The sequence below is a fragment of the Canis lupus genome, chromosome 7 (genome assembly GCF_048164855.1).
Source record: "Canis lupus baileyi chromosome 7, mCanLup2.hap1, whole genome shotgun sequence".
NCBI lineage: Eukaryota > Metazoa > Chordata > Mammalia > Carnivora > Canidae > Canis > Canis lupus.
The window spans coordinates 54,212,272-54,500,629 of NC_132844.1; the positions used below are offsets into that span (position 1 = coordinate 54,212,272).

A 288,358-nucleotide genomic window follows, 5' to 3' on the forward strand; every position below is an offset into this window, starting at 1 on the left:
GAAAAAAAGTTATAGCTCAACTTCAATGAAACAAAGGGCTGGAGAGCTTTTGAGAGCTGGAGTTGGGTGAAGATGGAAGAACATCTGAATGGGCTAATTGACTTTACACAAGCAAAAGAAAACTTTCTCATATCTTTATGACAGGAGGTATGACAAGCTTGGGGCAAGGCAGTCACTGAAGTCAGCATCCTGTTTTCCCACAGAAACTGGAAGATAGGGATGCTATCTTCCTTGAAATTGTACCTCAAAGGGATAGTTCCCAGTTCCTTCAGGAAGACATTCCTGGGTTATTAAACTGACAAGAGGCTTTTAAAAAGAATTTACATCTCAAGGGGCAGATGAAGAACTCATAATTACAAATTTTCTAAAATAAATGTTCTAAGAATGTCAGAGATCGCAGTTAGGAAAAGGTCCATGTACACCTCAGTCAGGTTGAGGGTAATGCTAAGGCTGCCTTGGTCACCTATTGGAAATAAGTGCCAACCATCATTTAGTCATAGGCATAGCTGTTCCTCCTCTCTGTCTCTCATATGCACATTTCGTTAATAATGTGCATAAATATCAGTATCATATATTGTCCCTCCTCCTTCCATTCAGTCGAAACTGGGTTGTGGTGCCTCTAATACACAAGAAGAAATCTTGTTATATACCATACCTACACCAATAAAAGGTAGCTATAACAAAACAAACTTGTAGGTGAATATTTATCAGAGCCATTTCATTGATTCTCTTTATAACCCTTGTGGTTTCTGGTTTGACTCTGTTCCTTGGATATGTGCTTTCTGATGGGCATATTCAAATGTGTCTGCATTTTCTTGAATGATCTATGATGATTCTATTATTCTACTACCTGACTTGATCTTGCTTATCACATAATTCAGGGACTCTGATTCCTGGTTGAATATCCACACTGATTAAGTATTACTTTACATCTGGTCATTGACAGGACTTGTTTTTTGTAGGAGGAGATACTAACAGTCACGTCCACCACCTTTCCCACCACATGCTAAAGACTAGGAGAGGAGTGTGAGTGGCAGAGGACACTGAGATACTATCATTTGATTTTTATATTTCTAGACATAATCTGTAATCTAACAGCAAAGTTTATTTTACATGGAAGAATGGGATTTAGTAAGCAATGACCATGTATTACAAAATTTTGCAGATCTACTTCTTCAGGCAAAGGAAGGAAGCAAAGACCCAGAATATGTATATGTACTTCCTATTGAATTTATTATTCAATATGGATATTGGCAGCCTGAAAAAACAAACATCACACATATCTCAGAAGCCATGTTCATCTTTTAGTTGCTGAAAAGGATTGCATTGTTTTAAAATAATGAGCTTGAGTGGTGTCAAAATTGTTTAGATCTTCTCCCTTTCTTGGACTTCCTTAAGAAGTGAATGATTCATAGAAGGGCTTCTTCCACAGAAGAAATTTTCATAAACTTATAAGCTCAAAAGCCAATGGTACAAAGCAATACACTTTTGTGTTTCAAGTGACTCTCATATAGCAATTATTATAAAGACAGAGACATCTTTATTATGCTTGTATTAAGCTAGTATTGAAGGAAATGATAGACATTTATTTTGTGTTTTAATCATGCTAAAAGGGTATTTTCTACATATTATATCTTTGATCATGATTTGGTATCTGATATATTTAAGTCTATAAGGAACAGAAACTAAGCTTATTAAAATGGGATTTGGTTAATATAGCACTACCCTATCTCACTAGATGGTAGTAATGACAAATTAGACCATCTCTGTACTGTAACATTTTCAGGATGCAAAATGCCCTCCATGCAAAGATGATATATAAATTTAAGGTATTCTTTTACAACATTATATGATTTTCTAATCTTAGCACATACACTATTAAGTGTCCAGCAAGCATTTTGCTATTATTATCCCAAGTTCCCTCAGTAGAATAATAAGTGGTAGAACCAGGATTTGGAACAAAATTGTCTCCCCACAGAGCCTGAGCACCTTCCCTTATATATTATGTGCTCAGCTGGAATGTAGATTTGGAGTGCAATGAGTCCAAAGATAGAAGAGAACTTTACATAGGCCTGGGGTAATATTAAAATAAAATATGCTATAAGAAAACATGTCCTAGACAAAGCTGAATCTTAGCTGTTATCTTGTGTCGAGTTTTTGATTTACAAGTATGTGGTTGAAAATTTAAAAATGTGCCTACATATTCGGTATTCAAAGATTTTCACATATATCAATTTTATTTCTCTACAAATGGGACTTTAAGGAGATGCTATTGATTTACATATTCTTTCCCTGCCTCCAGTTTTAATACCTACAAGTGGAAGAAGTTGGAATAAATGTATGTTGCATTTAGTTTTTCCCATGTGTAATGATCTTTATCCCATAATTTTAAAGTATGAGGAATATTCAGTTCATCTAGAAATTGGAATTCCAACTGCTGAAAGCCTCTTTAAAAGCCTTTTTCTTTATCACTCTAGATTAGAAGTGATAAAGAGGAAATTAAGACTTGAGACTCTTCCTACAGGCACAGGGTTGCGAGTGTTGTGTCCTTCCTTCCATTAAACTTAGTGTTCATTACAAAGAAGAGACATGCCCAACTAATTTGCATTCATGGTGTTTCAGAGCGATTCTGCTCTGGTGTTGACTCATCTATAGATTGCTCTACAATATCCTATGTCATGAAATCCTTGGGAAAATGTTCAAATGGAATCTGAGAACCTCGAACTTTCCTGCCATAATTTCCTGCTCTTGGGAATAGGTGTGGCTAAGAGATTATGACCATTATTCTTAAGCAGAGAATGCCTTATGCCTCCTGCCCTTCCTAAAAGCAAGGATGTGTATTCATATGGAAAGCATGAATGACATTTTCAAATGTTTTGCTTAAACACAATTTGTTTAGAAATCCTAATTGCTTTCTCTTTTTAATATTGCATGTTCATGGGTAGATTAGGGGAAAAATTAGCATTTTGTGTTCCACATGAGGTAAAAGGAAGTTATTGGATTCTACCAAAAAAGCCCACAACTGTGCCCTTAAACAAATATTTAGCCTAAAAGATTAGTAGAAGCTCCATTTCATTAGGGGTTGAGTTACAAGCCAGGGCCAAACCCAGGTCATCAACCCAATTCCCAAGGAAAGCCTGATCCTGAGTTTAGGAATGTTTAGATTTTAGAAAAGTCATCTATTGGGGCAGAGGGCTAGAGGCAGCACAGGATATGTAGTCAACTATCCAGCTAAAAATGTGCTTATCTATGAAAAATAAAGTCACGTCAATTTTCTGTAGCTATTGTTCAATATTTTTAGGTGAGGTTGCTATCTATAAATAATATCACACCTCGGGAAAACCCGAGGTGAAGGCAAGTGAACAATTGTTTTTATGGCCCTTCAGTCAGTTTTCAAAGCCAATTCCTCCCAGTCTGGGGGACCGACTGCCTACTAGGCTGAGGCATCTCCTCCCAGCATCCATTACTCACCCCTGCTACCAGTTGTCCATTACCATGTTGAGGAGAGGCAAGCATCCATTCCAAAGAGCAGTGGTTATATGCCCTGGTTCTTCCACTTTCTACTTCTGTGCTTCCAGCTTCTTGGTGTCTCAGTTTCCTTAACGATAAATTGGGGGTTTTAATAGTGCCTGCTTCACAAGACAGTAATGAGCCAATAAGGTAAAGGCCTCTACAACAGAACCAGGTGCAGGGTCAGGCACTTAGTAAATATCGACTTTTATTTGCTGGCATCACTTTCCTCTGCCATTGTTGTTCTCCATAAGTTGAAAGAATGGGAGGTTAAGATTGAAAGGAGCAGTGACTCCTCTTGGGGGAACTTTAACACATAGAGAAACTAATGCTTAGAGATATTGTATACGTTTCCTGGAATTACACAATTACAGATGGAAGTGGCATTAAAAGCTGATTCTCTTCCAGACCCTGTGGAATTTCAATGAGTGGATGGTGAAGGTTGCAGCAAGACTCTTTATCTCCTTCCCTTCATGCCCTGTCCTACAGCAAGTGTAGCAACTCACAGCAACAGGGTCACTTGCATTGGTGTTTTAGGTTTACTGGTCAGCTTTGCAGCAGACACTGATGTCTGCAGTGATACTGTTGGCTAATTTTTAATCAATTTTGTGGCCTGTGAAATGCCCAGTTCTGTGAATTAAGTAAAAATACATAATTCCTTACTTAGTGTAATCTCCAAACATGGATGGGGTATTTCTTTTTCAGTTGCATAGAGAAAATAGAAAAAGTTGAGATCAACTGAAAGTTAATTTTAAAGAACTACATGAGTCTTTGCAGTTTCAAAATTCTCAGAAGGACTTAATTCCAACTGCTAAACATTAGTGATTTCTCAATTGGTGTCTGGAGTCTTTAAAGAGGCTAGAGCTTCTTAGAAATAAGCAGGTGGTACTCACAATAGAGCATTAACAGTCGGTGCTGCTTTGTCTCAGTTTCTGTTACTGAAAAAAAAAAGATCTTTCTCTATGATTCCTACTCAATATCTCAAGGATTATGCAGGCAGGGGAGTTTTCCACATACTTGCAAAATGCCCTTCAGACTCTTTAAATTTAGGGTTTTTTAAAGATTATTTATTTGAGAGAGTGAGAGGGAGCACGTGCACAGTGCAGGGCTGGTATGTAGAGAGGGAGAGGGAGTCTCCTTAAAGCGGGGGGCTCGATCTCAGAATCCCAAGATCATGACTTGAGCTAAAACCAAGAGTTTTTTCCTTATCAACTGCAACATGCAGGTGTCCCTGTATTTAGTTTTTTTTTTAAGGTTTTATTTATTCATGAGAGACACAGAGAAAGGCAGAGACACAGGCAGAGGGAGAAGCAGGCTCCCTGTGGGGAGCCCCATGTGGGACTCGATCTTGGATCCTGGGATCACGCCCTGAGCTGAAGGCAGATGCTCAACCACTGAGCCACCCAGGCATCCCTATATTTAGTTTTTCTGTAAAAATATCAAGAGGGGTTTATTACAGTTTTATTTAGTAAAATGGGAAATGATAATATGATGAAACCATCTTGTAATATTTAATAAATGATATTATGGCATTCTAGTCTGAATATGGCTTTGGGGAGAGTGAGACACAGCACATGCAAAGTATGCATACTTCAGTTGGCAATTCACAATACATGTGGAGGTTACAGCTTGAGAAATGGGCCTCTAGAAAAAAAAATTAAGGCAAGCCAGACTGCTATGTGAGAATAATTATATCATGTAATTTGCATGCAAATATAGTTAAGCTGAAGAAATAATTCTAAGTTATTCATAGCATAAGGTTGACTTCGTATTGCCATTATTCCCTACATAAAATATATGCTATAAATCGTGCTTTTAATGTAGAGAATAGCTGAGGTGAAGATACAGTTTTCTCTGAGATGTACAAAATGCAATTGAATATTCCACGTTGAGAGAGGTAATTCTCAATTACAGCATATTGGAATTACTTGATAATCCATTATATGTAAGTAGTTTAAGCAAAATGTGCCTCTTTACAACAAATTAACTTTTCTTCAAAGGATGTATTTCTACTCTTTGTGTAAGGTAATAACTATTTATTTATAAACTATAAAACATATAGCACTGTTATGCCTACAGCACTCAGAAATTACTAGGCTATATATTCATTAAAGAGAAGTAATTACTTTCCAGATATCTTGCCTACAATCTTTTATTGACCTCATAATGCAATTGCCATGCTTAATAGATTGATGCAGCTGTTTATGCAATTCTTTTCACAACATATGAGTTTGCTACACAAGTTCAATAATAATTCAAACAGGCATACCCGCTTAATAAGCTTAAGAGACAGGAGCACGGAGATTGCAGTATGTAGGAAAATACCAGTTGAGAGCCCCAAGGATATGGAAGAGGTGGGCAAAACTGATAAAATGTTTTTATGGCAATTGATTTGTAATTGTTACTGCCCACATTTGGTCTTATTGGCAAATAATGGGTTGTGAGTATAGTCACTTAAGATCATTTGAATTCTGATATGGAGGAGATAATTTGCAGAGTTGGAATTCATTTTCTTGAAGATGCCACAAAAATATTCATAGATCACTATGGACATAAAAATACAAGAGCAGTAACACTAACGATAATACAACAGTATTTTCTCCTTCCTTGGAGGGTAGGGAGGTTGTTATTAGCATGTTGTATATTATGTCACAGGTTTTTCCTCCAGTGTTCTTTTGACAAGAAATAGAAGATATTGGTATGAAATAAAAGTGTGAATGCAAACTTCACTGGAATAGCAAGTAAAATTGAAGAGGAATTATATGATATGGATTCAAATGATTAGAGTTTGGAAGGATGGCTGCTTTCTATTAACTTTGCAAATTGCAAGATTTATTAAAAGCAAACATTTGAACCATCTATATAAATGTTACATGTCTAACGTGTACTCCAATATATAGTCATAACTGTATGTATTATAGGTGCACTTCAGGCAAGCAGGATGAAAACTTATAAGGAAATGCTCTTTGAAATGTGTTGTAAAGTTGAAATGATATATCAAATTCTCACTACTATATACTGTACAAAACCCACTGTTTGTTTAGAAATATGTTATTATTTTAGTTCGTAAAACTGTAATTTTAGTCTAGATAAAGAACATATTCTGAGACAGGAAAATACCCTATTCTGATAAAACCTTCTTCAAAGACAAATGATCTTAATTTTTAGGCAATCTTAAGAAGAGCAGAAAGCTAGGGATCCATCTTATTGTTTCGATTATTATGATTAACAAAAGAATTCAAACAATATTTTAAAAGAATATTTATTAAGATGAGGTGATTAAATCTAAAACATTGGTATTCAATGCCTTTAAAATTGGACTGTAACTTTGGCCAGGAAAATAGTAATCAGTGTTCCCTGCTCAGTATTAGTATCATATGGTAGTATCATTTTTTATTAACATAATACAAATATCCTGTGCAGTGCTACACCTTTCATTGCTCGCGGCTTCGGAATCAAAATGTCACAGCAAATTTTACTTTCACTAATAGATTGAGACTTGTACATTACATCAGTAAAAGTGAACAGTAGTGTGGTATTATGCCAAAATGGCAAAGGCAGGCACATACGACAATATCCCAAATTACAGCCTGGCTCTCCTTTGTCCCCAAACAATAGCGAAAGGGTGAGAAGTTGGGAAAGTAGTTTATTACCTTTTTGGAGAAAAGTTCACCTCTCTGCACCTTCTCTATATGCATTGTCAAAATATCACATTATACAATTCACTGGAAGTGAACTTACTGCTAAATACCCATTAGGTTCCCAGGAGATGCCTTACATTAATTGTTTAGTGAAAGCACCCTTAGGCTATCACCGGGGAAGCGCATTAAATGCATAAAAAGAGAAGTTGACAGAGATCCCTGTAGAACAAGATGCATCTACCAAGCTCAAGACTTCTCCAGGAAGAATCCTCTGAGGCTGCATTGAGAATGGTCATTTGGGGTGGGGGTGGTATTTCTTTCTCTCTCTCTTCTTTTTCCCTACTCGGTACAAACATAAAATTAGCATAGGAGAAAAAAAATGATTCGAGAAAATGATTAGAAAAAGAGTGCTCTGGAATTGTAAATAGCATTAGCTTATGTTTCTTGGCTCTCAGGCATCAAGGCAGTTTGCAGACAGAGGAGGAATTGTAAAAGTTGAGAGGAAGAGTATTATCCACCTAATGATGTTATAAAATAGGAATGATGGCAAATAACGGAGAGGGGAAAGGTAAGTTTCAAAGTAAATGAGAAGAAAGTAGCAGAGTTTTAGGCTAATGGCCAAATAGGCTGATGAAGGGAAAAAAGTCAAGTCACAAAATGAATGACAGTGAATTCTAGCAAAATATGTTTTCATGGTCTGTCTGCCACATTGCTTCTGAAAACGTTTTCCGTTCTGAATATAGCACAGATTTTTATCACTCCCTTGTTTAGTTACAATTGCTGGTGAAACTATTGTACGTCTATTATGCACTATTATGTTTGTTTATTTCACATCATTTTGTTTAGAATGTTTCTAAAAAAGAAATGTAAAAAAGCAAACAAAATATGTGCTTGGTGGCTTAAATCCCCCCACCTCCTTTTTTGGTCTGCATTACTGCAAAAATTCCACTAGAGGGGGCACTAGTAAAACAAGAAGCAAGATTGAACCCGATTTTAACTTTTTCATTCTTTTCTGTTAGAGGTGAAAAAGATTCATTCTCCTCTTTTCTCACACCTGGCCAGGAATAGTACGAGGAGATTACAGGGAAGTAGTGAATATGTCACACGGAAGAAATCTTTAGTTTTTAAAATGCTTCAATTAACTATAATTTTTAATTTTAATGTTAATATGCCGCAGTTAAATTTTAACCAAAAGAGCAAAATTTCTTAGTTCAATATAAAGGATTTGATATGTTTGTATTACAATTACTGGAAGCCGAAATCTTAGAAAATTTTGTACGTGTGACTTTTCCTTAGTGACTCTAATCATTACATAAGCAATTAAAAGCTGAGGATAATTCTTTGGTTATTAGCTTGAATTTACCCAAGGCACAGACATGATCTTAGCTTTAGTTCATCACAGAGAAAAATTTTTAAAAAGGCAATAGAAATATATGTCATTTGTTTGTGATTAATCTTTATTAAATGCCAAATTTGCCAAGCATTGATAACCTTTAATATAACTATTGATTTGATGCTGTATTTTATTACTATTATTTCTCACAAGTCATAGCCACAGAACTCCCCCAGAAACAGACAATGCTAACATGACAGAGGCACTGGTCCCTATGAGAGGATGTCATAGCTTGAGAGTCAAGGGCACGTCCCTATCTGTTGGTCCACATGGGCTTTGGCATAAGTGAGGAGAGGCCATCCAGAAAGAGCTCAAATCAACCTCTCTTCCTGAACTTTGATTCTTCCTAAACTTTAGCATTAAAAAATATATGTTTTTTCAGTTTATTTTTCAAAAAGTTTGTAAAATGCCCTGTTATATTGGAGTAAATAAAATAAACCATCCTAAATCCTTATCACAATGCCAGATAGAATATGTGTGCTCGATAAATATTAGCAAGTTTAATGTTCTTTCTATTTTTTTGAAATATCCATTCTTCGTCCCTTAGAATATGTAGTTTGGCTAGAGTTTCATGATATGCTACCATTTTTAGTATTCCTATCCAATCTTTTTTCTGACTTAACCTAGCATAGATTTTCTGAAGGAAACTGTCTACTTCTTGCTTGAAGATCTGCTTTCTACTCTGACACATTAAAATGTTATGGATTGGTATTTCTTTTGCCTTGCTTTTGGTAGATTGCCAGTATTTCTTATAAATGTCAGAAGAGTGTTTTAGAAAATTAATGTCTAAGTTTCCTAGCTATGTAAATTTCATTGTCACTTAAAAATAGCTCTGAAGAGAAGAACCGTCATTTGGTATTTATCAGAGTCATTAGAACATTCGATCTGGAATATATTCTTAGAAATTATTTAGCCCAAATGCCTCAAACAAATGGAATCTGAGGACTAGGGGAATTAAATGGCTGCTCAAGGTCATACAGCTAGTTGTGAGCTAAGCCATAACTGAAACTCATATTTCTGTCCTCCTTTCTTCAAAATTATTTTACAACCCAAATTATGGAATTGATCATTTTCTTGTTCAATTTGGAAAATAAAAAGATTCTGTGAGTAGATAGAAGGTGGAGAGATGCCTCAGATCTAATGCACATTTGCATAGCACTTTGGAGTTTATGAAACCTCCTTCCCAACATGGTTGCCTTTAATGATGCTTTGCTATGTGAGGGAACTTTCACGTTCACTTATACTGCAAGAAAGCTTTTCTCATAGTTTGTAGCACTTCTTCATTCTGTTTTTATGAATTTGAATGCTCGATAAATAAAGGGCTGATGCCCCCATTATGCAAACCATGACACTTATATGGATGGACTATAACTGCTTTGGAAATGGTTGTTTAGGGTACTTAGCTCACTGGTGCTGAATTACAGATTGTTTTTCTCCTCTACTGTGCAGCTCTGTGACCTCAGGTGTGTAATGGACACGAAGAGTGGCGATGGTGTTTGGTGCCTGGGGCAGTGCCACCAACACGGACAACTGTCATGATCTCTCAGTACCTCTTATCCCCTCCCTCCAGCCTAAAGAAGGGAGGGAGTGCAGAGGGGCAGAGATACTTCTTTGATCTCCAATTCCCTGTGGCCGACTGCTCTTTTTTCCATGTCTCTTTTAGAACATACCTACTGACTTCCTTGGAGAGAGTTGAGTGAATTATCGAATTTTAGTATTAGAAAGAAACTGTAGAGACTTCCTGTTCAACTCCCTCATTTTTTAGGTTCACAAGTGATTAAAGTGACTAGCTCAGGGCCATTCACTCCCTTATCTATTTATTCATTAAACATTAAACATGGTCTTTTTTTTTTTTTCCAAAGATTCTACTCTGTGGCAAGAGTTGAACACCTACGTAGTGACAGAGATGAGAATAAAACTGTTTTCTTTAGTCAAAGCCTGGTGTTTTTCCTTAGCCACCAAGCTTTCCATAAAACTATTGACAATGTTGTCAATATGAAACAATTAATTCGTTTGTGAGTCTTTTACTTGATTTGTTTAGTTTTTAAAAGTAGGCTGACAATTGCATTATTAGGAGCTGTTTTCCAATGTTCAAGTAAAATATCTGATTAATAGAAATGAAACTGTTAGAAGGAATCTTATTAATTTAGGAAGAAGAGATCTGTGATTCCCTTAGAAATACCAGAAGTGTTTTTTTCCATACTATAAATTTAGTCTAAAATAGTTTTCTTTAGGTATGTTTTACTCCCCCTTTCCCTATTTTATTTTATTTGCTTTCCTTTCCCCCATTTTAAGCTTACTTTCTTTTCATTAATTAGGAGAGATTATATTGTCTCAAAAATAATATATGTTCATTTTAAAAGAAATATTTTATTTCTTTATTCATGAGAGACACAGAGGGAGAGAGGCAGAGACACAGGCAGAGGGAGAAGCAGGCTCCTTGTGGGGAGCCCCATGCAGGACTCAATCCCAGGACTCCAGGATCATGCCCTGAGCCAAATGCTCAACCACTGAACCAATCCAGGTGCCCCTAGGTGTTGGTTTTTTGAGCCTAATACAGATGACCAGCCCTATAAGCTGGACACAGCAAACAGTATATGATGCAATTTTAGTAGCACCTCTAAGTAACTGTCCTGTCCACAAGTCTCCAGTCAGCTTATGTTGGCAATTTCCATTGTTTCACAAATTCCTTAGCTGAGTTTGGGATACTAATCCAGACAAGGGGTGACCCAATTGCTGAGTAACACATTAAAAAATACTTGGTCAGCTAATTAAGCATTAGGACTGATTGTCACAGGGTGTTTGTTTGGCAGGAAGAGCATGTTTTGATAGGGGAAAAGAGGGAAAAGTTTAAAAATAATACCTAAGGACAGGTGGAATGTTAGATTGGGGCCAGCCACGGGCATTATAGTGAAGACAGGAGGCACCAGAGGATGGGGAAATATGATTGTCAAAGACCTCAGGAGGATAGTAAAATGGAGAAATGGAGTTCCATAGATTTGAGAAAGCAAAGCAAAACAAACACTAACCCTCCTACACTTTATTTATTCAGCAACTTTTAGTGCCTACTATGTGCAAGACATTATATGCTTGCTTTAAAATAATGGTGGGTTTGTATTTTCATTCATTCCCTTAATGTAACAAGTCAGCTGTCTGGGAAACACAATATCTGAGAAGTAGGTATATATTCTAACCCTGCAGGCAAAATCCGCACTATTTGCACCTTTGCCTTGGTGTGTCCCTCTTCCCTTCCCTGGTGTGTTTTCAAGGGACACTACTAGGATGAAAGAGCAGAAGTTTGAAAGTGAGAATCATGAGCAGTTTCTATCCCCAGAATTGTCAACAGGTATGCACACAGATCTGCGACTCTGGGAGAGCTGACAGGCTAGAAGCCACTGTGACTTACACTTGAAAATAATAATAATATCCACTTAGGGGTATGGAATTATTTATTACTACTGGTGGAATTTTTGCCAAAGGCAAAAAATGAAAATATCCAATGGAAAATGTCCTCAGTCCACAACCTGTGATACTCATGCACTGTAGGAACTGATTAACTCTGTGACCAAGAATAAACCGTCCTATAGTTATTACTATTATTATTTTGCTTTTTAAAGACATTGGGAGTTAAGGAATCAGAGCAAACATAACACTTCACAGGGTTTGTATGAGCAATTTTTATGGCAGAGCTGATATGCATAACTGATGTCTCTGAGGGAGTTCTTTTCCTTCCTTCTTTTTAGTTTTCTTTATTTTCCTCTTCCTCTCTCGTTCTTTTCTTACCTACAGTCATTCTGGGGCCCAAGACTGGGATGTGAAGATGGGGAGTGGTGGGATAGAGACCTACGGGCAGTGTTCTTATGAAACCTGCAAGGGGGCGCTCTATCTGGCTATGTTTACACGCTGAGCCTATAATTAATACTTATGTGGGGGCTACTGTTAACGTTTCTGCACTCAGGTTGTCATATTTACTTATTGTTATCCTGTTGTACTGTGTGTTGTGTGCTATAAACCACTTCAAGGCATAAATATATATGTGACTATACACTTGGTGTGAATTCTCGCCAATCCTATGGCTCTGTAAGTGGCTTTTTAATTGGATAAAAAGACCAAGTAACCTGCTGCTCAGGTTTAGGCTCACCGTGACCCTGGGCTACTGGTTTTCTCTTTCTGTAAGAGAAGGCCATGTCTGAGGATCTTTCTTTCTTTCTTTCTTTCTTTCTTTCTTTCTTTCTTTCTTTCTTTCTTTCTTTCTTTCTTTCTTTCTTTCTTTTTCTTTCTTTCTTTCTTTCTTTCTTTCTTTCTTTCTTTCTTTCTTTCTTTCTCTTTCTTTCTTTCTTTCTTTCTTTCTTTCTTTCTTTCTTTCTTTCTTTCTTTCTTCTTTCTTTCTTCTTTCTTTTTTCAGATTTTATTTATATATTCATGAGAGACACACAGAAAGGCAGAGACATAGGCAGAGGGAGAAGCAGGGAACCCGATGCGGGACTGGATCCCAGGACCCCGAGATCATGCCCTGAGCCAAAGGTAGACACTCAACCACTGAGTCACCCAGGTGTCCCCCCCCCCCTTTTTTTTTTTTTTAAGGATCTTGTTTCTGTACCAGTATGTAGCCTACGTAGACTGTGTTCATGCCTTATTTTTGCTCTGGATTTTATTTAAGACCCCAGCATTAGCTGAGTCTAAGAGCATTCAGTTCTCTCTGTCTACATTTCCCCTTGGGGGCAGCTTGCTCATGTTTTGGCGTTGGGCTGCTTTTGTTAGTGTGGTTTTGATTTATTAATGTCTATTTTGGGTTCCATTTCATCTCACGGATCTGGGCTTTGTTTCCAACCCTACGTCCCTTTCCGAATTTTCCTAGATTTCCATTTCGCATGGGAGATACCCATTCTTCAACTCCATCTTTGAAGAATTAGGTTCAAGGTGCCAAAGCACCACTATCTCAGAGGGAAGTTGGGCCATTGGTTCTGCTTTCCCCTTCTTCCTTTCTTTTTTTCTTTCATTTATCCTGTCCTTCTTTTACTTTGCTCATTTCTTTTTCTCTTCTCTCTCTCTTCAGTTCATATAGGTATGCTAAAAAATCCAGAATGGAATATTTGGGATTTGCTTATTATCAGGATATATATGATGTCAGGATAGGGTTTCTAATTGTATGACTTAAACTTAACCAGTAAAAATGCCCCACTTTGCTATTTCTTTTCTAAGTAAAATATAACCCTTACAGAAACAAATCTAATATCTAAAGTTAGCCTAATGTGCAAGGCCCAGATTTTTGGGATGTTCTAGGTTAAAAATAGAAAATTGCTATCTTAAGGAAAAAAAAAAAACTTTGGATGAAACCAAATAAATTAGTAAAAATTGTGTCCCTCAAACTTAATACTTAATGTCCTTTTTTGTGCTGATGCACATATCCTTGGGGCTCCACACTTTATTCTATCAAAAAATATGTAACAATTTGAAGTTTCAGGTTATGCACAGGCTCTTACAATATTTTTATAGAAATATACAAAATATTTATGTGGATATGGTGTAGTGAGTCTTGAAGCAATGAATCCTATAAATAATATTTTTGAAAACATTAAGTAGTATATTACAGAGATTAGCTTCTAGAATTTTGAAGCCTTTTGTTCAATTTTATAAGTAGTAACTCTTAAAAGAAAAACAGTAAGAGTTTCCTAAATACATGTCCATATTTCCTCAACTTCAATTCTGAAATCCAAAAGCCTCTGGAAACCCTAAGTTTTGAGAAATTAATTTGGCATAAAAGGTTGACCTGAACTGAGGAGGCTATTTATAGACTTTTATTCATCCTAGTTATTATGAATATTCACATATTTCACTATGTGAATGTTAATGTGTCATGATGATCCAGCCCTAGGCCCCATAGAGAGTTCTACATAAGTTACAATATATTACTTTTAAACTTTTGCAAAATTCTGAATTATAAAATATATCTGGCCCCATGTTTGGGATAAGGGATTGCAGACTTGTATGTGGGTTTTATTTCTAAGTAGACCGTAGCTTTTATTTGGAACCTAAAGGGAACAAATCACATTTAGAAAAGGCAGTTGTAGACTGGTCGCTGAGAAATATTGAAAAATGGAGTTTCTTTTCCTGCTCCACACACTAAGTAAAACCATTCTGGTGTGACAGCACATTGTAGCCTTGTTCTCGCCAAGTTGAAGAGTAGATAAATCACCTTTGGTTCATATTCTAGTGAATCATATTCAAAGAAAAAAGAAAAGGCAAAGTAAAACATCATAAGAAACTTTGATACCTGGTTTATTTTTTAAAATTCCATTATATATATTTATAGACATGTATGTCAAAAGGTGACTCTATATGTATATATGATTCTCTTTTCAATTTCAAGGACCTTCTATTAAGCATGTCTTTTGTAATTTCCTGGGAAGGGTACATTGTTCTGATCAACCTGACTCATTTCTTCAGCCACTTGCTAAGACTATAAGAGCCTTCTCATGATTAATCAAGGTTCCCTGTTCACAGAAGCCAATGATGAAAACATTTGACTGCTGCTCATCTGAGCAAACGAGGGGTTTTGATCTCTGTGTGCTCTGCTGAGCTTAATACTTTACTTCAGATACATATCAATACTCAATCCATACTTCTCTTCATATACATCTGAAGAAATCTGGGAAACAAGAATTTTCATGACCCTGAAAATCACTGTCCTTAACTTTTAGCCATGCTATGATTACCACATATTTTATGCATATGAGATGCCATTGCATCTGTAAATAGAGTTTTCAAAGCAACATTTAAAATTTAAACGCATAATGTTGCCAATGATGAAAATTCTGCACACTATTTATATTCAAGAATCTGCCTTATGTAGATATTTTAATATATTCTTTAATTTTCATTTAATGCTCCTAAATATTACAACTCTTTTGAAAACTCTACAAAAGAAAATATTTACAAGAATCTTTTTTTGGGGGGGATGTCTGGGTGGCTCAGTGGTTGAGCATCTGCCTTTGGCTCAGGGCATGATGTTGGGTCTAGGGATCAAGTCCTGTATCAGGCTCCCTGCAAGTGACCTGCTTCTCCTGCTTCTCCCTTTGTCTATGTCTCTGCCTGTCCGTGTGTCTGTTTTTTAAAATCTTAAAAAAAAAAGAATCTTTTTTTTTGGTCCAAAGATCTTCATTAACGTGAAAAATGATTTTTGTGTGTGATATCTAGATATATACCTTTGGATACACATGTCACCAGAAAGTATGTAAATATACAATAGATACCCATCCTTATTTGAGAAATTACTGTCATCATGCATTAAATTGTGTAAGTTATGTCCTTCACCTCATTCTCATTTCCAAAATGCCTTTTGGTACGTTCTCCTAGATATACAAAGGAAAAAAATGCACAAAGTAATTCAGAGAGCAAAGCGCTTTCAATAATGAGTATCACAGGGAATCCAGTGGTTTCCATCAGTCACCTATTAAGTCTCATTTGTGTCTCCTCTTTTCATTACTTCTTATAACATGGCCATGTTTAACTTTTCTGACCATAGCATTTCTAGTCTATACAGCCTGGTCTTTTTGCTTCTCTCCACCACTGTTTTCTTCTCTTTGCCTTAATGCAGCTCACCTGGTACAGTGGGCTGTCCCACATGGCTCTTCTCTCTCTTCTAATCCCCATGCAGCTCTGCCTCTACCATCAGCTAAGCGCACTTCGAGTTTATACAGATAAATGTTTGCTAAAGTAGGGGTGGAGGGTCTCTATCTAAGGTCAAATCTTTTATCATGACCATCAGGATATATTTAAATAACAGGAATTTGTTTCAAAGGTGAATATACTGTTTCCCAGTTGTTTATTTTTACTGTTTGACTGTTTAAGAGAAAAAGATTTCAGAGAATGAATATGGTTTTTATTTCAACCATGAGATGTTTTTCCTTTAGGAGAACAGCACGTCGAGTAACTGTTACTTTGGAGACACAGCGAAGTCTCATTCTATTAACAATGGCATCAGTTTTATTTTTCTGAGATAAAGGGGCACACTGAGGCTTTTCCCAGCAGCTGGGAAATTATGCCATGATACAAAAATAAAAAAATAAAAGCATTCTGTTTCCAGTATGAGATTCCCTCCGGGATTTCCGTTCTGACTGTGATTACGGGGGGAACGATAATGGTTTTGAGCCTATGGTGCATTCACTCCTATGTGCAACTGTGCAATCTGTTCTATGCTCAACCTTTCCATATTAATATCCTTAGAACGATGAGCTGTGAGGCCATATTCTAGGCCCGATTCATTAGAAAATAGGAAAAATTAAGCCATACAAGGCCAGTCTAGGAACAAGGCGAGGAATGTGAATCCTAAGTGTGAGGAATATCTATACCTAGAAGTGTGGGTATGCTACTGAGATTCTGTGAAAGCTGGGTCAGTGTGAACGTTCTTAATGCCTTAGGTATCAGCCAGTGTTCTTTACACAGAGGCTTTGTTTCCAGTTTGAATCATCATGACAGCACTGCATGTAACTATCCCACCAATAAACTCCAGGGCCATACAGGAAAAGAAAGGCATAGAGAGGCACAGATGGGAAATATACAACCTGAAAACTCTTCCAAGGATCTACATACTACTGTTACTACTACTGCTATTACTACTACCACCGCCACCAAAAAAGGCTTCGTTCTTTCAGTTGGAAGTTTAGTTTTGCAAGTCCTCAAATAACTTTCAGATTTTCATAGAAGTTTCTTAGAAACCTTGAAAAGTAGGGCCAGTAGGAAGTTCTTTCCCATCAGAAAGGCAGTATGTTACTGATTCCTTCCAAGTGTGAGGGACTATAAGACCGAAGAAGACACATGAAGCCTGGCTGTCATTCAGTCGCAGGAGAGGTGTGGCTTTTGCGAAACACCTTACAGCATGCCAGGGAACTAATGGCATTCGAGCCCCACAGCTTGGGGTATTTCAGTCGTTTATTTTCTTGAGTCACTTTGAAGTCAGGTTGCTGCAGCTTCACAAAGCTAAGGCAGCTTCTCTGCCCAATTTATTCTGAGCAACACAACAGATCCCTAGTTTAAAAAATACCACTTTGTAGATGTTAACCTTAAGTGGTTTGTCCATCTCTGACCATGGTGTTGCTGGGCATTCATTAAATAATCCCCAAATAATCATTTACTCTACTGATGCCACAGAGTGCCCAAAGTTACCAATATGAAATGAAAAGTTTTTTAAACTTTTCAAATAAACAAAAGATTTTTAAATTAGCCAAATATTCTGAAAAATTCAGAATTTCTGTTCTTTGGTTAAATTTATTTGGCAGTGCTATAGAGCATGCAATATCTATTCTCTCATAATCTCTATTTGGAGACATCCTGTACCTGTTTTTCCAATACAAAAACTCAAAAAGAGAGGCTAAGTGACTTGTCCAGTATTACATAGGGGGGTCATAGGGAAGGGGCCTCTATGTCCTAGAACCGATTTTCAGGTTTTTTTTTTCCCCAAGATTTTATTTATTTAAGAGAGGGAGAGAGTGCACATGTGTGAACATGAGCTGGGGGGGAGGGGCAAAGGGAGAGGGAGAGGCAGACTTCCCATTGCACAGGCAGCTGGACAAAGATCCACTTGATCCTAGGACTCCAAGATCATGACCCGAGCAGAAGGAAGATGCTTAACTGACTGAGCCACCCAGATGCCCCTGATTTTTGGTGTTTTACATGTTAGGTTTTCTCTAACCAAATGAGATTTTGAGAATAAATAAACCTCTTAATACTATGCTACCTGGAATTAATTAAGTGCCTTCTGTAAGTAACTCCTATCCCCCTGCTAATTTCATTAAGTAGTGGTACTGAATTAGACATTTTAATGCTATCACTGCAACTCAACTCCATTTGAGAATGCCTCCGTGTATTTACCCTTGAAAATCTCTAATCTTAACCATCCTTCAAACATTGGTTGTAGTGTGGTAAAGATTACAAACTCTTCTGGGCAGGTCGATGATCAAAAATACATTCTGTCCCCAAATAACTTCCTAGAATAACCTGAGTTTATTTCTCTTTAGCTCTGAAAGTCAAGTGATCCCTTAGGAAAGAAATCTCAAAATCCATGCAAGTTAAAGTTCTGGAAAGCTTAGAAAAGAAATCAAATATTCCACACTTGCAGATCAGACTCTGCAAAATATCTTGACTGCTAGAGAATCCTTGGGGATATCATATATTAGAAAATATATTCCAATGCAATGCTATCTCCTGAGGAGGGTGAGCCACACAGTGATTCTCAAATCCTGAAAATAGGACATTCTCCTGGCACTACTCCTGAAAAAGAGCTACTTGTTGGAAGGGGGAAAGAAATAACCCTGCAATTATCCGACACCAGACAACTTTTTGAATCCAGCTCACCTAAGCTTTTTTTTTTCCTTACTCTGAGAGCAAAATGAATGCTGCAAGCAGTCAGAGTACTAATGGTCTTTTTTTTTTTTTTTTTTTTTCCACATTGTTTCCCTTCCTCCCCACTGAAACGGGAAGCAAGGGACTGGAGAGACTTCAGCAGCCTCTTCACGCTATCACTTCACAGGCTAGAAGGTGACAGCTTCGCCAGGGACTAATGCAGTCCGACATAATTGAATGTGGCCTGGAGCAAGGCAGCTGCCTGCAGCCACTCTTGATTGTCGCTGTCATCGGTAGCGCCTGCTGCAGGAAAATACATTCCAGTGGAACGCGGTCCCGCCACTCAGCTCCATGGTGATAGCTTATTTACCCTTGCGCTGCGACCACAGTTTTGTAGTTAATAATTGTCAGTATCACGCTGCTGAGTGAGTGCAGACGCTGGGCCTTTGAATTATCAATAATCTTTTTAGTGATCTCTCTTTCTCACTCTTTCTCTTTTCCTCTCTGGCTCTCTTTCCTCTGGAATCATACCCCACAATTCTGTTTCTACACCAGAATTCGACCTGATTCAAGAGTACTACTCCATCCATTTTTGACTTTGTTTCATTTAATGGATTCAACATTTCTTTGCAAACAAGACGACAGTATTTCTGTGTTTTCTGTTTCTATATTGAAACAGCTCAGAAAATTATCTGCCGAATTAAGTTTTATGAGTACTATTGAAAGTATTTGACATTTTGGGGTTTCTCTTTAAGAGATTTAAAAGCTCATTAAATGCAAATGAATAATGATTCAAGGTATTATATTTCTTCTTCCAACTAGACAGACACAGAATTTAGGGGTCAGGTTAAATTCTATGCAAATAATTTAACTTAAGGGTAAACATTTTATATGCAAATAAAATAATGTGTAATGAAATAAACATAATTATATTTAGTATTTGTGTATTCACATATGAAAGAGCAAGTAGTGCCTTTCTGTAAATTGAGGTACAAGTGAAATGAAGATGGAAAAAAAATAATATGGTTTGGATTTTGAGGATTTTATTTTATTTTGTATTTATTCTTGGTTTCATAATTCAGCGTTTTAAAAACATATAAATATGTATGACTTATTTGTGCCCATTTAACTTTGAGGTAAGAGTTAAACCTATGACATTTTCCACAATTAATTTTTAGTTATAATTAAATTCTAATGTTGGATTATTGTGTGAGCTTTATTTTACAGAAAGGTAACTGTAGATGCTAAGTATTTCTGAGGCCGTTTCAAGCAAAGAGATGTTAGCTGGTAAGCCAAAAAAAAAAAAAAGAATCTGGATTCTTGAAACCAACTTTAAGTGATAAAATTATACTTTTCTTGGAAAGTTCTATGGTTTTCTCACTACCACACCTCCACTCGAATATCTACTTTCTTTACTCAAATCTTATCTAAATCTACCTCATGGTATCAGTACCCTTCCCGACACCCTCTCTCCCCAAAATTGGGTAGTGCATGGCACTCAGAAAGGTATTCAATAAAATAGTCAAATGAATGTCTGAGGTAGTATCTGCATGACCAGCTTCATGCAGCCAGACTGTCATTTTATTGGGACACTCAGACCAATCTTTTTGTTCTTTGCTATAAAGCTAAGTCATGGCTAAACCAGCTACATTTATTATTCAGTCTCATATATTCATCTTCTTAAACTTAGCCAAAGAGGTTTAGAAAGTTGAACTATTATGTGTTGAATTCTAATGACAGACAATGAAAAGATAAAGAATAATGCTTCACTTTGCAATTTCTAAAATATCCCCTTTAAGGACCAGATCCTTGAGCTGTACTCCCTATATTGCTTGACTTTCTTCGGATAGCTACTCATCCCTCTAATATATGGAATCACATTTAGGACAACTTATTTAATTTTTTTCTCTCTTAGAGGTAAAAAAAGGAAGAGAAAGTCACATTTTTGAGTTCACTGTGTGTTTCTTAGAGACTTTCACATTTTATTGGATTAAGTCCTGAGTTATGGATTCAGGATTTCCTATAGTTACTAGCAAAGCCATAGTGTCTTAAGGCTGACATATTTCAAGAACAGATTCTGCCTCAGTATAGAATTTTACTATAAAAGTAAATTGTGGGATCCCTGGGTGGCTCAGTGGTTTAGCGCCTGCCTTTGGCCCAGGGTGTGATCCTGGAGTCCAGGGATCGAGTCCTGCATAAGGCTTCTTGCATGGGGCCTGCTTCTCCCTCTGACAGTGTCTCTGCCTGTCTCTCATGAATAAATAAGATCTTAAAAAAAATAAAATAAAAGTAAATTGCTACAAATAAGTGTATTGTAATGTTTTGCATGCCTTCTTTTTTTCTTCCTGGAATGAGTTTCCTGCTTGCCCCCTTCTGTAGATGTTATACTCTAGATGGTTCTATGAGCTAAGGTTTAAGGTAGTAGCTTGGTAATTTCATTCTCTGGAAGGCTAGTAGGGAAAGATGGGGGTAGGGCGAATATTTGATGTGCATGAAGGCATTGCTCTGACTTACACAAGACATTTCTGTAACCAAAAATGTTATGACTGATCCCTGCGGAAACGTGCAGAGGGGCAGTGGCCGAGATTTAAACGCTAAGGTGTAATTTTAGAATAAAGTAGCTTCCAAAGTAGATATTTTCTTTTCAGTATTCTGAGGTGGAAATACTGAAATTTAATGGGTGTGTACAATGCTGAAGGGCAGACATCTTAAGAGTTAAAACTCACTGCTGATTTGTAAATGGTAAATCACCGAGTGCCCTTACCTACTCACCCCAGAAACAAATAAAGAGATAATGTTCTGACCCTCCATCCCATTTGTGCTATTAACTTGACCATTCAGAACCAGTAGAGAGTGTCAATAATGAAATTCCAAGCATCTCCAGAGGCTTGGTTTCATGAGCGGTTGTTCATAGACTACTTTCTCTGAAAAAATATAATGGAAACCTATTGTCTTCTAGATATTAATATGCATCTATTTATATGTGCATAAATATAACTATAATATGTATATACATGTCATCGTATAAACATTTCCCAATGAGAGGATAAGAAATTAGATGAGTAAATGAACCCCAAGTGTATTAGGAAGAGATAGTGGGCTAGTATTTGATATGGAAACATTCTGACACTAAGAAGTGTCTTTTCATGTGGTCCGCCTCGGAGAGCAGAAGTGGTTTCCAAAGATTCTTTCGGTTTAAAAATTTTAGCTACAATGCCTCAGCACTGCAGTGTAATATCAATCACGTTGTTTCATAGATTCTCTTTGCCGGGTTCTGTGTATTTCTAGTCACAGTAAAAAGTCATTTGCTAATGCTTCTTCTATTTTAATTTTAAAACATATAGTTTGTATTCTATTACCTGTGCTGGTCAACAGTATAGCCTTTTTTTTTCTTTCTTCTTCTTCTTCTTTTAAACGAATGAGGCTCTGTATTTTTACTTCGTCAGTTAGATGTAGGCATTCTATATTCCTCCTTTATTTTGCTTTAAAATTGATTGCCTTTCACCTGTCAGTGATCAGTTATATTGCTATTGATCAAGATAACAAATACCAGCAGCTGTAGCTCTTTTTCCTTACCTCCCATTATTTAGTAACTTCGACAGTATTTGGCAATGGAGTCACAGAGAAGTTGCTTCAGGTAGTTAACTTAGAAGTTCTACTCTAAAAGAGCAAAACAGTCATAAGCTATAAGCAGAATTGTTCACCATCATACACTATTTAAGACGAATTTTTAAAATAATATCAGGACTACTGAAAATGAAGTGAGGGGGAAGGCATCAGACAGAAACACCTTATCGTCTCTTAAAAAGATGACCTCAATGGGGGTGCAGCTAGCTGTCCCAGGGAGCGAGGGGAAAGAGAGGCTTCAGCCTGAAAATGAGATTGTTCTTCTCCGAGGATGCCACGGTCCATCACTGCCAGTGAGACACAAGTTTGCTGTATTTCCGTGAACGTGAAAAAGTATATTTTTAGGAGTCGGCCAACTATGACTAGTCAGCTGTCGGATTGTATTTAGATTTGGGGAAGGCTCTGAGAGGATTGAAACCACTTGTTTCTCTCTCTCTCTTTCTCTACTTGTCACTGCAATAAAGTTGGCTCTGGCTCCAGGGAGCCCTTGGTAAAGTACAATGCCCAGGGCTATGGGAGACATGGGCCTCAATAACTGATATGAAAGGTCCTTAATTAAGCACTTAGCATTTCAAGGCAGTCATCACTGCTCGCCCACAGCCCGAGCTGGCAGTCCGTCACCGCCGATAGGCCACCTAGAAGACTAACGTGAGTTGAGTCGAGTCTTTTGTACTTGAGGCGAGCCGCCTGGAGGCACAGGCTGATCCGGTGACCCTCCCAGATACACTTTCTCTGCCGGAAGGAACAGGATATGGGATGTGACAACACCGCAGCCGGGAAAGGATTCCCCTCCCCGCCGTCCACCCCACACCCTCTGAAAGATCAGGGATTTGAGGAGAAAGTTAGTATGACAGTGGCACTTTCTTGGCTCAGCAGATCGGTACGCATAGAACTGAACCCAGTGAATGAATAATGATGAATGTATTATGAAGCGAAAGGGAACCCCTCCACCATTGTAACAGGTCAATTATTTTGCAATTACCCAAGGCCTCGAAAAAGTTAACTAGGAAAGAAACATCCCCCCCTCACCACAGCACATAATTCTCTGGGCATGAGAAACCAGAATAAACATAAATGTTTGGGGAAGTTTATCTTTATATTAAGGAGCTGGGAGACTTGGCAGCATTAAAATGGAAAGGGTTAATGGAATGAACTATAGATTAAATTGTAAAGCAATCAAAGAAAACCAAACAGTTTATAGCAGACAACCATCTTCTGGTGTTTGGGTCTGTGTCAAGCCATGGATGTGGAAAATTAAAGCCATACTGAGAAAGGAAATGAACCATGTCTAATACATCCCCAGCAATAAAATGTTTTCACTAGGACTGTAAAACTGTGCCTTACATTAGGAAAAAGAAAATCAAACTATATGTCAATTCCACATCATGGGACATGAAGTGTCCACAAAAATTTATATTACTATTTAAAAGTGTTTCATTCTGGTGTTTTATTGTGATTGGATGCGCCCTCCTCAGTATCTTTTGACTGGTATGAAAATGATTTGAACTACTTTTTTAGCATTTATTTTACATCTATTACCTGTTCTATTACTTTTTATTATTTTATTGTGCTTGTGTAGAGGATTTTGCACAGTTTTCATTATAATGTAACATTAAGTCAATTTATTTGTGTATTACATGCTGTATAATTGCACCTTTTTCTAGAACAATTTGGATTTCATTATCTAACAAATCAGCACTGTTACATTTCTAAAAGCTCTTGTTAGAAATCAAGTGCATTTTCAAAGTAGGACAACAGAGGTCAAGTTTGCACCAAAAAGATTCATCAGTAATGTTGGGACTATTTGAACATCAGGTGAAGGTCATATTGAAAAGAAGGGAAGACTTGTTTCTTTGAGGAAATATTTAATTATTCACTATTGTACTAGGTTAAGATCAATAGGGATCAATATTGCAAGAAAAGGAATCTTGTAGAACAAAGGGTTCTGACATGGAACAGATAAGAGTGAGATATAGATCAGGGAACGAACAAATTAATCCAAGAAAAATGTCAATTGTAACTGTGTTTGGTTTATTATTATAAAGGATATCAAGATACCATTTGGATGCTTAGTTTACAAGGGCTATAAATTGCAAAATTACCAGGCACGATGAAGTGTACATATGTTTTTCCATAGTTATTTTCATAAACTGATCTATGCCTAACACAGAGGTGGCATAAACGATTTCAGCAGTCATATAGGTAAAGTGCAAAACACTAAAACAAAACAAAACAAAAAAACAAAACCCTGCAATCACTAAGAAATTGATTAAGCTGTGAAATCATTAACAGAATGTGGATTGATGTTTTATTGCATAATTATATTTTACATTTTCAATGAGTAAGGATGTAGTGATGCTAAGTTCTTTGACATTACATTTTCTAGATGGCATACTTGGTATTTATCTCATATTATTTTGGGTTGTTTGTGAAACTTCTCCTGAAATTTGCCTTTTTGTTCTTATTAGACTCTTAGCAGCCTCAGGATAGCAACCATCTGATACTTAATACATCTCCACAGCCTGTGACCCAGCAGAGAGAATAGTAATATTGATGTAGTAATACTGATAGCAGTAAACATCAAGAAATATGATTCCATTAATTAAGACAATAAGTCACGTATTTTATCTAGTTTCCATGAGATGGGTTACCAATGCTATTTTTCACCCTTAAGGAGATATAGTATATGGGAACTTTAGAAATCTAGAGAAAATTCAAATTTCATTTGTAGGGCAATATGAAATTCTGTTTTGATGAATTTGGAGATGTATTTACCAAATAAAAGTGTTTTTATTTCAGAGTTCATTATAAAAAAATGGAATATATTTCATTCGGCCTGACAGTTTTACCTGTTATTGAAATTTCATTGACAATATTCTCAAAATTCTGAAGTAATATCTCTTGATGAGGGGTTTTGTTCTCTCCCCCACACCAAAACTGCAAGGAATGTGGGAAAGGATGCTATAGCAAAAGTTTTAGGACAGTTTTTTTTTTTTTTTGACATGTGAATAATATAATTTGATTAAATCTTGGCCTCTTAAAAAACGAAATTGTTATCTTTACAAATGATATCTTTTAATAACATTTCTGTGATGTGCTTTTTCACTCTTACATAGCAAAGTCAAGTTTTTAGGGAAAACAACAAACAGCAAACAACAATAATAAAATGTATCCATGTGTTTAATGGCTCAAGTAAGCTTGAATGAAGACTTCAACCTACTTTTTTCTTTTGTTCTTTTCTATTTCTTCAGTTTTCTTTTTTTAAACTTTCTGCTTCATGTTATACTTTCTCTCATTTTGTGATTTATTTCTACCCTTGGGTTTTAGGTATATGCTAGTGATAGGAAAATCAAGATATTGGCCTCTACTTTAATCAGCTCTTCATTCCCTTGGTGAAACCCGCTTGTGCTGTAGCTAATAGTCTTCAGGCTAATAACCAGGCATTCCTGCTTCCTCCAATTGAGATGCATGGTTACCGAAAGTTGGTTCTGTTTCCCCAAATTTGTACTTTTCACTATAATTATACAGTATATTATATCAGCCAATAAGATCTATGCTAAATATTTGTCTCTATGACAACTGTTGAATACTTTAAGACTGCTTGTTAAAATGTTTCAAGCCCTCATGTGAATGAGATGAAAAAAAGTAAACATTTTCAATTCTGCACACATTGCTTAAATCTCATCAAGACACTCAATTCTAAAGAAACCCAAACTGAAAATATTAGACAATACTTTGAGGGCATGATTTTTGCTTTAAAAATATTAACTCCAATCAGGAGATCCATGATCAAAGAAAAGATAGGGGCTCTACCTCAACGTTTGATGGAGGATGAATGAATATTAATATTTAAAATATTAAATAAATTAAATTAAAATAAATTAAAATAAATTTTAAATGGATGCATGTATCATTTTTATAAGTCCCTTAATTATAGTGCTGTATACACATAGTGCCAGTTGAGCTTATACAGTTGAGCTGGTTGAGCTTTCTAGGATTCCTGGGAACTATAGTGATACCAAAAATCCATTTAGGTACATACCACAACAGAAACCCAAACAGCTAGATTTATATGCATCACCCAAATATGTAACCAAGCAAAGCAAAACATAATTGTTCATGGAAAAAGTGAGCTAATATTCATATCTCTCACATTGAGAAATTAACAGACACTATTTCAATTTCTTGGTTAAACTGAAAAAAAATAATTAAATATAATTTTTTAAAAGGTAAAAAGTAATCACTTTAAAAAACCCAAATGAACAACAAAAAACTGTATTTTTGGAATTTTTAAAAGAGAAATTAAAGTATAAAGACCTTCTATCAAAGTTGAGTTTAAGTTAAAGCTTAAAATGTAGGGAGAAAAAACACAGTCATGTTGAAAGTAATGATAAGAAGTATGATGAAAGAAAAATTACATCAAGAGTAATGAACTTATATGATATCTTTTAATAGTTTCAAATTATGTAGCAGAGGAATATTTGAAGCTATGTTCTGATATTCTAAGAATTGAATGTGCAGTGATAATGGTGATAAATATTAATATGCTCTTGATTTCTTGATAAATATGGAAGACAAATTATAAGCAATGCTACAGGTATTTTGGACAATTTAGTTAATAGAATTAATGTCATTAATCTAATAATGCATGTTAAAATTCTGTTATGTAGAAAACCCAACTTTTTTACATGTCTATGAACTTTTTTTTTAGATTTATTTATTTATTTATTTATTTATTTATTTATTTATTTATGAGACACAGAGAGAGAGAAAGGCAGAGACATAGGCAGAGGGAGAAGCAGGCCCCATGCAGGAAACCCAGTGCGGGACTGGATCCAAGGACTCTGGGATCACACCCTGAGCCAAAGACAGACGCTCAACCACTGAGCCACCCAGGCATTTCTCTAGGAAACTTTTTTTAAAGGACCATGTATTAGGTCACAAAGGGAATCTTAAAAGCAGAAATGTTGCAAATCACAATTAACTGTATATAAATAGAGTAAATGTAAGCACCAAATTGGGAGACAACTGAAAACCCCTCTCTCAATCATTTGGAAGCCCACCTCTGTTCACAACTATTGCGACTCCTGCGTGGCTCAGTGGTTGAGTGTTAGCCTTTGGCTCAGGGTGTGATCCTGGATCCAGGAATTGAGCTGTGTACCAGGCTACCTGTGAGGAGCCTGCTTCTCTTTCTGTCTATGTCTCTGTCTCTGTGTCTCTCATGAATAAATAAATAAAATCTTAAAAAAAAATCTTTTGTCAAACTTCAGTTTATTTGGGGCAGTTTTCCTCAGGGTGTTCAAGGACCACTGTGTTAAAATCAATGTGGGAGTGTCTGTTAAAAATGAATATTCTTGGCCTGACTGCAGTCATTCCAAACCAGTCTGTAAAGGTGGTGTCTGGAGATCTGGGTTAGCTGTCTAGAAAATTTTAGACCAATAGTGATCTTGAAAATTAGTGATATTAACTCTAAACTTCAGTTTGGAAGGGAAAATAGAAGTCCCTGTTGGAAGATGAGAGGTAGAACTTATGTTTATGTTTTCTCTAAAGAATCCTCTGAAATGCTAGAGAAAGAATAAACACATGTAAATTTATAGAAGTAGATAATAGCAGATAAAATTAGATAATAATAGATAAAAGTTGGGGAAGAAGAGAATGTGCTTCAGGCATCAAGAGGTTTCAGCAGTTTTGGAAGATGAAAAGCAGATAATGTGGTAATTCATCTAGTAGGGCAAAGAGATGTAACTTTGATCTTCATAAAGGAGAATATGGGTGAAGGAGTCAACTTGCCTCTTAGAAACTTACAGAAGCTTAGAGCTAAGATAAATCAGAGTGCAAGGTGAGGAATGTGAATAAAAATAGGACTTGTTAAATTTTATATGGGGGATAAAACTGATAGCCCCTCCCTCATCCAAAATATGTGTCATAATACAGTCATATGTCGTTCCTTCCAGCCCCCAAATCACAGGTAGGAGATTGAAGGTTTCTTCTGTGGAGAAAGCAAATGGCTTCAGAGAAAAGAGCTTCACATTCTGTATTTTTGTGCTCTCTTAGCAAATTGGCTGGCATTCTGATGATCCTAGACCCCAAAACAAAGTCAATCATTTAGGAACACAAAACTCCTAATCAAGGCTTAGTGCCTTGTCATTATGAATATTCAATCAAGAATCATCAAACATTTGAGGAATTTCTTCAACTGAAAGAAGTGCACCGAAGTGGGGGAAAAACAATTAGAATAGGTAGATGTAATGCTCTTCTAATAAAAAAAAAGTTTGTAAAGTATTGAATCATAATTTTAAAAAAGATCAAGAAGTTGTGACAAATAAGAAAAAAAATCTAAGAACAATTCCTGAAGTACAAAAGTAGAGAGAAATGGTAATAGAAAGTAGAAGAAATCTGTTAGTAAGTTAAACAAAAAGACAGCAAGAGGGCAAACAGGAGAAGAAATAAAAGAGACATGAGTTATCCTTTAAACTGCAATACTTGATAAACAGGAATTCTCAAAAGAAGAGAGAAACAAAGGGAAATAAATTATTAAAGAAATAATAGAAGAGAGGCACCTGTATGGCTCAGTCGGTTAAGCATCTGACTCTTGATTTTGGCTCAGGTCATGATCTCAGGATCCTGGGATCAAGACCCACATTGGGTTCCCCACTCAATGCAGAGGCTACTTGGGAGTCTCCCTCCCCCTCTCTCCACCTCTCTTTCTCTCTCTCAAATAAATAAATAAAACCTTAAAAAAATAATAGAAGAAATTTTCCCAACCTTGAAGGTAATAAGGCTCTAGATCTGTGCTGTTCAATATGATAGCCACTTGCTGCAAACAGTTCCACACACATATTCAAAATAACCTCAAAATATGTTCTCTATAAAGCAACATGAATCACACAGACACAGATTTTCCAAAATAAGCCAGGAAGCTAAAAGTTAATGAGACAAAACCTTCCAAGTTCCAAGGGAAATGATTTTTAATCTTAAAATCTAAAGTCAGACAAATGCTCTATCAAACCTTTTTTAAATGTGAGGAAAGAATAGTTTCTGACTATCAACATTAAGAAAATTTACTTCCAATGTACTCTGTCATAGGTAGCTACTTGTGGATGTGTTCCATCAAAATCTAGGAATAAACCAAGAAATAGGAGGATACGGGAACTAGAAAAATGTGGGTTCAGCCCAGAATGTCAGGTAAGCAAAGTTGCAAGGTAAATTTCCTCCCTAATCTATCTGATATGGATTACATGAAAAAATAATCTTTCCCTGTTTTAGGGCTATGACTCTATTTCTTGCAAATTAGGTTATGATATTAAAAAATTTGCTGTCATCCTGCCTTGGGTTACATTGCAAAGCTCCCTATATAGACCAAGACTTGAATTATTTTGCTTTAATTTGGATGCTTTCCCCACTATTAGGCTAGGAGATAGAAATGTTTCCCATAGTTATATATCTTGCTGTGTCTGTGCAGAAATATGTCCAAGAGATAATTTACTAAAAAATTGTGTTTTTGAAAGAATTTATTTATTTATTTATTTATTTATTTATTTATTTATTTGAGAGAGAGAGAGAGAGAATGCAGCAAGCACAAGCTGGGGAGGGGCAGAGAGAGAGAGAGAGAGGGAGAGAATCTCAAGCTGACTCACCGCTTAATGCAGAGTCCAAGTGGGGCTCCATCTCAGGATCCTGAGATCATAATCTGAGCTGAAGTCAGACGCAGATGCTTAACTGACTGAGCGGCTCACGTGCCCCTAAAAATTTGTTTTATGTTTTATGTTGACTCTGGGTGCTGGTACTTTGGGAAAATTAATTTTTCTCTTCTCTCTTTATTGCTTGAATTTGTGCATGTATAGCCTTTGTAAGCTAGATAATACATTATAAATTAACAGCGAATAGTGAAAGTTTGGAAATAACTTAAATGGCCATAAATGGGGGACTCATTCAATAAATCTGGTGTATCTGTGCAATGTAAGAATTTTAAGTACTGATGTATTGTTAAGTAAAAAAAACTCAGTGTGACCATCTCAGTGAGTAAGACAGTATAGAGTAAGTTACCATGTATGTAAAAAGTATAAAATAAAAATATGTACATCTATTTGTTTATGTGCAAATATCTCTGATAGAATATATAAAAGCAGGCAACATTTGTCTCTAAGGAACCAGTGATTAGAGGGCAAGAGTAGGAAGAAGAATTTTCACTATATGCCCTTTTATAACTTCAGAATTTTGAACTATTTGCATGTACTACTTATTTACAAATAACATTTTAAAAATTATGAATATATTCTGCTCGTAAAGTAGGATAATGTTAAAAATCCCAATTTTCAGACTAGAAAACTCCTAGTTATAAGATTCACTTAAAGGATTATTCCTTTGAAGGTTTTTTTTTTCTTTTTTGATTACTGTATTAGCATTAACATCCCTCCTATCTTCTGCCAGAGGGCCCTGTGTATAAATTTACTGTCGTCTTTAGAATATTGTATCACACTTTTTTGATTCATCCTATCTCGAAGAATAGCATCTCCAACTATCTACCTAGCCATCCTTAATTTATGCATCTCTTATCCTTTGTATTTCATCTATTACCAAGTGCTATGAATTTAGCTTTTTAAATTTAATCTTTCTCTTCTCTATTGTTTCTGCCTTCAGATAGTTCAAAGAACTCATCAATTATTACCTGTATTACTGCAATCGATTCCTAATTTTCTTCCCACTTCCAAGTCAGTAATTATAGTGTAATCTTTTGAAAATACAAATTAGATCACCTTAGTTTTTAATACTGGTACTCCAGAAAACAGGGACTGAAGCAAGCATTGAAAGGAAAACATGGGCCTCGGTGGCTCAGTTGGATAATGGTCTGACTCTTGATTTTGGCTCAGGTCGTGATCTCATGGTGGGGTTTGAGCCCCACGTTGGCTTGATAGCTCAGCAGACAGTCTGCTTGAGATTCTCTCTCTCCCTCTGTCCCTCCTCCATCTCTCTCTCTCTCTCTCTCTCTCTCTCTCTCAGATAAATAAAATCTTTAAGAAAGGGACAATCCATGTGAGTGGTGCCACCCAATGGTGGAAAGAAAGAAAAAAGGACAGTAAGCAAGAGAAGATGTGAAGCATCAAAATGGTCCAATACAAAGTGATCAGCTAGGATTAGATACACAAATTGTTCTGTGTTTGGTTCACTAGAAGAAAGAAAAAAAGCACAGAATTTTAACTGCTTAGTTTTCCTGTCTCCCATTATTCAATGGTCATTCCATGAAAAGCCAATTCCCCTGCACTTGGGGACTTTTTTATTCAGAAACATAGTGGTCAGATTCAGATTTAGAAACAGTTGCCAGATTCCATGGCTTGCAATGTATTGTTTTTATCCAAGTCAAGAAATGGCAGAAAGAGCTGGAAATTGTGCAGCACTCCTAGGACAAGTGACCTCTCTGTCCTTGATGGCGGTGACCCTGTCTAGCAGTCAGCCAACACCTTCAAAATGAAGGTGTTACAAAATATTTGTAACTCAAATTAAAATGGCTTAGGGGGTGCCTGGGTGGCTCAATTGGTTAAGCATCTGACTCTTGATTTTGGCTCAGGTCATGATCTTGGGGTCCTGGGATCCAGCCCTGAATCTAGCTCCCCACTTAGCAGGGAGTCTGCTTCTTCCCCTCCTCTCTCCTCCCTGCCTCCATGCTCTCTTTCTCAAATAAATGAATAAATAAATCTTTCAAAAAAGTGAAATGGCTTCAATGGCTCCCACATTTTCTTAATCATAATATTCAACTTTCTTAGGCTTCAACTCCTGGCAAACTTCTCTCCATCTTCTTTTTTTTCCAGTCATGCTGAACTTCTTATACTTCTCATTGGCCACATTCTCAGGTGTCTAATTCTATTCACTTGTTCTTTTGTTAGTTCTCTATTATTTCCTTCTTAGTTGGCTCACCTCGGGTCATCCTTCAGAACTAACTTTGGCCATTAGAGACTTTATGAAGCCTTTCTTGGAGCCACCAGTTTTTAAGAGCTGGTCCAACACACTCATCTCCTGTATTTACTTGGCCCTTGGCGTTTATAATGATTTTCCCCATTAGAGGGTGAGTTCTTCAAAAACAGATTTTTGTATCTTACCATTGCATTCATCATGTGAAGTTGGGGCTGCTTCTTTTAATAAGACTCTTTGTATATTAGGACCAGAAGCCCACTCAGGCTTACTCAAGTGAGGTGGGATTGATTACAAGGGTATGAGATAGTCCACAGACATTGGAAATAGCACATACCCCTACCTCACAGGAATGGAATTGGAAAGAAATCTATTCTCTCTCTTTTTTTTCTCCCTCTCTCTCATTTGGTGAATTACTTTGCATCTTGCACTGAATTTCCAAGTGACACATGAATATGGTCTTATCTTTGCTTTCTCTCTCCCTCCTTTAGATGAACACATAGAAGAATCTGTTGCTTTTGCCCAAAGCCCCTTCCCCTTAATAATGGAGCTCTACTTTTTCTTTTTGGTCAACTTTTTGCCTCCTGAAAATAGTGAATATCCTCTCGTTTTATACCAGGGATTGGCCTGTGACTCAAACTAGACCATAATATTCTATTTTTTTAAGGATCTGAATTTGGAGTGACACTCTAAATGTGGTTAAAATTATATATATATATATATTTCAATATATATAAGCATATATATATACGTTTAATATTTTTCTTCTAGAGAGGAAGAGAGGAGGGGGGAGGGGCAGAGGAAGAGAGAGAATTTTAAGCAGGATCTACACCCTGCACAGAGCCTAAAGCACAGCTCAGTCTCACTACTGTGAGATCATGACTGGAACTGAAATCAAGAGTGGGACATGTAACCAACTGAACCACCCAGGCACCCCTCTGATAATACTGTTGTAGGGAGACCTGAGTCCTTATGTAGAGAAACCTCAGAGCTGCTTCAATTCTTTTTTTTTTTTTTTGATTATGTGAAGTAACCAGTTCCCTCACAACAAATTCTCTTTTGACATATAAATTAGTCAGTTTCTGTGGTTAACAACCATAGAGTATTTAATGATACTCCAGTTTTCTTGCACATGGCCAAAACCACAAGCTCATTACCTTCCAAGGCTCTTTGCTCAAATTCCAGTAAGAAATCTAGTTGCTTGTTATGAGTGTATTGATTGTCCTTAGTTTAGGTATGCATATTTGTTCCTATTAACTGTGGCCAGGTGTGGTGAGGCCCCACTACAAAAATGTGGCTTCCTTGGGCTACTCCTGAAACTAGGGCAATGGACAAGAGGAGATAACTATGACAATATGAGTCTTGAGCTGTGTGTACTACTTTGGCACATAGACCTGTTGACTCCTCTTTCTTGTATCCTCTAAAGTCTCTTTCCATGACCTGAAGGCCACTAGTCAGATAGGTGATATATGTAGATGTACAAAGAGTGACTTATGGATTCAGTTTATTTACTTATATTCTGGGGCCAGAATGCCTGAGTCTGAATCTGGTCTACCACTCAAAAGCTGTGTGACTTTGGAAAATTATTTAACTCCTTTGAGTCTCAATTTTCTCATCTCTAAAATGAAGATAATAAAATTACTTGATTGTGTGAGAATCAAATAAATGACTATAAACCGTTTAAAACAGTGCCTAATAAGGGCACCTGGGTGACTTAGTTGGTTAAGGAACTGCCTTTGGCTCAGGTCATAATCCTGGAGTCCTGGGATCGAGCACCCAGTTGGGCTCCCTGTTCAGCAGGGAGTCTGCTTGTCCTCTCCCACTGACCCTCCCCCTCCTCATGGTTTTGACCCCTCTCTCTCAAATAAATAAATAAATAAAAATCTTTAAAAAAAACCCCAATGCCTGATGAATAGTAGTTTCGAATGGATGTTAGCTACTATTAGTGATTATTTTTGCTATTACTATGTTTGTGATGACGTCATTGGGAGAAAGAGCTGGAGTGGATTTTGTGCACTCTTGTGAGCTTCATATTGGGGACAAAGAGGAATTTGAAGGTGTTTTAGTTGAATAATTAATTTGTGTGCAGTTTTCTTCATTATGATGTAATAGCATCAGGAAGAATTCTGTAACTGGGGCACAGGAGCACTATTTTCTCGAACTGTTTTTAGTCATATTTTGGCCCCAAATGTCAGACTCCAGCTCTTCTCTGCATTACTCCATTCTTATGATTTCAAGAATGTAGAATCTTCAGTTTCTTCTACCATGTTTTACTTGTGTCTTCACGTAACTTACGCATTATAACAACATATAGCATGTATAATATTTCTATTAAAATGATACTTTCCAAAAAATAAGCCACATATTTTGGCCCATATCATCTTTGAACTCGTATTTTATGTTTATTATTAATCCTTTATTTTTCCTCATCCAGTTTCATGGAAATAATTAATTATTTAAAATATTGTGTGTAGTTAAGGTATACAACATGATTTGATCTACATACACCCAGCGAAATGATTATTATATTCAAGCTAATTAACATGTCACTTCATGTGGTTACCATTTTTTTTTTTTGTCACCATGTTGTACAATAGTTCTCTAGACTTATTCATCCTACGTTCCCACCCCATCCCGGTCCCTCATAATCATTATCATCATTCTACTCTCTGCTTCTGAGTTTGAATTTTGTTTTTCTTTTAAAGATTCTACATACAAGTAAGATCACATCATATTTGTCTTTCTCTGGCTTATCTCACTTACCATAAATCCTTCCAGATTCATCCAAATTGTCACAAATGGCAGGATTTCCTTCTTTCTCATGGCTGAACCATATTCCATCATATATATATATATTTCCCCCCCCCCCCCCCACAATCACCACTTTATTATGTGGCAGCCACACACTGCCAGCCCCTGCTTTTCCCATTTCATTCTCCACTCATCCGGGGCTCAACCGGCCTTTTTCATGTTTGAGTATCAGATGTCAATGTCCACTAAGGCCTCCTAATCCCTTTTTTCTTGAGTGTAGAGCTGGGCTTATTATAATTTGAGCCTTAAGAACTGATACTTGTCTTCTAATTGGGGATGGTGATATATATATCTTATATATATATATATATATATATATATATATATATATATATATATATATATCTGCCAACTCCAGATATTGCATGCCTAAGCAGTGACTGTTTTGGGTTGTATATGCAGAGAAACCTAATCACAATACACGGAGCTCTACTTCACACTTGCCCTTTGGTTTTTGCCTCCCATTTCAATGAAAGCTTATCTTCCTTTGTCTACACCCAGGTCCTCCACTTGAATTTAAAAGAGTTTGAATTTAAAAGAATTTAAAATAAAATAAAAAATAAAAAGTCAAACTGTTCCTATTTCCAGAAGACACAGTACTAGAAACATGAAACCCTCGAGGCTCCACCAGAACTGTTAGAGCTAATGAGTGACATCACTTGGGGACACAAAATGAACATAGAAAGATTGGTAGCCTTTCTGTGTACCAACAATGAACACTCAGAAAGGAAATTAAGAAAATGACTCCATTCTCAGTAGCATCAAAAAGAACAAAATAATGAGACTGCACCAAGGCAGTGAAAGGCTGGTACACTGAAAACTGGATGACTTTGGGAAGACATCCTGGGCTCATGGAGTAGGAGCCTTCATCTTGTTAAAATGTCAATAGTACCTGAAGCAACTCTCACTCTCAATGGAAAAAATATATATTTTATATATATATATTTATATATATATACCTTTCTCCAGCTTATCTGACACTGAGTTGTTTCCATATCTTGGCTACTATGAATGATGTTGTGATGAACACGGGAGTGCAGATATCTCTGTGAGACACTGATTTCATTTCCTTTGGATATACACCTAGAAGTGGGATTACTGAATCACATGGTAGTAGTCCTAGTTCTGATTTTTTAAAGGAATCTCCATACTTTCCATAATTTTCATTCTCACCAACAGTGTACAAGGGTATGGAATTTCTTTTTGGTCAATACTACTCATTGTGATGCTTATATAATGAATCAACTTGGAATTTCCCATCATGTTTCTCTTCTCCCTGCTATAAGTCCATTAAAATTCTTGCATCTCTCAAGTCTTCGTGCTTTTCAGTACTTTTCCACCTTACACATTTGGTTTCCCCCTCCTGGAATGCCATATTCCATCCACCTTCTCCCTGGCCATCTCAGATTTACTCTTTAAGACTAGAATCCAATGTTGTTTCTCTCCAAATACTAAAAGTCATTCTTAAGAGGCCACATTCCCACTTTTGTAATGAATTTGGTGATTTTGAATCATAGTAAATGATCAAAGTCATCTGTGAGGTATGTTGCTTCAATTACTGTGTTAAAATATTGAAATTTGTATATGAAATTTTTAACACAGAACTTATTTTCCACTCTTTGCCCTCTTTTCATTTATGGGTAATGGAAGTGATGCTTTAAGTTATCCTTGTACCAGATGGACTCTTTCTACAACCTGGATGGCTACATGAACAGAAAAGTGTAGATAAATGCCAAAGCACACGGCCTTACATGGATCCTGCCATTGCAAGGGTAATGTCATTGCCATTCCTAGGACTAAATGCAGGTCAGCTCTGCAAGGCATTATAGGAAATGCCACTGCTGCCTAATTCTTTGGAATTTAGTATTCCTCATGTTTTTAAAGATCTTAATACACACCATGCTATTTCCACAAATTCATGGTTTTACTTCTGTTGTTTCCTTTGCTTAGAATGACTTTCTCATTCTTTGTCCCCTAAAAACTCATCTTTGAGTCTGTGAAGTACCCAACTCAGCTTCCATCAGCAAAAGAAAATCAGTCCCATATAGCCCAGGTTTGTCTATATGCTATTTTTTGAACTATGCACCTTGGCATAGTCTCATTATTGAGATTATCAATTTACAAAAAGAAAAATTCTATTTATTTTCTGTGTGGGTCTCTTACTCATTTCTCTTCAAGACCCATTGAAAGAAAGGGACATTTATAAGGTAAGAGCAGGAAATCTGAAAGGGGTGAACAACACAAAGATGGATGCATGGTCCTGGAAAGGAGCCTTCACATGTGTGCATGCGTTTCCCGATGAGGTGGAGAACTGAGGATCTATGCTTGCACATATCTGCCTTCTCTCTAGTGAGAAAGATGGAAGCTGACATCTCAGGGCAATTCTTTGTCAGAAATATACATCTGCATGAAGAGAAGAGAGTTAAAAATTTAATCTGCAAAGCTATTTAGAGAGTGGATAGGCCTTGACAGGCCTCCCAAATGTATTACAAGAACAAGAAGAGTGGAGTTATGAAAAAAAAAAGCTGTTGCAGCAAACAGAATGAAACTAAGCTCTCTTGACAGAATCAGTTTGCCAAATGACTTTAAAATCGCACTTGTCCTTTTTTTTTTCTTAAATATACTCTAATTTAAATGTCTAAGAGAAACTTTCAGAATGTATGTGGTACATTAAGGAACTCTAAGGTAAAGATACCACTGTAATATACATTATGTTGCTTGGGAGAAGGATGTGTGAAACAAAATTAAAACCTGTCAAACCACTAACCAGTCACAAAAATGTAATGAGGATTCTAGAGGCATCTGTGATAATTTGATAATTTTCAAACTATTACCTTCTGTTTAAAATACTGCTTGACATGCAGGAATAAACTATTGCCAGTCAACTTCCAAAAAATATGACAGTTTGATGTGACTTTGGGTTCTATGTTCATTTTCTTTTACCTACTTCTGCAGGAAGTTTACCCTTTATTCTAATCCACATTTCATCATTGTTATAGAGAAAAGTGCTGTTCCATTTTCTGACTTATACTTAGTATCAAATTTCTTTGTCTTTTAAATTCATAGTTATTTTCCTGAATGCTAAAATAAAAAAAAACATATGCTTTTTTTTCATCAGTAGTACTTGTGGTAGATAGATCACCATTATCAAATAGTTAAGAGAGTAAAGGTATAAAATCATATGATCTTTTCAAGAGATAGAAACAATTGTGTAATAAAATTCAAGATTCACTGAATGATTTTAATGTTTCAACCAAATTCTGGACTCCATTGCTATTTTTACAGTCTTTTTTTTTTTTTTTTTTTTAAATCTGACCAGGCTTCAGACTGGGCAAAAGCACACTACTTACTAGTAGACAGGATATTGCCTATTAATATTATAGAAGTTTTTTCCATTAAACTCTTAATAACTATTGAAGCATATCTTTTAACTCCTAAGATGTAAGTCTATTTTAAAATATTGCTTTAAATCTTTAATATCTAGGACTTAACCATGGCTATCTGATTTTCTGTTAAATTATCAACTTGTAAAATATAAATACTGATTGTGTGGCTCCCAAACCCAACATAACTACTTTTCTTAACCTACCATGCTCTTTGTTAGTAGGTTCTGAGCTAGCTTGCACTCTGCTCAGATATAGCTAATTTCATGGAAGGATTCAGGTTTATTGTAGTAATTATGAAGGATGTTAAAAAATATATTCTTTCTTCTCCTTCTGAATATATGGTAGTTTTTCATTTCTCCAGAATATTTTAACTGTAGTCATGTGCCATACTTTGGCCAGTGATATATGAGCAGAAGTGATGTGTTTCGCTTCCAAGAAGAGGCCATATGAGCATGATGTCCCACATTTCCTTATACTTCTCTGAGAATGTTGGAAACATGTATTAAGATGAGTTTTATGTCAAGTTTGGCTTGTGAGCACCAAGATGAATACAGTCCTCTATCCCCCATCCCTGCTGATGATACCTGTTGGTCATTCAGCATGAAAGAAAAGTAAATGTTTGCTGTGTTAAGCCACTGAAATTTTGGAGTTTTCTGTCACAGAGAATAACTTATTCTATCTTAACGTATCATCTTTTTGGTTACATGGAATCTGACTCAGGGAGGCAAATTTTGAAAGTTAATTAGAAAGTTAATCCCTCATTAGATCTTGAATTTTGTCATCTACCTTTTCTGAATATATTGATTTTTCTCTTTTATTTTCTCAAAGTGATAAACTATATTGACTGATTTTTAACAGCTTTATTGGAGTATTGTTTACATACCATATAATTTATTTCTCTTATGTGTATAATTCAGTGATTTTTAATAAATTTACAGAGTTTTACAATCATCACCACAATCTAATTTCAGAACATTTCCATCCCCCTAAAAAGAAATCTAATGGCCATTTGCTGTTATTCCTTATTCTCACCTCTAGTCCTAGGGAACCACCAATCTGTTTCCTGTCTTTGAAGATTTGCCCTTTCTGGACATATATAAGTGAATCATACAATATGTTTGTGTTTTTGTGACTGGCTTATTTCATTTAGCATCATATCTTCAAGGTTCACCCATATTGCAGGATATATCAGTTCCTTATTCCTTTTCAAGGATGCAAAATATTCTACTGTATGGATATACCACATTCTGTTTATCCATTTACCAGTTGATGAGCATTTGAGCTGTTTCCAGTTTTTGACTATTATAAATGATGTAGTTATGACAATTTGAATACACATATTTATGTGGACAAATTTATTAATTTCTCTGCTAGATACCTAGGAGTGGAATTTTTGAGTTGTGTGATAAATGCATGTTTCGCATTTTAAGAAACTGCTAAGCAGTTTTCTGTGGTGGAGGATATACCATTTGCCTAGTTGAACAGCACTGAGGATCCACATCACTGTTAGATCCTTTGCATCTTAAAGGCATAGCATACACACACACATATATGTGTATGTATATGAAGGCATACATATATATGAAAAAATATTATATATATGAAAAAGTATTGGGGTAATATCAGAATATTCTCTTTCCTTCTTTTTAACTCATACAGACTCACGCACACATATGTTCTTCAAGAGGTATGGATACCAGTATGTTCTGTCTCATTGATCATTCCTGGTAGAAGAATAGCCATTAGACTTACCATTTGTTCCTGGGCATCTCATTTATTGAATGGAGTTATTTGTCTCTGACTCTCCTGTACTTATCTAAAGTTAGAATGCTTCTTTGCCAAGAAGGAACTGGAACTGGATCTGATAAGCTCATCACACTGTGGTATCAATTAGATTGCTCTAATGGTTAGCAGTTCGGGGTATGGCTAAAAGTTTAGGCTTTGAGGTAAGTCTGCAAAGGTTTGAAAACCTTCGTGAAGGTTCATTGATATCAGGCATGTAAAACAGTAGACACAGTGTCTGCTAGAGAGTAAATTCTCTATAAACGTTTGTTGTTATTGTTGGTTATGAGTGGTTGCTATTCTGAATGGTGGAGTATTTTTTTGTTCTTTTTCTTTTTAATAGCTTTATTGATATACCATTTACACACTAAACATTCCCCTATTTAAAGTGTAGCATTCATTGCCTTTCATTATATTCACAGATGTGTTCAAAGTTCACAACTTTAGAACATGCCATTACCTCAAAAAGAAACTGCAAGCTCTTTATCTGGTACTCCACTATATTCCATCATACCACCAGCACTAAGTAACTACTAATCTTTCTTTTCTATTGATTTGCCTTTTCTAAATATTTCATGTGAATGGAATGGTATAAGATGTATTTTGAGACTGTTTTCTTTCATTTAGCATAATGTTTTTAAGGCTATCCATTTTTTAACATGTATCAGGACTTTGTTCCTTTTGATGGCTGAATAATATACCACTGTATGGATATACAACATTTTGGTTATTCATTCATCATGAATTGTCTCCTTTTGGCTATTATGAACAATATTGCTATTTTCTCTGTGAAATAGGTTTTCACTTTTGTCTTTTTAAGATTTTATTTATTTATTCATGAGAGACACAGAGAGGCAGAGACATAGGCAGAGAGAGAAGCAGGCCTCATGCAGGGAGCCTGATGTGGGACTTGATCTCAGGACTCCAGGATCACACCCTGGGCTGAAGGCAGATGTTCAACTGCTGAGTCACCCAGGCGTACCTGGTTTTCACTTTTTAAGAAAAGAGATTTATTTATTTATTTCGAGAGACAAAAAGAGTGTGAGAATGGGAGGAAGGGTAGAGTGAGAGGGAGAGAGAATCTCAAGCAGACTCCCCACTGAGGGCAGAGCCTGAAACCATGAATTGGATGCTCAACTGAGGTGCCCCTGTGTTTTCTCTTCTTTAGGCTAGATACCTAAGTATGACATTACTGAGTATAGTAAGTTTGTTTAATTATTTGAGGAATTGCAGACTATTTTCCAAAGCAGTTTCACCATTTTTCATTGCCACAATTATATTCAAGGGTCCTAATTTCTCCACATTGACTGTGTACAGTCTTTTCTGTTTCCTTGTTTTTTTAAAAGATTTTTAAAAATTTATTTTATTTGAGAGAGAGAGAGAATGCACGAGTGAAGGGAGGGACAGAAAGAGAGAAAGAGGATCTCAGGCAGACTCTGTGCTGGGTGCAGAGCCTGACGTGGGGCTTGATCTCATAACTCTGAGATAATAATCTGAGCCCAAACCAAGAGCCAGATCCTCAATTGACTGAGCTACCCAGGCTCCCCAGTCTCTTCTCTTTTCCTAAAAGTGAAATGGTTATAATTTAAATCTAGAAAAAATTCACAAGAACTTAAACTGAGAGAGGATATACTTAGAACTTACTGAATTTTAAGTTTCACAGAAAGTATATAAGATTAAAGACAATGGGCCAAAATTGTACCTTTATTTGGGAAGTTTTGTGCTTACAGTCATTTAGAATGATTTGATAACTATCTAGTTGTATTTGAGGGATGAGATAAACTTAGGGCTCCTCTACTCCTCTGCCATTTTATTTTTATTTTTTATTTTTAAAAGATTTTTATTTATTTATTCATGAGAGACACAGAGAGAGACAGAGACATAGGCAGAAGGAGATCCTAGGACCCTGGGATCATGACCTGAGCCAAAGGCAGACACTCAACCACTGAGCCACCCAGGTGTCCCGTCCTCTACCATTTTAACTCCTCCTCCCTGTCTATAGTCATTTAAACATGACTTATTTTATAAGATGAAATTATTTTATAGATTTTGCATAAATATTTTATTTTATATATTATTATAATGATAAGATTAATTTATAATATTAATTATAAGATGAACTTATTTTATATATTCTATATTTTATAAGATGAAATACATTTTATATATTTTTATGTATCATTTATTTTGTATATATGTTTTTTAAAGTTTTTTTAAATTTTAAGATACTTTATTTTTTAAGATTTTATTTATTTATTCATGAGAGACAGAGAGAGAGAGGCAGAGACACAGGCAGAGGGAAAAGCAGGCTCCATGCAGGGAGCCGGACATGGGACTCGATCCTGGGTCTCCAGGACCACTCCTTGGGCTGAAGGTGGCGCTAAACCGCTGAGCCACCAGGGCTGCCCAAGATACTTTATTTTAAAAACAGATCAAACTGCTAAGTTTCTGGCCCATTCTGCCAATGTACAAGCTACCAATGCTTCCTCAGCAACTGAGAGGCAGTCTTTAGTAGAATGATTGAAAAATGAATAAAAATCCAGATATAAAAAATATTCAAGTGGTTTCCAAAGGAACACAGATAAATGACCCCATCTCTTAGTCTTCCATATTATTGCATCTGTGCCAACCCTACTTAACAAATACATTAAAAATAAAAAAAAAGCTAGCAGTAATTAAGTTAAACTGTCCCCCCCCCGCCCCCCCCGCCAGATCCCATAATTTAAGCTAAACTCGCAGTTAATGGCTATAGGAGTGGTACCTACATGGTAATGCTAGCTGACTTAATGGCAGCAGGGACACTGCACCCCACTTCCTCTCGGTCTCCTAAGCACAGGACACAGGCACAATGCTGACATCCTGCTCGTCTACTTCCAAAGGGAAGTTGTGGTAATGGATTCGCTGCATTAGTTGCTATGTTGGCCCCAACATCACATAATAGATAGTTGGCCTCTGGAGCCTTTTGAAAATAGAAGCAATGGCAACAGTGTAAGCACTCATGTTTTCAAAGAGCATCCAATCACTCACATGCATCTTGGGCAAGTCACAGACTCCATAATGCAATTAAGTCTGTCACATATTGGTCTCCATATGTAGGTTGGATTAAACCTCTTACTTGGTTTGGGTCTCTTTTGCATAAGGGGCTTCATGTGTGCATGATCATAAAGGATGCAATTAAGTGATCCATATACCACATCATTCACGTAATACATAAAGGTTTGTTCACTTGACTCATCTTCATCATCAGAGCCTGTCTGTTCCTTTAGCACGAGTTGTTTTGGCAATGATATAAACTGTAAGCATCAAAGCTAATGCAATGTAATATCTGCTTGGCTCAGCTATGATTCTCAGTCCCGAGTCTGATGGAAAATACGTCCAGTGCTAGGTTGATAACACTGATGATCTCTTCAAATTTAAGCTTTACATCTTCAGATCCAGGAAAGCCACCACTGATATCGAGCAGATACATGTTGAAACCAACATCAGCTCCCTTGTCAAAGATACAGCAGGTATCAGAGATGGTCTGTATGAAGGTCTCAGGATTGGTACAGCCACTTCCCGTGTGGAAGCTGACACTGATGACATCAATATATAGCTCTTCTGCCCCAAAAGAAGCCTGCTGCTTTTAAGTGTGGCACCAAATTTAACACTGAGGCAACAAACTGCTTTGAAATCATCAGTGGCAATCCGCAACACTAACTTTGCCTTTGGATGTGCTGTAGCAACTTTCATCAATTCAACTTCATGTTCAAAAGTCATCATCTGGACTGCATTTATTGACAGTGTGCTTAATCTGAGATGCTGGTTTGGATTTGCATAAATAATGCCTCTTTAGAGGTACCTGGAGACTCTGTACCAATCGCATTTTAGTCTTGTTGGCAAAGTCAAATACTGTCCCAATGGCAGCTAGGGTCTTCACCATGGTTCCGTTATCATTGCATTTGGCCGCATAAAAGGCAATGAGCCGAGGAAGAGCTTTTAAACATCTCAAATGCTTCTTTAGAATGTCTCTCGGGTCTGTGACATAGAAGGCATCCTCATCATCAGGAGATGAAGCTTTATTAATTTTTTGGTCCAGAATATCCTTGGCAGTAAAAAGCCCTCACGTAGGAAATGGCAATCAAACTCTGTATCAACTAAAGTTGTTCATGGTTTCCTGATGTTTCCATGGAGAACTAAGAGATGGAATGTAAAGAAATTATTGCCAGCATTTCAGAAAGGTAATTCCTGGAAATTTCAAGTCCCATGAAGATGGTGTGTGACTTCAGTACAGTAGTGGAGATGTCCTGATAAACACAGAATTTGCTGTGTTACAGCGCATGGGTACTGCAGTCCAGCCCATGCAGAGTGCACAGGACTGTCTACTGTGCCACCACTGGGGTCAGCCTCTGCCCTCTGCCTTGCTCCCTTCCACAGAGGACCTGGGGACCCTTGGCTCCAGGTGGCACCGGAGCCCTGGCCCAGGGTGGTGGCACTGGGGTGGGTGCACTGGCCTCTTGTTCCCTCAGAACAGAACCAAGATAACTGATGCACACAAGAAATGAACCCTATCCTATTAGGCTGGGTTGTTTTTCCAGCTAAACTGAATTGGATAGCTATTCTATTAGGCTGGGTTGTTTTTCCAGCTAAACCGAATTGGATTGCATCATGGATTTTACATTTTATATAATGTCTTTTTTTATTTAATTTTTAAAGGTTTTATTCATGAGAGAGATTGAGAGAGAGAGAGAGAGAAGCAGAGGCAGAGGGAGAGGCAGGCTTCCCGCGGAGCAGGAAGGCCCAAGGCGGACTGGATCCCAAAACGCTGGGATTATGACCTGAGCCACTCAGGCTCCATATGATATCTACATTTTGAAGATTTTTGTGGACCCTATAAAATATTTTGGGGATTATTATAGACCTCTCCATCAAGAGTGCCTATTACTATGTTAGGCATATAAACGTTGCTTCCTCCTCCAGTACGTATTAAAAAAGTAATTCACATCAGAGTACTTAGTATTGTGGAATACGCAAGGGGGTCAGTCTGCATTCCAGGAGTTGGGGTTTCTCAAACTGATCCTCCCATGCAAATTTTCTTCTCTGAATCCTCTTTTTTTTTTCATTCACCTTCCATTCTGCTTTTCTGCTAAGCAACCCACCACAGTGACCCCAACATCCTCAGTAGTATTAGCTCTTTAAAAAATAACGACTGTCCTATTAATTGGAATTCTGATCTCAACGAACATACAGGATCAGTTTGATAAGGCATGAAGCTAGAGTCTTGCAGAGTGTCACCATGAAAATGACAGAGAGGCACCTGTTAGTGCCCCAGGAGGGAAGTGCTGACTACCACAGTGTTGCCCTAATCCCTCCTCTCAAGGAGCAGCACAAACCGAGTCACAGCCATTAAAGAACAAAGAACTGTGAGAGAAAAGCAAGCTGAGAGAGAGGAAAACAATGCTGTCCACTTTAATACACAGGAGGGCTTCTTCAAGAACATTTGAGTAGCATGGAAGTTTGACCCTCAAACAGTTGCCTAGGTCAGCAGAACCTGAGGCAGTCCCTGGGGTGAGGACTGGTCAGGTAAGTTAAAGCCGCCTTCAGGGCACTTTCAACTTAGGCAACAATTTCCTCAAAACTAAGGATAAGAAAGCAACACTATTTAAGTTCAACTTTCTCCACTTTTTCTTTTTTTTCTTGTTTCCTTTGTTCCTGGGATTCCAGTATATCCAAGAGTAACTTCTAATGGCTGGGAAACTTCTTTATAAAGATGCTGCCTCTTAGTCTGATCGGGACTTAACTTTTTACCAATCTTAACTCATTTTCTAGGCTCCAGGCATGACTGCTCAGAATTTTTTTAAAAGACATTTTTACTTCCAATCCTCTAAGTTCTAGATTCCCTTTCAGTATGAATTCCCCAGACCTTTTCTTAGTTACTATCCAGGTAGGTGTTGGAGCAGTTGCTATTTCTTGTTAAAATTTTGTTTCCCAGCTCTCAACTCACTTCATGCTGGTTTTCTTCCTTATATCCCTGAAACTGCCTTATGTCTTTTTGCGCTGAACTCAATCCTGGCTCAAGAAATTCAGAACAGGTTTTCTTTTTTCCAGACAGAAACTGTTCTATTTTTATTGATTGTCAAACTAAGATATTTATGGAAATACTCTTTATTTCATATATATATTATATACGTATGTGTGTACATATTCATATATGTATATGTATATATTGGTCTCATGTTCCCATCATTGAAGAAAAAAAGTACTCTGGTTTTACTTCTACTATGATTAACAAGGTAATCAGAATTTTGCTTTGAATAAGATTTAGTGATCTTAATATACTCACTGGATTTCTGCTGAATTTAAAAGTCATTAGTCATTTTTTTTTCCTTAGAAATTCTCCACTTTTTGGCTTTTATGACACTGACATTTGTTGATTCTTCTCATAATCCTCTGGCTATTTTCTTGTCTCTGATGGCTTCTTTCTTAATGCAAAGCATTTCACAGTTCTGTCCTTGGAGCCCTGCGCTTCTTACTTGACACAACAGAATAATGTATTCTGCAGCGTTCAGACAAAAACTGCTTCTTGGTCAGTTACCCATGAAAATCTCCTAAGAAGGTACCACACTGGAAACCAGTATAGCATATATTATCTTTTCCTCCAATATTGAAACGCCACTTCCTACGGAGGTTCAGATGAAGTATGATTTGCCCTTAAGGGCTGTGCTATATGACAAGTAAGTAACTTTAAAGATGAGTATACTTTTTAACAAAGCAGGATATCTATCACAGGACAGGAATATGGGGATTGAGACTGAAGGAGGGTATATTTCTTTTGGAATGGCAGGTGGAGTTGCTGCACTTATTAAATTGGGATATTTTTCTTTCTGTTGTGCAAAGCATGTGAGGTTGAATTTGAACTAGTGCAATGGGTGCACGATCAGGTTTTGTTATTATCCTAGGGTGATCCTATCTGTGCTTGCCATTTCATGTCTATCTTGTATCTATATGTGTGGAAGCTGCTAGTATTTTTTTTTAAAGATTTTATTTATTTATTCATAGAGATGCAGAGAGAGAGAGAGAGAGGCAGAGAGCCCGACGTGGGACTCGATCCAGGGTCTCCAGGATCACGCCCTGGGCTGCAGGCAGCGCTAAACCGCTGCGCCACCGGGGCTGCCCTGCTAGTATTAATATTAGTAATAATTTAATTTTACCTTCCTGACTTAATGTGGTAGGTCCCAAGGCCACAGAAACATGGGAAACAGGGCTAACTACTTCTTGATACATGCAATTTTTCCATTCATTCAACAATTATCCATGCAACTCACTGTATGATGGGCTCTATGCTGGGTATTGATGATACTAGGGCAAACTAGCAAAACAATTCCTACTTAATAGACCATTATACCTTATTAAAAGTGGTGAGTGCATTCATTCATTCTTAGAGAATTTATCAAATTCTTAGAGAATTTATTAAAAATTTACTATGTATTAGGTACTGTGTAGCACCCTGACAATAAAAAGAAGCATAGTTCCTGATTTCTGGGAGCTCCTAATTTAGGGTTCATACAGAAAATGCAAGAAATGGACACACAGAATGGTCATTATAATACAGTAGAGCTATGCAGATAAGCAGTATTAGAGAAGAAGGACAATATTATTGCAATAAACTAATCTGTATCAGGGAGAAGTAAAAAGAAATCTTGACCTAAGATTTCTCTCTCTTACGTGTGTAATTTAGCCATTGATATCATTGCTTTGTTCTTTCGGGACTGACCACTTCTAAAAGAAAACCACTGCAGAGGATTCTATGGTTGGTAGATGACTTTCTACAAAAGGTAATACTAGGGGATCCCTGGGTGGCGCAGCGGTTTGGCGCCTGCCTTTGGCCCAGGGCGCAATCCTGGAGACCCGGGATCGAATCCCACGTCAGGCTCCCGGTGCATGGAGCCTGCTTCTCCCTCTGCCTGTGTCTCTGCCTCTCTCTCTCTCCCTCTGTGACTGTCATAAATAAATAAAAAAAAATATTTAAAAAAAAAAAGGTAATACTTAGTTTGGGGCTTGAATGCCATTGTTATTAATAAATAAATAAATAAACAAATATTTATTTATTTATTTATAGATTTTATTTATTTATTTATAGATTTTATTTATTTATTCATGAGAGACGCACAGAGAAAGGCAGAGACACAGGCAGAGGGAGAAGCCAACTTCCGTGCGGAGAACCCAATGCAGAACTCAATTCCAGGACCCCGGGATCAGGCCCTGAGCTGAAGGCAGATCTCAACGACTGAGCCACCCAGGTGCCCCTACCATTGTTATTTTAAATATGGGGGCATGGTTAGGGACAGTGGGCACTGTAGCCTAGAAGACCACTGTAAGCCAAAACATAAAGTATAAATCATAAGCCATAACATAAAGCTAAGTAACATGAGGCAACATAGGTTAATGACAATTAATAAGTAATTGTGGCTTTCCTAACTACACGGAGGTTATGTGTAAGAAGGCAAGGTAAACACAAGGTGAGCTGATTGAGGTAAGGATGGCATATGGATGACTTACAGAGTAGGCTAAGTAGAAATATATGTACTTGGTGCGATATCCATCTTTCCATCCAATCCATTGCTTCATCCCATTAGTTTTTATTAAGCATTTATATTGTACTTATAGTGCTGGGTTCTGAAAATATGTTAAATAAGAAGGAAAGAATGAATGAAAGAAAGAAAGCAAGACACAATTTACCTCCAAGTGTACAGTTTAATTTAAAAATGGATAAGCAAAGTAAGAAATATAATCTCAGATATGATATAGCATGAAAATATATGGAGAAAAAAATTCTGGAATCTGCCTGGAGGAGTCAAGGAAACCTGTATCCATTTGGTTACCTCGAATCATATAATGAATGAGGGGTAAGATGATAAGTTTGAGGACACTGTGGCCAGAAACAACAAAGCCTGAAAGCTATAACAGATAGTGGCTTTCCCAGAGAAACTGTGTGTCATTCTAAAATGCTTCAATTTAAAATGTTTTTCTTCTTGGAAAAGGAAAGGAATCAGTGCTGGTGGGACGTGAAAATGATCAGGGGCTGTTGAGATTTATCCTTCAGCTTTGTCATGCTTTGGAAGGGATTCACGTGGTGGATGACTATACTCAAATCTGTACTTTATAGATTTAACTATAGACAAAATGTGGATGGTATATTGTAGTGGTAACGCTAGAAATGAAGCCTGTCTGCAGGAGGACTAGTTAAGAGGCTCTGTACCAAGTGTGGTAGTAGAAATGGACATGTAAGAGACATAAAGTAAGTAACCAGACTTAAAGACAGAACATATAGCTAGGATGAGGAAGTAGAGGGCACACAAGAAACTCACGTAGTTTCTGTTATAGGTAACTAAGTAGATAGTGGCATCATTAGTTAGCCTAACTGGTGAGTTAGGCAGGGTATATCAGGGACTCCAAAGCTATGAAATTACAGGATATCTCTTCCCCATAAACATATTTGGTGTGTGTTGATGGGCATAGGGCTATTTTCCTGACTGGAGAGACAAGATCTGAAGCTGCATCTTTCAGAGAATAAGTTAGGGACAGTGAAGAAGCCCACAAAGCTGAGACCATGGGAAGAGATTGAAAGTGTTTATGACTATATTCTCTGTGCCTATTGTAAATTCAAGAAGAACTAGAAGAGCAATAGTGAGAAAAGATTACACTCCAGATTTGGAAAAACCACTCTTATATGTAGAAGTAGATAAACAATAGGTCTTTATAATTTTTTTAAAAGATTTATATATATATCATATTTATATCTATTATATATATATATATATATATAGAGAGAGAGAGAGAGAGAGAGAGAGAGAGCGAGCGCACACTCGAGCATGAGTAGAAGGAGAGGCAGAGGGAGAAAATCCCAAGCAGCTGCACTGAGCCCAGAGCTGAATGCTGGGCTTTATTTCAGGACCCATGAGATCATGACTTGAGCTGAAATCACTAGTTAGATGCTCAACAAACTGAGCCACCCATGTACTCTGGTTTTTACATATTTTATAAGCATGAATTTTTCAAAGTATTTGTTGATATTTAGAATATGTGAATTTTTAATTATTCCATTTTACAAAGAGCAACTGCTTTTTTCCAAATGTGGCATTGTAACAAGAATTTTCTTTCATCTTCTAAAGGATATTCTGAAATATTCCATATGATTTGATTTCATAGGGAAATTTCAAAAATAGGTAAAAAATATGGGATGTGGTACACAAAAATAATTCATTCCAGTATATTTAAAGAAAAAAAACTCTCACTAATCACCATTATTTATCTTCTGCTAATAAGAAGTCAAACATGGAGAAATGCTTTGAATTTAATATGCATTTACATTGCAAAAAGAATTCGAGCTTGTTTTTATTTGAAATGTAGAAATGTGTTTTTGTCTTTGTAGAATGAGTTATGTACTTTTTTGATGTTTTCAAGATTTTGTTAAAACATGAAGCAACAACAATCATCAATCCAATTAGAGGAAAGACTTCCCAATGAACATCTGTTGGTTTTGCCAGTCAGTATCCATACAACCTTTTTTGGTAAAAATTTTCTTTGGGAAACTTCCTGTTCTTTTACTCTCAACAGTAAGATTGAACAGTAATAAGCCACATCTTGCTCTAAGGATGCGTCCTGTTTGGAATAATGCAATCAGCAGAGCCCATCTAGAGCCCTTACTACAATGATCAATCAGGTCAGGTTTGGGCACATAATCCAAGAATTAGAAGAAGTCACTTTAAAAGAAAGTCCTCTTCTTTCTCTTAAGGGCTCTAAGTGAGGTGACTCTAACTCTTCCTTTTGATGGTAAAGTAGGAAGACATGAGGACCAGACTGGTGCATTCATTTTGCTTTGAAAAGAGGGAGACCCTGAAAGTTCTTGGGGGGAATCCCTATGTAGGGCCAGTATAGAGGCTCCCATCAGAAGGCGGAGCAGATAAGCTGGATCTTTGTGACAATGTTCTGTTGCATTTTTCTGTATTTCCTAATATGTTAGCTAATTTAGTTAAGAATCAGCCTTCTATGGGTATTTTATGAGAGTGTCATGGGGCCATCAGTAACTTTCATCTTTAATAATTCCAGATAGTTTATCTACTAATTCAAACATATCACATCCATAATAATCAGATCATTCAAAATTCTGAATATGAAAGATTTATTAGGGATGCCATCTTACTACTATAATTAAGGTTATTAATGGGATTGCTTTATGGGAAATTTAATCAAATTAAGCTATATTCAGTTTCTTTGAATATATAACCAAAGCCAGGAATTATGAAAGCTGATGTATTCTGCTTTAGAAAATTTCCTGTGCCAAATTTTACAGTTTTTCTTACTGTATAGTCATAAGATGTGAAGCAAAAAAGAGTGAATGTCATGACTTTCTATGAAGTCTCTTTATTACTCAAAAGAACAAACTGCAGAACGAATCATTTAGAGTCATATGACAGGAGAACTCAGAAAGGGTCAAGAATTACAGATTGTAATTGAACTTTATATGAATATTCCATCGCATTGGCCTCTAAAATGTTTACATAGAGTGAGCATGAGATTTATCCCAAGTTAGAAAGACACTATGACTCATTTCTGGGGTATCAGAGGCTTCTCTGCATTTAGACCATTGGGTGGCTATGTTGGGGCAGCTCTGCTGGGCAATGTGTTTCAGTCATAGACAACAGAAGAATGGGTGATAAAATCAGAAGGAGAAGTAAGAAACAGAATTTTAAGAAATAAATCATTGACTACCATATACCAGGCACCAAAGATACAAAGTCAATGCCAAAGTCATGGTTCATCTAGAAACTGTACCCAGGCTTATTACCTGAGAACAGTGACTCTTGATCTATCACCCTAACTTCCCCTTTTCATAATAAATGTTTCATAATCTTCTCTTTGCTGTCCTTGAATGAAAATCATAGATAGTATAAACGAACTATACATGTAATTAAAAATCAATATGATGGTCCAACTGTAATATCCAAGAAAATTATATAAGAATAATGTATATATTTTTCAATATGTAAAGACTTAGGCTTCACTGCTCTAGATGATACAGTGAGGTAGTCAGGTGTTACCACTATACATAGAATCATGAATGTAGAAGCTACAAATAGAGAAGGGTAATGATGTGATTTATTGGTAACTGAAATATCAGACTAGTGATGTGCTCTTCAAAACACTGAATAACTCTAGAAAAATTTCAAACCAGACAAAGTTTAATCTTCTCTGGATTTGCATTCTTGGAAAATTTAAGATATTAAATTCAGTATATTTAAAGTTACAAAAATTTTACCTTTATATATGCAATGGAATTAGGTTCTAGATACAGATATTTGTAAAATGATTTTAACTTGATCCATTATTTGTGATTTGTAACAGACACTGGATAAATTATTATTGTGTAAACACATTGTATCCATTCACTGCCAGTAGCACCCCATAATCGTTGTGACAACTCCAAACACCCCTACACATTTCCAAAACTACCCATAGATAGCTGTAGTGTCTCTCTTGATAATCAGCGTTTTACATGTTCATAGTTACCCAAACCATAAATCACAATGAAATGCAAACTCTTCTTAAACTATGTTATGTGCAAGGCCAAATGGGAATGCAGAATGAGGATTTTGCTTGGATAGTTTACAAACATGTAATTGTACATGGATACACTTGTATGTATCCATATAGTATACACTTTGAATTATTTCCATATAAATATACATGTCTTGTCCCTAAAAGAAGTTTTTTTTTCCTTACTCCAAAATAAAATAATCAAATGAGAAGCAAATAGTAAGTACTTAGGTCATATGTGGCATTTCAAAGAAAAATTTTATTTTGAAACTGAAGTGTCTCTTTTCACATGTTTTATATTTGGTGTAGAGCCTGGAGTATGCTTGGATTCAAACATGCAACTACAGGAATGGCTTTTATTTTGGAATTGGGTTGTACAGACCCCATTACTGCCCGTGTGGTATGCCAGCCTGATCAATAGCCTGATGAGGCATGTGTGGCCTGCACTGCCCAGCCCCACTATTTCAACCTAATTAGCAGCTGCTCAAAGATGGGAAACAGGTGCAGATCCAGGGCCAGACCAGGGAAGTCTGCCTGTAATTAACAAGGAAAAAAGGGTCAGATATTGGGAAGAATATCAAATCGGCCCACTGGGGTTAGCATGCTGGCCTCAAAGGCATAGTCACCTGAGATCTTAAGCATGCTAATGTAAATTATGCAAGCTTTCAAACAACGTAGCTGCATAATCAGTTGGCAGAGAGGAAAATGATTTTTTCTTTCTTTCTTTCTTTTTTTTTTTTTTTCAATAGAGTAGGGAAAAAGGGCATCTACAAACTTATTTTTTTTTCTCACCATGTTGTGGACTTTCTCACCATGTAGTGACATTTTCTAAGCAATCATGAGTCTTAAGAAGAAGTTGTACAACTCTTACAGAAATAGGTGAAGTTTGGAGGAAAATCTAATAATCAGATTGTTGATAGAATTATGTACTAACAGATATTTGGAAGCAGACACATTATGCACATGTGGTTATGTTTAATTGATTTCGGTCACTGGCAACGTTTTGAATTACTCCATTAAGTGGGGTCCATTAAGACTAACAAGGACTTGCCAAGGGCCAGGCTAAGTTTGGAGAAAGTGAAAGAGCAAATTTTTGAACAAAATATGAAGGACAAGTTGTGCACCAAGTTCAAATTCTGGCTTTAATAGCCAAGCTTTCAGCACCAAGGCATTCTTTCTATTCCCATAATAGAGCTTATAGTTCACTCTAGGCTGAAAAGACTTTACACCTTGTTCTTTTTAACATCTAGCATTTGTCTCCCAGTAAACTGTCATCTACGTGGTGCTGGATTTCCTAGGTTAGAAGGGAGTTTTATAATTCTGGTTGAGCAATCGGTGGCAGTTCCATTTAACCTAGCCAAATTAACATTATGGTAAAAAACAAAACAAAACAAAAAACAAACCTCAGATACTTACCAAATGTTTATTTCTCGAGCATGTCTTGTGGATTGGCTATGCCTTGGTATTGACATCATTATAAATCTTACATGGGAGGAACAGAGAGGATACAGTAGGGCAGAACCTTGGGAGTGGTTTTCATCCCTTCCACTTACATACCACTTGATTTCCCATAACATCAATGAGGTGGGGTGTATAATCCTCCCTTGAGAAGGGGTGGTAAGTACTTTGGATAATAATAAAATCAACTACGGTGGGTTGAACTAAATCTGTATACATTTTTAGAGAGCTAGTCCTTAACTGGGGTGTGAATACAAGTCCCAATGTGTCTAAAACAGTGTGAATGTTTTAAAATCAGAGTCATACAAATTGATACTAGCTGGCTTATTTTTGTTTTCAAATATGCACTATGTGATAGGCACTTTATAATTTTATTTTTCACCCTTGTTGCAATCTTGGAGTTATCCCCATTTTATTGAAACTGTGGCTCAGAAACTTTCAGTAATTTGCTCAAGTTTGTTCAGCTAAAAAAGTGGTAGCATGGGGATTCCAACCCAGCTCTGTCATAGAATGCACTCTTCTGAATGCACTACACTGCCTTAGAAGCTGTGGCAGCTCTGGCAGGCACCTTATCTCACGGGCTTATAACACAATCTGTTGCATCTGTCACAGTCTGAGTGTAAGATGATTGGGGCATAAGAGGGTGCCTGTGCTGTCTGGAGAGCATCAGGCAGTAGTAACTCTGGGCTCAGTGCAGGGTACTTGAGTACTAAGCACAGAACACACACTTTCAGGACTGAAGTCAAAATGACTGAGGTCTTTCTAGGGTCCTTTTACTTTCTATATTAGGGTTCCTCATATTGCATCTTTTTTTGCACTGGACAGTTTTTTGCTGTGTGTGTGTGTGTGTGTGTGTGTGTGTGTGTATAGGGGAAGCTGTTCTTAGGATCTTTAGAAGCATCTCTGGCCTCTACTCATTAGATGCCAATAAGAACCTTCCCCTAATTGTGAAAACCAACGTCTCCTGACATTGTCAATGTGCAAGTGTACAACACCCCTAGTTATAGGAACCACTGCTTTACATCCAAATGATAAATTTGGTACAGAATTAAAAGTATATTGATAGTTCAATTTTATATGAACTCTAATCCTCTTGTATTGTATGATAATCATCTATTCTTTAAACAACATTAATTGATCACTTATTATATTCAGGTGCTTTGCTAGCTTGGATGGAGGAGGAGGTAGTATGATAATTAGTGAGAACAGTTGGGTCTTCACTAGATGATGTGCTTTGTAATTCTGCATCCATAAAGGAGCTAAGAAAAATAGAGAAAAGTTTAAATTGAAGTTGTTTACATGGGCAAGAAAAGACTGAGGGTTTTTTAATATATCCAAATATTTGATAGGAAAGAATGCAGGAAATAAAATAATATCGTTAACCATCCTCCTCTCTCTCCAGGATCAACTCTGACTATCTATTTTTGAGAGACATATCAGAGCCTAAAATATCTTTAAATAAATCCCCTGCTCTTGAAAGATTCAGGGATTTATGATGCTAAATGTAGAAAGAACCTTAGCCTCATGTAAACCTTGGGGCTGAGACCTGCCAGAGAAGATGGTAAGGTGAATCAAAAAGTCTCTTAATCTTAGGAAGATAATGAAGATGGGAAGGAAGAGAAGGAGAACAAGGAAGAATGCATCCAAGAGCTGAAAACAATGGACTTAGAGCCACAGTCAGTGTGATACAGCAGGACCATTGGCAAATCAGGACAGAGTTGAGGTTCAGACTATGAGACCTCAGGCCAGTTGTGCGTTAGATGTTACATCATCTTTAGAATGGGAAGAAGGATTATTGCCTTCCACATTGGTTGCTGTAAGAATTAAATGCGCCTTATTTCCTTGTAAGGAAGGAAATGTTGACATTTTAACAGGGTCAAATTGGCATGCACATTTAATGTGTTTTGTTAGTCTCCTCCCAATTTTGCCACCGATTGTTATCATGGAAGGCTGGAAGGAAACTAGACTTTCTGACTGGAAAACTGCAGTTTACCTGTAAGTTTTACATACCTGTGTGGAGCTCAGGTCAGGGAGCTTTCGGCTAGATGAGCAGGAGATGGAGTGGGTCCCTATTTAAAAGGCCTACTTTAGCTAAAGAATGAAATGGATGACCAAAAGGGAAGAGGTGTTTTGAAAAAATCAGTTAGCAGAGTTTAAACAAACAAAGGAAAAGCCATTATACAAAATTAGAGCCATTTAGCTTTAGAAGGATGTTTGATTCCTGACTGTGACAAAAAGCCAGGAAGATGGGACAGATTTCTGTTTGAGCGCCCTCCGGTTCTGTTAACGGAATATAAATGGTGGAAGTCAGAACATCACTCTCACTCTCCATCTTTTTCTTGTTGAGTTACATTGGACATTTTACATCTACTGGAATTATAAATGACTTGATAGGACTTGGCTCTCTTAGTTTTTCATCATTTGCTTGTGATAGTATGATAATAATTGTATCTTAGACAGGAATGCTCTGGAACTTGTTTTAGTTGGAGACCAAGGCCCATGAAACATTAAGAACTGTATTTGATTGTATAACCTTGCATGTAGGAGCCACTTAATGAATACTGGTTGATTGAGAGATTGATCCTACAGAAATTGAAGTCCCATATATGGTTAAGGCTGCTCATGTAAGTCTAAAATTCCTGTCGTGATGCTCGTTTTTGTTTAAGTACAAGGCATTATTTTTAACTACAAGACATTCAAATTTAATAGTTGGGTGAGCAAGGAAATAAGCCATTTTATCTCTATTTAACAGATGAAAAAACTTAAGTCTAGACAGTATAGTGTTTTATTTAAAGTCACATGGTTAGTACATTTAAGCCGGGACTCTGTTTCTAGGAAATCATGAATTACCCAACCACAACCACTTTCTCCGCCTTATAGCTAACAAACACCAGGCTAAAACATGTCCTCTGTAGAACTGAAATGGTGTCTGGGTGCCCTACGTCCCAGTGCATATTGTTAATACTGGGGGAAAATGGCTATATCTTATAAACTAGAAGGAAATAGAGTAGCATCATTAGACATTTCAGTCAAGTTCAACAGCTGGCCTCAATCCTTCTTTTAAAATGCAGAGCCTCAAAATAGACAGGCTAAGATTTACAAAAATAGATTTGTCTGTCACTTCTAATTTTACATTTTGCAAACAAGTTGTGCTTCAATGAAAATTTGCAGATAGTTAAGCATCTGGCAAAAGGAAGATTGTCATGATTTTCACGGTTTGGATTCAGACTACAAAGGATAATTGGTAAAGATAATCTTTTGTTTGAATAGTCTAAATGATTTTACTTCACTAACCCTGACAACAGATGGCAAGTATAGTTATTATCAATTCATTTTTATAGGAGGAAGGAGACAGAAGAACCAAAGCACTGAATCCCTCCTCACTGTTGAAGCCATGTAGCATTGTGGAATGAGGTCCAGCCTAGGTTTGCAAGCCTAGCTTTGGCACTAACTGGCTTTGTGAGCTTGGACACATCTCTGAATAGCTGGAACTTCCTGGACTCAGCTGTAATAGGACAGAGTAAATTAGACCTCCCTACTTATAGCATGGTCCACGGACCAGCAACATTAGCCCAGTACCATCTAGCTTATTAGGCTCTCAGGCTTCACTTTAAATGTACGGAATCAGAATACACATTTGAAAGAGATCCCAGGTGATTTCTATGAACATTGCAGTTCCAGAAGCCCTGTGTTTAAGGCCATTCAGGTTTCCTTCTAGTTGAAATATTTGAGTCCAGGAATGGTGGTGACCATCAACAAGCCCTAATACAGTCCTTGGCATAGAGTGCATTATGGGATGAATGAACAAATGAAGAGAAAGGTATTGTCACCCAGTCAAACTTTAAAGACAAGTCATGTTGACCAACAAAACCTTGAAATCTCAGAAAGCTCCTTTGTAAGTTGTACTGATTGTTTCTGCCACATAGAAGCATGAGAACCCTGTATTTTCATATGCATTTCTTATTTTTAAAAAAATGATCTTACTTTCACATTTAAAAAATAGTTGCCACTAACCCCTTTCTGCACTTCCTGATCTAAGTGGTACAAGCACCAAACCAATCTGTCCCTTTCCTTGAAGCTGCTTTCTTTCCCTTTTTCTCTCTCCCTTTTTCAGCCCACCTGCTCAGGCATCACATTACTGCCAGGCCATTTGCACCATCTGCTCATTTAAGTGTCCGTTGATGGGAGGACAGAGGACACCTGGTGACCGTGAAGTCAGCCCAATACACTGAAGGAAATCAGCAAAGTGGTAAAAAGGCACAAAATGAAACAGACCTTGGGAATCCAGAGGGTTGAGTTTCTGAGGAAGGAGGGGACAAGCAAAGCACTTTGAGCTTCCAAAGCCCTGGGCAGTCTTTTAGTTTCCTGACCTTTAGCTCAGTGAGCACTGCCCTGTAAAAGGAGAGACATTCCTAAGGAAGCAGGAACATATTCATTTTCTGCTGAACAGCTGCTTCCTGCAAAGCAAATGGTACATGGTGAGCCTGCTTCGGGTACCTATTGGAGTGAAGATTGTTACGTATCTGAAAGGCCACTTGTGTGTCCAAACTGCTAGCTAGATCATTGCTTCTAATTCTGCAAAGCATCTGTAGTCAACTGTTTATCATTTCCGAAAGCATATTCAGACAGAAAGACCTAGCTATAACCTGCAGAAATATGGCCAGAGGGCTACTCTGGAAGACTGGGCCTCAGAGAACCAGGCAAAGGGCCCCAGGCCAAAGTTAGGACACACAACCCTAGACTTACTCCAGGGAACCTCAGTGGTCAGTTAAATGTCTCCTTCTCAGTCCAGAGTTACTTAAAACCAACTGTCATACACTTAGGTCATGATTTTGATTCTTAACAGAAAGTGACTGTTCTGTTTCTTTTCAGCTGGCAGTATGCAAATTCATTAAAAGCATTAACAGTGGTGGGCATGAGGCTATTTCAGTCTGTGAACCTTAACAGAATCACTTCAGAATTCATTGTAGTTAACCAGAGCCATTTGTACAGAAGGAGTACAGTGACCAAGAGAGTCATTTCTGGAAATAGAATCCTGACTTCATAATTTACTTGTATGACTATGGGTGAATCAATGTTTTCCTTAGTTTTCTTATTTATAAAAGGAGATGATGATAGTAGCCTACCTCACAGGGTTGTTGTAAAGACTACATGTACCATGTAAAGAAATAGAGTCTGGAGTAGAGTTAACTGCTACACAGTTTGCTATTATTCGAGAAGTGAGATTCTTCTGAAACTTGTTTCTCTCTTTTTCTTACCCATAGAAGATAGAAGTTAATTACAGAAAATGTTAGGATCAACATTCTGCATAGATTCCAGGTGATAAACTTCTTCCATCTTTCCACTTCCTGCCAAGCCTTATTTCCCATTATCTTATTATTTGACTCTTAGCTCTGTTGGAGAAAATAAGAAAAAAGAAATCTATCTAATGATTCTTTCCTATAGTATCTTCCTTGTCAGCATCTGCTCCATTACCAGTAAATATTGATGTATTGAAGGTTCCCTCAAGCTTGTTCAAACAGGGAATTAACTTTAATTCTCAGCGATGAGAGAGGGCTTAGTTGGAGCCAAAGTATCTTGCTGCCCTTAAAACTAAGTCCTGGCCCTCACATTGGGTAAGTCAAGAGTCTCAAACTCAAATGCTCACCAGGGCCTGACAGGTGACCTGAAAGAGTAAAGTACTATCAACCTCTCTTCTATTGTTCACTTTTGACAAAGATAGAGTGATAGACATCTATTGCTCTACTTGGAGATAGATAATTGTGTAACACCAGGATCGACAGCCATACACACTAGATCTTAGTTTGGAAAAAATTAACAAGTGGTAAGAGCACTGTGGAGAAATGGCACCCATATGAGTTCAAGAGAGAAGCTCACTCAGTTCATGTGAGCCCCATGTTGCTTGATTTTCTGATCTTTAAAAAGAAGCCTCAAATATGGAATTTTTTTTTTTCAAGTAAAACCTGCAGATTTTTTATCAGTTGAAAATTTCAGATGTCAGAACATGGAGGGGGGCAAATAAAGCATGTTTACCAGTTGAATTTAGTCTATAGGCTTCAATTTTGGGTTAAGTTACATTCACTTATGCCAGCCAGTAAGTTATGAAGAGCCCTCTATTCCAGCCAGTAAGTTATGAAGAACCCTCTATTCCAGCCAGTAAATTACGAAGAACACTGCATGTGCCTTGCAGAGGGCTGGGTGCTATAGGGAGAGAGAAAAATCTTAATCTTGGTCAGGAGATAGGATTCTCATGCATGAGGACTTTTTCACTTTTTATTTTGAAATAATTTCAAATATACAGGAAATTTACACAAGTAGTGCAAAGAGTTTCCATAGATCATTCACCTAGATTCTCTAAGATACAGCTAATGTTTTACCATATTTACTTTCTGATTCCCTTTGTCTAGTTCTTTCTTTATCTCTCTTTCTTCTTTCCTTTTTGAGCTTATCTCTTTCTGTGTGTGTGTGTATGTTTGGTGTGCACATGCATATGTGCATGCATATATGATTTTCCTGAAATATTTGAGAGTAAGTTGAAGAATCAATGTCTTTTTACCATTTGTCCTTCCAAATTATTTAGTGTATTTCCTAAAAGCAAAAATATCTTTGGGCATACTGCACTGTAATAGTCAGAAGAAGAAATTAACATTAATGCAGTTATTATCTGATCTTTAAACATCACTCAAATTTTATGCCCCTATTTCTCAGAAAAAGAAAAAATTTGGGTCCAGAATCCAACAGTGTCCATGTTTCCTCTTCATTGTCTTGTTTGTTAGCTGAGGTGGGGTGGGGAAGCAGTTTCTCTTCTTCTTTCATAAGAAAAGACAAACCTCTTTTGCCTTTTATAACATTAACATTTTAAAAGAGTACAGGCGATTCCTCAATATTTTATTTTATTTTATTTTATTTTATTTTATTTTATTTTATTTTATTTTTTGGATTCCTCAATATTTTAGAAAAGAAAAGATTATCTTTCATGTTGGGCTTGTTTAGTTTTCCTAAAGATTAGATTCAGGTCACGCATTTTTTGTCAGGGATAGCAAGAAATGATGTTGAGTCCTTCTCAATGTGAGAAAGACACAATGGAAGTGTTTGAGGAAGACTGTCCATTTGTTTTGGGAAGTTAATCCGTCTGGATTAACTGTGTAAGTACTTGCCCTGGCATTTTGCTATTGCTTTTGTTATTTCAGCCTTGCTATTAGATGATTCTATTTAAATTCTTTGAGTCTACATAAAGATTTCTCCTCTTCTCCCACTCTGTATTTGTTTTCATGATGAAATATCCAGATTCTTTGGATCCATCTGGTATTGAGATTATGTACAAACCTGTGCAGTTTGATGAATCAATAGCTGAGATGATAGCAAGGTAAAGCAGATAGGACTCACTATTGAATTTGGTAACAGTAGCCTTTCCCACTACTTGGGCCCCCAGAAGCTTTAAATCTGAAGCAAGAAGCAGACTATGGATTAAAATAGAGTATAGAGATGCCTAACTACTTCATCTTCATCTTCACTTTAATAAAAGAAATAATTCCTTGCATTTATACAATTTTGAAAAATTCCCAAAACTTTATCATATTTATTATCTCCTTTTTATAAGAGAAAATAGTATACTGGTGAAGATTTTAAAATATTAGCATGAGATAGTCCTGCACTGGAATCCTAGTTTTGTTCCTTGGGACAGTCATTCTGTGAAATGCTTTATAAAGCCCCCAAATTTGAGCAATACCAGAGAGCAGCACCAAAGCACAGGCTTTTGAACAAACAGGTTCTAGTTGGAGCTTCAGATTTACCATCTAGTATTTGTGGAATCGCAGACAATTTGCTCTCTGGAGCTCAGTTTCCTCATTTGTAAAATGGAAGATGATCTTGCCAGACTCTCACAAGGATTAACAAGATAAACCAAAGAAAAACATTTAACTCAGTGCACTTGGTAGATTGTACAGTCCAATAAATGTGAATTTTCTTCCATATTCCTTTTTATCTAGGCACCTTCAAGGGTGTATTAATTCTCTCCTGTTACAAAGTCCATTGGGAGGAATTTCAGTACCTAATGATACTGAAAAAGATTTGGTAAAACAGAGGCCCAGAATTGTTTTTTTTAAGATTTTATTTATTTATTCATGAGAGACACAAAAAGAGAGAGAGAGAGAGAGGCAGAGACACAGGCAGAGGGACAAGCAGGCTCCATGCAAGGCGCCCAACATGGGACTTGATCCTGGGTCTCCAGGATCAGGCCCTGGGCTGAAGGCGGCGCTAAACTGCTGAGTCACCCGGGCTGCCTGAGGCCCAGAATTTTTAAAAAATTTAACAACGTGGCAAGTTGGACATATACATGCTGAAATCATGAAAGCAAATACTGATGATTGGAAAGTTTTTGTATGAATGATACATTTAACCAAAATGTTTCAGAATCAATTTGGCGGTCATATTTAGGAAGCTTTCTGGATCTTGGTTCTATGCAGAAATTCCCTGTTGGTAATTTAAGCAGTTCATTACATTTGGAACTCAAGAATTACTATGACAAAGTCTTTCATGTATTGAAAGGAGATTATCAAGGACTGAAGGAACATGGTCCTGTGTAGAGGAAATTGTCTCTCTTAAGTTGTTCTGACTCCCCAGTAGGGTGATGGTGTGCATATAAACCTTGAGTTCAAGTTAGTGGCTTACAAATCTCCTTTTATTCACTTCAGATTTATGTAGGCATTGGATAGTATAGTCCAGGGAAAGATGAAACAGTCTTGGGAGTCTCAGTGGTTGAGCGGCAGCCTTTGGCTGAGGTCATGATCCCGGGGTCATGATCTGGGGGGTCCCCTTGATGCAGGGTAGAGCCCTGCATCAAGCTCCTCACCGGGAGTCTGCTTCTCCCTCTGCCTATGTCTCTGCCTCTCTCTGTGTGTCTCTCCTGAATAAATAAATAAAATCTTAAAAAAGAAAGATGAAACAATCTTGAATTTCTATTTTCTAACCTTTATAGGAAGTTACCTCGTTGTTCAGCTATTTCTGCTTTTTTTTTTTTTTCTGTAGTTGTAAGGGAATAAGTCATCAGAAATAGAGTAAGGAGGATGGAAGGTAGAGATTGGAGCACTGAGTGCTCCAATTCAACTTCTCTGTTGAAGAAAGGGAAGCATAATGTCATCATCCATTTTTTTTCTTTTTCAACACTGCTTATATCTGGGATGACCATATGACTGATTATCCAAACTGGGCACTTTTTAGAGAGAAAGAGGGTATTACTAGTAATACAATAATAATATTGAGACAAAACAAGTAAACTGACACTGACCTGGGCAAACTGGGGTTTATGCTCATACTCTCCTTGAGAACTTGAGTCAGGAATTAAAATTACTAGGAAGGTTAGACTTGGGGAGAAAATAACTGCCAATGAGCAGTAATTCATTCCCCTTACCACTACTGTCTCTGTCCAGTGCCCATCTTTTCCAGGCTGGTTAAGGCTCTCCATTGAGGGCATCTCACCATGATTCAGACTTCAACTGACTTTTCTAGAAGAATATATGTGGCTGGTGTCCCCATTCTCATGACCCATTTCACAGAACTAAAGATTTATCTTAGAAACTTCTTCATGATAAGAGGTCTCTGTGGTGATCTTAGCATAGTGGCCTTTTTGGACAAAGCAATTCATTGTCACAAGCGACAGGAGAAATATGGTGCTAAAATATTTGGAAAGTGTTTTTGTTTTAGGGAGAGAGTTTTTATTTATTTATTTTTTAAAAAAGATTTTATTTATTCATGAGAGAGGCAGAGACACAGGCAGAGGGAAAAGCAGGCTCCCCACAGGGAGCCTGATGTACGACTCGATCTCAGGACCCCGGGATCATGCCCTGAGCCAAAGGCAGATGCTCAAGCACCACCCAGGCATCCCAAGGGAGAGGGTTTTGGTTTGTTTGTTGTTTGTTTTACCTTGGAGGCAGAAGCCTTCTTCCCCTTCACTTCACAATCTTGTGTACTTGTGAGGCAAGAGCATTCATAACCTTTTCAAGAGCCTTTACTCAATTGTCCCTCCCCACAGGCAGAGCAGGTAATCTATGTAGGGTGGCTTAGTCATGGAGCACAGGCTTCCCATTCTAAAGAGAAGTACAAATAAGATATTTGGAAAGGTGCCTGGGTGGCCTCAGTTGGTTAAGTGTCTGCCTTTGGCTCAGGTTGTGATCCTAGGGTCCTGGGAGAGAGTCCCACCTGGAGCTCTCTGCTCAGCACAGAGCCTGCTTCTCCTTCTCCCCCTACCCTCCCCCTGGCTTGTGTGCTCTCTCTCCATCTCTCAAATAAATAAATAAATAAATAAATAAATAAATAAATCAAATTCAAATGAGATCTGGACATGCAAAGTGAGATGCTTGCTGTCACAGCAAACATTTATTGTATATTTTTATACACAGCTTTTCTGACCTAAATAAATTTGGGTCCAGGTGATGGAAGAGGCACAGGGACTTCTGAATTAATAATGGGGATAATGTAATAATAATAGCAAAATCATATGGTGCCTACCATATATAAGGATTGTTCTAAGAGCCTAATGCACACTATCACTTATACCTAACATTTTAATCAATATTTAAAATTTTTTTCCAATGGTGAATGCAAAATTTAGACTTTTTTTCCCCTTGGTGTGGAATACAACTGTTTGCAGTACATTAGCCCTGTTTTGTTTATTTGCCAAGAAACCTTTGGGTAGATAGTTTTCTTATGTAACTTATTCCTTTTGCTCTTTCCTTGTATATTAGGATGAATATTTTTCAGGATGCATCATACTGCTTTTAGTTTCAGGCTGAATGTGGCTTTGTCTTGCAATGTGTATATTTGTGCTGAAGTAGTGTGGACTCATATGATTAGGTAGGTTTGTTGCTGGAGGCAATATTATGCAATTGCTTAAAATCTTACTCAGTTCAGATGGTTAACAGTCTTCAGTGGCATTTAATTCCTGTTTTGTGTTTATTTGTATTCAAGTACTTCAAGACAGGAGTTTAGTTAGCTTCCTGGGGTGAGTTTCTGCCTGGTATTATTATTTAAGTTACATTTCAAATATAGCAGGGGGCAAGAAGAGGAAGGAAAAAAGGAAACAGAAGAGAAAAAAAACATGGGACACATTGTCATTCATTACCCACTAAATGTTTAGGAAGTATTGTTTTCTTCAATAGAGCCAGAGATACAATTAGCCTGAAGGGCATCACTTTCTATGTAAACCCCAGGGGAAGTCTTCCAGTGAGTGCTGGAGTTGAGTGTGGTTGGCTATAGGCTTTTCACTGTTCCATTCAGGTTCTCAAGTGATTTTTCAAGGAGTCCCAGTGCCAAGTTGGAAACTTGGTTGATGCTCCGTATATAATAGAATGGAGAATCAAGTCTTAAGGAGAGAATGGAAATACAGTAAACTATTAGGAAGGGGTTGTTTTGTCCTATTGAAAGTTGCCAGGGCTGGCTTTACTGTAGATTTAAAAAATGAAAGAAAGATTGATAATTTGTTTTAGTAGGTATTGAGCAGGAAGATCCAAGTACCAACCCCAAGTGAGGACTCCTGCCACTGGAGGTGAGCAAAGATCAGAACACAGACAACCGTTAGCAATAAGAACCCATAGGCATCCACCCACCACCTCATGTAGGCTTCAGAGTCCCTGCGGAGAACTCAACACTCAAGGCACTAGTCAGTAGAGTATGCTACTAAGAGAAAGAAGAAATTCAGCAAGATCAGTGTCTGTAGTGTGGCTAACAGGTCCCTCTGATAGCCATTCAGGGGGGTGGACTGTATTTGGGACTCTGAAGCTGCTGGCAAAGACCTGGTTCTCTTCTCTGGAGGCAGTTAGATTGATAGGGCTGGCGGGCTATTATATGACCCATGGACTTATGCCATATGACATTCACTTGCACTGAGTTGTATTAGGTTGAGTACCCAGAAGAGGGGAAAGGTTTCTCCTAATCAGGAAGAATCAGGGGCTGCATCATGGCCCCCACCAAGCTTCTATGTAGATGAATGTTTCAGGCCCAGAACACTGATGGGGCAACCCTCAAAGCACCAAATTGCAGGGCAGCTGTGTCCACAATATTAGCAAGGGGCAGAGGGGAGTGAAGACTCAAACTAGAAATGTGCCCCTTGAAAATGAAAATTTCATGTGATTATCTCCATCTCTCCCCCTCAGTTTTACAAATGGCAGACATTACTAACCAGTCATGGAAGTTTTTCTAAATAAATTGGAGGTACAGTCAGAGTCCTTTTGCTTTTTTTCTTCAGAATCTTTCTTTTTTTTTTTTTTTAAGATTTTATTTATTTATTCATGAGAGGCAGAGAGAGAGAGAGAGAGGCAGAGATATTGGCAGTGGGAGAAGCAGGCTCCCCATGGAGAGCCCGATGTGGGACTTGATCCCAGAACTCCAGGATCATGCCCTGAGCCAAAGGCAAACCCTCAACTGCTGAGCTACCCAGGAGTCCCCAGAATCCTTCTTAACAAATCTTTTCATGTGGCCACTGTCAACTAGGGGGAGTTAGTATATGATTTAAAATCTATTTATTTGAGAACAAAAGATCTTATGAAATTAAAGACGTATCAGCTCTGAGGTGGGAAGAAAGTGGAGGACAGTAGTGAAATAGGCCTGTGAAATGGTGTCAGAGGAAGAAGAGAAGATCCCAGTAGGGGAGGAATGGATCTTACAACTGGGTTGGCATGGATGGATGAATGAATGAATAAATAATGAGAGGTACATTTGAATTAGTCAGAATGTCTGTATTCCCCTCATGGCATTTCCTTCATTTTTAAACAACCTTGGGCAAGCCCCATATGTCAGATATTTCCTAGCAAAACAAAAATCGGAAGTGTGGCAATATCCTGATAATTCAGGCAAAACCTCCACTTCTGCTTGGAGTACAGAAAATACCACTGGGAAAGAGAATTATAAATAAAAACATGTTTTTCTTTTATAACAGCATGTCATTACCATCTTTATGAATTTATATGACATCTTTTATTTAGGAAAGTAAATGGAATTCCATTAATGTTTATAAACAACTACTGAAGAACTGTGCAGTGTAGGATAACATTACAATCCAATATACCTGTGAGGAGATTGGAGCTCTTATTTCTGAGAGATTAGGCCAAACTCCCAATCAGTCATATTTTGACTAAGGAATTCCAATAAGTGAAAAACTTTCTAAATTATATATTGAAGACCAAAATATGCAACCAACAGAGAATGCCTTCATTTTGTATTTTCTTTTTTTTTTTTTAAGATTTTATTTATTTATTCATGACAGACACAGAGAGAGAGAGAGAGAGAGAGACAGGCAGAGACACAGGCAGAGGGAGAAGCAGGCTCCATGCAAGAGCCTGATGTGGGACTCTATCCCAGGTCTCCAGTATCACACCCTGGGCCGAAGGTGGCGCTAAACCACTGGGCCACTGGGGCTGCCCCATTCTGTATTTTCATAAAGTTATTTGGAGTTATATTCACATAGTTTTAACCAAATATCTCTGTACTTAATGATATGGGGCTCACAATTTTATTTCTCTGCTCCTTGCTGTAGATTACCTATATATCTCCACTTCCCTTTGATCTGTTCAGTGTAAATGAAGAAAAAAAATTATATGCATTTTAGTTGTCAAAAACTAAAAATATGTAAAATTCTACAACATAAAGCAACCTATGTTAACATTTGGGGGATATATACCCTTTTAAAAAACACGGAAGAGACTATTTTTATGCTTTCTTTTATAAAATGACTTTGTGCCGGGGCACCTGGGTGGCTCAGTCAATGAAGCATCTAAACTCTTGGTTTTGGCCCAGGTCATGTTATTAGGGCCATAAGACTGAGCCCCATGTCAGGCTCCAGACTCAATGTAGAATCTGCTTGAGATTTTCTCTCTTCATCTCAAGCCCCCCTCCCTCTTTCCCCATTAGCATGCACTTTCTTCCCTCTTTCTCCCTCTCTCTCTTAAATAAATAAATACCTATAATAAGATTCCATGTTATTCCAATATGTTGTGTGATAAGTGTGATAAATATCTTCATTATATATCAATACATTTATATTTACATAAGACAGATATATCATTTTTCATGGTTGCCTAGTGTTCTGTTTGTGGGTTTAACACAACCTACTTAACCAATTCTTACTTTTGGATATAGCACTCATTTCCAAATTTTGTAATAATGTAAAGAAGTAAGATAATATATCTGAAGTTAAGGGTGGAAGCTTGTATCCATCCTTAGTATGTTATTGGGACTAAACTTTGGAAGTGCTATTGCAGGGACAAAGAATGTGCACATTGTTAAAACTTCCTCTGTAGCTTGCTGATTGCCTTTAAGAAAGGTCATAGGTGTTTTCACTTTGAATAGTTGAATGGGGAAGACCAAGAAGCCATGGTATTATCCTTTTTCTTTCTTTATTTTATTCATCTTTGCCAATCTGGTAAATTGTGCTACTGCATCTCATTTTAATTTGATATTTTAAATTTTACTAGTGAGTTTAAACATATGTTCATTGGTCATTTGTATTATATGATTAATGCATGCATCACATATACAGGCTTTTACTATTTTTTTCTATATGTATTGTCTTTCTCATTGTTTAAAAAGTAACTATCAAGTACACAAGCCCATGGGACTGTCTGAATCTCATAATTTTAATAGATTTCAAAATATTCTATATCAGGATTTTGAATTGTAAGTTAGAATCCACGCTCATTCCTGCTTTCCTAAACTGTTCTCACTGCAATGACCATTAGCAAAAATGTATATTGAACTTGGCAGAAACTGTTCTGAACCACCCTCTTAATGGTCTTTAATAATAATGAACTAAATTGTAACTGAGCAGAGAATAAAACTTAGTCCATTCCAAAGTAAAATAGAAAATGGAATCAATTATCTATACTTTTCAGCTAATAACAAGGTCATTTTTTCTTCATTTTCTAAATATTTTAAGCTAAAGTAGATTTGTCTCATGGACTTTTTGAGAGGGGGGGGCAGCATGGGAGCGCAGATTTGCCAGATAACTTCTTCCATTCTGCATTGCTTAATAATGTTGGTGTGCACATAGCCAGAGTGTTAATGATCTGATAACCTAAACTTCAGATGAAGCAAAGATCACAGATCAAAGTGATTTTGCCTTGCAGGGACTCGCATCTAAGGTCAAATGCAGACTCTTGGTAGGTGATTCAGGAAGGATGGTCCAAGGAGGAAATAGGGTAGCAGGTTCTTCACTAGCTCTGCTGCAAAACACTTTTTGAGTGTGACCCCCATGCTTAAGAATCATCACACTACATCGTGATTCTCCACGAAGCACAAATCTCAGAGCTTCATCTTTGATTCAGCTGGTACAGTGGGATGGATATTCATATCTTTATAGACATGTTGCCTTCCCACCCCTAATTTTTTTCCTCATGGCGTTTGGTGTTAGGGTGAAGGGCGAAGGCCACATTTGAACATAAGTCTTTTTTTTTTATTTTATGTGGGGGAAAGCCGGGGGCGTTTGCAGAACTTAAAACAGAAATCAAACCTTTAAAGGTCGACTGTATATGTCCTGCCACTCATATTCTCTTCTGGCTTCTAACTTTCCTTAGGCTTAAAATACATCTGGAGTTGCTGCTTTCTTTGTTCTTCAGAGAGTTCATTTCTTATTCTTTAAAAAAAAAAAGCACACACACACACACACACAACAAAAAACATTTTTTTTTTTAAAGGGCAACAAACAAAAAGTTTTTGTTGGTCATAATTTCAAAGCCTTGTTGCCTATAACTCTACGATAAAACAGGACTTGCTAGTATTTCAGGGAGTGCCATGTTGTACCCTAACTTGGTAGGCTTTTCAGTGGGCAGTTCCTTAGCTGAGTGGTTTACTGATTGTGAAAATAAGAGGACAGGGGCATGACAGATAGCCACTGCATTCTGAAATGAAGACAGATGAGGAAATGCATCTGGAAAGAATGCTAATTTAAACATATCTTGGAGATTCTGCGGGTTTGGTTCCAGATCACCGCAAGAGAGTAAATATCACAATGAAATGAGTCATATGCATTTTTTGGGTTTCCCAATGCACTTAAAAGTTGTGTTTATTCCATACAGTAGACTGTTAAGGTGTGTAACAGTGTTATGTCTTTAAAAAAAGTACATACCTTAATTTAAAAATATTATTAAAAGATACTTGCTATCCTAGCTTTCAGTGAATTGTTACCACTAATCAAAATCACCATAATATATAATAATAATAATGACAAAGCTTGAAATATTATAAGAATTACTAAAAAATGACACAGACACAAAACGACCAAATGCTGTTGGAAAAATGGCGCCAATAGATTTGTTGGATGCAGGGTTGCCATAAACCCTCAATTTGTAGAAAACTATCTGCGAAGTGCAGTAAAGTGCCATAAAATGAAGTATGACTGTATCTTTAATAAAACAGCTACAAAGTTTGGCATGAAACCTGATTCTAATCACACCTCTTAGTGGTTATATCAATATAAATATTATAGATTCAAGTTTATAGTTCATTAAAACAATTGGTTGAGTGCCAGGAATGCTCTTTAGGAATTTAAGCCACATTCAGAACGTATCCTAACAGATGAGAATAACAAAATCCTTGACTTGCTTTTTATCCTACAACATACATATAGTCTTATTCTTTATCACAGTTGTTTCACTTAAATATTTAAATAACAGAGATGTCCTCCGCTACTGTGAGGAAAAAAAATACGATAACAGGGTGAGTACATTTTGTGGATTAAATAGACTTTATGCTTTCATTTTGATAGAAAGCTTTGACAAGTGAACATTTTGGTATATTCAGTCTTCGAGAAACGTATATTTCTTATCCCTGCCGGCTTACCAGTTTTACTCCTGTGTCTCCAGACTCCCATCTCTCTCTTCTTGTCTATCCTGTATTTCTCGTCCAGCTCCTGGAACTCTTGACCTTCTTCACGAGTTCATTCTCTATGGCTATATTCTGGGAAAACAGTATAAACCCAGACAGACAAGACCCCTGTTGTCCTTGAGTTTATAATCTAAACAAATATTCCTTGATTTTCTCTTTCTGTAACTGCTTCCGCTCCAGTTAGAACTACTTGCTTTCCTTTTTATATTGCTTTTAAATGCTTTGAAACTTAAACCTTAATCATAGTTATTTCTCCACTTTATTGAGGTGTGTTGATTTAGTTAAATTGTATCCTTCTTCCCACCTGAATTTTGAGCCAATTAAGATCAAACAATAAGGTGAATGGAATATAAAATATATTTATTTTGATAGAGCTTACAATGGGCAGTACGTGGTTGGGGTCCCTGATACCTAACTCCAAAGTTAGACAATTACTTTTTCGTAAAAACTTACTAGAAAAAGCAAACACTGCCATGTGCCAACTCTGCTAGGTGTGATACAGTATGAGAAAGAACTTCCAGCAAATACTAATACTGAAAAGGTACAGAGATCAGAAAGGTGGTGGTTATGTCCACCCATGTTGTCTTCTCATGCTGGACATGAGTGAATTAAAAGTGTAGATTAGGTCAGATGTGAGCTCCCTCCACATCTGGATGGGGAAGAAGTGTTCCCATCCCAACACACACACTCTGCATGTGTCCCTACCAATTGGTCCTTTCTAAATTTATTTTTTCATAAATATACTAGAACACAATAGGCACTCATAAGATATTAAATAAATTAGAAGATAAACACATTTCATGGATAACTCAAAAATGAAGAAGAACTGAATATTCTTGGATTGAGTAAATTCCAGTATTCACTACATTGTAAATAGCTTATTCTATCTCATACATGCTTTCATGTATTTATACTGTCAAGATTAAACTTTCAGTCATTATATTCGACCACATATGTCCTGAGGCAAAAACATGAAATTGAGTATCTTAAAAAATTCTCAATGAATATGGTGGCAATTAAATCTTCAAATCACTCTAGGCAGAATTATGTGAAAAAGATCTGAGAAGACCCCACTGTGACTCAAAGATCTTTTTAGAAATCTTGAAACTTATAAAAGCATCTGGAACTGGAATCTGGAATGTGGTAGAAAGGAGGAGAAAGGTGGTAGAAGAGAAACTCAGGAGAAGGGGACACCTTGGCAACTTAGCTTAAGAAAGTATGATTCTATTTCAGCCATACATTTTAAATATTCTTAATTAATCTATGTCCCCATCCACCAACCATGTGATGTCAGTCTTTGCTGATAATAGAACATCTGCTGACTTGGTCAGGGAAGCAGTCCTTCATTCGATAGGGGATATGGTCTGATTTTCCTAACAGCAAAGCTTGCCTTAGGGTTTACCGTTAATTAATTGTGTCTAAATATTAACTGACATCCATTCTAGGGTGTAAGCAAAACTCCCCTCCAGGGCACATCCTCTGTGGAAAATTTAACATTTCCATTATGAAAGCCAAGAGGATGAAATACTTTTAGAAATGTGGCTGTTGAGTGCAAAGGAGGAGGCAAATATCTCCTACCAATTGAGGAAAGAGAAAAGAAAGAGTAAGAGAAATGGCTCTAGGGAAGGGGATGGTTAGAGAACTAATTCATGCCAGATTTCAAAGAACTTGAATCAAAAGAAGGAAGAATGGCAGATTTGCTGAGGAATCTTCCAGTATTAGAGCTGCAAATTCCAAGGAGCCAAGGGGTTGTGATGGACAGGAAAAAGAATTCTTATGAGAACTTCACTTTGGATATTCTTTCCTTCCATGGGAGAGACTAAAAGCTGATGGTCTTGAGTCATATAGAAGAGTTATATCAAGTCTGTTGTCCTTTTATTTCTAATGATTTTAGTTTGAGATCAGATTACAAAATAATGGAAACAGTTTTCCTCATGTTCAAGAACTAAACAATGTGTTAGATCTGATGCTGTAATTTCTTACTCCTCACAAAGAATGATTTTGTCCTGAGGAAATGATTCAGGCAGGATCTTTTCCACTTTTGGTCAGCTCTGAAAACTGAGACCCTCTGTGTCAACATAACTGTTCACACTTAAATTTTTTTAGCCAGAAAGATCAGACTGCATATCAATAAATAACTTTACTCTTTGCTTCAGGATTTTCTTGTACACTAATTTGTTCAAACACGGGCTTCTCTAGGAAAATTGCTATCTACATAGGACAATATGTTTCTCACATGTACTAAAAGCAATCAACTCATTGAGCCTTGCCTATTTTGTCACAAACTTTGCCCTGTCCAAACTGTGACCTCTGGAAAGACCCATGTTCAATCATTTGACCCCAGGCCCCCAAATTTTACAAAAGCTCTTCAATTACTTCCTTCTTTTGGGAGGCAATTAGGATTCTACCAAACACTACCAAAAACAGTGTTTCCCCATGCTACAGTAAATTTAATAAACTCAGCTATTTGACCCACAAGATTTGGTGGTCTTACAGGTAATTGAGGGTCTATCAATAGAATACCTCAATGCAAAAAACAATTGTATAACCACTTATGTAGAAAGCACAACATCTGGTGCAGAGGCGAGATGTTCAGAAAGGCCTAGTCCCTACTCTCAAAAAACCTTCAGTAATTGACATCTGAAGGATATTAAGTAGATGCTGAATATAATATTATGTATATTATATATACATGATACACTGGGCAAAGTTTCTCAGAATGAACATTGAAAGACTTTAACAAATACAACATTTCCAGAAAGACAGTGACAAATCTAGTGTACTGTCATAGAGTAATCGTGAATTCTAATTGAAGGTACCACACATTACCGAAGGAGGATCAGTATCTGTGGGTAGAATGCAACAAAAATCTATTAGAAACTGTTGCAGACTGTATAGACCATTTCAAACATTCTAGTTTTTATCTACTTCTATATCTACATCATCAGAACCTTGATATTTGGTCATTAATACTTAGAACTATATAACTGTCTGTTTATAGATCCCAAACTTCACAAGAAACACATCAAATTCAAGCATCAACTCTTACACTGTACTTTAAAACATGTGTATGAAATCATATAAAAAGCACACAGTATCCAGTTTCTAAACGATCAACTCTTTAACAACTAATTTAAAACACAATGATCCAATTGGTTAAAATAAAATCAAAGAATTTCACATTGTATGCCTTTCATTTCATGGAAGTGCACTGTGAATGCAAAGGTATCTCCTGACATACATACATGGATCTTTTGATAGTACTATAGAAACAGACATAATTTCTTCCTGAAGTTGGAATCTGCCAGGGCCTTCTCTGTCTGTCATGTGGCAGAACTGTGATGTTGAATATATTTGTAAGAGCAAGAAAGCAATTCAGCATATACAGAAAAAAAAAATTGCAAGCCAACTGTCAAAAGGAAAAAATGTGCCTTACCCACCAGTCACTAAAGGACCTATCAGTGTAACAAAAATGGTATCATCTATGAATGACAACAGTTTTAAATGTAAGATAAAATGGAACTCTGTGCAAATGTACTGCAAGGAATTCTCTGAGTGAAAAAAAAGAAAGAAAGAAAAGAAAGAAGAAAGAAAAGAAAGAAAGAAAAGAAAGAAAGAAAGAAAGAAGAAAGAAAGAAAGAAAGAAAGAAAGAAAGAAAGAAAGAAAGAAAGAAAGAAAGAAAAGGCAAATTGAAAGGAAGGAAGGGACTATCTTGAGAATGGCTTGCTTGGCTTGTCTCAACAGAGATCTTGATGAATTCCTCAGCACTCACTTCTCCAGGAATAACTCCGTCGTCTGCATGTCTGTGCTATCCTTCCGGCAGGGCTTGTCCTGTAACTCCAACTGCCTTCCTCGATTTCACGGAAATTTTTGCCCGGCCTCAAACTCAAAGCAAAAGTAATTCCTTATTTTTCCCTTAGCTAAAGTGCCCATGACTTAGGCCATAAGCATAAGTAAGCCTGAGTCACCTCATTTGAAACTCAGTGACAGATAAATGATAATGGACATCTCATATCTTACATTGTTCTCTTTTCCAAAAGTTTGACAAAAGAATCCTTGGTCACAGTGGAAAGCCGTCTGGATTCCCTGGCATGGGATTCAAGGAGCTCTTCCAATAATCTAATACCAACGTACTTTCCTCCCCATTCCCTTTATTCTATGGAAAGCTTGTGCTCGGCCCAAAATATCTTTTCACTGTCTCCTTTAATTCCATGACACAGGCTCATATTTATGCCATAATCCCTTGCCTGGAATTGTCCATTTTCATGCTTCTCTGAGGCTCTCCTTGTTCAATAACATAAAATCCTGCAGTAAAACAAAAGAAGTAAAAGTGAAAAATTCCTAAAGAATGCAGTCATGAAAAGTTTGTTGATGACCTTGGCCAGATCCATTTCAGTAGCATTTCAGAGAGAAGAGCAGGTTGAGAAGTAACTGAAAAGATCGGAAATTAAAGATGGCAAACACAGCTGAAATACATTATGAGGAGCGGAAGGGAGGAAAAGTGAGTGGGAGTTAGAGAAGATCATAGGTTGTGGAAGGGTATCTTTTCTTTTTGAAAATTGAAGAAAATTGAGCATATTTTAAAGACTGATTCAAAAGAGGCAATAGAGAAAAAAAACTGGAGACTCAAAAATAAGGTAATAGGTGAATCAAATACCTGAAAAGATGGGAATGGTTGAGAGCTAGAATGCTCAGGAGGGGGTCAGTCTCAGGAAGATACTTATTTTCCACTATTTCAGAAGATGAAGAAAGATAACTGTAACTCCCAGGGTTTGGGGGGTGGTTGGCAGTGGGATGTGGAGGAATGGGAGAGGCTGCTTAAGAGTATATGCTTGCAACTAGGAGGTAAGTAAGTCCCAGAGACCTAATACAGAGTACTAGGTATTCTGTACTAGAATATAGTATAGATATATATAGTACAGATATAACAAAACTGTATTATAAATGTCAAATTTGCTAAGAGACTAGATCTTAACTGTTCCCAACACCAGAAGGAATGATGATTATGTGATGGGATAGAAGTGCTAGCTAATATTACAATGGCAATCAGATCAATAGGTAAACACATACAATGTTGTATGTCAAATAGAACTCTAAAATAATAATTAATTACTGGAAACTCCCCTACCTTGTTATTGTTGCTATTGTTGATGAGGTTTGGGGTGGTGGTAGTATTGTTGGGTTTTGTCTTTTGTTTGTTTGCTCAGTAATGTTGAGAGTGAAAGGGAGGCAGATGGATAGGAGCCCTGTGGAGAACAGGGAAGATTTCAAAATTAGGCTGTGGGGAATTAGTGACGCACTACTTTAAGAACCAGTAGGGCAGCCCCAGTGGCTCAGCGGTTAGCACCAACTTCGGCCCAGGGCATGATCCTGGAGACCCTGGATCAAGTCCCACATTGGGCTCCCTGCATGGAGCCTGCTTCTCCCTCTGCCTGTGTCTCTGCCTCTGTGTGTGTGTGTGTGTGTGTGTGTGTGTGTCTCATGAATAAATAAAAAAAAATAAGAACATGTAGAAATCTTCCTAGGCAGTGGCAAGGACCCAACTGCTTTGGAGACCATGGATTTATATGTGATGATTATTCTCCAGTAGTACTCAGAAAAATTAACCCTCCCAACAGAGAAACTAGAGAGGCAGTCAGTAGAATCTATCTAGGAATGGATTGTTGGAATAATAAAGGAGAATGGAGTTGAGAAATTTGGCAAGCATTAGAAGCAACGGATCCTAACCCAAAAATAAAATGATACAAGACTGCAGAAAGCTGATCAAACAAACAAAAAAAGTTTGAGATATTAACCACATAAAATATCAGGTATGATGAGACAGAAGAATTGAGATGGTTAGAAATATATGGCATGTGGTCAGAAAACTAGAAGTCTGTATTACATTTTCAGAAATAAAAGAGCTCCAAGACCTAAAAAGGTCCAATCACTGAGTTATTATTGCCAAATCCTATTCAGTCTCACTTTTTAAGAAGGACTCACTATTTAATTGTTCTTTTTGAAAACTTGATCCTACATGCCCAGGTTCTTCATAGATTTAGAATAAGATAGTTATTTACCACATTCTTTCCACTGTTGGATCCTAAACAAAGCTGTGCCTTCTTGGAAATCTGAGGGGAAACCTCATTCTTGCACAAAGCATAGACATCATAGTCCAGAGAAGAGACTGGTTATTGGTTTCCAGCCTGGAGACCATGAATTTCTTCTGATATCTCAAAACCTGCTCTCCTGAGGCTTTTCTTATTCAAGTATAGCACCTCCTTTGTCTCTTTGCTAAGTTAATTATTCCCCAATATCACTGACAACTCTGATGCTTAATTTCCTCTACACTAAAGTCAAAAATCTGGATAACATCCTGAGAATGTTCAGTGTCCATGTGGACGCTTCTACCTACATACTATTTACTCCTCCTTCATCTCTCTTATCTATTGATGATGTTTTCTGTGTATATATCTCTTTGCTAACTTCTATGCCTAGACTTTGGATAATATAATTGTTGTAATATTATTTTAATTTTGGGAGAAAAAAAGGCAGCTAAATGATGTTTCCTTTATTTGCATTTGGACAAATCCTAATGATACAGTTTGCTCAAAGTCCAAGAAATTTTAGCATTGGTATGGAAAGAAAATGATCTCTAGCTCTTAGCAATCATTTCAGAATAGCCATATCATACCTGTATCGTGAAGTACACTTTGGTTTCTGAATAGATAGAATTGTTCTAGCTATGAGATTATAGGCCCCTCCTATTCCAGTATCTCAGATTATATGTTCTTTTTGAAGCATTGTACTTGGGCATTTCAGGGCAGGGTCTAGTTTTTCTTGAGAGGAAATTTGTTGGAGTGGGAGTGGTTCTTAAAGTACACTCTGCAGACCAGCAGTGTTGGCATCACCAGGGAACTCATCAAAATACAACTTCTCTGGTCCCATCTCAGGCCTATGGGATGAGTAGGTCTAGGGATGGAGCCAGAAGTCTGTGTTTTAATAAGCCCTCCAGGTGATTCTGATGTGCAGAGGAGTTTGAGAGCTGCTGGTCTAGAGAATAGTTGAGCACTTAACTTTGAGAATGTATTACTTAGAGAATGTGGTTCCTGTTTTCATTCCTGCACTAATTCAGTTTGCAACTCTGAGCCTCAGGCTTCCCAGCTATGAAATGGGAGGTTATAGTCACAAAGTTATAGGTAACTATACCTTACTAACTCTAAACTCTGACAGTGTGGCTGCCTTTGCAAGGAGGAAGTTTTCTCCGGTTAGTCTTGTGGCTGCAATGTGGTAAGTAATTTCGGGTTTCCCTGTCAGTCACCTGATTTGGTATTCAGAGTAAGATTAACCCAAATGGAAGAGAGTAACTTTATAACTGGATGCTTGGTTGATTTTTTTTTTTTTGTATGAGTTTATTTATTTGATAGAAAGAGAGAGAGAGAGCACAAACAGGGGCTTGGTGGTGGTAGTGGTGGTGCAGGGAGTGGCAGACAGAGGGAGAGGAAGAAACAGGCTCCCCTTGGAATAGGGATTGGGTCCGGATGCAGGACTCGATCCCAGACTGACTGAGCCACCCAGGCACCCTGCTTGATTGATTTTCACATTTCAGTGGCCTTTTATATTGAGAGATCTACTGTAAATCTTAAGTCTACAATCAGCGTACTTGGTGAGGCTATGGGACCATAGCCTGCCAATCCAAGATGTCCCAGGAGAAAGGAGGATGGGGTCTATATGTTTCTTGTAACATTCATCTCTTATTTCCCTTTTTTCCTATATTATCAGAGAAAAGGGGATAGGAGTGTCTAGAACAAGATAGGCATTTGCTATCTTGCAAAATTAGTGTATTAAATATTAAAGCTTATAGTCTAGATGTGATTGCCTAAAATGAGTTCTAAAGGATAAATTCATGCTTTTATACCAGCTCTAAAACAAATACAGCTATTCTATTAACCTAGGTATAAAAACTTGGAATCTTCAAATAATTCATCTCTCTTTTTTATACCAGTGGTCATTAAATATTGTCTTATCAATTAATTTTTCATTCACAATATTTTGAATTCATAGTATCCTCTAGATTTTCCATGTTGCTGCTATTGACTTCAGAGTGCCTATGTCAAATTCTTGTAGCTCATACCTCTACTATAGCAATAGCTTCTCAGGGGTGTTTGGCTACACGGTTATCAAAACTTAACATGAGACATGAACTTCACTTAAAAAAAAAGACATGTCCTGGGCACCGAGGTGGCTCAGTTAGTTAAGCTAGATCATGATCTTGGGTCCTAGGATCAAGCCCCACATTGGGTTCCCTGCTTAGCGGGATGTCTACTTCTCTCTCTTTCTCTGCTTCTACCCCTCACCCTTGCCCTGTTTTTGCTCTTGTGTGTGCTCTCTCTGTTTCTCAAATAAATAAATAAATAAATAAATAAATAAATAAAATATTATAAAAGTTAAAATAAATCATAAAGAGGCATTTCCAACAAGCTATTTTTGCCAAATGAGATTTAAGGTTTAATAAATAAATGTCATACATTTTATCAAACAAACAGAAAGAAATTGTTTATTCTTTCTCAGATGATGCCTGGTACAGGATGAATCTAATTCCATAGGTCACTCTAGTGGGGATTTTAATCAACTCTTTCTATGTTATACTAATAGCATATATGAATATTTGACTTCAGTGTCTCAGACTGTCAGTCTGGCACTTTCTCTAAACAAAATATTATTTTCAAGAAAAAAAAAAGTCTGAGACCCAAATAGAACAGGACTGATAAAATTGTGTTCCAGTTTGTGTAAGTGATCTAACCTCCTTTTAGTCACCTGGGTCTGGAATGGCTGTTTTAGCAAATTTCTTACTCCATCACCTTGTTAAAAATACAGACGGTTGTATAACTTTGTCTAAGCTCATGCATTATTGAGCTGATAAATCATAATGGCTTTGAAAGAGCCAATATGCTCCAGCTGCCTCTCATGCAAATTAACTGCATGTGCTAAAACTCCTTATGGAAATTTCAATGGCTAAAAATATTACACACAATCAAAACCCAGTGTTATTTTTGCTTTTTCCCTACAATATTTTCTCAGTTAGTAGACATTTTAAGGGGTTTTCAATTGTGGTAACTTCTCGATTGGTTTTATTTTAAAGGAAGAACCTACACACACACCCACACACACACACACAAATATACATATATACGCACATGCATACATATGTATACAATCAAATCTCGTTATTCGCAGTAATTATTTTCCATGAAGTCACCACAGTTGCTATAGTAGCAAATACTGAACCATTGCTCCTAGGGGAAATAACAAGGTTAGGTTCCTGTGAGCCTCTGTTCACATTTTGGTTAACTGATCAATATAAAACCTTGTTTTATGTATTTCTATTTAAAGACATTTTATATAATATCTATTGTTGATTTAGTAGTACTAAATATGGCCAATAGTACCATAGCTCATGTCTGAATGAAGTTCATCTCATATATATGTTTTTTCCATGAGGAATATCACAGGCTCCTTGTGCTTAGGAACATTAGACACTATTTGAGGGCCATTTAAAACAGTGAAATCACCTTGGACACCTGGGTGGCTGTTGGTTAAGCATCTGCCTTTGGCTCAGGTTATGATCTCAGGGTCCTGGGATCAAGCCCCTTGTAGGGCTGCCTGCTCAGCAAGGAGTCTGCTTCTCCTTCCCTCTGCTCATGCTCTCACTCTCTCTCAAATAAATAAATAAAACCATAAATAAATAGTTAAATCCCCAACAAGAAGCACAAAAATGCAAAAAATGTAGCAGTAAATATACTATCAATAGGACCCTTGTTTACAGTCTAAATGCTAAAACAAGAAGGCAGGTTGGGTGTGAAATGGAAGATTTAAAATTTTTGTCACCATGTGTATGTTTGCAAATGACCATGAAAGCAGCTGTGAGTACTGACTGATCTAGGGGGTTACAAATAAATTTTAGCTAATAGGCAAATTTGTAAATATGGGATCTGTGAAAAATGAGGATTGATTATAAGGTAATTAGATACAAACAGAATGTGTTAAAAATTTAGAACTCTAAACTCAAAATAACACAATAAGTTTACAAGTATGTTCTTAAAAGTTTCAAAATACCCCATTCTGAAAGTTCCTACTTAACAAAATTGAATTTATCTTCAAGTATAGTTTCTTCTCATATATTCTGACCATATTTTGTCTCTGTTGCTTTTTTCTTTTATATACATGGCTTATTATTTTGATGACCAAGACTGGTTACTTTTTCTTGTTTCTTTATTTCTTAGCTCATGATGTGATTGATTGGTTATACCTGGTTAGACTGGTATTGATTAGTGATACTTGGTTAGAATGCCAGCATTGAGAAGACATTGCATGATCTCATTGACCCAGAGTTTATGAATTTCCCATGTGTTTTTACATGATTGAAATTTTATATTTTATAGATAGACTTTTTTTCTCTTCAACCCATTCACCAGTCCAGTATCCTATTAAAATGAAGTTATTTCTTGTCTGCTTTGAGCATCCCTTCTTTGTCTCTACATGCAGTCTTTACAAGAATATAAACTGGAAAAATAAAGTAACTTTCTAATTCCTTTTATTCATAAGCTGGTTCCCTTTAGATAGTTATTACTTATAATATTAGCTATTTTTAATTAAAAGTGTTATCCTTTATTTAATTAAAAGTGTTATCTTTCAGATTTGCTATGGAAAGATGAAATCTTTGTTTCCTATATGTTACTCTAATTTATTGTGATGAAAGTATAGAAACATGCTATTTATAATGTTAATTTCATACCTTCAAATAAGAATACAAGAATGAGAATATAAATAGATCCAACTAAAATGAATTATATGGGCACTGAATATCATATACTTTTTCCCCCACTTGGCAGTTTCCAAGTGGATAAAATGTTCAGATATGCTGAGAAATCGCCAGCATTTTCATATCACAATATATTTCAAGATTGGTTGAAACTAGTTTTGTTGTTATAGAAGACTAATTTTGTTGTTTTCTTCAGAAGAAGCTGGATTTTGGTATAGATATACATTTTTCATTGGCAAATGTGGTATCTAGAATGTAACTTATTTAAGAATGTTCTGTGTGAATTTGAGAAGAGTGCTTTCTGAGTTCCATAGACCTAGCTGGGTATTAACAATGCAGTACTATGGTGTCATGTTTATTAATGACTCAGTAGGAGAGACAGACGTGAAGCAAGTATAGATGTAATTCACTCTTCATACTATCTTGGTACTGTAACAAACCAACAGGATGAAAATATTTGTATAAAGGATATGCCTTCTCTGATGAGCACTTTTAAAATTATCTTAGAAACTCTAGATTTTTAAAAAATATTTACTGTTGTTGTATTTTAGGTAAGGCAAACACCTTTTCTATGTTTATGTGATAAACTCACCTGTGTTTGCCTAGATCTAGATTCACATGTCAGTATGAAAGCAAAGTAATGGTGTTTATGAATTAAGTGAATTCCTCAGGGATAAAAGAACCACAAGGAATTCATAATAATTATGTTACAACTAGAAGGACATTTGGGGACATTTTGCCTAACCCATGTATTTCTCAAAAGAAGAAACAGAGGTACATTTTAACTAGAAATCAGAAAGGACATGTACCCAGCAAAATATTTGCCACTTCCTTTTCCAGTTTGTGTTTAGGTTGAAACCAAATATTTCATATTCACATAAGCTAACATCATAAGGGAATCACGGGACTCTCAATGGTGGTACATCTATCCCTTCTGAGTATTCCTAGTACTCCAGGGGTGAGAAAGAAAGAATAGTATTTCTGATGAGACAAGCCAGGAAATGATCCTCCTGGGGTTGCTGACTCCCAACAGGAGCAGATTAACATTCCAGAGAAGAAAGTGGCTGTGTGGCTCACACAGCAAGAGTGTTAGACTTGGCTCTGAGGCTACAGTCAGAGAGACAGGGAGAATAACAATACATATTAGGAATAATGACACAATTTTTATAAATATGTCCATTTAGTTTCAGCGAGATGATGTGGTTGTTTTGTTGTTTGTTTGTTTGTTTCTTTTTTGTTTTTGTTTTTGGATTTATTTTTTAGTTTTGACTCTATACCAGTGCAGTTAATGGTAAAACTCTGGATACATTAAATTTTTCCCATGATTGACGATATTCGTTTTAAGGATTTGAATTCAGAAAGACACAAAGAAACTTGCCCCCAGTCCTGTGAAATAAGATCATTTATCAGCTCTGCTTTATTTGCAAAAGAAGGTTCAGTTGCCCTTTATATTATTGTTAGAGCTCAAGACAATGTTTCTTTACTTATGAGCAGATGTTTGAAATCCTCCAGGAGGTTTCTATAAGACTATGGAAATGAACTTGGCATGGGTACTGGGCTCCCAGGTGGAGCGGTGCACATGAGCCTCCTTAGAAGTGTTAGATCAAGGCTAGTCCGGGAGAGCAACAGAGCCTAGCCACCAAAAGCCTAGCGCTTTGGTGAGTGACAGGTACAGGCTCCTTCTGAAGCATGAAAAGGAATGCTAAATGATCTCCCTGACAGAATAAATCTTCTGTTTGTTTGGTCTGGACCAGATGTGCTACAGGCTGATGTGGAAATGTCTGCTCATGCCAATTTCACTTTAAATCACAATTTGGCAGGCCGGGTAGTTTTGAAAGTTGCAGCCCATTTAGCACTTTAAACAGAAATGTTTTCTAATGGTCTTTCCAGTTAATTTGCAAATCCACACCAAGGCCTAAATAAGGCTGTAAGAAGCTGTTCTCTAGAGATGTGGGTCACTTGATCAAAGATTTCTGTCTTGAGACTGAATGGGAAATACGGCTTTATTTCCCCTCACTCAACGGAGTGATCTCTGTGTATGGGCAGAGTAGCTCTGTGTGTCCAGCACTGTGCCGAGTGTAGTACCACAGATTTATTTTCTATTGCTGCTTCATATGCAAGTTACTTTAGTATTTCAAAAAACAGGAGTAAAAGGCTGATTACCAGCTTCCAACTGTTCTGAATAGTTCTCAAAATCTTGAGCTAGGAAAGACCCAAAAAGATTCACTTTTTTCAACATACATTGCATACTTTGAATCTATGGATAATCAGAGATCCATTGCCAATACAGCCCATAAAGAAATGAGGAATTTAGAATTTTAGGAATATAAAAGATTTTTCTTTGAGAAGAGCAATTCTTTCTTGAATTACTTGAAAATGTAATTATCTTACCTTCATTTTTCTTCATAACTCTATTTAATTAGCAGAAATTTTCATTAATACTCTTATTCCTGATTCCATGAGGATAGGAATCTTGATCTTTTTATTAATTTCTGTATCCCAAGTTCCTAGATAGAACCTGGTACATAGTAGCTGATCATAAAATTTTGTTGATTGAGTTAATTCAGACATGTGAATGTACTTTTATCATTCAATTGATGATTAGAGAAAGAGTTTGTTACTAGAACTTCCAGAAAGAACATTCATTTCTGTGGATTCAGATGTAAAACTTGAACTCTTACCTACAGTTCTTGATTAAAATGTCTCTAAAGACTTCCCACCGATAATGGGAAAGGAACAGGATATTTGTCCTGGGGCTTAGAATAATGAATCTGTTGTTCCACTGCAAAGTTTTAATTTGGACTCAGTCTTACGAACAATTATATTAAAAAGTTATCATTTGGGGTGCATTGGTGGCTCTGTCAGTTGAATGTTGGTCTCTTGATTTTGGCTCAGGTTTTTATCTCAGGGTCCTGGGATCAAACCTGCATCCAGCTCCACACTCAGCAGGGAGTCAGCTTCTCTCCTCCCTCTGCCCCTCATCCTGCTTTCTCTCTCTCTCTCTCTCTAAAAATAAATAAATCTTTAAAAAAGTTGTCATTTATATTTATCAACATCCACCACCTCTATGAAGAGTACTCACAGAATACTAATGATTTAAGTAAATTAAAGGTTTTGCTATTGAGACACTTTATGTAAATGTAAAGACATTCTTATCTTTCAGAAATACAGGAGAGGCTTTTTATTTTTGGTTTTGGTTTTAATATTCACCTCAAATTAAAATTCCTTTCTAAGAGGACCAAAGTCCCAGAGGCTTTATAAGAAAAGAATTTAAATTTAAATATAGAAACCATAACACCTTTCTGTTAAAAAAATAGACAAGTCAAAATACAAATTGCAAAGTAGGGAAAAATTGCAACATATTTGAAATCTATGGGCCAGTTTCTTTAATATATAAAAGCTCCCCAAATCAATAAAAAAATACATATATATAAAGCAAAAGGTGCTCAAGCTCATTATTTAATGAGAGGAAGTTAAAGCTTTGTAAAATATCATTTTTTCATCTGATGTACTGATAGACACCAAAATGTTTGATAATACACTGAATATAAAGAGTGAAGAAATAGCTACTCACATATATTATTGCTGGAGTGATACATTGCTGTGTCCTCTCTCAAGGGCAATTTTGGGATAGACTTGAAAATTAAAATCATTTTGACCAAATAGTTCCACATCTGAGAATTTATCTTATGAGTATACTTGTACCTATGTCTAAAAGTGCATGTTCAAAGATAATCAACAAAATTTCATGTTATATTGTTTGTAGTAGCCAAATACTAAAAATATCTAGTGGTCTATCAGTGAAAGTAAACTAGTTAAATATGCTGTGCTACACCCATATTATAGGAAGCTTTGAAGCCACTAAAAAAATGAAACTTTTCCATGTGTTCTAAAATGAACTAGTTTCATTTCAAAATAAAATAGTGTTTAAAAAATAAAATGCTAGTCTTGTTCTTTATTGGCTCTGTACATTTAAAATATACTTTTTAAATATGTGTGTAGTATTCAGAAATATTTGAGAATCTCTCTCTGTGTGTGTGTGTGTGTGTGCATTTGTGTAATGTTAACGTATATCATTGTAGAGTTAGTGATGGCTAATTAAACTTCACTTAACTGTCTCATAAAGCAATCAGTAATATAGTCCTAACTTTTAGTCACATTTACAGACACTAGAACTTATCTAGAGATTTTCATTGATATGGTGTTTTATTTTCCAGACCATAGGGGAATATGTAAAAGTTTTATCCCATGTGCAAAACTTTTGGGGCCATTAAAATGCCATTTTGTAAAAAGACTGTTCCAGTGCAATAAATGTTGCCCTGGGAACTTGAAAAAGTTTATTATCCTCCTAAAAATGCATATTTTATTTTTTAGTCACTGCAGGAATGAACCTCATAAACTGGATGAGTTTAATGGGCTCACACACAGAGCTTAAATGGTGGTGTCTGCTTTTTCAGTGCCTAATTTTATCTGCCGCATTGGAGGTTTAGCCCCCACGTGCTTCTCCGCAATGCTGAGCTCCACTAACTGCTTGGCTGATACAATCACTGTCTGAAGAGAAAGGATGTCTGTAAAGCTGAGGTGCCATTGAATAACTTAACAGTTGTGCTGCTGATGTTAAAAAGGTAGATTATGTCAATCACAAAGCACAAATATTGAAAATGAAATAGCAATCCCGGAAGCCCCTTTTCCTCGATTTGTCTATGCCATGAATAACCTGATGCTGTGTACACAGGTGCTGGGAAAGGTTCATGTTGTGTGCTGTAATTCTAAGAGTGGTTGCTGTGATTAGGTAACACCATGTGACTGAGTCTTCTGGCAGTTGTGTTGGATGCATTAGTATGTGAATGTATATGGGTTGGCAACCTGGTGAAGGAGGTGCCAAGTTTCTCCTTGTTTTAGGTCATGTGAGGAGGAAGGAAGACAAAAGGAATGGACAAGGAGAGTCTGAAGTTTGAACTGTGGAAATTGGCCAAGTGTTTTGAGTGAGTGGGGAGAGATGATGTAGAAATAAGGGTTGCAAGATTTTACTCACTCATTTGCATGGTTTCTCACCTGAGTTTCAAGGATCCTTAGATTTGTGGATGGACTTCAGGATGACAGTGACTTTCTGGAACTGAACAAGAGATTTTTCTTGTGAGTTCAGATGGTCCCCCATCACAGAGCGTTCACTAGATTCTCAAGGAGAAGAATGTAGCTGATTTACATAGGTCTAGTTCATTGACTTACACACAAATTTTCAAGCTAGTGTATGGGCAAACTCACAAATCTGTAGAGAGTGTATAGCTAAAGGGAGTGTGAGAAGAAATATGCCCAAAAGACTTTAGGAATTCCCCCAAAGCTGTGCTTACATAACTTCCTGGTTACAGAAGGCAAAGGTGATGCTCATCACTGTAACAAGACATAAGTGAATACATCCACCTTTTTTCTTCCTTTTTTTTTTTTAAAGATTTTTAATTTATTTATGAGAGAGAGAGAGAGAGAGAGAGAGAGAGAACAAGTAGGGGAGCAGCAGAGGGAGAGGGAGAAGCAGGCTTTCCACTGAGCAGGAAGCCTGAGGTGGGACTCAATCCTGGGACCCTGGGATCATGACCTGAGCCCAAGGCAGGTGCCTAACCAACTGAGTCACACAGGAGCCCCTATATCCACCTTTCTACGCTACAAATGCTACACCCTAACAGAACCCACCTAATATATGTAACATATTTACCCTTGTGGACAGCTCACTGAGGGCTTCCTGGTCTGGAAGCACTCTCTATGGGCTCTCTCCATGTAAGCTACACCCAAATTTGTGATCATAAAAGGTTTAAACACTGTTACTGTTTTAATGCTAAAGCTCCCATTTTTGTTGCCTTTCTTTTTCAATAAAAGAGAGGGATAGAATATTTGGTACCTCAAGGTCACATCTCTATCATTTCCTTGAAAATGCTAAGAAGAATATGTGGGAATTCGATGCATGCAAGATTCATTGTTTGTTCCACAAGCATTTGCAGAATTCTTAGCATGCATCACCAACTAGATTTGTTGCTGGGAGTACAAAGAAGAACATAATCTCTGTCTCTGTGAAGCTTGCAGAATCATGGGCCTGGAGGCTGGAAGAGATAGAGAAATAAGCTTGTAAATGAAGAGAACCCATGAGTGTCTACTGTTTTATATCAAACTTTTCTATCAATCCCATATTTGAGATTGGAATGTAAATACTTCTGACAGTTCTGTTTTAAGTTAGTGGGTATTTCAGTGATTTGCAACCTTTGGTGCCCAGCAGATCACCTTGCAGCATTTTAAATACAGTTGCCTGGGGCTGCACTCAGACATTATGAATCCATAATCCTGAGAAAGGGGTCCTGGTGTCTACATTTTGAAGAGCTTTCATAGTGCTTCTATTGTGATCCTTTGAAGTTTTATTACATTTTTATTATTTGATCAGAAATATGGGTTCAGTGGCACCAGTGTGGCTCAGTGGTTGAGTGTCCACCCTCAGCTCAGGTTATGATCCTGAGGTCCTGGGATCAAGTCCCACATAAGGCTCCCCGCAGGGAGTCTGCTTCTCACTCTGCCTACATCTCTGCCTCTCTCTCTGTGTCTCTCATGAATAAATAAAATCTTAAAAAAAAAAAAAAAGAAATACGGGTTCATCACAAGAGTATTTAGAAAGTCAGCTCAGTTACTAGGAACCACATACCAGTGAGACCTTTGTCCTTTCCCAGTGTCCACAAATCCTGTTGACATGTTAACCTTAGATATGGAGTCATCTTGCATTTATGGTAGTTGTGTAGCTAAACTTTGTTTTTCTGAGCTGATTATATTGCACTTGGTTACCAGAATCCCGTTTATTCCAAAGGGAAGATAAACTATGTCAACTGTTGGAAAGTCATTAAAATATACCTCGAGGAATAGTTAAGTCCTTATGGAAAACCCTGACACCTGTTGTCTTTTACAGCAATCCCAAGTCTACCTCATACATTTTCTTTATTTTTTTTCTCGTTCTTGGGAGATGATTTCCATGAAAATGAGATCTTTATTTCTTGAGAGTTCATCTGTTCCTGCTGCTCAGAGGGAAAAAAAATGCTTAAAATTTAAGCTCGACAAGTTGAATTAGAATGCTTCTCAGCATTTTCCACCAGGATCAGTAGCTTTTTGTGGTCTATCAGGAATTCAAGCCCTGCTGCCTACCAGCTGCTGTTGGGATGAAGGCTTGCTGGTGCTGTTTTCTTGTGGACATGTCATTCTCAGGAGCAGCCATTCCAGCTCCCTGTCACTGCAATTAGGGAGAAGGTTGCATCCTCTTCAGTCTGGGTTCTTACACTTTACCCTCCCTGTAATCTGGTAATGCCTGAGCCTGACAGCAGCTTTTCCTCAAAGCGTTAAGTTCCAAATGATGGACATAATATTTTATGAGCTAGAATTTCTTTTCATAATTCTTTTTTATGTGTCACTTTCCCCTTTATTTTATATCCTTCTCTCACTAAGTAATAGTACTAAAGTAAGTCCTAATGCAAGCAAATGTAACAGAACTTTTCGTAATTAGGCACCATCCTAGGTTGGTGTCTGCAGATGTGTTGACAAATGTTTGTCAGTTAACTAACTGTTTTTTCCCCTATATTCAGTGTAATAATGGCTGAGAAAATCTTTGTACTATTGCTTGCACTTAGAATGTGATAAGAAGGGGAAAAAAATGCTATGCTTATGTAACATTGTGATTTATTGCCTTTGGATTTGTATGGAATTGGTGATTAATTTCTCATCGGCTCATTGGATTCTAAAAACTATGTAGAGCAACTTGTTTTAATAAAATTTTGAGTACCAGAGAGGTTACTATGCATAGCAAAAAAATACAAAAAAACCCCAAATGATATAGCTATCTTTAACATCCCCTAAAAAATCAATCATTTTCCTTACTTACATGGGAGTTATAATAAAATATCATCAAAGATTGAAGGCAGGCATTCAGATAAATTTATTAATTTTCCCTAGCTGGTTATAGAAAATAAGTCAATGAAACTATATGTTCTGCTTTATAATTTTATTAGTGAGAAAAAAATTCATTTCTTTAATTCATATAGCTAAGGTTCTGAGACAAGTTGGAAAAAGGCTCATAAGAAGGCTCTTGTCTCTTGGAATCCTCCTGCTTCTCCCTTTTGCAACATTTATTCTTTTGCTATAGCTGACATTGATGGTTACATTCCCCAAAGCCATTCTGCTCTGTCTTCTCCTATTGGCCACACAACTAGAAAAGAGACGGAAAATACCAGATACTTTCCAAATTTCCTTCCAGCTAAGAAAGACCATGTGAACTAGAACTGGTCTATGACATATGAAGGAAATTATAGTGGGAGTTTCTGGAAGGATACTCTTCCTTTATAAAAGGAAAAGGTAAGATATATGAATGTAAGTCCTTGTCCTTATTGATTTCATACATGCTTTATGTGAAGATGTAATACTTAGAACAGCTGCATCCATTCTGCAACCATGAGGAGATATCATCAACTTCTTCAGTAGAAAAAAAAGCAGGATAGCAAGATCCTGGTTATTTGATAACATATGGAGTCATTGAATCCCTCTGCAACTGTCTACTTTAATATTTTTGTTATGTGAGTTGGTAATAAATACCAACTTACATATTGGTATGAGTACTTTTCATTTAGGTTTTCCAGGCCTTTCAATGAAAAGTATTTTAACTGATAACTTGGCAAATGCTACAAGACTTACAAAGGAGGTTAGCTCTATTTAAGAGAAGCCTCAAGATTTGGAAATTCTCTAGTTTTATTTACTCAACCAGTAATGAAGCTAGGTAAAATATGAAGGAAAATCAGTGGATAGTTGTCAGCTCTGCAACCAAGGGAAATAATGTATAAAAATAGGTTAGAAACCAATATAAATCAAATTTAGATAAGAATGAATGTACATCAAGTAGTAGCTCACCACTGGTGTAGTCAGAAAACCCAGAATCTCAATACTTAAAGATTGAGGGGAGGCGACAAGTTAGACGCTTAATGGAAAATCTGAATTGAGGCCTATATACTCTATTAGGAAACAAATGTAGCCTCCAAAATTTTTTTCTAGCTTATTGAAATGGAAAAATAAAGAAAGCCAGGTAAAAACGAGGGACACTTCATATTACATAGGTGGGCAATGCAATTCAGTTTGAAAAGTTTTAAGCTTTGAACTTTTTTTTGCATTGGAATGAATTTAAAGTATATTCAGTTTCAAATAATAAAAAGTGGTTTATCAAAGGCATGATGCTTTTAACATGAGTATGGAAATTAGGGGAAGTATTTGACTAAAATTGAATTGGAAACCTATATAACAATACACGTATCTGAAACTATAACCAAATCTGTGGATACTGATAGAATTATATCTATTGGCTCTGTCAATAGACTAGTAGAACTTGACACTAGATAGAGTAATTCAGGGAAGGAAAACCTACACAAATTGAATGAACCATAAGGCCAGCAGTGAATGTGAGAGGCACTAGTCTAAGGTACAGTCTAAGCTGCTATGGAGATAGAAAAATAAAGTGGCTTAAACCATTTAGAAGTGTACGTCACATAACAGAATAGAATTATGTAGTCTAAGCCTGGAAGAATCTTTGTCATCCTCAAAATATAGCTTCCATCCTTGGATCAGTTCTTGCAAAGAGAAGATAGGACAAAGGACATTCATTTCTTGAAAGGGCACAACCAGGAAGTGACAAACATTAACTCTGTTCACCCCTCCCGAACAGAACAAAATCACACAGCCACACCTAGTTGCAAGTGCTGCTGAGAAGTATACTCTGTAGCCAAGGAACATGTCCCTTTATAAAACTCAATAGCACTCTTCTTAAAGGATGGAGACCGGACAATGTGGGGCAATCATCATTTCTGATCCAGGAGGAGTTAGAGTGTTGGAAGGGATAATGAAGCTGTAGAGTCTTAGATTTTAATCCTGATATTCACCTTGTTTTGGGGAAAATTTTCCTGACTACATGTGTGATTTTAGTCAAGTATGCCTTCTTCTTCTTCTTCTTTTTTTTTTAAAGATTTTATTTATTTATTCATGAGAGACAGAAGGAGAGAGAGAGACAGAGACAGAAAGAGAGAAAGAGACAGAGACACAGGCAGAGGGAGAAGCAGGTTCCATGCAGAAAGCCCCATATGGGACTTGATCCCGGGACTCCAGGATCACACCCTGGGCCGAAGGCAGGGGCTAAGCTGCTGAGCTACCCAGGGATCCCCAAGAATGCCTTCTTTTTAATACTCTAATACCAAGGTAGACCCCAGTGTTACCAGATTGGAATATTTGGGTCTTTATTTTAGTAATTAAAAAGGTAAAGTAGTAAAAATAATTCCTACACATGGTTACCAAAGATCAGACAAGGTAGACTTCTAAGAAAGTTTCCTGCTTCCCAGCGGCCTTCAGGATAGGGGACACCTTTTCAATTCCTTTAACTATGTCTTCCTACAGGTATATCCCTATTTCAGAGCACTTTTTTGTTCATGAGCTTTAGTTTATTAATTTTAGTCATTATCTGTTGAATCTTAGCTCACTTACTAATAATGGCATACTTCTCACTCAATATATTAAAATTGTAGTTCCTTTACTCATTGTCTTTGTAATTTTAAGTAATATGCTTACATACTCATTTCTTATTTGGTCCATTACAGACACTATTATCTTGATTCTCTACTTTGAAGGTGAAGATATTAGCACTTCTAAACATTTCTTTCAGCTTTCATCTTCCATTCTTAACCCAAACTTTTGTCCTCTTTGTTCTTATGTCAAGGTTGATAATATTACACTGTATTTATTAACCAAATCAAGTATCTTATATTTTATTGTAGATTCTTTCTAAGAGTTGGAAAATCAGTGGATATTGTTTACATTATTATGATTAGTGCAGAAGAAATAGGCTGGCAACAGGTTTGTACTCTGGAGACACTGTGATGGAGAAGGAAAAAGTGGAAGGGGTCAGAGGAGAGAAAGGAAGAAGTAAACTATTCTGAAGGAAAAGTTAGAATTTGAAGATTTACGAAGCATGATCTGTTTGAAATGTCAGTATCAGCTGTGTCATGATCAGAGTATAAGAAAGAAGTATTTTATGACTAAAAGGGCTCCCTTTGAGTAAATGATGCATTACTCTGAGATCTTACATGCTAAATCTGGGCCAGGGTATGTTCTCACATTGTGGGGAAGAAACCAGGCAACTTTTTTTGGGGGGGGTTTCAGACTTCTCCATGCACCTCTATCTCATAGATGACTATGAGGTGGATATATTAATGAGATTAATTCTTTGAATTAATACTAAAGTTTAATATTAGGTAAGATCTCTCTGGTCCTTAAGAGTCTGATTTGACAATCCAAAAATTTTTATTGTTGTCTCTTTCTCAATGATCACTACAAAAACAAAAAATGTGGAGTGAATATATTTTCTTTTCACTCAGCTCTTTTTCCCTTAGAGTTTCTGGCTGTCCACTTTTTCATTATGTTATTATGTTTGAATATACGTGTTTAAATATAATAGTATATACTATTATTATATTTCAAATTATCATTACATTTTATTATATCCTCATTTCTGTGATATATGCCTTATTAAGGAATGTTGAATGAAAAACACATTTTCTGAGTCCTTATGTATCTAAAATATCTGTATTGATTTTTCACATTTGATTGGTCAATTGGCTGCTATAGAAATCCAGTAAAAAATAACTTTCCTTTAGTATTGCCTAGCTATAGAAGACTAATTACTTGGTGCATGGCAAAGAAAAGAGATGATGAAAGAGCAGAGTTTTTGTTTTTGTTTTTTAAATGAGCTAAAATTTAATTAGATTCCAACATATACTAGGCACTGAGGAGAACATAGATTTAATCCCTGCATGTGGGTTTAAAGAGAAAAGTAAACGAGCCTCTGAAGAGGAAAAATGAAAATCATCTTCTTTTTTTTTAATAATGAACTTTTTCTTGATTTTTGGAGTAATTCATGTATATTATAGAAAATGTAATTATACAAAAAATATAAGGAGAACAAAACAACGTATCACCTAGCAATAAATATTGTTAGAATTCATTTTTATTAATAGAAAATAAATACTTATTCATGTTTCAAAGTCGTTATACTTAAAGTTGCTAATAAAAAATGAATTTAAAATAACTACTTAATAATCCAGTTTTGACTAAGACTATGAAACTGTGGCTTAAAAAATGATTTGGCTCTATATGCTCATAGTTTTTCAGAATTTATTCTTAAAAGTTTCTGGAATTTTCCTGTCTATAAGGTACAGGAATCACTGACCTACATGAGAAGCCTCTCTGGGACAGCCAATGAGAAGTGAAGCAGTTCTCATAAAAGAATCAACGTATGTTCTACATGGTCACTTGGACTTTACTACAATCCCCTCTTGCCATTTTTTCCTCTTCCCACCATTTTAGCTTAGGAGAAACATTCTTCTAAGCACTGAGGTATGAGGAGTCAGGCTGTCATTTGCTATAAGAATTGGCCTTTCCAACTAATAACAGTAAATCTGGCACTGATGCTATCAGTCCTATGGTTCTTAGGAAATTCTGAAAATAGTTTGGACTTAGTTCAACTTACTGAGAAATTAAACATGTTCAAAAAGTTTCACTCCTCTGCCAGGGTTAAGTGTCTCCTGGTTTAGTATTCTTATAAAATGTATATGACATGTGTAGGTAAGTGATAGTCTTAAAGCATACTTCAAAAACTGCATTATTTAACACCTTTTTTTAAAACAAAATGTCTATAATTAGAAGTAGCTGATAAAACAAAATCCAAAGTTCTGACAAGAGAGATTGACTTGAAGCCCTGTTACTCAGAAAACTTGAAAAAGCACATGCCATTAAAACCGAAGGAGAGCACTATATGATTTTTTTTTTTTTTTAACTATAGGATTCCAGTTAGGCTTGGCCAGAAATTTGCATTTCTAAATATTTCAGAAAACTGCACGGAAGTGTTAAAAAGTCTTTTGTACAAAAAATATCTGTCTTTTGGCATCAGTGAACTGTAGTGGTCTTCAAAATTTCCTTTAACACAGTGACAAAGGCAAGTCCAAGGAATGGGATATAATTGAGTGTGAGTGTATGTTATCTTTTTTACTATATACTGTTTACCAATGTGAGTAAAGTGAACCTTTGTAAGGAAACAGTGTTTGGTGGATCTGAGATCCTGTTGGAGGAGGTCATTGAAAGGCTGTGACTTCTATAGTTCTGGTGAGCAGTTGCCAAGATCTATTTATTTTGTGGCCACCAAAGACAAGCCTTGTAAGTAAGTCCCTTCCTTGTTCCAGTCTGGAGTGGTCTGCCTCTTTGTTCAGTCTCTCTTGCCCTCTGTGTATGGGGGCTATTTGGTGACCCAACTCTAGCTGTGGCTAGTGGCTAATAGAATCATTCATAGTCAACAACACTGTTGATCTGAAGCAGCGTTTTCCTGTGCAGCTCCAAAAAAATTCTGAATAGGATTTATGAGATCCTTTTTCTATGTAATTACACACTTTTACTTCCTAAAATTGACTTCTTATTTAATATTTAGGGTTTTTAAAATATATTTTATAGTGAATATTTTCCAGTGTTACTAATGTAACTAACGTATTTACTAACGTAAATATTCTTTAATAACATGATTTTTATGGACTTAATATTATTTCATTGTATGGGATAAACCATAATTTAAAAGCTTCTACATTGTTTAACATTAGTCTGTTTCTAAATTTTTGTTATTACAATAAATGCTGTAACAAATATCTTTACATAAAACAAATCTTTGTGCTTATCTTGGGTCATTTTCTTAGGTGAATTTATCTAAAAGTTGAATTACTGAGTTGAGATTATTGACACATAAGACCTTTGATATTACCAGGTAGTATCTCAGGAAAAGGATTAGCATTTCCACTTTTATGGGAGGTTCCAGCAATGTATGGCCAGCTCCATGTTGCCACAGTACCAACTGTGTAATATACTTTCAGTAATGAGAATATTCTACGCTTAATTTAATGAAGCATAAGAAACATTGAGGAAGGACCTAGCTCTTATCAAAGAAAAAGATCCCTTTGGCCCAGTTAATGGATTCCTTTCCAAGACTGCTTTTAAGAAGCTTACCTGGAAAGGCTATATTAGATTGTATGTGTTTATTTGGTTATTGATTGAGCTTGCATTTTTTTTACGTATATTTTTATTGATTGATTTTTATCTGTGAGTTGTCCCCCCCATTTTTTCAGTTGAGGGTGATTTATAAGTACTATTTCCACATTTAGGAAATGACCACTTACTTATATTTATGATAAGCAGTTTTCTGGTATGTCATTTCCCTTTCATTGGTTTATGATGTCTTTTGATATATAGAAGTTTTATTTATTTATTTATTTTTAAAAGATTTTATTTATTTATTCATGAGAGACAGAAAAGGAGAGAGGCAGAGACATAGGTAGAGGGAGAAGAAGGTTCCTTGCAGGGAGCCTGATGTGGGACTCAATCCCAGGATCCCAGGATCATGACTTGAGCCAAAGGCAGACACTCAACTGCTTAGCCACCCAGGTGTCCCGGATATATAGTAGTTTTAAAAATTCAGGTAATTACAACTACTGATATTTTCCATTGTGGTTTCTTCCATTGCTTTTACATTCAATGATCTTTATCCCTGAAACCAGGATTGCTGGGTTATGTAGACACAGCGTATGAAATAAGGCACCCTTGGTGTATGTAGTGCATTCTTGATCTTACAGATGGAAGGGTGCTTAAAATGAAGTAGTGAGCATATTACTAAGTAAAACTGTTGAAGGGCTTCCCATTGCTGTAAATTTAAGCCATGAAATGCTTCCCCACATTATTTACAGTCCCATGGTTATGGATTCCAATTTCACCATGGATGACAAATTATTTGTTTGGCATCTGTTGTAGTATCACAGGTGAGAAACAGTTTTGGTTTGTAGCAGCTGTTGTAAGAATTGCTTATGGGCTTCTGCAGTCTCTTGTGTATCTGGTAAACACTGGAGAGAAGGTTGCTCTTTTGCTATTACTAAGTCTTTAGAGCTATATAGTAGAAAGAGAATCTATCCCCTCTGAGACACATCAGAACCAGTGTATCATGCCTCATACCTTACTTTACTGGGTTCCTATGTGTTTTCATGTATACTTGATGGAGTGCTTCTATTGACCTGGTAAGTGCTTGTTTTTAAAATATTTGAAATACTTCCGTACCTTGCACCCAGATATCTGTTTTTTTTAGAGCTTCTTGAATGTCCTGCACTTCCCTAGACACTCTGGCCCTTCGTTCCATTCTGCCTGTGCCCCACTACCCTACAATTCATCGACTAATGTTTCACACCTGGAACGGCATTGTTCTTATGTATGTATTCTTGATGTATTAAACTGACTTCTATTCACAAAATGCTCTTTATATCTTCCAAATAGAAGGAATGTTTCACTCATTCCTATAATACTTTCCATTTTGCCTTCTGGATTTTCTGAGATGTGATTTTTTTTTTAAATCCACTTCATCATTAATGCTTCGAAATATTCCCTTCACCTTGCCTAACTCCAACCTGCCTTTCTTCTGAAGATTCTGTTTCCTTGCCATCCTCTCACATGGAGACCATTTTTTTCTATTACATTTTAATACATCAGAAGGCTAAGAGTTTGGAAAAACATCCTCCTTGCTACTTGTTTCTTCTTCCTTCATTGCCCATTTCTACTCTTTTGACTTTTTAAAAGATCTTATTTTTAGTTATTCATGAGACACACACACACACACACACACACACACACACACACACACAGGCAGAGACATAGAGGGAGAAGCAGGCTCCATGCGGGAAGCCCGATGTGGGACTAGATCCAGGATCACACCCTGGGCCGAAGGCAGGCGCCAAACTGCTGAGCCACCCAGGCATCCCACTGACTTTTTTTTTTAAACTGAGATATAATTGATATTAGTTAACTAATAGTCTTGCCTTCCTCAGTGGTGTCATCTACTAACTCCCTGGCCTTTCATTTTATTTGTGTTTTTGGTTCAATCACTTCCAGTTCCAGTTCTTGATCATTCTCATTGGCTTCAACATCCAAGGAACTGAATGATCCAACATGCTGTCCTGGGCCACTCACTTCTGAGATTGGACTTTGCCAGCACCGCAAGCATCCCATCTCTGAATATTCACTTCAATCCCCCTACTTTCTGCTACCTCTTATCCTTCTGGCCATGTTGATCTGTTGTCTGCCACTGATAATGTTCTATAACCTCATGGTTCCATCAATTCCACTGATTCCACTGCTCTTCTTTCAGCACCTTCCTCTTTCCACTTTTCTTTGCCCAGCTTAAATGTCGTCTCCTCGTGAGATTCACTACCTTGAACATTTTTTCAACTCCAATGTTATTTTTCCCTTCATTGGTACTCACCAAAGAATTCCAACCTGATCTGAACCAAATATCCACCTTCTCTATTCCTTAAGAAGGCTGAAAATTCCTAGACAGACTCAAGACATTTGGACTGATAATATTCATCTTATATTAAATTATTTTCAAAAACCTCACACAAGCATTCCACAATTTCCTGTGATCCTACTGTTCACCTAGAACATTGTATTTCTTAGTTGCAGCATGTACTATTTTGGTCCTTCTTCAGTCCCCTTGGTCACTACACATCTCTTCTACTCATTCTTATCACAAACTGCATGCCGTACCTCATGGGAAAAAAGCCATTGAATGGGAACCCCTTTATCTTCTATCACAGAACCCACAAAACTCATGTGTCCTCATGCATTTTTTTCCTGCTACATTAGGAGAACTTTTCCTTTCAAAGATAGGTCCCTCCTCTCTTCTGTGGCCCATCTGCTTTTAGCTAGTCAAGAATTCTGCATGCTCAGCATTTTCTGTCTACTGCATAATGAGTCACTTGTAGGCTCCAGGATCATTTCCATCAAATGTAAAGCCACTCTAGTAATTTCCATTTTACAAAAGCAAAAATGCTACCTTTTCACTTCTACTGCACTTTTCCATTTCTTGAGGTGTTGATTCTCAAATATCCGTCTTTTTTATTAGTCACCTGTTTTCTGGATTTTATTCTTTCCTTTGACTATTTGAGCAGTTTAAAGCTCTTTTTAGAATGCTCTGGTTATACAGAATCATTTATGTGATTATTCAAGTTCCTTTTGCCTGTCCAACTCCTGTGATATTACCCAGTTCTGAATTGGTTCATTTCTGTGTCTCAGCTCAAGGTTTCAGTTCTATACTACATGAGGAGTGCAGGTGAATCCCATGTTCACTTGTGGGCAGATTTCAGATGTTCATTTCTCATGTCTCTTTCCGCTCATGATTTGGGATAAGCAGTACGATGCTCTAGGCCTATGCCAGGGAGTGGAGATTTCCTGGTGCCTGTTTTTAGATTGTGCATTCTCAGTAGAAGATTACCCCTAAAAAAGCAAAGGGAAACAAAATAGGCTACATTCTGAGATCCCCACAGATGGGCCTATATTCTTGGTAGAAATGAAGCAGTTGTCAAGGATCAGACTTGCTTGTGTTTATCCATGGTCTTCCCATAATGGAAAGATGACCACTCTTCAAGACTTGGTTTTCAAGTACTATCCCTGGAACAGCATAAGAAGGCCCCACTCCAGACCAACTGGATAAGAGTCTACATTTTGACAATATCCCCTGGTAATTCTTATGCACATTGAGGCCTCTGAGGCTAAATTCCAAGTAATCCATGAAAAATAAAAATAAAAATTTTTTTTCTCTGATTTTAAGTGAAACAGTCTGTAACAGTCACATCATGATGACAGCAACAGATAACAATTTACTTTCTTTCTGATCTAAAATATACAAATTAAATGAGGAGAATGAACTATAATATAGTTCTGACCCTAGAATAAAATGACTTTGTGAGACTGCCATGTTCTGTTTAATAATACTCTATTCACTGTGTTCTTTTATGGTGTTCTTGAAATTTCCCTAGTTTTGGAGGAGGGGCTCAAAGGAGCCAATCATTTTTCCCCTCAGTGGCTTTATATAATTCCTCACTGTTTTTGCGGCAGATCTTATTCTTCATGTCTTTAGAGATAATTATCTCTACCATGGGATGTATACATTTTTAAAAGGGTAAAATATCACCAAAATCTGACCAGTCACCTGGGAACAAACACAATGTGCCATTTTTAGAAACGGATGCAGCTCTTGAGGCAAATTATAACTAATGTTACAAATACCAAACCAAAACAAAAATACAGTTGAATCTTCTCAAGGGAGAGAGTTTGGTCACTGGATCCAGAGTGGCCCTCTCAATGTATTCCATTAAGACAGAAAAATGGAAGATAAACTGTTTAAAAATCTTAAATAGGAGGAAAAACTTTTCCTTAAATTCAAGGTTTTTTTGGGTACATACTATCAAAGCATGAAAATCTCATGTATTAAGAATTTTAATTTTTGAGATGCCTGGGTGGCTCAGTAGGTTGAGGGTCTGCCTTGGCTTGGGTCATGATCCTGGAGTCCCAGGATTAGGCCTTGCATTGGGCCCCTGCTCAGGGAAGACTCTGCTTCTCCCTCTGCCCCTCACCCTGACGTGCTCTCTCTCTCTCTCTCTCAAATAAATAAATAAAATCATTTTCAAAAGATTTATTTATTTATTCATGAGACATAAACACACACACAGAGAGAAAGACATAGGCAGAGGGAGAAGTAGGCTTTTCACAGGAGCCCAATGCAGGACTTGATCCCAGATCCCGGAATCACGATCTGAACCCAAGGCAGCTGCCCAACTGATGAGCCACCAAGTGTCTCCAAATAAATAAAATCTTAAAAGAAAAAAGGACTTTAACTTTTGGATCTCCTAGATCTATAATGAAAAGTTATTAATAATAATTAATGATTAACATTTATCGAGGTTGTTGCACCACGTACTCAATATGAGAATCAATCACACTTGAGTTTCACATATAAGGTAGGCACTATTCTTTTCATCATTAGAGAGAGTCAGAAGTGGAGGCCCAGAGACTCACTTGTGTATTGTCTGCTGGTGAGGAGTATAGCTGAAGTCTGAACTCAGGCGATGTGGGTTCAGAACTCTGGGTTAGATAGAATCCCTGTGATACCAGAGAGTTTTTTGTAATTTGGAAATGAAATACACACTAGGGACATATTTCCCAGACTTGCCTATAGGCATCACCTAAGAAATGTGTTCAGAATTTCTGAGTCCCTCCCTTGATACCAGTAATCTGCAAGTTTAAGAAGCTTCTCAGGTAATTCTTATCAGGAATGATTGAGAAAAATGTTTAAGAGATATTGAAAAAATGCAAATATGTGGTCTTACTATGAAACTTAGAATCAACTAAATCAGGTTCTTTTTTTTTTTTTTTTTTTCATAATGTAAGGAGGGAAGGAAACTGAGAGGAGCCACTAGGAAGATTTTCCTGAGATTGTGGAGGGAAGGAAGGCATATTTAACTAAAAAATAATCATCATATAAATCAAAATATTAGAGATGGTTTGGTAATAAAGGAAAGTCTGGTTGCTGGGATTGTAACTTCTCCTATACCTATACTCCAAACCAAGCATTTTGGCACTGATTATGATCAGATAAGGGCTAGATTGCCATAGGGTTAAATTCTCGTCTAAGTGGTCAAAGTAGAGTATTCTTTCTCCCATGAAATTTCTTGAGATAATTCATTATATATTCATCAGGGATTATGAATTTTAGAACATTCTGCACCTCATAAAAAGAACAAATAATACTATGTCAGTAAACTATGATATTCCTGTAATTCAAATGTACTTTCTACACAGAGAAAATCAATATTGCTCCAGGAAAGATTTTAGATAGATGGCTAACCGAAATAGCTCAAGGTGAGAATTTTTTTGAAGAGTCAATATTTGAAAGAAATGGAATGCCACGATTAAGCAATCCAAAAATCCGAAAGGCGGAACATTCTGCAGGAGAACTATCTTGTGCTTTTGAGAGAGTTAATAACATGAAAACAGACACACCAAAAAGAATGAGGCTATTGTGGATTATAAGAAATTAAACAAATATAATAAAATGCAGTGTGCACAGTTATAAAAAAGAAAATTTGGAGAATTGGAGAAATTAAAATATGGATTAAATAGTAAATATTGGGATCCCTGGGTGGCGCAGCGGTTTAGCGCCTGCCTTTGGCCCAGGGCGCGATCCTGGAGACCCGGGATCGAATCCCACGTTGGGCTCCTGGTGCATGGAGCCTGCTTCTCCCTCTGCCTGTGTCTCTGCCTGTCTCTCTCTCTCTCTCTGATGTGACTATCATAAATAAATAAAAATTTTAAAAAATAGTAAATATTATTATAGAACAATAATTAATTTCTTAGGTCATAGTGATATGATGTTGTTGGGTCTTACTTTTAGAAGATGTATGCTAAAATACTTAAAGACAAAGTGCCATGATGTTGCAACTTTCAAATGGTACAGATATATGTATGAACACACACATACACACACGCATATATGCACACACACATATGGTACACAGAAGGAGGGGGAAAGAAAATATGGTATTTGTCAACTATACACCTTCCTACTAAAAGGAACAGGGATTCCTTAGAAATATGGATGATTCTATGTCAGGAAAGATGTACAAGATGATACTCAATATTTTACTGTGGCAGATACCAAGGGGACTGTCAAAGACTACCAGATTTGCGTAAAAAGACAGGAGACAACTTGAAAGGCTTCCTCTCACCAAGTGTGCATATCAATAAGGGCAATAGCTTCGATAGATTTAAAGAAATCAATTGTGCTTATGAGTTCTTAAAATGTATCAAAAAAGAAATAGTCATCATTAGAGTATGGAATAATTTGAAAGTTGATTAAAAAACATATAATAAAGCATTAATTTTCCCTTTATATACAGCTGTGTAACTGAACAAGAACGTGGTAAAGGAGTGGACATTTCTTTTTGCAGAAGTATATTACCTAATAAGTGAAGAAAATAATGAAACTAAAATATCAATATTTTGTACTCCTAATGAATTTTTAGATCTGTATATTGCACATTAATGGTTGCTAACATCATTAGAAGAGAGACAACTAGATATTACAAGTCCCCAGGGGAGCAACATACCACCCACTAGGAAATATCCTTTCCAAAGACATCATTCCTAAATCTAATCAAGTCTTTAGGTCCAACTGAAAATTCACAAGAAATATAGAAATCAAGGTAATATTTAAAAAACAAACAACAACAACAACAAGAACAAAAGCTTCACAGGTATGCAATCAGAAAATTTCATATTGTAGAAAAATCTAGAGCAAGTACCTAATTTTGTCAACGAATGGAATAGAAATAAGAGAAAGAAAGCTATATATTAAAGGAGGCTTAACAGAAATATTATTTAATTGCTATATGTAGGCCTTATTTGGATACTGATTCAAACAAATGATTTAGGGCAGCCTGGGTGGCTCAGCGGTTTAGCGCCGCCTTCAGCCCAGGGCGTGATCCTGGAGACCTGGAATTGAGTCCCACATCGGGCTCCCTGCATAGAGCCTGCTTCTCCCTCTGCCTGTGTCTCTGCCTCTCTCTCTCTCTCTCTGTCTCTCATGAACAAATACAAATTAAAAAAAAAAATAAAAAAAACTTCTATGCTATGATGGAACATCTGAGCATTAACAAGATGTTTAAAAACATTAAGGCATTATTGCTTTTAGGTATTATAATGTTTTTGTTGATATATGGTTTCTATTTTTGAGAGGAGTTTTTATCTTTTAAAGAGACATATGAAAGTAACTACAGAAGAAGTGATACAATGTCTAGGATACATTCTAAAGTAATAAGGAGAGGGAGTAAAAGAGATTCTTGAAATTCGTTTTTCCTAAAGCTTTATGTGGAACTTACAAGTAACTTCATGGCTTATTTGATGGATGCAGATTCAAAACTCTGTGTAAGCCAAGGAAAAAGGCCACATGATAGGGATGTTGATGGCTTATGCCTCTGGATTTCCAAGACTTATGAGTGGAATCCATTTTGATACATGGAAACATGTACCATATGTATATGAGTATGAATTTTGGAGATGGTTGGGATGAATAATCAAATTATTGTTCCTTTTATCCATATGCAAAAGATGGAAGGAAAAATATTTTCTTTAGCGGTTGAGAAATGCTGTTTCTAAGAAGTGAGAATTGAGAAAATATTTTTCCATTATATTGGCTGTAGTAAAATTGCTATCTTCAAGGAAGATAACTGACTCATAAGAATGAATATAAAAAGAACCTCAGCATATTAAAAAATCTTCCCTATGCTAATGTGTTCAGATATTAGAAACAAATTGATTACATCTGTAAAATAGAAAAGAAAGAAAAATGATATCCTCCAGGATGTAAGAGGGAAAATTTAATAAGCTGCCTTAAATCACTCAACCTACAACACATCTGAAATGTTAATTAAGCAATTTTTTTTTTTTAAATCCTCACCTCTGCTCTGCTGGCTTTAGTAAAAGCCTGTCTGCCAGCATAACTCTCTACAGGTAACTCCAATTCTGTTTGAAGTTGGTGATCTGGGCTTGGCTCATAACATTCACAGTAGATTTACCTGAAAGATCAATAAAAGCGTGTTCAAAGCTAGATTGGCTTCATAGAGCCCAGGATTTTTATTAATTCATATAAACTTCCTAAAACTTTCACTGTAAAGAAAAAAGAAGGAAACTTGAGAATATTCACATTGTAAGAAATTGAATTGGTGTCCTGGAGTTTTAGAACTGGTTTGGAGCCCATGAATTGCCTTACATGTCAGAATTTGTGGAAGCACCAAATGCTGAGTCTTTCTTAAATCTTCTAGGAGGTCTTAGAATCGTCAAACACATCAAAAAGGGTTTGATGAGTGATAACCTCTTTGTCATGGATGCTGTGTGAGGTTAGGAATGTGGATTTTTGTCCTTTGTGAACAGATGCCACTGACCTCAGTAAACTAGGAATATCTAGGTGTTGACTACATGTTTTTACTAATTCTGTAAAGGAGCTAGAAAGACTAAACAGAGAAGGTGAATCAGTTGAAGAACGTATGCAGGTTCCATGTAGACAATGAGAGGAGGCTGGGAAGAGAAGGTTCAGATAACATTGTAGGAGGCATCTGGTTGTAGAGTAAAATAAAGAATGTCTTTTTAGAGCCAAGTAAGAACCTTCGCTGGAGTGTTCTGTGCAATTCATCAATCTTCTTGAGACTCAGTTTCTCTGTTAGTCAAGGATAAGGAAAAATAACTTATTTAAAGGAAGTAATCTGTTTTCTCATTTAAAGAAATAAGGATTTTGAAGGACTATTTTGAAATAATCTCTCTTGAATTATGATTATGTATGTCAAAAAATGGGGTAATAGAAGGGGAAATATTGATTACATATTCTGGGGTATGGAGAGGCTTTCTTGGAAATAGTGTCATTTTTACAGGTTAGTGTTCAGTATAAGAGTTCTGGCAAATCAAGAAAAGCAGAGAGTTCCAGCCACAGGGCATGTGGTGGGATAATTAATGTTTATTTTGACTAGCATTTATCGTTTACTGGAAGAGTAAGCTCATGTAGGAACAATTATTTTCTTCATTATGTTGTGAGAGGTAATATTCCTTGCTTTTTCAAATTTAGATTTTTTTTTTTAAAGACTGTATGGTTTGACTAAGAGTGTAAAATTAGGACCTAGAAACTAATCAACCAGCAGAGAAGCTTTGATCTTTAAAATGCTGGAATTATCTTTAATCAGAGGAGATTTAAATTGGCTAAATAGTGGGATTAAGGCAAAATTATCATCATTTTGTGAACTAAAATGTTGATTCTTTTTCTACTAATGGAAACATTTCTATGAATAAGAACTCAGTTTTCTTTTTAAACTAAATGATCCATTGCTTTCCTTTTTTAAAAAAAATATTTTATTTATTTATTCATGAGAGACACAGAGAGAGGAAGAGACATAGGCAGAGGGAGAAGCAGGCTCTCTGCGGGGAGCCTAATGTGGGACTGGATCCCAGGACCCTAGGATCACGACCTGAGCTGAAGGCAGATGCTCAACCACTGAGCCACCTAGGCCTCCAGATCCATTGCTTTCCTGTTGGTTCAATTTTAAAAATTATTTTACTGTTTATCACAGCTCTACTATCAGTAACCACAATAGTGAAATATAAATGCTGACCTAAGATTTTATTATACTCACCAATGTTTCAACTCATCTCTCCAATAGAGTACTGCTTGTAATTTATGTGAGGAACTTTTTATCACAACTGTTTTTCCCTCTAGAAAAAACATCTTGGTATCTGAGCATGGGTTTCACCCTTTATTCTATGGGATCCCTATAAGGGACTGCATGAAAGATTGATTTTAAATTTACATTTTTTTACACATGATTTTTTACGTATATTTTAAAAGCTATAACAAAAACAATTACTACCAATATATTGACATGTGTTGCCAGGTAACTAAATTTGCACTGATCATAGAAGTTAGTGTCCTAATATATACATATATTTGGACATCTTGTAAATGCATCATTGATCATTTATGCATTCATAAACATCACCAATTGGGTTTCGGCCAGGTTTTACAGAAGCTGAGCATGTGCATTGGTTTCCTCAATTTCAGGATAGTGTTTGTTCATAAACTGGCTCCTAGACACCCCTAGACACAGAGGGCAAAGGAGAACTGAAAAAAGACATGGGCCACGTTAGATTGGTAGATGTCAGTTTTAAGAAGCAAGCGTTGGAGGGGTTCATTGAGAGGATGTGACCACTAATTGACCCCAGAACTGCACCTGGGGATTTAGAGGCTCTTTCACCCCACCCCGCATCCTTGTAATACACATTTCATTTGCCTTTCCTACTCCCAGAAGCTGCCCCAAGGACATAGCCTTGAGATAGTGATGTGTTGTTGAGACATCTGGGTTATATGTGTGACAGCCCAGTTAAAGCCTCTCTGTAAACATTTAGGATGCTAGCAGGAAGGTGTGGAGATCTACTCCTCTTGTGGCTGCCCAAGACAAGCCTTATTTCTAAGTTCTCTTGTCTTTTTCTTTTGTCTCTCCCTGCCCTCTGCTTGTAAATTCTCTTGTCTCTCTTCTGTGTCTCCCTGCTTTCTGTACAATAGGGGCCACTTTCCAATTACACATGGAAAGCTTCCAGAGGTTTCAAACCAACAGCAAATAAACTTAACTGGGGTCAGTCATGTGTACCATCCAGAAGATCTCAACAACACATCACTATCTCACGGTGGAGTCCTTGTAGCAGCTTCTCTGGTGGAGAAGGCAAACAGAACACTTGTTCAAAGGACAAGGGAGTTGTGCGAGGAGCTCCAGCTGCCCACCAGCTCCAGCTCTTGAGTCAACTGGCAGTTATATCCTCTCCATGATCTCCTCCAACAGGTAGGAAACTTTTTGTCTATTTATTTGTTTGTTTAATTTATCCTTTTAAATTAATGTTGCAAACCATCTTTTAGGTGATAACTCATCAACTTATTATTAATTCATTTATTTATTCATCAGACATTTGCTGAGAAACTTCTTTGTGCCAGGATTCTAGAATTACAATAGTGTGTAAGATAGTTCCCCTACTACTCTTATAGAACTTACAGCTAGCAGGGCAGACTGCAATGAGTGCACAAATAAATAATTACACATTAAGGAATGCTTGTCATAAAGGAAAAAAAGATTAGTGTTAGGAGAGTATAACGGGCAACTTAATTTAGAAAGGAGGGTAAGGGAAAATCCTCTTTATAAAGGAGAGTTTAGGCTGTAACATGGAGATTGATGAAGACTAGGTGAAAAAGAGCCTCTGTGTAGAGGCCTGGGAGGGAATACTTCTGGACCACTGGAGAATCAAAGACGGCCAGCATGGCTGGGTGAAGTCGGTGAGGGTGACTAGGGAACAAGACAAGGTAAAGAGGTAGTAGGGCTACATCATGAAAGGTCTTAAAGGTAAAGGCAAGGAGAATAGATTCCATTCAAGGTGAGTGAAAATCCATTTAGAAGTTTGAGTAAGAGAATGATAGTGTATTTAAGAGATTATTTTTGGGGTTATGGAAAATGGGTTGGAGGTAAATAGGAATGATATGAGGGAGACTTGTTATGAGGCTAGTATGAGTCTAGATTGGTGGTAAATTAGACCAGGTGATGGAGAGAACTGGACAGACTTAAGATCTAATTTAAAGATGAAATAGATATAACTTGATAATGGGTATGAGTGTGCAAAGGGGAAGAATGTGTCAAGTAAGATTCCTAGGTTTCTGCTATGAGCACCTGGGTGGGTGATGATCAGAGTTAGAGAACACTGGAGAAGCTTATTTTGTGGGTAAAGAAGAAAGAATTCAATTTTGAACATGTTAAATTTGAGATACTGGAGAGACATCTGAGTTTAAATATCAAGATCAGTCTAGATCTCAGATGGAAGTTTCAAGAAGTGCATATAAATTCTGGAGTTATTGGTGGATGAGGGGTATGCGAAGATGAGGGATGGGTCGTCTGTTGGTTACACAGTATTTGTGGTTTAGATATCTTATATCTACATAACTGCATCACAATGTTCAGGTGAATAGGCTTTGTTAAACTGTGTTTACTTAGAAAAATGTTTACAATGATTAGTGCTGTTAAAGTCATTTGCCTGAGTCACATCTGAGTCAGGAGAGATAGATCACTCTTGCTCGTTTTCCTATAGGCTTCTGTGTGTATCCAAAATGTAAACATACAGGTGGTGAAATCCCCTGGTACTCCAACAACCAGAAAGAGATCGCTTTAAAGAGTGATATCTATAAATCGGGTGATCATAAAAAAAATTTTATTAGGTTATGTTTTTCTCTTTATTTTTCAAAGATCCAGGGTGGCTTATCCTGAAAAGTATGAGGAAGAGATTAAGCTTTACACGTACCTCCCTTCCCACTTGTAGCATGGTGCTAGTACCACAAACTTTGTGCTTAGCCCAACAAAGCCTTTGCCTTTTTTGATTCTCTTCCTAAAACTTTAATAAGATGCAGGGTTGTCACTTGAAATACATTACAAGGGGAGAAGCCCTGTATCACACATCCTCGGCTCAGCAAAGTATCTCACAAAATGTTTTGGAAATACTGTTGGTTTGTTGAATTGGTTTTTTCATTTTGCTCTGGAGCTCCATGTATCTTGTGGGGGGATGAAGAGATACTTTTCACAAATAAAAATAACTTTACCTTTTTTTTTTTCTTAAAACAGTATCTCTCATGTCTAGTGTGGGTGGCAGGGGATGGGGGTTGGGGAGTGGGTTAATTCACCATGGTTCCATTGACATGCACCTGTATACATCTTCACTCTCTTCTTTGGTCTTGGTTAAGGTGCTGCCAGTTTGGAATAGTTGGATTGATCTTGTCTGGACCGCTGGCACTGGTATTCAGTAGTGGTGGCTGGTGCCATTCATTTCTCTTGAACATGGCTCCAATCTTTGCTACTAAAACATACAGCCACTGTACTAATATCCTGTTGCAAGCTTTCTGAGAGCTAGCTTGTGATCCATCTTGATCCTGGACTTGTTCTAGGACTCTGATGATCCTAGAACCTCCATGCCCCTCTTGAGGCTATTACTTCTACATCACTCTGGAGTTTCAAGATTCTGCAAGGCTCTAAGAAACTATCTAAGCAACTACCTCATTTATTTGTAAGTTACCGCCTGCTGCCATGTTCACCATAGCATCATGCCTACTGCCTGCCTTCTCAAATATGTTTGTCTTCCCTATACCACATCTAAAGAAGAAGGGTACCATCATTTATGTCCTCAGATTTTCCTTACATCTACTTGAATGTTTTTATACCCCTAACATCCATCATCCATTCCCCTTGTAGATGCTCATGACTGATCTCTTAGTTTAGCTCTCTTCTTCTTCTCCTTCCTCTTTCTTCTCCTTCTTCTTTCTTCTTCTTTCTTCTTCTTCTTCTTCTCCTCCTCCTCCTCCTCCTCCATCTTCTCCTCCTCCTCCTTCTCCTTTCACATCTCCACTGAAAATAGAATGGCTCTTACTAGCCATTGTGTCTACTCCTTCACATTTACTCTCCAGTCCTGTGGTAGTTACATGTTTAGTTTTTTTAAGAAATTGCCAAACTGGTTTCCAAAGAGATTATACCATTTCACACACCCATCAGCAAAGTATCCTACACTCATTCTATTCCTCTGGTGGTGGCAACTCTGGATAGAGATGCTATAAAAGTCGGGTTCTTCTCCAAGTTTGTTTATTAACTAATTTTAAGGAATTCCTCAATGCTACTGTTATTCCAACTCCAATTTTCCTCATTCAGCTAGTGGACATGAAGAGAATTACTGTCAGTTGTCTTTTGATTATACAATGAGATGATATATGTAAAATAAATACCATTTGGGAAAGAGTCATCTTTGAATGGGCTTTTAGGGTTCAAAAAGCTTTTGAGAGTTTATTATCTCACTTAATTCAAGTAAAACAGTGATCCATAATTTACAAGTGTGTATGTAATTTTATGACTTCTACAACATAAAAATCATTGAGAAATGGCATTAAAAATAAAATTATGTAAAATTATTCCATAACTTGCTTCATATATCTTAAATAAACTAATTTTGAGATAATTATAGATTCACATACACTTGTAAAAATAATACAAAGACATCAATGTACCTTTTGCCCAGTGTGTCTCTACAGTAACATTCTGCAAGACTACATAGTATAATTAAAAATAGTTTATTGACATTGCCACAGTCAAGTAGTGGAACATTTCCATTACCATAAGGATCCTTCATGTTTTTTTCCCCCTGTGGTCGCACCTCCTTCCCCCTTACCAGTCCCCCTCTGAATCTCTAAGCCCTAGCAATCACTAATCTGTCTCTTTGTCTATAATTTTGTCATTTCTAGAATATTATACAAATAGACTCCAATATGCAGCCTTTAGGATTGGCTCTTTTTACTCAGCATGATTCTCTAGATTTTCATTCAAGTTGTGGCATGTTTCAATGATTTATTCTTTCTTATTGTAGAAAAATATTCCATGGTATGGATGCACCACAGTTTCTTTAATTTCACCCACTGAAGGACATCTTTATTGTTTCCAGTGTTTGGCTATTAGGAAGAAACCTACTATGGACATTGTGTATAGCATTTTGTCTGAACATAGCTTTTCATTTCTTCGAAGTAAATGCCCAGGAGTACTATTCCTGGGTTGTATGGTAGTTGCCTGTATGTGTGTCTGTGTATTTTGAAGAAACTGTCACCCTGTTTTCCAGAGTAGCTGGATCATTTTAATTTCCACCAGCAATTTATTATTGATCTGGTTTATTTCTAGCCTCACCAGCATTTGGTGTTGTCACTATTTTTTATTTTAGACATTCTGATGGGTGTGTAGTAATATTCCATATGTTTTAAATTTGCATTTCCCTAGTGGCTAATAAAAAGGAATGTCTGTATATTATATCTTCTTCCATGAAATATCTGTTCATAACTTTTGCCCATTTTCTAATTGTATTTTAATTTTAGATGCATAAAGTCCGTTGTTGGCTATGTGATTTGCAAGTCTTTTCTGTCAGTGCTAGTTTGTCTTTCATCCTCTTGGTTTTTTACAGAAAAAAAAATTAAAGCTTTGATGAAATCCAGTTTATCAGTATTTTTCTTTGTGAATCATGCTTTTGGCGTTAAGTCTAAGAAATATTTGCCTATCCACAGACGCCAATGACTTTCTTCTATATTTTTCCCTAAAAATGAATAATTTTAAGTCTGTGATCCATTTTGAGCTATTTTTTTAAATATAAGATGTGAAGTTTAGGCAGACATTCTCTTTTTTCCCCCCTATGAATGTCCAGTTGCCCCAGCACCATTTGTTGAAAAAGATATTCTTCCTATTGTATTGCTTTTGCAGCTTTGTCAAACTTTAGTTGAGCACATTTGTGTGGTCCTATTCTGTATTGTCTATTCTGTTCTGTTGATTTGAGTGTCTGCCCCTCCACCACTATCACCGTTTTGATTGGAATAGCTCTAAAGTGAGTCTTCAAGTCAGGTAATTTGATTCCTCCTACTTGATCCTTTTTCAAAATTCTTTTACCATTAAGTTTCCTTTATCTTCCATATCCTTTTTTTAAAGAGTTATTTTTTTAATGCAGTTTAAAGTTCATAGACTGTGACACTGAGAGGAAGGTACAGAGATTTCCCATACATGCTCTGCTCTACCCATGCATAGCCTCCCCTATAATCAACATCCCCCACCAGAATGGTCCATTTGTTAGAACGAGTGAGACTGCATTAACACATTATAGTCAGCCAGAGTCCATAGTTTACCTTTATGGTTCACTCTTGGTTTGGTCAGTTGTATAATGGATTTGGACAAATGTATAATGACATGTACTGTCATTACGGTCTCATACAGAATACTTTCACCGCCCTCCAATTCCTTTGTGCTCTGCCTTTTCATCCTTCCCCTTTACCCAAACCCCTGGCAACCACCGATATTTTCACTGTCTCCCTTGTTTTGCCTTTTCTAGAATGTCATTTAGTTGGAATCATAGTATATAACTTTCTCAGCTTGGCTTCTTTCGTTTAGTAATATATGCCACTCCTGTTTTATTTTGAATAATGTTTGCATAATATATCTTTTCCTAATCTTTTACTTTCAACTTACTTATATCATTATATTTGAAGTGTGCTTTTTGCATACGCATAGAATTGGGTGATGCTCACTTTTAATCTATTCTACCAAAGCTTTGTCTTTTAGTGGGGATATGCAGGCAATTTATAGTTAATATAGCAGTTGATATGTTGGGGCTTATGTATTGATTTGACTTTAATTCCTGACAGATATTTTCTGTCAATGTAAAATTTTAAGTTCACAGCATTTTTTTTCCTTTTTAGTACTTGAAAAATATGCTTTTTTTTTTTCTGATCTCTATGGTGTCAGATGAGAAATCCACTGCTATTCAGAGTGTTTTCCTCCTTAAATTAAGTTGTTACTTATCGCTCACTGCTGCTAAGATATTTTCTTTGCCCTTAGTTTTGAGAAGCTTCATTATGATGTGTCTTGGTGTGGATTTCTTTGGGCTGATCCCATTTTGGAGTTTGCTTAGTTAAATCCGTAAGTTTATGTCTTTTGTCAAATTTTGGAAATTTACAGCCATTCTTTCTTTGAGTATTTCTCCATCTACCCTCTTTTGTACTACAATGACATGAATGTTTAGTTCTTTTATTATACTCCCACAAGTGTATAAAGTTCTGTTACTTTTTTTAAAGTATATTTCTCTTTGTTGTTCCAATTGGGTTATTTTTATTGTTTTATCTTCAAGATCACAGATTCTTTTCTCTTTCCTTCTATTCTGCTGTTAAGTCCATCCACTGAGCTGCTTTCTAAAATTTCAGGTGTTGTAGGGGTACCTGATTGGCTCAGTTGGTTAGGCGGCTAGCTCAGGTCATGATCTCAGGGTTTTGGGATGGAGCCCTGCATCAGGCTCTGCACTCAGTGGGAAGTCTGCTTAAGGATTCTCTCTCTCAGTATCTGTCTCTCCTCCTGATCATTCTCTCTTTCTAAAATAAATAAATAAAAATCTTAAAAAATAATTCCTGCTCTTGTATTTTTCTGTTCTAAAATTCTCATTTGGTTCTTCTTTATATCTCTTTCTTCTCTCTCTCTCTTTTGTAAGCTGAGACTTTGTATTTTTTGTTTCATACATGTTCATAACAGCTTGTCAAAGCCCTTTCATGATGGCTAGTTTAAATCTTTATCCAATAAGTCTTACACCTCTTTCATCTTGATTTTGGCATCTATTGATTGTTTTTTTCATTCAAGTTGAGAGCTTCTTGGTTCTTGATATGATGAATAATTTTTGCTTGAAAGAGGACAGTTTGGATATTATAAGACTGGATCTTATTTAAACCTTTTGTTTTAGCTGGCTCCCAGTGATACTACTTTGGCAGGGGAAGGATGAGGGGTGGGTGTGTTGCTAAGGTATTGACATTTAAGAATTGACATCCAGTTTCTCTACTAGGCTTCGTTTGACACAGATGGAGAGGGAGCAAGGGACGGCTCCTCATTGTTCCTGGGTGGGCTGAGAGTTTCTGTCTGCCCTATTAGGCCTCTACTGTTAACCATTTTGACTGAGAAAGATAGGAATGTCTCTTATCACATATTAGTCCTCCCATAGCCTTGCTGATATCACAGAGGGCAGTCCCATTACTGTGGTGAAAGTCTTGACTCTTTACTAGGCCTCTGACACCATTTCAGAAAGAAGGATGGAGTGGAAGTCTGGGATACCCACTTGGTCTCCACTAAAACTCTGAGGTAGGTGACTCTTGACTGGCTCAATGCAGATGGAAGTCCTGGCTCTCTACTCAGTCTTCTCTGACATCACCCTATAGGGTAGTGTGTGGTGTATGTGCTGGTGCAAGCTTTGGTATGCTTCATTTAGCCTGGTAAGGGCAAAAGTTTAGTTTCTTCACTTGTCGTTTGGTGGCATGGACATAAATGGGGCCTCGGTTTTCTCTGTGGTATTTAGATGCAGTAATATGGTTGATGTCTAAAAATTTTCTGTTCTGATAGGTTTCCCTTTTCTTGGTCCTTTGGCTAGAGAGAGAATGCTCTTGGGTTTTTTTCATTGTTGTTGTTTTGTTTTGTTGTAGTGTTTGTTTTGTTTTTTATCTGTACCTTTGGCATTCTTCAGGTGTCAACATCTTCAGCTCTAAGTCTGGGATACAAGAGGTAAAGAGAAAACAATCTCATCACCTTGTCTTTTTTTTGGGTTCCAAGGTCCTCATCTAGTCTGTCTTCTTCCCATCTTTCAGAGTCTTCTATTTTATTTTAATATATGTAATATTCAAAGGTTTTAGTTGTACTTGGTAGGGGGAATGTGTGTATATACTCTATCATCTCCATCTTTACAGGAGATGTTTGAGGTTTTTTTTTTTTTTTTTTTAAGAAAGGAAACTTTCCTCCCTCAGTAGTCTCATCAGTAGACTAAGCCAGGGTGCCTCGGCTTAACCCTTTGATTGAATGCCCGACATTGCCATGGCTCCTTTCTAATACTATTAGCAAGCATTTCCTTAATATAATATGATTTTAAATATACCAAATATATCTAAATGCTGATTAATGTGTGTGACCAGGGTGTCTTGAATTCTTTAACTTTTCTGGGCTTTTTCTTAGTATCCCAGAGGCCAGATTGGACTGACCTGGAAGATGGCAAGATATTCTCGGCCTTCTGGGACACTTAGGAGCATTTAAAGTCTACTGGGGCCTAGCTTGTGCATATCTCAACTAAAATTAAACTATAATTGTAGGGCTTTGTTCTAGAGAATTCTAATCAACCTTGAAACTAATGAAACATTAAAAAAATTCTACATTGAAGCTCTCTTCACAAATGAGAGTTGTGTTTTTTTTTCCATGTGAAGCTTATACCTATACCTCCTTGGGATCTTAAGCATCATATTTTGCATGAGAAAATTTCATGGGGTTGAAGAGATATTACAATAATAATCTGGTTATAATCTTATTTGTATTTTTCTACTCCTTATTTCTATAGTATGATGGCTAGGGATTCTTGACTGCTTTTCTTTTTCCCTTTCATTTTATATTTTCATTTTACTAAGATTACATTTATGTACCTTTGAGCAAAAATATTTGAGCCACATGACTGAGCTAATGTTACATTTAGAAGTTATTTTATTAGGCTGAATTTTAATTTTATTCCATTTGTCCTCATTAAACAACTGTTTGCCCCCTCAGGCATTTTAGAGCTAACTTTCTGACTTTATATTGGTTCCCAGGCTGTAAAAGTTAAAGCTTATTTGAATTTTTTGCCTAGGACTGTTTTAAAAATACTCTCATAAAAAATAAACTTGAGAAATTCTAAATGTTTTTTGTGTATATACCTACTTTGGTAGCATAATATTTGTTTTATACCCAAAGGATTGTGCCCATAAATGATAATAGTAGTATCTGAGTAAATAATTTTCTCTAAAAGAGATGGTTGTGTGTGTGTGTGTATCCCTAAAAAGGATATGTGTATATATACATTTATATGCATAAACATATAGATATAGATATCTATCTATATATAGTTGGCTGTGAAACAACATCGGTTTGAACTGCGTAGTTTTAGGCAATTTTTTTTTTTTTGATAAATATAGTACTGCAAATGTATTTTCTCTTCCTTATGATTTTCGTAATAATACTTTTTTCCCTAGCTTACTTTATTGTAAGAATACAGTATACACAAATCTACAAAATATGTATATGTTAATCAACTGTTTAGGTTAATGCTATAGCTTAGTAGTTAGGCTCTTAGTAGTTAAATTTTGGGTGAGTCGAAAATTATATGCAGATTTTCCTACTGTGGGACAGATTGGTGCCTAACCCTCACATTGTTCAAAGGCCACCTGTATATATTTATGTATATATAGTGTATATTTATATATAGTATATAAATTTACATTATAGATTCTGCCTAGGACTACATGAAGCCAATGTGTCCTTGTTGTGTTCAAACTCCAACCTTAACTGCTCTTCTTTCCATCCCTGCCCCCCACCCTTCCTCTGTCACTTCCATTCCCTCTTCCCCTTCTGTAATACTTGACTGGAGGAACTGGAAGGAACAGGAATGGGGACAAAGAACTGGAGAGGAGATGATAGGGGCCATTGTTATAATATTTTCTTGGGGGTCTGTTCCACCACGCTGGAGTTGTATTTCTCCTCTGCTCCCTTTTACTCTTCTCTGGGAGGCATGGAAAAGGAAATCCAGACACATGGTCTTTGCTAACTTGAAATTCTATTGTTACAAATTCTGATTGTATAGATCATTCAAACTCCGTGGACTTCTTGTTAAGGGATTTAACATTGCTTTAAAGTAAGAGCTTTAAATTGACCTTGCTCTTTGAGATCATTTTCTAGATTTAAGTCTGTAATTTATCTTTTATTTTTTCTGTTTTTTTTTTAATCATCTTTGTATCTTAACTGCTTTATAATTTCCTTTACCAGGCTTCTTCCTCTCTCCAGCTTTTTTTCATCTGAAAGTATTGTGGCAGATATCAAGTTCAGAACTATATATGTAGCTGGAAAGAGATTTTTCAATAGCAAAGGAAAATAATTTCCTTTTAGTTGTTCAAGCTAATCAGAATTCTTTGTTTTCTTTATTAGTGTCATTTTCATGATATGTTAATTTGAATTATTGGTTTTGTACATTTTCTTTACTCATCCTCATTGGAAAGGCAATTTCAATCAGTGGGACAGCAATTTCATTAACTATATCCACAAATATCAAAACTCTCCCTTCCAATAAAATCAAATACTTGCCAAAGAAAAAAACCATTATGTGATCATGAATTTCATACTGTCTTATAACTTGTCTTCAATTTGATATAGTTCCTGGTTGCTACTGAATTTTATCTTGGAAAATTCTACTCATTAAGAAAATTTTCATAGTGTAATAAAAAAGATTTCTCAGCCATGTGATCAAGAAAAGGAAAGAATGGAAAATAACCTTATTGAATATCTGTGTGTCAGACATGCACTCAAAGTTATATAGGTGTGAACTCTTAAACATAAGGTCAGTATTGAAGAATGTAAGAAGCTGAATAATTGCTTAATTGTTCTTAAATGCTTAAAATACAGTATTGCCTAAGGATGAAGAATACCTCAATCAATATTTAGAGTTTCTATTGATTGAACACCTTAAGCATTTTAAAAATATTTATTTATTGATTTGAGACAGAGAGGGAGAGACAGAGAGAGAGAGAGAGAGAGACAGTGTGTGTCTGTGTGTATATAGGGGGAGAGGGAGAGAGAGAGAGAGAGCCAGAGAGAGAGAGAGAGAATCACAAGCAGAGTCCTCTCTGAACACAGAGCCCATCATGGGGCTCACAATCTCAGGATCCTGATCATGACCTGAGGTGAAATCAAGAGTTGGCTGCTTAAATAACTGGGCCAGCTAGGGGCTCCGAGCCCCTTAAACATTTTGAACCCTGTCATAGGCAATAATATAACGATAATGTGATAATGGTAAAAATGTTGTGAATTTCATGGACAAGTAGCCTGATTTAATGGAAAGAAGACTCCTCATAGCTTTTTTCTATTATAATTATGTGACCTTGGGATCATCTTGAACAAGTTGTAAACTTCTACTGATCATCTACAAAATGGGGAAGCAGTAGAATGTAGTTTAACAGTGAAGTTATACTTTAGGTGCTTTCTTCCCTACATTACAAAGATCATAGCCAAAATTCTTCAAATTTACTATTATTGCCACCAAATAATCTGGTTTATGCCTCTCTTTTAAGTAAAAGAGGGAGAATTTGGCTATTTGATAACTTATTGGAACTGTCCTAATATAGTTCATATATGGAACAAAAGACTGCATGAACAAAAATGGCAGTAAGAAAGAACTATGCTTCTATTTTCATATGCAGGGGACACTCCTTTATTAAGTTTTAGGAAAAAGAGCTGAGTATGTTACTCAACGTGGGTTCAAGTCCTAGCTATGCCACACATAGATATCATTTAACCTCACAATTTCCTTGCCTGGAAATAATGTGGTATTAATACCTGCCCTGCCTAATTCATGGTAACAGCGGTAAGATTAGTTGACATTTGATATTTCTTCTTTTAATTCACATTGGACAAGATCACTTGGAGGTATAAGAATCCATGGGTTACTCTTCTATGTGAAACAATGCTTCTGATTGCTTGTAGTTTTTAAGATTGCATTTATCAGCTACACAGTTTTGAAAATTTACTGTATCCTTCAGAACACCCCACTTACCATGTTACTTCTAACTCTAGGCTCAAGTTCTTTTTCTTAAACAAGTACAATGTGCATAAAAAATGTGAGAATATTTACAGGCTGTTCCAGAATGATATTTTGATGCATAGTACTAGAAAAATGAGACTGATTTGGTTGGGACTAACAAAGTTTCATGTTTTCCCCCTTATTCACAAATGTTAATGATGGTTTCAAAAAATGTCAGTTTTCCAAGATAAAAATGGACAGTTTAATGTCATCTTGTTCCAATCCTTGTTTTTGAACATTTCAGTATTTGTTACACTGAAGTGTCTGTCAGTAAATAATATTCACTCATGCTTCTTGCTTTTTCTTTTTAATGTTTTGAAAAATTTGACTCTGATGGAAAAATACTGATTAACTATTCCAAAACTATTTTGATCATATTCCAAGGCCCAAGTGGTGCATGAATAAGTTTTTTAAGTTTTATATTTTAAAAATAATTGGATCATTCTAATCCTAGGTGCCCATATCCCATGTGTTAGCTGGCACAGAACTAAGTAAATAACCCTTTTTTGTATTTGCATTTTAATTTCCCTTTAACGGTTTTGCAATCTATGTTTTCATACAGAGAATATGTCTGCATTATAAATAGATGTCACTTGAGCTGTCATTTCAAAGATCTATGATAAGAATCTGAAAGTCTAGAGACAATGTTTAATGTGGCAAATTTATTTAGAGTTTTTGAAACATTTTTTAACTGTGCACCTTAAGATGAAAGATTATATGGCCCCCTAATTGATACCACAACTTACGGTGTAGTGCTTATTAATATGAATTACATAAATGCATGAATTTGATTTATAGTTCACAAGATAGTTTTAAACAAAATTATACATACAGGGACGCCTGGGTGGCTCAGTGGTTGAGCATCTGCCTTTGGCTCAGGTGATGATCCTGGGGTCCTGAGATCAAGTTCCACTTTGGGCTCCCTGCAGGAAGCCTGCTTCTTCTCTGCCTCTCTCTCTTGTCTCTCATGAATAAATAAATAAAATCTTTTAAAAAATTATACATACATCATAAAACTGGATAGTTAACACCCTCCCGTTTGATTATGAGTATACATACATACATACGTTTCATCAACACATTCTATCAATACAGATATAGTTCTCCCAAATACACATCATTCTTCTAATAAAAGTTAAAGACATTTAAAAAAATTCAAAAGATACATCATATAAATGAAGTAAGCCTCTGGGGTGGTTATTTATCATAAATGCTTGAATTAACTGTGACTATGGTGAGTTTTTCCTGAGTTATGTTTTCAGTGAATTATATCTTTTTATGAGTTTTTTTTTAAAATGATATTACATTGTTGCTGTTCCTTGCTGAAGTATACTTTGCAGTGGGAAATATTTTAAACTAAATACTTCCCATCTGGCCCTGCCAGAGTGAATGTTTCCCTCCCAGTCTTGACTTGCAGTGGAAGCTGATGTGAGAATATGTCATGGTTGTTTTGACAGTCTGGTCATCCTAATCCAGGGATCCGATCCCTATGGTTTGTCAATTATCCTGCTAACCCTACAGCGAGAGCAACACTCAAGGCACTGAACTGTCAACCAATAACCAAGAAATAATGTCAGGAGCCAGAGAGGCAAGAATGAGAGAGGGATGCTTTTGACAACAGAAGTCTGTATCATTCAACATTTATTTTATTTGTGGGGGCTCGTAACAAATTAATTACGGGAATCATATGATGAAATGTCATACATTGCTTTGGACATTCTTTAGTGTCTAAATTTAAAAAGCAAGATTTGACTGCTTGTATAAGGTTTCCTAACATAGGATTCTGGAACATAACTCTATGTTGAAAATGGCTAGATCACCTGAACTTATTTGTTAGTGATTTTTTTTTTTTTTTTACCTGCCTCATGTTGACTTTAAGGTCTTTAGGGGAAAAAAATGTACCTGGGGACTATGTGTGTGATTGTGGAAATAATTTTGAAAGTTATTAGGAATCCCATTAAGGTGGAGATGAACATAAATATAAGGGGTGAAATTGTGCCTATGTATGACAAAAAATGCATTCAAAACCAAGAATTTCAAAAGGAAACTTATTTTTGAACAATTCATGATCATTAACAGTTTAAAAAAGAAGAAATAAAAGGGACTTTTAAGTGACAATGGTATCTGTCTTAAAATGAGAACATGATAATGAAGATTTAAATCTGCAACTGCTCTTGAATAGGGCCCACTGGAACTCTCCAGTGACATAAGGTAAAATCTACCTGGGTTTTTATTCTTCTCTAGTTTCCAATTTGTGTCCTATGTATCAATTCAAATATCTGCTGTATGTATAAACTGAATGGTAGACCATGAACAACGAGCATGAGCCTGGGATTGATCTTCAAATAAATGCTTGATTGCTATATCCAAACGAAACTTTTTATCTGCATATATTTCCTTGGGAAAATATTGAATGATTCAAAGTTCCCACTTTGAAAAGTGCAAAAAGTTTCAAATTTAAACACATTTTGTGAAATTCTAATAAATAGTTACACTGGCTCTTGGAATCGATTTAATGAATACAAAACATATTTTTCCTGCTTTGAGAAATAATAAAGTAGCATAGATGAATGCTTATTATTGGCAGTACCCCCCAAATAAGAAGGAAAAATATAAACATAATGCAGACATTCATATGTATAATGCATGTATTATATGTATAATGTATGTATTATATACATATAGAATGTAAACTACTTCTTAAAAATGAGTTTATTTATTTATTTGAGAGAGAGAGAGAGAGCACAAACAGGGGAGAGGGGCAAAGGGAGAGATCGAAAAGCAGACTCTGATGAGCAGGGAGCCTGACACACAGCTTGATTCCAGAATGCTGGATTCATGACCTGAGCAGAAGGAAGATCCTTAACCAAAGAAACTACCCAGGTGTCCCTATAAACTACTTAGAATATATATATATATATATATATATATATATATAGAGAGAGAGAGAGAGAGAGAGAGAGAGAGAGAGATCAGAAAAAATATATCACATTATATAGATATAGATATGTAATGCTTGTACTCAACTTCTTTGTCCCATTTAATGAATATGTTCCCATGTTATAGCAAATTCTCTGAATATATATTTTTGACCCTGTTATATTTTAATATATGAATATAGTATAATTCCTAAGTAATATGCCAATGTTGGATGTAATATTAGTTAAATTTGAAAGGATGTACAATGACTGCTAGAGATATCTTTTTTTTTTTTTTTAAGATTTGATTTATTTATTTGACAGAGAGAGAAGCACAAGCAGGAGAGAAGAGGCAGAGGGAGAGGAAGAAGCGGGTTCCCTAGTCTGGGATCATGACCTGAACCAAAGGCAGACACTTAACCAACTGAGCCACCCAGGCACCTGCAAGAGATAACTCCTATTTCTGATTTAGTTTAGATCTATTTTTAATTTTCATTTTAGGATGGATTTGCTTCAGGTAAATTATAAGTCAGAGGATATTTAATAGTTTTGATCATGTGAGAGGACTTTGAATCTCATTTAAAGTTAATGATTAACTTTTTTTAAAGATTTATTTATTTATTTATTTATTTATTTATTTATTTATTTATGATAGACAGAGAGAGAGAGAGAGAGAGAGGCAGAGATACAGGAGGAGGGAGAAGCAGGCTCCATGCCGGGAGCCCAACGTGGGACTCGATCTTGGGACTCCAGGATCGCGCCCTGGGCCAAAGGCAGGCGCCAAACCGCCAAGCCACCCAGGGATCCCCTAATGATTAACTCTTAAAAAAAGAAAGAAAAGAGGTATCTGGCTGGCTTGGTTGGTTGAGTGTGCAACTTTTGATCGTGGATTTGTGAGTCTGAGCCCCACACTGGATGTAGAGATTACTTAAAAATAAAATCTTAAAAAAAATAAGTCAAGTGATTAGCACTAGACATTTCCCTATCTACTTAATATATTGTTAATTGTTTCGTTTTAGGCTATTCGAGGTATAGCAGACTTGTAGTAATTAGTCATTAGGTGTTCTAAGAGATAGAAACATGTCATGGCTGAAGAATAGCACTGGGGTCATTAGGTGAAATACTTATGTTTTAATCTAGGTGTTAATTTCCCAGTGCTAGTGGCTTACTCCAAAATTAGTAGGGTGGATGGCAGATTTTCTACTTCTGTGGGTTTAGGTTCCACACTCACTTCATGCCAACTGTATTCTCAGACAGATTATTTAACCTCTTTGCTTTAATTTCTCCTTCCATAAAATGAAGGTGATATTATTGTCCACATCTTTGAGTTGTGGAGAGGATTAAATTAGGTAATGTGCATAATCTACTTCATGCAGTGCCCGGCACATAGAGAGCCTCCAATGAATGTTAACTCCTGCTATTATAGGAGGAATATAGTCATTACCAAAGAAAAATGTATTCAGATTTAACAAGCATTGCATTTTTTTTATAATAAATTTATTTTTAATGGTGTTCAATTTGCCAACATACAGAATAACACCCAGTGCTCATCTCGTCAAGTGTCCCCCTCAGTGCCTGTCACCCATTCACCCCCACCCCCCTCCCTCCTCCCCTTCCACCACCCCTAGTTCGTTTCCCAGAGTTAGGAGTCTTTATGTTCTGTCTCCCTTTCTGATATTTCCCACACACTTCTTCTCCCTTCCCTTATATTCCCTTTCACTATTATTTATATTCTCCAAATGAATGAGAACATATAATGTTTGTCCTTCTCCGATTGACTTCTTCAAGCATTGCATTTCTTGTGTGGAAGTCAGGAATAGCAAATATTTTCATTACATACATAATCCCTGGTTACAAAAGCTTTTATTTGTGGCAATAGGAACTTTTAAGAAAGGTACAAAGCAATATAATAACAATTACTCTTGCTTGCTGGGAACATCAGAGAGGAAAGATCCTAGTGTCTGGTTGGGTTATGTGTTATGTGCCTTATTAGCTCAACATGTGAGGATTCTGTGTCTGTATTATGTGAAGAAGCCCAGAACTGCTTAAACTTTAATGAATCATTTGGTTATCTTACTAAACAGCAGATTCTGTAAATCTGGGGTGCACCCTGTTAAGTCTGGGGTGAGTCCTGTATTTCTGGTAGATCTCAGGTGGTACTGATTGTCTAATGGCTCCATTGAGTAACAAAGATTTAGAATAAAAAATAAAGTTAGTGAAGTTTAATAGCAAGTTTTAATTTTTTAAAAGATTTTATTATTTATTTGTTTATTTGTTTGTTTATTTATTTATTTATTTATGTATTTATTTATGTATGTATTTAAGAGAGAATGAGAGAGGGAGAGCATGTGAGCAGGGAGAGGAGCAAAACGTGAGGGAGAGAGAATCCTATGGGGCTCAATACCAGGACCCTGAGATCATGACTTGAGCTGAAACCAAGTCAGTCGCTTAACTGATTGAGCCACCCAGGTGTTCTGTGAGTTTTTAAATTTTAAAATAATATTTTTTTCCTCTTTAGCTTTTTGGTTTGGGCATTTAGTATATTTGCATATTAGGAATTTGAGTTTCTTCAGTCTTGCAAAAGTGAAAAGTCAACACTGTATTTTTCTTTTTAGAGAGAAGGGGGAGGGGCAGAAGTAAAGGGAGAGAGAGAGAATCTTAAGCAGGCTCCACACCAAGTGCAGAGCCCGATGTGGGGCTTGATCTCACGACCCTGAGATCATGACCTGAGCCAAAATCAAGAGTGGGACACTTAACTAACCGAGCCACCCAGACACCCTAAGAAGTCAAGACATTTATATAAAATTAATATTCTCAAACAGTTGGCAGGTGGGAGAAGACTAGGATTAAAACAAACGAACAAACAAACAAACAACAAAAAACGAACCTCTCCATCCACTAATCTTTGGTTGTCTGCCAATTTGACATGAATATTTGTAGCCAAGTTGTGGATTTTCTCATCTCTGGCTGCTCTCAATGTCACGGTCACCAGAGAATGGTGTGAGTTTTTTCAGCTGGCCTCTACCATGGCACAGAAGCAGAAACCAAATTCTATCAGTATTGTTTACTGATGACCCTGGTGAGGACACACACATTCCTCATATCATAATCTGTGCTCTGATTGCTTTTTGTCCATAATCCTCACCTAATTATTACCGAGTAGGGTGTGCAGCCAGGGGGCTATAAAATACTGGGTAACTTATCCTAATCTTCTTAGAACATCCATTTTACTCAAAGACCTGGAAAATTCTAATTAACACAAATATGGATCATTTATACCATAGAATTTGTATGCATTAAAAAACAGTAGGAGAGATTATGGTAGGCCACCTCTGTCTATGTTCCTATACCCCAGGGGCGGTGTTTCACATTATTTTGCCATTAAGACTAATTTCAAGGAGAAAATACGAATGCTATAGGAAGTGGAAAGAACAAGAGAAGAAACCCAGGGAGGCATCATGATAAGAAAATTGATATAAGTCAAAATACTCAGTTTCTAATCCTTGCCCTGCCATTCACATCCTTGGCAAAGCTTTATCTCTGTGGGCCTCATCAGTTTTCTCATTTGAAAAATGAAACAGTTAGACTGATTTTGCAGTCCCTCTAAACTCTGGCTGTCTATGATTTTATGATTGAATTATTCTTTTTCTACTGAGAATTTTACCCTAACTCATAGGCGGCCAGTTGACTATTTTGTATGGTAGAGCCTTCCCCAGCCCTGGCTCCTGTGGCAGTCTCCATCTGTGACCAGGACTGCCAGTCATTCTGTGATTATTTTTACTGTTCTGCAGAGTCAAAGGCCTACCCTAGAGATGGAGTTTCATTTGAAATACAGTTGAGTGCACATGATGCTAAAAAATGTGTTGCCCCTCATGCAATGGGGTAAGTCTCTAAGAGAATTTGCCCCCTAAATTTAGGGTATCAATGAGACAATGTAAACCACCACAACAGCTACTTGACAATTTGTCACTCAACTTCAGCAAAACTATAGAGGAACAGCACAATGAATTAATGAAGAGCAACAAATCCCCATGACAACATGTTAGTTCATTAAAATTTTATCAGCATTCTTCCTAAGGAAAGTGTGCCTTCTGTTCTATGTTGAGTTTCTTCAACATTGTTTTACAGCCAATTCACAGCATTCTGGTGCTTCAAAATTAGTTCCTGTGGAGAGTGAGATACAGATAGACTCTATATTGTGTCACACATGGGTCTCCTGGGTGTCACGATGAAATATTGCTTGCATTTTTGTGTATCTTATGGCTTAAACATTAACAAGCATTTCCCTACTGCCTTTTTTGAGAGTAGGTTAATTAGCTGAAAATCTATCTCTGTGTTAATTTTTAGCAAATATATTAAATCGCATTTCATAAGTATCTTTCTAATATTCAACAAAAAAAAAAGGCATCAAATTGGGAGGGGGACGGTTGGCAGAATGTTTTTGCCTGCTGCCATAGTGGCATTTTCCCTCTGGCTTTGGAATACACAGAGTAACACATAAGCTTCGATAATTTCCTTGGATTCCTTTTCTCTCCTTGAATTTTTTTTTAACTCCTTGAAATTTTTGTTTTGTATAATCCAGATGCCAGTGATCTGGGTGTTCCCAAATCTTCCAGCATAATAGGGATATACTTCCTTTTTATTATTTAAGAAAAGTCTCATAACCTCATTGTATGAACAATAGGAAGTGCAACACAATTACCAATATTTTCTAGAGTTTTTGAGAGGATTTCATTATTTCTATTTAATTTCTGCTATGGGTTCTACCGAATTCTTGACTTTACTCACATCTATCCTTTTATAAAAGTATCTAAATGGACATATATATATATATATATATATATATATATATATATGGAAGTCAGTCCTTTTTACTCTATTGACAACAAACTGAGGATTACAGAAATTTAGCACCCTCTTTATTTACCTCTACAAATTGAATATTGTGTATTGTTGAAGAACATGGATTTAGACCATTCATCCATATATACCCATGGCCATCATGAGATCTATTTTTTTTTTTTTTTGGCACAGAAATTGAAGGAATGAGAAGGAATGATTTTTTCACTTGTCACTAAGTGTGTTTATAATGGACTTAATTATGAATTTGTAAATCTGTGTAACCTTTGTAAACCTGTGTAAAGTTTAGCAAAGTGTATCAAATAGAATGACACATTTCCCTTGACTCACATTTTTTAACATACACTAGAAATAAACACACTTATGCCAAAATTTATATAAAAATATTTCTGACAATATTGCTTATAACAAGAAAAACAGAGTTAATCTAAATATCTGATAAGGTTGATTAATATGATTTGTTACATCCCTAAATTGAATACTAATCAGTCATTTAAAATAATGAGGTAAATCATGATTTTCTGACATAGTGGATTATTTACAATATGTTAGGAAATTATAGGGAAGTATAACATGATATATGTTTGTCCCAGAATGTGTGTGTGTATATATAAATATACACACGTGAAATGAGGTCTATAAGAAGACACCAGAAAATATCACTACATTGTGGGATTTAAGGTGACTTGATATTTTTTCTTTGTGCTTATTTTCTATTTTTCTGTCATGGTCATGTTATATTTAGTAATGTCTTAAAAAAGAAAAAAAGCTTTTAATCATAAGCTTTAGAAAAAATTTCAAGAATTACTTTTATAGATAACTAAATGCATCAGAATCTAATTATTTGCATTATGTATAGTAGGATTTCTTAACAGCCTCACTATAGACGTTTTAGGTCAAATAATTCATTGTCATGGGAGCTGTCCTATGTATTGTGGGATATTTACTAGCATCCCTGGCCTTTACCTCCCTGATGCAAGTGCAATCTCATTATGACAACCAAAAATGTCTCCAGAGATTGTCAAATGTCTCCTGAGTAGGAAGAGGGGCAAAATAACCCCTGTTGAGAACTACTGATTTACAGGTATTGATTGATTGATTTATACCATATACCATGATTCTTTTTTTCTTTTAAAAGACTTTATTTATTCATTTATTCGTGACACACAGAGAGAGGCAGAGACATAGGCAGAAGGAAAATCAGGCTCCCTGCGGGGAGCCTGATGTGGGACTTGATCCCAGAACGTCGGGATCATGACCTGAACCACAGGCAGCCGCTCAACTACTGAGCTGCCGAGGCATCCCTGTACAGTGATTCTTAATTCGTATATAGAACAATTATCTTCTCTCACACTTTTTTAAAAAGATTTATTTATTTATTTATTTATTTATTTATTTATTTATTTATTCATGAGAGACACAGAAAGCGAGGCAGAGACACAGGCTCCCTGCGGGGAGCTTGATGCGGGACTAGATCTTGGAACTCTGGGATCACAACCTGAACCGAAGGCAGACGCTCAACCCCTGAGCCACCCAGGTGTCCCTTCTCTCTTATGTTCATTCCTCTAGTAATATTATCTCGTTTCATTCTTTCATCTTGAAGGAAAAGTTGTATTTGCCTTTTTCCAGAGAAAGCCTGAATGTAGACTGAACTAGAGTAATTGACAAAGTGTAGCTGGCTTACACCACTGAATCTGAAAGTATTATCTGTTAATGTCACCATGGCTAATTGCTCAAATCAAAGTTATCGAGGGGGACTTGTGCTCCATACTAGTGGGCTGTACATCTTACACTTAGCTTAACAACAAGAAAATGTCCAGCAAAACTTATTCAATCAATCACATATTTGAAAAATATTTATTCTAAATATAGATACATTTTTATTTCCAATAATTAGTCTGACTGTGGAAAATGTATGATTCTTATGATCATTAGACAGGGCTTTGAGTTCTGAGCCTGCCACTTTCCTGTTAACATGACCCTGGACAAGTCTTCTAATGTCTTCAAGCTGAGGTTTTGTTATTTGGAAATAAGGATAATAATATTAACAGCCCCACTTAATTACATGATTATAATAAATAATGAGTGCATTTATAGCTTGAAAGTGCTGTGTAAACTGCCAAGGATTCCATACCCATTGGGAATTCATTTCTCATGGAGATTGTTGGCAGCTGAGGTTGCTATGGCAACTTCCTGTTTTTTTTTTTTTTTAATGTTTCAAAAGCAATGCCTAATATATAAGTGCCATCTATTTACACCTAGAAAGTAAATAGGGATAATTAAGGAATTTAACTTGTTTAACTGGTGTTTTTCTGAATGTCTCTGTTCCCTTTGTCAAGATTTCAGTACTCATAGTAGAAATTAAATAAATCTCAGATGCTGGTAGATAGATATGGAATATAAAACTAAAACAGATAGGAAAGTAAGAGAAAGTAAAATAAAGGTGAATTCTTAAAAGAAAATAACATCACAGAAATTAGGAAACACATGTTTGAGCTCATTTCAAGAATTACCAGTGTGAGATTTCCTCTGATAGTTGTTTTCCCTGCTTTATTCAACCCTGTTAAAATGAATCAGCCAATGGGGCTTCTGCTTATCCCCCAGGAGCCTCTGCTACACTGTAGTATAACTAAACATTAGAATATCTTTTTCTGATTAGCTGTCTCACAGCTTCTCTCCAAAACATCCCCTGTGGATTTTGGAAAATTATTGCAAGCTAGCATCTGAACAAGAATGGAAGATATGCCAACTCCTTTGCCTGATAACTACTATGCCTGCTAAGTTCAAGATTGTACATTGACAACTTTCAGAAAGCAAAAATAAAATGGGTTTAAAAACATGTACCAACCAACTACTTGCTTTGAATTTCATTTGTTCTTACTTTTCAGGTCTTCAAAGTTAAGATATAAGATCAGACCTAGATATGATGCCCAAATGGAAGATGATAATAAATACTTGAATGAGATGTGGGGTATGTACATGTGTGCATGTGTGTGTGTGTGTGTGTGTGTATTAAACAATGCTTGGAAAAGGACAAGTAATGTTATAGTTCCGACATGACAAATTTGTGCAAAAGAATATTAGTTTGCTGCCCACTGTGTGCAAAGATGATGCAAGAAGTCCTCTGATTAGCAAGAAAAATATTTTCAGATTAGTTTCCAAGGATGGGGAGTAGATTCCGAGATTAATTTCTTTCCTTCAGTTTTGTTTGTTCTTCATGGATGGTAGCACACATTTGAAAAATGATTGCTTTATGTACTCTTAGATCAAGGAGCAGCTTAAAGAGAGTTAATAGCCACACACTTACACAGACCTGGAAGATAATTAATATGATTAACTGAGATGAGAGAAATGGCATGACAATACTCAATTTGGGGAAATGGCTGAATCCATTTTTGATAGCTGTGATATTGGCAGAATGTGTACATACCTATCTAGTCATTCAGCAAGCAGTTGGAATTGACAATGTCATGACCAGGAGAGAAATACATGGGAAAAATAGATGTGAATATGACTGCTTATGCTAATTGGAAGTTTCAAGAGTGAGTGAGATGACCAAGGTCTAAAAAGCAAGCATATGAAATTGTCAAACTTGTCACTACTGTCATTTATTATTATTGTTTTTTACATTTATTGTGTTTTTCAGACCAGACCTTAAGCTCTATCACGGAATTTCCAGAAGTCTTGTTTACTATTGTATTCTAGAGCCTACCATCATACCTGGGACATGGCATTCCTGAAAGAAGGCACAACAGCAGAGATTATTCATAAGTTAATACAGAAGTTAACTTGTGTTTTTTCATTGTCGTTACTGATTTTAAGTGGAGCAATCTTATCAACAGAAGAATTTAAAGGTCATTTTGCCTCTCCCATCAGATAGGCTTTTATATTCTTTATTTATTTATTTATTTATTTTTTTAATATTTTATTTATTTATGACAGATACAGAGAGAGAGAGAGAGGCAGAGACACAGGCAGAGGGAGAAGCAGGCTCCATGCACCGGGAGCCCGATGTGGGATTTGATCCCGGGTCTCCAGGATCACGCCCTGGGCCAAAGGCAGGCGCCAAACCGCTGCGCCACCCAGGGATCCCTTTATATTCTTTATTTGCAGATTTGTGAGTGTCATGGGGTCAGGAAGAAGAAATTATGTCTCTTCATTTCAGGCTAGATGGAGACTGTCATTAAAACACTCTCCTTATTTTGTATGAAAGGTATGTGCCTCACAGGCAATTATAAGGTAGGACTTCTTTAGAAGAAAAGGGCTTGGTGCTTTGGTGCTTCTGTGTAGGGTTCATCTAGATTCAGAAGGAGTCTCTCTAGACCTGAAAGGGACTGTGAAGGGTCCGCTACAGTGAGGTCTGGGTGACTGGATTGATTTGTCAGGGCAAGATAACCAATGTTAATGTCGATACTGCTTTCTAAGTTAAATGGTCATTTTGACAAGGCAGAGGAATGGAACCAGTAGCAGATATGGCCTCTCCTCTTTCTGAGAAACTGATAGCTTAATTCCCAGCCCCTTGGAGCTAAGTGGGGCCATTTGATCGTGTTCCTGGTGATTGGAATGTGGGAGGAACTACTGTGTGCTTCTGCCAGACCACGCTGGACTGCTGAACCTTCTGGCAGCATCCTTTATACTTTTTCTTCCCTGATGGTGGACCAGATTCAAAGGATCTGTTAGGAAGCTGGGATCTCACAAATGTCAAAGACACAGAGTGATGATTGCATCGAAAAGAGTTCTGTTCCTACCAAACTGCATGGATCCATGACATGATCAAGACATCATCCTTACACTACTAAAAGCAATAGTAAGTGGGATGTCTGGGTGACTCTGTCTGTTAAGAAACGACTCTTGATTTCAGCTCATATCATGATCTCAGGGTCTTTTGATGGAGCCCCAAGTAGGATTCTGCCCTGGGCATGGAGCTTGTCTAAGATTCTCTCCCCCTCTCCCTCTCCCTCTCTCCCTCTCCACAAGACCTCCCACCCCCTTCCTGCCCCCCCCACACTCATACTCTCTCTCCCCTCTAAATAGATAGATAGATAGATAGATAGATAGATAGATAGATAGATATGATAGATAGATAGATGATAGATAGATAGATAGATAGATAGATAGATAGATAGATAGACTAGTAAGTTGAATGGTCAGCATGGGAGTGGGGTTAGTGCCCAGTGTGTCTCAAGTCATTATAAGAGGGAAGAAGGATCAGAACCGAAATAGGAAATGTGATGATGAAAGCAAGTAGTTGAGTGATATGAGGAAGGGGCCATAAGCCAAGGAGCATAGATGACTTCCAAAAACTGAAAAAGACAAGGAAACAGATTTCCCACTGAAGGTGCTAAAGAAATATGATCCTGCCAACTGAGGATCCCACACTGATTTAGACTTCTGACTTCTAGGACCAAGAAAGAATAAATTTTGTGTTGTTTTAAACCACTAAGTTGTAATAATCATTTACGACAACAATAAGAAATGAATATATGGTATCTATTTGCTTATAGCTGATTCAGGTGGGACTGAATGTAGAATTTTTTTTTCAGTTCCTGATTAGAGCTCCAGATGTTCATTCTTTCATAAATCTTATAATGAAATACCTATGATTTCAGTGTAAGTGCATTTAAAGTGAAGTATAAACTTGTGATGCAGCTGGATCACAGAAACTATATGGAGTTATATAATGTCCCCTGTCACTTGTTGTTGGTGTCTCATCCACATGCAATTCCATAGGATTTTCTTTGATCTAGTCTTTCTTTCCAAAGCATTCAACTTCTTATAAAAATAACACCTACCTTTCTTTTTCCTTGTATTTCATTAGTATATTCAGTATTTAATAGCATTTTTATGTTTTTATTTATTTGAGAGAGAGAGAGAGAGAGAGAGAGAGAGAGAGCATGAGCAGGAAGGGCAAAGGGAGAAAGAGAGAGAATCCCACTACCCTGAGATCAGGACCTGAGCCAAAACCAAGAGTCGGTTGCTTACCTGACTGTACCACACAGGTGCCCCCATATTTAGTAGCATTTTATGATTACAATAAATTTGAGAAGAGGTATTGATGACTTCATAATAATATTGCTAAACTAGACAGATCCATTCAGTGTGTATGGTTTCCAGTTCACTGTGTTTTATTGAAGCATAAAGAGTATTAGTTAATATAGATAATTGGTTAAATACAGATCAATTAAGATAACTCATATCATAGCTCCATTGGCCTGGCATGGCTTACACAATTATCCTTGACATAATCACCCTGACCAAAGGAAGATATTGCAGATAAGGTCAGGATAGTTACCCCAAAGTGTTTCCCTTGAGCTCTTCACCATCCTCCCACTATAAAAGTTGTATAAACCAGGTACTTGAATCTCTATTCTTTATTGTAACTACAGATGGCCACATGGCCCAGTTTTAACTATTAAGATGTAAACAGTCTTTGGAGGGATTTCTGGGAAAGGGCTTTCTCCCTGATAAAAGGTGAGATGAGCATGAAGAGTGTCATTCCACCCTGGCATGTACCCTTCCCTCACTTCTTGCTTATAGATGCAGTCATGGGAGTACAAGGGAAAAGTTAAGAGTCTTAAGGATATCTACCTCACAGGTTGTGATTATGAAGTTGCTGTAATATCCTGGAATTGGTTATTTAGTTATGACTGGTCACTTTCAGTGGTTTTCCTCTAGCTGGAAGATAAATGCTTTGTTACTGATGGAAAACAGAATAAACTGATTGACTGTATGAGGATTATGTTTTCATTCCCAGAGACAGGGTGTATATTGGTTAACAGTCACCGACTGAGGACGGGGAAGAGTCAATTGCCTAAAGGAAAACAATCTCTCTTTATTAAGAGAAAATAGGAAATGGATCTTAGACAAAAGTAACAACAGTCAACCTCACATGGGCATCAAAAACTCTACTTCTCTTATATGGATCCAAAGTGAAAATCCAAGCCTTAGGTGTTGTTTCTAGAGAAAACTGAAGCACTAAATTCAACTATTCTGCTTTCCTAAGCTCTGCTAATATTTCTTTTCCTTTTCCTTCTTTTCCTAAGATGCTAGGTACTTGTAAATTAAAAACCTATGTGGAGTAGGAAGATAAGTTAACTTGAGCTAGAGTCAAATGAAACTGTCAAAAGAGGAATACCAGTCACTTTAAGCTGCTGTCTGAAGTCTGCCTGCCTGTCTCCTTCCTATAGTCTCTGTAAGACAGCTCTTGTTAAAGGCATATGTCATGTCAGTCAAACACCATAGGTGGTATTTGGAGTTTGAGGTATTGACAATAGGTATTTGCTTTTGTCTCACATCATCCCATCTCAAAGGTATGTGGTAGGTACAGATGCCTCTTGAAAGAAAGGGGACACAGATGATGGATGAAAAATTGTCAATGGTAGCCGGTACTATCTATTATTTCCTGACTTACCAAATGGAATATTAGATTTAACAAAAATGTTCTTCTTTATTTGAGCATAAGATAATTTTCATGACTGATTTTATAAAAAGATTTAGTTTTGCAGGTTGGTTGAAAATTGCGTAGTTTGCATACATTTCAATTCAATGAAGGTTACTGAGAATCTACTGACTTACGTGCATAATTTAAGACCTTGTAAAGGGTAACATAAAAATGAGAAGACAAAAATTCCTGCATTGAAGTGACTTATAATAGAGGTACAGGGTGGGGAAGAGGAGGCAAGATAGTTCCATAATTATAAGTCAAGGAAATTAATTAAGCAACAAAGCAGAGGTACAAAATAGTAGGAGTTCTTAATTGATATCTGGGCATAAGGTAAGGGAATCTTCAAGATGAACATGATATTTAATATTATATTTTTGGGGGGCTGTGAAAATGAACTCTATGTTAAGATGGGAACACCTGCATTTTAGGTCTAATCTTTAATAAATTAGAAAAAAAATCTTTATTAATTTTGGGAAAATTAATACTTGAAAAATTTACCTTTATTAACTCAGATTCATCTATAGGATGGACAATGTTTTATTAGTGATTTTATTAGCCTGAAATATTTTTGTTTCTTTTTTATCTATGGAAGTGATTAAATTATTACATGAGATGTATTTAAGTATAAGACTTTAAGTTGAAAAATGAAGGTTGCTGGTGGGGAGGTCGGCAGGGAGATGGGTTAAATCAGTGATGGAGAGCACTTGAGATGAACATTGAGTGTTGTATGTAAGTGATGAATCACAAGATTCTACACCTGAAACTTGCACTGTATGTTAATTAATTGGAATTTAAATAAAAACTTGAAAAAAAAAGACTTTAAGTTGAATACAAAAGGGTAATTGAGTGGTAGGTACTTTTATGATTAATTATGTATAGTAGTATCTATTTTTTAATATGAGTGCCCTTAGAAGATTATATTTATTTCTTTTTGCCCTGCCTCATTTCAAAAATGATTTAGACACTTAACAAAAAGAAAGTGTATCAAAAGAAAGTGTTTTTAAGAGTAAATTTAACTTCTTGATATAAATATGAAATTTAAAAAATTAAAACATTCTAAAAATGCAAGGTATTATGTTATGAAATCTGCAAAAAGCAAGTGAAAAGAAAGAGGTAGTTTTTATTGAACGTATTTTTCACAACTACTGTCCACAGTGTTAAATCAAGATATTTTTGGGTGTTCATTCAGCAGACCTCCATTTTGTATTTCATGATATCAGGAAGGGTGAGGCTGAGGAAACAAGGTGGGGGGAAAGTGTTGGTTTCTTGAGGACAAAATGATCTACCAACAAATAAATAATACATACTGACTGAAGGAATTAATTCGGCACTGAATGCATTTTCAATGTTATACTAGGGAGTGATAAATGGGATAAATTTAAGTGAACTCCTAATTGCTTTGATAATTGGTCAAGACAGTTGGTATCTCTATTTTTTTTAAAGGGTTAGTAGATCTCTTTTGAGAGAACTAATTTTTCTCAAAAGGCAACAATATTTCATTTTTTTTTTCAGTACTCAATTAGAGCAAAGTAAAGCAAAACAAAACCAATAACCTGAAGCTGATTAGCAGACCAGGGAGAAAAGATAAAGCATATAACAATTTTGGAATGTTTTTGAAACTTGTTTTACAAAAAATAGAAAAAAGAGAAGTTGTTTAAGAAATCTGCTTTGAAAACTTCTATTCTCATAATCTCTTTCTTAGCTTATTTTCTTTCCTTTCTCTTGGATATCCTGAATGATTGACATCCTTCAGACACAGATGAGGAGAGAAGGGCTGAATTTAGCTCTGACAGAAATTAAAAAAATACAATAAGGAGGGGTGCCTGTATGATGCAGTCAGTTAAGGGTCTAACCTTTGATTTTGGCTCAGATCCTGATCTCTGGGTCATGAGATCAAGCCAGCATCAGGCTCTGTGGTCAGTGTGGAGTCGCTAGAGACTCTCTCCCTCTCTCTCTGCCCCTCCCCCTACCTCCACCCTTGTTCTCTCTTGCTCTTAAATAAATAAATAAATAAATAAATAAATAAATAAATAAATCTTAAAAAAAAAAAGGTAAGAGGGGCAATGACATATGACTATATTCCCAGGACCACATATGCAATCAGTGAGTGCTTACTTTGTGCTAGGGATTATGTCTGGGGCAAATGCACTTAGTCCCTATGATGATCTTAAAGGGCAAATACTATCATTCCTATCCTACATAGGAGAAAGCTGATGTATATAGAGACTTAGTAATGAGATGCTGAAGTGGTGGCTTCAGTTTGGATGCTGAAGTGATATGCATTGGATCAAAGAGAGTTTTGAGACATCCTCCATGCAGGTGGTCTTAAATCCCCTATGAATCTTAAATCTGTCCTAAATGTAGAGGATGTAAAAAGGGTTGGGTCATTAAAGATGGGATAGGGGAGGATTTTTGAAGATCTCAGAACTATGAGTGCTATCCCCTCCTCACAGGGTCAGAGTTGGAGGTGTTTTCTCCTGTAACTGAAAAAGAATCTATGAGTTGAGGTGAAGAGAAGGCTGGAGAAATGACTAGGGGCCAGATCATGCCAACATTCTATTTGTCTTCTAAGGATAGTGGGAAGTTGTGAAGTATTTTACACAGTAGGATGGCATACTTACAAGTTTACTTCTGCTACTCTGTGTAGAATGTTATTCTCTGCAGCCAAAAGTGGAGCAAGGTGGTCATTTGGTAGTGGTGGCAGTGGACATGCTGAGAGTTGAGGGGGGCAGCTGTAGTGATGGACTCAATGCATATTTTGTGAGTAGAAGCAACAGAATGAGTTAATGGAGTAGATGTGGAGGTGAGAATAGAAGCTGATTTTTATGGAGCAAATTTAATTTAGAAAAGTAGACAGTCACTTCTGAGTTACCTGAAGTGACAGCATTTTTAGGTACTATCAACCACTGAAATTGAGTCAAATAAAGATACCTAATGTCCACTTTTTAGGTAATTAAAAGAGGAATTTTAAAGGAAAGCATTTACCTTGTAATTCCAAAAATGCATATATAAGTCAGTCCCTGCTATTCATCTGTAGTGGCACATAATTTTCTTTAGGGAAATAAATCTGTTGATTGTTGGAACTGCCCACCAAACATGACATCCTTACCTTTGGAATGATTAGAAATGGAATTTAGAGAGAATATTTTCATGTGTATCTTTTATAAATAAGAAAAACTGAGACAAGACCAATCACACACACAGTTCATTGGTTGTCAAAGAGCTCAGGGATCCAGATCCCATCTGATCTTTTTCTATCATCATCAAACACAGGATGACACTGACAAAGCTTGTCAGATGTCAAGGTCAAGAGGACTGAAGTGGTGGTGAAGCTGAGATCAAGAATGCTGCAGGTCAAAATTATGAGAGAGAAAAACAACATTCAGGTTCGTAGTCTGGAATAAGGTAGGGTCAGAAAGGTAGGAATGCCGATTTGTACTATTGGATGATACATTTCGGCTGCTAGAGTTGACTGGGTTCAGCTCATTCGCTATTTAAATATAACTCTTACGAATTTGTTCTGCTAATTTGTCTCCACTCAGCTTTCTCCTTTTTAATCTCTTGTTCAACTTAAACAACATATAACTTGCACTGATTTGCTTTTGGTAACTAACTCAGAGCTCTGAGCCCTTCCCTCTGATTCTTCCCAGTGAGACACTGCCAGAGTGCCTTTTTCTAGGGAGAGCTGCAGGATCCCTTTACTCTGCATAATCAGACTTGCTACTCATAGGTCCCCCATGTATATATAGCTGGGTGCATTCTCTTTGTTATCTTCACATAAAGCAATGTATATGTCACTTTATAATATTATATATTATATATAGTAGTATGCAATAATAATGTATATATTATAATTATGTCTTAATTATATATTATATTAATCAAATACTTGATTATGTAATTAATTAATCATAACCACCAGAGCTTCTCATCTCTGACTTGATTTTAATTAAGATTTGGTTATTACAAATGACAGGTGTGCCTCAATTCAAGAAAAACCCTTCCTTCTTTCTGCCTCCCTCTCTGCCTACCTTTCTGTCTTCATGTCCTCTTGCCTTGTTGCTTTCCTTCTGTATCCCATCGACGCATTCAACAAATGTTGAGTGCCTTCTATATGCTAGGCTTTGGGCTAAGTGCTTGTGATTTAACAGTGAAAAAGACAGATATAGTTCTTTTCTTATAGCTTTTATAAGTACTAGAAAAAGATCTATTAAATACAATAGTTTCAGATATTGTTAAAGTTTAGGAGGAAACACTAAGCTGTGTGAGAGAATGATGGAGCATGATTTTGCATAGAGTTCCCAGGAACAACCTGTGTGAGGAAATGATGTATCCATTGAAAGCTGAAGGATTTAAAAGAAGTAGTCAAATATACTTCAGGAGAAGTGTTTCCATCAGAGGAAACAGCACGTGAAAAGGTAGCTGTAGCTCAAATGGTCTTTTGTATGATGTAGGAAAAAATGTCCCTTCCTAAAGACATTGCTGGATAATTACTATAATAAATAGACAAGGGATCCCTGGGTGGCGCAGCGGTTTGGCGCCTGCCTTTGGCCCAGGGCGCGATCCTGGAGACCCGGGATCGAATCCCACGTCAGGCTCCCGGTGCATGGAGCCTGCTTCTCCCTCTGCCTGTGTCTCTGCCTCTCTCTCTCTCTCTCTCTGTGACTATCATAAATAAATAAAAAATTAAAAAACAAACAAACAAAAAATAAATAAATAGACAAATATGTGAAGAAACCAAATGTGAGTTAAGCCTCTTCTAAGTTCAATTTATACTTTACACAGTTTCACATTGCTGCCTGACAATAGCCCTAACAAAAGTGGGAAAGAAGTTCATATATTCATGGAAGTGAAAGATACCTCATGATTCTGGATTCAATTTAATGTGATGGAGAGATAGATAGGAGTCACAGTTATGAAAGTTTTTGTTGTTATTTATTTGTTTTGTTTTGTTTTTCCAAGCAACTCAATGTCAGAGCATGGAAAGCATATTTCTGCAATTTTTCTCACTTTTCCTTCAGGGTTACAGGATGGTTGCGGTATCTTCATGTGTAACATATTTACACAATTTATTTCAGAAGCAAGAAATAGCAAACGGAAAAGAATTCTCTGTTGGACTCCTTTTCTCTCCTCCTCTTCCCTCCATTCCATTCTTCTTGTCCGTTCCTCTTCCTTCTTCAATTCAGGGAGGTTAGGATTTCCCAGAAGCCCTCAGCAGACTTCATCTCATGCTTATTGGCCAGAATTGATCACTTGAATATACACCTCAGATAGGATCACCTTCCTGGTATCAAGGGGTACCCGCTTCAACCTACTACCTCCAAGATTTACCATTACATTTACAAGGAGATGTACAGAATAGTGCCTGCTAAATTCTTATGGCTTTAGAAAGGAGTCTGTAGCAATCAAAAGGTTCTAAGAGGAGTTCCTAACGCAAGTTACATCATATAATGTGTGTTTTCATGAGATACCACTAAGAACTGGATGGTGAACGTATCAAAAGGCAGAAAAGTAGTAGCGGAAAGACAAGTTAGGAGGCGTTTTCAGAAGTTCAGGTGAGAATTCAAGTCCCCTACCCTGAGGTGGCAAAAGGAGCAATGAGGAAAAGAAGTAATGTAACGCCAGGAAGACAGAGCAAGGATATAACTCTGTTTATCTTACATCTATGTCTTTTGAATTAAAGATGGACAGGGGTGCTGGGTGGCTAAGTCTTTTGAGCCTCTGGCTCTTGATTTCAGTTCAGGCCATGATTTCAGAGTCCTGGGATCGAGCCCTATATCGGGGTCCCTACTAAGTGTGGAGTCTGCTTGTCTACTTCTCCCTCTTGCTCTTCTCCCCTCTTGTGTACTCTCTCTCTAAAATAAATAAGTAAATCTTAGAAAAAAAGAATTAGAGATGGACACAGACTGCTGAACTCTATTAATATTAGAAGAGAAGGGTGGACTATTAGATCCACCTTTTATTTTATGTGATGAGATGCTGTTAAAACAAATCAAATCAAAACAAGATAGTCATCTTTCCTTTTGCATCGGAGAGTTTTCAAGGTTTTAAGAAATTTTTTTCCAAATCTTTGACTTAACCAAAGCTCATGACTTATCACCAAGTCTTATGATTTATCTGCTCTCTTATCTCTTCTTGGTCCTTTGTCTTCCCCCATCATTCTCTCTTGCATGTGGCACCTCACAAAGCCTCTCAAAGACTCCTTACTCAGAGTCTAGGGGTGAAATAGTTGAAACTCCAGCCACATCTGCTATGACAGTGTGCAAAAGAACCAGTTCCTCAGGGATCATGCTCCCATTACTCTTCCATTGACTTTGGAGGGATAAGAGAAACTATGTAAAAACAGTAGCATGCTGTAAATCTCTGCTCCCTGTGTGTCCTAAGTATCCATGTCAAGTGCCCTGAATTTATTGACAAAATCCACACTGTTCTTCTTGACAGCAGTACAGAAACTTGAGAGCTACAGATGGAGAAACTGTGTTTGGTTCTGCCTTATACATCTGTGAGAGAATCGCCTCTTAGTTCACCTTCATAATCTTTATAGTTGATGGTGAGAAAAGGTTTGGTTCCAGCTACTAAGTTGAAGCTCAAAGCATTAGCAATGTATGCATTTTATTTAATGGCATTTACTTAGAAGAGTGAAATAGCTGTGTGGTTGTGTGATTTTTCTAGGGTTACTTCTTTAACTAACTTTTTGTGAAAGTAGTTCGAAAGTTTTATGCCGTCTTTTAGAAGGCACAAGAAATGGTGCAGAACTTCAAAGCTAGATAAAGCTTCCAGAGAGCACTCAGCTGGTCCTCTGGCCAGAGTGGAACCAGAAAAATTATTTAAGAGTAATACATTTTTTAAATTCTTATTGATAAGATTTTAAAATATTGCCCTTGATATTTTATTACCCACAGGTTTAATGTTTCGGGGATTTTTTTTTTTTTTTACTTTAGCTAGGATTCATGAACAGTATTTTAAGTGAACAATTTAATATATTTTGTCAGAGGTGTATTCTAATGTAACCTTAACCATCTAGTCAGGTGTAAAACATTTCCCTTACCCAGGAAATCCTCTAGTATTCCCTGGCATTTCTTACCGCAACCCCACACAGCTAGAGGCAACCATTGTTGTGTTTTCTATCACTATAAATTAGTTTTGCCTGTTTTTGAACTTCATATGATTCGTATTTTTGATGTTTATTTTCTTTCAATATAATATTTTTAGTCATGCATGTTACTGTATTAATAGTTTACTCATTTATATGAGCTGAATGGTATACCATTGTATAAATATAACCCAATTTGTTCATCCATTCTCCTGTTGGTGAACATTTGAATTGTTTACATATATTTACTATTAGAAATAAAGCTGTAAGAAGCATTTTTGTATTGATGTTTTGGTTGGTATGTGTTCATGTCTCTTGAATAAACGGGATTACTTGGTCATGAGGTAGATATACAGTTAATATACCAGAAAATATCAAGCCATTTCTGAAGTGGTTATAACATTTACAGTTCCACCCAAAGCTTTAGAGAGTTTCTATTACTCTCCATTCTCAACAAATTTGGTGGTGGTCTTGGTTTTTTAGTTTTAGCCAATCCAGTAGATATGGAATGCTATCTAGTTGTGGATTTGATTTTCATTTCTCTGAGGAATAAAGATGATGAGTCCTCTTTGCATGCTTAATAATCATTCATATATTTTCTTTTGTGCAGTATATATTCCTGCCTTTTGCCCATTTTTATTGTAATTTTTAAAAGTTGGTATTTTGTTGGAAATTTTTATATATTCTGAATATAAGCTTTTTGTCAGATATATGCAGTGAGTAAACTTTCTCCCAGATTATGATTTGCTTTTCATTTTCTTAATATTGTCTTTGGATGGGGTGCCTCGTGGCTCAGTCAGTTAAGCATCTAAGTCTTGATTTCAGCTCAGGTCTTGATCTTAGGTATGTGGGCTCAAGCCCCATGTTGGGTTCCATGCATATAAAAACATTGGGATGCCTGGGTGGTGCAGCTGGCTGAGCTTCTTACTCTTGGTTTCTGCTCAGCTCATGATCTCAGGGTTGTGAGATTGAGCCCCACATCAGGCTCATCACTCAGCATGGAGTCTACTTGAGATTCTCTCTCCCTCTTTCTTTGGCCCTCCTGCTCATGTTCTGTCCCTCTAAAATAATAAATAAATCTTTATAAGTCTTTAAAGAACTGTCTTTGGATGAACAGAAGTTTCAAATTTTGATTAAGCCCAAATTATCATATTTTTCTATTATAGTTCACATAAAATTCAATATATCAATTTATTAGCTTCATTTTTACTTCTATTTGTTAATCAGAATAAAATTCCAAATTATATGTAATTCATTTAACTGAATACCTTTATTAGCCAAAACTTTTTATGATACTTCACTAATTGGAAAAAGAAGACAAACTTTATTTAAAGCATTATTGTAGCCTTTATTCACAGAGAGCTACTTTTAACTACAAACACAAAGCAGTGCTGTACAAAATAAAGCCAAAACATTAATTTCCCTGCAAATTTAAATGAACAGAAAGGGGACGCCTGGGTAGCTCAGCGGTTAAGCATTTGTCTTCGGCTCAGGGCGTGATCCTGGAGTCCTGGGATCAAGTCCCACTTCAGACTCCCTACGTCAAGCCTGCTTCTCCCTCTGCCTATGTCTCTGCCTCTTTCTCTTTCTGTGTCTCTCATGAATAAATAAATAAAATCTTAAAAAACAAATAAAAGAATGGAAGGAAAATTCCTGCCTACCAAGGAGAAAAGATAATAACCATAACCTCAAAGCCACATCAATAAGAATGCAAGATGATGCTTAGAAGCTGAGCAAAAGGTTAGGGATAAGTGTAGTGGACAGAGATGTTGGCTTTCATGGGTAGAGGCTGGGCCAAAGACGCTCTTGTAGGAGATGATAGGGCTCAGGGCCCATGCAAAGTCATGTGATAAAACCAAACTGTACACATTTGAAAATGCTCTGTGAAATGGAGACTAGAGAATTCTACCTTTTTGAAACTTATTCCTATTTGGGTACCTGACTGAGAAAAAAAATCTACCACAAGGCAAAAAACAATAGTGAAGTAGCTAAAGCTTGAACAATACAAAAGCATACTGAAGTCCAAGCTGAAAACTTAACATAAAGACTAGCCCTCTGCTTGGGATACTCCTGGACATTTGGTGAAAGTAAACATAGAATATCTCTGTAAGGGACATTTTCTCTAATCAGAGCAAGCAGTGTCTCCCACCCCCAACAGAAACAACAATAGCAAAAAATGAAAGAAAACAAAACAAAAAAACTTTATTGAAGATTATCTCATACCAAAAAAATTATCAAATACATTAGGAAATATTTCATAGGAGAAAGAGTAAATGGATATACTAAACTTGTATTTTTCTCAAGATTAAGAAGATAAAACAATTGAAAAATAGAAGTATACATTGCATATTTAAAACAATAAGACATATAAAGAACATAAATTTAAAAAAATACACCACAATGAAATAATAAAACACTATAAACAAAGAACTAGCAGATTAAAAAAAATCTAGAGATGCAATATATAGGATAATCAGATCAATCTTTTTTGTTTTTTTTTTTAAAGATTTTTATTTATTTATTCAAGAGAGACAGAGAGAGAGAGAGAGGCACAGACACAGGCAGAGGGAGAAGCAAGCTCCATGCAGGGAGCCTGATGTGGGACTCGATCCTGGGACTCCAGGATCATGCCCTGGACTGAAGGTGGCGCTAAACCACCGAGCCACCGGAGCTGCCCTATTCAGATCAATCTGAAGAGTCTATTAGTGAACTGAAAAACAAATTTTATTAAGTGCTTGGGATCATAGCAAAAAAAAAAAAAAAAAAAAAAGATTAAGAAATGGGAACTATGAGAAAGAGATTAAGTAACAGTGGGAAGAATAACAAATCCCTACACATGCCTACACATGGAGGAGGGCCAATGCTAAGAGCTAATATCTGACAATTTCCATGAATTTCTGCAAATCTAGATCCCAGGACAAAGAAGCACATCAAATCTAAAGTGAAGTATTTAAGACCACTGCATGCATCACTGGAAATTTGAAAAATAGTGAAACACCAAAGACAGTAGAAAATTATAAGGGCCAATAGAAATGATGACTTACCTACAAAAAAATCTTAGACTCAATGTAATTTTCTCTTTACAAAACTAATGACCAGAACACAGAAGAATAGTATGTTTAAAATACAGAGAGAAAATAACTGATACTATGGAAATGTTTACCCTGCAAAGCTGTCATTTAGCACAGAAGTGAACTAAAGGTATACCAGAAAAGAACTAAGACAATTCACTATATATTGAATCTCAGTGAAAGAAGTACTAAAAAAAAATGTACTCCCGTACTCCTGTAAGAAGGAAAACAGATAGAGAACACCAGACCTTGGTAATGATGCTGGTTAACTTCAAATCAGTTATACCTATTAAGAATAGAAATACTAAATACATTTTCTAAGTCAATAGAAGGAAATAAAGAAAATTTGATTATCTCATATAAGGCAGGAAGAAGAAAAGTAGACAAAGAAAAATCACAGAAAAGAGAAAGCATAAAATAAAATAGTAAATATAAATCCAAATGCATAAAAATCATAAGAAATAAATGGATGAAACACATAATTAAAAACAGATTGTCAGATAAATAAAAAGCCCCAAATATCATTTTTGTGACTTTAGAATACACAAAAAAACTACATGATTTCTGATTACCAAAAATGTGGTAGAGTATAAAGACATGATTTGCAGGGAGACACAGGATCTTCTAACTATTAATTATATCTGAAGAGAGATAAGTTGCTTCAACTAACCCTGTGATGTTTTATTTCCTAAAAAAACAAGTCCAATCAAATATGGCAAAATATTAACATTTTTAATCCAGAATGTGCAAAACCTTAGTCATTTGAGAAATAATCTGTTCTAGCTATTCTCTTCTTACCTCAATGGAAAATTGAACAGTTTAGGAAGATTGTTGACAGGTACTCAAAAAAAAAATACATTTTCTTTTAATCTGGAATTAAATAGAAGTCAAATTAACCATAGCTTTGCATTTCTTAAAGATTCATACTTTTGGAAATTTTTCTGTAAATATAAGTAGATTAGATACATCTGGGTCTCTCTCCCTCATCCAATGTATTTAGTTCTACCAATATAAATTCCTATGAAACACGGTATTAAGATAAAATATACAGGAGAGAACTTTTTTTTTTCTGTAAGGGACAGTGCCCAATTCACATTTGCTATTTTAAAAATTTCTTTTAAGTCTTCAGAGTTTTCAATATGATAGTGATTCCATATTTTTAATGATAACATGACTTTGCACAGAGACCTTTGAAAAGAAAATTCCACTGCATTTCTTCATTTGACAAATTATCCCCATGGCCAATACAGCTGTGAGATGTGTTTTTGGATTTTGAAGGGATGTTTGAATAATCATTCTGTCTATTGAAGCTTTGATAATTTTCCATGTACTGCACAGCAGGTCATATAAGAGTGATATAAGGGGAGTGCCTGTTCAGTCGGTTAAGCGTCTAACTTTGGCTAGGGTCATGATCGGGAATGATCCTGGGATCCAGCCTGGCACTGGGCTGGGCTCCCTGCTAGCAGGGAAGAGAGGAGGTGCTGCTTCTCCCTCTGCCCTGCTCATGCTCTCTGTCTCTCAAGTAAATAAAATCTTTTTAAAAAAAGAGTTATATAAGGTGCTAAAAATGTTACTTTGGTTTTTCTGTACTATGGTCTTTTGTTTTCAGTGATAGATTTCTCCAAGAAAGTCAGGTACAGGGAAAACTGATTCATGACACCCAAACCCGCTAAAGACAACACATCAGTAACAACAGAACAAACCCCACCTTAAAGATGAACAGTAGGAAATGCTGGAAACCTACTTTCTTCCCACAAAGAGAAGACAGAAGTTCCCATGACAGAGGAGGCTTTTTTTTTTTTTTTAAGATTTTACTTATTTATTTATTCATGTGAGACAGAGAGACAGAGAGACAGAGAGAGAGAGAGAGAGGCAGAAAGAGAAGCAGGCTCCATGCAGGGAGCCTGACATAGGACTCGATCCTTGGACTCCAGGATCACGCCCTGGGCCGAAGGCAGGCGCTCAACCACTGAGCCACCCTTGCATCCCCAGAGGAGGCTTCTTAATGAGTATGTGGGATTAGATCTGGAAAGGATCGAGGAAGGGCAGGAGAGAGCATGGGTGAGAGAGAGAGAGAGAGAGAGAGAGAGAAAGAGAAGGCCATCACATTTCAAGTACATCAAGAACCTATCTGATTTGAGTGCATATGCAACCTGTGCTGGAAACGGGATTATCCTTCTTTCGCTTGTTTTATTATCTTATTTGTGTGAAAATGTGTTTACCATTGCTGATGCACTAAAAGGAATTTGGATTTGGATTATGGAAGAAAGTCTAGGCTCAGGATAAGGGTGTCTAAGCAATTTATATAGGGGTGTGAAGGAAAGTTGTGGAAATGAAAAGACTGTGAAAGAAAACCTGAAAAGTAGACTTTAGAAGAGTTGCCATAGGAAGGATTCTGGGTACAGTCTGTATTTCTGATCAAGAAGTGGGTTTTGAGTGCTGTGTGCTTCTTAGCCTGTAGCTACCCTTCATCTACATCTTGTAGGTGAAAACCTTCTGTTAGTGTCCCACTGGAGGGTGAGTACTTCCTAAAATGATAGGTTCGCTGTTTCTAACAGTGATGGCAGTTGCTACAGCAGACAAACCCCCAGATCTTTGGGGCTTAACACAATAAAAGTTTCTTTCTCTCATATGAGGTCCAACACTGATGTTTATGGCCGATCGGTGGGACTTTTCTGAGTAGTGATTAAGGTGTCCTGGATCTTTCCATCTTGTGGTTTTGCCATTTCAATGTTTGGCTTTCAAGACCACTCTGCTAACTGCTTTATGTCAGAGGGTGGAGGATGGGGACCATGCATGAGGAGACCTAGACCAGACTTGGAAGTGGCTTATATTATTTCTATCCTGGCCACACCAACTGTAAGGGAGTTTGGGATAAGTGGTCTTGCCATGAACTTTGCAAGGAGAAACTCCTGGAAGAACTCTCGAACCTTTCAAGTCAGTATTCCTATATCCTCACTGATGTCCAATATTCTACTATAAAACATCTTTCAATGGTTTCTTATGTTTGTTGCCATATAAATAAGTAGGAATTTGGGGGCATTGATGGATATCTATTCTTTAGTATAAGTTATTGGTTTGTAATTTGCTAATATAACCTATTAGCAGGTTTGAAATCAATTTAACATCAAGTTATGACCTGCATAATTTTAAAAAGATGAAAAAGAACAGAATAAAAAAGTTACAGTGTGTTAAATCAAGTGCAGTTAAAAATTGTTTTGTATAACTTTTGTGCCTATATATGTAATATATATAAAAATTATAATATCTGTATTATTTATATGTGTAATATGTAATTGCATATCAATATGCTAGTATATGTAAACAAAAACGAAAGTTATATGTTTTTATCTATACATATAAATGCAGGTTATTAAGCTGGCTGCAATACATATTTCTTCCTATGGTACAGTAATAGTGTAACTAGTTTACTACATCTTTTCATACAAGGTAGTACTTCAGGTAGACTTGGAAAATAAATTGAACCTATCCTATTTCGGTTTTGGCTGGGGTTGCACAGGGGGAGTGAAAGGATGCCCATGTAATTTCCAGTAAAACCTGAATTTTCTTTTTCCTATAAATAAAAATAACTGGATAGGAAACTCATGAAACATCCTTAGAAATTATCACATCTCTACACAAGGCTAAGGATGAGTTGGTGGCAGAAGTACAAACTTAACTCTCAATCTGTTTGCCTTCTGTCAGTTTTAGACAGATAACTTTTTTTTTAATCGTTGTTTCAAGAAGTATCAATATACATGCATAGTATCAGTCCTGTCATCTAAAGTTCTTTATATAAGCAGGTGGTTTTGGACCTTGCCTGCAGCAATAGCCTTTGATCATTTAGGGGCTACTGATGTACCCTAGGCAGCTCCAGTTAAACAGTTAGCTGTAGTCATTTAGATATACACCTTTATACTATATCTTTAATCTTTTTGCACTTATAATAGGCTCACAGTATGAGAATATTTGAAAAGATTTTTCCCCCACAGTTATACTTCACCTTTTTCTTTCTGGGGACATGCGTAGTGTTTTTTTCCTGTATGAATGTAATTGAGATTATACATAAGCATGAATATTTGATAAATACGATTATAGACAAGCCTAGCAAAATCATTTGAGATGGTTTCTACTAGAAGCTTAATGCAGCTGTTGCTATTCGGAAATAACTTTTGAACCTAAAATCTGGAGCTCCTCAAGAATCCCAGAATAATAAAGATATCTATTTCTCTCCACATATGATTTATGAAAGATGGAATATAGTGTATTAAGCAGTTAAGGAGGAGGAGAACATAAGACCAAAGCCCTGGTTGATTTGGTCCCCACTCTGTTTTCACATTAAGCCTCATATATTCACAACTTATAGGAATGAACAGCTACAAACCCAGTGATGCCACAACAAATTCCTATGTAGTATCTGAATGTGTGGAAGGTCTCAAGCACATTGGTCATTCTGGTGGGGGATGTAGGATGAGTTCACTGAGAATCTTCTAGTCTGATGGCTGTATGAATTAGTAGAAAAATGTATTGGTTTGGGACTCAAAGAGAGCTGTTCTTGAATCCTGGCTCTGCCATTTATTCTGGCTGCAACAGTTGACTAATTATTTAGTTTTTCTACGCATTAACTTTCTTACTTGTAAAACCAATATGATGATACTTTGTCAGGAATGTTTATTGCTGCCAATAGAACTCAGATTGGCTTAAACAGAAATAGAGGTGTTTTATTTTGTTTTGTTTTTTGGCTCACCTAATAGAAAATCCAAAGGCATACCAGTATCAGAGGAGCCGTTTCATTTAGGGTCATGTGTCATCAAGATTCCAGCTCTCTTTCTCTGCATTTCTCAGTTTTGCTGTTATCTTCTTTTGAGTTGGGACATCATACGAATTGTATTAATGGTAGCAAAAATGACTGGAAAACATCCAGGTTACATAATTGCAGACTAAACAAATCAGAAAAGAGGACAGGTAAAAAAAATAGTTTCCACAAAAGACTAGAAAATGAACTAGAACTCTACTATGAAAGGCTCTTCTTGCAATAAATTTGATTACATGACAGCCTCTAAAATAATCACAGTGGCCACATAAGTGGGGTAAGCTATCCATCCTACAAATAATTTCTGGTTCAGAAGTAGTTCTCCAAAAGAAATGTAGGTTTTGTTTAGAGGAAAAATGCTGGGGAGGCCAGCATCTGCTAGCTATCACTTGACTATCCCACATCTCTTACGTTCTTCTTCCCATGAAGGTACGCTAAGGACTAAGTCAGATGTACCTGTCCCATCTCCCCTCCTCCAAGGAGGCCATCCAACTTCACATCCCTGAGTAGGAAAGAATTAACACAATGCACCTGGTTTTTCAACACTAGCATATCTTCAAGAGGGTCTGCTGTGTGACTGACCATTGGCTAACTCCAGGGAACAGCTTCTGGAGATGTTCCCCCTGTTACTAATGAATATAGTTGTTTTGTATACCCAGGGCACCCACCCATGCTATACCACTTGTTAAGACAGCTTGTACAGACTTCTGGTGGAGAATGGTTTCCTTCTAGGGGTCTTAGTTTCAGAAATCATGGCTGGCCATGCAAGTAAATGAGCTCACATACACAAGCTCCAATAAAAGTCCTCTCCTCTAATACTCAGGAGTGCCTCCTTGGTCAGACACAATTTGCTAGTGCCACAATTCTTTCTTCATGGAACAGTGCATCCTGTGTGATTCCTTTAGGGCCTTAGGAACATGTGCCTACCTTCAGACAAACTCTACTCAAAGGACTTTTCCCCCTTGCTGATCCTGCTTTGTATCTTTTTGCTATAATAAACATTAGTTCTGGATTTTGTGAGTCCTTGTCAGGAACACTGAAAGTGTGTGTGGTTGCGTTACCCTTGAAACAATCTTATTGCAGCATCCAGATCCAAACTAGGGTTTTCTGAGTTAGTGGTTAGGTGCCCAATCTTAAATACATTTTGCAAGTAATAATACTGTGACAATAACCTAAGTCTGCAAGCTGTTGTAGTGCAGCTGCAGATAATTCATAAACAAATGGGTGTGGCTGTTTCACTACAATTTTATTTATAAATGCAGGTGGTGGGGAATGAGCAGATTTGGGCCACACACACTGTACTTTGTTGACTGTTACTCTAGGTAGTGGGCCATATTCTTGGCTTTGTTCATATCTAACTTCCTATAATGTGATGATCTGATCAAATTTAACTTGGAAGTTTAACTTCTTAAAGTGCAGTCAATATACGGTGGGGGATAACAGATAAAAATATATATTAATCAATGGTCTATAATATACATGTTTCCTGCTGGACTGTATAACATAGACTCCTTGACTTGGGAGTAAATTCTCAATCATCGATCTGGTACTTCTATCCCCCGTGGGAGTTATTTCCTTTATCCCATGTTACTGTGATTACCTCTTGGGTAGGATTTGAGTGGTATTTGCCTTCACACAGCACACTTTCTCTGGGTGTAGGCCCAATAATTGCCTTGGGGGTAGAGCCATCAACATCCTTAATGTCTCACTAATTGTTTGAAGGTTTTGTCTTCAAACTATTTCCTGAATACTTTAATTGAATTTTAAACAGATTTTAAACTCCTTTTATTGAACTTCAAAGGCTAGTAAATAAAACCAGAGATATTATTAGGTAATGGTCTTTGAGTGTATAACTTGACCTGAGAAATTTATTTCCCAAAAATAGGTGTTGTTTAATGGCCTCTGCCTTGTTCTTTTTTGGGGATCAATTCAGAGCAACCCCAAGATAGTTGTGGGGTTGGAGAGTCACTCACCTGCAATGAGAGGAGATGGTCCCCTTTGCATGCAGTAATGAACAAGAGTTTTCTTGGAAGATGCTTAGGTGATAATATTTGTCTCCATCCCCAATCTTATCACTTGTGAGTATCTCTCCCCATGATTTTTATTGCAACTTGACTTTAGTGTGGGCTGATAAGTCAGATTTTTTATTTTAATTAATCAATCAATCAATTAATTAATTGATTGATTACCTGTGCACAGTCAACTTCCAGTCAGTTTTGATTGCTAAGAACAGACCAAAAGGATCACTCAGAGAACAGTGAATCTTTTTTTGTTTTTTTTTGGACCAGATTATTCTCTTTTCCTTAGAGAAGAGTATGTTGGTCTACTCATCAATGAAATGGAAATAAAAATGATAGCTGTGTTGTTAGGTAGGATGTAATGGGTACATCTTGTATCAGAGAGCTGAAAGCTATCAGTAGAAGAGAAGAGGAAAGGACAAAGGCAGGGAGGGAATAGGTTTTGTTTTTCAGAACCAGTAGTTCCTACCATAAAACTTTCTAAATGTTTCACTTGATAGCCCTTTATATGAGCCAGTTTCATCTGCTTTGGAGCCCCCTAAGTGGTCCTGATGTTACTTTTAGCTCATTATAATACTAAGGTCATCTTTCCACCATTTTTTTGAACATATGATATATATGTTGACATGCTAGGCATGCATGATTGAACCTAAGTAATAGAATATGTGTGTAAGTTCTTTAATATGTATACAAGTTCTTAGGGCACATGGGTGGCTCACTTCAGTGAGCATCTGACTCTTGATTTTGGCTCAGGTCATGATCTTGGGGTTGTGAGATGGAGCCTCATGTCCAGCTGCAAGATATCTGCTTAAAATTCTCTCCCTCTCTGTTTGCTCCTCCCTTTGCTTGTTCTGTCTTTCTCTGAAACAAATACATCTTAAAAAAATATATGTATGCAAGTTCCCTGTCCTCAACCCCAATACACCGAATAAAAGCCTCCTATACCAACCCCAAGGGGTGACGGTGTTTTGAAAACTGTCTCTCTGTCTCCTTACTTGTAACAAGTAATGAAAAGTTATTTACTTTCAATACTCCTTGGCTTGTGTTCAATTTAATGCATCCCAAGAGGTGAACCCTTTGAAGTTGGCTACAGTGTCATCAGTTATTATTAGTGTAAAATTAGTGAATACAAGTAAACTGTTAGAAAAATGCCTGGTGCCTAGTAAATAGTTGATATAATGATGGCAAAAAAAGGTCATAGGAGTCAGCCAACACACTCATATCTTGAAAATTTCCTATTAAATCCTTTACCGCTTTAGCCTTACTAGATACATGGTCTGAGCCTAAAGCTACAATTGCTACCAGTTTTCGTACAATAAAGGTGCCAGTTTTTCAGATCTGGACAACAGAATCCTCATTACTCTTATCCATACTTCAGTTTAGCCAATTCTGTATGTTAGCTCTCTTTTGATACCCCATTCCTGGTTCTAAACCCTATATGACTAGGAATCATTTCCAGAAGATGAAGAATGCAAATCAAAGTAGCTTAACCAATAATAAAGAACTGAGGACTCTGTTAGCTAACAGAGAAGTTCAAGGAAAACAAAAGCTATTGCTTGATCTAGAGTTTCCTGTTATCATCAAAGTTTCAGTTATATATTTCTCTATGAATTTCTTGGCTTTACTATTCTTCATTGATCAGTGTCATTTTTAGGTTGTTTTCCATCCAATTATCAAGATGTTAAATGACTAAGAGAAGTTAGAGCCTCACCTATAGTAACTACACTATCCAGAATATATAGCCATTCTGGTTGCTCCCATTAAAAGGATAAACTGAGGCATATTAAGACTTTTAAGAGTTTATTTGAGCAAAAATCAATTTGAAGTAGGCAAATTAGCACTATACCACAGTGGTATGGAGTGCTGAACAGATAGGAGCCCAGGAGAGACACTTTTATAGAGAAAGGTGGGAGAAAAATAAGGAAATTATTGATTGGCTATAGCTTAGTGCCTAGTTGGCTGCTTGTGCTTGGTTGTCCTTAGAGTTTTGATTTCATAACCTTGAAGCATTTGTAGGCTTAGATTTTAGTTTGTTGCATAGGTTGCCAAGGCATTAGAGTCACCTTAGTCTAATGGCCCTCCTGTAAGTTTAGCTCTCTCAGAGAACAAGGGAGTTTCCTTATGAGGACATAAGCTCTTCACTTACTCAAATATTTTGGAAGACAGAGATTCCGTCTATTTTGTTGACTGAGTGAGACAGCTATTACATACTGGATGCAAAAACTCCATTCCCACTCATGTATAATACATTTTTCTTTTGTTTTCAAACTGGGAGGTTTAAGACTGTTTCTAGACTCCCTTTCAGATGATGTTATTTCTGCCAGGAAAGCCATCAATGTTAAGATTTGCAAGGTAGAAAGAAGCCAGTCTCCACTTTTGGCTTCAGCTAGTTCTGCAGATAAGCACAATTGTGGAGATTCTGTTTGTTTGCTTTTTCTTCATCACTGTTATTAGAGTTCCCAGTGTCCAGTTTTTGTCTCATGAGTGTCAAGAGTCACGGGATGGGGCCTGATTTTAGTTGAGGCGATGTGATCTTGGGGCCAACAGCCTAGATCTTGGAGGAAACAATGGAGGATACTGTAGTTAGCAGTTCAATGTGCCACTTTTTGATTATCCAGCTTTCTGGTAACAGTGAAAGCAACAGCCTTGTCAGGCCAGTGTTTTGGTGTCCTGGGAATCTTTTTATGATGTTCTGGCAATCATTTCTGAACACTGAGATTTTTGTCTGTCTTCTTTAGCTCCTCCAATGATTTTGTAAGCACCCTGCACTAAATCCCTTTCTGCTTAAGCTGTCTAGAATAGTTTCTGTTCTCCACATCTGAATCAATTCCCTGCTATATTCTAAGTGCCTACAATAATAGTTGGCATATTGTGCATAAACAAAAATTATTGATTACCTGGCTGATTTTTTCCCCAGACACATCTACCCCCAAATTTCTTTTTGTTTATTTATTTTTTATTGAGTAAAATTAGTCCCCAAAAGATACCAGTTATATATTGAAAAATTAGAACCATGGTACTGGGCTATACTGAGCACTGGAATTGAGGATGAAGTAGAGTAAATCATGTGGCTGAGACTGAAGGAACAAAATTTCCTTAAAATAATCTACTTGTTATTTTGGGAGAGCAGGGAATAGCACCTGGGGAGGCAAACAATGAATATGTAGTAGAGAGGCCTACTTTTAAAGAGTTGTGTGCATTCTAGAAGATGATGTATATTTATTGCAGCCAATTTTATTTGTGGAACAAAAATACTACATATGGGATAGTGGGAGTACAGTTAAAAGGAATTGTTTGAGACAATGCCATGTATACCATCTCTTTTCCCATTAGCCACTCATCCCTTCTTCAATAGTATCAGAATCTCAATTTTTAGTCTGAGGACATTGCAGCCCAAGTTAAAGATATATTATCTAACTCTCTAACAGCTAGGTAGAAACAGGTGACTAAGTTATGGCTAATGAGATATAAGCAAGTTTTATGTGTGACTTCTAAGAGATTTCTTTACCAGGGAAGAGGCAAGTATCATTTTGGCTGTTTCACTTTTTCACTTTGCTAGCTTGTAACACAGATGTGATGGTTGGAGTTCTGGCAGCTGTTTTGGACCATGAGGTGACCTTGATGGTGTAATGGAAGAAGAGGGTCTTGATCTCATAATTAATGAGCCACCATGGCAATTCTGGGCAGCTGATTTCCAAAATCATTTTGTAAGGGATAGGAAAACTATGTTGTTGAAACCAGTGCTGTTTTAAAGGCTTTCTGTTAGTGCAGATGAGTCTAATCATATATATCATATGATTGTATGATATCATTATATCATATAATATGATATGACTATATCTGTATCATATAGTACAGATATAGTCAAGTCTTATGGGATAGGGATGTGATTAACTTCTGTAAGAGAAAGCACCTTATAGACTTATAAAAGAAAATAGAAAAGGAAAAATTTGACGAAATCAGAGAATAAGAGTCAAAGAATGGAGGGCAATTATCATCTTGTTAATATTTATCTTTAAAACTTTCTATGCAATATTTGAGTCTTCTTTTATTTTGTGAGTGTAACATATTGTTATCTGGGCTACTCAGGCAATCAGACCACTCAGTAATCAGACCTCTCACTTTGGACCTTAAATCATAAGCAAATGATGCCAGGTAGAGAGAGCAGGAAACCCCTTGGATGTGCCAGTGGAAAGTGGTGTCATACAGCATCCAGTGCCTACAATGTGGGAGAGTGAGATGTGGGATTGAGAAATTCGTGGTGGCAGCAACAAGGCTCCTCTTTGCAGAAGTTCTCTAGTTGGATTTTGACGGTAGTTCCCTGAACATTAACAAAAGGAAACCTCATTAACAAAGGAAACCTCATTAAAATGCAGTCGAGAGGCCAGCAGGGGGAGCGCTCATGCCCGACCACTTGTGGTCAATTGCAGACCTAACAGAGACAACACCTTGCCCGTTGAGAATATTTCAGCTACTACTTTCCTCTCCCAGCAGGAGGAAGTTTTCTTTCCCAGCAATAGCCCCACCAGTAAGAGACTATCACAACTCAGCCAGCGGAAAAACCACTATACTTCGGACTTTCCATTGGAGTAATTTCCCCCCTTTGCTCTTTAAAGGTGCCTTCCTCACCTTTGTTCTCTGAACTTGCCTATGGTTTTTGCATTAGCTTATTTGTCCCATGTGGCAATTCTTTGGTCTTTCCCAATTAACTCGTTTTTTGCAGACGATATAACTGGCAGTTTTGCTGTTAAGGGTTTACCGTTCTAGCTATGTTGTTCCTACTTGATTCTTTCTCTTCTCCAGGCTTCTTCATCTGCAGTTTAGCTTTCTATGGTTTCAGTGACTCGAGGTCAAGTGTAGGCTGCAAGCAGATGATCCTCCTGATGTATTGTCAGAAGGTCAGTAGTAGTCTAATGCTGCGTCACAATGCCTGTCTCACCTCACTTCGTCTCATCGTAAGCATTTTATTTATTTATTTTTTTTTAAGATTTCATTTATTTGTTAGAGAGAGAGCAGAGGGAAAGTCAGAGGGAGAAGCAAACTCCCGGCTCCGCTAGGAGCCTGACACAAGGCTGGATACCAGGATCCCCAGATCATGACCTGAGCTGAAGTCAGATGCTCAATTGACTGAGCACCCACGCGCTCCTCCCATGGGCATTTTATCATCTCACATCATTACAAGAAGAAGGGTGAATACGGTCCAATAATATATTTTCAGAGAGAGAGAGAGAGAGACTGCATTCACATAACTTTTATTGAGTATATGTTACAGTTGTTCTGTTTTATTATTCATTATTGTCGTTAATATCTTACTGTGTCTAGTTTATAAGAAACTTTATCACAGGCATATATGTATGGGGAAAAGCAGTATAATAGGGTTCAGTACTCTCTGTGGTTTCAGGCATACACTGGGGGTCTTGGAACATATCCCTCACGGATAGGGGAGACTGCTGTAATTCAAATCTGGGAGCTCCCCAACATCTTTAAAAAACTCTTTTTATTTGCTTACATTAGCCAGAGTCAGTTTGTGTTGATTGCTAAAGTGAACTCCATCTGATACTCATATTCTAATAATCATGCAGTATGTAATACTGCAAAGACAAGCTTTGATTTAAATAAGAAATTTCAACCTGTCTTTTTTCTGAATTGATTTTAAATAACATCCATATGTTTCTCCAGGGGCGAGAAGTCTTAGGAACCTCTTTGATTAGTCTTTTTGCCTTTCTAAATTCATGTTTCAAAACCAATTCATTTAAACTTGAAAAAGATGAATTTGGATTGAAATAAGGAACCCATATGTTTCAAATGGATTTTGAATTTACCAAGAATAAGACTCCTTAAATCCACACTTGACAAATACTCATCTAAGCCTGTTACAAATGTGACTTTATTTAATGTGTGTTAAAGTAATGCAGAATGAATGGGACATAGTTTCTGTGTTCGGTGAGGTCAGTCAAGATTTTGTCCATTTTTCAAGGAAACTTCTATTAAGTGCCTGGCTCATAGTAGGTCCTTAATAAATATGTATTGATTATTGAATTGGGCGAGAATAATAGAATGACTGTCATGGGATTCTGTTTACGTTAACATACTTGTACCTTAGAAAGATGGAAATAATTTAGCAGCAGGAGGGTGGATAGTAGTAGAAAATGATATATGAGCTTTATAATTTTATTATGCTAATTAAATAAGGGCTAGTATGTTTTAAACAAAGCACAATTCTGATTTCTATTTGCAGATTATTTAACATTTCACTGCTATAATCAATAGCAGCTTTTCACTGCTATAATCAATGAGCATTTTCTAAATAGGCATACCTTATCAGGTATGCATTCAAAATTGGCACCAAACACACTATATTTCATGTCTTGAAGAACAATGCTTCTTGACTGTGTTCCAGAGGAGATATCATTATTTATTTAATTTTATGCTTGATATCCCTCTGCTGTGGATGGTTTGCTATGTGGATTAAAATTTGTCCTAATTTTCTTTGAGAGATATAGATTATCCTTGTGTATAATAAAATGTCCTAAGATAAAACAAAATAAAATTTGGGATTCACTGGCTTCAGAGTTTTGTTACTGAGCAATCACCTTTTTACATTTTTGTTTTATCTTTTTTCATTTCCTCCTCTCCCCAAATTGTCAAGGAAAAATCTGTACTTTTTGCTGTGTTTACTTATCTGTGTTCCTCTTAGACTGGGAGCTTCTCAAGGTCAGGGCTGATGGCATTTTCCCTTTCAGTAATTATCACCTTGTTTAAGATACATATGTAACATAATAGCCACTCAATGAAATTCTACTGTGAAAATATAACAGCAGGAGATGGACCTGACAATTTTTATTGGTGAGATAGTACATTTAAGTGGAAAAAGCACAGACTTTGGGGTCAGAAGCATAGTTTTAAATCAGTCCTCTATTCCTTATGTAAAATTATACTACTTTATTACTTAGGTAATGAGTCATATTACTGGCTCTTATACTCTCCATGTCCTCAGACAAAAAAGAGATGGGTTATTGAGAAGATTAAGGGGAGTAATTGTATAACTTCTTAAGCTCAGTGACAGATGTATGATAGGCACTAGTAATGTTGCCTCCCCCCACTTGTTTTACTGGCATTCATACTAGGGAGTGTTAAGCATATCATTTTACTTTAGTAGTGAAAGCACTGGGTAAATAGTTGAGAAAACTGAGCTATGGTGTTCATTTTAATCTTTGTTTAAGTTTGTATAAGATCTCTAAACAATCTGGGTCTTAGTTTCTTCCATCTTAAAATGAAAATAACATCTAGCAAAGGATAGACAGTGATAAAATAAACCAGACAAAAGACCTTAACATTTTTAATAAATATGCACCTCAGTGATGTTACTATTTTTGCTTAATTGTGCATAGTACAATATATTGCAATTTATTTCTATTAAAAATATATATTTGTGAGATGCCTGGGTGGCTCAGTGGTTGAGCACCTGCCTTCTTCACAGGGTATAATCCCAGAGTCCTGGATGGAGTTCCACATCAGGCTCCCTACAGGGAGCCTGATTCTCCCTCTGCTTGGGTCTCTGCCTCTCTCTCAGTGTCTCTTATGAATAAATAAATAAAATATTAAAAAAATAAAAATGTATATTTGTTATTAGGTTCAGATACTTATTCTGAGGCTAAGTAGATGTTACTAGAATGTCCCCAAGGGCTCACAGAACATGTTGATTTAGACATAATGATTACCTTGAAAAGTAATCTTATGGAAGAGAGTACTATGGTAAAAGAAGAGATTTAAAAGATGTTTTGAACTAGAAGAGTTTGGACAGATTGAAAAGAGAGCTAAGACAGGTGGTGAGGAATGGGTTTTGGAATATCAGATGTGAAATGACAAGGACAGGAACAGAGATTTAACTGTGGGGGGAAAATGTACTAGAAACATATAACTAATTTTCCAAAGGAAAACTGTTCGACTTGTCTTTGTATGTAGGATTTTGCAATATGGTCTTTTATACACAGCTAACCCCTGACTAATAAAGCAGGGAGCAACTTGTTTATTATTTTTTCTTCATCTGGTAAGAAACCTGTTGTCTTATTTTGCTCCATTGCAGTCAAGCTCTCAAAGTTCTTCCAATTCTTCACTGCCGCTCTGCAAGGAATTCTTTTTACTAAGTGTTTCAAACAAGAAAAAAAAATATGTAAATGTTTGAAAGGGAAGCCTTTATCTGCAAGAAGATTATTAGCAACCTTTCACTAGAGTTTATATTTAGAAATAAAAATTCAGGCAGAGAAACATTCAAGGCTAATAACTACAAGTTCCAATTTGTGGGGTCTACACCCTCAGCACATAAATATCTGCCATCCTCATTGCCATTTTTTAGAGGAAAATGCAGACTATTAGGATAGTCAGTGAGTACTCTTCTTAAATCATATGGATCATTTTGAAAAATGGACATCAGCTTTTGTCTTCTGTGCTGGGAACTCCTTCTACCCACCTCTTCCCAGTTGGAATTTGCCAAGGGTTTTTCTAAAGCCCTGGATTTCCTGGTCATGATCTGTATGAAAGATATCAGCCATTCTTATGCCCCTGAACATTACTGAAGACTGCCAAATTGATCATGCTAATCTGAACTTTTATAGTTTCCTCTCCTATTCATCTGCCAATTAGGTACCTCTACCTGCGTGCCTTATGGGGGGCTTCAATACCGGCATTCCTAAATTGTTTCCTCTTACAACTTTTCCTTCCCTCTATGGTCTCTATCTTATTTGATAGTGTACTTTGTATCCAGCAGCCATACAAAAAATCAGGAAGTCGCTACAGATCCCACCCTTCTTACATACCATATGGTAGATGTCATGAAATCTTGTCGATTTCCCCACCTAAACTCTGGAATAAGTTCTCTTTTCTTTGTCCTTATAACACTCTTTGGGTTAACCCTCATCCTTTCATGTAATAGATTCCTACCTGGTCATATGCTCGTGTCCAGGCTTATCCTGCTGTGATTAATTCTTCATCCTGCCACCAGAATGATCTCTTTAAAACTCAAATTTGACTGTGTTGCCTATTGGTATATAACCCTTCAAAGAAGTCCTAACTCTCACAGGGTAAAATTTCGAACTCTTTAAGGTAGCATATAAGCAGCTCAGTAATTTAGCACCTGTCATCTTCACTTCCCTACTCTTTTTCCTATTGTCTCTTGTCTGGGATGCCATTACTACCTTCTTAAACCACCTGGCTTTGTGGAATTCCTGCTAATGGTAGGAGAGTCAGTTCAGGTCCCCTTCTTTAGGAAGTCTTTCTGGACTCTCCTATTTGCTCTCATTGTGATCCCCAGAAAATGCCTTACTCTGAGCTTTCATCATTGTTTTGCCTTTGTCTGTCACTGTCCTCACAGTGTTGCATTTTGATTATCTCTCTGTAATAGCGTCCAGGCTACATTTTGGGTGACTCAAGGGTGACTATAGCTTGTTCTTCTTTGTATCCAACATGCTTAGCACAGAAAGTCTGTACAGAATAGTAACAAAAAGTATTTTTTTAAATCAGTGAATGAATATATAGAAGTGCAATGAAATTATAAAAAGAGGAATGACATCTTTAAAAACATTTCATCTATGTTTTACTATTTGTTCTTCCTCAGTTTTACTAATATTGTAACCAATAAATCGCAGTGAACAAAATCATAGGCTAGGAGGGAAAGGAAAGCTACTCAGCCTTCTAAGTTGAAGAGTATTTCTTTGCATTTCTCTCCATTTCTAGATCTAAGATCTAATTAGATTTCTGGAATTTAAGCCCGAATCAGAGTAATGTGAAAGATGTATGTTTTTCTTATCTTCCCATTTTAATAATTTTACCACCATTTAAACACTTTGAAATCAGTGTAAAAATATAAAACTTATTTAGGTCATAATCATTTGAAAACCATTCTGATCTATACTCTGGGTGTGAAAGTAGATGGCCTTATTGACTTTCCATATTTTTTGCTTTGGTTTTATATATATATATATATATATATATATATATATATATATATCCAGAGAGTTAATTTGTTGTGCTTAATCCCATACTTAATAGTAAAACTAAGTTTGAGTCCTCTATTTAAGCGTAATACATTTTAATGAAATAAACTCAAATATTAAGTAGTCAGATGCCACCTTCTGGCTCTTGAAGAAAAGAAGCAAGAATATCAATAGTTGTACACAAATTGGTATATTGAAGGTGACTGTCAGTTCCTTGAGGTTGATTTGTTCTCCGCCCTTAAACACATATGGTGTATCATGCTGTATCTTCAGGCTGTGTCAGCCACACATAGTATAGCAATGGTAAGGAAGAAACACAAAATGCATGGCTTTGATCTTCAAAGTTACCTAATTTCCCTTTGCTCAAAAGCAGTTGTTAGAGCTACAGAGTTAACAAGTCTTCTAAAGAAATGTAAATGGCCGTCTGTGCAACTTCAGTCTTCGGCATAAATCTAGAGACCCAGGAAATATTGTCACCATAAATCCAAGTGGCAACAAAGTCCACAGAGAGAGGAGAGAGTCGTGTTCCTTTGGTGACTACAAATTAAGCTAGTGCATTCCTCCAACTTCCAAGGCGTGGAGTGACTCTTTTACTTTCCTTCTGCTTCTTTTCTTAATCTAGGTTCCACAAGCCCCTACCATCGGGAAGGTGATCAAAAGTGAATTCCATAAGGCAGGAGGAGAGTTTCTTTTTTAAACTGTGCTTTATGTATTCTCATCAGATTGATAATATGGCTGAACCATTAGTAGAATTTGTCAGTAAAATGGGTTTTTGATGATTGGGGAACAACTGTGATACTGAGTTTTGTTTTTGTTTTATTTTTTGTTTTTTTGTTTTTTGTTTTTTGCCTGTATCTGTGGTTGTTGAATTTTCTGGAAAAATAAAATAAAACTCAGGACATGTAGGATCTTGCTGGAGACAGCTGGAGGGAAACTTCCTAAGAATTTGGAAACCAATTTTGAAGAGCCCTCGGGTGCTTTACTATTAAATGTGGAAATTTAAAGTCAACAGCCCTTTGTTTAGCAAATCATGTTCATGAATTTTTGAGTATGCAACCCTGAGCCCAAACATTTGGTGTGGGGGATAGAGAGCTGAACTGCTCCTCACAAGAAATGAACCAGAACAGTGATTTGGAGGCTACCTGGTAGAGATAAGAAAAGGATGTAGAAAGTTACATCCAAAGTTGTTCATGATCAATGAGAAATTACTCAGTAGGAGATGCCCAGTAGAATATAGAATTGTATCTGATAACTAATATGAAGATTTAAAAAATATTTCTTATGTAATTTTCATACTTTGTTGCCAAAAACCTTTAGTAAATTGGGCTCTACAGATACAGTCTTCATTAGAGATACTTGAGAGAAGTGAAAGAAACTAGGAGAATGCTATATGTGATCTGAAGTAATGCAGAAGAGGAACAAGATAAAGCAAAACTAAACTTTTGACTGACACAGGAAAAAGAAGTCAATGGTAACTAGAAAAAATGAGGAAACCAAGAATGTCCTTAAAAATTAACAAGTTGGTGCAGTGACTGAGTGGCTAGGGAGGAAGCGTCTGCCTTCTGCCCAGGTCATGATCCCCTGCTAAGCTGGGAGTCTGCTTCTCTCCCTCTATCTTCCCCTCCCCCTCATTCAAACTCTCTCTCTCAAATAAATAAATAAATAAATAAATAAATAAATAAATCTTAAAAAAAAATCAACAAGTTGGGTTAAAATGCTTCATGTAATGAGTGCATTCTATGGAACTCACAACAGTAACATCAAATGAAGCCTTGACAAGTGAAAAATATTATTCACTTGGATTTGTAGTTTCCTCTATGTAGTATACATGCTTTGAGCATAATTATTTTACTTTAAAATTTTAAAACCCTGCATTTTTGTTTCTGACATTACTTTTCAATGGAAGGTAATTGGGTTATGTATTGATGTAAATCAATGACGTACAAATATTTCTATTTGCAGAATTAGTTTTCTCATAAAACCTTAATTGGAAATAACTAAGTTTTAAAAAAAAAGATAATCAAATAGAAATACTATAGCTGAAGTAGAGGGTGGGTGTCAAGTTATGGGTGAGATTGCATCAAATAGTTCTGCAGGATGAGAGAAAAGAGTAACTAATAACTTCTGGGGTGTTTTGGTCCTCTCCAAGCTCACCCTGTCATCCTATTGTTTTTTTTTTTAATTTATTTATTCATGATAGTCACACACACAGAGAGAGAGAGAGAGGCAGAGACACAGGCAGAGGGAGAAGCAGGCTCCATGCACCGGGAGCCCGACGTGGGATTCGATCCCGGGTCTCCAGGATCGCGCCCTGGGCCAAAGGCAGGCACCAAACCACTGCGCCACCCAGGGATCCCCATCCTATTGTTTTAAATGTGCTCAGAATAATAACCTCGTCAGACAACTTCAGACATAATTAACAATGATCTTGTAGCTCTTTTGTGTTTGCTTTCTAGAATGTTAAAAACTTATTTTGCCCCTTCTTTGCCTTTCTCTTAACAGACGTTGTTTACTCAATTTAATTTGTACCCTTGGTCTTTATTGCTCCTGTGGGAGAGGAAGAGCTTCTTCTGCCCTTCCAGATCCTTCTAGCTGGACTTAAAATAAAATTGACATAAGATAGATTAACAGGAGAAGGTAAAATTTAATAGTGTGTCTATGGAGAATTCAGAGACATTAAATTTTAAAGACAATGAGGTAACATGAAGCTTATATGAGCTAAGGAGAGGAGTAGGGTCTAAGAATATACAGAGGAGGAAGGCTATTAGGAGAAGGTGAAGGGAAATGTTTTGAAAAAATGAAAGCTGCCCTATTGTGCAGTTAAGTTTCTCAGGTAAAGGGGAGTCTGTTAACAGCCATCTTCCTGATACAGACTCTCCTTTCCAATGTAAATTTAAGCAGTTGAGGACCAGGATGAGAGCTTTTCCTGCATCTGCTGGGTTCTGATTACTTTTAACTCAAAATAACACTCATGTCAAGGTGGCCTATCGTGGGGCAGCCTGTGCATTACCCCTCTAATGCCCATGGAACCTTTAATGATTCCCAAGTTGTAGCTGAACCAGCATTTTCTGTCTTCTATTCTCTTCTGAATCTTCCTCTTGTCTCTTTCTGTGTTTTCTTCAGTTTGTCTGTGCTATGTCCCCCATTCTCATTTTACGCTGCTTCCTGAATTCCTATACCTACCTCAAAATTCCTTTTGCATTTGCTTCTCCCATAATGACAAACTCCCATAGCTGCTCCACTAAGGAATGCTATTCATTTAATGGGCACTTCTGAAGAGCTTCTTATATGTTCAACTCAGTTTTAAACAACACAGAAGTTACCTGTAACATCATGTCATGGAAAAAAATGAAATGATTTAAATCTAAACATAGAAAGAGAAAATATGAGCTACATTTCCAACATAGAACTCATCACTGAAGCATAAAGTTAGTAGAAATTCAAGGCAAACTACATGCCAAGGCAGATGAGAGTTAGATTAGGAAAGATTCTGAAAGTTAGAAAGAAGAATGCTTGACTTAGAAATCAGCATAATTTACCGAGAGCAAAATATGGTAGTCTATCTCATTTCAAATTTTTCTCAGTGTTACTGGAATGAGGAGTCCAAAAAATGATGTAGTGTACTTGGAATTTTGAAAGTATTTTACAAAAACATCTGATAATTTTCTTATAATTAGATAAAATATAAAATATACATGATTACAACTAGGTGGATTTATTGAATGACAGAACCCTGGATGATGGGTTTATATAACACATAGGGAAAGTTCCATGACCCTAACATTCTCCACATTTCCCTTATGTATTTGGCATTTTAATTATTGACTCAGATGGACATATGTAAAGCAAGATTATAACACATAAAGATAATACAAAGCTAGGAATTTCCTCCTACCCCAAAAGTATAAAAATCCTGGAATAATGGATCAGAGGCAAAAAATAAATAAATAAAATTGAATATTGATTAGTATAATAGTCTACACTAATAACTCTAGGCCCACTACCCAAATAAAGGATGAGGGGCTCAGTGACAGCAAAGTGTAAAAAGACATGGGGCTTTCACACTCCATTGAATTCAGGATGAATCAGCAATGTAATGGGACTGCCAAAACACAGTTAATTCTGTTTATTGCTATGGACTTAGTCGTGTCCCCGGAAATTCATATGTTAAAACTCTGACCTCCAGGGTGATAATATTTGGAGATGTGACCTTTGGGAAATCAGGTTTAGATGACATCATGAGGGTGGGGCTCTCATGATAGTACCCTTATAAGTACCCTTATAAGTACCCTTATAAGTAGAGATACCAGAAAGCTTGCTCTTTCTTTCTGCCCACCACAAGAGGACATAATGATAAGTGCCATCTGCAAGTCAGGAAGAGAGTGCTCACAAGAACCCAACTGTGTTGGCATCCTGATCATGGACTTCCAGCCTCCAGAACTATGAGAAAATGAACTTCTGTTATTTAAGTTACCCAATCTGCGGCATTTTTTTTTCATGGTACCCTGACCTGATAAACACATGTATCTTGTAGTGATAGGATTCCTTGATCTTTTAAAATATATGTTTTTTGAAAACCTTTGATTACATTCAATCATTTCATTTTATTTTAAATATAATTTCAGTTGTTCTTGGCACATTATGTCCTTTTGAGATTAAGCCGCTCAGAAGACCATAAGTGGTTACTAATTCTATGGCAAGCTTGCCCTCAAACTTATTCTCCAGAGAGAACAGATATTTTTAAAAGGCTACAAATCAAATCAAATAATTTGATCTAAATATATAGGCCTGATATGTCCTGGAAAACACAATTCTGCTATTTATAGTGAGTGAAGCTTGTACTATAAGCCATGAAATTGAACATGTACACATCTTAAGTAGCTGCAGTAAAATAGGTATTGGGAGCTGGAAGTTGAGGATAGAGCTGCATATGGAAAAATTAGAAAGGATTACATGGATATAGGATCAATAATTATGGTTCGAGTTTAGTACCTACATGGTAAAAATTCAAATTTTTTGTTTGATATACACTCTTGGACTATGACTAATTTATAACACCCAGCGAACTAAATAAGTTGAAGAACTTAGTCTGAAATCTATTATCATATTCATTTCTTTAACACTTGTGAAAATGTCGCTGATGGCACTCCATGAATTTCTGTGAATTCCCTTTTTTAGTACTTGAGTAAGGAAGTGTGAAAGAAACCATGATCAAATTAACGCTAAAACATTTCCATAGGCTAGAAAAAAATCTGCCTAGAAACCAGGCCTGGAGGAGGAACAAGCAGTCCAATGTGAACTTTTGGTTACTGTTGAGTGTTTTTGTTTTTCTGAATATGGGCCTGTGAAGAAGAGGTGAGAAGCAGTGCTGAGCTGTGGTCTCTCAGGAAATCCTTTGCCTCCCGCTATCTTGAAGCTAGAGTGTGGTAAATTGCTAGAGGTGATATACAACATATGGAAGAGGAATGGATGTGATGAGACAGACATAATTTATCTGTCTTTTTCATTTCTCTGCTAGTTTCCCACTCCTTCCTATTTATAAATATTGTCAAATTTCATCTACTTCCTCCCTCTTTCCTTCTGTATTTGATAACATTGACTTCTAATCCTTATTAATTCTGATTTGGTTTTCAAACTTAGTTTGCTTTTGTGGAAAGAAGAAAGGAAGAAACAAACTGGCTCACTACAACCCATGAAAATGGTATGAGGAGTAATACAATGGGATGGTGGGATTTAGACTGCACTCAAATAAGCTAAAGAGAGCAAGAGATAAATGGAAAGAAAAGAAAAAGCATCAAGTTAGTGGGCTTTCTCATCAGATTTAATCTCCAACTGTGTTTTGCAATTCCCATTCAAGATTCCAAGAGTAAATGTCTAAGTGGGCATTCTCTGGTATATGAAGACACACACAGAAAGGTTGCCTTTGGCACATTCTCTGAAACCTCTATTCCACCAAAGAGAATTTGACGCAAAGAGTATCTGACCCACAGACAGGTGACCTATAGGATTTCTTCAAGGACTCACATAGAAAGGTGGGAAGTTAATTTCCCCAGTACTTTAGAGAACCTCTGGTCATTGGCCACATAAAACCAATAATATAGGCAATGTTGGATCTTCTAATCCTAAATTCAAAATATTTCTGTGCCTGACTCATTTTATACTTAAAAAGCATGTACTACATATTCTTTAAGGAAGGCTAACATTTGAAAAATGCACAGGGGCTAATTTCTTAAAAGATAGTTTTAGACTTGCAGAAAAATTGCAAAGAATTCCTAAATTGCTTTACTGAGATTCCCCAAATGAAAACATTTTACCATATTTGCTTTATCATTTGGTCTTCCTATGCACGCGCAGACACACACACACACACACACACACACACTTCTTCCCTGAAATGTTTAAGAGTAATTTGCACAGGTTACTCTCTACAACCTGAGTGCCTCTTTACTCATTAGGATTCAACTGTTGCTTAGGTTTATTCAAATGACAAGGTTATTTAACATACATGACAAATTGACAAATGAATTATAAACAATTATTTTGGAAATAAGAAATAAACTTTCAGGAACTTTTCTAGTGTGAAGCCCAGTATACTTTGTTTCTGTTTTATTCTAAATAAGCAAATGCAGCTAACAATATTTGCATAGTAACTATGTGGAGAAATTTAAAAGGTACAAAATGTGATTTAATACTATTTCTTAAATGCCTACCATAAGTGAGGCATTTTACAACAGATGTGTATATGTGTATCACCAATGTGTCTAACAATAATGTCCTTTTTTTCCTTAATGGCAATGCCTTAAGGAAGGTATTATTATCCTTATTTTGCTTTTGAGGTACAAACAAACTGTAACTCAAAGAAGTTTAAGTAACTTGCATATACACAACTAGTAAATACTGGAACTGTAATTTCCAGAAAGCATATTTTTTAATAGAGTAAATTCTATAAAAAACAAAGCCTAGTTTATTGTTAATCTTCATCTCTCCCAAAATGAAGCCAGCCAATAGCAAAATTCAATACACGTCTCTTCTTGAAGATGGCTTGAGATGAACTTTAATTTGCATCAGTAATTCATTACTAAGTTATATCAGCTGATGCTTGGAGGAGTTAAATTAATGCCTCAAGGTCACACAATATCTGGGAGCTGGAATTAGTAGAATATTCTGGAGAAATGGTCTTGGCTCATTGAGTTTCTGGAGGCAACTAAAAAATGGCTTTCTTGTTTTACATAATTGTGTATTCATGATTTTGAAATCACATTTTTAAAAAAGATTTTATTTATTTATTTGAGAGAGAGAGAGAGAGCATGTGTGCAAGAGCAGAAAGAAGGGAGGGGAAAGGAAAGAGGAGGGAGGAGGGGAAGAGGAGGAGGGAGAGGGGAGGAGGGACAGTGGGAGAAATAGACTCCCTGTGGAGCAGGGAGCTTGATGCAGGGCTCAATCCCAGGACCCTAGGATCATGACCTGAGTCGAAGGCAGATGCTTAACTGACTGAGCCACCCAGGCATCCCATTAAAATCACATTTTGAGTTAGCTTTGAAAATTTGTATTTTTTTCTGGAAAATTAACTGTGATTTTGGTATTTTAAATTTCATTTAGCATAATAGTTTTATATTTTATTAGGACAATTACAGAATTTTATATTATTTCTCTAGGTCTGTTCTATATTTTTTTTCTTTCTTTTATCTTTTGAACTTGGGTTTTTAAAAACAATCTGTTGTTGGTCTTTTCTAAGAAACAGTTCTTGAATTTATTTATTACTCTACATTTTTCTTTTCCTAATTAATTTTTTTTTTGCTTTTATCTTTATTTTTCTGGCTTCTTGAATTGAACTTCACCAATTAGATTTTAACTGCCAGAACCAATGTGTTTTCCTGAGTTCCCATGCTACTTGATCTCTCTGTAGTATTTAATATTTTTGGACAGAACTGTCCTCTTAAAATAACTTTTCCCATAGATTTTTTTTAACTCTGTGGTTCTTTTTTTCCCCTTAACTTCCCAGTCTACTTTTTGTTTTCATCAGTAGCTCATCTTCTTCCTATTTTTCAAATGAAAATCCCTATAAATGTAGCTCTTGGTTCTGAACTCTCACCTCTACTCTTGAGATTGCAACAACTTCTGGGACTTCAATCACCATTTTCAAGAATATGATCTTTTACAATTTTTTTGAAATATAATTTATATATCCTAAGATTCTTTCATTGCAAGTGTACAATTCAGTGATTTTTTTTAGAAAATTGATAGAACTGTGCAGCCATTGCCACAGTCCAGTTTTAGAACATTTCCTCCATCACCCCAAAAAGTGCTCTCTTGCTCATCTGAAGTTAATTCTTGCTTCCACCCACAGTCAAGGCAAAAATTGATCTGCTTTTTATTTCTATGAACTTACCTTTTTTAGACATTTTATATAAACGGAATTAGGCAATCAGGTAGTCTTTTGTGTTAGCCTTCATTCACTTAGATGAACTTATGTATGGATATTTTGTTCCTTTTTCTTATTGAGTAGTATTTCATTATATAGGTACCTCATATTTTGTTTATCCACTAAACAGTCAATGGACGTTGGAATTTTTTCAATTTTGGCCTATTGTGAATAATGCAGCTATGAGCGTTCAATTCTTTGTGTGGGCATATGCTTTCATTTTTCTTGGAATGCTTTCTAACTGTGGAATGGTAAGTTTTTGTTTTGCTTCTGAGGAAACCTCCAAACCGTTTTCCAGGGTGGCTGCTCCACTTTACCAGCAGTTTAGAAGAGATCCAGTTTGTCTACAGCTTTGCCAATGCAGAGTTTTTTTCTGTCTGTCTTTTTTTATATTTGTCATCCCAGTGGGTGTGATGTATCTTATTTTGCTTTTATGTATATAAATTTTTAACTTAGTACCATGAGTCCTGACCTGCTCTTGAAGATCTAGGTACATATATCCGGCAACTTGCTACTATTTCCACTTGCGGAAATATCCATGGATATTTCATAGTCACATTAATTTTAACATGTTAAGAAGCTGACTCCCCACTGAGCCCTAAGCAGGCTCAATCCCAAGACTCTGAGGTCTTGACCTGAGCCAAAGTCAGATGCTTAACCATTTGAGCCACCCACATGCCCCTGTTTGAATTTTTTTTATATGGGGCACAGTTAATTCTATAGACTTTATTATAATCTAAAGTAAGATGAGATGTAACCTGAGAGTTTTGAAATATCTCTTGATGCTTCTCATGTTTAATTTGAAGGAAAAGAAAAAAAAAAAACACTTCAGTGCCTCCTTGCTAATTATCTCAAGAAGGAGCAAGCAAATCACCACAGAAGTAGAGAGCATTTGTTTTTCCCATTTTGGCAGCAAACTAGGGATGAGTGAGAGGCAGGAGTTAGACGTCAATTATATAAATGATTACAGAACAATGCTGCATGAGCCCACAATTTAAGTTGCATTTTCATGATTTGGCCATTATCTTTGGCAAAACGCATAAAGAAGATTTTGTTGGACTTAGTTTGCCTCACTGTATTTGGCTGAGTGGGTTACTGTGATGGGTCAGAACAGAGTCATCCCTACACCTGGAGTAGGAGAAGAATCAGGCTTGTCTGAGCCATGTAGAGTGGGCTATCCTCAGACAAAAAGTTCTCTAACACCAGACAAAGTAGGGGAGGTGTCCTGAAGAGACAAAATCAAGAGATGACCACTATAATCATTTTTATCAATATAGGAAGTTGAAGACTAATATGAATGAGTTTTTTTCTGACAAATGAAATATTGATAATTTATAACATTACATATCTAACTATTTAACCTTATTTTTTAAAACCTATGAATATGGAATTTAGGGGAATATAGCCGAGACTGAACTGGATTTGCTCTTTTATTTGCCACATTCACTTCTCTATTTGCCAAATCACATATCCAGGAAGATCCTAAGACTTGACCCTTACACATACTCTCAGAGAATCTACATTAGACATGCTTTTGAAATACAGGGTTCTCAGAAAGTGAACAAGGCATCTTTCAATGGGCCATCTGTAAAAGTGCTGAATCAGAAAGATTTTCTATAAATTTTATCAGAATGGAAAGTATAATGTGTACCCTGACCAGCCTCCTGGTAATATAAATGTGATAATAAATGGGAACATGAATTTGTTGGGCTTGAGCTCTATAAAATAACTTTTTATTTTATATCAACCTATAATGATGTAATTTAAGAACTGTTTTTTGTTGATTCCTTTACTGTATTCTACTTTATTCATAGTCTCCCGATTTTCACTACCCTGAAGCAAAACAATTGGTGAAATAAATTTAATTAGTATTTATTGCTATTTGTCTAGTATAAAAAAATCCAATCCCTAGATTTTGAGGGATAATCTAAATGACAATTATTAGGACTTAAAGATGCCACTTTAAAAATTTTAGTTTCTTCTTAGAGCTCACCTTAGTTACTATATTTCTAATATATTAAACTAGACATTTTATTTTCAGAAGAAAATTTTATGACACTATGTTTACAAGTATATCAGTACATTATCATTAATATCAACTACATTTATTTTGCACACGGAATATTTAAAATAGGCTTAACACATTATACTAATTTTATTCCTTTTAAGAAACTGCATAAAGTGATGAATAAAGAAAAAAAAAAGTAGTTAGGGCTGGGTTGAGCCCTAGCCATTATATTTGTTTATAGCCTCACAAGATTTTTATAAATATTAAATAGGATAATTCATGTGAAAGTGACTAGCTTGCAGAGAGGAATTTTTGTAGATGTGCAAAATAATTTTCTTCCCCTTTCCAATTCTTATTTTCCTTTCCTTTTTCTTGTTCTCTCTCTTTATCTTCTCCATTCCTTTATTCTTTTCCATTTTTTCCTCCTTCCTTATACTTCTTGCTTCTGAAGGGGAGCACAATTTGCCACCCCCAAATGTATCTCTTTGTTATAAGGATCATCTTGAGCTGGTCGTTATTCTGATTTTTCATTATTTTTTAAATTGAGGTGTAGTTGACATTGAGCTGGTTATATATAAGAAACAGCACACATAGGAAAAGCAGTGAAAAAGCAGCAAAAGTTACCCTTTTGTAAGAGACATTTACATTTATAAGGAAGATCTTCATTTGTAAGTGTTCCTTTCTGAACCAAGAGAAGGATGACTCACAATCTCTAGAACCTTTTATCAATGGAGTAGGCAGAGACTTAAATCTGCGTAACAACCTTACCTTCTTTTACTATGCTTTATTCGAAAGCTTCCATAAATGGTTACCCACCCCCCAAATACCGTCTTTGTCTTTAGCTGGAGATGGTGTTTAAGGTGACAGCTTAGGCCATGTTGGGGAGTAACTCAGGTTCCTTGGGTCTTTCCCATGTATAAAGGAGGTATATATGTTATGAATCCTCTGTTTTTCTCCTTTTATTATAGGGGGCTATCAGTTAAGAAGTTACAAAGGTAGAGGAAAAATTATTTTTCTTCCCCCATATTTCTCTCAGATTATCCTTTTTTGTTTTGTTCTGAAGCTCCATGTAGTTCCTTTGAGAGCTTCAAGGCTTCAAGGCTCATATCACTTTTTTTTTTCCCACTAGAAAAACACCCAGGACTTTATTATTCCCAATACAAAGGACAGGTCTTCGCAAGAGGAGGGAGCAAATTCTGCAGGAAGGAGGCCGCTACTAGCCAGTGATGAGTGGGTTCTGTAGGACCATGATGACCGAGTCCCTGTGCAGGAACATCTTGAAGATGTAGTAGTCCTTGTTATCTGGCTTGGACTTCTTGCCCTAGCCACTCTTGGGGACGTTGGTCCACATCTCTTTCACATTCTGTAAAACCATGTTGCAGTGCCTGTTGAAGGCCTTGACGCAGCCCAGGAGCTTTTAGTTGTTGTGACAGTTGATGAGCACCTGGGTGTTGTTCTTGACTAACTGCGTGAGCACGGAAAAATGACCCATGTTTAATTCTTCCTCCTCCCACTTCTGCAGCTCCTCTGGGGTCCTCTCGCTCTTGCGGTTGTTGAAGAGACTCATGGTGGTAGTGGCTGTGGTTGCAGGTCAAGGTTAAGTCCAGTAGGTAAGGCAATATCTCTGTGGAAGTTTTTCCCACACATTCTAGGATTCACTCTGGACTAACTTGGCATCTACTCCTAAATGAGTGTTTCAAGAGATTTGGTGTACTCACCGATATACATTGGGTCATGTAGTGAAGAAGTGGAAATGTGTGGAGAGTGAATGAGATATTTTCCTTAAAGAAACTTTGGATCCTTCTACCAGAAGAAAATGATTGGATGCCGGATAATCAAAACCCAACAAATGCTCACTATGTTTTTTTTTTTTTTTTCCTTTAAGGAGCTCACAATTTAGTTGAAGAGAAAAAATATCTGTTGTATCATATACAGAATGAAAATAACATAACTGAATTCAAGTTTGTATGCCCAATGCACAGTAATGGCAATCACTGAGACATCAGGTAAGTAGTAAGGAAAGATTTTACTTGAGACAGCCAAACAAGAGAATAGAGGGCAGGCCATGAATCCATCTCTCTGAAGAGTTGAGGTTGGGTGTATTTAAGGATAAGGATGTTATGGGATATATAGGTAGAATGGAATATGCTGAATTGATATAGGGAAAAGGAGGGTGTCTTCCTGTATAAGCGCGCACATTCAAGAATCATGTCTCTTCATGGGACGTATGCAAAAACTGGCAATGTAAGCATGATGAATGGGGAGGAGATCTTGGTGTGTGTTATTGCAGAGGTTACTGTCATTCATCTTGCTCCCTTCTGCACAGTCACAAACATTCTTCCTGGTTTGTTCGGGTCTGAGCTAATCTACAATACAGGCTCATAAATCAATCAGATGAGCCAGAGTTAGGGTAGAACGGTCAAGCACTTGTTAATGTGTCAGTTTCAATAACTAATAAAAAATGTCAAGTAGAATTGCTGATAAATATATTTATCTTTATGATGATTTCTGTAGAGCAGGCACTAACTGTAATGGTTGTGAACACAGTCTAGAGCCAGAGACCCTGTGTTTGATTCCAGATCCTCCACTTGATAGGCTTAAATTCTTAAATTCTTTATACCACCGTTTTCACATTTATTCTAGTATCTACCTTAACTGGCTATGAGTTAATACCTATAAAGCACATAGAGCCTTGCTGACATATAATAAGCATATAAATGTTAGCTACTATTATTGTTATTTGAAAGGACAGCTATTTCAGTTGGAATAAGGCTAAGAGAAGCTATGAGAAATAAGAAGATCATTCAAGTAGAAACAAACTGATGGCTAAAAGTATGAGGAAAGGTACATTCATGTTCAAGGAACAGTATCCACAGAAATCACAATACAAAAACATAAGAATGTACCTCTCAGAATCTTTGTGAAGTGACTTTCTCATTCTACTTCATTTCCTTGATATCTTTTCACTTTATATTCCTGTTTCTTTAGATCACTTACTTCCTCATCTTTTAAGACCCATTCTAGGTTAGGAGGTCTTTTTTTTTTTTAATTTTTTTATTTATTTATGATAGGCACACAGAGAGAGAGAGAGAGAGAGAGGCAGAGACATAGGCAGAGAGAGAAGCAGGCTCCATACACCGGGAGCCTGATGTGGGATTCGATCCCGGGTCTCCAGGATCGCGCCCTGGGCCAAAGGCAGGCGCCAAACTGCTGCGCCACCCAGGGATCCCCCGGTTAGGAGGTCTTATTGAAGAGAGATCACTCTCTAAAATTGTTGCCAGCCTCATCACCCACATTTTGAATGGAAGATGTAATATTACCACAGGCCAAGTTACAATCCTTCCTCACCTTCATTAGTTCTCTCTTCCCAAGGGTTCTGATGATTTTGTGTTTAGGTTCCACAGATATTCCTGAGTACTCACCTTGCTTGACTTCTTTGAATTATTTTCTCCCGCTAATAACCCAGTCACTTTCTTCCAGAGATGTTCCTTTTTCAATGTTATGGTGAAATGATCTATTCGAGTTGCTCCTGTATCGATGGTCATTCTTTCATAGTCTACTTTCAGGTGCCTCCTCTTGTGCTCTTATATTAATGCTTGCTCTTCAAGTTCTTTCCTGGGCCACTTTCTTTTGCCCTTTCACTTTCTCCTGCAAACCAAGTATAATTCATGGGCTAATGGCTCTCAGATCTGTATTTCCATTATAGTTTTCTCTCCTGAGACAAATATCTGTGGAGGCATCTCCCAACATCTCCTATCCAATGTCTAAAGAAAATGAAAAATCATAGTAAACCTAAAATGGGGCTATTTATCTTCCCAACAAATCTATTTCTTTCTCTCTGCTCATTATTATCTACCTAGATGTATGGTCTTAAATCAGGTTTTCATCCTTACCTTCTTTGTATTATTAACTTTCCAAATGTCTTGAGTCTATTCCCTTAACTACCCTAGAATCACAATCTCATCCTATCTATATCCCCCTGCTCCCCACTCCATTCTTGTAATTGCTTCCCAAATGGTCATTCTGACTCCAGGCTTGTTCCTCTCTGACCTATTATCCATAGCTTTTTTTTTTCCTTTTTAATTGTCTTCCTAATGATAAAATTTGATTAGAGCATGCCCCTGCATGAGGTTATTCAATGGTCTCCTATTGCCTTCAAGTAAAATCCAAAAGATTACAGGCTTCTTGACTTCATTTTTAGTCCTTTTTATATTATTTCCTCTGTTTTGCCCTGTTTTTAGTCACTAAACCCTTTTCTGCCCTTTAGGCTTCTATGTGTACTGTTCTCTCTCTGCACTATTTTTCTTCCTTTCTTTGGTTAAATCATTGTCTCTTTGACCCTTTCTAATCCTTTGTTTCCATTTCACTAAACACACTGGGTTTTCCACATGCTTCTGGTACCAATTTATTTTAGTCTCCTTTAAGAGCTCTTTGTCTTCTAAGACCAAACACTTTGTTGTCCTGTCCTGGAATAATCAATGAGAACTTCATGATTTCCTAACTAGTCTTCTTCATCATCCTCTCCATTCAACATTGGTCCTCTCCATTTCAAATGATTACCTTTCATCCACACAACTGTCCATATTAAATTCTGGGAATTATCCTTGATAACTTCTTTTCTGTTACACACATAGTCAATGAATCTCCAGATTTCCTGATTTTACTATCTAGATATTTCTCAAATGTCATCATGTTTCCCTCTATTGCTGCTCCCACTGTGTTTAGATCCTCATCATTTCTGATAACAATGACAAAAATAGCTAACACTCATTTTTATGGGATAGTGCTCTTCAGTGTTTTTATGGACTATTTTAGTTAATTCTCACAGAATTTATCTTTGAAATAAAGACTACTATTTTTGTCTTTATGTAGATCAGAAACTGGAGGGTCAAAAAAAAGGATACTGGAGGGTCAGAGAAGTTTGGCAACTTGTCTAAAGTCACACAGCTACTCAGGGTTCATGCATTTTTAAAGGGGCTCTAAAATACAATGACAAAGAGTCCTTTGTTTTGTAGTGGTTACCCTTAAAGTCAGATTACTTGTACTTAAAATCTTCCTTGCACTTCTGTCAGAATATGTCACATGGCCTACTTAAAATCCTGTTTCTAGATTGAAATCATTAAAAACATTTTCTGTGACTTTTTCCTGCTGGCATTGATGTTGCCTTTCAAAGTGGATTTGGGTCAAAGAGTAGTCATCAGCCACAGTCACTAAAGGCAGAACACTCTCTTGTCTCTCTTCTCTTTATACAGTGGCATGAGTATCCTTAGAGCTTTGAATCCCCAAACTCTGGAAGGGCTTCAGCAGGCTTAATATTTTGTTTTTCAGCCCACCTAAAGGAAAACTCAAACAGTGCCTCCACTACATAGCCACACTCTCATTTCCCACCTTATCCTCTCTAGCTCATTAGATGTCCACTGCTTGCCTCCCAAGCAGCTTTCCTAATTATGTCGGTGGCGCACAGCTTGTCTTCTTAAAGACTGTGTTTTTCACTCTGTTCGTGCCATTTCACTGGAGAGGAAATCTGCATCTGCGCTCCTATGGAAGCCATAAGGTCACCACGTGAAAACTTGGAGGGCAAAAAAATGTTGTCAGTAATGAGATCTCAGGCATTTGGAAAGTTCACAGGGTCCTTTGTACAACACTGAAGAATCCCTCTGTTTCCTCTGGTGCTGTTTCATGCTAATTTCAGAACACCAGCCAGTATAAGGCATCTCAACTCAAACTTCAGTTCACAGTGGAGCCCCTTTCATCCTTTTTTGCAGCAAGGCAGTTAGATTTATCTTGTTGATCTGTGGAAAAAAAAGGAATGAAAAAAACACAGTCACATGAATATAACAGATGGAACAAATTGAAGGGATTGCTCCTACCACTTTTCAACCTTATTAAAAGGAGAAGAGAAAATTGTTTTTCAACGGGGCACCAATTATTATGATTATTTAATATTTAAAAATTATGTGACATTCTAGAAACTTTAAGAATTGCTGGTATAGGCTGAATAACAATAATACCAGATTAATTCTATCATAGTTACAGGGTTTTTGTCATCACTTCGCTGGTGACAAAATTGATTTTTGATTCTTGACTCCTCTGGTTATATCTAGTTAAGGAGCAGGTCCCCATACTATACTATGAATATACTATACAGAGAAAGTCTGGGGATGGCATAAAGGAAATAATTGACTCTCTGACCTCATGCTGTTGCCACTGCATCTTATTTAAACTGTGACATTTGATTAGTGTATCGATTTGCTCAGGAGATTCTGGAATCACACTCCCAAAAAGTCCCCTCATTATATTACCCACTGTCCTAGTTTTCCAACACTGTGTGATTCTATCTCTAAGAGTGTGCCTTCACAGTACAGGAAAAAGAAAACATTAGTAAACTTTATGATAGAATGGATTCTAACTCCCCAGATCCAAGTTTTTGATTTGTAGAATCAAATAAATTCTAGCAAAATTATGGTTCAAATCCCCCAACTCTAGGCTGTAGAGTAGCTAAGGTCTTGCTCTTGCTCTTTCTTCATTAATCTTTTTTTCAAAAAGTATTTTTGTATTGAGAAGTGAGTCATGCCTTAAATTTGCCAGTCTAACAAGTCTAACAAGTAGGAAATGAACGTTGATACTGTTATCTCCCTGAGGCTGTCACATAAGGTGTTCAGCAATAGGTCCTTTGTGGCTTGAGTAGTTGTGTCATAGGGCACAAACCATCAAATCCACTCTGCTGTGTTATTTTTATGTATTTATTTATTTTTTTAGAGTGATAAAGAAAAGGGGTGGAGTGGGGGGAAGGACAGAGGGAAACAGAGAGACAGAATCCTAAGCAGGCTCCATACTAAGTGTGGAAGCCATTGTGGAGCTCGATCTCACAACCCTGAGATCATGACCTGAGCTAAAGTCAAGAGTTGGACACCTAAATGACTGAGCCACCCAGTTGCCCCCTGTGCTGTGTTATGATTTAGCAGTCATGTTGGTTCATAGCACCAGATCATCTATTTTTCAACTTGCTGGTGTCATCCTATAGAAGAGACCTTAGTATAAAACTATTTGTGGAATTTTAGCATATAAAGGGTATTTTAAATAATAACTTGAAAAAATGGTGATTTTTACTTAAGGATTATGATTTTGTCTAGTTTCTCATTTAATTATATCATTTCAAGGGACACCTGGGTGGCTTAGTTGGTAAGTGTCTTGATTTCGGCTTAGGTCATGATCTTAGGGTGGTGAGATAGAGCCCACATCAGGCTTCATGTTCAGCATGAGTCTACATGAGATTCTCTCCTTCTGCCCCTTCCCCCAATTCGTGCCTCTCTCTCTCTCTCAAATAAATAAATAAATCTTTAAAAACTTATGTCATTTCATTACTATTGCAAGGTTAAATGATATAGGTCTCAGTTATTCCTTTTTGTACACTTAACTACCTACCTGACTGCTCACATTTTAGTTGCAGCATTACATACTATTTCTTTGAGGAAGGTTTCTCTGACTTGACTTGACCCTGATCCCCACCCTTTCCTGCCTATACCATTTTACACTCATCATTACTTTCCTTTGTAGCTCTTATCAAAAGTGTAATTATATATAGGCTTGCAAATTTACTGTCAGTAATTTAATGTCTGTAATTTTCCTAGGAAATTATGAGCATAACCAGTGTGGAGCTATATTTATCTTGTTCGATAGTGTGAGACAAACAATATGTACCTATAAATACTTACTGAATTTATAAATTATTTCCAAAGAGATACTTAACATTTAACCCAATGCATTAAGCATAATTCGTAACAGGAAACTCTTTCACTCAATTCTAAAAATTTGGAAGAATAATTACAACGGCTCCCTTAGAGAAGAAAAAGGTCATCCACAAAGGAACAAGAATTAAGAATGAGTTTAACAACTGATTTATTAATGGACACTTGAGATACTAGAAGTAAATTGCACAATATTTTGAAAATTCTGCAGGAAAAATATTTTAAACCTAGAATCCTATACCCAGTTAAAATTGCGTTCAACTTTGAAAGTAAAAAAAAAAAAAAAAAAAAGACATTTTTGGTTATTGGAGAAGTTAAGAAGTTCATCATTTGCAAATTTTTTTCTACAAAGATTAATGAGGATATATTTTACTAACCCAAAATAACTATATACCCACATACATACACAGAGTATGCCTTTCCCTGTGCCAACACATTAATCCCCAAATTAAAAGTTAAACCAGAAAATAAAACCCAAAATCTATATCTGGAAGGTGTTTGAGCCAGATTTGGGCAGCTATTGACATACTTGGGTATGCAGAAGAGCAAGTTTACAGGCTCTTGATGTTGATAATACTTTAATGAATTTGTTCAAAATGGAATGGTAACTCATAACTTATAAAGGAGGAAAATTATAACTTATAAAGAAAGAAAAATCTGTCAATCTAACTATAAAAAGAAAGTGGAGGGAGGAAAGCAGCAGAAAAACATAGTATAAAAGGTATCAAGATAAGTTCAAATATATTGTTAATTAAAATATTGAAAAGAAGACACGGAGGAGAGGATGGTCATCTTGTTTTCCTATATTGACATCATTCTTTGATGGTGGAGGAACCTGATTTGAATTGACTTAAGTACATTTGAATTTGTCTTTTTACTACTTCCTCTCTCTTCCCAAACTACTAGCCTATTATTCTAATTAAAGAATTAAATTAAAAAAATTAATTAAAAAATTATGGCATCAAAACTGAGGTTTTTGAATAACAAATCACCCTCCTGATCAAGAGTTAACCCTTGTTTTAGAAAGGTGTGAGCAGCTTTTTTTGGTGTTTTTTTCCCTAGATATTCACACATTTTATATATCTATATATAAATATAACTATATTATATATTTATATATAAATATACATATAACTGTATATATTTACATAGAATCATATTATACATAAATGTAAATATATAAATATAACTATATATAAAGCATATATAAAACTATATATATAGTTTTTATATATTTATATATAGTTTTATATAAAATTGTTTTTTTAATATATATTTATATATAGTTTTATATATATATGTGTTTTTAAGAGAGAGAGTGAGCAAGTGGGAAGGAGAGTAGGGAGGGGTAGAGAGACAGAATTTTAAACAGGAGACAGTTCCATGCTCAGTGCTGAGCCCTGTGTGGGCTGGATCTCACTACCCTGAGATCATGACCTGAGCCAAAGTCAAGAATTAGATGCTTAACCAATTGAGCCACCCAGGTGCTCCATGTAACCAATGATAACAGTGAATCTTTAATTTATCATATAGATCATTTGAATGAAAGTATCCATTGTTGAATAGTACTAAGACTAATTAAGGATGTTGATTACCTACCCACGTCAGTAGGTTACAGTTAAAAAAAAAAAAAAAAAATGAGTCACAGAAGTCCAAAACATTGTCTACAGAGGAATGAAAGGTTTCAGAAGTAGAAAGTGCTAGGATCAGAGTTATGATAGAGATAACTGATCCTGAGAGCAATACTTCAGAAGATTTTAAAATAAAAAGATGTAATTAAAGAATAGCTAGGGAGTCTGAATATGAGATTATTTAACACTTAGTGGAAATGTTAATAAAATAGTTTTTTGAGCTTGAGTTTCAAGATAATTTTTTTTAATTTTATTTTTTTCAAGATTTATTTATTCATGAGAGACAGACACAGAGAGAGAAAGAGAGAGGCAGAGACATAGGCAGAAGGAGAAGCAGGCTCCTCACAGAGAACCCAATGCAGGACTTAATCCTGGACCCTGGGATCACACCCTGAGTTGAAGGCAGATGCTCAACTGCTGAGCCACTCAGGTGTCTCTCAAGATGATCTTAGAATTTAGTTTTTGAGTTTATGAGAAGTAAAGACATATTCTTTCTAGAGCAGTTCTTCCTTATATGACCTTCTGATTCAAACAGGACACACACAAACTATTAAAAATACCAAATTAAAAATTATGAGATATTTCTAAAATTTTAAAATATATAAATTAGAAAATTCTCCTCTTCAATTCCTTTTGCCTTCACATTACACAGTGAAGTTCAGATTTTGCCAGATTAGTTGACTATAATAGGAATGTTGATTTATTTGACTGGACGTGTGGCAACATTGTTTTGTAAAAGGTGCTCATACATGATAGTTAAAGAAGAGAAAGTTCTAGAGGGTTTTATATCTCCAAATTGAATGAGGTATAAAACTTAGTCAACATTGGGTTAATTCAAATAATTTTCACACATCCTGTCTTCTGCTATCTTTCTGTAAGAAAAGAGAAGGAAAGGTTCAGTTTTGTTCTTGTTATATTTGAACTAGTTTCCTCTCTCAAATAAACCCAGCAGGTAACAGTTGATACAGATGGAGAACCAAGTTTTAATTACTGTCAATAGTATTGCCTTCTCCACTTTGCCAAATGCTGCATGTTCCTGGCAGGCCAATCGGAGATCCTTCTCTTTTAGGCCTGCTTCTGCCTAAATCAGTGTGCATTTTCTTTGATATTCCCACAGTGTGCACAATATACCCTGGAACACACACTGCTCAGGGTAATATGTCTCTAATGCGCTGAAATCAATGGGAACACAGCCTTTTTTGCCTGACAGTGTTGTCAGGGTGTATTATCTGGTTTAGGCTGTGGCTTCAGTTCATAGCAGTCGTCAGTTAAATTTCCCTTTCTGAAGCTGAGCAAAGTGTGGTAATGTCACAGCCACAGGCGACTGCCGTTCATAGGACGGTTACTGGAGAAGCATAGCCTCCTGGCTTGTCACACTGTATATATCTCAGGGTCTTCTCTTCCTTCCTAGTCAGAGGTTTCCAAGAATGTTGCCTGGAGCAGTCATGGGATGCAAAAGAGAAAGATTTTTGTTCTGCACTTAGCAACATTACCACACTTCACACTCAGTTTCTGATAAGGGAAAATTTAACTGACTTGCTCTGAACTCCATCTATCAGATAATACACTCTGACAGGGCTGTGGATAAAGGCTAGAAAACCTACTAATTTATATTTCATTATCTCTGCACTTGGCTTAATCTGTTATCTTTTGCTAAGTGTTACAAAGATGACAAGGAGAACTGAACTGAGAGGGGAAAGGGGAACCCTGACCCCACAGGGGATGCGGGAAGGCACACTAGATAATTCAGCTTCCTGCGTTTAAGAAGCTGCATGCCAGAGGATAACCTTGGAGTCTGTATCTAAGATTAGAAGATGCAGGGCAATCCCGCACAGGTAGAGAGTGAAGGGGACATTACTGTGCATTAGAAAAAAAATAAGGATATTGGAAATGTGAAATAGCCCATGTTGGTGCCCAGATACTTCCTAACCCCGGTCTCAGGTGTTATACTCAAGAACCAGAAGAAAATGATGTTTATGGTACTTAGCCATTGTTACTGAAAATGAACCTTTTAAGTACAGATATAGGTTCATTAGAACCAATGAACTAGTAGGGGTATATAAGGTTCAATTAACTCAGGGAGAACTCTGCTTCCCTCCAGTGCAGAGAATGGCTAGTTGTCATAAACACTCCTGGAGGTGGAAGCATGGGGCTTAGTTTCCAACGTCAATGCAGGAATGTAGTGGTTCAATTTGGAAGTTCTTTACAATAAGGATAAACTCACACTGGAATTGTCCTAGCTTTGAAAAGGAATTATAAAATACAGATACTATAAAATAAAGATAATAAGTTTAAGGGACTCTCTGGAATTGTGCTGAAGGATATTCTAGGCACTTGCTAATATTTATTTGTCAGGAATGAGGTCAGACATTGGGAACCTGAACATTTGTAAAACTTTCTTAGATCCTTTCCTTTTCTCTTTAAAAGAGAATCTTGCTGGCACCTTTGAGAGATGGTCTCCTGATTATCTTTTTGGTCTATGTTGAGAAGAAGCGTACAGATAGGAGGGTGGGTAAATGCATACAGATTTCAGTTCAAGGTGAGCTTGCTCTGTAAATTATTCTAAGAGGAATTTTAGCTCTCTTGGGGACATGTGCTGAGCAGAGAGCATTATGAATTGTATATCTTCTTTCTCAGAACGAAACTGTACTTCTTAGTATGTAGTAAATAATTCCTACCCTCAGAGCTTCTGCTTTCACATCTGTAAAGTGGAGTGGTAAGGAGGAGTAAGAAGATATACTTTAACCATATTTTAGGGATGAAAAGTATCAAAAAGGAAGTGACTATAATCACAGAATTTTAGAGCTCAAAGGAACCACAGAGATGTTTAGAAGAAAAGAACTAAACCAGGAGTGAGGATATGTGGATTTGATCTTAGCTCTGCGTTGATTTAATGCATGTCATGAGAACATACTTTCTTTCCTCTGAGATCTCAGGGCATCTTCTATAAGATGATAATATGTCAGTAACTTATTTCTGAGAGCCCTTCTGCTTTAATTCCTTACCGTGTTATCTACAGAAATGGGTATCTGCCAGGGTTACACTGGTGGTTGATGAGGCAACCAGTACCAGAGTCTCTGTTCTTTGACTCTCTTCCCATTGTTTCCTTCTTCTCCCTTTCTTCCTTCATTCTCTCTTCCCTTCCCTTCCCTTGCTTCTTTCCTTCTTTGTGGTCTGTTTTTATTTTCTAAGTTCATTCAAATTCTCAAAATAATACATTAAAGATTCAATGTTGGGTTAGTAGTCACAATAAATAAATACTAGTTATTATAACGTAGCTTCTGATAGATTCTTTATTTAAATTTTACTGCTTTAAAGTAAAACTTTACAGTTGTGAAGCAGCTACTGAAACAACCCTATATAAATTTCAAATTATGATACTGAACTGCTGACTTAGAATCCATGAATAACAGTATGTTATCTTTAAAACTTGTCTTTCTCTAATGATGCACTTCAAATAACCATATAAAGCTAATGTCAGCTCCCCAATTTTTCTGTTGCCACAGATTTGGTGCCCTGATTTTAGGGATTGTTGTGAAACCTCTGGCTGAGCTTTCACAGTTCTGCCAAACTGACGCAAGCCAGCTAGACTCACTCAGTTGTTTTGGCAACTTTTCCAGGGAACTCCTATAGTCCCCCAGAGGAGGCAGTGATGAGGACTTCATCATTTTGATTTCTCTCCACCTCCTACACACAGCCAATTTTGGTCCAGGGGTGTGTGTGTGTGTCCTTGAATGCAGACTGGGAAATGGCCTTCCTGCTGTTTTATAGTTGGTAGCTGTCCTTTCTATTAAATGCTGCTATTTTTCTGTGTATAACCTTTTTTCCCCCCCTTTGGGGAACTCTTCTCTCAAAATTAGCAAATAAAGTAGATCCCACAATCTTTCACTTAACTTCCAAGCTAACTCACAATTTTGATGTCCTGATGAAAACCATATAATATCATTTGGGAACACTTCTCCATTCCTGATGAGTTTCTTTTCTGTAAGGGAGCTCTATAACTACAAGTATTTCTCCAATTCACTCTTTATTTCATCTTTGGAGAGGTGAAGAGGATTGTTTGGCTAGTAGTATTGGGAGCAATAGCTGGGCTTGTGTGGCTCAGCTGCACCTTTGGTTTCTCTCTTTCTCTCTCTTAATCTAGTATTTCTGTCCCCTAGATTTGGGAGCTGGAGTGTGAAGTCAGCTTGTGCCTAATCTTGCCTGTGCCTAGCATGAACAATTCTGCCTAATTCTGGGATTTAGTTGTGAGATTTCTAGGATTTCATATTAAAGGTCATCTTCCATCTAGTCCTTGATTATAATAATGGTGTACTTGTCTTTCATGTTGTTCAGACCTTAGGTGGCAAAGAGGGAAGTTAGTTGTTGAAACCCTCTTGGAGAAAGTATCTACAATACAAAAAAAGTTTAAAATGATGAATTATCTTAACTAAGTGAACAAACCCTTAGGGATCATCTACTAAGTGCGGAGGCATGTTCGTTGTCATTGAGAAAATAAAGATGATTAGGCATAGTCCCTTTCTTAAAAGATTCCAGAGTTTAATAGGGTTGATTTATAGGGAAGACTAGAGACATCAAAAAAGAGGGGACATACTAAGACACGCAGATATTCATCTGTATCAACAATTCTAAATTATCTAGGAGTGTGGGATACTGGCAGGGAGAGGAAATGAAGGCAAAAGATAAAATATCCAATTATAAGTAGATTCCACTGGTAATTCACTTAGCCAACTATTTCACTTTTTCTTGTAGCTATCTTTAAGAAACTTGTTTCAAAAAACATAACTCTTCACAAAAATATAACTTTTTCTGTGGACCAGGAAAGTTGAGTTTAAATATATAGCAAGTAAAAAAAATTAAAGAGATAAATGTATAGCAAATAGACAAATGAAAATTGAAGAATTAAAAATATAATTTTTAATTACATGTGCCAAATTAAATGTTTTGGTGACTAATAAATAGGCAAACAAACTAGCCTCATTTTCCTAATTTACAAAGTAGGAGTCAGAGCAACCAACTTGTAGGTTTTTTGTAATGATTAGAGCTTAATGAATTAAAGACCTTGGCATGAAGTCAACGAATGATTAATAAATAGTAAATTATTATTTATATTATGGCAAACATCTGGTTTGGATTTGAGTAACTCCCTGAATCTGAAACTTAGTAAAAGTCTGTGTGTCTTTTGCAAAAGCAAATGATGTACACCTCTCAAGCTGTTTTTGAGTTGTTTTTGGAACAACATAATCACAGCTGAACATGATCAAAATTTAGATAGGAGTAGATTATATTGGGATTGAGGTCAGAGGATAAGAGTAAAATAAATTGAGGAAAAGGCAGAAAAAAGGAAAATGTTAATTTATAGATAGTTAATCAACTTGAAAACTTTTTAAGAATGGACTTTTTTAAGAGTAGATTTTATTTAGACAAACGTTTATCACTTAAATGTTCATTGACTTGGATCAAATTTTCTTTGCCTCTGAAATTTTTAGCAAAAATTATTATCATCTTTATTTCTATTTGAAAAATCCTACAAAATACTAGGAGTTACAAAAACAAGTGTTACCATATCAATTAGAATTCCTTGTAGACAACAGTTTTTCTATTCCATGGAGAACAAGGGAAAATTTGTTCTTTGAGTGATACAATTGAATATTAGAAAAAGTAAGTATAAATTGCTAAACTCTAGTTGGAAGATTTTATCCATTGGCCATGATTCATGTAAAGGCATATGCTTTGTTCATAAGAGCACATAGGGTGATGGAGAAGGGAGAGAGAGAGAAAGAGAGAGAGAGTATAACATTTACACTCTAAAGGAGCTGTCACAATACTATTTCACTCTCTGCTTTCTTCCTTCTCTAACTTGCAAAATTCAGTAGTATTTTACTTTACTTCACATTCACTCCTAAAATTATATTAACCCACAAAAAGCAGAGGTTAAATTTTGTTTCTGGTTAGGCTGATTATTATCATTTTTAAAAGATTTTATTTATTCATGAGAAACATAGAGAGAGGCAGAGAGAGAAGCAGGCTCCCTTTAGGGGGCCTGATGTTGGACTTGATCCCAGGATCCTGGGATTATGACCTGAGCCACAGGCAGACGCTCAACCACTGAGCAACCCAGGTGCCCCAAGTCTGATTATTTATGGACAAAATCTCTTGGGGTGCTTGGGTGGCTCAGTCGGTTGAGGGTCTGACCTTTGACTTCAGCTCAGTCATGATCTCAGGGTTGTGAGACTAAGCTGAAAGCCTGCTTAAGACTCTCTCTCTCTCCTTCTGCCCTGCCCTGCCCCCCCAACTCATGCTCATGCTCTCTCATTCTCTCTCAAAAAAAGTCTTATTAGTGGATCCTGATGAAATCCTATGCCATGCATCATGCTCCATTGTGGAGATTTGTGAGTATTGCAATTTTTAGCCTTATATATATGATGGTGAGGGTACCCCTAAGCAAGTGTCTGGTCCTAGGGAACAACCCCATGTACTCATTCAGGGACAATGAGTTGCATATGATGTGTTGTAATTTTTAGTCATGAGCTGTCTCCTTGAATGCCTTCTCTGACTTTCTAGAGAGGATTTAGTTGAGCATATATTGTGCTAGAAGTAAGGGTTACTCCCATTCTATGAAACCAATAATATATTCCTCAAAGAGACTGCTACAGTTAATCTCCTGCAAGTTTATAATTCAAGGAATGCAGTACTCTAGAATAAAGAATTATTGAAGTACTAGAAACACTGGATGCATTTGATTCAGGGCTTTTATGTTAGAGCATACATGTGTGCATGTGCAGGTTCCTGCCCTGCCACACTTTAGATCTGCCGTTATCCATTCATGTATAATCCATCTAATCACATTATAATCACTCATGTGTCACGTGGGCATGCCCCCTTTCTCCCACAGAGTCATTCTCTACTCTCTTCCTAATAGGGAGGGGACACAATTGCTTCAGCCTCCCCTAAGCACTAGTTCCAAATGTTTCGTTTATCCTACTATATTTTGGCAAGGAAAGTTTTATAGACAACATATGTCTAATTGGGAAAACCTTAGTGGCTTAACCAAGGAAATTTTTTTACTCATGCCCATTATATCTCACGAAGACATTCTACTCCATTCACACATTCAGGAGACATATTGATGGAAGTAACAATAGTTCAACCTGTGGCTTCAGCAGTCATTGTGGAGGGGGAAGAGAGAGAGTAGGTGAAGGTTTCATACTGCTCTTCTATTTCAGTTTCTAAGGGACACATATAAGAGGTTTCACTCACTACCATTGGCCAGAACTAGTCATGTGACCCCCCCTCACCTAACTTCAAGAGGACTGAGAAGTGTCATCTTCGGTGTAGCCAGAAGGAAGGAAAAGAGATATTGGTGAGTGCTGGTAATTTTTATTATACAGGACAAGCCAAATGACTGGCTGTCTTTGGTTGAGTTTCAAAAGACAAAGCCGCTTTGGTGACATCTCCATCATCCTTAAAGTTTTAAAACTTCACTCTTATCAGGATTTCCATAGCTGGTCAGATTCAGAAAACTTACCCATGTTAACTAAGGTCGAAAGACTGAGGTATAAATTACCTTTGTCATCAAGCTAATCAAAAAACAAACACAAAAATACACTAATACATTTTGGACACTTGCTTCTAAATCTTATGGTCTTTTCATACAGTAGATACTAGCAGGCACAGGAATGGGAACTGTGGCTTATTAGAATATGCACCTTTCGTAGGTCTTTCTGACTGCTGCGTCACCTTTTTGGGACCAAACCATTTTTGTCTACCCTTTAAAACATCTTTTTCCAATATTAGAGTAACTAGAAAGCTGAGTAAGTGAACAGAAGTTTACTTCTTTGGTAAAAATAGAATCTGAGCAAAAGGAGGTGAAAACTCATAAATTCCCAATCCCACTGTGATGATGTCTGGTGAGTCATTCATACCCCACAGCAGAGTATACATATCTCTCAAATGACTATATTCATAGCTGCTATACACAGCATTCTTCTCTTTTTCCCTCCTTCCCTGTCGCCTTTCCCTCGCTCAGTATTGAATTACTATAGCCACATGATCAAATTTTTTTCCTCTTTGGGCATCTTCTTTTATGTTTCACAGTAATGATAAAATCAAGCAGTTGATTAGATTAGGCTTGTTAATTTACCATTGTATTCTGTTCTGTCTTCCTGGACACTTCTATTAGAGTTTGGCATACCCACCTAAGACTTTTACATTCTGGTAAAGATATCTATACATGATGACTGATAAGCATCTATGAATTTCTTGTATGTGCCTGGCATTATTATAAGTACTACTCATAGATCAGTGGGAGAGTAAGAAAGACACAGTTTATATTCTAATATGGGAAGATAGACAAGAAACAAACAAAATAGATAAGATGACATGGCAAATATTGATAAACAAAGCAGGCACTGGAGGCGGAGGGAGTTTGAGAGAAGGCTTCACTTGAGAAGGTAGTATTTGATTCCAACATGAAGGATGTGAAGCAGCAGGTGATGAGGAAGACAATGGTAAGAACTTTTTATACAGAGGGAATAACAAATGGAGAGGCCTTCAGGTAGAACCAGAACTTGAGAGGGTCACAGAGTGAGTAGTATCCTCAGAGGAGTTTCAAGCTTCAGGTGGACTAGAGTTTCTTAATCTCAGCCTTATTTACATTTTGAGCTAAATTATTATTTGTTGTAGGAGATGATATTGTTCACCATAAGATGTTTAGCAATAACTTTGGCTTCTACTTACCAGATACAAGTAACATCTATGCGGCTGTGAAAATTAAAAAAAAAAAAAAATGTCTCCAGACACTGCCAAACATTCCCTGGAGGGTAAAATTGCTCCTGGCTGAGAATTACTGAATTAGAATGAAAACATAAAGGGTGTGCAAAGCTCTATCTATCTATGACCTGTCTATCCATCACCTCTCGCCCTACTACCTAACTTAAAGAAGCAAAAGTGCTGATTTACAGAAGCTTCCATGTTGCCCTGTTTCCCATCAACTGCCATGAGGTGGAATGGTGAACTGCTTTCCTCCACATCACTAGTTGCTGGAAATTAGGGTCTTGAGGTACTCAATCATCTCTAGATTGGCCTTCTTGTTGTTAGCCTGTTGAGACTTTTCAAGGAAAGATTATAAGACATTTCTCCAACACAAGAAACTCTGGAATGCTCCTTTGGGGCATCTCTGGCCTCCAGGTCTTCCAGGCACAAAAGTAACCTATAGTTCACAGCACAGTCCTTCAAGTCAGATATCCCATCTATTTCAGGCATGTTAACTGTCAGAAATTGGCCATATTTCCTTGTTTCCAACCTCATGATTTTCTCCTTGGATTCTCTACACTTTATTGCCCAAAGCAATATTGTAGAAAGTTTAAAACTGCCTGGTCTTCACTCATCATTCACCATTTTAACAAGATCATAATATGATCGACTACTATCGATTTGCCTTTAGATCATGATGTTCTAAGGAGGCAGGCTGATTAGGTGTCCAGTGATTCATTGATTGTTAAATCTCAGGGTTGGTTCTCAGCTTTGGATGTTGTTTGATTCATCTTCCTAGTGTATCAATCCACTGTCCTTCCTGGGAGATTAGCTTCTTTGATTGGTTTTGAATATGGTTTTATGTTTGATTGGTTTTCATCTTCTTTTCTAAAACTGTTTTTCTTTATTTATAAAGGGAAGATCTTATCAGACAAAATGAATCGGTGATGCCCTATGGTTTCATCCTCGTGTGTTTAATGCTCTCTTCATCTGTTCCCATTAAGAAATCTTGGAGATTTACAGATTTATTATTCTGTCAAATACACTTTCAAGTAACATGGACAGAGAAAGTCCTTACTATTTACAGTCATTCAAAAAATGTTTTCAAATATTTTACCTGCCTTCCTGAAGATCTGTACTTGGTTTGTATTTCATTCATATTATGTTTATAGATGGGGAAACTTCATTAGAATCCCAATTTCTATGAAACACTTAGGACTTTTCCATCACTCTCTCCTCTGATAAAAAGTGATTATATATTTCTACCCACTGTCATGTAACATGTGTAGCAAGAATATAGGTCCATGCCTCACTGACTTTGTACTTGGCCATGTGGTAGATATGTAGGTGATATGTTACACTCAATGGTCATTTCTGAGAAGAGGATGTAACAGGCATCTGCTGTTTTCTCCTGGCTCTTTTGATTCTCTCTCTCTGACACAAGAAAGGACACATCACACTAAAGGGTTGCTGCTTTAGCCTGGAAGCCTAGACTGAAAAACACCTGGTAGCAGATACAAACTAAGTTGTCATCATGGAGCAGAACTGTAGCTGTGGTCTCACATCTACTGACTCATCACATGAAAAGAAATAATATTGATTTTTGGAAGTCACTTAGCTTAATTTATTGTAGGCATCACCTAATGAGAGTTGAAGAATTCACACTCACTTCTGATAGAATAAAGAAACAACTCAAAAGTCATAAAATAATTTAGAAAGTCTTGTAGTCTGTCTGTATGATAGACCATATCATAAGCGAGCATGAAATTAAAGCCATGTTTAATCAAACGGATTGACTTTATATCTTAATTGTTGGTAATGATCATGTTCCCTCAATTATGAACAAATAAAGTATTTGGCTTTGTATAAGATATCCAGCTATCTTTATATGTTGATTGTGTACCATTTGCTGATTGCCTCATGTGTATGGGAATAAACTTTTTATATGTTAAGACTTAAAAAAAAAGCCAACTCTCTTTGGATGTGAAAATTGCAGGTTCAAATGAATGAAGTAGAAAGCACAGAATAGACATGATTTTTCTGTTGAATAATATTTGCTTATTCATTTGTTTGTTTTAATAGATGACCGCTCACCAAACCCTTAAGATGAGTGAGGTACATTACTTAGGTAATTTTGCATTACCTTGTTGTATCATCAGAATCATTGTGAAAGGTGGTTTCAATTTAAAACTGGATTTATAAGGTCAAGTATCTCACCCAGTTTTATAAAATTAGTAAGTTGTTAAGTCAGAAATGACTTGTGTATTTTAGATCCCTGATTTTAGGGTCCCAGTTTCAAAGATTTTTATTTATTCATGAGAGACACTGCGAGAAAGAGAGAGAGAGAGAGTCAGAAACATAGGCTGAGGGAGAAGTAGGCTCCCTGCAAGGAGCCTGATGTGGGACTCGACACCAGATCCTGGGATCATGCCCTGGGCCAAAGGCAGACACTCAACCGCTGAGCCACCCAGGCATCCCAAGGGTCCCAGATTTTAGAGCCCTGATCTCTTAACTGCTAATACACTATTTTAATTGTGAGAGGTGGTAGCCAAGTTGAAATCAAGGAGTAGCTTTTGACTTAGGATTCACATTGTGTATCAAGAATATTATACTGTAAATCTCTGTTATTTTCTCTCTCATCATAAATAACCAAATATATTGAGCATCTAATATGAGGTAGATCTTTTTCCAAGTGCTGAAGATATAACAGAAGAAAAGAAAGCTAGAGAAATTGCCTTGGAGGGAGAGAATCTGGTAGATATTCAATAAATATTCAAGTAAAGTTTGCATTGTTTTTCAATGCACCAAAATTATTAAATGAGAAACATCATTTTTTCTTATTTGAGATTCTTCTCTCCTAATGTGGGTATCTTTTATCATACCATAGCAGGACATTTCACTATGTGATTCAGGTTGAAATGCTGTATTTTGTCTAACACAGGGGAAAAGGAAAGTCATGCTTCTTCCCAATGACTGAGACAATGCACCTGGCCTTGGCCTGTGTTGGGAAGCTAGATGGTTTGCTTCTACTGTGTATGCATCTTCCCTTTCATCCCCGATCTATTCCCAAGTTCATTTAAGAGCAATGGGGCAATCTTAGAGCAGATCTGAACATCTTAATCTTTATAAGATCTCTTGCCCCCCCTTGTTAAATTATGTGATATTGCATTCTTCATTATAATAGAAATCTAAGAATTCTACATTTGGAGATTAATTAGATTTTTAAGTTTTCTCTTTCAATATTAATAATATGAACTCTTTTAAAAAGGAAGTATGGTACAGGAGCATTCTTCATGCCAGATGCAGAGTCTGTTTATACCCCTTTTTGCAAACTGCCTAAGAACAAGCCACTTATTCCATTAAACTGTATAGTAGTATGGAAGCATACTTATAGCATATAGTAAATTGAGAGATTAAGTAGTCCTAAAGATTTTTTTTCTGAGACTATTACACTGCCTCCAATAAATACTAAATTTAAGCCAAAATCTAAACAAAAACTGAATAAAGTGAAAGACAAGTGACTGTTACTTCTTTTTGAAATGCCAAATAACTCAATGAAGCATTGTCAGCAGGTATTTGCTTTCCAGTTTTACATTGAAACCATTTGAAGACTGTTTTTCAAAATCATGAGAGTGACCTAGAAGGCCACAATCTCACTTTAGGATCATATCAAAAACTATAATATTGGATAGTTCATCCTGCATGGATGAAAGATAACTGTAGGTTTTTAAGTTGAGTTGGATCTAACAGACTTTCTGCTTGGGAAATATACTTTTCTTTGGAATTCGAGAGACCTTTATCTTCTTATTTTTGCCTTTAACATGATCTCTAAATAAACTAATTGGATTTTTTTTCTGGGTCCAACAACTTCTAAGTTCTCAGATATCTTAGTCTATAGGCAATTTTACTCAACAAATTTTTAGTCCAATGTGTCTTAGTGCACATATACCCCCCGCCACCCTCTCCCCCCCAATAAAAACCAACAACTACCTGGAATGAAATACAAGAGTACAAGAAAGTCAACAAGAATGTATTTATTGATACCTTTAAGGGGATTCAGGTAAAAATGCTTATATCCTAACCATGAATGTTTCACCTAATCTCAAAAGGTCCAGTGGCCCAATAAAATGAAAACAAAAAAAGATAATAAATTCTTTTTGAGAAGCTATTTTTAGATAAGTAGATCCTGTGGTAAGTCAAGATCTGCAACAAGTTTTGGTTTGAGATAATCCAAAAATCATGTATATTTCATAATGGTTGAGGGATATTTAGTATTTTAACAGGAGATATACTTCTGAATTATTTGCCAATAATTCAGGCAAATATTACTATTAATCTTCATTCCCTGACCATCAACTACTGATTGCAAGGAGAGTGAACTAGAACAGTAAGTAGCTGCTGAAGGATGGGTGACAGATAATCAGGAAGGTGGTAAATTCTTAAACATGAATCTAATAAGTTTACCACATGAATGCTATTTGAGATCCTATGAAACCAGAACTCTTCTCACAGGATAATAATAAGGGCTCTCAAATTTAATTCAATGTATAGTAGCCTAGTTTCCACTGAAGGACCCAAACCAACATTTCCTCATTCTTAACTATTTGAGAATCTTTGTATTCACCTTACTTTAGGTCCCAAGTATAGGTAATCTGGATAGTAAGCCATCTTCCAGTTGTCTTGCAAACTTTGGGTAGTAAGCCATCTTCCAATTGTCTTGCAAACTTTGTGTGACAGCCTTTAGTTGATAGGCACATTTTAATTGTTTCTGTTCCAACAAATGCTGACTCTTGTATTTCACTCCAGTTTCTTTTTGTTTTAGTAATCCAACAGAAAAATATTCAAGTTTGATAGCTGGTTTCCAGAGAGACACCATCTTCCACCTATGGGTTCCAAAGATAATTCCATGAAGAATAATAAATGTCCAGAAGCCAAATGTAGTATGCTATTGGTAAGATTGGAAATAGAATTTAATTTTTATCCAAGTGTCTATCATGTTCCAGAAAAACATTAATGAATTTGATAGAAAACTAACATTATTTAACTATGCTCATTTACAATTGAATTAAGTCCTTAACATGAACTTGTAGTTTTTTTCTTAACGAAAAGCCTCATAGGATTCTCACATCTGTGTCCTAAAGAGAGCGGATTTCAGGAGAGTAATTATCAGTGGCGTGGCTGCCATTTAAATATTTAGTACACATGTTAATTTTTGCTGAGTCATTGGTTAGTTTCATTCATTTTATGGTTTGGAACTTCAGTCTATTGTTCTACATCTGAATAGCTATAAACAGGAACCTGGCAGATAAACACAAAGCCTCATCTGATTGATGTCAGCACAGCCTGCAAGGCTTCAATTGATCTGGTTTCTGCCTAATGTTTCAACATCTTGTTATACCATCTTCTCTTAATTCTCTTGTTCTTGCTATGCTAGCCTGCTTTCTATTCCTAGGACCAATGCACTCTTCATTGCTTTAGGTATTTCTCACCAGCTGTTTCCTCTAAATGGAAAGATCTCACTAGCTTTTCTCATGTCAGGCTTGTTATCCTTGTTAGTTTCAATGTCACCTTTTGTGAGAGACCATTTTGCTTACTCTAATTAAAGTAACTATTTCCCTTTGCTTTCCTAGCTGTTAACCTATTTGTGTGCCCTTTGATGGATCTGTAATTACTTTTTCATTTTATTTGTCTGCTTGCTTTCCATACATCTTCTTGATTAGAAAATGTCAGCATCGGAGAGCTCCAGTAAGGGTGACTTAGAAGGAATGTGACTTTTGGAAGGTTGGTTGTAGCAGTCATGTATGTTTAGTGATCATGGGTAATAGATTTAATCTGACAATACAGGGCAAAGGATAAATCAAGTGGCCAAGCAGACAGGGCTACCCAGTGCCCATTTTATGTTTCCTTTACCCAGGAAGGTGAGAGTTACACCAAGTCAGAGGAAAGCTAGGCCTTTTCTTTCTGGCTCTTATCCTCTGACAGCCCAGATGACTTCATCATCAACAACAAATACTAACATTTGCACCTTAAGTCTCACATCAAATGGATCCAAATGACTGGATTCCAAAGATTGAATGTCTATACATAGGGTCTAATGTATTCTAATGTGAAACTTACATGAGATTTTTTTTTAATGGTTTTTCAATGGCAGTCCTTTCACACTTGTAAGATCCATGAGAACAGGGACTTTGTCTTTCTTTTCCACTTAATCACCAAAGACCAATATATGCCTGAAATTCAGTAGGTGGACAGAAAAATTAATTGCATACACACATAAATGAATGGACAGAATTGATGGAAAAGTGAAATAGCCATTTGGCATTCTTCTTTGGGTATCACGTAGATACAAGTTTTAGCTTTTAGTATTCAAAAGGCTAAATTTTGTCTTTCAACATTAAATAATTCTTTATTTTCTTAACTGTGGAGCCTTTTTCACCTCTTCTTACATTCTCTCCAAGATTCAGGCATATGCTTAGTCAAGAAAAGAACACTTTGCCTCAGTGGGTGGGCTGTGTCCTCTCAAAGCTAAAACTGACGGTTTACAAGTATTGCAAAAAAGCAAATTATCAGGGTAACGGGAACAGACTCAAGCAATGCCTTCTGCCAGATTCTCTCCATATCTGGCCCCTAGTATAAGTATGTGCCTGGGGGTGTGGAAATGGAGATGTCTTGAATGCAATGTATCTAAAGCAGCCTTTCATAAAATCATACAAGTATAGTAAGGAAAGGCATTCTTATGTTTCTTCTATATCCCTCACATAAACCCAAAGAGGGCTTCCCTCCATGGGTTTAATTAAGCAAAAACACTCTGACCTGTCAGTCAGGGACTGGGTTCATCCTAGGGCACTGACCTCCTTTTCTGAAGTGTCCCAGATGAGGCTGCCAAGTTTCATTCTGCTCTAATTAAAAGTTGTGAAAATATTTTTTTTACGTTTATTATTTTTGTCTTGAATATATTTGTAATTTTATCTATTTAGGCATATTTTTGAATTGCCTTTGGAAACTGTTTCTTGAGACAGTAATTATTCATCATGTAGTAAGCTTATTTCTTAGTATTGGAATATTACAGTAAAGACCATGTTTCTACCGAAAACTTAGAATTTTATATCTTTACTTTTCCCCACCAAATTAAGAATATAGTTTATCTTCACAGAATGTCTGAGGTAATTCTTTGCTTCAGTGTTTCCTTATGCTTAGATCACTGTTTACTTATGCTTAGATAAATAATGATTTATTTCTGCTTAAATCACTGCTATCACCTTTAGTTATCTCAGCTGTCAATAAAAAAATAAAAATCTGTCAATACTAAGTCATATTTACTTAGTATATGTCCTCAACTCCTACCCCAGCCCATTACAAAATAAAGCTAGAGAGGAAGTATTTTCCCATGTAACTGCTCTTATGCTGAGAATGTCATCCCCAAATTATGCTACAATATTAAAAAACACAATATATAAAAAGGTTAAAGTTCGTATTTTTGGTATCTTTTGTTTAGCATCTCAAGAGATAGGAAAACAAATCACTGACCTTCCAAGATTACAATTTTGAGCCAAACAGTCATAGTGAGTGGTCATAGGTGGGTATGTCAAAGCTTAGGAGCTGCTTCTCACATGTAAGACTTTCTGGATAGGTGAGTTCTGAAGGGCCAATATGATGAAATGATAGTGACTCATAAGGTAAAATTTATCAACAGATGCAAAGTGTGAAGTTATTTGAACTACCACCAACTTCCTGACAGTGTCTGTTGGAGTCTATTGGCATAACTATCACTTTTGTCTGCTTTACTCTGGGAATCAATCACACCCTAGTTGGGCATTTCCAGAATTTTAACTGAATCAACAATGTTTTATGATTTTCAGTTTGGGCCCATAATCTCTCAACCAGTAGCTCATGTATATTAGTATTAGACTTTATATTTTTCTTAATCCTTGATAATTTACTAGGCAACATTTGAATTTTGTCCACTTATTTCATGTGAGACCTTTGGTTAAGTTTCTCTCTGCAGCCTTCCAGACAAGAAACTCAGTAGTCTTTAAGACTTCCATCCTTGCATCCTTACATGCAAAATCCTTCATGTAGATTTTCAGGGTCTTATTGTTTCTGTTGTTTCCAGATTCTTTCATTGACTAAGTTCTAGTATAATTAACTTTCTATTATCAGGACTTTGTGCCTTATCAGCTGAAATAATAAATAAGATGTATTCAGTTCTAAACTGCTACCCTTACTACTTTAAAAGTATCTCTCATTCTTTATTTTCCCAGTTATGCATCGTGTGTCACACTGAATAGAGATAAATGTCATAATTAGAGAATTATTAAATTATATGGTAAATTAGTATTCTGTTAGATAAACACTTTGAGACTTAGAATTGTTAAAGCAAAAAACAGAAACCTGCTCAATTTTATAAAGAAGTAGAGAAAGGACAAAAAGTCTAAGAATGTTGTTGATATAATTAGTCAACTATGTAATGATAATAACCCCCACCTCCCCTTTGAGTGTCTCTTCATACAATGCATCAAAAAAATTCCAGAATTAAAAAATTTAACAGAGTATTATCCACATTATAAATAATATCCTGAAAATAGGTAAGGAAAAATAAGAAATCTGATATTAAAGAGTATGGTAAAGTTTATTGGGTAGAGATAATAAATAGGTACAGTCCTAAGAAATGTAAATGCCTAAAAATTGATAAAGAAACACTTTTAATTGCTCTAGGAGTCAGTCTGGAAACTAAAAATTATCCCCATAATGAGATTATATATATATATATATATTCTTTATCACATTGGTAAAATTTTAAGAGCTATCACATCTATTGGTGAAAATGTGGAGGAAAAGGCTGTATCAACCAACATCCTTAATTGTAAGCATCTGGGTGATTTAATCAGAAAAAAGGAATGTATTGGAAAATTATTAAGGAGTTTGTAAAGTATCCAGAAGGCTGGAAAACAATGTTCACATAATGAGTAAAACAAGAGAAGCTAAATTTTTTTTTAAGGTTTTATTTATTTATTCATGATAGTCAGAGAGAGAGGTAAAGACACAGGCAGAGGGAGAAGCAGGCTCCATGCAGGGAGCCCTACGCGGGACTCGATCCTGGGACTCCAGGATCCTGCCCTGGGCCAAAGGCAGGCGCTAAACCACTGAGCCACCCAGGGATCCCTGAAACTAACAGAATCTAATCACAGATAAAATCATAGGTGAGGTCTTGTCTGCGGAGGCTACTACCTACTCTGTAGGCTTAGTGACCACCTCTGAACCCTAGGTATAACTGTTGTGACCTCAAGAGTGGTTCTCCAATGCCTCCCCTCTCCTGTCACAAGGCTCCAGGTCCAAAGTCCAAGGTGAATTCCTGTGATTGATGAGGTGTAGTCACATTTTCATGCCAGCTGCAGGAAAGACTTGAAAAAATAGTCTGGTTTGTTGGTGTTTTATATTGGAGACAAGCTTTGTCTTTCACCAGTATCCTTTTGGAGGAGGAATCTCTAAACAAAGGAAAAGTTTCAGATGCTGCAAATTAAAAAAAAAAAAATACTACTTTGTTCTCTCTACTATTTAGGGACTGTGAATTGCTACAATCATTTTTTTTATTCCATTGTAAACATAAAGCTAGAAAATAATTTAGATGCATAAGGATTAATGCTCTAATTTTTTAAAAATGGTTTTATTTATTTATTCATGAAGGACACAGAGAGAGAGAGGCTGAGACACAGGCAGAGGGAGAAGCAGGCTCCCTGAAGGAAGCCTGATGCAGGACTTGATCCTAGGACCCCAGGATCATGACCTGAGCCAAAGGAGACCCCAGGATCATGACCTGAGCCAAAGGAGACGCTCAGGAGACTGAGCTACCCAGGTGCCCTTAATGTTCTAATGTTTTAAGTTCAAAAGACATAAGGTATTTCTGAAGCTATAATTTTCATCTTTATTAAATCAGCAACATTAATTATTTTTTAAAGTGCCTTATAGTGGGATACCTAGATGTGACCATAACCCTGAAGGAGCTTAAAAACTTGTTTTAATTCATTCTCCCAAAGGGCTGGTCTCTATCAAAATTGATATCTCAGAGGAGGCACATTTTTCCTTTTTCTAGTTTGTGCAAAGGTACATAATAGGCTAAGCAACAGCCAATTACAAGTGTGAAAAGATGGGAAAATACAAGATATATTTAAAGATTAGTAAACAAATCCTTTATAGCATGGGTTGGCAAACAATAGACCATTGACCAAGTCTAGCCCTCCACCTGCTTTTGTAAATTTTTATTGTAATACTTCACTTGCATTTGTTTATGTATTGTCTGTGGCTACTTTTAGCCTACAACAGAGACAGGATGTCATGCGAAGCCTAAAATATTTATTTGATGCGTACAAAAAACATTTGCCATCTTCTGCTTTATTGAAAAATATGGAGAAAAATGACAAGTTGGGATAGGTTGTCCCTACTGAATTCTAATCTTTAATGAGGCAGTAATTTATATAAAGATTCTTGGAAATACTGAGGCAGTTTACACATGTGAGTTACAATGTGATTCTCGGTCTTCACACTGAAAGTCAGGATGAAAAGTCCTTTCTTGATGTTGTGATGAAGAAACCAGAGCAGCAAAAGTAACAAAGGTGAGATAAATGATTATGTATTGACTAGATAACTTCAGATAAGAATAAAGGTATTACTATCTTTACTTTTGTTCATCCTCATTTGTACTATTGTCTGATTTGGGTTCTGTAGACATGTTTGGAGGAAGGAGTATTTGGGATATTTGGCCACTTAATTTGGGGTTCTGACCCACATCAAAGTAAAGTAGAAAACGATCCACACAAAGGAAGTTTCCACAAATGACTATAAGATGAGAAAACAAAAAAGTAACACTGAACTCCCACAGTGGGTGGCAAATGAGCAGTTCTGCTCCATTGGTTATTTATCTCTTTCTACCCGGCAATGCAGTCCATAAGACAGAGAGGAGGAGAGGGCTGAGCTAGGGGGCATTTTAGCGGGTGGTCCATCTGGGACAGATTGTCTGGATCTTGGTGAGAAAAACTGCTTGGATATAGAACTGAAGAGGCAAGAAGTGACAGAGAAAGAAAAAAAAAAAAATTGAAGTCCGGAGCAAGCAAAGGCAGTAGAATGATAATGCCCTGAGGAAAGGTTAGAAAATGTGAACATAATCTGTTCTAGTCTACCTGGAGATATTGAAAGCTTTGCAGAAGCCTCATAGACCTGTGTGGTTTGAACAGAAATTCTACTCACACACACCTTCTTCTAATCCTTGTCCATGAGACACACATACTGTTATATATATATTTTTTCATACTGTTATATTGAAGGCACTCATTGCCTCTTTCCCTCAATGCCTCTCCTCACACTCTTTAGGGGCCCCAGGCACTACTTAAACATAAACCTAGCTTTTGTGACTCTAGTTTTATTGGTCCCCAGTAAATTCTAATTTATTTAGCATAATAGAATTGGAATTGCTATTACAAACTAAGAGAGCCCCTCTAAGTAGAATCATTGCTTTATGTTTTGACATGATTGCAAAATGTGTTTTTTTAAGGATTTATTTATTTATTTGAAAGAGAGAATGTGGGACAGAGAGAGAAGGGACAGAAGGAGAGGAAAAGAGGGAATCTCAAGCAGACTCCTCATTGAGTGCAGAGCCCCAGATGGGGCTCCATCCCATGACCCCAAGATCGTGACCTGAGCCAAAACCAACAGCTGGATGTCAACTGACCGAGCCACGCAGGCACCCCGATAAAGTATTTTTCTTTAACAGTTTTCTCTCCACTTCCTGGCTTCTGGAAATAGTTTTGGGAAGGGATTTTTCTGAATCTGATGCTGTAGCTTTCAGTTGGGTTTGTCTCCAGCAGGGCTTCCGTATGGTGTCCATGAGAAAATGTTTGATTGTGTTTTCTATTCTGTTAGAAATCCCATTCTGACACATGGGGTAAACAATTCTAATCTGAGAAAATAATGCTGAATTATAAATGTGCTGCAATTTAGTTTTTCCTAAAAACTCCTTGAGAGAGTGGATCAACAAAACACATCTATATTAACAGCACTCTAATTGGCCAAGGTCGATTTCAGGTTATGACTTCTTGCTCCATAGTTCAGGCAGTATGCTGTGTGTGTGTGTGTGTGTGTGCACGCGCGCATTTGTGGTGTGTTTGTAAAGAGCTAAAGAAAAAGGAGTTACTTTTTAGGATGGCAGAAGAGCTGTTCATTCAAACTTAGAAACACTGATTGGTTTGCAAATTATGTAACAGTTTATGAAAGGAGAGATTTTAATTATACTTTTCTGATATACTTGGAATTTGTCACCAAAATAAGAAAGACCATGCTAGATCCAGATATGTTTGGAGGAGGAACTCAAGTGTAGTGGTGAAAATATGGGACTTCATTATAGGAATCTTGAAATCAAACAAAAGTTAAGGTGCCAGAAAGAAAAATCAGCAACAATTTAATAATTATGTGATTCAAATTCATAGGTTTCACACTTTTTTATATGTCAGACTCCATATGAAGGATGATATAAAAAAGAATAAGAGATGGATCCTGCTATCTACACACTCCTATTTATTAACTCATCCAGTGAAAATTGTGGTTTATTCTATGCAAACCACTCTACTAAGGGAAGGAAGACAAATAACTCTAATTCATGACTGATTATAATACCTTTTAAAACACGTTGGTTAAAAAATAACTAGAATATCTTTTCTATAATGACATTCAAGAAAAATGGAATTTCTGTCCATAGATGAGCTAGAGTTGAAGTGAGTCAAGTGGAGCACAGAGGATTTTAATTTTCAATAATTTTACCTTCATATGTCAGGTTTAAGTATAAGAGTCTAGCAACAGTCATTTAAATACAGTGGAGGTTGTATGAAATGGCCCCCAAATATTGTGGACTTGTAGATTTTGGATAGTTTCTCATTTTAGTATTATGGCCTTAAGATACAGGCCCACCTCTTCTATACTGCACAATGTGCTATCTGATTAGTTTTATGTTTTTCCACATATGTGTGTCTCCATACTATATTGACCATGAGGGTCATTATATATTTTCACAGCTAAGGGGAGAAAAGAAAATGCAAATGAATGAATTCCAAAATCCAAAGCTATTCTTAGGTCTGACTTGACTATAGGCTTTAGAATACTTATTTCCTTCTCACTTGGCCACTGATGTCTGTAGGAAATAAAAGCTCTTCTACAATATTATTAGTATGAAATTCAAAACATTAACAGCACTAGCTAACCATTTACTGCATACTAATATATCCTAATCACCATGTTTTTCATGTTATCTACATTGTTATTTAATCATATCATAGGCAGTGAGGTAAGGTAGATTATCATTTTCCAGATAAAGAACCTTAAGACTCTGAGAGAAGTTAGGCAATTTGCCTAAAGTAGCATAAATAAAAATTAGTGGAAACTGGAAGTAATATTCACATCTGCCTTTAATGCCATCCATAACTATAATTTACCTGTATTTTTGATGATGTCTTCCTTATTTTTACCAGTTCAGTATTCATAATAATCTAATGCCACCACCAGAAGGAGCTGAGAGCTTCACACAAAAGACTCAGTCTATTTGTCATCTATCCACTCCCTTTCTTTAGGTCCCATTCCCTTGTTCAGATAATCCTTGTTCTGCCTTGTTTAGTATTTCTCTTCTGTATTTCTGCCTTGCATATTGACGCTTCAAGTAAACACTGATTGGATTAGAGATTATGGCTCTCCTCCAAGGTTCTTTATTTTGCACAGTGCTTGGCTCTTCCCTGGCTTCAGCCCAGTGGCAGTTCTGACTCTCTGCCCTCATATTGAGTCCTTGGAGCCTCCCTCCTGGATACTTGTATTTAATCTTTGCCTTATTTCCTTCTAGTTAACTTCTTTTCAATGAAAGTCCAAGGAGAAAGTCAGTTCTTCAGGGAATATGTTTTAGGCAAAGCTTCAAGTGGAAATGATACCTGAGTAAGGGCCTAAAAAGTAGGTCAGGAGAAATGCATAATAACTCATATTCTTGAGTTTAAAAATGATGCCTATATTATGCAGGAATTATATAAAAGTCAACAAATTAATGGGCTTAGATTTGAGATTCTTAATATTTATCTACTCTTTGCGAAAATTACTCCTATAGTTGCATTGTTAGTTATCTTTATTGCCTGAAAATGGTAGTCTCTATGTTAGGAGGAATTTTCCTAGCACAGAGCCTGGGTTCAAAATAGAGAATCATGGTTTTTGTTTAATTAAAGGATTAATGAATGCACGTGTGCTCCAAAGCTCATTTGATGGGCTTCCCTGTCTCATAGATGGTGTAGTATGAGTATCAGCATTAGAATTTGGAGAGAGATTTTAAAAGAGGTAAAACACAGCAATAAATACATCATGTCCCACCTAATAAGCTCTATATGCACATTCCACTACTGAAATAAAGTTGTGCTATATAAAAGATACTTTATTTAACTTAGATATGACCAATATTTAAAAAGGTGTTTGTGTTTCTGTATATTCTTTTATGAACTGTAATGTCTTCAGTTTATCTCTTTCAGAGTGAAAGCACTAAGCCAGTGATCATATCTATTTTCTTAATTTAACCAATGGAGTGCTTTGTTCATACAAGAGCTTGATGTATTATTTTGTGTAGTGGTGATTCCCCTTTGCAAAGAGACCTTTTTTGGCACGAGGGAGGAACTTGGAAAGTTGGTTATGAAAAAATAACTGTGAACATTCTAAGTGGCATTGCTATACATAGTCTAATTAATTTATTTCAATGACTTTCCCATTCTTTCTGTTGAGAACAGTCCCCTCTGTACCTCCCCGCCCTCATAACTGTGTCTTTATTACAATCTAGTAACTGCTGAGAAACTGCCTTCTCTAAAATGCCTTTCCCTGTGGCTTAAAGTAAAGATTTTTTTTAAATAAATAAATACAGTTTATGTTGGGCATCCACCACTTGAAGGGCTAATGATTATTGACTAGCCTCCAGCAGGCATCAGGGAGTCTTGCCTCAGGCCCTTCCAACTAGCCCCCAAACATGCCGAATGTTAACACATGTTTCTGGATTCTGGCTGGGATTGGACACAAACAAGACAGTCAGAATGGACCATTTAGTGTACAAGTCAAGATGACAGATCTCTGCTTAATACAAGGAAGAGAAAAATTCGTATCTTATTGAAAACGGCAGAAGAGCCCCGGGTGCTTTCACTTTGTGATTCTGCAGCAAAAAAGTGGGTTGTGTCAATATAAGTCTATGTCACCAGCTCACAGCTGCCACACTGAATTGACCCTGTTCACAGCAGACATAAAGGCCTTCCATTTCCAAATTCTCTCTAATGCTCATCTGTGAATGGGAGCAGAATGTGGAAAAAAGCCAACAAGTCTTCTTAACTATAGTAGAGGAAGAGAGACAGAATTGCCTTAATGCAGCACAGCATCTGTGGCGTGATTTCCATTGAGCAGTCAAACCAGAAGTATGCAATCATTTGGAGTCCTTGAAGGAGAATACTCTGACAACACAAGCTTATGCAAATCATGAGCCAGAAATTCTTCATACCCCTCTAGATTCTTCTAGACTACATAAGGCTAGATTAAATAGCATAGCTATGTATTTCAGAAATGGATGTTTGGCTGCCTTTCTCAAAGTAGATGCCACAGAATGTTTGTGAAATGTTAATAAGAATTCCTTGCAAGAGTTTCCAGGATCAAAAAAACCTTCTTTTTTTTTCTTTTTGGAAAAGCTTGGATAAAACATTTATACTGATCTCTTTATTTTAGGACATTTCAATGGTATTTTGGGCCAAAACTATGAATAGCTAAGGGAGATACTTAAATTTCATAGTTTGTTTGACTGCAGAGCCATCTTTTTTTGTTGTTTTGTTTTGTTTTGTTGAAGAATGAATATAAAGTGTTCTATGGAATACTCTTAAGGAATGTTGGACTGTGAGAAGAAGCAGCATTGAGTTTCCATCATCTAATATTTCAGTGTTTCTAAATTAAAACATACTTCTAATCACAATATTTTAAGCTAGAATGTTCATTTCAGCAAAAATGAATTAGATGCCAACTACATTACAGAATTATGTCAAAGATTGTGGCAGAGGTTCAAAGAAAAATAACATAGCATATATTTTGCCAGAGCTAATGATCAGATGAAATGTTGAGTACTTTTGAGGTAAAACAGATATCCTCCAGATTATATATAGGTCTTACTGCTTCTTATTTTCATTTTAGAATAAAAGAACCTGAAAAGAATTGAAAGGGAAATATTTTATCCCTATAAATTGTTGAGGATTCTTATTCCGTCACTCTTCTCGCAGACAGGACTATATATAAACTATCCTAAATATCTGCTGCTTCTGAATCTCACTGGATTTGCTCTTTTCCTTATGTAATCTAGAATTCAACTTCTTTTACATGTACATCTTTAATCATTTGTCCTTATTTTGTTTGGTAAGGGGCAAGGAAGAAAAACACTGTCCAAACGGACTATTATAAATCATGTTAGTGGGCAGTTTGTCATAATATCTTCCCTAGTTGTACATAAAGCTATATAAAGAAGTATTTGTCTCAAATTCAATTGAATCATATACACAGTTCCCACTTGGAAACCCCATGCATTCACAGAGCCTGATCAACCATGGTGTCCAATCCTGACTTCATATGTGGTGTGATTTAAATACATATGCCTTATTACTTAATTTGGTTCAGATATTGGCAGATAACATTGAAAAAAACAGACAAAGGAGTAGGTTTTTAAACGACTTTATTTATTTGAGAGAGAGAGTGGGGGGAGGCAGAGAAAGAGAGAGAGAGAATCTCAAGCTGACTTCCTGCTGAATGGGAAGCCCAACATGGTGCTCAATCCCATGACCCTGAGATCATGACCTGAGCTGAAATCAAGCATAAGAAGCTTAACTGACTGAGCCACCCAAGCGCTCCACAGAGAAATAAATTTTTAAGTAGTATCATTGAAATAGCAGATCAAACTACAAAATAGGCAACAACGGAGACAGACTATTTCTAGATATGTTTCTAATGGAATTAATATAAATTATGACTAAAGAAATACTGTGCCTGGAAAATTAGTTAAAAAGATTTTGGAATTGGAAAAAAATCAATCTCTTTATTATTCTCGTTCTTGTGGTTAAAATTGCTTTAATCCACTTGATTACTAATATTACACACCAAACTTATTGCACTATTATTGGATATTTTCAAAAAGGAGAAGCCATCATCAAAAGGCAAACATTTGCCATTATTAAAGATACTTGGCTGAGCCACATATCAAAAAAGGTAATCAAAAATGTTTCTTTGTTCATTTAGTCATTTAACAGTTATTGACAGACCTACTATATGCCAGGTACTGCATTATGTGTTACAGGTACCCATGTAAAATAAAAAAAAAAATATTTTAAATTTCAGATTATTCACAAATGCTAGAATAGTGGTAACATTGCTGGATTAAATGTAGAACTTTCCAAGTTGGCTACTGTTAAAGGGTTAAAATTAATCAGATGTGTCAATTATACTTCAATTAAAAAAATGATTACATATTAGAAAATAAAATTCATCAGATGGATAAGTTCTCAGTGGTAATGTAATAATCATCATTATCTGAGATCCTCTTGAATGAACTCACACTTCTATAAATATGAATGTTAAATGTGGTTGGTTAGACATCATATAAAAATAAAATAATGTTCACCCTCAAGGAAGAGAAGAACTGATGTGTGTATACTGACATCCATTTTTTCTCATATTACTTTATTATATGTAAATGATACAAACAAGGGTTATAAAAGTTTAGAGAGAGAAATCAATTCCAGTTTATAGAACGAGGAGCAGATCTATCCCTTTGAGAAAGTTCTTGAATGAAAGAGAAAATTTCACTAGGAAAGAGATAAGGAACAACTATTCTAGATGGAGGTGACAATGTATACATAGGTGTGCAAGTGGAACACATCATTTGATACATAATGAAAAATTGTTAGAGAAAAATCTGTTTCAGATTACAAGGTAAAGGTAGCATGAAGTCCAGAGTCTGAACTTATCCCTTATTCCTCCCTTTCTTCCTTCTTTTTCTTTCTGTCTGTCTCTTTTTCCCCCTAGGTTTTGCGGCAGGGATTGTAGGGAGTGTCATAATCCAACTGTACTTAAGGAAAAATATTATGTCAACATTATGTAGAATAGTGATGGATACTAAAAGCAGGAGGCAATTCAGGGTATTATTTATAGGTGTAAGAGAAAATGATAAATAATTATATATGACAGTATGACATTTGTTAGAGAGGTAGACTCAAAGGGACTTGTCAGCTGATGGTGTGGACACTTAAAAGAGAAAGGAGTCAAGGAAATGAGTCATGGATAACTGACACTTCAAACTTCAAACCACAGGAGTAAATGAAAACACCAACAGAGTGTATGTAGACAAAAGTCAGAGATTCCAAGGGAAGATAAGGAAAAACATAAGGGAAAGTTTTAATGAGATGGAAGGAAACAAGGAACCATCAAAGAGACGATCAAGGAGTGATCAGTGAGACTGGAACAAGAAGTATAACAGAGAGACCCAAGAAAGAGACAGTAAAGGAGAGCCATTTTAGGATCAGAGCAATCAACAAGCCCTGGAAGGAGAACAGTATCTACAAATGGTAGCTACATTGTATTATCTAAAATGTCTAATTTCCAACAACATCAAAAATGATATATACAATGAAACAGAAAAGTGTGACCCATTCAGAGGAAAAAAATAAGGCAATATAAATTGCCTTTTAGAGAACCAGATGTTGATCAGATTTCAAAGCAGCTTATAAATAAGCTCAATTTATAAAAATTATAGGAACTTTGATGACAATACCTTATCTGAGAAGATATTAATAGAAAAAAATTTAAAAGTGGAAATTCTGGAGTTGAAAAATCTGATAACTAAAGTGAAAAATTCCCATCAGGGGTATAAAAATAGATTTGAGCATGAGAAGAAAGAGTCAGTCAATATGAATACAGATCAATAGAGATCATACAATGTGAGGAAGATAGAGAAGAAATAATTAAGAAATATGTACAGGACCTTTGAGAAATATGATACACCATAAATATACCAACAAGTGCATAAGAATACCAGGAGAGAAGAAAGAGAAAGGAGAAAAAAATTTTTTTAAATGTTATAGTTGAAGATGTCAAAAATTTGATTAAAAGAAACACTAATCCATGTATCCAAACCTCAGTGAACTCCAATTCAAATAATCAGTCCAATTCTGGATAAACACAGGGATTTACACCCAAACCCAGCATAGTCAATGTTGAAAAACGAAGAGAAAGAGAAAATCTTGAAAAGAGAAAAAGTGACTCATCATATATAAGGGGACTCTCAAAAATAGAACAGCTGATTTTCTATCAGAAACAGTGGTGGCCAAAAGCAGTGGTAGGACATATAGGAGATCCCAAGGGTGGAAAATGGGGAACTATCAGTCATCTTTCAATAGTGTTTCAAAAATGAATGCAACATTTCCCACAAAATAAATACATCCTCAAATAAAAACTGGGAGAATTTGTTTCTAGCAGACCTATCTTACAAGAAATATTAAAGTTCTTCAGGCTGAAAGCAAATAACCAAACAGTACTTTGTATAAATCCACCTGAAAAAATTAGAAGCTCTGGAAAAATTAAGACAAATATATAATATATATATAATATGTATAATATATAAAAGACAAATTCATCTTATTCATTTGACTTAAAAAACAATTTAATGAAATGTGAAGTTTACAATATAGAGAAATGTATTATTTTTGAAATAGCAAAAAAAAAAAAAAAAAGCAGGTAGTAGCAAGTTTTAAACCTATATTGTAGTAAGAGAAGGATGCTAGAAAATATCCATAAGAAGAAATGAAGAGAACTAGAAAGGGTAAATAAAAAATAATATATTAAATTCTATAAATATGTTATTACTCTCTTTTCTTTTTTTAGCTTTTTAAAAAGATAATAATAAATGTTTGCTTTTGAATTCTTCATGGATGTAGATGCAATATTATAACAATAATACCACAAAAATGAAGAGAAACTAGAAGTAAAATTTCTAAATCTTTCTGAAATTAATCTAGTAAATATAGTGTGATAAGTAGATGATCATCTTTTAAAGATTTATGTATTTATTTTAGAGAATGAGAGAGAGTGAGTTCATGAGCAGGGAAGAGGAGAGAGAGTAGACTCTCTAGCCGACTCCCTCCTGAGTGAGGAGCCCAAAAGGGACCTATTTCAGGATCCTGAGATCATAACCTAAGCTGAATTCAAGAGTCAGACACCTAACTGACTGAGCCACCCAGATGCCCCATATATGAACATTTTAAGCCTTAGAGCAACCACCAAGTAAGTAACTAAAAAAATATAGTTAATAATCATTAAAATAACTAAAATTTTATGCTACCAAATATTTACTTAGCACAAAAGAAAGCAATAAAATAAAGGCACAGAAACATTTTGATGTCTTTTTGGACATTAGACACATGGGAATAAAACCGAAATGGCAGGGGTAAATCCAACTATATAAATAATAACACTAACTATAAATGAATTAAACAATCCAATTAAAAGAGATTGTAAGACTAATAAAAAAGTCAGGATCCAATGTTATGCTGTCTATAAGAGACATCCTTTAAATTTAAACATACAAATCAGTTGAGAGTAAAAGCATGGAAAAAGATACACCATGCAAATAGTAACCATAAGAGTTGGAGAGCCTATAGTAATGTGAGACCAAACTGATTATAAAATAAAAAACGTTGCTAGAGATAGAGGGATATTTTACAAGGATAAATGGGTTGTTTCATCTGGAAACCATTGCAATTATAAACATATATGTACCTATAATAGCAAAAGTATTTATAATACTTAAAAGTTGCAAACTACTCAAATATCTATCAATTGATTAATGAGTAAAGAAAATATGGAGTATCTACACAGTGGATTTGGGGGAGAACAATAAAAAAAAGAATGAAGTACTCATGTGGATGAACCTTGAAAACATTGAGTGAAAGGATCCAGACACAAAATATCGCATATTTATTGTGCATACTTTAATATAGTTATATACATTTATATAACAAGGAAATATATAGAGGCAGGAGGTAGATAGTCACTACCTAGAACTTGGGAAGGAGGGAGTGTGGAAGAGAATGGGGAATTCTAATGAGTAAAACATTTCCTTTAGGTGAGATGAAAATATTCTAAATTTAGGTCTTGTGGATGGTGGCACCACTCAGTGAATAAACAAAAAATATTGAATTATACACAAAAATAGGCAAACTGTATGGTATCTGAAGTATATCTTAAAGATGAGGCAATGGCCATGCATTTGCTGGTAACCAATATCTTTAATAAGACTTAACTTCAGAAAAACTGTGAAGGAACCAGTTAGCCTTCTTTTCTGGACATATCCTTAAGAACCATCCAGGGAGTGATTTCTTCGTTGGTCTCTGGTTTACTCAAGACTCTTTTTTTTTTAATTATTTATTTATTTATTTATGATAGTCACACACACACACACACACACACAGAGGCAGAGACACAGGCAGAGGGAGAAGCAGGCTCCATGCACCGGGAGCCCGACGTGGGATTCGATCCCGGGTCTCCAGGATCGCGCCCTGGCCCAAAGGCAGGCGCTAAACCGCTGCGCCACCCAGGGATCCCTTACTCAAGACTCTTGATGGAGTGTCCCACCAGACAATTCAGAACAAGAAAAGCAATATATTAATAAGCAAATGCTATACAGCATGAATGGTGCAGTTGCCTTACATATATTATTCAGTGTTTATTCTCAGAAAACCATATGAAGTAGGTATTCTTACTTCATATTACTCTTACAGATAAGGAAGCTGAATAACACATAGATGTGTTAAATAACTTACCCAAGGTTAGGAGATAATAGGGCCAGGTTCAGTAATCAAATTCAACTCAAATATGAATGTATCATGTTATACAGCTTTGCTAAATGTAGTACAATTTGGAGCTTTACCCATGAAACTTCATGCATGAAATCGACTCCTCATTTATTGTGATAATTGTTTAAATTTACTGAGCATTTACTATGTACTAGTCACTATTCATTCATATATGTCACCTTGCTCTATTCCCACTGACCTTATGAGATAGGCATTATTATACACTATATTAGCAATGAGCAAACTAAGGCTCAGAGAGCTGAAGGAACTCACCCAATTGGGTGATGTAATACACTTGAAATATTAGCACTGTTTTTTCTTTGACTTGACACTGGATCATTTTTCTATATGTTATTCAGCATAATGTTCTCAGAATAAACTAGAGGCACCAACGGAAAGGTGGAAAGAATGAATCATGAGAACTGGACTTTTGTCTTCTCTCTCATCTTGGGCAGAGTTTCTCTTCAGGGAATGTAGTTACTCCCTTGAGTGGGTGTTAGGCTCAAACAAGCAAATCATATAAAATGTCTTTGAACACGAAAAAGTGTTATAAAAATATAAGGCATTATTAATATAAACTAGGTCAGAATCAGTAAATCCATAAAGTTTTATAACACTCTCCTGGCTCATTAAGGTAGCAGTGTGGTTTTAAATCAATAATTTACAGTGTAGCAAGACTATGCAGGTCGGTGTGGGAGAACAGAATGTCAGGGTCTGAAAACTCTGATCTGTAAGCTGCTACCAGTGTGCAGTATAACCTTAGGAAGGCCCCTTATCATCTACTTTTGCAAAATTATGAACGTATTATTCACCTATTTTATAGAACTTTTATTAAGAAGCTCTGATAAAAAGTAATTATAAAGCAACTTGCAAATAGAATCGTACGTAAAACTATTCTAGCATAGTTCATGAATTTTACTTAAACATTCGTTTCAATAGCTAGAACTTTTTAAATTCAAAAGTTTAAACTTGAAAAGTTTGAAAATGGATTACTGCAATTAAGAGAGGCTTTGGGCTGATTTTTTAGAAAGACGTTTTTACCTTTTTAATTATCTGGCTCCAGAGCTCTAAAAGTGATTTGGTAATAAGGATCTTACAATTAATATGTGACCAGATATTTTATGGCATTTAAAATAAAATAATGGAGCTGTACCTCTTAGTGACTCATATCTACATAGTGGGGTTAAACAAATTACTGTGGTTATAGAACATAATTCTGAAAGAAAACATATTTACTCATGAACCTTTCAGTAAGAGTGGGTAATAAATTATACCTTGAAATAAGATCTGTTGATTCTATAATTCAGATGATCTTTACTGCTAATTTTATTGTAGAAACAGCTATAGTAAAAATGATAACTGTAATATAGTGCGAATTCTGTGTGCTCCAGCCATCAGGTACCTTTCCTACATTTGATCCCCATTTCAATGATGAGATATCCAAGGCATACGGCAAAAATATTCAAATGAATGAGTATCTTGTGTGAGTATAGACTAGGTTTTCGAGGTTAGGCAATGCTACCATCCTTTGTCAGTCTTTGTGTTTCATCTATTAATCGATCCTTCTGGCAACAAGATGAATTTCATTTAAACCTACAATAATAATAATAAAAAAAAAACCCTACAATAATGGTTCTCAAAATGTGGTTGCTGGACCAGTGACATCAGCATCAATTAGGAATTTGTTAGAAATGCAAAATTTCATGCCCCATCCTGGACCTACTAATTCACAAACTGCCTTTTATTATGCCTTCCCAGTAATCCTGATGCAAGCTAATGACTGAAAACTGCTGAGGTTCCAGTTTACTTATTCCTTCATCAAATATTTAAAGCACTTAGTAGATGCCAAGCACATGGTAGTTTGGGGAGAATGACTTTGGTGCTCATATGATCAATTGATTGGTCTAGATATAAAGGATGATTCAAACAAGAGCCTAGGTATGAAGAACTTGAACTTAATGTTTTAAGAACCAATGGTTTACAAGGAGACATCAAGAAATAGTCCAAGGCAAACACTAGGGTGGAGTTCCCTTTGGCAATCATACAGCTTCTGGAAATACTGGTGCCTATTGGGTTGAGAGTGACTGAAACCAGGGAATGCAGACATTCTCAACTATGTGTCATATTTTAAAAAGCAGAATTTTAAGCTAAGAGGGAGATACCCTCATCCTAGAACTCAGATATAAGAAATATGATAATATCAATGAAATGTCTTCAACTGTATAAATCAGATTAGTCATCTATTCATCTTATGTTGCTTCAGGATCATACAAGGCCACAAAACCAAGTTTTGTCTTGGTTCAGGTAGCAATAACATAATATATGTGAAAAGTGAGAGTAACACTATCTTCTTCATAGGGTTGTCAAAGTCAGATAACAAAGGGCCTGACTTTGTTACCGAATTTCTCTCCTCTTTCTCCTCCTCCTTTTTCTCCTCCTCTTCCTTCTTCTTCTTCTTCTCTTCCTCCTCCTTCTCCTTCCTCTCCTCTTCCTCCTTCCTCTTCTTCTTTTAGACAAAGGGATTCCTATGGTTAGAGGGACATGCCTTACCTGACCTAAAATAGCATTATGTCTACATTGTGGTGGATGTAACCATGTTAGTGAGGTTTGGACATAAATTGTGGCACTTCTGGTCATACTACTAAGAGAAAATGAGCCTGCATTGCTCTTGCCTTTTCTCCTCCCCCTGGTTAGAAAATGACAAAAAACAGCAGCAGATACTTTAGACCCAGAGATGGAAGCTGAGTTTTGTGTGCTACAGAACCTCCTTACTTCCCCTAGCCTGCTTCCTTCATCGGATTGTTTTGTGAAAGAAGCTCATAATCTTGTGTTGTTTGAGCCACTGTGTTTTTAATTTGGTTGCAACAATTCAGGGTGTACTCTAGCATCACCAATGACTCTTCTTAATATGTAGTTTGCAGTTCAGTATACCTTGGGTGGGGCCCATGATTATGCATTTCTAATAAGTTCCTAAATGATGCTGATGCTGCTGGTCTATGGACTATCCTTTGAGTAGCCTGACCTTGAATAATACATTTAGCATTTAATACAGATTTTTCAGTTTTTCTTTTCTCCTTGTCTTACTTGAGGCTACTATAATAAAATACCGTAGACAGAGTGGTTTCTGAACAACAGGAATTAGTTTCTCATAGTTGCGGAGGCTGGAAGTCCCAGACAGAGGTTTTAGTAAAATCTGGTTCTGGTGAAGTCTTTCTTCCTTCCAGTAGGCTGCTGATTTCTCATTGTAACCTTATACAATGGAAAGAAAGTGAGAGCTAGTTCTCTGGCTTCTCCTTATAAGGGCACTCATTTCATTCATGAGGGTTCCATCCACATGATTTATTACCTCCTAAAGACCTCACCTTCAAATACCATATATTGGGGATTAGATTTCAATTATGTACATTTTGGAGAGGGAGATATTCAGTCCATATACTCTCCTTTCTGAGGCCATATCAAGTAAGTGGTTCTTTTACATTTCAATTAAATCTCACCAACTGATCCTCATAATGTAAAAAGAGATTGTCATAAACCAAGATAGGTTATATTGCAGGGTCCTGAATGTTTATGAGTTAGTGTTCTGTGCTAGAAGACAAACTGGCCTACATAGTAATACATATTCCATAACTTATGTAAGTTATGTAACTATCACATTAGCTTCATGATAACATTATATTCAAACTTTGCTCAGCCAGAGCTCAAATGTATGCTTCAGGTCAAAAGAGGGAATGGTGGATCACTACTCCCCTCCCCCTACTCCTGAGAGCAGCTGACAGCATGCTTTTTGCTAGTGTTGGGTCTCTGGAATTATGATCATATGTGAGAAAGCAAAATAGGTGGTATCTTTGGACTCTCTCCCAAAGAAGGATTTCCTTGCTCTACCTCACAGTTCCCTCCTACCCCAGCCCTATGGCTTGGCTGGGATTGAGTCTTATGTGAAAATGAAGAATACATTTAGGGGCACCTGGCTGGCTCAGTCAATAGAACATATGATTCTTGATCTTGGGGTTGTTAGAGTCCCACACTAGGTGGAGAGATTACTGTTTTATGTTTTCTGGAGAGATTACTTAAAAATAAAACCTTAAAAAAAAGAGAAAGCTTATCATTTTTATTCCTATGTGTACATTTCTTTTTGATGGTAACTGCAGCAGACATCTTTAAAAAGTGCTAGTGTGTTTTCAATCTGCACAGAAGGAAGGACACAGAAAACTCTTATTTTCTTTATGTCCAGCTACTTCTGTGTCCTGTGGAATTTCTCACAGAGAAAATTTAAGTTGGTGCCTATTCAGTATGATTTCAGGGGCATTTGAAAGCTCTTCTCTCAAAAAATGACCTCAGTTGCAGAGTGATGCTTAAATGCCAAACAAATGAATTTCTGGGGGATTTTGGGTATTGACCTTAAGATCATGGTATTTCTAAGGATTTGTGTATAGGAACAAATTTACTAAAATTATTTGCAATATTTTGTATTTCAATATAAGCGTTCATTTCCCTTAAGAGAAAACTCTTAGTTTTCATTAAATTTCTAAAGATGAAAAGAAGAAGAAAAAGAAGAAGAAGAAGAAAAGAAGGAGAAGGAAGAAGGAGAAGAAGGAAGAAGAAGGAAGAAGAAGAAGGAAGAAGAGAAAAAAGAAGAAGGAAGAAGAAGAAGGAAGAAGAAGAAGGAAGAAGAAGAGAAAAAGGAAGAAGAAGGAAGAAGAAGAAGAAGGAAGAAGAAGAAGAAGGAAGAAGAAGAAGAAAGAAGAAGAAGAAGAAAGAAGAAGAAGAAAGAAGAAGAAGAAGAAGAAGAAGAAGAAGAAGAAAGAAGAAGAAGAAAGAAGAAGAAAGAAGAAAGAAGAAGAAAGAAGAAGAAGAAAGAAGAAGAAGAAAGAAGAAGAAGAAGGAGAAGGAGAAGGAGAAGGAGAAGAAGAAGAAGAAGAAGAGGAAGAGGAAGAGGAAGAGGAAGAAGAAGAAGAAAGAAGAAAGGACACCTGGGTGGCTTAGTGGTTGAACGCCTGCCTTCGGCTTGGGGCTGATCCTGGAGACCGAGGATTGAGTCCCTCATTGGGCTCCCTGCACGGAGCCTGCTTCTCCCTCTGCCTGTGTCTCTGCCTCTCTCTGTGTGAGTCTGTCATGAATAAATAAATAGAATCTTAAAAAAAAATAAATTCCTAAAGATGTTCATGGTTCAAAAAGCTTCTAAGAAGCAGAAGCACTTCTACTGAAGACATTAAGATGTTATCCATCTACACATTAGCAGGAATTAAAGATAATTTTTTGACAATAACTTAATGAAAGAGAGTTTTAGAATTCTGCTTTGTGAAGAAACTGACAGGGAAAATATATGGTAGGAAGCAAAAGATTGAAGCTTCAGGTTTTTTTTTTTCCAGTTTAAATAGTGATTTTAAAATGCCAATAAAAAAAAGTGCAAACAAAATTAAATAATTCTAGCAGCATACCCATTGAATTGAAGCTTCAGTTTTATAATTTTGCCCATGAATGGAAGTGGAAAAAAATTAGACTATTCCTTCTGTTTCAGATTTTTAATACTTTAACCTGAAAAATTATAACCTAAACCTAGGGTGTCTACCTCTCCAGATTTGATTTTCTTCGATATATGCTGTACATTAAAATGGCATATTGGGATTCTTCCTTAAAATACTACTTTCATCGTTTCATTACTCTGCTCAAAAATTCTACTGCCACCCTTGCAGCTACTAAATAAAATCCAGTCACCTTAACCAGAGATTCAGAATTCTCTATGATTGTGATTGAACAATAATCACCCTTTTAGCTTTTGCTCCTACCATCTCAAATGTTTTAAGTTTTAACTAAACTTAACACTTGTCATTTCCCAAACAACGTGTGTTTTTGTTTCTATACCTTTGCTGATATGAGGATTCTATCATCATGTCCTCTCTTGCTGAATCCTGACTATCCTTATGATTTTCCAGATACTATTTTCTGAGGTGCTAGATTATTCTGTTGCAGAGTTGGTCAAATGGAGTGTATGTTTTCTGGAATTTTCTTGCCTGTGAAGCTCCAGGTTAGAGTTGGCCAAAGAGATTAGTGAGTTTTGAGAGATAGAAGTGAAGTAGCAGCCATTACCCTTCAAAGGTCTTTGCAGTCAGAAAAAAATAATAGATACAGAATTTCCTAGGAGGAAGGATAGCCAGCTACTGAATGGTGATTGGAGTACTTTGGCCTACTTTTCTCAGATAGGGTAGCACTTAAAAAAAAAAAAAAAAAAATATATATATATATATATATATATATATATATATATATATATATAAAGGAGAGGAAGAGAGACAATCTTAAGCAGATTCCCCACTGAATGCAAAGCTTGATCTCATGACTCTGAGATCATGACCTGAGCTGAAATCAAGAGTGGGGAGCTTAACTGACTGAGCCACCCAGGCTCCCCAGCAGTGCTTTGATCTTATTTGAATAGACCTTATGCTGGTTTTTTGATTTGCCATGTCTGACCACAAGGCTTCTGCCCAAAGCATCATTCATGGAGAGACAGAATGACTTATTCATTAGATCTCCATACAATAGTACTTTTGATCAAGAACTGATTTTACAATCAATTAGATCTGCTCATGGAGTTCACTGGCCATGGTAACATGTTTCCCAATACCTCAAAACAAATAGCTTTATAAAATAGTGAAATAGCTTCTATTAAGGCTCTGTTATAGCACTAGCTGGATGGCAACATCTTTTAGGACTAGGAAGATATCCTTCAAAATGAATCGGTAACCAATATGATACTCTTTCATGGGGAGGAATTATGGCTTTGAGATAAGGATGGAAAATAGGAATGTCTTCTCTCACTGTTACATTTAATTATCCTCTAGTGGGACACCTGGATGGCTCAGCAGCCTAGCACCTGCCTTCAGCTCAAGGTGTGATCCTGGGGTCCAGCACTGAGTCCCACATTGGGCTCCCTGCAGGGAGCTTGCTTCTCCGTCTGTCTCTTATGAATAAATAAATCTTTTAAAAAATTATCCACTAGTAAAATTTTTGCTTCCTATCCTTAACCTTGGGTTGTTGTTTAGTTGTCTTAAATTCCAAGGGAGAACATAGCAATGGTTCCATTAAATTGGAAGTTAAGACTACTACCTGACCTCATAGTAGTGATCTAGTATTCAAAGAAGGGGGTTATTTTACTGAATGGGATGGTTGGTTGATCTATGAATGGGAAATCAGGTTGCTAGTCCACATCAGGGAAGATAGGAATATATAGAGATTACATATGTTTCCCTTGGGCACCTCTTGATACTTTGATGTCTGTGGTAAAAGATAATGGATAAATATAATATCACAATGCTGGCTGAAGTGCTAGTGGCACCAGAATAAAGGTTAGAGTCATCCACCTGTCAAAGAACCATGACCAACTGCCATGGTCAGAACCAGTGTGAGACAATTGAGGCACCCACTTCAGGTGTACAACTTAAGGAAACACTACAAAATTCAAGAATACAAATAAACTATATTTTAATCTAATATTTAAAAAAAACAAAATTGCTACAAGTCCATGATAAAAAAAAATCAACATTCTAAATAGAGATAGAATCTGACCTTGCAGAACTTACCTTATTGTCAGTTCATATCAGCACCCTATCAGTTCTCATGCTGGGTTGTGCTGGGTTATTCTGTTGCCAATGTGGTTAAACTGCGAATTATGCTTCCTATATCTTCTTCCCAATAAGATTTCAGGTATGAAAAGATTTGATCAAGATTTGGGAGGCAGAAGTGAAGCATAGCCATTATTCCAAGAGGACAGATGAAGAAGTGCCTGGTGGCTTGTAGCTTATCTCTTTTTCCTACTCTGCCAGCAGCTCTTCTTTCTATCTGCAGCCCCACGTCAAATACCTGATGTTTGCCTTTAGACCCACAGAAATTTATCTACCTAGAGGCACTTCCTATAGACCTCTCAGTGTGCTTCCATTTCTCAAAATGAGCTCGGAGCTTTAGGAGGACTGGTTAGAACCTTTTTTTTCTGAAACTGTGACTCCACCTTATGATAGGCAATTTTTGTATAGTTCTGAGTTTTACCAGTAAATGAAGTAGAAATATTGTCCTCATTTAATTTTACAGAATTTGCACTTACATTTATTTGAGACAAAAAAGTGTCTTAGAAAAATAAAATTCTTAGCAATTGAACAGAAGACTGAATTCCTTCAATTGTTAAAAACATTACTTAATATATGAAGGTTAGTTTCCTGAATTGCAACATGTATCCATATGTAAATATGTATGTATGTATGTATCTATTAGATATCATCTACATTATACAAAATGCTTATTTAGATCTCTTATGTTTTATTTGCTCAACAAGTATTACTAAGCACGTTCAATGGGATGAGTTTAAGTTGTGGACAAACCATAAATAAGGCAAAGAAGCCATAGTTCCTATACTTCAATTTATAGTCTAATACTGGCATAACAAGTATGTTGCATTGAACCTAAGTGTCAGTCTAAATGCTTTATTAAGACGGCTTCTAAAGCAGAGTCCAGAGTCAATTAAAAAAAATATCTGTGATGAATTAACAATGCCAGACAAAAATCAACACAGAAATGGGAGTGGCAAGAGGCATGACTCATATTTGCTGTTATCCATCTAATCTCTAAGATTCAATGACCTCGCTACATGTTTCTAAACATTAGTCACTCAATTCTCTATAATACTGGATTGAGAGAAATAGGAGAACAAACATGTTGGCAAGCAAGGCTTTTTTTTCTCCCTTCTAATAATGACTAAGTACATCAGCTATTGATAAACATATGTTAGCATTTACCTATTCATTCTGTTGGAGAAAACTGGATAACTCTTAAGTGTTTTGCCCTCCAGGCTTACATTAAAAGTTAATTATCACCACGTGGGACAGGCCTCCAGAGCCCATGGCAGCCTTGAACTAATATCAGCAAGACGTGCATTTCACATTAGCCCCACAGTTGTTTACCTCTCACAATAGAATGCTTTCTCCTTCAGTGAATGCTTATAAGTTAAGACCACAACACTTTCTGGGTAGTGAGTTGAAGAACAACTTCTAGCTGAAGAAGAGCCCTGCATTATGCAGTTAAGGACAAGGGCACCACAAGAGCTTTAGCATCAGATATAAATGTAGAGCTGTAATTAGCTACACCGAGTAATCCAAAATTTATTGTGTATATGTGTGTGTGTGTGTGTGTGTGTGTATCTCCCGTCCGTCTCTCTCTTCTAAATATATTTCTTCACCTTGGTTCTCTGTGCAAACTTGTCATGGGTACTTGTGAATAATATGGTCTAATAGTAGCCATCGCTATTTTTTTTTAATTTTTTAAAAATTTTTATTTATTTATGATAGTCACAACAGAGAGAGAGAGAGAGAGAGAGAGGCAGAGACACAGGCAGAGGGAGAAGCAGGCTCCATGCACCGGGAGCCCGATGTGGGATTCGATCCCAGGTCTCCAGGATCGCGCCCTGGGCCAAAGGCAGGCGCCAAACCACTGCGCCACCCAGGGATCCCCACCATCGCTATTTTAATAGGCCTTGGATCACTCTTGTCCCTAAAACCCTCTTTGACTTGCTTGCAAAAGACCTTCGATTTTTTCTATCAAATATTAATTTCTCAATCCATTAAATAGAAGCAGCCTGTGCATGGGCCAATGATGAGTGTATTTTATGACCAATTCTCTAGTTTATGAATCTGAGGTCAAAAATTAAATTAAATTTAAAACTCTGAAAAGCCCAAAGTCGGGATTGTTTTGGAACCTACCAAAACCACAACATACCATCAGTGTTACTGTATATACACATTGGTCTCATTGATTCATCATTTATTTAGATTTCAGGTTATTTTTTGATGTGTTCAGGGTTTTTTTCCCTCTCAATTTAACTATAAGTCCTTTGAGGGCAAGAACTTTCTCTTTGCAGTTCTATAGTAGTGCACAGTGATACATCTTATATTTGGGATATTGCAGAGAATACAAGTGTCTTGTAATCACCAGAAACTCATTTAGTGGTCTGGAACTCTATGGATTATTAGTTGCTCTCCTGAAAGTCTATGTTTGCCTACACTGGCTTCTGGTTGAAACGCTTTGAGATACGTGTTTCTTCTTTGTATGGGCCAATAGTTATGATCTCTTTTATTTTTTAAATAAAACTACTGATAGAGAACTATCAGGTAGTTGCCAGAAGGGAATTAAGTGGTGATATGGGTGAAAGAGGTGAAGGAGATTAAGAACACAGTTTTCTTGGGGATCCCTGGGTGGCTCAGCGGTTTGGCGCCTGCCTTTGGCTCAGGGCACGATCCTGGAGTCCCGGGATCGAGTCCCGCATCCGGCTCCCTGCGTGGAGCCGGCTTCTCCCTCTGTCTGTGTCTCTGCCTCTCTCTCTCTCTCTCTATGTCTATCATGAATGAATAAATAAGATCTTTAAAAAATACAGTTATCTTGATGAACAGCAAGCAATATCTCGAATTGTAGAATCACTATATTGTACACCCAAAACTAATATAACTGTATGTTAACTACTCTGGAATTAAAATTTTAAAAAAGGGAAGGAACAATATAGGACTGCAAACACTTTATTTTGCTGAGTGAGAAATAAAAAAATAATAATCTATTTGGGAAAAGGATACTTTAATATTTAAAAAGAATGACAATGAGTGACAATGAATAAACGTGGTTTTATGAAAAAAATAACACTACTGAAATGCATTTATAAAAGGTTGTCTTTGTTTTTGAACTAAATGAGAGGTCTACTTGGGTTGAAAATATTACTAACAGTCTTCAGCTAGTGAAGAAAGTTTTCATACTGAAGTTTATGCTTTAATATAAAGCAAGTTGCATTTCTCTGCTCATGTACCAATGATGTAGGATAATATAATACATCCTAATAATTAAAGAAAATGAGACCTAATTACCATAATTTTCACATTATAAAGAATATGTGATGTCCATACTTCTATTTTCACTTATAGCTCCTTTGAACTTACTTAAACCTTTGTAAGCATAATATTTAATGAATGTATTTGTTCAATGATAATTATTAAAACTGTACATTCTGGGATCCCTGGGTGGCGCAGCGGCTTAGCGCCTGCCTTTGGCCCAGGGCGCGATCCTGGAGACCCGGGATCGAATCCCACATCGGGCTCCCGGTGCTTGGAGCCTGCTTCTCCTTCTGCCTATGTCTCTGCCTCTCTTTCTCTCTGTGTGACTATCATAAATAAATAAAAATTAAAAAAACAAAACAAAACTGTACATTCTATGAATGGCTCAGTATTTTTTGTCTTAGATTTTATGTGAGTTGAGGGCCAGGGATAATACCTGTATAATTCACTAAGTTCATTATCAAGTGTGTGGGGAGTTTTGATAAGTGTTTTTAAATTAACAATAATCGCACTTCGGATAAACCTCATTGGCTCTGATACTGCCACTGAGCAAAGCTGATAACTGTTTTTGATGAAGATGCTACATTACCCAGAATGAGGGAAGGAGATGCCATTAAGGTATTTCAAAGGGAGACATTAAATAATTGTGGTGGAGAAAGAAGGTAATGATGGCTAGCTATGCATGAGAATAAAATGAGATATGAGACAACAAAGAGGATAAGAAAATAACTCATATAAGGAACTGCATTGGACCAGTAAAGCATCTGAAAATCTGCTACTCGCATCAATGTCAAAACATCCAAAGTGAACAGGTGATCTGAGCATGCTGCTGACATCCATCTTCACACTCTCTTGGTCTATAAAGTACTTCTTTAGCTTCCTTGAACAAAGACACCACAGTGGGCTACACAAGGTGTAGCAAAGGAAAGGAAAGCTGTTCTGTTTCCTCTGCATGCATTACTCATTTTCTTCCTCTGAGTCTGTGTCTTAATTGCCTTGCCTGTCTTATTAGATTGAAAACCCACTGGGTTGGGACCATCGCTACTAAGGTGTGCAGCACTGAGCTTGGCAGGTGATCAGCACTCAATAAATGTCTATTGCTACCATAAACCAATGTATAAATCTCAGAAATAGGCATAATAATGGACCTGACAGATTAATGCCCAGGGCTATTTTTGTACAGCAGCATGGGCTAGCCAAATCAAAATCAGACATCTCAGATTCAATTCTTCTCAGTTTTGCATGTAATTCTCAGCCTTTCACTTTTTTGTCCTGTGACAGTTACGAAGAAATGAGTCAACTTTTCAACATAATTAAATTCAAAAGCATTCTTCCCTCCTTACCTTTTTGTTTGTTTGTTTCTCAAATGCTGTTGACCCATTATGTAGGTGGCATTGCTTTTTTAAATTATTGATGGAGTGGTTTCAAATGCTGCAGCAGATGTTTTATATGGTATTTATACTCAATATTTCAAGTCCTTGTCTTTGTGGGGGATTTTCTCTAGAAGCAAGAAACTACTTAAGGAAACCATGTAACTGATACTCTAATGCATTCTCTCAGGTGACTAAGAAAGAGTTATTACTAACTTTAACACGTGAAGAAATTGAATGACTTAAGCATGATCCCTCAGAGAAGCAGTAGTAAAGCTCTGAGTAGAATTCCCCTGAAATAAGAGCTCTTCACAGAAAGATAGGGCTGTTTCTGGAGGTCATTGAAGCTTTTTGCAGCCATAACAAAATATGATAAGATTCAAATTCCTTGTCCTTACATGAACCAGCAGCTTTGTCTACCTGTGAGATAAGATTTTCCCCCCATCTTTGCAAAGCTCCACTATAGCTACAATCTACTATTGCTTTCCTTTTCTTAGTTAGATATTTTTATATTTCTATTCTTTGCCAGTGTGTAAAAAGTCACCCAAATTAGATCACCCAAATACATAACATGATCAGGAAATTATTGAAGAATTGCAATAAATTCTTTAATCACCCAACTTTTCTTTGTGGCAAGATGATTATAAGTAAACAATCAATTAAATAATCTGTTCTCAGATCTAGTCTTTTTGAAGATAAGTATACAAACAAAACCAGGGTTGACCATATGACCCATCAAGGTTACTAAGAGAAAGCTGGGTATTGAGGGTATGGACTGAATGCATAATTAGATTCTATACTGACAAAAAAGGAAGAGTCTAGAGTTCAAATTTATGCTACATAAATCAAGAAGGATAAAAGAAGCAATTGTTTATATAAATTAAAGACAAAAATATGCCTTTGTCTTTATTATTAAGATATTTCAGGTGCTTCCAGAATATTGTCAGCAAATATGCCCACCCATATAGAACACTTTGTTAGGCACCTGAAACTTTTGGGTAGAATAGCAAAGACAAGGAAAATATTTTCATGTAAATATTATTTTACAAAATATATTTGCATAAAAATAAAATTTGGGTCCATCTCTTATTTTTTCAAAATAAATATTTCCAAGTGCTTATAGTGTATCAGGCAGCTAACTAGGCTTCATGTCTTAATTCTTATTCCTCTTAGTCTTCCTTTCTTTAAAGTAGGTTTGCGGATGCTCCATGCGTTCTGTTTGAAATATAGATGGATAATAAACAAGGTCTATAGATGTCTATAATAAATATGAAACCACACAGAAGGAAAAAAACAAAAAAAACCTCTGAAACTTGTCCAAAGAGATTTTGAAGTTTATGAGTTTGGGTGACTTGGAGAATGGTGGTACCATTAATGGAAAAAACCAACTGCCAAGTCAGGAGAATAAGTAACTTGTGAAAGGGCACTTAATGACTTCCGTTTTGACTATGATGTGAATATGAGAGCATGGTAAAACATTCAGAAAGGAGTTAACCTGTCATTATTGTATAGAATAGGATCAGAATTTGATGGAAATACTAGTCATGAATGTCCAAATTCAGTCATCATCTGCAAAAATAAAGTTAATACATATTTGTCTATTTTGTTTTGTCTGTATAACCAACTGTAGCCGATTAAAGCTAGAAGTCGAAATACTCAATACATTTGGAGGAAGGAAAGGGGAATTTTTCCTTCTAGAAGCAAAATTGAAAGTGCCTCTCTACCATGTATTTGTCTATCTGACCTACTCTGTTCTCAGATCTGGAGTACTTTTCTTCCAAGACACATTAGAGCAGAAGCATGAGAAGAATTAGAGAGATACCTGTTTTCTTCAAAATTGTATTTATTTTGTAATATTTCTAAAGTTGGTGAAATCTATGCAAGGTCTTATTCAGAGGCACAGCAAGTCCTATGTTCATAAAAGAATGATTAAATCTTTGTAATTTGGCTTGCTAAAAGAGGTACTAAGCATAAGAAAAACCAAATCAAACCAAAAAACCCTGCAAAATGTTTAGGCCATGGAACCACCATAATGTCAACATCTTTTTCCACTGGATCTAATGTCCCATCATGAAGATTGTGTTTTGATTTTTTCCAGTCCTTATCCAGCTGTCTCTGGACCTATCGAATCATGGGTCAGTTGGCACAACTTAGGGGTTATAAGACACAATGGATACACAGTGAGAGGTTGCCCCCCAATTCCATTAGCATATAATTTCTTTTATTTGTCCAATTTGCTTACAGAGGCATTAATCTATCCATAGGGGTCTCTCTACAAAGGCTTCATGGATTTTCTAAGATGAACACGTTAACCTAGCATCTTTAAATGAGAATTTTATAGCATGTAGTTCATGAGCTGTGCCATGCCATCAGGAAGACTTGAGTTCTCATCCAAATTATACCACTCCTTAACTATTTGGCTTAGACAAATCACTTAGCTCTTTGTAAGTTTCAGTACCCTCCTATATAAAAGCAAGAATACAAAGGTACAATGAGGTATGTTATTGGTATTAAATGAAATATGGAAAGATGACTTTGTTCCATCGGTGAACATGATAAATAGGAATAAATAGGATCTTATTATTGTTACAACTAACCTTTACTTGTGCAGGCAAAACATAAAGGCAGATTGGGAAATTGGTGCAAAAAAAAGGCTGGTAAAAAGAAGAGGTACAAATGATGAGAAATACAATGAATCCTTTAGTAGTAAGTCAGAGTTCCTGCATGAAGTTACTCCTTGGTTTCATCACTCTTTTTCTCTTTCCCTGATCAAGTCAGGTTCTGTCAGTAACTGAATTGCCTGCTCTCTTTTGGCTTGTGACCTTCAATAAGTCATTTTGGGCACATTTTTAATTTTTGAAATTACATAAATGAATCCAATGTTGTTTCTGGCTCTGGAATTTTAATTTGAATATGTTGTCCTCTTTGTAATCTTTCTGAAAATCAGTTATGAGAAGATTATCTACTGCTCAATAATCTGAGCAGACTGTGGTGTACACTGAGTTCAAAAGATCCTCCAGCCTCCTTTTTTAAGCCTCTCTCCCTCCTCTGCTCCCACATATTCTGTGTCCAGTCACTTCATTAAACCATGATGGTTTTATGGTAGGTATTTACACATGTTGCTTTTTAATCAACTTGGCAGTTCCTTGGATCTTACAAGGATTCTGCTTTTTTGCTAAAAGCCTTATCTAATCCAATGAAATGAAATAAGTTGTTACTCCTCGCTTCTTATCACCACTAGGCCTTTTATAGAGCCCCATTATTGCATTAATCATAGCATCTTGCAACTACATGTTAGCTTATTTATTTACTATGATATGGCATACATAAAGAACTTGAGTTGTAAGGGTTAAGAGGAGAGAAATGTTAAATGAAAAATGCCCACAAGTCAACTGATATCTGCTTTTCATTAATTGGCACTCAATAAATGTTTGATGACTTAATTAGAGAGTTGACCTTTGAACAAGTTGGGTTTGAACTGTGAGAGTGATTATATGCAGATGGTTTTCATAAATACTATATAGTACTGTAAATAAATTTTCTCTTATGATTTTTAAAAAGATTTTATTTATTTATTCATAAGAGACACACAGAGAGAGGCAAAGACATAGGCAAAGGGAGAAGCAGGCTCCCTGAAGGGAGCCCAACGTGGGACTTGATTCCTAGGACCCTTGGATCACGACCTGAGCCAAAGGCAGATGCTCAACCACTGAGCCACCCAGTCACTCCTCTTCCTTATGATGTTCTTAACATTTTCTTTTCTCTTGCTTTCTTCATTGTAGTAAAACACTATATAATAAAGATTACATCAAAATATGTGTTAATATGTTGTGCTATCAGTAAGGCTTCCAATCAACAGTGAGTTATTAGTAGTTAAGTTTTCAGGGAGTCAAAAGCTATACGCAGATTTCACAGACACAGAGAGTTAGTGCCCCTTATCCTGAATCATTCAAAAGTCAACTGTATATACTCAAATGCTTTGAAAGCTCCTTGATATTACCAATATCACAGATTTCCCTATTATACTCTTAGAATAGTTGCTTAATAACCATTTGTTAAATGTTTGGAGTAACTTGATTTTTTAAAACAAGATTTTCTATTTTAAACTAAATATTTCCAGAAGCATAGGCCTTTATATGTGGAGTCAGGGATGACTAATGGGATGCTCTTCAGCTATCCTTGTTATGACCAAATAAAAACAGTTAACAGAGATTAAACATTTATCATATTCCAAGCACTTTGTCAAGGCTTATACCATTTAATTTTCACAACAAACCTATAATGTAGCTGCTATTTTCATTCTCATTGAATAGTGAAGGCATATAAACTTTAAATTGCTCAAAGTCACACAGTAATTGGTAGAACTAAGATTTAAACTTAGAAAAATACTGGCGCAGACTGTACTCTTAGCCAGTGTGTTATATTGCCACTAAGGCAAGCAGGCTATAGTAACCTGAATAAGGAGAGCTCTCAACAGCTTTGTAGCCAGTCACCATTAACACCATACATTTCTTCAACACAACCGAGAAATCCCTTCCTATATTTTATAGGTTATCTCCCACATTCTTAAATATGTTTATCCTAAAAAGGAGACTCCCAGAATTTAAGCAATATGTTTTGCATATGCAAATTGTCAAATGTTCTATCCAGCATTTTTAAATGATTTGCTTCAGTGTTTGTTGCTGTCTTTAAAAATTAGCACAGAAGTGATGTTTATATTCATTGCCACCAGCTAAAAGCGTTGGAGTCCTACAGTGCAGCTTGAGGGATTTTGTAGGTTTTCTTTTTTTCCATTAATATTTAAGCTTAAGCTAAGTCAGACAAAACTGAATACATAACAAATAACCATCAAGGTTACTCTTTATAGGTCAAACATAATGACAGTCTCAATTATTAAAAATCACGGCAACTTAAGGCAATGATTTTTACTGTGAATACTTTGCAAGTCCTTCCTCAAACTTGCTGGTTTTTCAGTTTTAATAAGCCAAACTTGGCATAGTATTCAGCAAATGGCTAAAGAGTTGACCTTTAGACTTTAAAAGATAAAGTAGACTTTATTCTTTCTCTTTCTTAAAATATTTCTAATTACCTATATTAATAGCAAATAAGCTCCAGATTCATCTACTCATTTGTACAACAAAATAAATTAGAAGCAACAAGTCCTGAGATTCAAGGAGTGTGGTCAGGGTCTCTTCTCTGTGGAGGAAACACCATGGGCCCCTCCAGCCACTTGACATTAATTTGTTGAACTGAAGTGACACCTGTTCATGGTACATCCCAAATATTTTGCATCCCTTGAGTACACCAGAGTGAATAATCCTGTCCATGAAATCTGTTAGAATTCCTGAATATGTGACATGGACTCTACCTCGTCTTATCCACCCCCAGCCACATTTTTTTTTTATTCTCACCTCATTTGTTCTTGTCTCTAGCAACTCTGACAGCTCTCTGTCATCCTCTGATTTTATTTTATTTTTTTAGAGACAAACACGTCCTCTTTCCTGAAGGCAAAGGCAGGTTACCATTGCCTCCAAGGGTCCACAACCCCACACAAGCCTGTCTGTTCTTCTCAGTAAAACCATAGGTGTGAATTTTGAACACTGAAGCCCTTTCTTAAACTCTCTCAACCTCAGAGCTTTTATTTCTTCATGTGGAGCTTTATCCCTTGATGTCCTATTACACAGCAAGCCCCCCTGCAGGCATTGTCAGGCCACCAAAATAACGACAGATATTAAAGATGGAAAAGATTGTCATCTGGATAAATAGCTAAGATGGAGGGTCACCTGAACATGGGATTTGCCCCTATTCTGACCACATGTTACTGGCTGAGGCTCTTAAGGGAACTATACAGAGAAAAGCCTAGAAAACCTAGCACTTGGACTGGGTTCCTAAAGCAGCCTTCTGGTGCACCATTCTGTTTATGGGGAACATTGCCTATACCTGGGTCAGAAACAGGCTTGAGACCTGGAATGCAGGGCTGAATTATCTTTTTTCTTTAGCTCACATTCAAATTTCAGAAATTACGTCCATGATGGTGAGTAAAGGATTAGTTCAAGGAAGAAGCAAAGGCAAGAGTAGGAGAATCTATGGATAGGAGAATGAGTCCTGTTGATTATGCTGAGATTTCTTGGCATTTCAGATGGAACAATAAACCATCTTTTCTCAGGAAAAGTATTCTGAGAAAAAGGATAAGAGACAACTATCAGTCTTTCAAGTTACATCAGCTAATTATCACAGCAAAACTGTGGCATGGCTACCATTACTATTTTCTTTGGAAAGTTGAGGCACATAGATTTTAGCTTGTCTTACAATGAAAGAGAGAGAGAGAGAGAGAGATTCTTCTTATATTGAGGGGGTGGTGTCTTGGTGATTGGTAAAGAGCAGTCAGTGAGAAGTGCAAAATGCCAAGGAAATGCTTCTGAAGTCGTAGCCCTAGGTGAGACAGGTCACCCCTGAAGGACTAGGCAGGAGGAAGTAGAGTGGAATTCTCACGGTCTGCATTCAGGGATGTAGAGAAACCATGTACCAAAAACATATTACTAGGATGTTAGTGAGTGATCCCACCTCCTGGTTTCTTGGGCCTTTTATTTCAGTTTGCGATGGTTGCACCTGGGGTTGTTTACTGTTTCAATTCACCTACATTTCTCTTAGCTTCTAGGTAGAAATACCAGAAACATGTTTGGTAGTTGGAATTCATCTAATGTCAGAATATAAGATAGATGGAAGATTAAGTTCAAGAAAAGAAAAGAAAGACTCAGGTTCTCAGGTCTCTGCAGATTGAGCAAGTGCTAATTCTGGTGCTCCCAGCCCCAGCTTGAGTTTTGCGAAGAATGCCTTTTGTTCAGTATATTCTAGATTATAAGGGAAATATGAGGACTTTTGGATTTGTATCAATCTTAGGAGCTTTCTTTTACCTAATCTTTACCAATTCAGTTTTTCACAGATCTGAACACAACATAAAATGTTGGCGATGAAGTTCTGTGGATCTGTCTGTCTGTCTACCTCCTTATTTACTTAGAAAAAGCAAATGCTAAATAACCTCCTGTGTGCAGGGTATTTACTGCTTTAGGGCACAATCTGTTGCAGAACAGTTAAAACTGTTGCTAAGGCATCTATTGTCATAATATATGCCTCGGCAGCCCTGTGTTCTGTCTTGCTCCGCATCTGTGAGCACAGTGATTTATTGGTAATACTAATCTTCTTTGAAAGTCCTAGTGCTGCTAAGTCAAACATATTTGAAGAGGGGAAAAACAGGTTCATTTTCTGTTGTTTGTTTCCCTGGGATTTCTTATGGCTGCTTGAGAAAACATTTTGAAAGAGGACGTGTACTTCCGTAATTAAGTAAGAAGTAAGGAGTGGCATCTACTTTAGGATTATATTATTCAGATGAGGTTTGCCCTGCTGCTTTCATGTTCATAGGATCCAGTATTCCAGGGGATTATATCATCATTACCACCACTGTCGTCATCAGCACTGCGGATGAGCCTTATCGGGGAGAGTCTCTGCGGGCAGAGTTTCTAAGAAAAAAAAGAGGGAAATTTGAAAATAGAGACCCTACATAAAAACACAAGCCGATTCTTCCCTTCAAAGAGGGGAGGTTCTAGGAAGAGAGTTCTCACCATCATTTCACCTTTTTTTTCTCTCCTTTGGCAGAGTATTAGCAAAACAAGGACAGCTCAACAGTGATTGGACTGAAATAAATGATGGGTTGGGCCATTGCATTGAAACTCAGATGTTGCAATGGTCAATTGGGAAGAGGCTTAGGGTCTTGGGGCAGCTACTAGGCAAAAAGTACTTGGGGTCTGCACACTCACCTGTAGCCTAGATTGATCCCTAGGTGAAAACCGGAATGTGGGCAAAAGTAAGCAGGAAGCTTGACTCTGGTTTGAAAAATAAATTGTAAAAAAATAAAAAAAATAAAAGAAAAATAAATTGTATCCTGCATCCCAGGAGACACACACATGCACACACACCATCAACCACCAAAAATATTTTAATTTTCTTTTTCTTTGTGCTCTATCTTCACTGTACCAAATGCTGCCTTCACCTCCCTATTCACATTAAGGTAAAAGTGAGTGAGTGATAACTGCTCCCAGAAATAATTGCTCTTAATTAAATATAAACTGTCTGTCAAATAAATACAGTTCTGAATTGAGGACGTTACTCATCCCGTGGGAAGTGATTTTGTTTGTGTGAAGAAAGTCAGTAAAGATAAGGCAGGGTCTTCTGACGCTAGCTTGGAAAGGGAGTATAATTATCAACATTGTGAATCCTGATGATAGATTGACCTGAATTTAAATTCAGCTTCATCACACACTCACCGTGCTAAATTGGGCAAATTTGTCAATTTTTCTAAGAGCCAGTTTCCATTAAAATAGGGATAATAGTAGTTAACACATTCTCAGAGGTATAACACATATTGGATAGTACAATGCATATAAAATACAAGCTACTGTCTGGCCACAAGCTTGTGCTTGTTGTTATTTATATAAGATAGATGATAGCATGCCTTCGTGTAAAGATAATAATGAATGATTCCATTAACTGAAACTGCAGACTCCACTGATTTGAGCTCTTCTCACTAAAATGAAATATTTCTTTTTCTTCTGGTTAGGTTTAGGTATTGAACGATGACCACAAAAGGAAGCATTAAAAATAAATGTATAAATAAGTTAATAAGAGATTATCTACCAGATAAGCTAGTTGAACATGCACTTAAAAATGCAATGATCACAAACATATAATAATTTGATCCCATTTTATTAAATATAAGGGTGATCCCTTATATTTATATCAAACTTTTCAGGTTAGAATTCAAGACAGAAACAAAAAATGTGAACTGCTGGCTTTTAATAATCTGATTTTTTAAAAAAATATCTTTCTTTCTTTCTTTCTTTCTTTCTTTCTTTCTTTCTTTCTTTCTTCTTTCTTTCTTCTTTCTTTCTTTCTTTCTTTTAGAGAGAGAGCACAAGCATGAGTGGGAGAGGGGCAGAGGAAGCTAGAGTATCTCAAGCAGAAGGAGGTAGGGGAATGGGCTTGATCTCACAACCTTGAGATCACAAGCTGAGCCCAAAACAAGACTCTGATGTTTGACCAACTGCACTACCCAGGCACCCCTTAATAATCTGATTTTTGAAATAGTAGGGATAGAAATTTTGATTATGCAGCATAATTTTTCAATCTATTGAGGCACTGAAATACTTTGCCAACTCTGTGGACTTTATGATGCTCTGGCATCATGGTTTTGGTAATTTTTCAGCTTACTGAACATGCCTGACTGTTTAGAGTCGAAGTTCCCTCATCTACCCCGTGCATCAGATTGATATTAGAATTAAAAAGAACATATTCATAAGGGGCTAGATACAGGGAAATAATTAGTACCCGGTGATTAGAATTGGGCACTTACTAGGTATAAGGTGCAATTTCTTCAAAGAACCCACATTTGGTGACAACCTGCTTAGCAACACTTTCCTTCTGTAAAGTACTTCTTTAATTTTATGTTTACTGTTAAGATAGAATAGAGTAAATAAAGGTTTGAGTGTGTTTTTACTCACCCATAAAACAACCAACAAACCAAAGCAATCAGCGCACTCTGCAGTACCCTGTGCAATAAGGAACAGCCTTTGCCTACTTATTGTGTCCCTGTTAATATTTGAAGGGCAAGGAGTTAATTCTCTACAACCTGTAAATGCTTCATTTGTGGCCTTTGTACCTCTGGATGAATAATGAATGTTAATTAATGATGACAATGACAATAGCATTCCATGTTTTCTGTTTTTTGCACTTTACCCATCTCTAAGCCTTTTCCTCCTGAAGTGGGTTCCCTATTATTTTATTCATTATTTTATTCCTGGAAACTTGTGCTTTGTTAAAATACAGCAGATATCTTCTTGTGTGTTACCATAGCAAATTGCATAAGAATTTACACCATAAATTATTCATTACAGCCAATTTAGTATAATTATTAATTCCAGCATACATTGGTGCCTGATTACATCTCAGTGCTCGTTGCTGGATCTTGACCATGTTCTGCTGAAAATAATGATCTGTCATGGCTAATCAGGATCTAACAAGTCCCACTAAAAGGTGAAAATGTTTAATTAATATCGGTTTAATAAAACAATGATTGATCCAATTGTTACAATGTGTCAGATTCTTCCGAAGGTAATCTAAAATCTACCTGGTAATGAATTTAAGACCTGGCAGTGGTGTATAAGCAATCAACGAGCTTTCCAATTCAAGGGCAAATTGGGATGTACTCTTCCCTTGGTATCTTTCTGCAAAAGTAAATCAGCTCTCCTTTCACTGGGAAGCTTTGCTCCCAACATCAGTTCTGGTATTTCAAGCTTTCATGCCTTCTGCTCCCAATGAGCCCTTTTCTTGCATTAAAGATGCATCCTGTATTGTATGTGAATGTTCCAAACTGCGCTGCCTCCCACGCGGATCTCATTTTAACTCTAACTTGAGCTGAGCAAAGTTTGCAGTTGCATTTCCCACTGGGATTAACTGTGGAGAATATGGGTAGGAATTCAGTTCCAAAGCCCTTTGGCTGCAAAACCACGTAGTCTAAGTACCCATGGAACATCACTGAATAGATATGACCCAATTTTGATATGAATTTTTCTGGGGGAGGGCTCTTGAAATGTAGAGCAGAAATCAGACCTATGTGCAATAAGACCGATTTTATTATGTTAACTTATTGTGTATATTTTGAACAATTTCCTCTGTTCTTTTGTTGTGTGCCCTCAGGATTAAGTGTGAGATGGTATTAATTATTTTAAAGTCTACAGAATAAATTAAATGGCTTGTTTTTTTAATCTTGGAGGAGGACATAAGCTAAAGTGATAACATCTCTCTTACTGAGGGCCAATAATACCTATGCTAGGCACAGTGTGTCTATTTGCTTTTATACTCACAGTGGCCTTTAGAAATAGGGAATATGTTCCTCAGTTTCAAGATGAGAAAGCAAAACTGGAAGTCTTCATGCAGTAGATTGATGAGTAGGGGTATAAACTCAGGTCTGACTGATCTCCTACTACCTACTTCAGAATGGTTATTGGAGGACAGCTCTAGACCAGGGGCTAAGGCAGGGACTGTTTGAATTGCTAAACTTATTAGCTTTTGATTCTTTCCTTGTTAGAACAAAGGTGAATTTTAATGCTTCATTTTTGAAACACACACATAGATGAGATGAGTGAAGGGAAAGAGGCAGAACTTATATTTTTGCTACCAGTTCAATATCAGGTTCTGATTAATTTGGCTGTGTATTTGGCTCTCTTTCAAGGGACATAAACTTGTAGATATCAGATCCATGTACAGTAGAGATAAGTCATATTGCAAAAACTATAAATCCATCACATTTCAATTATCACACCTCTCCTACCAATGCCCTGTGTGTTTTCCCAAGAAAACATTCAGAAATCACTTCTAAGTCTACTTCTTTTTGTGAATTTTGTTTAAAGTACCTTCCCAGAGCTTGTTAGGGCTGAGACGTTCAGAAACTGTCAGTTGTTTGCCTTGATGGCTCGGGGGCAGTGGATACCTCAGTAACACTTTGTAGGGCCACCTTAGAAAACCACAGACAAACAGATGCTATCATCTTTGCCCTGCAGTTCACTGCACATCAACTGAAGGTGCTGTACCACCGGAGAATTCACTAAGGTCTTCGGGGCTAACCTGATGTGTTCCACATTCAGCTCACCCTGGAGTTCTTCTACTGCTGCAAAAGTAACTTACATGTGAGAGGAGAGGTTATGGCTATGTTTGTATATAACCATTCTACTTGCTTCTGGGATTTCATTATACTTAGTGGCATATCATGCCATTTTAGAGTCTTTGCTGGAACTACTCATTATAGTCCTTCAGCATTGCTAAAGCTTGCTAGTTTTCTCTTATTTTCACAAGTTTATTGGGTCTCTATAAAGCTGAGAGAAAAACTGCTGGGAGAAACAACGTGAAAGATAGCTAGTGTGGGAACAAAGACTAGAAGAACCAGGAAGAATAAGGAAAGAGAAGCCATAGACAGCCAAAACTGCAAAAAGAATGCCAGTTTCACTAATCTATCTCTTCTTTATAAAGATAATTTATATCAGCATTTTTCACCAGAGCCAAGTGAACTGCTTGATTATTTATTTACTAATGAGTCAATAGCATGATTCTTATTCCTACACTCTGGGAGCAGAAAATTGGATCATACAAAGGAATTATCTCTCTCTCTTAATTTAACTTTGCTTTGTTGGATGCTAGGAGAAAGTTTCAGGAAATGTCCATCTGTGGGTTTTACACATCTGTGTAAATGTGGGTTTACACAGCTGGATAGTGGGTTTACTACAGCTGGATAAAAGAAGGAAAATATTATTATTCATGCCTCACCTAGGCATATTCCAGTTTTCACAAGGCTGAGATAGGCTATTTTAGGACAGAAGACAAGATGGACTACAAGGTGGAAATCTTTAGCACTGGAAAATGGCAAAGCCCAGAGACATGACTATGAATGCTCTAATCTACAAATAATGGCAACTCACACTGGAAGATGCCTCAGAATCAGACCAGTTACCTTCAAAGGTCACCACTTTGTATATATGAGGTAACCAGCTCCTTCCTCCAATGCCATGAGGTCAAAATATAATATCTTTTTCCTATACCCAGACCTCATGGTGGAGAGAAACCAGGGAAAATCATGGTGGAAATAGGACAGTAAAGCCCCTCCCCCCCCCAAAAAAAACCTTAAAAGTCTAAATGATATGTAAATATCTTTATTTAATCATGCATTAGTCAATTATCATAAATTGTTGTATAAGACTTTTGAAAACTAGGGTATGATAAAAGGTCAATACAAGCAATATACACACAAATTCCAAAGTTTCTAGCAAAACTATTTGTGGGGAAATTTGTAACCCTGGTTTTTTTTTTTTTTTTTAAAGAATGATTTGGGTTGTAGCAGTGATGCATATCTTAATGTGAGTGATTCTACTGGATCTTTTTTAAAGAATAAATTAAATGGGTTGAAAAGGTAAACATTGGTATAGGAGAAATAACAGAAGGCTGCTGACCAAAGCAGTCAGGACTTCACTGTTCTCCTTCTCCCCCTTGAGGATATTTTATCCAGAGTCCCAGTTTTTATTATAATTAATGCTATATTAGTAAGATGATACAGAAATTATGATAGTTATTACTAATAGTAATTTATAGTCACAAATGATAAAGGAGATAGTTTGCTAGAAAAGCCTAACATCAGATCTTAATAGTGATTAGGCAAAAAGCTTCTGACAATCACATCTGTGGTTTCTACCAGTCAGGGCAATGAGAGGAACAGAGGCCTAAATTGCTGAAAAGTAATGACATAAAAATATTGAACCCAACAGACGGACACAGGCTGTAAACTACCAGTCTAGGAATGCAGGTGCACAGTAGCAAATGCAGGTCTTTTTATCAGGCTTCTGAGAAACCAAATTGCATTTGTTTCCTAGAAAGCAAATAAGGATAAAGGCAGTAAAAATAGTGAGTGTATCTAGGCAATTCATTAGATTTTAAGCTGCTCAAATATTGATTGGTATCACATTAATAACACAAAGTAGTTTCAAATGGGCACTGTTTTCATACTATAGCATTTTAAAAAATTTAGAATATGTGGGGGGAAAAAGGCTACCTACAGTTCTGTCTTCCAAAGATGATGACCAACTACACATTTGTATCTTGAATTTTTTTTTCCTTAAACAGATATTTTTACATTTCCTTTAACATTAGAGGCATTATTGTTTATGACTATACATTAAAAAAATAAAACAAAACATGTAGATAGATCATCTTTGTTTTAAAAACACATGAAACTGAAGTGACTAGATAGGTGCTTTGAACAATTATCGTCACCGAAATATTTGTGTGAATTAAGTAAGAGGTGTTTGCACATGTGTGCATCTGTGTATTTGTAGTGTGTGTATGGGAAGAGGTTGAGCTTATTGGAATTTAGAAGCTTGAATAAGTGGTTCTGCAGAGCTGACACTCACCTCTAAGGAGGTTATGCCCTGCTGATGGGCACAATAAGATTTACCCAGGGAGAGTTTGAAGAAGCCAGAAGCTGGAAAGAACTGCCACTGCCAGAGTAGGGCCCTGTTGTTGATGCAACGCTGGCAGTATCAGCATCCAAAAGAGAATTGAAGAGCCTCCTCTTCCTCCTCCAGCCTTGCAACCTGCATTCAGTGGCCCGCATTAGAAGACCTTAAGAGAAAGCCATCTGGCAAAACCAAAATGTGGTTTACAATATCTCAACCCTAGCACTGTGCATAGAGTGTGAAAAGGAAGGTTTGGAGCTGAGGGACCTGGCACACAGAGAACTGTACCATTTACGAACAACTGAATCATTTATAGAGAGATCATGTCTACTTCATCTTGGAAAAGGAACATCCATACTCATAGCTCCCTCTCAGGGCTAGGGTGAGTTTGGCATCTTATTACTTTATCTCTTTTCAAGTTTTCTGATTTTTGCTCTCTAGCTTCCCTCAAGAAGTCTAGGGAAGTCTATGTTTAGGCAAGTATTTATTATGCTCATGGATATTCCACATACCCCTGCTAGGAGCCACTAACCTATAGATTTCCTATGTCTTTCCAAAATATTTGGTGTACATCTCATTGAAGAATATTATGAGTAAAACATATTCTTAATAACTCTTTTCCCCCAAACACCATCATACTATTTCCTTTCAGCGTTTTTAAAGATGCTCCTTAGTTGGCTTCTAGATTTCCTGATTTCTATTGAAAAGTCAGTTGTCCTTGGGGACCCTACTCTTCCGCCATCTTGCCCCTGCACTGCTGGGGATTTACCCCAAAGATACAGATGCAGTGAAACGCCGGGACACCTGCACCCTGATGTTTATAGCAGGAATGTCCACAATAGCCAAACTGTGGAAGGAGCCTCGGTGTCCATCGAAAGATGAATGGATAAAGAAGCTGTGGTCTATGTATACAATGGAATATTCCTCAGCCATTAGAAACGACAAATACCCACCATTTGCTTCAACGTGGATGGAACTGGAGGGTATTATGCTGAGTGAAGTAAGTCAATCGGAGAAGGACAAACATTGTATGTTCTCATTCATTTGGGGAATATAAATAATAGTGAAAGGGAATATAAGGGAAGGGAGAAGAAGTGTGTGGGAAATATCAGAAAGGGAGATAGAACATGAAGACTCCTAACTCTGGGAAATGAACTAGGGGTGGTAGAAGGGGAGGAGGGCGGGGGGTGGGGGTGACTAGGTGACGGGCACTGAGGGGGGCACTTGACGGGATGAGCACTGGGTGTTATTCTGTATGTTGGCAAATTGAACACCAATAAAAAATAAATTTATTATTTAAAAAAACATTCTTGAAAACAAACAAAAGAAAAGTCGGTTGTCAATCTTGCTGCTCCTTTGAAGATACTAGATCTTTATTCTGGCCGCTTTTAAGATTTTACTTAGTTTTCAGCAGTAAGGGATTTATTCAGGCTTGATTTTCTTTGAATTTATTCTTTTTGGAATTTATGGACCTTCCTGAACCTGGAAATTGATTTTTTTAAATCAGTATTGCAGGAGCACCTGTGTGGCTCAGTGATTGAGCGTCTGCCTTCAGCTCAGGTCATGATCCCAGGGTCCTGGGATCGAATCCCACATCAGGCTCCTCGCTTCTCCCTCTGCCTATGTCTCTGCCTCTCTCTGTATGTCTCTCATGAATAAATACATAAAATCTTAAAAAAAAAACCAAAATCAGTATTGTAAAACACTTGACCATTACTTATTAAATATTGTTTTTTTCTTTTCTTCCTATTAAACTCATTAAACATACGTTACACTATCTGTATGTGTCCTACAAGTCTAATATACTCTGTTGTGTTCTAGTATGTGTTTTCTGTTGCCCATTCTCTCAGTTTTCTAATTCTGTTGTGTCTAATCTGCTGTTACAGATTTTCATTCAGATCAGATATTATATTTTTTTCTTCTGGCATGTCCATTTGATTCCTTTCAGAGGTTATAATTCTAAGAGAAATTTTATAACTTTAGTCTATATTTGCCCATCATTTTCTCTATTTTCATGAACAAATTAATTATATTTGTAAAGGTTCTTTACAAATTCCAATACTATATCAATTTGTGGATTTGTTTTCTTATCTATTATTATTTTGGTTATCGGCCAGATAGCCCCTATGCCTGGAGGTTTTATTGCATCTGGATATTGTGTTTAAAAAGTTTCAGATAACGTTATCTTCCTTCAGAGAGGATTTTCCCTTTCCTTTGCCAGCCAGTTAGAATGGGAATCTGATCGCTTTTATCCAATTAAGGACTGCCTGGGTTAAGTCTTGAGTTGTAGGTTAGTGAGATGTAGCCAATTGTTCATTCAAGTTCCTAGGGTGAGGTGTCAAGCACTCTTAATAGAAATCTGGGAATTTCTCCCTGCTTTTAAGAGACTTTATATCAGTCTTTTAGTATCATACCATGTACTGGTTTACAGTTTGGCAGATATCTTATGGGGTAGACCACCTTGATGATCAAGGCTCCTCAAAGTGTACAATTTTGTCATTCCAGATCTGTGCAATGCTCAAAAATACAGCTGGAAGCTTAACATCTCTCTTCCTGGGGACAAGAATGGATTCTCAGCCTCTAATTGTGCTCAGATTGTCAAATATTCCCAGGTGGAAAATCTTGAGGGTAGCCCTGTGCCAGCAGGAATGCATTCTACTTGCCCAAGAGCAAAGCAAAAATGCTCTTTTTAACTTCACACTACTTTGAAAGATTTATATTTTTAATAACCTTTTGGCTTGTTATTGTTTTTATTTCTGAGAAAGAAAGAAGAAGCAAGCGGAGTGCTTGGTGCATACTGTTTTCTTGTCTCCCATATTATCCGAATCTGAAATGTCTAAACCACAGGTGAGGAGATTAGACCTCACAGCATCCTTGTTATTCTCTTTTTGTATACAAATGGTATACTAATAGTCCAGAAAATTGAGGATTCTGGAGCTATTGGCTGCGTTTCTTTGCAGAACTGTGTTTTGGGCAAAGCAAATAAATATTTAATTGTAGTGTCGGGAAAGCTTCTCACAACACCTTTGCTATGAAAAAGGGGACATTATATGATAAAATATAGGGGACATTAAGGAGGCACCCAGATATCCAATCAGACATTACCACACCTAATAATGTAGCATGAACGTATTACAAAGTTTTATATATTTTTGTGATCAAGCTAAATGTACCTGCTTCCATTTTTCCTTGTCAATCATATAGCATGGCTTACATAGAGTAACTGTAATTTTGGATTATGCAAACTTTATAAATACACATTCCTTATTTTAATATTTTATATCAGCCTTGGTAATTTTCTGCTTCTTGCTAGTTTTTTTAAGAATGGGTAAAAAAATCACTAAACTTCCTGGCTCCTGAGGAAGATTTTTCAGGGCTCCAACTAAAAAAAGGTTCTTTGTTTGGGAGAGAGGTTCACATGTTCCCTACTATAAATTTAGTTTTGCCTATTATGACTATACATGTGTGTGCATGTAAGCACATACACACACACACAGACACACACACACACACCAACAATAACCATGAATGTTCTGACTATAACACAGGTGTGTAGATACAGTTTCTCCCTCTGGAAGGTTATAGCCTATTAGGGATAGTAAATGAGATTATGAAATCTGACAGCACACATTTAAGACATATGCTAAGTGACCAAAGTGATGGAGAAGGCAAAATCTCTTTAGAGGTAGAAATGACTCATAGTCACAGAAAGTCAATTAATAAACCTGATTCTCAGTTGTGGAATTAAGAGACTGAATGAGTTAATTTAATTAATAATTGACAGCCACACAATGAATACTTACTTTACATCAAGCATTTTATTAGATTCATATCATCTTAATTTTTTCTTGCTCTAAAAGTTGAGGGGACTGTGATTTCAGAGAAATGATTAATATTTGTGGGCTTAGATCTGTAGGCTAAGGAATGCTTCTTAGCGCCAGAAGAAAAAGGCCTTGACTGATGAGTGTGGCATGCTATAGGATATGGGGCTGTGGGTCTAGAAGCTGCCTTCCATGTCTAGGAGAAACACTTCTTAAAGGGGATTGGAGCACAGGTTTTTTACAAAGTTTTGGTGGCTCACAGAGTCTGTGCCAATAGGTACCTGGAGAGGCATGTGGTCTTGTGTGACTCCCTATGTGCTTGTCCTTTGCAAAAAAATTAACTATACAGCAAAGTGACACTGTGTCCTTTACTATTACTTTTAAGATGGGTAATTTCAAACACACACACAGGTGAATGTTAGAACCTTTTTTTAAAAAAAAATATTTTATTTTTTTATTCATGAGAGACACACACACAGAGAGAGAGACAGAGACAAAGGCAGAAGGAGAAGGAGGCTCCATGCAGGGAAGCCCGACGTGGGACTCGATCTTGGGTCTCCAGGATCACACCTTGGGCTGAAGGCAGCATTAACCACTGAGCCACCTAGGCTGCCCTGTTCAAACCTTTCAAATTATGTAAAAGGTTATAGCCAGTGATAGAGTTCTAACAATTTTGTTTCATTTGTGGACATTGGTATGTGTGAACAGAATCAGACTTTAATCAGAGATGTTTGTATGAGTTTGGGTAAAGACTAACATTTAAAAAAAAATGAACATTTGGTTACAAGATTTATTTTAAAAGAGTTGTATAATATTTCTTCTAAAGAACAATAAATGTACCATTCTTTACAAGGCCATACCCAAAGAGCTGCTGTCTGTGCCCAGATACTTGGTTAAATAGAAGTTATATTTCTTTTTTTTATTTTATTTTTTTTTATTTTTTTTAAATAGAGGTTATATTTCAATCTATCTATCTATCTATCTATCTATCATCATCATCATCTATCACCATTATCTACCTATTTCTATCATCTACTAACTACTTAACCATCTTAATCATCTTCTTACCCAAGTCATTTATAGATAAATTTCTATTTTTCTATTTTTGGCTAATGGTCCTATTGGATGATTGTAAAAATTATCTGTGCATCTGAGGAGAACAACAATACAGTGAGAGAGAGAGAGGGGGAATGTAGAGGGAAAAAAAAAAACCTGTATCCTTGCTAATAGAAGAGACATTTCAGTTGTTACATTGCTACTATTTAACTAAAAAGAAAAATTAGTAGGATGAAGCCTGATGTTTGAAAAAGAAGGCAAAATAGTCATAATTCAGTAGCATTTACAATCAAGTTTCAAATAACTGTCAAAAGTTTCCTTCAAATGCTAATAAATAAGTTAGTTATTCTCTTCTCATATCAAGGGACTGTGCTCTATGACACACAATAAACGCTCTGTAAAAGAAAGTTCACATACCTTTAGGATATGCCTGACTGTAAGCAAAATGGGAAAAGAAGGAATAAGAGATGAAGCATTTGCTGAAGTTATCATGCACTTGAAGCTCCTTTGTGTCCTGGGCTCTGAGAATTTTATCAACAGAGTGAGTGAAAACAGAACCCACCAGAGCCGCTGAGAGAGTGCCTCGGGGAACTGCCTGACCTGTGGCATTAGGGACTGAATGAGGTAACCCTAGTGCAAATTCTCCAGCTCAGGTTTCTGGAATCTGCAGATTCTGATTGGGAAAAACAAAACAAAACAAAGCAAAACACCACTACCACCTCTATCAATATTGCTACATCAGTCTAAACACTGTCTGAATTATCCATTTGTACCTGTCCCTCTCCTAGCTGCTTCTCATCAGATACGACTCATAGTCAACCTTCTTTTTTTTTAAATTTTTTTAAATTTTTATTTATTTATGATAGAGAGAGAGAGAGAGAGAGAGAGGCAGAGACACAGGCAGAGGGAGAAGCAGGCTCCATGCACCGGGAGCCCGACGTGGGATTCAATCCCGGGTCTCCAGGATCGCGCCCTGGGCCAAAGGCAGGGGCCAAACTGCTGCGCCACCCAGGGATCCCGATAGTCAACCTTCTTAGTGGCACACTTCAAAAACAGGTTCCTGCAGAGAAATGTGCACACAGGAGAGTCATGTATCATAAAAATGTCAGCCAGTGAGTTTTCATAAACTGAATTTTCTCCACGTAATGGCAATTTAGATTAAGCAACATAACTTTACTGGGACCCCAGAAGCCCCCCTGCACCTGCTTCATGTCACTACCTCCAAGCGTACGCCCATTCTCAGTTTGAACACCATTGATTAATCTGCCTGTTTTTGTTCAGTATAGAATTATACAGTTTGTGCTCTTTTGAATTTGGCTTTCTTTGTCAAACATTATGTTAGTATATTCACCCATTTTGCCATATGTGGTTGTAGATTTTTCATTTTTTCTGCTGTATTCCAGTATGTGAGTATACCACAATTTACTCATTTTTGCAACTCTTGATGGACATTTTGGAATTTTGAAATGGCAATTTTTGAAGGGCTACAAAGGAACCCCTCTGCCCAAATATACCTTTACTCAGAACCCTACATGGTGAAATTCCTTGTTGAAATATTCCCTTTAGCTGACACATTAACTATAACCTGATTAATGGAGCTTATTCATTCCTGTATGAGTTGGCTTCTATTCCTTCTCTACCTCTTCTCCATTGTTACTTTTCCTTGATGTCTCTGCCAAACCTACACTGAACTACTTTCATCTTTTCTCCTCTGTGTGTTTCATTCTGGGTAATTTCTATTGCTAGGTTTTAAAGATCATTGTTTTCTGTTTTCTATAGTGTCTAATCTGCTGTTATTTTCATCCATTGATATTCTTATCTAAGTATTGTGTTTTTCATGTCTAGGAATTCACTTTTAAAAAAAATATCTTTCATTTCTGGCCTCATCATACTTATACTGTCCTTTACCTTCTGGAATGTGTGGCATACATTTATGATAGTTCTTTTAAAGTCTTTGTTTAATTTTAGAGTATCTTATTTCTCATGTGTTTCTATTATCTGGTTGTCTCCTGTTAATGAGTAATATTTTTGTTTCTTTTAATCTGCCTATTAATTTCTGATTGGTCACCAGACATTGTGAATCTTATATTGTTATTGCTGGATTTTTTTCCAATTCTTATAATATTTAGGGCTTTGTTTTGGGCTGCAGCTAAGTTTCATCTTTTTGAGGCTTGTTTGTGAGCTTTGTTAGGAAGGACAAGACAGCTTGTAGTCTAGGGCTTCTTTAGTGTCACTAATGAGGCAGTGCCCTTCTGCATTCTGCACACGATTCTCTGTTTGTGAGGAGGGCTCACCATGCTGGCTGGTGGACACATGAATTCTTCCTTGCCCTGTATGAACTTCGGTGACAGTTTCACCTGCTTCTCTCTGATGATTCTTTCTCCAGTCTCAGTAGTTTGCTCATATATATATATGCGGTTAAGTACCTGGAGGCCCCAGTGAAGGTTGACAGAGTTTTGTCTGTGCAGCTTTCTGTCCTGTGATACTCTGCTCTGCAAGTTCTAGCCATCTTGGCCTCCTGGAATTCCAATTTTGCCTCCTCCATTCAGGGAAACTCTGGTAATCCATTTGGCTTGCCTCACCAGGTGCTGTGATCTGGAAAATCCCACAATGCATGGAGGTGAGGCACTTGCAGGGCTGACTTCACCTTATTTGTTTCCCTTCTCTCAGGGTCACTGTCCAGTGTTGCCTACTGTCTAATGACTAAAAAATATTGTTTCATGTATTTTTCCAGTATTAATTGTCTAAACTGAGAAGGTAAGTCCTCATTTTTCCAACATGCTAAAAGCAGAAATCACTACCCTGACCTTCTTTAATTTGTCAGCAAATACTGCTTTTTAAAAAAGATTTTATTAAAAAGAAAAGATTTTATTTACTCATTCATGAGAGACACACAGAGAGAGGCAGAGACATAGGCAAAGGGAGAAGCAGGTTCCCTGCGAGGAGCTGGATGTGGGACTCTATCCCAGGACCCCAGGATCACGACCTGAGCCAAAGGCAGATGCTCAACTATGGAGCCACCCAGGTGTCCCAGAAAATCTTGCTTTCTATTTCTAAGGTTGACACATACTGTTCTCTTTGTCTCTCTCTTACCTCATTTTCCTTAGCTCACTTGACTCCTACTCATTTTTATGGTCTTAATTTAATGATAGTAATTTGTATTTCTGCATATGCCATATGCCAATTGTGTGTACTGTTTTATTTCATTTTCTTCTAAGCTGTTGTGTATAGCATTTCATTTAAATTTTCACAACAGTCCTGTGAGTTTAGTGCTGCCACTATCACCTTCATTTTATGGAGAGGTAATGAGGCCCAAAGACATGGAGTCCCTAGTTGGAAGTCACATGACTCATACGTGGCAGGTGTGTATTTGAGCTCAGCTAGCCTGGCTTTACGCCTTGGAACTCCTAACCATCACTCTGTACCTTCTTTCCTAGCTATACTTTATTCTGGAATGATTTGCTGATCCTTGAATTCTACATAATTTTGTTTTTTAGATATGTTGCCATAGCGCATAAACTTTCCAAAATTAAACTTGTCATTCTATATTAAAACCACCTGTTTACTTGCCTGCATCCTCTGTTTGTATGCTCTGGGAGGGCAGAGACTATTGTCTTGGTAATCGTTACATCAGTGTCATCTAGAACATGAAAGGCATTTGCTTATTGAATGAATGATTAAAAGAATAGTATCTTGATGAGATGATACAATAATTTTTGTCAGGGTCTTTATTAGAAATGATTCAATTGTTGAGTTTAACTAGCTAAATTCTACTTCCTATATTCCCGAGAGAAGGAGTCACAGAAAAAAAATATGTTGAGATATGAGTGCAGAGCTTAGTAGAGAAGTGTGTCTTGAGGCTTGGCCCCTTGATTGTGAGCCTGTCTATATAGCAGGGGCTCAAAAACTCAAGAGAAGAGGAGCTTGAGAGAAGAGATAGAAACAGAGGGGAATAGGGAGTTGTTGAATAGACAACACTGTTATTTTGCCTAGGGCTGGCCTGCTTCCTAAAAGAGAGTCCTTGATCACATCCTATTTTAAACCCATGATCTCTTAAGTTTGGGAGTCATTTTGCTTAATGGACATAGGTAGACAGCTTTTCTATCAGTCTAAATAAATTACTTAGTCAATAAAGGTGCATTCTAATGACAGAGGAAAATTGATATTCTTTTGAGAATGCTTGATCTTCTTTCCTATGATGTAAAAGAGCACAGAATAAGTGAACATAGTCAAATGTGAAAGTTGCTGTATTTCATATTAGGCTGTGTAAATAATGGTTATTGATTATCATTGCCTTTTCTTTTTATCCAGGCTGCTCCAGAATTAGGGGATCATTGTGAATATTACTTTTATTTTTTCTGACCATAGTGTCCTTTGTATATGTGGTTCTCCCTTTTAGTTTACAAAAAATTTTCTTATATATTATTCTGTGACCCGAACAGCAATAAGATAGTGGGAATTAAGCAGTTATTACTACCTTGCTTTATATTTCTGCACTTGATCTTAGCCAAAAGGCCAAGAAGTGATTATATTTCTGAGCCTCAAATACTCACATATAAAATCGTTGTATTTTTCATTAATATTGTAACTCCATTGATTTTCATATTGTGCTTCATGGGAACTCAGGATTTTACAGAGGCACCATAAAGTAAAATGTGGAGGGAAAGGTAGGGGAGACCAAACAGGGCTCTAGGACTCTCACCTTTACACCAACTAGGAACGCTTTGCTTCTTTTATCTGTGAAGGAGGATTTGCATTAAACCATCCTCACTCCCTCCCCTGGTACCATTATAATGAACTGACCTGAAAATAAGTGCATTAAGTGGCCATAGAACATAAAGACACTAATTAGTTCACTTGGGGATCAAATTCATGATAACAGACTTATTCATGCTTTTCTCTATCCCCAAAACTATTCAGATAAAAGCAAAGGGGGGAAATAAATCTATCATATATATGACAATCCTCAAGAACAAACACTTGAAGTTTCAAATATGATCTGGTTGATTCTGTCACAGAGAAAGAATCTTATCACTATTAAGAATAACTAATGATTGAATCTGGACCCATAGCAGACAATATTTCACAACAAAAGAAATGCAAATAGCCAATAAACATTAAAGGTTTAGCCTATGTGATGATCAAAGGAACTTACAGTAATATTCTGAGACACTGTTTTAGATTTTTAAATTGACAAATATTTTAAAAATTATATGCAGTGGTGATGCGGGAGGCTGGAATCTTCTCTTCATGCACTGTCTGTGGCGGTTCACATTAGCAACTTATTCCCGGAGAGTAATTTGATATTATGGAAAAGCCTTAAGCATATTCTTGTGTTTTGACCAATATATTCTATTTCCAAAACCATCTTAAGGATAATCACAGATGTGACAAGAGTATATACTCAAGTTTTATTCTAGTGATGTATATAACAGACTCTTTTTTTTTAATTTTTATTTATTTATGATAGTCACACAGAGAGAGAGAGAGAGAGGCAGAGACACAGGCAGAGGGAGGAGCAGGCCCCATGCACTGGGAGCCGACGTGGGATTCGATCCCGGGTCTCCAGGATCGCGCCCTGGGCCAAAGACAGGCGCCAAACCGCTGCGCCACCCAGGGATCCCAACAGACTCTTAATTTATAAGTAATGTGCAAATTGGCCCCCAGGTTGTATAAAGTTTGTTGTAAAGCTACAAGGGTAGGTAAGGAAAACAGAAAAACATGTTCAGCCAGGCTTAAGTCAGAGTGGAATACAATTTGGAATAAAGGGCAGGGAGAGGGAGTCATTCAGGGCATGCTGAAATTTCTCTAGGAGGATCATCTCATCCCATCCTTAGTAGCATGTGCCCATTGCTTTTTCTTCTTATAAATTGTCACTTCAGTTAAGTTGTTCTCTATCTGTGTTTTTTGATGCTCCCGACTCTTGCCTGAATCTTTTCTCACTACTTCATGGATGTTCCTGATAGATTCAACTTAATTGCTTTCTCTCTATATTTTGTTTTCTGCCTTTACAAGGAGACTCTGACTTCTGAATACCTTTAGTATACCCTCGTTCATTCATAAATAAATATGAATGAGCTTCTGCCAGAAATCTCATTGATTATTGTCCAGTCCATAGACTGGTTGCTCTTTTGTGTGCTTCCCAGTACTGCCCCAAACATGTGTCATTTCCAGAGAGGGCCACAGTAGTTGGTTTCTGTAGAATGGATTGTGAGTGTACCTGTACTTGGAGGAAGACAAATTTCTTTTTTTTTTTTAACATTTTATTTATTTATGAAAGACACAGAGAGAGAGAGAAAGAGGCAGAGACACAGGCGAGGGAGAAGCAGGGTCCATGAAGAGAGCCTGATGTGGGACTTGATCCTGGGACTCTGGGATCATTCCCTGAGCCAAAGGCAGACACTCAACTGCTGAGCCACCCAGGCATCCCAAGAAAACAAATTTCTACTTGAGACACGGTATCACTAGTAAAGGCCCAAGTGGGAAACAATTTAGCTATTCAAAAATAGGGGAATTGGCACACATACCACACATACAAATGATAACATTGTACAATTATTACACAAGTTTTGATGACACTGTGATTAAGGGAGAGTGTCTAGATACAATTTAAAGTGAAAAAATATTCAAAACTATACTTAGTAGGGTCAGTTTCAGAATATATAAGCATAGAATAAAAACACTGGGGTAAAATACACTACACTGTTGAACAATTACCCAATGGTGAGATGTGGTGATCTCTATTTTCCCTTTCCTATATTTGTTTTTTTTAATTTCATCTTAGTCTATTTTACGTTTATAATAGTGATATTTTATGAAATAGAAATAAAGAGCGATTGATTTGAAAAATCAAAAATTTAAAATCAGATGAAAGAAATGTTTATAAAATTGCCCATGAGGCAGATTTTCCTGTGATGCTTGTGTTTATGCAGATAGAAGCTGAGATTCATTAACTTACCTAGCAGAATATATCCCTTAGGAAAATGACTACACATCCAGAGTTCTTTTATGCTCTCTAGGATTCTTTTCTCTAAAATATTACAAGGAACTTATCTCTTGTTTCTTATCCTCTCTTGGACAACCATTTTTTTTTATCATTTTCCAACCAAAAAGGTGACAAATAACCACGATGTCACAAATATTTATGCATTTGTCTCTTAGAGAAGTAATGCATTTGTCATTTTCTACAAACCTTCTCAGTGCTACCCAAAAGGGTGATGGAGTAAACATAGAGCCCGCCATGTCTTTGGGTGACTATTTATTCATATTTAAAGATCCGCAATAAAAAAGTAATCTAGTTATTTATGTATATCTGATATATCTTTGTTGGTAGATGGTGAGCTTCTGACACCTAGAAATAGCACTTGGCTCTTCTTTGTATTGTCTGAGCAAATAGTCCATAAAAGATCATAGAAAAGCTGTATTTTAGATCTCCAAAGATATTAGAAATCATATGGTCCTCTTCTGTAGTTGAGGAAACTGGAGCCCCCAGCAAATAAGTGGTTTTCTCAAGATCAAAGAAGTTAATGGGACAACTGACACTAGAACCAATATTTTCTGATTTTCATTTGTATAGAAAGAAGAAAGAAGGAAGTTGGGTTTTTTGGCTTAGAGAAGATGACATTTTCTTTTTCTAAAAATAAAACCACATAGAATCAGATGTGATAAAAATGGAGAGTAATAACTAGTCGTGCTGGGTTAAGTTTGGGATAAGCTACTGCCAAGATAGGATGAAACGTGAAAGATATTTACTGGGAGAAGGAGCTGTGAAAGATCAAGAAGAGGGAGTGGTAGAGGAAAGGAGAAAAGGAAGGCCTTCAGATCATAGGTCAGATCTATGAAGGAGTTAGGACAGGAAGAAGGATCAGGTAGGAAGCATCTCAAACCAAAGCACAACTCCAGGAAATTATTAATTAGGCTGTTGGAGAGTACTCAAACCAAATTCAACCACTAAAGAAGCTTCATGTTTTGTGAAAATGGCCTTCATTAGCAGCACTGCAGCGTTCAGTCGTTGGAGCAGCTGTCTGGAAGCACAACATTGGTGCATACTCAATGGCTGTAGAAGGCAGCAGCTGGGGCTGTCAGTCAATTACACATCTTGCAGGAAAAAAATCTTGATGTATATTCTCATGGCTACCCCATTAATTGGGGACTTACTATGTCCAGGATTAAATATTTATATGTATTATCTCATTTCATCATCTGAACGATTTTACAGCATAGGTATTATTATTTCCATTTTACAAATGAAGAAATTTGGACTGAGAAAAAGTAATAGCTTGTGTGAGATCCCATATTTGGTAACTGACAGAATTAGTATTGAAACATATGTAGTTTGACACATGAGTTTACACCCTTATACCACACTATTTTGTCTATCAGGCTATGGAATTTGCCATGATGATGGGAACCCCAGTGTCAATACCCCATATCTATTAGTATTAGTATTAACTCACACTCAACTAATTTGAGAACAATAAATATATCATACTTAGTAGTCAGGAATTTCTCAGCCTATACTAACTTAATACTTTACACTCAAAACATAGTATTACAGAAAGAGAAATAACTGAAAAATTGTAACAAAAATTAAATTTGGTAACTACAATGAAAAGTTTACAAAATTCCTACAAAATTCTTCTTTTCTCAAAGGTGTGTGTGTGGTACACTCTATCTTTCTATATGAGAATAGAAGACAATCTTGCTCTATCAAGGGCTAGAAGCCTCTACTGCCATCTGCATCTGAACTACATGTAGTAAGTGAGTGTCTCTAGATAAAAGTGATTAAGTGATTTGGGATTCAATGAGAATGGTTCTTGATTTCCTTCTTTCCAGTTTTCTCCCTTCTGCTTCTATATATATTTAGAGAGTGAAAACATTGGTAATAAAATTGATGCTAAAATACATTACTATGATCACATTCAAATGGTGTCTCAGAAATAAACAGACAACCATCTTAAGAAATAGACTTACATGAAAAACAGATTAGTCAATGCAAATATCATATAATTAACCAGTCAAATAAAGAAAAAGCAAAAAAAAAAAACCCTACAATAACAAACAACAAATTTTCAAAATGTGAACTGGTCTCTAAGATAAAAATATATGAGTGATTTGTATCAAATTTTGTACAGAAGCAGAAGAAGGTTTGTAAACATGTAACAAAGGTAACTAGAGTCAAGAGGCTCAGGCAATAAGGGTGGTCCAGGACTCCAAAAGACTTCACAGGTTATAAGTTCCTCTGGTAAAGAAGCAATTTGCCAAGCAGAATTTGGTCCTTGAAGTAGGCATCTCTGTAGAACTAGGGGGATGGGGTGATACTGGGGATGGTAGTACTGTTAGAATAAAATAAAAAAGGGAGCTTTGTGTTTTTTTTACAAATATGTGAATTTAAACTCATACATTTGACAACTTGTGGGATTCTTTTTTTAAAAAATGTCTATTTTAATTTTTTTTTTAAGATTTTATTTATTCATGAGAAATAACAGAGAGAGAGGCAGAGACATAGGGAGGCAGGCAGGGGGAGCAGCAGGATCTCCGCAAGAAGTCGGATTCAGGACTCGATCCGAGGACCCCAGGATCATGCCCTGAGCCAAAGGCAGATGCTCAACCACCGAGCCAAGCCAAACAGGTGCCCAACTTGTAAGATTCTATAGAACTCTTATTTTTTCTGCTGACACGTAGCTGGTCAATGCTTTTTTTTTTTATTTTGTTTTGTTTTGTTTCTTTTTAAATACATTGTAAGCAGATTTGTTTCTTTGTTTTTTCCACTTTTAAGTATTGTTCACAAAGAATAGCCCTTGTAAGTTCAATTGGGCCAGTAGTGACTTTAGCACCCTGCTGATGTAAACAGATTTTCCTGTTCCTTTTGCCATCAAAGATAAGTTAGGCTAGTTGATCTAAGGAGGAGAAAGCGAATGGTTAGCAACAGAATCTTTTTCCTATGGCTCTACTCAGACCTCCACTCCCAGAAACATGTAGTTCATATCTCTTCTCGTCTTTTTCTTTTCTTTCTTTTTTCTTTTCTTTCCTTTTTTTCTTTTCTTTCTTTTTTCTTTTCCTTTCCTTTCCTTTCCTTTCCTTTCCTTTTCTTTTTTTTCATTCTTTCTTTCTTTTCTTTCTTCTTTTCTTTTCTTTAGCACTCTCTATGCCCAGCCTGGAGCCCAATACCAGGCTTGAACTCATAACCATAAGATCAAGACCTGAGCCGAGATGGAGAGTCAGACACTTAACTGCTTAACTCTAAGCCACTCAGGTGCCACCATAATTATTTCTTCTTAACAGAGTTCTAAGTTGGAAAATTTGGCTCATAGCCCCATAGCTTCAATCCTAAAGAAGCTCTCATAACCACAGTGGGTTACAGGTTCATGCGAAAAGATGAGATGAGATAAAAAGCATAGAAAGCATTGTTTTGCTCTAAAATACACCAAAAGTTTTATTAGCTTTAAAATGCTATTATTATTTTCTTTATTCTTAGCTTTGTGGCATGTGGCACGTGCTACTGATGTTCATGTTGAGGACATACCAGCAGAAACTAGCAATTTTGATGTAGAGGGTCGATGAAAAAGGACCATAATAATGAAAGCTTCCTTTAAATCTAAGTCCTATTTTAAACAGGTGGACTTCTGAATCTACTTATGAACATTAGTTATATCAAGATTGGATGTTTACTGATTTTCTGTTATAAAAGCTTTAAAAGTTCTAACTTTAAAATATTGCTGTGTGATAAATCCAAATTTAAATGATTAGAGAGTGATTCTCTATATGATTAACATGATAATTAATAGGGACCCTATCTTCTGCCATTTTTATGTGATAATCATAATCATTTGAAGACCTCATGCACTGTTAATAATATATTTGCGATGTGCATTCAGGATTTGAGAAATTATTTTTGAAGAGAGGGTTATTTCTATTTTATGCAGAAATCTGAAAGAGTTTTACTAATGACTTGATCAAGCATCCCAAGAAACTATAACAGGGCACATATTCCCAATGATGAAAATTGTACTCAATTTAAATACAAAATGAATATTAATAGGATGCTTTGTTCCCTTTCAAATATCTCACCTGTTTTACTTTCTTTCTTGGGTCAGTGGTCTTTAAGCTGAGTTCTGAATAGTTAGCACAGCCTTACCTTTTATAAAATTATGCATAAAATCCATACATATCCTATGAGACCCTCTAGAATAGATTGTATTAATTCTTATTAATTCTTGTATTGCTAAATGTTCTTCTTCTTGCTATGCTGAATGCATTCAATTATGGGAAATGGGAATGCTTTAAAATACCACATTCTGGTGTGAAGTGTTTTGAAAAATCTTTGGGGGACATTAGTTTGCCTTTAATAACAAGTCCAAAATTGTGCCTAGTGGGCCTCTCCAGTGGAAACAAAGTCTGCACATTGCTATGAAAAACAGTGTTGTCATATGGCTGATAGCTGTCAAATAGAGAATATCTCTATAGCACAGGAGAGAGGAATGGGAGGAGGAGGAGAAGAATAGGCATTCAAAGGTGAGAACTACTCTTTTTTTTTTCCCCCTGGAAGATATTTTTTTAAGACAACAAGAAGAAAGTATTTTATTTTTTGGTCCCTCTCTCCCCAGGCTTTACAAAACGTAGATGCTCTGTTGTCAAGTTGGAAAATTAGAGCTATGATTACCTTAAAAAAGTTTTACTTGTCAGAATTTCTTCTCAGCATGTAAAACACCTCTTTGTAGTGTCTCACGCCACATTTTCACTTCTATAAGACATACCGTGGAGAACACCTTGTCCAAAAGAGTCAACATCAATGCTTTTCATACCATGTCAATTGAGTCTAAGAACTTTCTACTTTATTTTCCACTGGGCAAATCTTTGCTACTTTTTGGAGTATGACAAATGTAATTTTACTCTGAAATAACTGAAGAGAAACAGAGAACTAAAGGGATTTGGTATTGGTTCTACAAAATAAATTAAAATTCAATGGGTACAAGTGCCTAGTAATGTGTTTAAGGGTGTATCAATAAAGTACATTTTATAAAAGGTCTGGCCACAAAGAAATAGATAGAAAAGCATTTCAAGATTAGTCCATAATGAATGAAAGATAACTGTCAGTTTGGTAATGTGTTAATAAAAAAGAAGAACAAAATATGAAATCAAGGAGGTTTTTATTCAGTAGCTCTCAGTGTCTTTAAAAATTTTCTCTTTTAGCAGTACCTGAGCAAAGCCAGCTTCTCATATGATTTGTTGTCTCTGTTTTTTACTATTAAAATCTGATTACAAAAATATTGTAGAATGTACTATAAAGACCCTGAAAACTGGGATAAGAAGTAATCATTAGTTCAAGACCTGGTTCAGCTTCTTACTGATTGTGTATGCTTGGACCAGTGGTTTGTAAATACCTAACTTCTGACCTTTAGGGGAAAAAAGAAAGTTTGAAATGTATGATTTCCTTGATTATATAAGCCTACCATGGCCAATTTCAAGCTAGCAACATGATGTCACTTAATGCAGAGTCAAGGAGAAATGGGGTCAACTGACTCTCAGATCCAGTAGCAGCTGGCTTCATTATGTTCTTGCCTTGGACAGATACATCACTGTTCTAAGTCTCTTTTTTGTTTCGTAAAATTAAAATAATAATGTGTATCTCACAAGTAGTTGAGAGGATTAAATGAACAAAATACCAGTACCTCTAGATCATCAGAGAAACTAAAGGTCAATGCTGAAAGTCCATTAATTTCCTAGTCTACATTTCAGTAATATCCAGATAAAGAAGAGCTATCCATTGGATTTATGACTAGACAAAACTAGGAAGAGTAGTTGACAGAATGGAAGACAGATTGTGAATAAAAAAATATTTTGAAAGATTTGAGTAATGGCTATATAACAATAGAAAATTTACCAGGAACACTTTTTACATACAAATGTACCTAAAAAATAAAACACATTAACAAAAGGAAGAGCTCATTTTAAACACAGGGTTAGGGGTTTTATAAGATAGGTATTTTGTGTGTGCAGTTAACACGGTGTCAGCAAAGCTTGCAAACTCAGGATAAATTGGGAAGCAGCTTAATTCAATTAAGGAGGTAAGAATTTCTCTCTAATTAATAGTGGCCAGTCCACAACTGGGAAATCTGGTTTTGGTTCTAAGTGCTAAACATTAAGAATATAACTGAAATGCCAAACACAGGAGGAGTAGATTGACAAGATCCAGACAAAACTTCAAATACACTTAATTTGAAGAAATTACAAATGTCTAGCTTGGGAATATGAAGAATGAAGATGCAATGAAAATGTGAGTGCTGACATAAAATATGTAAAAGTTCATTTTATATATGGTTCCACAGATAAAAAGTTTTAGTAAGGTATGCTTGGGTGGCTGAGTCAGTCAAGCATCCCACTCTTGTATTCAACTCAGGTCATGATCTCACAGTCATGGGATTGAGCCCCAAGGTCAGGCTCTGTGATCAGGGCAGAGTCTGTTTCAGATTCTTTTTCCCTCCCTCTCTGTCCCTCCCCGCTCATGCATGATCTTTCTCTCTCTGTCTCTCTGTCTCTCTCTCAGATAAATAAATAAAATCTTAAAAAAAAAAAACAGCCTGTTTTTATCCACACATAACTGTGTGGTCAAGACTAAGAGCCATTTCAACACACATGTTCATGTTTCTGAGGAACAGAGATCCTAAAATGCCTGTTTATTGAACATTTCCTGGTCCTTCTTTATGAGGATTATTTTAAATTTGCTAACATGTGTTTGTAGTTTGGGCAGTCCCTGATCCAGGGAAATATTTATAAACCTCTGATTTTTAGTCATCCATTACATATTTCAAAGAAACTTACACCTTCTGTTATTGATCTACTTCACATTCATATGGTTCTCGGCTTCTTTCCTTCCCTAAATGGACATTAACATTGGCTGGGATTCTCAGAATGAAGCCTTGGTAGTCAGAACAAAGGTAGTGCTTTTCCCCCCATTATCTTTCAATACCATATTCATTAGTTTTGGATTAAGTCAATCTTAAATTCAATTACTGGTTTCCTGTGGCAGAGGCTATGGTAACCTACAAATAGAATTGTTAAGATTTTTTACTTGCTAATCCTTTAACCTTGGTGTCTGTTTATTGTGCTTTGCTCAAGTACTCGACAACTACCCTGAAGTGACATGCACATTTGTCTAAAACTACTTACTGTAGGTACGGTCTTTGGGGGCCTGCCGTGAATTTTTTATTACGTTTTGAAGACCCTGTGTTCCAAGTTCTGGAAGTTGTAAATGTCTAAATAAATTTTTTTAAGTTTTTATTTTCATTCCAGCTAGTTGATATACAGTGTTAGATTATTTTTGGGTGTATGATATAGTAGTTTGACACTTCCATAAATCATAAGGGCCCTTCTTAATCACCATCACCCTATTTCACTCATCCCTCACTCTCTCCCTTCAGTTTGCTCTCGATAGTTAAGAGTCTGTTTCTTGATTTGTGTGTGTCTTTCTCTCCCTCTCTTATTTTTTCCCCTTTGCTTGTTTTGTTTCTTAAATTCCACATGTGAGTGCTTAATCAGAACCTTGTTTGAGGGTATTGGAAATGATCGTCAGCATCCTTGATGCTTGCTTATCTTGGATATGTAAGAAACTTGAAAATCACAATAAAAATTATATAGCCATTAACCATTGGTTGCTTGTTGCCCTCAATTTCGTGCTGATGAGCATGTAGTTGAGAGGGTTTTTGTCCATATTTATTTCTGGAATGACTTTCTGATTGGCTTATTTACATTGACAAATGGTAAACTCCTGAGCAGACAGCTTTTGGCAATAGCTAAAGACTCTTTCCCTGAATCTTTCTGTTAGACCAGAGCTTCTGATCCCTGTTATCAGTGTTTAATGTGAGGGATTTGAGAGATCACCAATTGTGAGCACACAGACCTGAAATAAATAAAGTACCAAAATCTTGAACTTTAATTCTATTCCTTAAAGCCTTGCAGGAGTCCTTTATCTGACAAGATAGCTTTTATCTGATGGGTTAAGCTTCCAACTATACTAGTTTGGAAAGCCCTAATGGGTATTTTTCCAATTGTTTCAGGTTTCTCTTTCTTGCCAAGTTTGGAAGCTTCTTTCTCCTCACTGATACAGTTTTCATTAATTGGAATGGGTTGGGTAGCTGGGCTTGAGCCAGCAATCATAACTCCAGCAAAACTCTTTAGACTCTTTATCTATGACTTTTCTAGAAGGCTGTACTTTCAGTGACTATACTTTCTGGTGACCATTCACAGTACTCAGAAATGCTTGCTTGAAAGTTTTCAATATTTCAGGCAGTTACCAAATCATTGCTTGCCTTGATAAGGATGCTTCAAAGTTACCAGGTGGTAGTTTATATCAACTTCAGTGTTTTTCCCCCATTTTATTCATGGTTTTGATTAGAATCTTAGGGATGGGGTTCGGCCAGATTTTAAAAACCTCTTATCCTACTAAAAAACAACACTCTCTAGGAAAAATCTCAGAAAATTATATATATACATATACATGTATATACATATATGTGTATACATATATATATCTCGAATGAGTGAATGGATCGATGATAAATAAATAATACACTTTTTAAAAACTAGCATGCTCTACAGAACATTCCTTTCTTAAACTGTGCTCTACAGACCACATGCAAATGAACCTTCCTAGGTGCTTACTAAAGTATTCTATAGTGCCTGTGGAAGGCAGCTTCAAAGATGGTCCCTAGTGATCCTGGCCTCCTAGTGTTCAGACTCTTGTGTAATTCCCTCCCACATTCCTATCAGGATTGATTGCATTCAGTAGAATGCAGCAGAAATGATGATAGATCACTTCTGGGAATTGAACGCAAAAGGCACTATGGCACCCATCTAGGTCACTTAGCCTCTCTCTCAGATGACTCACTTTGGCAAAAGCCAGCTTCCATATAGAAGAGCCCCATGGAAAAACCACAGGTGGGAGGGAACTAACTGAAACCTTTTGGAAATAACTAATGAGGACTGAGGCTACCTGCCAACAACCACATGAATACAATATCTTGAAAAGAGCTCCTCTGGCTTGATTCCTCCAGTGATCAAGTCCCAGCTGAAAGTGTCACTGTAACCTTATGAATGAATGACTCTATGTCAGAATTACCCTGCCAAGTTACTTCTAGATTTCTGACCTCAGAAACTGTGTGAGATAATGAATATTTGTTGCTTTATACTGCTAAGTTTGGGGGTAGTTTATAATGTAGCAATGGATAACTAATATGAGACCCATCGTATATCAATCAAATCAGAATATCCAGACATTAGGGCCCAGGAAACTTCAGTTAGCAAACATCACAAGGTGATGGACATCTTTGCATATTGATATTGAAGAACTATGGTGTATTAGTGTTCTCTTAAGCCCTAAATAACTGTAGACTTGAAGTCTTCACTTATTCACTACTAAATACCATTGATCTGTTAACATGTGAATAGTTCCAGTTCCTACTCAATACTTTCTCTAAAATGCCTAAGTTTTTTTTATGCCTAAGTTATTTATTTTTTTTTTACAATTGTGTTTTTTTGTAACTGTTCTGCATTTCTCAATCCAGCTTTTGAAAATGAAACCATAATGAATTGGCCAGATTTCGACATTTGTAGCTTAATGTAGTTTTTTGAATAACTCCTAAAAGGATGATTACAACTACTTGCTCTGTACCTTTAAGTATAACCACAGAAATCAAAGAAAGCTCACTTTACCATCATTACTTGGATGAATAGGAAATGCTCAGATTCCCTTCTCTCCAGTCCACTTTTCTTTACCAAAGCATAGGACCCAACTCTCTAAGATCAAAGAACATCTTTTCTTTTTTTTCAAAGCTAGCAAGCCATTAATATCCATCTCTGTAAAGTAATCCAAATGAATATTTCAAAAGTGACTTGTATAATTAGCAGAATTTCCCAACAGTGTCAGCATTCATCTGAGGACTGTCTGTAGGGGAGTCAGAGGAGCCTGGGGTGGGAGCCATAGGCAGTAGTAATTCAGTAGAGTTGCCTTCATTCCTCTGAATTGAGGCTGCTTTATTTCTGAATTGAACATGCCTTTTTTTCTTTATAAAACAGGAATTAATTAGAAACTATAAAGAGTCACTTTGTAAATTTTGAGCATTTTGAGAATGAATATTATCACCATCACCTTGGGTTTATAACCACACTGTAGAAGTTGAAAGTCCTACTTTATTACCCCCTTCCCCTCATATCAGTCAGGGTTCACTCATGAAAGCAGAACCAATAGGAGGATAATAGAATAAGAGATTTATTATAGGATCCCATACTTTTGTGGAAGGCACTAGGGATGCAAGAGTCCACAAATAAAATTTATAAGGTCTAAAAGATGCTGTTAACCAGTGCTCCTGTAGTACTGGTATAGGTCAACAAGTTAGAGCTTGCTGCCACAGTGAGACTAAGAGAGAGGACCCATGGAGAATTCCACAGAAGGCTGGCAGCTACTTGTACCTACCGCCCTGTGGGTTCACAGCTAAATGAACTGGTGTTAGTCTTATGGTTGATGTTGGTCAGTAAGGCTAGAAGCTAGGAAGAAAGCTGGATATGAAGGGAGGAGAGTGAGAATAAGGTATAATCATGAGTATTTGTGCATCTGTCTGTTGCTGCATCTGACCCCAGAATCCTCAGTACTTGTGCATGTGTCTGTTGCTGCGTCTGACCCCAGAATCTTCAGAGTCATGTCCACTGCTTCACTCCAGCCTACTTAGCCTCACACGACTTCCATTTTGGTCAACTTTAATCTAGTCACACATAGAGGAAGAGGTTCTGGGAAGCATGATTCCCAAGGTCATCAAAATGGTGATAGGACAACCCAAGACTACCACCTCCCCGCCAAAATATGAAACCATGTTCACTTTAAAATTTGTTTCGTGACATGTAAAGTAGGAGTAACACTGGCTTTAGTGTCAAGAGACTTAGACTATAATCTTACCTCTTTCTTAACTAATTTCATGAGTCTAGTCTCCTTACCTTCCTTCATGAGGCCTCAGTAGTCTCATTTTCTGAATGTTGAAATGGGGGTGTAGTGAACCAAGGAAACTTAAAATAGCTTCTCTCCATGATGCTCTAGTGTTTCTAACTAGACACTTTTTCAATTCGGCTAGCTCTTAAATTCTATGGTTCAGAAAAGCAATTCATATCTAATGGAGTTCTCCTTATTTCTGAGTACTTATCTTCCATTAAATTTTGCTCTATGAATTTCTATAAAAATCATCTGTTTTAGTTATACACCTAGAAGTAAAGCTATACTGAAGGATGCTCTCTCTTTTATTGTGTCTTAAACATATGGTGGGACCATAACTAGATGTCTCAAAGAATTGTGTGTGACTCAGAAGTCTAGAAGGGTATTCACCTGGTCTATATATTGTAATCATATGAGGACATTTTTTAAAAAGTACTGAAGTTCACCACCAGAGATTTTGATTTAATTAGTCTCAAGTAAATTCTGTCATCATTTCTTTGCTATCTAGGCAATTCTAATGTCTAGTCAGTACTGAGAAACATCAAATTACATGCTCTGATTGAAATAAAATAGAAGACTCATTTTACCTGTCAATAGCTATTTACTAAAACATCCTTTTACAGAATCAAGCTATACGATTCACCTTTGTGGAACTGAAGCTCTAAGATTCTTAGGAGAGAATATTCTTGCCCCTCAGCTAAATTAGTGGCTCTCTGCTTTGTGCTGTCCACATTGTAGTATACCTGAGTAGAATTCTTTTAACAATAGATTTAACATACGGTGGAATTGAGAGGACCCAAATCAATACTATGAGTAAATCATGTATTATTATTTTTTTTAATCACCAGGAAACCATTGCAGGATTCCTACCCTTCCATTCTGTTAGGTCTGCTGCTGCTATTCTTTTGTCTTCAGTTTGTTTTTGTGCCATTATATTTGCACATTCATGCTTTGGAGAACACTACTGAATGGGAAGCTTGTAGTTCTTCTGTACTCTGTTCTAAGTACCTAACAATAACCTGCAAATGGTTCAGTACTGAGATGCTACAATAAACTGGCACCATTTCCTGCCCTTCCTTTTTAGATTCTAATGTATCTAGATGGCATAAAGGCATATCTCTTGCCTATAATAGCTTATTTTATCTTGGTCAATTGAAGTAATGAGGATCTTGACCATAGTGCCAGTATCTGGTTTCTGGCTCACCTGGCCTTCTTGGTTCAGGTAATCATACCTTCAATAACTAGGTTAGCCTAACTAAGATTTTAGCAATTATTCTAGTCTTGAATCTCTGCAAATATGAGGATATTGACCTTGAGGAGGAAGAAGTAATTTCTTGGTATATGGTTAGATGTTCTTTGAGAAATAACTAGCTCCTTTTATTCTTTTTCTTTTCCTTGGATTTGTTTTTAAAATTCTGTCTTCTCTCATAGTGATGGGGAGAAAACAAAATACGCAAAAGCTTGTGGGATTCAAATTGATGTTGTTCATGTGTGGAAAACTTTTCAGTCCTTTCAAGTATATTTCTGTCTAATTAGATATACCGAGTAGTAGTTCACCTAATTATTCTTGAACCCTTAAAGGTCTAAAAATTTAGAGCTTGCATTATTAGAAGATGACCAAATATATTACCTGCCAAATATGTCACAACTCTGCTGGCAACAATGATGGTGGTTCTTATAATAAAAGTATTTCTTATGTTTACCCCTTTGGGAACTTACACCCGGCAGGTCAATCTGGTCAATACCTATGATTCTATTTTAGGTCTCACTCTATGCTGGGCCAATTGGCCAGGCCATCACAAGTATTCAGCAACATGAAACAGCAAATGATTATAATTACTAATAATTAACAAATCTGTCAATAATTAACTGATCTGTTAAGCAAGGGTCCAAAACTTTACAAATATTTTTGTAATTTATAGTGTGAAACAATGTTATGAGGTGAGTGCTCTCATTATTCTCTTTTTTACATATGGAGGAACCTATCCAAGACACATTGGAAAGTGGGGTGGTTGCAATGTGAATCTGGAAAGATTGAATTCAGTGTCCAATCTCTCAATAAACTCATGCCACCATTAATCCATCTCTCCATCCATCTGTCTATCCAGAAAAAGGTGGACTTCTCTGGAAGTAATGATACACAGCCTACTAAAATGTGCAGGATACTCTTTGTTTGCTTTTCCAGATTATTCTCTACTCTACTCCTTGCCACAGAAGGTAAATGGTGTAATTTATATCACCTAGATTCCATTGCTCAATAGTCTTCTTAGAGTTAGCCAATGAAAAGTTCTAGCAGATGAGACAATGGAAGTCCTAAGTATTTCTTTCCCACTCGACCTACTTTGATGCCTTGCCTCTGGGCACAACTATATTCTCCTATGACTACTGCTTTTATCTGGTAAAAGTTCTCACCTACAGTTCTAATTCATCTACAGTTCTAATTCTCAGCTTGTCTATTGGCATAGTTTAGTCTGAATTATGTTATTTTAAAATTGCCAGCATTTTAAAATTGGGTGATTTCACACACACACACACACACACACACACACACACACACATTAAAATTCGTACTTCTGAAAAATGAAAGTTCTGGCCATACAAAGTCTAACATTACCTTACAGTAAAAAGCAAGTGTACTGATTTGAAGCCATGTTCTCTCCCTCTGCTCCACCTACTTTGTTGGGGCCTAATAACTATAGTCATTTGAGATTGTCACCTTGCTCTCATCAGTTGGATTGGCTACTTGAATCGTACAGCTAAAGCAGCCATTATTCAGTTGTGATGTTAGGAAGCAGAATGAGGGAATATTGAAATTTGCAAAGAAGAGTATGGGGTAGAGACCATGAAGTTCTCCAGAGATGGAGAAAAATCTTCCTTCCTGGGTTTCTAGTTCCCAGTTTCATTTCACCCTGTTATAAAATCAAACTCCCAAGTAGTCCAATGGGAAACATAAGGTTTTAGAACCACAAGGAATTCAGCAGTTTTGAGGAGAGTTTGCTTTTTACTGAAGTAAAGTGTTGGGTTTGGAACATGCAAATTTAGGACAAAGTTATTAATACAGAATCATGGTTTTCTGAGTTGTATAAACAAAAGCCTAAAATTTAAACATTTAAAAATATTCCCTTAGAGACAAAGATTTTTTTCACTGGGTACTGGAAATTTGTTAGATTGGGTATTTGCAATAATACTTTAAGGTCCAACACTTAATAGATTTTAAATACATTTTATTCACCTAGTGCCCAGGCTTTGTAGCTTCCTCTTAGAATTTTTATTAAACTGTACTTGTCCTTTTTTTTTTTTAAGTGACAGGAATATTTATCTTCTTTATAAGTTTAAGGCATGGATTTCAATTGTGTTAAAAAAGAAAGAAAGGTAAAACAAAATCTCAAAGTTCAATTTTGTATTAGAGATGAGGTACCAATTACTATAAGGCAAGATTCTTACCAACATGTTCATTTTAAATATGTTCTTCATGAGGGGAAAAAGCAAGAAAAATAGGGCACAGGAAGAGAGTATAAAATTTGCTTCACTTTTCACTTTACTTATATTTGTCTTCCTCCGAAGACTGTAAAATTTGAAGATACTTTAAATTCCCATAATTTTTTAAGATGAAAATTTGTTTGACATTTTTTCTTTTTGGGAGGTCTTTGCTAATCTAGAAACTTTTAATGAAATAAGCACCAAAGAGCAGACTTGGGTGTTGATTTGTTTTGATTAGCACATTCTCCCCATTACAACTTCTCATGGCTTTTCATTTCATGGTAAACACCTTCACAAATGACTCCTATCTAACATTTCAAACTTCAGAGCTGTTAGGAAAGGCAAGGGAAGTGAGTGACATGCTGAGTAATAAGCCAGAGTAGGCTAAATAATTTGCCATAGATATGATAAGGGAAAAATCTTCGCTTTATTCTTAGGTACCTCTCAATTCTTTAGAGCAGAGTAAATATTATGTGAACAATACCATGAAATGGAATGAGGTGTGATGATTGGAGTCCCAGCAGAAGAATTGTGTGAAATAAACTATATGACGAGAGTCCTTAAAAATAACAGCAAATCTGACATGGCTGTTTGGTAGCTGATCACTGGTGAATGTGTCTCTTCATTACATTTGTCTTTTATCATTATTGTTATTTATATAATCATTTATTTATTAGTGTAATTTTTCAGCTGAAGAAAATTAATGTCAGAAACCAGAATGCCTTCCTTAATTTGTACCCAAGCCAGTGCCAGTCAATATTCACAGAATTCCCAGTGCCCTGTCAATGCACTTCAACCCTTCCTTGTTGAGTCTTTCTTAATTGACTCCACTGAAGCAAATCCAATTTCTGCTCTCAGTCCTTGTACACATATGTGAAGACTGCTAAATTTAAACTATTTCTGCTCAATTTTGTGCTGTCAACTCTTGACACACGAGACAGAATGAGATCACCTGAATTTCCTTTATGTCTTATTTTAAGATCATTTAATTGGAATGATTTTGTGCCATTGTTTCAGGATAGTATTAAAGTGATATCCTAGAGGTGAAAAACAAATACATTATTCGACTCCAACATCCAATCTCTCTGAAACCACCTTCTTTGCTTTGTCTGCCTGATTTGATTTATATATGAGATATAAGTGTCAATAACTTGTTTTTGATGGGTGCAATACTGCCAGGAAAATGGATATAGTTGAACATTAGGCTATAAAGAGGGGCATGAAATATAATTCAGATGGGCTTCATGACACTTGTCCCTCATATGACACACATTCTTTTCATTTCCAATTTCACTGGAACAAGCAGAAAGAACGGTTTCCAATCTGTCCCACCTCATAAAAATAGACCTGTGTTTAATTCTTCAGGACCTAAAATTATCCTTTGGATATTGTCAACCAATCATCCAAGGAAAACGTTCCTAGCCAAAGGAATAGAAATCTTCTAGGTATTGAGATGGCTAAAACATTATTGCTATCTTGCTTTTAATGATTGCACAAAATATTACAGAAAAACAAATGTGATGAGAATAGTGAGAAAGCTTGGCACCTCTTTATTATTATTATTATTACTATTATTATTATTAAATTGTGCCATTTTCTCAGTAGTATACTACAGTTTGCAAATACAACATTTTTGAATAGAAGAAACTTAATCACAGACCCTGACTTTTTTTTTAATACAGTAAAGGAAATGTGTTTGTCAAAGCCCAAAGCCTCATTATTTGTAACCGAAGATCTTACATGAAAGATGTTAGTTTTATTTCTGACTATACCTGATGATGGCTCAGCAAGTTGGATTATAAATGTTGTATCTCTAAAACATAGCATCTTGATAGAAAGTTAGCTACCTAAATTTTAGACATTTGGATATTTTCTAGAACTTACTGATTATGTCACATCAAGATTGTTATGAACAAGCTAAATATCCTTACAAAAAATATAGTCTGCTCTTCAAAAACTTGGGCACTGGGTCACAAATGATTTTTAGTTTAAGTTTACTGAGAAAAAAATTATGTCATCTGTTTCCTCAAAAGCCCTATTGGAGAGATAGTAAAGTTTATAATTTTTGTATCCTCGGCTTTGGAAAATCTGAGCCTGCATCATCTCATGCATGTTCTACATACACTAGCTAACAAATGCATAATTTAAAATTTTGCAAAAACCAAAAGAGTCCAATATGAAGCATGATCTTGCGGCTTACTCAAAGGTGAGTTACTTTATGTTTATATTAAAACTATTACTTTTACCTTCTTCAGTTCATGAGTGGCTTCTGGGAAAATACACACCATGGATTAAGGTCAGTGGACAACATGTATGATCTGTGTTATCAAAGAGCCCTATTGTTACAGTCATTGGACTGAAAATAAACCACCAACAATATTAAGAGGATCGTCAACAAATAACTAATGTCAGTAGAGCTACATGATTATTGAAGGATTTTATTTTTATTTATTTATTTAAAAATTTTTATTTAGCCATTTATGAGAGACACGCAGAGACACAGGCAGAGGGAGAAGGAGGCTCCAAGCAGGGAGCCTGATGTGGGACTCAATCCCAGGTCCCCAGGATCACGCCCTGGGCTGAAGGCATGCTAAACCGCTGAGCCACCCGGGCTGCCCTATTGAAGGGTTTTAAAAATACGTTTTACTGAGAAAAAATTATTTGAATCAAACTTTTATCCCTTATATTTATTTTTTATTATTTTTAAAATATTTATTTTAGTGAGAGAGAGTGCCCATGTGAGGGGCGGCAGGCAGAGAGAGAGTGGAAGAGAATCCCAAGATGACTCCATGCTAAGTACAAAGGCCAACATAGGTGTGATCCCACGATTCTGAGATCAAGACCTGGGTCAAAACCGAGAGTTGGCCACTTAATTGACTGTGCCACCCAGGTATCCCACTTTTTTCCCTTGTAAATTGTTCAACCATCAGTAAGAGAAACACAGAGCTAGGATTAATATTTACATAAATTCTGTTCTTGCATAAACACAGCTTTTAACAGCAGGAATGTTTTAGACAAGGATATTTTTAACAGGTATTTGGGTTGATTCCCTCTATCAGTTAGGTTAAATATCAACTCTGGCTTTTGAACATGACCAGTTGCAACAGCTAGGAGGTGAATTTGTGTCTCCTTAAGGGAGACTCCTCCTACTTAGTTATTTCCCCTGAATTACTTCTCCCTAACGGCAGCTTGATTAATGCAAAGCATAAGTTGTTTATTTATCTGTATTCCAGAGATTCCTTGAGCAAACAGATAACACCATAGTGAGGAAATTTTAGTTCTCCCAGGGTTGGAAGCCTAATGCAGACAGAATTTATTTCCACAAAATCTTAGAAATCTTAGCAGACGAGAGAGGATTAATATAAAGAGAAGTGAAGGGAATAAGAGGCTACTGATATTTCTCAAGCATCCACAATGAGGTAGACACTATGTTAGAAGATTTATGTACACTGCTTGATTGGATTTTCAGCAAAATCAAGTGAGTTAAGTTTTACTAGTTCATTGTGCAGGTGAATAAAGTGAAGCTCAGTGGGGCTAAACAATTTTCTCAAGGCAATACAGTGAGTAGCCAAAATGTATGTGGCTCTATTCACAAGAATGGTGTCCATGATTTTTTTCCATTATACCATGCCATTATAATATTTATGAAGATTAAAAAATTATGAAAATATACATGTTTCTCAAACTGTAGTGGGAAGAATCTGCAGACTAGTGCATTTTAGAAATATATAGATAGTTTGCTTTATCAGATCAGTGTGAATACTTTCTGTACTGGGCACCTCCTCACTATACCCATTACTTTCATTTGTCTTAGAGTTCAGTGTCTTTCTTATTTGAATATATTGCTTTAGCTTTTTTTGTCTTAATATTCACTAACATTTTTCTTTCCTCTTCCACTTTCTGTCTTTTATTTATCTACTTTTGGCTTTTGTTAACAACTGTTATAGAACACTGAAGAGTTAGGAATGTAAAACGGTTATTTAATGGTAGGTGAAAGGGGATGGGGATTGAAAATAATACCCTCATTGATGGATTGCTTTTGCCTGTAGAATCCCTCTCTGGCAAGTTTGAATTTAGGATTCCTTTGGGGCTCATCACCATACATGTCACCTGTATGTTCTAAAATTTATCGTATGTACTTAACGTTTATAATCGTCAAAATTTTTGCAACTCTAACAGTAGGTTGTCTTAGTCCCCAAGGCACATTAAAATTGAAATGGAACTTTTCTCAAAATGGTTTTCTTTTTGGTGCTGACATACAAAATCAACAATGGTTGCATAAGGGTTCCTCAAGTTCCAGCTTGATAGGTGTCACGCTCACAAAAATACTTTAGATAATTGGTTCCTGACCCACTTGTGCTTATGAGCAGTCAGGTGAAGCACCATTGTCTATCTAGAAGTCAGAATGCTCTACTGTCTGATTTCTCTTGTTGAAAGGGCAGCTGGATAACTACTCTTTGTGATTCAAGATTTTGAACAATCATGGGATCCCTGGGTGGCGCAGCGGTTTGGCGCCTGCCTTTGGCCCAGGGCACGATCCTGGAGACCCGGGATCGAATCCCACATCGGGCTCCCGGTGCATGGAGCCTGCTTCTCCCTCTGCCTGTGTCTCTGCCTCTCTCTCTCTCTGTGTGTGACTATCATAAATAAATAAAAATTAAAAAAAAAAAAAGATTTTGAACAATCAGTATGAGATTGAAAGGGTACCATGTGTTACACAAAAGTAAGTGGAGATATGACATATAAGTAGCTACAAAACTTTTAATATCAGTAATTACAGTAACATTGGAAGATTTGCTGTCAATACTATTCATATGCTAAATGTATTACTAGCAGATGGGTCAGTTGGAAACTTGACATGAGTTTCTTGTGAGTGCTGAGACATTCAAAGGCCAAATTAGACTCTACATAATTAGAAATTTCCCTCTTCCATTGCCTCATTAACTTTATGATGAACAGTAATATTTATTACCTGGAATTGGTTTTTTTTTTAAAGAAAGACAGAATGAGAGAGAAAAGTAGATACCTCTACTTTCCTTCTTCTTCCTTTCCTTTATTTTTTTTAGCAATCACCCTCCAAAAAGAAGGAGGAAAGGAGGAGGAAAAGGCAATATGTTTAGTTTTCATAATTTATAAAGATATTCAACTCATCCAGGAATTACAGAGTTTCATAAGGCCAGAAATCAAGCATTTTGAAAGTCTTTTTATAGAAGTTCTTATTTTCTAAGTCTAGTGACTAAAAGGACTTTTTTCCTTTCTTTTACAGAATATTTCAGAATTGGGCCTTCCCCTCCCCTTTCCCTCCCCTTCCCAAAAGAGAATATACCTTTCATGAGCTTTCTGAACTACCTGGTAGATATGAAATGATCCATTTGTATCTACTATGAGGTACCCACCTTAATTCACAGCTGGAACAAGGGAAGGGAAGGAAAGCCTAGTGAAGTGGCCCATTATTTATCATGCTGTCAAGTGCTGTAAGTAACCAAAAGAAATTATGGGTACCAAGGATGGAGAAGTAATGCATTTTTAATAAATAAAAGCTGTGCTTTGATGTGGCACATGAAGTCGGTATAAGTTATAACTTTTTTGATCTGGAATAGGTATGCCATTTTCAGTGTTATGTTTGAAATGTAAGAAAATCCAAGAATAGGAAGAAAACTCAGTTTTTTGTCCAAAGCCTATGGATGAATGCACTCCAGGGCATCACAGTGATTTCTGAGTAAACCTGTTTCTAGATAAATCTAACCAAATTAGACAACCTTTCACTTTTGGATGGCTTTGATTGTTACAAAATTCTTTTTATGGTGAGCTAACTTTTGCCTTTCTGATATTTTTGTAATGTTGCCTGTGGGCTAAAGACATATAGAACAAATCTAGTCCCTCTCTATCTTGCAGTCCAATGGTTTCTGAAGATATATGACATTCCTCTTAAGTTTTACCTGAGGTTCAAGGATACAGGTTCCCTTGGGGTTTGTTTGTAATATATTAGACTGCTGACAAACTAGAAATACATTTATATCTGTTGCTAATATATAGATTATTTGACATTTCTACTTTGATGTTTTTGAGGTTGATGATATCAAGTATCAAGCAACATTTCCATGTTGCTCTTAAACTACGGACATGGTTTAACTAATTTTTGGTACAGGTGGTTAAACAATCGTTTTTCAGGAAAAGTTTAAATTTTGTACTTTAGGGACATGGAATAACCTTTGTTTAGAAAATCAGTTGCCATGTTCATACTGATGGATGCATATAATCAGAGTTTCAATAGCCATTGTGCTTCTAAAGGTTATATTCTTTTCATTAGAATTACATAATGAATTCTAAATTTTTCCTATGTTTTCTGGAAGCATTTTCCTTTACTTTACAACCAAAACCTCATATTTCTCTCCATTCTGTTTGTTAGTGTATAAAATAATGAAAATTTATGCTTTGCTTCATCCTGGATTTAGTTGCCCATTCCATTAGCATGTACAAGTTCAATGTGGCTTTTTTGGGATTTTATGGTTTTCTAATGCATGTGTATTTGTTGATATGTAATGTTAGCACAAATTGAGTGTTTATTATCATTTTGACACCTTAAATCCTAAGCTGATGACTTATGTGACTAAGTTATTAGCGATAACCAGGTCTTATTCTAGCATAAAATTATATTTTTAAATTACTTAAATACAAAGACAATAAAATCCAAGAAATGTTAATGAAAATTTCACTTTTCCTGACTAAAAAATATAATTAAGCTAAAATTCAAATTCAAATAGATTTAGCACTGGAATGCTTTCTGCTTGAATGGCATTTTTTCTTAATTTAATTGACAATAATCTAGGTATTTAAAATGACTGCCTTAATATGCTTGATTATTTTCCCTTTGGTTATTACTTTCCTCTCCTTTGTGCTCAGAAAAGTATTAAGAATATCACTCATTAATGCTTGTATTCATTCCTTTAGTTATCCATTCACATACTCCAACAATGATCAGTTATTGAGTAGCTACTACATGCTAGGTTTTAGATGAAACAACAACTTCCCTATCCCCAAAGAGCTACCAACTCACTCTCTTGTAGCAAGTACAGATGGGGGACGGGTCTGAGCCAATGCTTCTATGAGCCAAGATATGCTTTAGAACAGTGCTTCTCTGGGGCACCTGGGTGGCTCAGCAGTTGAGCATCTGCCTTTGGCTCAGGTTGTGATCCTGGAGTCCTGGGATTTAGTTCCACATCGGGCTCTTTGCATGGAACCTGCTTCTTCTCCCTCTGCCTATGTCTCTGCCTCTCTGTGTCTCTACCTCTCTCTCCTATCTGTCATGAATAACTAAAATCTTACAAAACAAACAAACAGTGCTTCTTAAACTGTAGTGTGTTCATCAGCCACCAGGGGATCTAATTAACATTCAGATTCTCATTCAGTAGTTCTGGGGTGAGGCTGGAGATTTTGCATTTCTAAACTCCCAGATGAATGCAGATGCTCTTGGCTCTGGAGAGAACACACACTGGGAATCAGAACTTTAGAGAATAGATCTGGTTTCTTGGAACTGATTTGTCTGTCCACTGTAGAATCAAGAATGCTTTTGCAAATAAAGGTGATTTTGACAGGACCTAAACATAAGATACAGTATTTTTGCAATTATGGATTTATCTTCTTTGCTCTTTTGGCACTTATCACACTATAATATCATTGATTGCTGGTACCTCATTTGCTATATTTAATTTCCTTAAGAGTTGACATTAATTTTTTAGGTTTGCATTTCTATTATCTATCATGGTGTTTACTGCTCAATAATTATTTTATGAGTAAATGTAGTAATGGCTAACACTGTCAGAATAACATCTGCTCTTACTGTTGACTTATTTTCCTTACTCCCTAAGGGTAAAAAAGAGCCTTTTTCCTGAGGCATTGTTATTAGATTTATTTTTCCACTCTGGCCTAAAGTCAGCTATCCATCCCAAGGAGTGGAAAGTTCAAAACTGAACTAGCCAGTGTTGGTTTTGATGTGAAGTCTTATGTCCCAAGTAAGATAATCTTGGAAGTGAGAGAAATATTAGAATTTCCAAGTGTCTGGGGCAGGGTGACTGAAGGCAAAGACCAGAGCCAATGGAAGTTGGGCCAGGTAAGAAATGGTATGTTAGAGAATAGTGTCTAGAGATAGTCCCCTGGGGGAAACAGTACCATGGAGAGGCCATCAGTTTTACTGGTGGGATCCGACCCTACCCTGATTTTTCAGTCCTGAATTGTAGTGTTAGCACTGATATGGGGGCCAGCATGGTGGAAGCTGTGGAAAGTATGTGGGTGGATGTATAGTTTCACTTGACCTTGAATATTCACTTGACCAGACAGATTCCCTCAGCAATCAGAGAATGGCCTTGTAAATTTCTTGTAAGAGCTTACAAGAGTAGTCCAGCAATCATTTCAGCTTTATTGTAAGAATAATAATAATGATAAACTTTCATGTACTGCTTCATTGAATAGGTAGAAGTGTCTGTGAAAGTATAAGAAGTCTTAGGAGTCAGTAATAAACGCATTTGTAAGGCACAAAACTAAATAATTTAATAAAAATAGTAACGTGTCAGAATTGTTTCCTTACAGTTAATATACTGTATTTCTCCTTTGAAAATGCCATAATGATATTAGTAGTTACACTTATTTACAGCTTAACAGGGCATAGTGGTTTTTCCTAATCCTTTGAATATATTAACTCATTTAAACCCTTTGAGAGAGACACTATTATCGCCATTTCATAGGTATAGCCATAAAGGCACAGCATGTTTGGATAATTTGCTCATGGTTATGTGATATTGAGTAGTAGAACTGCATTTTTAAAATTTATTTTTAAATTTTCTTTAAATTCAATTTGACAATATATAGTATAACACCCAGTGCTCATCTCATCAAGAACTGAGTTTTGAACCTGAGTAGCTTTGGTTCTAGGGTCTGTGCTTTTAAATACTACATGCCACTGTCAATCACATAAATGGTTGTTTCTCATAAAGTTTACATGTAATAAACATATACTTAAAATTGATTTATTTAAATAGAATTGAGAAGTTCTCATTGAAATCGTGTGAACAAATATCTATTCCTTTGTGCCTACAGTGTATCATGTATGCAAGTAACATACTTGCTGAAAATGCCACAGAAATCTTATCTGTATTTGTGCAACACATTCTATGGTGATTCTCTTAATATTCTTAAGGAAAAGAAATTGTGAGCAATCTACCAACTCATAAGTATTGAACAATTATCTGAAGAGAACCTAGTAATGGGAGGATGCCAAACTCTATGTAGATCTCTGGAAGGGATTCCCTGCTTGGCTTTCTTGTGTTCAAGAGTTTGATCAATGGTTAGAGCAATGAAGAAGAAATGCTTAGCACTCTTGCAGGTAATACAAAGCTAGAAAGAGTAGCCATTAGTTCAGGTGATAGTTGTGTATCTGAAAAAAATTATTCCAGGTGGGAACTATGGACTTAAACTAATAAAATGACAATTTACTGGGTTATTGTAAACTCTTGTTTATTGCGTATTTACAGGATAGAGAAATTTATGGCAAAATTCCTGTGGTTTTATTTGACTACCTGCTCAATATGAGCCAATATGGTGTTAACAGATGCTTAAAAAAGTTAATGCATTCTTAAACTGAATTAATAGAGGTAGAGAGTCAGGTTCAAGGGTGGTAATAGTTTCACTATAATCTGAACTGCTCAGACCGTGTCTTGAATATTATATTCAGTTCTGTAGGCTGCATTTTAAGAGTTGCTGAAAAGGTGGATTACACCTAGAGGCTGACTAGAATGTTGAAGAGATTGGAAACCACAGTGTTTAAGAAATTGGGCTCATCTAACCTGAAGAAGAAAATGATAAGGCCTAGTGAAAGTTCACATTTTAAAATGCTTTCGTTTTCTTGAAAAGAGATGATAACTTGATATAATTCTATAGAGAAGTAGATCGATAGGTTAGAAGTTCTTACAGTTGAGGCTGAGGAAGGTTAGAATAAGACACCTTGAAAATGATGTAAAGTGGGATAGAGTAAGTAATCATGGCTTAAAAATTGTTTTTTTTTTCAATAGGAGTTTTTATTGTAAATATAATAGTGCTCAATGCAAAAATATAAGACAATTGGGAGAGTATTAAATAAAAATTAAAAGTTCTCTTCCTCTTCAGAATCCCTGTCATATTAATTACAACATGGATGATATAACCACTATTAACTCTTGTACATATTCCTAAAAAATATATTTGCATGTAAAAGATCACATAGAAAAGAGAATAGAAATAAATATATGTACAAGTTTTTTTTTTAAACACTAAAAGGATCATAGTGTATATAGTTTTCTGGAGCTTATATTTTGAATATGTCTTTTCCTAAAAGTGAAATGAGACCTGTCTTATTCTTTTAAATTGCTTAGGATTTCTTCATTATCCAAAATCATATTGATAAATGTCTATATGTTTTTTTCTTTTCCATCAAGAGATTATAAGCTTGAGTATAATAACCAACCTTTTATTGGCACCTGTTTCATTTAGCTGTTGGGCATCTGCCTTTGGCTCAGGTTGTGATCCCAGGGTCCTGGGATCAAGTCTCATATCAGTCTCCCCTGAGGAGCCTGCTTCTCCCTCTACCTATGTCTCTGCCTCTCTCTGTTTCTCGTGAATAAATAAATAAAATCTTAAAAAAAAATCAACCTTTTAACAATTATTTATTTATTTATTTATTTATTTATTTATTTATATTTTTTAATTTAAATTCAGTTAGCCAACATATAATACATCATTAGTTTCAGATGTAGAGTTCAATAATTCATCAGTTGCCTATAACACCCAGTTCTTATCACATCATGTGCTCTTCTTAATGCCCAGCACCCAATTACCCCATTCCCCCCATGTACCTCCCCTCCAGCAACCCTCAGCTTGTTTCCTATAGTTAAGAGTCTCTCATGATTTGTCTTCCTCTCTGATTACTTCCCATTCAGAACCAACCTTTTACATATATTACTTATTTCCTTAGTATTAATTGCTAGAATTGCTAGTCTTATTGCTAGAGAAGATAGATATGTATAGTTTAGGCTTTTGAGATTTTTTAAATGAAATTAATCACAACAAAGATTGTAAAATTAGACTTCTACCAACAGTCTATAAATATTTCCATGTATCTGCACCTGACCATTATGAGGACAATATAACTAATGAGTTTTATCATTACTTTTATGGTTTCCAATCTGATAGATGAAATAGGGCATTTTGTTTTGATTTCTACTAATAGTGAAGTTAAACATCATTTAGTGTGTTTATGATTCACTTGTGTTTGTTCTTGTGTTTATTTTTTTGTGAATTTTAATTTATGTCCTCTGCCCATTTTTCTAATGGATTGTCCTAGTTTCAAAACATTGAATACAGTTTCTAAATATCAAGAACTCTGGCACTCTTTTTATAACTAATGCACATAGTATTTCTCTCTCAATATTCAACTTTTAATTAATATGTAGTTGTCATATTTATGGCCTCCATTTTCTATTATATATTGGTTTGATAACAGTAAAGAGGAAGAAAAGCTGAAAGTAATATTCCATTAAGGAAGCCAACTGACTAAAGAAGCCATAGTCCTCCTTGGTTTCTCAGTAATACCTACTCTTTCCTGGGTATCAAAATATGTCAAGAAAGTGAGCTCATAAAAATAATGATTCTGAGTTTTAAATATATTTGGTAAAAGGAAATTCAGTAAAATTCCTTAAAATTACTCTAGATTTTAAGGACACGTTCACAAAATGAAATTTTGAAGATGTTTTTAAGAATTGAAAACAATTACCGTCCTTTCATTCATTAAGAGTCATTAAGAGTCAACTTGAGATTTATTTTAAAATCAAAAATTTAACCATATGGACAAAAATGGTATGATTTGATACTTTTTTCAGTTTAAAATTTGTGCCAGTAATTTTATGTTGATGTGTGTGCATGAGTGTGTGGATATCTGTGTAGGCTTAAATGTATGAATTTTAATTTATTTTGGCTATCTTATCATGTACCTCTGGGTTGACACTTGTTGGGTGTTAGAACATCAAGGCACATTCGTAAATGTCAGCTTTTGTGTGCTGCCTAATTTATGTGTGATCACTAATGTACGTACCTGAAGTTTCTGGTGGATTGTGGCCAAAGAATGATGTATAAACTGAAAGGATCGCATTAAATTGCTAAGGAATAGGACAGTGCCAATGGGAGCACTTTGTTCTCTGTTCTCCATACTAATGCTGTGATACAGAAAGAAATCAAGCATCTCACTGAATAATATTTCTTTGTAATACTTTTTATAAGCAAGATTTCACTGGAGTTGAATTTTCATTATTTGGCTGTCTCGTTGTTAGCTTATATTTTAGTAATTGCACTATTAGTATAAAAATAGTGTGCCTATCAGTAAAAAGTACATGAAATGTGCAGATATGAAGGATGGTGAAAATTTAATTTCTCTGTTTAGATGAGTTTAAAATAAAAGGAAGTGCCTATAAACTAATCAAACTATAAATACCACATGGACAAGGCTGACAAACACAAAATTGGATCTCTGGATTTGGGGTTGGGAGTTTGAATAGCAGGTGTTCAGTTTCTTTCCATGAAAGAACATTCTTTTCTCTTAAGTATTTATACAGAAGCTAAAATTCATACGTAAATCAAATACTCATTTTTTCAAAAAACTAGTGGGCTCCTATTTTGGGTCACATTCCCAAAGCTATCTTAACTTTTCAAACAGTGAAAAACTATTTTCTATCTATATTTAAAATAATTAAATGAAAATTAAAACAGCAAAAAAACCAACATTCTTCAGATATCAATTCAGTGATTATTAAAATATCCGATGACACCCAGTGCAGACAAGGGAATATAGAAGCTGCAGTTTTGTGCAATTTTAGTAGAACTGTAAATTGATACAATCACCTTGGAAAGACATCTGGCAAAATTATCTAAATCTAAAATACGCATATTGTTGGATCAGCAATAATAATACTAATAATTTATTTTATAGAAACACTATGAAGACAGATGCTTGGGAATATTGGTTGCATTTTTGCAGGTAATAGTCAATACCTGCAAATAAATAATCTCAAATAAAGGTTACTAAGAGTGTTAATAACAGTGGCTATTGTAGTTTCTTTATAGTTTCTGTATTTTCTGAAGGTTTTGTAATAGGAATAGAAGTAACTTTAACCTGAAATCATTACAATATTTCATTTAAAAATTAAAAAAAACAAAAAAAAACAAAAAAAACAAAAAAAAAAATTAAAAAAAACAAACTATGATATAGAAAAAAATATTTAATTTAAAAACTGAAAACCGAAATAATACAGAAAACCATAAATTGGAAATTTAAGTGGTTTTTGTATCTAGGAATTGAGTCTCTTCAAGCTAAAGATCTGGAGCCTTGGCACTTGATCGGCTAATATTACTTTGCAAAATTGACTTGTGGTTGTTGAGTAGGTGAGATTCTTGGACTGCTACCACTTGGAATAACAATGTACAGCTTAGTAGGGTATGTGATATAAGTAACATCTCTATATGTTGTCACATGATTTAAACGATGAAGAAATCCCCCAAATTAATTTGGACATTAAGTAATCAAGCAAACAATAACATGAAGAAAAGAAATCTCTGTTATGCATTGATGTTATTGAAGGCTGTGTGAAATACAGACCTGAAAGATAAATGAATGATGATAAATGAATAACTTGTGCTAAAAAACATCTAAACAAAACATATTTCAATAAGACAACTGTTTGCAGACTCCTAGAAAGCTTGCCATGAAAGTGTTTTTTTTCTAAAGTGCATTATTTTTCCTACACAATGACTTTTATTATAAACTTTAAAATGCCTGAATATTGAATTTAGTATAACAATTTACGTATCTTTTTGTGATACATGAGCTTTTTATCACATAAGAGAAAGCATATTTATTTAGTAAGATTATCTGATCAACAAGAGGGTCTCCTTTTGTAAATTAAAAAATGAGAAAAAATTCACTAAAAATGTCTAAGACAAGCATAAATTCTTTCTGTTTAATTTCCACAGGATATTAACAGAATCACCATGTATTCCCAAAGAGGTACTATAGTTTATAATCTTCAAACCCAAGATTTCCTCAGGGCTTTAGCACAAAGGAGAATTTAAGTTCAACTTCCTGTGCTCTTGCTCCACATCTACAGAGATGAATTTCCTGCTCTGTCTGAACTAGGGGATAGGGAGATCTGGACAGAGATATGAAGGAGGTAGCCACAAGTCCACAAGTCCTCTTCCTTGTAGACATGAATTATTTCCACTTCCTCTAGAGAGTCAGTTCAGGCAATATTTCCCTTGAGAGGGAAAATTTAAGTTGCCAGTAGTGGGGCACATCTCTCAGGAAAGGAGGTGTGGGATTCTGTAGTTTTCACAAAGTTCCTCAGAGAAATGCTAGTAGTAGAGGAGAAAACCTGCCTAACATGCTGAGAAATGAGTAACTTGGAAAATGCATGGGATGATGGAACATCATTAGTTATGAGTAATAAATCAGAGGCTTAAGGTATAAGTTTTACTGGACCAATTGGGAGCAGCTTCTATATAAACTAGGGCTTCATGGTAAGATTTTGTTTATAGAAGATAAAGGGACATGTCCAGGGCATAGGGCTCTGGGCAGCTGATCCTACTGTTCTAGATGTGCCATAGTCGGTCTATTGGAAGGAGGTGACTTCTGCCTGACTTGGGTGTTTTATTTTCCAAAAGACAGGCCAGTTCTACTTTTTCCCATCAGAAGAACAGGCGAGAGAGTAACTTGTTCTCCTACTCTATACTAATAGGGACAGACTAAGCAAAAGAGGCTAAATCTTGAGACTGAAGGAAGAATGAGATAGCCCCGTCAGAGATGACCCAGGAAGCAGATGTGTGGAGAAGTCCTCCCAAATTCTGGAGCACGAGCTAATCTCAGGTCTCAGGTCATCACAATTAGTGATATTTAGAAATATTTAAAATCTTTAAATATCTAGGGTCAATGTTGAAGCATGCACTGATTTTTACTTTAATGAATCTTTAATATTGACTAAAACGAGAGGAACTTATTAGCAAAAGCAATAATAATAGATTATTTTGATTTAGAAAGTTAGATTTTTGTCAAATTTTGTCAAATTTAAGTCAGTTATAGAATTGTCAGGCTAACATATTCTATTTGCCCTCTACAACTACAACTTAATTACCTACTTAATTTAAGTTGGGTTGAATTTCTAGTGTTTCCAGAAGTGGTGCTCCTCTCTCCCCCAATGAAAGGTTTTGCAGAATCCAAACTTCTTTTTTTTTTTTAATTTGATATTGTTTAATTAAATGGACTAACATTCTGCAGATCTTTCTATGTGTGAGTCCATGAATATGTATGGATATATAGTCAATCCTTATTATTTGTAGATTGTGTATTTGTGAGTTATCTAACTAGATAAAATTTATTTGTGACCACAGAATCTGTTTTCACGTGTTTAGTGGTCATTTCTATGTGTTTTGTGCAGAGCAATGAAATATTTGGTTGCCTGAAGCCCTTACTCCCAGCTAAGGTAGAACAGGGCTATGCTCTGCCTTTTTGTTCTACCTCTTTTACTGCAAGCAAGTATCCCTTTCAAGGTCTATGTAGTGCCATATTTTTCACATTTTTTTGCTTTTTGTTAGTGATTTTGCTGTTGCAATGGTATCTAAGTTTGATGCTGAAGAGCTCTCTGATGCTTTTAAGTGCAGAAGACTTGTTTTTAAGTGCAGTAAGTCACAGTGCTTTTAAGTGCAGTAAGTCACAGTGACTTACTGAGAAAATATGTAAGCTAAACAAGCTTTGTTCAGGCATAAGTTATAGTGCTGTTGGCTGACAAAGATTCTTTCTCTGATTAAACTTTAGTCAACCTCCTTTGAACCCTCTCTGAGTAGGCCTCAACCTGTCTTTGACCTGCCCAGTCCAGTCTTAGCAGTGAATCTTGTTACATCAGGTTGGAGAGAATCCCTCCACCCTAATATCTGATCATTTCTGATGTCTAAGATCCTCTTATCCTACTTTTGATATGTATGTCCTTGGCCCTTCTTTGGCAAAAAGCCTATTAGTTGAGTTTAGTAAGAATCCCCTTACTGTTGATGTCTTCTCTGAGTAATTTTCTGTCCATTGACTCTCTCACTCTCCTGGTTGGCTATAAATTTCCACTTGTTCATGTTGTATTCAGAGTTGAGCCTTATCTTGCTCCTATTATAATGCCCTTATTGCAATAATCTTGAATAAAATATTCCTTCAACATTTTAACAAATATCAGAATATTATTTTTTTAATATGGCCATGAATTCAATGCTTAAGAATCAATAATATATATTAAATAAGGGTCTTTAAGTGGAAACATACACACAAAAGGTTATGTATTGATCAGTTGATGAAGATATTGTGCCCAGAGGCTCAAAGGAACATAACCTTGTATTTTTTCTAGGAGCAATGATCTAGGAGCTAATTCAGTGTCTACAGTGACTTTATAAAACAGAAATGCTGTGAATAATGGGAATTGGCTATGTATATTTTACACACACACACACACACACGGATCACATGATATATTTTGCTTTTTTTTATGGCTGTATATCATATAAAACTATCCAGAAGAAACAAGGGATAATTTTGGGAAGTAAAATAAGTCTTTTCTCTTTTTTTGATGTCCTACTTCTGTTCAGTAACTTGTCTTCCAAAATATTGAAAATATTTTTGCTTTTCAACCCAAGTCAAGAGGGATAAGAAGTAAAAGCAAAAAAAAAGAGACAGAGAATTAAGCACTTGACAGTTGAGAGCAGTGTCTCGTGTGTCTATGACACAAACCATCTCAGTGGTTTGCCTAGCAGAAAACACAGGAAGAAAATATGACAAATAGAAAGGAAGTAGAACATCCCTCAACAGCAAAGGGAAGCTTAGGGGGGAGGGAGGAGACAAGGAATTGGCCTTCTGAAGCAACTAAGATCTGTCTTCCAGTGATACTTAAAATAGCTGAACTATTCTTCTGTTTTATATTCTGCTTTGACAGCAAGTCTGCTCTGCAGAGAGAAAGAGAGAGGGAGAAAGAGATCATTTATTGATGCTGAATAGAGCAGAGGAGTAGTTAAAATGATGAATAATTTTAATGGGGTTGGGGGGAAGAAGCCTTGACAAGAAGTAAAAATAAAAGTAAACCACATTTCCCCATTCTATTTTCATTTCAGCTTATTTTGCTGCTTTAGGTAAATTGAATAATTTGTTCTGATGGACAAAGTAGTTTCAGAAGACGTTCTTAAGACTCATGGTAAATAATAGTGACTTCCAATTTTCAATTCTAAATCTTCTAAAACGTAGTTCCCTAAAATTCATTAAACTCATGCCAACCTGTACAAATAACAGGCTGTAAAAATACAATAGAATGATTGGCCCCAAGTTAGCAGTCACTAATGAAACATATTTCCCCTTTCTGGTTCCGGGGATACAAACAGACCAAATGTGGTAAACAAACTTTGTTCCACAGCTTTGAAGTCTTCCTGCTAGTTTCCCCCAACTTAGAAAAATTATACTATTTATAAAAGTGCATAAATTGTAATTTCAGTTTAAAAAAAGCCTTGAAATTTTTATCAAAAGCATTCAAATTACTCTCTCCCCAGGTCAGCTAATGAGTTGTCAGGAGCTGGCCCCTTACTGTAGTGCACCTCCTGCAGACTAAGACAGTGAACCATGTTTTCATCAAAGGAAATGCTCATTAGTAGAGCTTTCAGAAACTGATTTGATTATAGTTTCACTTGTTAAAGTGAAATATTTTGAGCTCATTAGGATGATTATGATTCAAGGTCATCGTTTGAAGCTAGTCCTGTCAATATAAGATAAATGGGCCCTCATCTTTTTCCCTTCTTTACGTCTGTGCTTTTTAAACTCTTCTGTGTAAAAGTTCCATAGCCATAATTAATTTTTAGTTCTTCTGTTACAAAGCTGCTTAAAAAAAAAGAACAAAGATTTTGGCTACCAAAAGGGCCTTGAAGAACTATTAAGAGGAGGAGGAGGCTATCTTGTTTTAGAAAAATCAGAGAAAAACCTTGAAAAGTTCAGCTTTTGAAATCTAGCTATTTTCTCCTTGACCTTTCCAAAGTTTCTAAAAGGTGCTTTGTACATAATTTTGCATGTACGCTTTCATCTCAAAAGTATAAAACTAAACTGAAAACCACCCAAGAACTACCAGTGGCTTAATTAAACATCTCTTCTTTTATGGCACAAGATGAAGTTAACACCTTTTAAAGTTCTTTCCTTTCTTTTTCTAAATCCAGCACTTAAATTTCTGAGAGTTAAAGAGCCACTTAGGCATTAAAGGGAGTGATGTTAACTTCTATCAGCCAGTCGTTGGAAGATGAGTTTGCCCCTTGAACTTCGTTGGTCAAATATTACCTTTTCCATTAACATTAGGAGAGGTTACAATGAAAGTACTGAAAGCATTTTTTTTAACCTCTTGTATATTACATTTTGGAAAAATGTTTTGATCTTTAAGGCGATTAAATCTCCAAAACCCTTTACTTTCATTCAAGTCTGCTCTGAACTTGAACAGTAGATGATAGTTAAAATGTTACGACAGACTATTGACCTCTTTAGTTGAGAACTTATTCTCATTTTTTTCCTTACTTCGTAGGCAACAGATGATTATGCCTTTTTTTTAATGATTTATATTTAAATGACTTTTTAACCCTTGACTTTAGCACTTAAGATATTGCTTATTACTCAAAATAGCTAGTGTCCATACATTCAATTCTGTGAAATTTGACTAAAGTTTGGTCAATAGATAATTATTGGAAAACATATATGAACACTGTACCTTGAAGCAAGTAGTTTTTTATTCTCAAATGTACATCAGGGCTCTTTTGACCATGAAATTGAGAATTACGAAATTAAGTTTCAGTCCTTAGGATGCTTACAAGAAAATCTCTTAAGTGCTAAATTAATTTAGGTCTATTTTTAAACAAACAAACAAAAGACTAAATTAAGGCATACAGCATTTAGGCTGTGATGGGGGAAGGGTATTTACTTCAGTGGTCTTATGGTGCCAGGGCATACATGGATATACAAAAATAGCATGGATTTTTTGATGTCTCTTGAAATGTTACAGGAAAATGATTTAGAGACACCTACAGTGAAGAGGAGAGTGCTTAATTAACAATATTTCCCAAAATTGCTTGTGAAGACTACTCTTGTCTCTACCTTTTCTCCTTACCCCCACTTTCAATTGTTTCATCAAATTGTTTCCTAATTAGCCTCTAATTATTTTATTTGTTTACTTATCATGTACCTATCTCAAGTAGGATTTCAACATCTTGTGGGCAGAGAACTTGTCCTTTGGTCACTAATAAATCCCTATTACTCAGCACCATGTCTATTCAAAGTAGGCACTCAGATGCATTTGTTAAATGAATGAATACATAAAATCACAGATCAATTATACATCATTCATTCTTTGCATTTTAAGTATCTTTGCCTCTGGCAAAGTTTCTTGAATGAAACTAAGAACTGGTTCTTTGAAAAGATAAACAAAATTGATAAACCTTCAGCCAAACCCAACAAGAAAATAAGAGAGGATCCAAGTAAGATCTGAAATGAAAGAGAAGTAACAACTGACACCACAGAAATAGAAAGGATTATAAGACTACTATAAAAATTATATGCCAACAAATTGAATGACTTAGAATAAATGGATAAATTCTCAGAAACACACAGTCTTCAAAAACTGAATCAGGAATAATTAAAAAATCCAACTAGATCAAAAATTAGTAACAAAATTGAATCAGTAATTCCCAAGCTCCCAATAAACAAAAGTTCAGGACCAGATGGATTCACAGGTGAATTCTACCAAACATTTAATGAAGAGTTAATATCTATTCTCCTCAAACTATTCCAAAAAATAGAAAAGGAAAGCTTCTAAATATATTCTATGAGGCCAGCATTACCCTGATACCAAAACCAGATAAAGACACTACAAAGAAAGAAAACTATAGGCCAATACCTCTGATGTACATAGATGCAAAAATCCTCAACAAAATAGTAGCAAACTGCATTCAACAATACATTAAAGGGATCATTCTCAAAATAAAAAAAGGAAAGTAAAAAAATTAAAAAAAAAGGATCATTCACCTGATGTGGTGGAATTTATTCCTAAGATACAAGCATGGTTCAGTATTTGAAAAATCAGTCAATGTGATAACACCACATTAACATAATGAAATCTAAAAATTATATTATAATCTCAATAGAAGCAGAAAGATACTTTGCAAGATTTAACATCCATTAATGATAAAATAAACTCCCCAAAAGTGGCTTTAGAGGGGATATACCTCAACATAATAAAGGCCATATATGGCAAACCCACAGCTAACATAGTCAATAGTGAAAAACTGAGTTTTTTCTTGAAGATCAGGAACATGACAAGGATGTCCACTCTTACCACTTTTAGGCAACATAGTACTGGAAGTCTTAGCCACAGTAATCAGACAAGAAAAAGAAATAAAAGACACTAAAAAAAGTAAAGAAGTAAAATTATCACTATTTGAAGATGGTATAATACTATGTATAGAAAACCCTAAAGACTTCACTAAAAAACTACTAAAGGTAAGAAATGAATTCAGAAAGTTGCAGAATACAAAATTAATATACAGAAATCTGTTGCATCTCTATATACTAATAATGAAATAGCAGAAAGAAAAATTAAGAAAACAGTTCTATTTATAATTGTACTGAAAAGGATTAAATACCTAGGAATAAACTTAACCATGGAAATGGAGCATCTGTTCTCTGAGAACTATAAAACGTTGATGAAATAAATTGGATAAAATGCAAACAAAGGGAAAGACAAACCATGCTTACTCATAGATTGGAAGAATTAATATTGCTAAGGTGTCCATACTATGCAGAGCAATCTTCAGAGTCAATGCAATCTCTATCAAAATACCAATATTTTTTCATAGAACTATAACAAATAATTACAAAATTTTTTTGGGACAACAAAGGATCTTGAAGAGCCAAAGCAATCTTGAAAAAGAAGAACAAAGCTGGAGGTATCATAAACTCAGATTTCAAGATATACTACAAAACTGTATTAATCAAAGCAATATGGTACTGGCACAAAAATAGACATACAGATCAATAAAACAGAGCAGAAAGCCCAGAAATAAGCTCATGCTTATATGGTCAATTTATCTATGACAAAAGAGACAAGAATATAAAATTGGGAATAGTCTTTTCAATAAAGAGTGCTGGGAAAACTGGACACCTACAAGCAAAAGAATGAAAATTGGACCATTTTCTTACATCATACACAAAAGTAATCTCAAAATGGATTTAAGTCCCAAATGTAAGACCTGAAAACATAAAATTCCTAGAAGAAAACATAAGCAGCAATCTCTTTGACATAGCAACATTATTCTAAATATGTCTTCACAGGCAAAGGAAATAAAAGCAAAATAAACATTGGGGCTAAACTAAAGTAAAAAACTTTTGCACAACAAAGGAAATCATCAACAAAATGAATAAGCAACCTACTGAATGAAGGAAGATATTTGTAAATTATCCGTCTGATAAGAGGTTGATATCCAATATATATAAGTTGAGAACTTACACAACTCAACAGTAAAAAAAAAAAAAATCTGATTAAAAAACTGGCAGAAGACCTTAATAGATATTTTTCCAAAAAAAAAAGACATACAAATGGCCAACAGATTCATGAAAAGATGCTCAACATCAGTAATCATCAGGGAAATGCAAATCAAAAGTACAATAAGATATCACTTGTCAGAAAAGGTAGAATCAGAACGACGAGAAATAGCAAGTGTTGGCAAGGATGTGGGGAAAAGGTAGCTTTCTTGCTGTGAAAAACTGTATGGGAAACCTTTCCACTGTGGAAAACAGTGTGTAGTTACAAAAAAATAAAGAAAAAAGAAAAAGAAAGAAAGAAAGAAAAAGAAAGAAAGAAAGAAAGAGAAAGAAAGAAAGAAAAGAAAGAAAGAAAGAAAGAAAGAAAAGAAAGAAAAAGAAAAAAAGAAATATGATATGATCTAGTAATTCCATTACTGAGTATTTACCCAAAGAGAATTAAATATACAAATTCTAAATGACACATGTACCCCTATGTTTGTTGCAGTATTATTTACACTAGGCAATATATGGAAACAACCTAAGTGCCCATCGACGAATGGATAGAGAGAGAGGATGTTATTACCCTGGAATATTACTCAGCCATTAAAAAAGAATATGTTCCTATTTATAACAACATGGATGAATCTAGAGGGTTTTTTGGTAAGTGAAATAAATCAGACAGAAGGATAAATACCATATAATTTCACTTATATATGGAATCTAAGAAACAAAACAAAACAAACAAAAATGGGCCTATAAATACAGAGAACAAACTGATGGGTGTAAGAGGGGAATGAGTTCAGGTTTCCAGTTATGAAATTAATAAGACATAAGGATGAAAGTTACAACATGAGGGATCTAGTCAATGGCATTTTGATAGTGCTGTATGGTGACAGAGGGTAGCTACAGTTTGGTGAGCATAGCATAATGTGTAGAGTTGTCAAATCACTGTGTTGTACACCTGAAACTAATGTGTGTCAACTATATTTCAGCAAAAAAAAAAAAAAAATCTCCTGAGATGAAAGATTCAATTGACTTCTAATTTAAATACTCCAGACCAGGCATAATGAAAGCTTGCACCAAGGTAGGAACTGCAAAAGAGAGGAATATGCAAGAGATAATTGAGAAGGAGCATCAACAAATTTTGAGAACCATTTACTGACAACTTGAGAGAGAATAAAGAGAAAAGGATGAATCCCAGTTTTCTAAGCTTACTGCTTAGAAAAAATAACCTACTGACAGAAAGCATAAAGAACAGCCAAAAGTTTATTGGTCAGTGTGTGGCCACATAAGAGAATTTGCTCTATTGAGACATGCAATGAGTTGAGATGTTTCTGGAATTCCAAATAGAGGTTTATCATGTAATACAGTGAAGTGACTCTCACATGTACCTTAAAAAAGTTAAATATTATAAGCAAAAGAATACTTACTCTTAAGGGGATAAAACAATGTGGTAAACCAGGGAGGAAATGAAAGAAGAGAAAGGAAGAAGGAAAAATATGCAAAAACAACTTGTATTTATTACCTAGGATTATGGTTACCTCTAGGCATTATTTTGAAGTAGCTGAATTTGTCTTCATAATTGTCACACCTCATTTTCAATGATTTAATTTTGTGTTTTGTACCCCTCATCCAGAAGAACTAGTTTCGTCATGCAACAATAAGTATTCTCATACACACTCTTTCTCACCCTGTTATTTGATCAGAACTTCCTGGCTCCCAGGCATTTTCTGCTGCTTCTCTCATGTAATTAAGCATCTCATTACCTAATTCTTTCAATTAGTTGATAGTATAGCAGTCCTGTTCAGTAACCCATCCTAATATGTGCATTATGATTGTCTGCAATTTCTTTATAAATTAAGAAAAAATCCTAAAAAAACAGCACATGTCAAATAAAGTGATGTCACCAGGAACACTCCCTTGGCTGTATTCTAAGAGACTTCACTGGGCAGCTAACTTTGTGAAGTTGCCACAGTCTGAAGCAAGCTTTGCAGCCAAGTGAGTCTCTATCTTAGATTTGGACTCCCATATTTAAGGTCACTAGATTGAGACATATGTTCAAAATATCAACAACATTTAACTGTAACGCAAGTGTGTTTGCTTGGGCTGGGCTGGCCAGTGTATTTTCTGTCTTGCACTTAGACGTACATTAAAATTTGAATCACAGAAGATTGTTTGGAAGCTAAGGAATCAGAATAAAAGGGTATTTTTAGCTTGATTGAATGTTAAATGACATCAGGCCATCAGGTTACAAGAGCTCAATATATTATTTTCCCAGTATTATCATTTGTCTTAGATATCTAAGTGTTACACTGTCCAAAAATTCTATGAATAAGCACTAAAAAAATCTTGCTGTAGATGGGAAAGAATCTCTGAGCAACAGAGGTACACAAAGGTGGGTACTGCTGCTTGATGGTGATCTCACCCCTGTTGAGTCATCTCTCCATTCACCTTCCTGAGACCTTGTAAGGCATTCACTTCTTCTGCCCATTGGACTCATCCCTTCCATCACATGTGTTCTCCTTCTACTGTCTCTGTCCTCAAAGTTTTCCATTAATACTTGAGGACAGAATTAATCTCTCACCTT

General features: G+C 36.3%; 3 long non-coding RNA genes and 3 pseudogenes across 5 annotated transcripts; 1 reads left to right on the plus strand and 5 right to left on the minus strand.

Moving 5' to 3' along the window:
* Positions 1-37,388: 37,388 nt before the first annotated feature.
* Positions 37,389-155,915, minus strand: LOC140636317 (uncharacterized). Of its 2 annotated transcripts, none has more exons than XR_012033593.1 (6): positions 155,669-155,915; positions 148,956-149,148; positions 119,655-119,784; positions 87,999-88,197; positions 87,161-87,221; positions 37,389-37,632 (listed from the first exon to the last, which is right to left on the minus strand). It is a non-coding gene; the product is annotated as an uncharacterized lncRNA (long non-coding RNA). The 2 variants fall into 2 exon arrangements; XR_012033594.1 differs by having other exon boundaries at positions 155,799-155,913.
* Positions 43,137-44,718, minus strand: LOC140637387 (ornithine decarboxylase pseudogene; annotated as a pseudogene).
* A 136-nt stretch (positions 155,916-156,051) lies between the features above and the next one.
* LOC140636319 (uncharacterized) lies at positions 156,052-194,545 on the plus strand. Its single transcript, XR_012033595.1, has 4 exons — positions 156,052-156,228; positions 173,347-173,467; positions 188,067-188,203; positions 194,417-194,545. It is a non-coding gene; the product is annotated as an uncharacterized lncRNA (long non-coding RNA).
* On the minus strand, positions 172,678-173,028 carry LOC140636318 (small nuclear ribonucleoprotein Sm D2 pseudogene; annotated as a pseudogene).
* A 28,263-nt stretch (positions 194,546-222,808) lies between the features above and the next one.
* Positions 222,809-222,933, minus strand: LOC140637466 (U4 spliceosomal RNA; annotated as a pseudogene).
* A 4,400-nt stretch (positions 222,934-227,333) lies between these two features.
* Positions 227,334-233,367, minus strand: LOC140636320 (uncharacterized). 2 transcript variants are annotated; one of them, XR_012033596.1, is made up of 4 exons: positions 233,301-233,351; positions 231,561-231,626; positions 231,200-231,263; positions 227,334-227,535 (listed from the first exon to the last, which is right to left on the minus strand). It is a non-coding gene; the product is annotated as an uncharacterized lncRNA (long non-coding RNA). The 2 variants fall into 2 exon arrangements; XR_012033597.1 differs by lacking the exon at positions 231,561-231,626 and having other exon boundaries at positions 233,301-233,367.
* Positions 233,368-288,358: the final 54,991 nt, after the last annotated feature.